Raw genomic sequence first — 245,405 nt, forward strand, 5'->3', positions numbered from 1 at the left:
TCAAAGTCATTACATTTATGTAATATTTGGTCTACCAGTGGTTATTACTACAATAAAACTTAGCAACAATACTCGTAATAGTGAGTATGGCGTGGCATCGCATAGCAGTCTTTCGATATGGCAATAAGAACATACGTAACATTGCCTTTGGCAACGGATTACTGACTGTATTTAGTAAGCATCGTTTAAAAAAGTATCGAACAAACATCTTTTGACCGTGTATTCGGTTTGGCAACGGAAAGAAAAAGATTTATAAAAATAAACATATATTTAAATTTCTCTTTTATAGGAATTAGGTTTAGTTGTAAAATATCTTCAAAATCTCATAATATAATTAAGGGAGCCTAGCCTTAACCGGTTTTTTTATTTAGAAGTGGAGCTATAAATAAATGTATGAAATAAAAAGTATATTTTTATTTTATTTTTTTATGGAATAGGAGGACAAACGAGCGTACGGGTCACCTGGTGTTAAGTGATCACCGCCGCTCCCAATCTTTTGTATTTTTTATATCTTTATATATATAACAATATATTTTTTAATCATAATTATATAGAAATAGTACCACGCCATACAAAATAACTGTCGAGTGTCGCCATTAAAATACTCAATTATTGACGCCTGATAAGTGTACTTAGCAAATTGGTGAAATCTAATGGGTAATAAATACGTGCTCGACGAAAAATAAATTTGTTAGTTTTTTAACATGGGTTTAGTTTAATTTATGAAAATTAACTAAAATAAATTAGTAAACCATTTGCATAACCTTTCGGGAATCCCATTTCTATATAATATTCTAGGTCTTGTCCTGTCTTGTCATATCATATAAAAGCAATCATATTATATCGTTAACTTATAATGTCAAATCTTATATATTATACGAGCAATTCTTGAATATTATACATATATAATATACTAGCTGACCCGACAGACGTTGTTCTGTACATAATAAATAAAACAGTGTTTTTTTATTAATTTGTTAATAATATTTCATAATAACAAGAATTATTTTGTAATATATGCCCCCTGTTGTTGTAATGAAATTGTTTCACAGCAGAACTGTCAAACCGTGCGTCAATAAAATATTTTATAGAAAATATTTCCATATGAAATAAAAATAATTATGGGTCCCAACACAAAATAAAATCTATCCCATCTCTCAAGTTGGATCAAACTGCACTCCATGAAGTAATCCCCATTAAATTTAGGAGTCCATCGCGGACAAACAACGTGTCACATAATTTATATACTATACAAGCTGCCCCGACAGATGGTGTTCTGTAGATAATAAAAAAAAAAATACTGTTTTATAGAAATTTATCATTTATATTTCAAAACATCAAGAATTATTTCGTAAAAAATGCTCCCTGTTGTTATAATAAAATTGTTTCACAGCGGAACTGTCACTAAATTCTCTCATAGAAAATATGCACATACAAAACAAATTTTGAAAATAAAAATAATTATGGGTCCCAAATCGAAATAAAAACTATTCTATCTATTAATAATATTAAAACTAAACTATTAAGTTGGACCAAACTGCACTCCATGAAGTAATCCCCATTAAAATCTGTTCATACTTTAGGAGTCCATCATGGACGTGTCACATTATTTATAATATCCGGACGACCGAGCCTTGCTCGGATTTTTAAGAATGTACAAAACTTGAACAAAAAAAAAACTAATAGGACTTCTGGATTCGAACCGGGGTCTTCTGCTTTCCGGATCACCCAAGGTCCCATCTGAGCTATAATAGTCTTGTATATAGTGGCGAAATTTACCTTTGTATTCTAATGTTATTGTAGCTGTTTCTCATTCCAACATGGATAAAACAATTTTTTTTAAATTGAAACCTAGCTAGATCGATTTAAAACTTTTGTAGTGGGAGAGTCACGCAGCCGTCTTTTGACGTTAGCACAATCGGGCCAGACTCGTCCGGGTTAATTACCACACTCGCACAGAATACCGGCGTGAAGTAGCGGCCTAGTGCCGCTATGTTTCGCATAGGTTAGTGTCGAGGACCGGAGGCCATTTCCCTCCCCCCCCTTCCCCAACAATGATTATGAAAGCGGTCCCTAAAGAGATAGTACCCCAGGAGGGTACCGGCTCTACCAGAGTCGGAGAATCCCACCCCGAGCACTCTAGCCCGGGCTGCCCTTCGTATTCTGGGGAGGGCACAGTACCGCGCATGACCAAGGACAAATGAGGCAGTAACACCACGGCACCCCGCTCCACACTCAACGTGGACTTTTGCAATATCAGGGGAATTCACTCCAACTTAAACGCCGTCCACCACCACCTTGAGACGGCGAAGCCGGCCTTGTGTTTCCTTACGGAGGCGCAGATATCTCGACCTAGCGATACGTCATATTTAACGTACCCCGGGTACAAAATTGAGCACAATTTTTTGCTTCATGCCGGGGTATGTGTGTACGTTAGGGAGGATATCTGCTGTTGCCGTCTCAGCAATTTTGAGGGTGGGGACCTGTCCACTCTCTGGCTCCGCGTAGATTTAGAGGACCGCGTCCGCATCTATGCGTGTGTCTACAGGTCCCATAGTGGTAACGCAGAAACCGATCATCTCATGGGCTGCGTTCAAGCGGCAATTGATGACGTGCTTGCACAGATCCCCTCCGCTGAAATCTTGGGTGATTTCAACGGGCACAATGCCGAATGGCTTAGATCACGTACCACAGACTACGCAGGGCGATCTGTGCATAATTTTGCATTGGCGTACGATCTGTCCCAATTGGTTGAGTCGCCAACGCGACTTCCGGATGTGGATAGCCACATGCCGTCCTTATTAGATCTTCTGCTGACTACACATCCCGATGGTTACCAGGTCATTGTCGACGCCCCTCTCGGAACGTCTGACCATTGCCTGGTCAGGAGTGTAGTGCCTATACGACGCCCACGTCGCAGACCACCAGCGACCCGCCGCGTTTCGCACTACAAGTCAGCAGATTGGGATAGGATGCGTTCCTTTTTTGCATCCTACCCTTGGAGCAGGGTTTCCCTTCGGATGATCCTAGTGCCTGCGCCGTTGCAGTAGCCGATGTGATACTACAGGGCATGGATATTTTTATACCAAGCTCTGTAGTACCGATCGGTGGCAGATCACAGTCCTGGTTCGATGCGTCAGTTAAAGCAGCATTTGACTGCAAAAAACAGGCGTATCGAACTTGGGTTGCGGCGCTGGGCACAAAGGATCCGAACTGCATAGTTCTAAAGAGGAAATACAACCGTGCTTCCAGATTTTTTAAGCGGCAAATCACCCGTGCAAATTCAAAACACGTCGTCAAAATCGGCGAGCAGCTTTCCAGTTACCCGACCGGAACACGCAAGTTCTGGTCGTTGTCGAAAGCTGCTCTTGGTAACTTCAGCCAGCCGTCCATGCCGCCGTTGCACATGAGGAATGACACCCTGGCCCATACGGCAAAAGAGAAAGCCGATCTCCTGTGCGCTCTTTTCGCCTCCAACTCGACTCTTGACGACAACGGAAAAACACCGCTGACCATCCCGCGGTGTCAGAGCTCTATGCCTGAAGTACAGTTCAGACAGAAAACTGTTAGGCGAGCTCTGTTTTCGTTGGACGTCAGGAAGTCGAGCGGGCCGGATGGCATTTCTCCAATCGTGCTTAGAACGTGTGCCCCTGAGTTGACGCCGGTGCTAACGCGTTTATTCCGGCACTCTTATTCCAAAGGCGTAGTCCCTGACTCATGGAAGTCAGCCCTTGTCCATCCGATCCAAAAAAAAGGAGACAGTTCGGATCCGGCAAACTATAGGCCTATTGCTATTACCTCCCTGCTCTCCAAAATCATGGAGAGCATAATTAGCCGTCAGCTCTTGGTATACCTAGAGGGTCACCAGTTGATCAACGACCGACAATACGGGTTTCGCCATGGTCGGTCGGCAGGTGATCTTCTGGTATACCTAACACATAGATGGGCTGCGGCTATTGAAAGCAAGGGGGAAGGCCTGACAGTTAGCCTGGATATAGCGAAGGCCTTTGATCGTGTATGGCATAAGGCCTCCTCCCTGCGTCGTAATCCTCAGTACTGAGGGTCGTGACCACCCCTCTGTATCACTTTCTCACGTATGATCGCTCTCCATCTATTCCTGTCTCTGGCGGTGTGAAAGGCATTGTGAACCGAGGGATCTGTGAGTCGAGGGCGGAGCGGATCTGATCGGACCATCGTGTTGGACTGTGTCCACGAGGCCTCTTCCCATCTATTTTGCCGACCACAATGAGCCTCTCAAGGTTTCCATCGTCCTTCCTTGCGATGTGACCGAAGTATTCTAAAACTCTGCGCAGACATTCGGAAGACAATCGCGAGGAGATCCTGAGTTCACGCAGCATGGAGAGATTAGATCGAAATGCTATCCAGGGGATACGGAGCATCTTTCTCCAGCACCACATCTCAAAGGCGTCAATGCGATTGCGGTCTGCAGCTTTCAGTGTCCAAGTCTCAGCGCCGTACGAAAATATTGAGAAGACTAAGGTCCGTACCATGGCATAAGGTGCTCCTCTCTAAGCTTCCATCATTTGGGCTTCCCGAGAGCTTGTGCAAGTGGACCTCCAGCTTCCTCACTGGGCGCAGCATACAGGTCGTTGTCGACGGACATTGCTCGAACCCGAAGCCCGTGAATGCTGGAGTGCCCCAAGGCTGTGTGCTATCTCCTACGCTGTTTCTTCTGCATATCAATGATATGTTGGACACCTCCAACATTCATTGCTATCAGCTCGATCCATTTGACCGCGTGCAACGCAGAGCAGCGCGAATTGTCGGGGACCCAGTACTCTGTGAACGGCTGGATCACTTGGCGTTGCGTAGAGACGTGGCTTCATTGTGTGTCTTCTACCGCATTTATCACGGGGAGTGTTCCGAAGAGCTTTTTTACCTAATTCCTGCCGCCGAATTCCACCTTCGCACGACACGCCACAAGTTAGGATATCATCCTCACCATCTGGATGTGTGGCGGTCCTCCACAGTGCGGTTTACAAGGAGCTTTCTTCCACGTACTACAAAGCTGTGGAATGAACTTCCTTGTGCGGTGTTTCCGGGACGATACGACATGGGTACCTTCAAAAAAAGCGCGTACACCTTCCTTAAAGGCCGGCAACGCTCCTGTGATTCCTCTGGTGTTGCAAGAGAGTGTGGGCGGCGGTGATCACTTAACAACAGGTGACCCGTACGCTCGTTTGTCCTCCTATTCCATAAAAAAAAAAAGATTTATCACCCCCGAAATCCCCTGCATACTTAATTTTATGAAAATCGTTGGAGCCGTTTCCGAGATTCAGATTATATATCTAATATCTTTAAATGAGCAATTCTTGTATATATATATATATATATATATATATTCTGAATCTCGGAAACGGCTCCAACGATTTTAATAAAATTTAGTATACAGGTAGTTTCGGGGGCGAGAATTCGACCTAGCTAGGTTTCAATATTAAAAAATGTAATTTATCCGTGTTTTATATATATATTATATACACAAGACTATAATAGCTCAGATGGGACATTGGGTGATCTGGAAAGCAGAAGACCCTGGTTCGAATCCAGATGTCCTATAGTATTTTTTTTTCAAGTTTTGTACATCCTTAAAAATCCGAGCAAGGCTCGGTCGTCCAGATATAATATATATATATATATAAAGAATTGCTCGTTTAAAGATATAAGATATATTAAGATTATAATCTGAATCTCGGAAACGGCTCCAACGATTTTCATAAAATTTAGTATGCAGATCCCCTGCATACTTCGGGGGCGATAAATCGACCTAGCTAGGTTTCAATTTAAAAAAATGTAGTTTTATCCGTGTTTTAATAAGGAACAGCTACAATAACATTAGGAAAAAAGGTAAATTCCGCCACTATGTACAAGACTGTAATAGTTCATACCCATCCAGATGTCCTATTAATTTTTTTTTTGTTCAAGTTTTGTACCTGCTTAAAAATCCTAGCAAGGTCGTCTAGTTTGGTACTGTAAGTCGAGTTGCAAATGTTGTAGTTAAATTATAAAAATTATTTATTTACGGGAAGTTCTTTCCATACACACAAATTGAAATTTTATGCTTCCTGTTGTTTTTATAATAAAGCCATTTTATATTTACCCAATAACCGATTTCTATTATTTATCATTCTGAGAGGTGGCGGCTAATCATTCCAAATACGGGAAGATGATTTTAAAACTATTTAATAAATTTTGTGAGGCGAAACGTTTTAACGGCCGTTCCCAATATACTATCTACAGATAGAGATAAATTACTACCTTCTACTGCAAGTAATTAGCTGTCAATAATCTGAAGCTGTCCCAATATACCCGATTAGTCATTCTTATCGCCTTATATCGGGACGCGTGAATTGCAATTTCCATACAAACTTCAATCGCTGGTAAGCTATACGTCTTCCCATTGACAGACAGCGTGTACGGATAAGGTGAGTTACCGTCGATACGTTTATTGGGACAGAAAAGTCAACGATTGTTACGATTTTTATCTCAAGTAGGCCACAACCGGAGATAGACTGAATATTGGGAACGGCCGTAAATTAGAACTTTCGCTCCAGGTCTATTATTTCAAATAAAAATTTAGGGCGCTTGCTATAGTTTTATTTGTGTAACTAATCCCAGAAGTGTGGGTTATCACTTTAAAGTCATAACAAATTATTTATTCCCTCGATACTACAGGCATAATGAAATTCTCATTTAGCTTTTTTTTATGAAATGATAATAAGGGACGAGACGAGTAGGACGTTCAGCTAATGGTAATTGATACGCCCTGCCTATTACAATGCAATGCTGCTCCGGACTATTGATAAACCCAAAAATTCTGAGCGGCACTACATGGACCTGACGTCGATGACGTCACATCGTCGCTTTGTTACGGTCAAAAACAAGCATCACTAGGATATATTATTAATAAATAAACAACGATTTATTATGTCAATATTATTGATTGATCTAAAGGTGTTGTGATTCTGATTATTATAATAATTATGAAAAAGCGATGAAAGAATCTGGGTTAGGTAAAAAAAGTAAGTAAGTATTTATTATTCTGACAGAACTATTATTGCGACAAAGAACAACAGAAAGTAAAGTAATATTAACAATATAAGTACAAACATTACATTGAAATCTTTAAAAAAATAACAGCGATAGCAGTAAAATATCAGTAATAAAACTGCAGACCGTACTGACGCAACCGGACGAGCGCGAGGGGTGTAAGGGGAACGGGAGGGGCGCTTCACGTCCCGGCGTGGTCCAGAGATAATGCGGCCGTGCAGTACATATTCTATGTAACAATTATCATTTTATTAGACTCTGACAGTGCACCAATAAACACCTCAGTCCGCAAATACCAGTGGGAAGATCCTTTGAACAGGATGCCGGCTAGATTATGGGTACCACAACGGCGCCTATTATGGCCGTGAAGCAGTAATGTGTAAGCATTACTGTGTTTCGGTCTGAAGGGCGCCGTAGCTAGTGAAATTACTGGGCAAATGAGACTTAACATCTTATGTCTCAATGTGACGAGCGCAGTTGTAGTGCCGCTCAAAATTTCTTGGGTATTTCAAGAATCCTGAGCGGCACTGCATTGTAATGGGCATCAATTATCAATTACCATCAGCTGAACGTCCCGCTCGTCTTGTCGTTATTTTCATAAAATAAATAAATAAGAAGAATCAATTTTGTCTATGGTACGTACACAGCAAACACACAACAATTCTATAATTTTATGGATTCGCTTATAGAACACACAGAATGTATTAAAAAAAATTCAATGTTAAATTATATTTATTTACGATTTTTAATGTAAATACAATATTAATTTTATACAATATGACAGTAATTATCAATATTATCACAAATATTATCACTTCATTAGCGATAGTGACAATAGATAAAGGAAAATGAAAGACCTAAGTAGTTTTTTGGCATTTTATTCAATTTAAAATAAACATAGTTTTTAATTTCTGTTAAAAAATAAATGCTTAATTACTAAATACTATACAATAAATGGTTAACTACTAAATACTATTTTTTATATTAATTCTATGAAATGGGCAGGGCGTATCAATTACCATTAAATGAACGTCCTACTCGTCTCTTCTCTTATTGCCATAAAATAAAATTTAAGATACTGTTTTTGAAGTCAGTTGAAACGAAATCAAATATTAAATTTTGGACTTACATCTTTATTCATTGAGGCCGCTACTTGATAATCAGATGATAAGAAATTAGGTATCGTCGCAAATAATTTAGTTGAAATCAATTATATCTGTGAACTGAAGTGTTACTTGATAACATGTGTAAGTGTATATTATACGTATTAATTAGATTCTACTAATTGAGGTCATAAATTGCTTTATAAATAAATATTTTTATACCACACCTTTCCCGAAAGTGCACGATATTCTCAAATTCAGCGAGTATATACACGGCATCACACGACTATGCAACATGGCCGGAAATTACCTTTAATATTGTAGTTGTAACAATCACTGAAAAGATAAGACTTTCATTTAATTTATAAAACAATTTAAACTACATTCACAGTTTTTAAAAGAATTGCCTGATTCAACCGAGAATCAAAGCCGCTCCATGTGTTTTTTTTTTGTTTTTGTTTTTTTTTTTTAATGAAAATAAGGGACAAGACGAGCAGGACGTTCAGCTGATGGTAATTGATACACCCTACCCATTACAATGCAGTGCTTCTCAGGATTCTTGAAAAATGCAAAATTTCTGAGCGGCACTACAATTGCGCTCATCACCTTGAGACATTATATCTTAAGTCTCATTTGCCCAGTAATTTCACTGGCTACGGCGCCCTTCAGACCGAAACACAGTAATGTTTACACATTACTGCTTCACGGCAGAAATACGCGCCGTTGTGGTACAAATAATCTAGCCGTTTCCTGAGCAAAGGAGCCTCCCACTGATAAAAAATACCCTGTCGCTTTATCATACCGATCGAAAGCCATCATCATAAGGCTTATTTTTGCAACATAACATAAGCATCAGAAATAAAAGTAAGAATATGAATTCTAATATTTGATGTAAAGTTTGGTCACATTTGGTCACAAGCTGACATTGTCGTAAGGAAATACAAGTGACATTATCGTGCTCGATTCCCGCTTCAATCAAGCAATTATATAAAAATCTATGAATGCATTTTAAATTGTGTTTTAAATTAAAATGAAGTCTTCTTTAAGAAAAATATTACATCTACAATATTTAAGGTAATTTTCCCTTTCATGTGGCATAGCCGTGGGACACCTGTATTTTAACTACGTAGTACATGGCGCACTTTAGGGCCGATTATCATATAATAATAATCATAGACTGCGAACGGGTCCCACCTGATGTTAAGTGATCACCGCTGCCCACATCTAATATCTCAAGGAGACAAGCGTTATTGTAGTGCAGCTCAGAATTTATACTCGTACAGCGATCAGTCGGCAAAGTACGAAGTGGAACTCAATAGTTTTGTCTCTCCAAGATTGCTTAGCGGCCGTGTGTGCGTGGACTTGGTATTCTATTATTGTATTGTGCCTCAGTCTGTTCACAGCACTGGTCACGTGATTTGCCAATGTTATTTGGGGCCGTCAGTGACACGAATGCGTAGTCTTGCCAGGACCTGCGCACTGCACTGATGTGAGCAACAGACCTTTACAATATCTGAATTTTACAACTTTCAGGGTTACTCTTTCTCATACTATCTCCATCTCTTGCGTTGTTTACTCGCGAGCCCCCTCCACCCCTAGTGACGTCGCGTGCCACAGTCCAAGAACGCTGGCTTAACGTTGATCTTAACCACTTCGATGCTTCAAATACAGACACCTTTCCTATGGTAAGTAATAATATATAGTATTTCCAGCTGAAATATGTTTTTTATCTGTCATTTATACAGCTGCGATAATATATATACATACTTTTATGAGTCTTTGAAAAAGTCTAAGCTCTACGGCTTAAAATAATATTGAATATCGTACTTTAATGTCGCTAAAAAGCACAGTTATTTTCTTGCCACAGACAACTAAATCTAGGTTAGGTATCACACACGGTTTTCACAGTAATAAAAGTATAATATAATTCGTGATGGAAAACTTTTATTTGAAGAACGAACCACGTGGAAGACCGCGAGGTGACTTGAAAGAGATAGTGGAAGCCGATCCGAGCCAAACTACTCAGGAATTACCGGCATAGTTTAACGTTACCTTGCAATCAATATTGAATCAATTAAAAAAAATGTTGAAAAATGTGTGCCTCATGATTTGACTGATCTGCAGAAAGAGACGCGTGTTGAAACCTGTATTGCCGTGTTGAATCTATAAAGAAATGTAGAAATGTTGGCTCGAGTTGTGACATGCGATGAAAAGTGGATTCTTTACGGTAACCGTTAGCATAACAGGCAATGGCCAACTAAGTGGCCCACCGCCGCAACAGCAAAAGCACCGAAAGCAAAGCTTACCAATAAAAAGGTAATCGAAACTGATCTCTGCATGGTGTTATTCACTATAGCTTTCTCCAATCTGGTCAAGCAATAACGGCAGATGTCTACAGTGCCAAACTCCAAACAATGATAGCAAAACTAGCAGTGAAACAGCCCCGACTCGCTAACGCGAGACCTCATACAGCACAAGAAACCGTAAACTCCACCACACAATTGCAAATCACCCCCATTTGTTGTGATTGTACGTATTTATAATTATAAAGAACATTTTTAGGGTTGGCATAAAAATGGAACCCTTATTGGATCACTTTGTTGTCCGTCCTTTGTATGTCAACCCTTTATCTCGGGAACGCGTAGAGGTATCTAGTTGAAATTAAAACGATATACTCAGTACTATAGTCTCTTGAAGCTGTAAAAAAGTCAATATTCTCAGTTAACTTAAAAAAAGATGCGGCCGTTTATGCCGCAAAAACATATATGTATTTCGAAACTCCCAAAGGAATCAAAATTTATTAGGTATTTTCCGCTGAACTAGAACTATAAAATTTGACAAGTAATATTTTAAAATACAAACACTGATACTGCATTCAAATTGATTCTGCTCTTTGTGAGATTAGCATGCACACACCAACAGAAAGATACAAATTTAAAATCTATTTTTTATTCGCCATTTTAGATTCGTTTCTTTATTGGCACGGGTTGTATTATGAACAATTTAATTTTCAGCGATACTATTACAACGACGAGTTTGTCCAAGTCAATAACAGCAATATAGTAATATTCGTCGGTGGTGAGTGGGCCATCCATCCTGGCTGGGTGTCTGCTGGTTTGGCTTACGAGCTGGGCAACAGAACCAGCAGTGCTGTGATTTACACAGAACATCGGTACTACGGTCAAACACGTCCCAGCAGGTAAGCTGTATATTACCAGTGGTAGGCTCCTTTGCACAGGAAGCCGGCTAGATTATGGGTACCACAACGGCGCCTATTTCTGCCGTGAAGCAGTAATGTGTAAACATTACTGTTTTCTGTCTGAAAGGCGCTGTATCTAGTGAGATTACTGGGCAAATGAGACTTAACATCTTATGTCTTAAGGTGACGAGCGCAATTGTAGTGTCGCTCAGAATATTTGAGTTTTTCTAGAATCCTGAGCGGCACTGAATTATAATGGGTAGGGCATATCAATTACCAGGCCATCCTGCTCGTCTCGTCCCTTAATTTCATAAAACAAGCAAAAGCGACTTTCCACCCGCATCGTACAAATGTCAGGTTTCCTATAACCGCTTGTTTCGCGAGAAACGCCTTTTTTATGGAAAAGGAGAAAAAATTAGCGTAAGGGTCATCTGATGTTAAGTGATCACCGCTGCCACAGTACAAGTAATAGACCAATAGCATAACTCAGCGGCCTCCTTGAAATTTATACTTACGTCTGGGCGAAGCGCTAGGGTTGGTACATACATAAAGATTGACGAAGCGAAAGGCGCTTTAATTTAACTCGGACAGCAACCAGTCTCGGCGGTATACGGCGTAGCACTCAATAGTTTTGTCTTCCCAAGATTGCCTAGCGGCTGTGTAAATCATATGTATGTGTGCGTGCGTCGATTCGGACGCTCTAGTATGAAGTTAAAGTATTGTTCTATTACTGTCTTGTGGTGGTGTTGCATGTTCGTTAATATAAATATTCCGGTATTATGTTAATAATGTTATAAAAATAATACTATATTTATAAAAACATAGTAAACAATGGTGTTAAAATGTTATAATTATGAACTTATATGTTTTGCTAGCACTACTACTAGCTTGCAAATATTTAACTTAATACAATTAATATAAGAATTTCTTATCCATAAATTCCTTAACACTATTAAAATTGTAAGCATTTAGCCAACTATACAAATATACTCTCTAATCTTTCTAACGGCATATGGTGCAGAGCTGAGTCTACCTGCTAGTTGGGCAAAATGTGGACCCCACAGAAGCTTTTAGAATCTAACGTGATACACAAGAAGACCGTAGTGTCCACAAGTTCCAATCTCTGGTCCAATAAGTAGGTTGCTTTGAACCTTCGCTGTGTTTGGTGTAATTCACCGTAAACACTTTGTTTGTTTACTGTTTAAGTTTAGATTATTCGTCTCATACCAACGCACTATCTTTGAGAGTGCATTGTTTACCTCGTCATCAATATCTTCACGTCGCTTCATTTTAAAAATTATTGAGGTATCATCAGCAAACAATACAATCTCATGGCTATCATCTACCACAAACGGTAGAACGTTAATATATAAGTGAAAAAAGAAAAGGTATACACTTACAATAATAAATTGCTCTAATTCTGTACAAGCTATCTGAATTAGTTATTCTATAGAAGATTAACAATATCTCTTCTATATTTACATTTTAATCCGTTATTAATAATAATTAAACCTCCATTTATTGCCCTACTTCTACGAAACGAACTGACTTCTTTATGTTCTTTAAAACTAAACTGGAGCTGATGACTTTTACGCCAATGTTCTGTAATAACATAATATATATATATTTCAGCAGCTCAAAAACAGTTCAATTTGTAATTCCTTACTTGAGATACCTTGTATGTTCTGGTGAACAATATTTATGAGCTTTATATTATGATTATCTCTAGCAGTAACAGTTACATTTGGTGAATGTTGCCTATTTTGTATGATATTGCAAGAATTGCCTTCACTTGTCGAATAACATAATTTGAATTACATTACAATAACAGTACTAATACATTCCCCAATAGAGGCTTGTTTGTCAGTTATTTTACAATTTAGCCCAATAGAGGTATGTTTATTAAATTTCACTACAGAGGAAGTAGTGCGTTGACTAAAATTGCTTCTAACATTGCCAGCTGTCGCTTAAATCTAAGTGGTAGGTATAGGCTACCATTACTTAATTTCAGCTTATAATTAATGAATTTATTCGTATCGTAAATGATCTAAGATGAGTACGTATGCCTGGGAAATATGTTAACTGTCAATTTAATCGCATGAACAAAATTATTGGTAAATATACGACACAATAAGATCCCTAAATTACTTACATTTAAACCACATATCATTGCCTCTCGCCTTTTCCATGCATGGACGATCTTATAAATCCTAAAGCATACTAGGGCACGGCAACAATGGAAGGTGAATTGTTATAAATTATGTCAAAGGTCACTCAACAATAATTGTGATCTCATACAAATAACAATATAGTGTGTCTGACTCGGAGCAAAAATATAAAGCCTAGAGAATGCGCATTTCATTAAACATATTTTATGCAGTGGCACTCTTTCATCAAATGCACATTGCACATGGGAGTAAGGGAGAACGAGATGACATGTGGCAATCGACTGCGAACATATGCGTTATATAATCTTAATATATATAAATTACGTGACACGTTGTTTGTCCGCGATGGACTCCTAAACTAATGAACGGATTTTAATGGGGATTACTTCATGGAGTGCAGTTTAGTCCAACTTAAGAGATAGGATAGTTTTTATTTCGATTTGGGACCCATAATTATTTTTATTTCCAATATTTGTTTTGATAATATGGTCATATTTTCAATGAGATAATTTATTGACGCATGGTTTGACAGTTCTGCTATGAAACAATTTCATTATAGTTAACAACAAGGAGCCATGACGTTCTATACATAATATAGAACGTCATTGACAGGGAGCATATTCTAGTAAATAATTCTAGATGTAATGAAATATTATTGAAAATTCATAAAAAAAAACAGTATTTTACTCGTATTTATTATTTACAGTACAACATCTGTCGAGTCAGCTAGTGAACTATAAAATATTTCAATGTCAGAATAAAAAATTATGAACAATGCGATATTTTATTTGTTTAGATTTGAAAACGCGACGTCTCAAGTCAATGTACTAATATACAATTACTGGGATTGAGCATGTTATCAAATACTGTAAAGTAGGTTCTGTAGATGGAGCCATAACCTGATAGTTGAATAAGACGTACCAAGATTTACGAACTATGCGTCTCTCGAACCGTTGGCTGAGTTGTTAAAAGCGCTCGGACGGAACCCGAGGGTTTGGGTCCCGCATTCCTCATAAATTTTGGTTACAGATTAATTGATTTGTAAAATAAATTCCAGAAGGTATATCATTTTAAAAATAACAAATTGTTCATGAGCATTGTTGATACGATGTCAATGTTTGCGTAAAATAATTACAATTCAGTCATTTATTTATTTAAGATGTGTGATAACTGACTCATATGTGAATCGTCAAGTTATTAACCTCCTATATTACGTTGCATTCAATTCAAGATATATTTATTTTATCTCACAATCACATGATATACTGTGTCGAATAATAATAATAATTAATAATTAAAAGGTTTATTTGGTTCAGAATGCAACAGAAATACTGAAGCGTCATGACTGACAAGAGTAGGTAAAAGAAAGGAGGAATTTACAAAAAATATGAGAAAATATTATTATATTATCATAACTATAATAATAAAACGTACAATAAATAACTAGACTCACTTATTAAAAGGTCATCAAAAAATATCCGACCGGCGTTGTATTTACGTACTTATGCAGATAACATTAAAACATTCATTCAAATTAACAAATTATTTCGTAGCAGTAATGTTCAAAGTCTATTGTATATGCTCATTAGAAGAAGTAACATTTAAGTTTTAGTACCTAGTAATTACTACTGTGTAATTATTTAGTAAAGTGATTAAAAGCTTCAAGCTAGTTATACAATTTTGTTAAATTAATGGGACACTTGCCTGAAATACAACACTCCATCCATTTTAAGTTAGGATATGCTGTTATTTGGATAGTTCTTTACTTACTTCTTTACTGAACACTTTGTCATTGCGTGGCGTTGTAATCCAAGCGCGGTCAAAACATAACCGAATGAATGTCTGCCTAATAGACGCATAGGCAGAGTTTTGCATCAGACAATTTTTGAGCGTGATTGTGAGTGTAGTTGTACTCTACTGTACATTAATGCGTATAAATATTTTATTTTAAAATTAACAATACGAAGCAGAGCTCCTGAAGACAGTATCATCTAAAATAGTATTATAAGACAGTATTGTTTCAGTACGACCAGTTTAGCTGAGCTCCGGTTTCTAAATGTGGACCAAGCTTTGGGAGATCTTGCTCAGTTTATTGAACATGTGAAGAGCGACGCTTTCGAAGATGGCAAATTCAGGTAAGGTAAAATAATGAATGATTGGACAAGAAGATCTCCCGCAAGACTTTGTCATTAATCAGATTTAATTAATTGGAATAATGAAGAGAGGGATTAACCCAATGTCAAACCACATCATCTGTTCAAATCAATAATAAATATTTATTTATATATATATATATATATATATATATATATATATATATATACGAAGTATGAAAGTACTCAACTCATTACATGTGCACCTCGAAAGGCATAGCAAGAGATAGCAAAAATTCATATTTTTTTTTCTCAAAGAATTAATTAATATTTAGTAAGCATAGTCACTTTTATTATAAAAGTAACTATGTCATTTGAGTCGTGCAGTAGCAGTGCAGTGCTAGTTGACGTATTCCACTAATCTTCACTGCACTGCTACTGCACTGCAATTTCACTGCTACTGCACGATTCCTGCAACAAAATTGCTACAAGTAATGTAATCCTATTATTATTTCCTCGCCGGCGGCATACTATGCAAAGAAGCCTTCGTACTGGTGTTTGAGAAGGTTTTGTTTTTATGGAACAGGAGGACAAAGCTGCATACGGTGATGATATGTGATTACCACAGCCCGTACTCGTAACACCAGAGGAATAACAAGAGCGTTCCCAACCTTAAAAAGCTCCGATGCTTTTTTTAATAAAAATAAAGAACAGATGTCTGATTTCTATACAAAATCTATATCTAGACTCATAATTCCCTTCTGTAGAACAGCATCTTTTAGTGGAAATTGTTACAGAATGTTTCTGAAAATATATAATAAATTGCGCAATGAATTGAAAGATTTACCTTTCAAGATTTTTAAAAGAAGACTGCAACAATGGTGAATAAATGCTTCTATAGTTTTAAAGAATTTTTCAATTAAAAAATGAATTATTAATAATATCATCTTAACTACAATGTTTCTTGCAAATAAAATTTCATTTCATATAAAGAAATTTGATTTAGAAACGCATCGGTGGGTCTCGTAGGCTGTTCCTACGCTGGAAGCATGGCTACCTGGATGAGACTGGCCTACCCGCATCTGGTGGATGTCGCCTTCTCCGACAGCGGACCCTTGTACGCACAAGAAGACTTCCCAGGTATAACGTAACAGTAATAACATCTATAGAGAGAACTCTAGACGTTGCTCGGACCTTGCTCAAACTTAGCTGAGTGTCAGACTCAAAATCTTAGTTTTTTAATCTTAGTTTTATTTGTTGTAGTAGTTGCGTAGTATAACTTTGTAAAAATAATACCACAAGAAATAAGAAACTGACACTGGGGTCACATATCATCAGTAAATATTTTGTATTTTATTAATTTCAATGTAAAATAACACGAAGCGTATGTTACAAAATTTGAAACATGCCATTGAGTGTCAAGATTCCAGGCACACAAGCTCATAGTTGTGGTAATAAAAAAAGCTATTGTTCTAAGGTAGTGCGGTATCTAGTTGGAGCGCAGCGGAGACCAATCCTTAATCTAAGAACATAACATCATGAATTTTAGTAACAGAACTTGTATTTGATAAGATTTTTATTTAAACAATTATTTAATATGATATCTGAAGTGCGGTGATTTTGATAAAGTTGTTTTTTTTATGCTATTGTTCAATAAAAATGTATGTGTTGTATTTTCAGAATACCTCGAAGTCATAACTGAATCGCTTGTCAGGCAAGGTAGTCAAGCGTGTGTCGACACAATATCATTAAGTATTAGCACTATGGTGGAACTACTGAAATCGGATGCCGGGGCGAGAGAAGTATCTAGTTTGTTCAAGTAAGAAATTTTGAAACATAAAAGATAATTTGTCCCATAATGAAGTGGATTCCCATGGGAAGACGGATTAACTCCTTTTGATTTGACGGATTTTGAATATTTTTCAATTGTCTAATTGGTGGCGATAAATTGTTCCAACACTTAGTAGCACTGTATCGAAAACTACCCCTGAACGCTGTTGAGTGATGCCGGGGCACTGATGCACGGATTTTTAATTTTACTTGCACTGCGCCCATTCAAGTTTATTAAATATAATTATTTACAATACCCAAAATTAACGTTGCTAAGTGCGGTCGCCTCCGACTTTCCATATTAAGTAAATTGGCCTCTTTAAAATATGAGGACAAACGATATCACCGTTGCCACTTATCTATACCAAAACTAAAAATATAATAGAATTGTTTTTAAATTTATACTGCCCAATGCTTTCCCAGGGCATAAAAAGAATAGGAAAGTCTCAAGCCCAAGAGTGAAGATAAGAGGTGACTAAGGGGCTCCTTTCTACAGGATGCCAGCTAGGTTATGGGTACCAACAATTGCGCCTATTTCTGCCGTGAAGAAATAATGTGTAAGCATTATTGTGTTTCAATCTGAAGCATGCCATAGCTAGTGAAATTACTGTGCTGATGAGAATTACCATCGTATGTCTAAAAGTGACGAGCCCAATTATTGTAGTGCCGCTCAGAATTTTTGGGTTTTTCAAGAATCCTGAGTGGCACTGCATTGAAATGGGCCGGGCGTATCAATTACCATCAGCAGAACGTCCTGCTCGTCTCGTTCCTTCTTGTCATAAAATAAATATAAGTATGATAATGCTGAAAACATAAGGTTGGTACGAAGAAGTTTCGTCGGCCGCATAAGAGCCGTTATACCTAGATTCTACTGTAATATTGTGTCTTGAATGATATGATTGAAATATAGCACCTGTACCGAGATCCGACCAAACGTCAGTCTGGATATCAGCACGTTCTTCTGGTACGGCATCACAGAGACCTTCGCAGAGCTGGTGCAATATGCTGACCCTGGAGATATTACTGCCGCTTGTCAGACCATCACAAACTCTGCTATTTGTAAGTACTAGCGGTGTAAAAAATAAACTAGGTATAAAGATATAACTGGTAATAAACCAAGTATATGCAAAATGTTTCAGATATACATTTTGATTATGATTGGTTTATTCGGACGTATATCGTTTCCCGCGTTTATTTACAAGGCTGCTTGACATTCGAAAACTTTCATAATTGTATTGTCAGCAACGAATATGCAAAATTTGATTACATTTTGCATACTTTGGGTTTACTCTTACCTATAACTTTATACCAAGTTTATTTGTAAGGTCATAGTACCTTAAGTTAGTAGAGTTAAAACCTTTTGAATAGTTTTATTACTACGCAAAGGATTATCTAAATGATTATGAAGATTGGGAATTAATGAGCCATAAGGTTTTGACCTTTCAATTAACTAGTATAGACATGATTTCGGTGAGATAGCAGTAGGCAGTATAGACTGAAATTATTGATAAGACATATATTTTTCTTATTGAAGTCTCAGAAATTAATATAAAAGAATTCGGCACTCGTATTGTTTTCATGGGATTTGTAGTCACTGCTTAATATCAATATATTTTTCTTAACCGATTTGATGTCGGTGTGTCCCTTAGAGTAAGTCGTGTCTTTTTAAACTGACCACATTTTATAGTACAAAAAGTTTAGATCTGGTTAGTAAAGACAGAAATTTTAATTTTTTATAACACAGTATGTGTGTTTCTACTGAAAAGCGAAAACACTTCCACTACTTGGAGCTATATATTGCCAAACAGAATTACATAAGAATACATTACATCTATCTTTTTTTTAATAAGCTGATGTTTTTAATAAAATATATGGCGATCGTTATTATCTATTAGATTCTTACCTTTGTCATTACAGAATAACATGGTAGGAACAAGTAATCTTAAACTAGGAGTAACTTTTCACTGCGTTTATTTATAAGACAGCGAGTGTTTAAGTGTTATTTCACGTCCGCTCTTACGATTAACACTAAATCACTCAATAGTGGTCATTAAGTCACTTGTAAAGTGACATTTTTATCGCACCTAAGGCACTTTTAGTACCTTTTGTGAAATATGCCATTTTAATTACTCCACAGTAAGGAGACGAGTGTCATACTAGCACACTAATACCCAACCAAACAAAACCAAATAATATGTTACTTTGTTATTACTTCGCTCTGTTTTAGATATAAACGTGAATTCATGTTTATTTATTTATTTACTTTATTGGAGACAAAAACAGAAACAAAAGATTAAATACACAATCAATTTATAACTAACTAAAATAATAACAATTGTTCCCTTGGAACGTCTGTCTCACTGAGAACATAGATGTTAAAGATAAAAGCGACATCTGCTTAGGTGAAACCGTGCACGTACAATTTACAATAAAAGTTAATCGCAGTAAAGGTAAGTAAAACTTGGTAAACGTAGGCTATATAATTGTAAAACTAGAATATAGAAAACAAAAATAATAAGATTTAAGTTTGATTTGAACTGAATATTTTTTTAGGATTAGTTGTAGGTAACAAATGTAGACAATGTTGTCATTAGACCCCTGCGACGCGGTGTCATTCATGTATAGCAATGTTTTGAAAGAAAATAATTTTTTATTATTATTTCAGCCACAGTCCCGATGGAGCGTCTGGCTGCCTGGGTTACTAACAGAACGTGGACCCAACCGTGCATTGAGCCTCGTTACGAGGAAGTCGTTCGGAAACACACCAATTTAAGCTACGACGCACCTGATGCAACAAGTAATAGACTAACTTCACAAATAAAATTTTAAGAACAAAATTTTATGAACGATGTGGGATTCGAACCCACGACTTCCGGCGTTCCGTGCCGGTGCTCTAAGCCACTGAGCTAACGGTTAGCTCTAGTATTAATCCTAGAAGTGAGGGTTATCACTTTAAAGACATAACAAATTGTATAGATTAACTTACCATTCCGATAACAAAGCTTACCATAAACTAGCCTGTCTTTCTTGTGGTTCGTTGTTACTAGCCTATGATTTTCTAAATATGTATATAGATATAGTATGGAAAAATCTATAAATATATGATGAGGCAAATCCGGTCAAACGGTCAGGATCTTCGTGGTTGTCCACAATGGGCATTTAACACAACAGTTTCACTTCACAAATCTTTAACTTTACTTCACAGCTACGAGTACCATAGATTACGTAATAAGAACGTGGAACGGGCATGTGCGTGCGTCACAACCGACTTCCTCGATATTTCTTTCCTGATTGCCTACATGGTGCTCGCTTGGCACCCGCTCTCGTCAGCACTTGCACCGCACACCGTATACACCCGAGCTAAGACGAATACATCATCATCTTCATACTCGATTCTTGGCTCGACATTCTTCACTACGACACTAGTTAGCTCATAATAGCAAAATCTCTCTGAAAAACTACTATTACTATTTTCAGTGCGCCTGTGGACATATCAAACCTGCGTGGAGTACGGCTGGTATCAGACTACCAGTAGTACCCGACAGCCATTCCTCTCAACAGTGCCCCTGGAGTACTTCCATCAGATGTGCAAAGACTTTTTCTCGAACGAGTAAGTAGTGGGGCCATAAATAGTTTTACAACTTACAACTCTTACGGTCTTACAAATGACCTTGGTATAAAGTTATACCTATGAATATAACAAGAATATTCAATATATTTACAAATAGATATTTTGCTTATGACTGGTTTATTCGGACGTATAACTATATATTTCTTGCGTTTATTTGCAAGGCTGCTTGACATGCGGAAAACTTCAGAATTGTCATTGTATTGACAGCGGTGCCAGCGATAAAGTCAACATTTTGCATATTCTTGGTTTATTCTCAGGTATAAAATTATACTACATTTATTTGTGAGCCCCTCAGTATTTTTAATTTATCAGTTTTTCAATTTGGAGCTACATTATATCCGAATAAACATTAACATAATAGTAAAAATAGAGAGTAACCTATAATTCTCGAAAATTTTGCCTCGTTGCCAAATCTATTATAAATAAAAATAATAATTAAGTAAATAGTTTTCCATTAATCCTGCCATTTTATATTTTCTTTTGAAAATTAATATTTAAAATTCAAAATGAATGAGAACTGGTGTAAATAAAATTGTAAGAGCATGAGGACTTATTAAGGGTATAGTTAGTTTGAAATCACCAAAAAAAAATGGTCGAGTATGTGAAGAAAGTATACAGTCGTTTTTTTGTATTGTACACACATAGGTATAATAGAATCCTGCCTAAAATTATGGACACACTAGTCACTAACACGGTGGCGGAAGGTGAGCAGCGCGGGGCTAGGCAAAAAAATTGTAAATTGAGTGAAATCAAATCAAATCAAATCAAAATCACTTTATTCATGTAGGGCAAGGATGCCACACTTATTACATAGAATTGAAATATTTTTCATTACAGCACCAACGTCGAATTGCTTCGTTCAGGAATCAAACGCACGAACCTATTGTTCGGCGGCATGCGTCTACCAGACCACGTGCTATCAGTTGCTGGCGGGATTGACCCCTGGTCGCCCATGGGGCCAAATATCACTCATTCTACCCCTCTTGCCCCTGTTTACTTCATACCTGATGCATCACACTGTATGGCTGTTGGGTAAGATAAACTTTCAATATAATCAGGTCTGTAATTTTTATTGATGCTTGCATCAATCACGAAACGTGAACCCTCAAAATAGCTGACCGTGCACGCATTGATGCATTTGAAATGTGGTGTTGGAGAAAAATGCTTCACATACCCTGGACTGCGCACTGCACAAATCTTTGTGTTTTGCATGAAGTGGGGATCACCGCGCGTCTATCGACCATCTGCCTCCTTAGGATCTATGACATTATCGGTTATAGCGCCAGAAAGAAAAGCGACAACCTGGAAAAACTTCTAGTAACAGAGAAAATATTTACAAGGCAAGACTACTAACAAAATGGCGTTTGCAACACGAGAATAAAAGCGTTAAAAATACGCTATTGTTCCGTTGTGTACTGTTAAAATCGAATAATCAAACCAAAGATCAGTGTCACCAATGAGTACAATTAATTAGTTTACTTAAAAAATATAAATTGTTAAACGTATATTATTGTGTACAATGCTAAGAAATCGTGAGTTACTGCTTCTGGGCATTGACAGAATATAATTACCATAGAACTTAGTCATATAGTATACAGTTCTATATTATAACCGCTTTTGGCGGGAATTGATGTGATTGTTTAATTTTGATCGCATCATGGACGCCACGCTCATATGCTCCGCTTTCGTAGTGGTTATTTTGCGACAAATTTTACTTTGATTTTCATAATTGAAAAATAATAATTCCTTAAGAAGACATAATTAAATTTTGTATGTATCGGTAAGATTTTGTTGTTCTTTAACTACTGCGGAGATTATTTCTTTTATTATCCTAATTAGAATGCTTTGTATTTTATCTAGGTAGGTCTTTAATGTTCTGCCATAGCTAGTAATACCATAACTTATAATGGAAGCAGCTAGTGAGTTATATAACAATAATAAAAGCTAAACATACTCTGAGCTTGTAACATACACTATTTATATGACAGAGCCAGTTAAATCAACAATCGATAACTAAACCTAAGTACGTATGATTTTCAACAGTTTCAATAGAGGGGACAGCTACATATTTGTAGCTTTTGATGAGGACACATATGGCAATGCGTCTTAAGCTTCTTGTTTATGCCATAATTCGTTTTAAGATATTATGGTGATCGAATATGTATCTCGGAGATTTATTTGGATTTAAAATCGGGCGTCACGGTGTTGGTATTCTCCATGTTGTTTTAAGTCGATCAGTGCGCACAACCGGCGCGGGCGCTAGTTTGAAGACGAATGCGACTTCTAAATGAGCGCTCTACTGATAGACAATAATAACTAACTTCAATCACGTCACCGACAGTGACGTACACAGTGACAACTTCAAACACACTTTGAAAGATGACGTTCATCATCAGTTCAGCCCAATACACAGAGTAGAATATAATCATACAGGCCATATTACTTTTATATTCTAATTCTCCGACATGTATCACTAACGTTTTATCGGCATTGAGGACAAGCTTATTGTCGTGCCACCATTTGCTAAGGCGGTAAAAATAAAACTGAAGGTTCTCAAGTGCTCATTGAATGTTTCTATCAGCGAATACTATTATAATATGTTTAGCGCAATAAAGAATTTTCATTTCAGATCAACAGCACCTCGTGATGTCGAATTACTTCGTGAAGCTCAGCAAAGTATCCTAGATAACATGACGCTCAAGATGACGGGTCAACCAGAAGTTTCATCAGCATTTACATTCATGATAACACCAATTTTATTGTTAGCGAATAGTCTTATTATTTTTGTTTAAATTAAATATTATTTAAAACATTGTGGTTTGATAAATCAATCTAACTAGTTTCGTAAAGGAAATTGATTTTTGACATTAACATAACGTCGCTTTAATAGTCAATAACGTTCTATATAACGTTCTACATATAAGCACACATCATTAGCAGTCTGTTAGCGGAACGGCAAAAGTGTACTTAATGCGCTATAGTCCTAAAAACTACCATTTCTGAAAATCTATCGTCCGGAAACTGAAGGGCCATTCGGCGTCTTACATCCATCAATTTGTGGGTATTATCTGAGATTTTTCCGGTTCTTTTTGAACGGCTGGCCTTGAAGAACTTAGACCCAGCCCTTTGAACAGCTGCCACGAACCTGATATTATACTCGTCCACGTCTACGCAGTCCCCGAGGCATTCGAAGCGGATTTGCAATTCGAGTTGAAAGTTTTCAGGGTTATGAACCTGGATGGGTGTGGGTCAGAGCGTAGACTTCACCAGTCGAGACCGCTCCAGTTTTGAATTGATATTCTATGTGCCTCTTACTATGCGGTGATCACTCCCAGTTTTCACTGGGTTGATCACGGAGACATCATTGAATATATGTCTTTTGGTCGACGGAATGAAGTCGATCTCATTTTTGGTGGCACCATCGGGGCTGATCCAAGTCCATTTGCGTTGTTCTGGCTTCATGAAGAAGGAGTTCATCATAATATAGGGATCCTCCTTCTATATGAAGTCAGCCAGCAGCTGGCCTCGGGCGTTCCGATTTCCATAACCAAATTGCCCTACTCTCAACTCATCGCCGCTACATTTGCCCAGTTTTGCATTGAAGTCTCCCATGATAACGTTGAAGTGGGTCTGCGGAGTGTGAATGGCTGTTGAGATGTCCTCATACATCCTCCCTCCATCTCGTCGTCTGAGTGTGTCGAAGTTGGAGCGTAAACCTGAATGACCTTCAACGAAAACCGTTCAGTAATGCTGAGTATTAGATACGCTACCCTAGTCGACACGCTCTCCACCTCAGTTACGTTGTTGACGAGAGACTTGTGAACAAGGAACCCGACACCACCCTGGGACAGTTGGTCGCCCTCCCGGAAGTAGAGCATGTGTCCGGAATTTAGGATTATCGAGTCCTCACCCTGTTTTCAGACCTCAGATAACCCCACGACATCCCATCGTAATCTGCTCACAGCTTCCTCCAGTACCGCCAACTTCTCGTCGGTCCGCAGTGTCTTGACATTGTATGTTGCCAGGGCCAATGGACTTCGTTTGTGGTAGCGCTGCCACACCCGGGGATACTTAGCACCCCCTGCCCCTTCGCTTGTGGCTGCTACCGTGGCCACCACGAGCGGGGCCGCCGGGGATTGGGGGCCGGGGCCTTATTGTGTCGGTTTTAGCCATAATCGCCACGCTTGGCAGGCGGATTGCCGATCGCAGTAAATGGTGTGCTCTTAACAGAAGATGCTGCTGCCCATCCTCTTCTCTGTTCTTATGACACCCACGGGAGGAGATGGGGTGGTGCTATGCTTGGGCGACACCACACGTACTTGATCATACAATGGTGAGGAATTTAGGTATCTACTAGTGTGAGAGAATCTCGACCTTACCTATACTCTAGAATTAAGTAAATTTATATTAGTAGTTCTCTACATGGATATATTATCTCTGGAACTCGCTGCAACGTGATGCCCCCTCCCGTTCCTCTTTCCGGTTTGTAGTTTCAATACCGTTAGGCACATGCCGTGATATTTTCGTGCTTTCACTGCTTTAATTTTGAAGTTTTCATTGTTATGTTATGACCCCTGTTCTTTAATTATGTAAAACAACAGAAATATGTTCTGTGTCGCTATAATAGTACCTACTGCCAGATACGAGTAAAAACATACTTTTAAACTTAACCCAGATTCATTTATTGATATTTCATAATTATAATCAGCACTACGATTAAGCACCTTTACATCAATCTATAATATTGAAAAAATAAATCGTTTTTATTTATTAATAATTATTATTAATAATAATTAATATGATTATACAGGCACAGCCAATGAGAGGAATTTAAATGAAATATAACATTGTTTATATCAATTTATTGGAAAGAAATTGTATTTAGAATTATCAAAGTGTTAATTTTCTAAATACCTGTAACAGATTTTATCCAATCTCTCATCTCTGCATCGGCTATATTTGAATATATAACAGGGGCAGAAGCACATCTGTTTTGTACGCCGTACGATACAGCACCAATTTGTTTCCTGGTTTCAGTTAATACGAGAGGACCTCCAGAATCACCCTGAACAACACAGATTGATGTTATTTAATAAAATAAAGCAAACACAACGACGTATTTGACGTTCGTAATATAATATAATAAAAATATTATTTCTATTTTTCATTAGAAATCACGAAGAAATGATATTTCCATTCCATAAAATGTAAGAGAGTAAATGAGCAATAATGACACCCGTAAATTCATATTTAAATATTTTTATTCAATATAGGATAAAGGTAATATCACTCATTGAGAGTCAAAAACTACCCGTACCTAACTACCCTCCCATTCGAAAAAGTATGCCTGACCTGCGAAGAACGAGCGCAAGAAACTCAGCGGCTCGTAACTCTTAACTCTTATTTGCCCAAACAAATGTTTTTTAACAATTCTTATGAATTTCGTAACACTTTTTTTAATCTTTCTGGGAGTTTGTTGTAAAAGCATATATATATATATATATATATATATATATATATATATATATATATATATATATATATATATATATATATATATATATATCGCCCCACAAAAGACTTTCTAACTCGAATTAGCCCAGTAGTTGGCATTATAAGATTCCTGGTGTTGGTGACAGACTAGACCAGTGATAAAAAGTGAAAAAAAAATAGTAGGATGAAACCTATTGGAAACGGAAGAGAATATAACAAAAATGAAAGGAATATATACGGGCTATCTGAGGTCGGGTAGTAGAAAAGGGGGGTGTTTTAAGGTAAAAATCGGTTTATCTCGGTTTCCGCAAGTCCAACTGCAAGTCCTATTGAAAACAGTCAAAGGGCAAAGTTGTAGGTAATAAAAAGATCGACAACTATTTATATATTATCAGCTATTTTCAAAAAATGGTTTGTTTTCTATTTGTCAAAATCTCTAAATTCCGATAGTGTAAAAAAAATATAAATTACAATTCTAAATGTTCGGAAAGTTTAAGCCCATCAAAAGGCGTTTCATAGAGAATTAATATATGTTATTTTGTAGAAGCAATATAAGGATTTAAATTAATCAATGTTAATGAAAAGCAAAATGGATATCATAATACAAAAGTATTAATTACCCTTTTTACATATTTTATAAATTAGATTATTATAATAGATTTATAATAGATTTGATTAACTTATTTTTATTGTTTATAGTAATGAAAATCACTATTAAGCGCAAAAAAGTGACCTTTTTTGTGAACTTTTATTAAATTTTCATTAATGTACTGAGCAGTCATAATATTTATTACTTTAATCTTTTTCCTCGAGTGACTGTTTATAACCAAGCTTGATATATAGCAGGAACGGCTCTCTTATGCAGAACAAACACTATATCAATGTCAGTAGCATAACCCCACAGCTGCAATATATCGTACGTCATGATGCTGTGAAAATTACTGAAGTACACTAATATAGCGGTAACAATATTCGTGTACTCTCATCTTTCTTACAGCGTTTGCCGCAGAGCTGAGTCTATACATCATACGTTATATCGATTTTGCAGCGGCTCAAAAAAACAGTTCCATTTCTAAATCCTTACTTGAGATTCTTAGTATGTTCTGGTGAACAATATTTAGTACATTTATATTATGATAATCCCTATCAGTATTAGTTATAACATTATCAAGAATATAATATTATTATTTTGTATGAGACTTTACTGAATACTGTGACTAAATCTGAAAAATGAAATTGGAAAATAATAAATCGTATGTAATCATGTTGTATTATCGTTAGTATCTTATCTGACAGTGGTCATCAAATCAAAGCCACAAGAGATTTATTTTCCCCTAATTTATTGAAAAATTCTCAACGGTTTTTGCATGATCATCGCTTTTATGCTCGCGTTAGACAAAGCTCTTAAAATAAATTATATGGTATTTACATTCAATTTGATTAACTTTTTTTTTTCAAAACATACGGACTAGCTGATCAGACGTGATTCTGGTATTTTAAACCATTAAATATCATAGATCAGAAAAGCTACATTACACTGTTTCTATACTGTTCGATTACATTTTTTTAACCAAAAAAAGCATGAAAAGGTCAAGCAATAATTGCTGGGTCTCTTTTTGGTCCTGGGTATTTACTAAATTATTACGAAAAAAAAGAAAAATGGTAGGAGATGCGATATCAAGTTTTCCTAGCGACTGATAAATTACACTGTATGTAAATTATGTTTAAATTCTCTTTGGGCACATTATATTATTAAAATATATTGACAATGCATTGGTTTTTGGTCAGATTTAAATTTTAAATTTAATTTTTAAATTTAATTTTTCATAAATGTGTAGTATTGGTACTAGCTGTTAAACCTGTTGTTTTGTTAATTTTATATTTGTTGAATTACAATCGTAAGAACGTATGACAGTTTTCACATTTGCTGATAAATGTCAAGAAAGGTCGACCATAAACAACTCACCCGAGGAAGTTGGTAAGGCACCAATGGCGGTATATAGTTTCATCTAGCCAGCACGCGTTTCTTGTAGTCTCTGGTTGCATATTTCTATCGTTTTTTTTACGGAATTGCAGGACAAACGAGCGTACGGGTCACCTGGTGTTAAGTGATCACCGCCGCCCACATTCTCTTGCAAAACCAGAGGAATAACAAGAGCGTTACCGGCCTTTAAGGAAGGTGTACGCGCTTTTTTTGAAGGAACCCATGTCGTATCGTCCCGGAAACACCACACAAGCTCATTCCACAGCTTTGTAGTACGAGGAAGAAAACTCCTTGAAAACCACACTGTGGAGGACCGCCACACATCCAGATGGTAGGGATGATATCCTAACTTGTGGTGTCTCTTGCGAAGGTGGAATTCGGCGGGAGGAATCAGGTTAAACAGCTCTTCGGAACACTCCCCGTGATAAATGCGGTAGAAGACACACAATGAAGCGACGTCGCTACGCAACGCCAAGAGATCCAGCAGTTCACAGAGCACTGAGTCCCCGATAATTCGAGCTGCTCTGCGTTGCACGTGATCAAATGGATAGAGATGATACTGGTGTGCGCCAGACCAGAGATGACAGCAATACTCCATGTGTGGCTGGACCTGCGCTTTGTAGAGCGCTAGATTGTGGGCTGGCTTGAAGTATTGCCGTGCTCTATTAATGACCCCCAGCTTCTTCGAAGCCAATTTGGCTTTGCCCTCCAGATGGCCACGGAATTGCCGATCGCTCGAGATTTCGAGACCCAGTATTCCGATACTAGGCGAGGCTTTAAGGGAAGTGTTGTCGAAGAGCGGTGATACGGCAAATGGGGTTTTTTTAGTGGTAAACGCGCAAACTTGAGTCTTCTGGGGGTTAAAATGGACAAGGTTCAATTTTCTCCATTCCGCGACCTTCTCATGAGAGGACTCGATAGAAGACAAAAGTTTGTCCCGGCACTGGTCGACGATTTCCCGAGAGAGACCTGTATGGCCCGTGTATACTGCATCACCAGTGCTGTCGTCTGCATAGCAATGTATGTTTGAGGTGTCCAACATATCATTGATACGCAGAAGAAACAGCGTGGGAGATAGCACACAGCCTTGGGGCACTCCTGCGTTCACGGGCTTGGGATTCGAGCAATAACCGTCGACAACGACCTGTATGCTGCGCCCAGTGAGGAAGCTGGAGGTCCACTTCAATAAGCTCAGTTTTAAGTTTTCGATTTATCATTCTTGTTTTATTTATAATATAAAAGTTTAAACCTAATTATTATCACATTAGCAAGATCGATGCTACAGTATTTTATAAAGACATAATTTAATACAGAAATGATTTGTTTCACATTTTCAAGTAATTCAATGAAAGCGCACCGAACAACAGAATAACTAATAGTACTACTGTAAAGAACTGTACAACTCACGAACAAAAGTCAAGTTAAGGCATGAAACATCGTTGGTTGTCATAACCATTACTCGGTAGCAGGGTAAATATGAACTTGAGTTTCAACTTCTGTTACATGAGGGTTACATCAGTGTACGTAAATATGAAACAGGTATATAATAAAAATCAACAAGTTCATTTTTAAGTATCAATAAGCATGTGTGTAGCGCGATTTAAAATAATATTCATCATTCATCATCATTTCTGCCGGAAGACGTCCACTGCTCCAGTAAGCCTCCCCCAAAATCGACATGGCGATTGGTTCTGCGCTGCCCTCATCCAACCTACTCCGGCGATCATGACCATATCGTCGGTCCATCTTGTGGGGGGCCTACCAACATACGTCTTTCGGTAGGTGGTTGCTATTAGAGAAATTTATTATCCCATCAGCCACCTGTCCGTCAAGCTATGTACCTTGCCCACTGCCAGATCAGTTTCGTAAGATAATAGTATCCTAATTTAAACATTTTTGAACACACATTTTTGTAAGTCTGAAAAATGAAAGCATAGTAATTACATTGCAAGCATTGTAGCCTCCACCAGATCTTTCCGCACATATCTTCCTAGGCGTGTAATGTGTACGTCGTTTACATATCTCTTTCGATATCACTGTCGTAGACACAGCCCGTAAGTGTGTACTGCCTCTTCTTGCATTCTCCTAAAATTTACCAAAATAATTGAAATAAAATTTGTTTTAAGCCACCACTCTGCACTTGACGTTCTTTTTAATGAAATTATGTGAGATGATTACAAGGCCACATTATTCTGGACCTTGCTGGAACGCGAGGGGGCCTCTTGTTTCCTTTTCAAACCCTCGAACTCGTCCTGTTGTATCAGTACAGTGGGCAGTTTCATTACGTCGTGATATTTTCGTGCTATCACGCTTTGTTGCATCATCATCATCCCACTGCTTTGTTGTTAAAGTTTTTATTATTACGAAACTAACGAAATATTAACAAGGAAAGTTATTGTTAATATTTCTGTAGTTTTTGATGTTCTGTGCCGCTATAAATAATAATCAACATCACAACCCAACCTTTACATCAATCAATGATACTAATTACGTTGGTTGCAGCCAGGAGATGCAAAAAATGCAACCTTACTTAAACTTATTTACTAAAAAGAAGTTATAATATAAATAAATTAATTATCTTAAGGTCTACTGATCGATGCTAGCTTGAAGCAAAATTCCAGCCAATAGGATGCGGCTTGAACTACACCTATACGAGTACAGCTTGAAATACACGTGTTGGTGAACTTAGAGTAAACTAGAAGAATTCTATTATTTGCTGCAAAAGCATTTTTAAATATTTAAGTAAACAATTTTGTTATTTTAAAGTGATAACGATATTAATTGCCCTGTGCTTCTGTAATTGTATAATTACCACACTCGCACAGAATACTGGCGTGAAAAAGCGGCACAAGGACTAGAGCGTCCTTATCCGGCCTCTTGTCTCCTTGCGGAGACGAATATCTCGAACTAGCGATACGTCATATTTAACGTACTGCGGGCACAAATTAATAATTCTCCGCCTTGTTTCGGGATATGTGTATACGTTAGGGAGGATATCTGATGTCCGTCTCGGCAATTTTTAGGGTAGGGATCTGTCTACTCTCTGGCTTCGTGTAAATATTGAGGACCACCACATCCACGTCCAAATCTCTGCGTTTGTCCTACAGGTCCCATGGTGGTAAAGCAGAATCGGATCACCTTATGGGCTGCGTTCAAGCAACAATTGAGGACGTCCTTGCTTAGATCCCCTCCACTGTAATCGTAGACTTGAGTGATTTCAACGGGCACAATGCCAAATGGCTTTGATCACGTACCACAGAATACGCAGGGCGATCTGTGCATAATATTGCATTGGCGTATGGTCTGTTCCAATTGTTTGAGTCGCCAACAAGGCTCCCAGATGGAACCTCATGCCGTCCAATTAGTGAAATTATTAAAAAAAACTTGTAACTATATTATGGTTTAGTAATATTGAAAATCGAGTATTATCTATACGAAGTAACAAAATAAAGAATGCTGAAGCAGGGGAGAAAATACAAGCAATATCATTAAAACAAATAGCTGCTTTATAGCAAAAATATTCTGAAAGTGTTAAAACAGAAGTGTAACTAGAAATAGGTAAAATAATTATTATTTGCATTTCAGTGTATTAATATTCAACGTGTTGACGATGTCATGCACATTGCGTTACTATGTTGTGTTGATAAGTAAAAAAAATCCAGTTTCGTTTCATCTTGTCTTAAGTCAAACATCTTCATCGCGCTCTGATGTAAGAAATTTTAAATAGGAAAAGGTGAAGAATCAGAAGATGATCCACTTTAAGCAAAGCATCATTATCGACCCATAAAAAACACTATGATTATATTTGAAAGAAAAACTCCATCTGTTGCACGAATCGACGCAACAGATGGAGATGATCAAATTATATCAATTGATAACCACGGATGGTTCATAATACCTAGGTAACACTGAAAATGTTTAGAAACTGAAAAACGGCTTAATATAGAAAGGTGCCGATACTATTATTGTTTTTCGAAGTAATCTCCGTTCCTCTCTACACACCGTCGCATTTGATGGAACCACTGATGAAAGCGGGCCAAGGAAGACTTAGGGGTCTCTTCTATGGCATTTTCGTAAACTTTCACCGTATCTTCAGGGCTCGTAAAGCGAATACCTTGAATTTTATCTTTAGTTCTTGGGAATAGTATAATAAGAGAATAGTATAATAAATAAAAGTCGCAGGGCGCCAGGTCAGGACTGTATGGCGGATGACTCATTATCTCGACACCTGCCATAGTCAAATATTCAACAGTCCGATTTGCGGAGAACGCTGCATTGTCGTGGTGTCGTAGGATCCTGCTTCCAGAGCGCTGCTGTCGCTTTTTTTCCAAGACAACAGGCAAACAGCGATTAACATAACAGTCTGCAGTAATTGTCCTTCCATCTTCTAGCACAACTGTCGCGAACTGACTTTTCCGACCAAATAAGGCAATCATCTTTTTTCCTTGACTTCTTCCTTTCTTTACCTTAGTTGGCCGATCCTCGAAAGGAAACACCCACTGCGCTGATTGTCTTTTGGTTTCGGGTTCGTAGCAATATATCCAGCTTTCATCACCTGTGACGATGTCAAATGCAGCATTTGAGTCACCACCGTTGAAATTTTCTAACACACACACCAGTCCATGCAAAGGTGTTTCTGGTTGTCGGTTAAAGTATGGAAAATCCGTCTGGTACAAAGCTTCCTGACGCCTAAATTTTCGTCTAATATTTTTTGAACTTGACTCATACGAATGCCTAGGCTTGCCCGAATCTGCTGATAGGTCACTCTACTACTCTCATCTTCCTCTATCAAGCGTTGCACAGCCTGATGTTATCTTCAGTAGTCGCTGTTAAAGGACGTCCCTCACGTGGATCATCACTGAGATTGCTACGTCCACGCTTAAACTCGTTACACCAATTTTAAATAGTGGCACGAGATGGGGCTTCATTGAGAAATGCTAATCGCAGCCTATCATAGCTTTGTTGCTGAGTAAGCCCACAACGAAAGTCTTAATAAATCATTGACTGAAAAGTTTCTCGCGTTAGCTTCATTTCAACGTGTAACAAGAGTTTGCCACTCACGGCAATATTTTACAGCCCGAAGAGATACAACCTACTCATGGCCCAAGTAATCTAAAACTATCTGAAAGCAATTGTCTAATGAAATTTGCAGGGCTGCTGATCACAGTTTCTGGTTGATACTTTTATTTGGGCCTTTCATAATATGCAGTGATACAAAACAAACCATTAAGTAACCCTTTATCCATCTCATTTGACATCACATTCAGTCTTAAAATAAACAGCATTGTTTTAAGAAAAAATTTAAACAACTCATTTATATGAATAGTATAAAAATAATGAAGAATGTTCCGACTGTGCTAAGAAAAAGTGAGATTTGAACGATTATAACAACTTTACAATAAAATTTTTATTATTTTATTGAATGATTATCTTAGTTTATTATTAACTTTTTTTTTACTTGTAATCTTCCTCTTTTTATTTTAAGATAAAAAACAAATGACAAATGATTTCCCGCTAATTGTTTCCTTTATAACTGAGAAGGTTGCAACGTTTCAAATAACAAATAACATTCGAAATTCAAATAGCCCCATGTACAACAACATAATCTAATATACAACACGACACTTTCATATTTTTTTTAAATAATATCAGTTAAAACACAGTATAATTACGATAAAAACACTTAAATTAAACCGAGTTCCAATTTGACAGGAGACTAATGGACACTAAATTGTTTCAAAACGGTTTCACGGTCCATCTATTCCGTCTCTTTCTTACATCTAGGATTTTGTGTAAGCAAAGTTATCTCACTCTCACACAAAGTTCGTCTATTACGTTGGTATACTAAGTTTATGTTTGCATTGCAATTTCCTGGAAAAGTTCTCCGAAGTACGAGTCTCGTCTCGTACAATAAAGATCCGGATCAAACGTCCTTATTTTGCAGCTCGATTGTGTGTAATATAGGAAAATACTTACAGCAGTACGACCCCATCCACTAACAGTTACATTAGTACCAGCTGGAATATCTGCACCAGATTCTATAAGTTCAACGGCCTTCCTAATTTTACCGTCCAGTTTCAATTTGGTTTTCAGCTTTATTATGGCAATTTCATAATCATCACCACCATTCTTATATTTCGGATGAAGCTTATATGTTCCTGGTATAAATGGTGCGTTCTAAAAATAGCAAAAGATCTGATCACTTAATACTAAATACCCACTTTAGAGAAAACATTAAGGACAACGTTCTCAACTCTTTCTCCATGGTTTTTAAACGACTTAATCACATGTGCCGTAAACATAGGCCTAAATCTAAATGAGACTGACATTGAGTAGATACTTCCCATTCAGTTTCAAAACAAATAATACATTTCTAAAGCTGTTGAGTCGTAAGAAGCGAAATAAAATAAAGTGAAATAAAGTACCAAAGTCTTGTTGATACAATAACATAAGGTGAAATAAAGAAAATAGTGAAAGTGTAGGCATATTTGCAAAGTTTTTTAATAGTTGGGAAGTATGAAGTTAGCATTGAAAAAACAGAGTAAGTGAAAAAGCAAGTAAAAAATTCGCTTGCTTTATGTGCAAATGTAAAATGACGCTAAGTGGTCTCGTCTTACAGTTTATTTTTCCATTTTATTTTACAGGCATACTTATAAGCTAATATTAATTATTATATTTTGTAAGTTAATACTTATTAACTATAAATACAGTATTGACTTATGTCAATATTGTATTTAAAATTTATTATTAATTGTAGATGATAATAGTATTTTACTAACATGCCGGACAAACCTCTGTGGTTTTTGGCCTGTTATATATTAATAAATTGTATTTCTTACTTATATATTAATAAATTGTTATATATTATGTTATATATGTGCCTGTTATATATTAATAAATTGTATTTCTATATTTCATATTAAATAAATAACAAAATACAATAGGAAAGGAGCGTATGAGTATTATGTCATATGGAATTTTGCTATGGGGGAAAATATTAAGAAATTAATAGTAATCGTGATTGTTTTTTTTTTTTTAGAATATTTATTTAAAATACAATATAGTTATAGCTTACAATATAATAACACACACTTAAACTTTAGGAAGCTTATCTGTGTGTGAAGCCGCTTAGAATTAAATTACATAATATTTAAAAAGAAAACAACAATTACTTTCAATTAATACAGTTATTACAAGATGTTAACTTACAATTTTAAACAAAGTAGTATATAAATCATTAAAATGCAAAACAAAAAATAATTATCAACTAAATGTTAGTAATTACAAATTAGTTGTCTACTTAGCTTACCGCAGATACAATTATATTAATGAAGGATTTTGTAAAAAGTACTTTTTTAACGATGACTTATATTTATTTTTATTTATATATAATTTTTGAATCTCTAAGGGAGTCTCGTTTAAGTATAGAGGAATGACGTAGTTGTTTGCTCTGGTGCCATATATATTTGTAGATTTAGGTAATTTAAATGACATGTTTGTTCCTGTAAATTGTCTTAGATGAGGCAGTCTTTGAATTTCTCGAAGGAATTTAGATTCATTTATATCTGACAATATACGGAATTTCACTTTATCAAAGACATTTATAACCTTGCAATGTTTAAATAGTGCAAGATCCGTATTTTCTTTGTATTTATAAAAATAATTTGGAACGATAGTTTTAAGAATTCTTTTTTGTAATTTGTATATATCCTCTAAATATGACTTGTACGTCCTTCCGTAACTGCTTAGTCCGTAGTTTATAACGGAATCCACCAGAGCCATATATAATAATCTTAGGGCACTATAAGGTAACTTATATTTTAAATATGCAAGTTTACAAAGCACCGATCTCAATTTAGCACAAACATGGTTTTTATGAGGTCCCCAATTGAGTCTATTATCAATCACAAGCCCAAGGTATGAGTATTCTTGTACATTTTCTATTTTAATATAACCACACGTCTGTATTGGATTGTGGAAACAACGGTGGTGGTGGGCGATAATAGCGGGTTCATTTTGTGTTTTATGATGAGACGAATGTACATACATAAGTTTAGTTTTGTCAATATTAATAACCAATCCGACATCATGAGCCCACATACACATATTATTGAAATCTGATTGCATATCATGTTCTGCTAATTTAAGGTTTTTGTTTGCAACAACCAAACAAGTGTCATCTGCAAATTGGTACACTGAGGCTTTTGTGATAACAACACACATATCATTTACATATAGTAAGTATTCTAAAGGACCTAAGATTGAGCCTTGAGCACAGCCGCTTAGTGTAGGTATCATAGTGCTTTTAGTGTTTAATACTTTCACTGATGTACAACGATTATTATGATAGCTTTTGATTAAGTTAAGAAATGGTCCCTATATCCCATTTTGCGAGAGCTTTTCAAAAAGTATGTCGTAATTAAGAACATCAAAAGCCTTGCTGAAATCAATAAACATCACTAATATATTTAGTTTATTATTTAGGTGACCATTTATTTCATTAGAGAATTTTTCTAAAAGTTGCGAAGTATTCTTGTTTTTTTGAAAACCAAATTGATTTTCGTTTATTATATTGTTTTTGGCTAGAAAAGCATTTATTTTATCACAAATATATCGCTCTATTATTTTATTTATGCTCGATAAAATTGTTATTGGACGATAATTATTGTAATCATTCCTTTCGCCTTTTTTATATATTGGTCGTACTATTCCTATCTTTAACAGGTCTGGCCATTTATAAATGCCAGTTTTAATGGAGCAGTTTATGAGGTGTGTTAATATTGGGACCATCTTTTCTGAAATATATTTTAGGTCATAGGCTCGTATGCCATCATAACCTGGACTTTTATCAATATTAAGTTTTTTTTAAATTTGACTTACTTCTTCCTTTGTTGCTTTTCCAATCCAGATAGCGCGGTCAGCAATGTTATTATATACATTAGGGTTTAGCAGTTTTCCGAAGTGACATTTTTTGGTGATTTTCTTAACATTTCTATCAAATTCTTGTATAAAATTATTTGCTAATTGTAATGGTTCTAGACTAAAGGATCTTATTAAAATTTCATCTATACTTTTTGTGATTTTACCTGTCAAATTGTTTATTATTTTCCACACCATACGGGGGTTATTAAAATTATTCGAAACTGTTTTCATGGTGTACGTATATTTGAGCCTTTGCGCATATTTATTTGTTTTATTTCTGTACTTATTATATATAAGCCTATTTTTTGCATTATTCATGTCTTGACGCCATATGTAAAAAAGTTTGTCACGTTTTTTACACATTTCTGTCAGACGGCTATTACTTAGTGATATTAGTTGGACTTTCAATTCTACATTTGCTATAAGCATAATTAAATTTGTTATATATATGCCTCATAATATCATTGGGGTCGTTGTAGGATAAAGAATATTCCAAATCCAGCATCAAAAGTTCAGCTCGTAACTTAGTTTTATCATAAGTGAACTTATTTCGAACTGTGTATGTACTTGAGTTATTCATGTTATTAAGTGCAAATGCACCGAGTAACGCGCAACCGATTATAGAATGATCCGCAGGTGCAACGTTTACTACTGCTGTGTATATCTCACACTTAGAATTATCACGAATTAGGACGTGGTCGATACATGACTTTGTTATATTATTGCCTAATTTTTCTATACGCGTACAATTATTGCTGATGCCACATGAAAAACCTAGATCAGACAAAGTGTTTAAATATTGTTTAATTATGGGGTGCAATTTTTGGATATCTATGTTCATATCACCCATTATAATGAATGATTGATTACACCCATATTTACATAATAATGATGACAATTCGTAAATAAACCTTCTTTTGTCTGTGTTTGTTGGTCGATAAACAGCGCATATATTATATTTGTTTTTATTTGGTAAATAAATTTCTCCTATTATATGTTCGAATTCATTTAAAATGAAATTGTTTGTTCGTGTAAAATTCAGACTGTTATGAATATACATTAATATTCCTCCTCCTTTTTTGTTTGACCTAAGCTGTACTTGAAGTGTATAATTTGTTAGTTGAAATAACATGCTCATATCCTGTTTTATATTCGCTTCAGTTATCATTATTATGTCTATTGTGTGCAAGGAATTTGATACTATATTTTCTAGCAATGCAAAGTTTTTGATAATCGAACGAATGTTTACATGAAATAATAGCAAAGATTTATTATCAAACGGTAGTTGGTTACAGAAATCGTTCCAGTGAGTGCAACTTATTTCTAAAATGTTGTCACTATCCATATTAAAGTGTTAGATAGTTATTAGAATGATAAAAAACAAAAGTACTTAGATTTATAGACTTACAGTTTTTTAGGTATTAACTTCATAATGTCATCCACTGATCGAATCGATATAATTTTTGCACTTTCATTTTTTCGCACTAATATAGCACCATTTTTACACCATATATATCTAAAAAGATCCTTTAATTCCTCTTTCGTTTTCCACAATAAGAAGCGAGTTGCGGGGCCAGTGATTCACGCAGGTACAGTTTGTTTCCCTGCCTTCCAATGTTTGCTGCTGTGAGTGATCCAGATTTGGAAGCTAAAATCCACTGATCCCGGATTCCATCGCGAAGGGTCACAGAGATTATGGGGTCTGGTTTTAATTTTTGATTTATAAGTTTAGGGTTTTTCTTCCAATGTGCCCTTAAGATGTCATTGGGATTAAGTTTTAAAGCTGTTGCAATTTCAGACGTGACACCCATCACATCACTATCTTCATTCTTTAACCCACATATTTCTAATTGATTTTTTAATAGGCTTTGTTCTATTTGATTACATTTACTCTCCAACACCTCATATTTCAAGTTTATGTTTTTTAAATTATTTTTTAAGTCTATATTCTGGTTTTCTAAGGTTTTCATATGTTTTTCGTAGTTGTTTAATTTAACTTCAAAATCATCAATTTTTTCGGCGTAAAATTTTAATGATCGCTGCAGCTCCTCCCTTATGATATTTTTTACTTCGTGCCGTATTTCGCTTAGAATTTGCTTGATTGATTTGTGTTGGTTATTATCCTTGATCTTCGTGGATTCCGTGTCTGTATTTTCATCGCCGTCGTCATTATCAGGTACGATGACCGACAATCGTTTTGGCTTCATACCCACACAGTTTCTACATTTCCAGTCGATGGCATCCGTGGACGACAAGGTTGTTAGTTGTTCCACAGAAATTGCAGCACAGTTTGCGTGTAACCACTTATTGCATTTACAACATTGTAGACCTGGCGTTTTCTTTGATATAATTTTACTGCATTTTGTACACTTAACCATAATTAATATTCAACTGAGGGTAGATCTCGATTACAGAGCGCACAGTAATGTGTGTTAAAGTTGGTATCTAGCGAGCGACTGTTCAAAAGGCCTTCTATAAATATTAAATAAAATAAATATTTTTAAAGAATATATAGAGGATAAGGAAGCGTGGTAATACATGCTCCTGGTCCACTTAATAATAATTCTTTATAATTTTAAGACTGCATAATCTTATGAATGTAACATGAATATTATATATTCTTTTAGTTTATATAGAATCATTTATGACTTAACTTTTTGAGCATTAATGTTGTAATTTTTATTCATCATGCGTACGTATGCTATAAGATGATTTGTTGGTTATCACTGCATGGAATTTTTTTGCAGCGGCGGCGTCGTGTGCCGCATCGTCTCCTTCCCTCAAATATGTGCGAAGGGAGCGATGGTCCATGCATCAACTGGTGAACGGGTGCTGCTTTTATGCCAGGTCGACCTGTTATAGTTAATGAATTTCTAGATCGATGCAGTTGCTAATTGTGACAGTAATCGCGACCATCATGTTCAGGAAGCATCTTAACACAAACAATGAGTTCAATCTCTTAAGTTGATGCATCCAATTTGCTATGTTTATTACAGCCATGGTAAAATACTCTATTTGATTGAAAAGAGTGACCGTTGAGATTCTCATATTATGTTCTTCTCACGAGCTCATCTTTTAACGAACATGTGGTAAATTCAGAAATTTAAAAGAAATATTTATAGTGACGATTCAGAAGCGCTTAGGTTAAGCCTATATGAATTTGACATTGAGAAGTTATTTTAAAATACAATTTGTGAAACAGTGTGAGTGTTGATAGACTAGCGGACTATTGTAGCAGCAAGAGGCTGCCCCTACTCCTGTCGTGTGAGGCAAATGCCCAACTCATAGAATGGAGTAGCAGCAACACAAATATATGAGTCGTTTCTTGAATTTATAATTAAAAATAATTTGGAAATAATAAATACAGGTAACACTCCAACACTTGTAACCACACCTAGGAAGGAGGTATTCGATGTAACCATCGCATCTCCTGCCCTCTGCAGGCACATCACAATGTGGTCAGTTTCCCCTGAACCCTCTTTATCAGACCATAGAATCATTAGATTCAACATTGAAGGAGTACATGGTCAGAAAGGAGAACACAGGAATCCCAAGAGAACGGGCTGGCTGAAATACAAAGGAAAGCTAGCCGAAAATTTAAACAACATCTCCACTGCAACAGGCACCCCTTAAACTCCAGGATTTAGCGGTAGAGAACCAGAATCACGCCGTAATAACACCTTATCAAGACCGAGCAAAGCGTACGGGCCAATGGGAAGTCTATAAGCAGGCCTTATACTCGTACAACAAAGAAATCCGTCGGGCCAAGTAAGCAGATTACAACGAAATTCTGCTCAAAAATCCGCTTGGCCCCGGGGGCACAAAATTGAACAGAACCATGGCCAAGGTGATACAGGGAGCCTCATCGCTGAGAATGCCTATCAGGACCTACACCTGCAGCGAATCCCAGCGTCTTAATCAACTGCTAGAAACGCACTTTTCAGGTTCATTCCCGACGGACAGTGCAGAGGCAGCAGTGAACTACAGGAGGCCTCTGCGTGAGGACTGGAAGGTCGCCGCGATGGTCTGCTCCTCGCATCGACTCGACTGGGCAATTAACTCTTTTGAGCCCTTCAAATCTCCAGGTCTGGATGGAATATACCCAGCCCTCTTATTAAAAGGCAAAGAGAGTCTTCTAACTCACATAATAAGGCTATGTAAAGCAAGCTTGGCATACGGATACATCCCTGAGCCACGGAGAAGAGCTAAAGTCATATTCATCCCTAAAGCTGGTAAGAAGGACACTTTGTCCCCTAAATCATATAGACCCATCTGTCTTACCTCCTTTGTACTAAAAACATTAGAGAAGACAGTGGACAACTATATAAGGAATACTGCTCTGAGAACGAGCCCTCTGCATCCCAGCCAGCATCCATACCGTGCGGGCAGATCGATGGATACGGCTCTTTATGAATTAACCAACCTCCTTAGAGATGCTATAGATAACGAGACACAGCACTCTGTCTTTTTACGGATATTGAAGGATGCTTTGACAATACAAGCCCTCAATGACAAGAAGGTTGAACCCACCATTGTCAGATGGGCAGACAGTCTGCTCAATAACAGGTTGGTGGTCAGCCATGAAACAACCAGGAAAACCACCAGATGCACGCCTCAGGGTGGAGTCACATCACCACTGTTCTGGATAGTTGTGGTTGATGGGCTGCTGCATTCCCTCACTGCACAAGGCATAGCATGCATAAGCTATGCTGAAGACGTCGTCATTATGGTCAGAGGGAAAGTTGACAGTACTACAGTTCATAGTTATCAAATGGTGTATATCGGTAGGCCTGAGGTTGAATGTTTCTAACACGTGTATAGTCCCCTTTACGCACAGGAGGAAAACTAACTTCAACCCTATTGCGGTAGATGGCAAATCGCTTGAATGGAAAACAGAAGTGTAATATCTAGGCATAACCCTTGATAGCAAACTCAATTTTCACACACACGTGCAGGAGGTGTCAGCTAAAGCCACCTGGGCACTCATAATCTGCAGGCGTTTAGCTGGAAGGAATTGGGGGTTTTTTCGTGAATTGTATCTTATAGTGGCAAGGCCCATTATCACATACGGTTGTGTGGTGTTGGCAAATAAGACATCTAACGTAGCGATGACACTATGCCTTACAAAACTGCAAAGGCTACTGTGACACCACGATAAACCTAGATAGTTATACCATAAAGTGGTATACTGATGCCTCCAGGACTCAAACCGGTACTGGTGTTGGAATTTTCGGCCTAGCAATCACATATCATGAAGCCTTAGGTAAAGCAGCAACTATATACCAGGTGGAAGTATATGCACTAAGCACCTGCTTACAAATGAACCTCGAACCTCGACAGGAATTACCAGTCAAGGAACATTGATATAATGTCAGATAGCCAAGCAGCTCTCAAGGCACTGGCATCCTACACAATAACTTCACGGTTAGTGTGGGAATGCAGAAGAAAACTGTATATCCTCTGCAAGAGAAATAAAGTAACACTAGCAAGAAAGCTGACCAGCTAGCTCAGGATGGTGCCTCATCCCCCTTCATAGGCGCTGAACCCTTTTGTGGAGCCGGTGAATATCTTATCCGCAATGTCCTAAGGAAGCAAGAAATGCTAGAAGCAGCCAGCAACTAGTCCTCGTTATCAGGCCATCGGCAAGCTAAGCTGCTCCTAGGCAACTATCAACGAAAGAGTGCCAAAAATGCATAGGCTTGGACAGGACACAACTGACAGCCCACACGGGGTGCCTATCCGGCCAATGCAAGATAAATGGGCACCTAGCCAGAATGGGACTCAGTGAATCAAACCTGTGCAGATTCTGCTGCGAAGCCACTGAAGACCCCACATTCTTCTGGAATGTGAAGCCATTGCCAGAATCAGGATGGGGTGTCTTAAAACACCTTCGCTCAAACCAGAGGACGTGCCCTGCCTGGACCCTCTGAGGGGCTACGACTTTTAAAAGTCTCGAGGATATAATTTAAATCTCGGCACAGTGACGAGCATCCTAGTTAGTAGCCTCGATCCTCCTCCTTAACTCTTAAGTTTGGGAGCAGGCGCGCTAGCGCAAGAAGGGGGCACAATAGCTCCTAGGATTTAAGTGCATTGAAATCCCCAAATTATAATAATAAAAGTGTAGATAATAAAGAAATTAAAGAAGAAAATATAAAACGAATATAATTGTCATGTTGGAGTAATTTCGACATATACGTAAGATACAATATATAGATTTACTTAATTTCTAAAAATTTTAAGAGCTAATTGAAGTGATAATGTGGGTAACGTAGAAGAACAGATAATAATAAATCGAAGCGATAATGTGGGTATAATGTGATGTGAGTGGAAAAAACCAGAAAAGTATGTCAGTTCAACTTACAAGATTAAGACCCTCCGTGACAGACAGTCGTGACTGTCCGTATTAATATACTTGTACAATTAATTCCATACAGTAGATGGATAAGGATGTAAAGTATTTATGTTTAACTTACCTTCTCAGATTCCTTCAAACTTGTAATGCCTGTCCTCACCGTAACGTTTTTCCTAGATATAGACAAATCAAATTTATATTTGAACTAACATTGGCCCGCGGCTTCGCTCGCATTAAGAAATATTATTATTATTAATTAGGTATAGTTTTTGCGGGTCTACTTTTGTTTAGCCTGTGTAAAAAATTAGGGCCTATAAAATTTCTTTGTACACAATATTCTTAACTAATCTGTCATTAGGCGCTAAAACTATCAAGCTATTGGGTGAACTTATTTGTGAGCAGGCATCATAAAACTAGGGGAAACTGTGATCGTTTAAATTCGAACGGTAAGGTATCATAAGGTATTAATGGGATTCGTGGTATAAATACAGTTTCCCCTTTCACATACCCAGTTAATAAGTTAATATAGTGGCTTCCACTTGCGATGAAACGCTTTCACTTGCAGTCTCGTACCGTTACAAAGTTTTGGTGGTTTTAAATTTCGCAATTGGAACGCCCACACGCAGAATAAGCTTATGATAAGGCAAACCTGGCGGTTTCCCGCCGGACTCTGCCCAAATGTGCTCTCATATTTTTAGAGAGCTTAAGAATATTAACCTGGGGCCAAATATTAGATTTCTTAATGCACGACTTTACTTCGTTAGCTTTGTTTCCTTTTGGCACCACTAGTAGAGTCTGCCGAAAGTCTCCGGTCAGCAAAACTGTTACGCCACCCATTAATTTTGTTTTACCCCTTATATCCCTTAGTGATCTGTTTAAGGCTTCAATACCACCTTTATGAGCCCATACCGTCCCATACGATTATATTTGTACTCTTTAAAACTTCATCAAAATTACTTTGTTTGGAGATGTTGCAATTGGGTGTCTCGGCAGTGATTAAATTGAGTGGTAACTTAAAAGTAGCATGAGCAGTTCGACCACGTGAGTACTTCTTACTTTCGCCAAAAGTAAATTAATAAGGAAGATTTTACCAGTTCCACCTGGAGCGTCTTAGAAGAATATTCGACCGTCATTTGCATCTACACTTGTGATAATTTAGTGTATACTTCCTGTTGCTCATCATTCAAGGATGCTTTATTCTTTCTAGCTGCGTTTTCTAAGGCCACTGTATCATAACTGGTCTCTCTATTTTCAAATGTATTGATGTTATTGGCTGAGGTAATCCATACTCTTTAAGAGGACGGCTGCCATGATAATACGGCATTCTCTTATACTGACAGGCATTTGTTAAATATCAGGTCCGATCAGTGCTCTACATCCACATCACCTTGCCTTTCCAGTTGTTTTTTAAAGTCTTCAGAAAGGTATTCTTTGTATTTTTCCCAAAGACATAAGGCGTCGGAAACCAAGCAGAACAAAAAGTTGATAGCAAAAAGCTCTCGAATCATATGCGGTGTTTAAAAAAGTGCTGCCTCTTCAAGAGCTGAATCCAAATGCCGATCATCTTCGAGTAGACCTAGAGCTTTGCATGCGGATTGGAAAGGGGGATGTAAGTGACCATCTACAGTTTTCAACACTTCAAATGAATTTGGGCCTCTGATCTCATGTAGAAGCATTCGAAGGTGGTAGCATTCTGTATTGTTTGGTTGAGCAGTATAAACACTCCCTAGAATGTGTTCCTTTTCGACCCCTGATCATCCTTCAACATTCACTCCTCTCCTTATTCTCTGAAATGATCGCATGTTCCAAACGTAATTCGCAGGGACTTTCGAGTATAGCAAAGTTTTTGCAAAGTCTTCCACGTTACATAGATAGAAAAAAGAGAGGAGTGTAGCTGTAGGAGAACTACTGAATTTTTTTGTACGACAAATTCAGTAGTTCTGCTCATTAAAATAAATTATCTGTACATTTTCTAAATGGAGAGCAAGGTGCACTACAGGAGGAAAACGCTCATGTATTGGGAATTCAAGGATTTGCCAAACTGCTTCAGCCGAACTTATATATCAACTTGCGTAGGTTGTAACTTCATCCTTCCCATCCTTCCCATTCTCTAAAGTAAACGTAGCCTAATCTGATCCTTTATTAACATAATATTTGCAAACGTATTTGATTGAGTTGACTGAATGGCAATATAGAGTATTGCTTTCACGTTCACTGAATTAAAAGGAACCACCCAACGATTATCTATTGTAACACCCTTTATATTGACAGAGATTCCATCGTCATCCAGAGAACGTCTCCTGTACTGCGGATAACCATCATCACCGGTTTGAGTTTCCTTAATAAGAGCCTTAAGATAACGTTTGCTGCACGAATTATCTTTCACGGATGGAGAATTTCGGTTTAAACTTCCACAGGGGCCTTGTATCATATTACATTTAACAATTTCGCAAAGCTCAGGATCACGATTGGGGTTAGGTTTTTCAGCACAAATAATATTGTCAATTTGATCCGGAGTGATGCGGTGTTTAAGACATAAAAGTATATGAATGCGGAAGACCTCGCTTTTGACATTCCGTCGAATACATAACTTCACCGAATATTTTCCCTTTTATTTAATCGAAAGACATGCGAAATAATATCGTATCGATCATTATATTTTTGTCCTGAAAGTAAGTGCTCGTTTATGTCACTCCAGCGTGGGTTACATGTAAAAGTAATAAAAAGGTCGGGCGACCGTAATGTCTAACATAGGTCATGGCGTCGTGCATGTATCTTGGTCCACCAGTAAAAGATGATGGAAGTACTACCATTTGTACCAGCTGATTTACTTCAGTATCTTGCCTTCCAATTGCATCTTTTAAATGAATATAATAATCTGCGCGCAATTTGGCTTGATTTTTTTATATAGTTTAGTCTTTCAGAAAAATAAGCAAGAATATAATTTTTGCGTATTCATCTACCAAATATTGACTAACAAACGCGCGATATTTATGTTAAAGTTTATGCATTTAGCGTCATAGTTGGAGGGATGTTTATTACTTTTAAAAAGTGATAGGGGGTATAATTTATTAATTAACTAGAAACTACAGAAGAACTATTCTGCCTTAACAAGAGATTTAACCCAAGTTTAAGTTATTAGTTTGGGCAAAGCCTGGCGAGCACCTTTGAGTTATTAAAGTTTTCTTTTTGCACATACTCGTACTCCGTGAATTTGTAAAGAATTTTTTTATCAACCTCTGTGAGTCTTAAGGTCGCTAAATAATGAAAATAATTTCTTACTCTAGAAACTCTAGATAACTCTAGATTCCAAATTACAATGGGGCCCCCATATTGAAGGATTGGCGAACAGACTTAGTGCTGCAGCATACGCGGTTAAAAAGATTTGACAATTAACTGACATAGATACGGCGCGACTAGTATACTTTAGTTATTTCCATAGTATTATGTCCTATGGTATATTTCTATGGGGCAACGCTGCCGATATTAATACAATATTTGTGCTGCAGAAGAGGGCTATTCGCGCTATTTATAACCTAGGTCCTAAAGAATCATTGAGAGCAAAATTTAAAGAAATTAACATCTCGACTGTTGCTTCTCAATATATTCTTGATAATGTAATGTATCTATAGGCACATAAGTGAATTTACCAGAAACTGTCATAACCATAATGTTAACACTAGGAACAGACATAAACTTATGATGCCTACTACTCAGCTTAGTCGAGTTAGTAAGTCTTTTGTGGGGCGATGTATATGCTTTTACAACAAGATCCCAGAAAATGTTCAAAATAAAAGTATAACGTTATTCAAAATAATTGTTAAAAACGTTTGTGTGGTAAAGGTTACTATAACATAAATGACTTTCTTAATGATACCACAGATTGGGAATGCAGTGACCGCCCTCAGGCTACTAAATAATAAGTTTAATTGTACAATATTACTTTGTAAACATATTTATTCGATGAAAAAAAAAAGCCCGCTGAGTTTGTTGCGCCCATTCTTCTCAGGTCTGAGACATTCATTTTGGAATGGGTGGTAGTTTTTGACTTTCAATAAGTGATGTCACATCCTATTTTGAATAAAAATATTTGAATTTGAATTTGAATTTAACTAGTATTGCTTAAATAAGAGTTATATAAATTATATTTTTGTTCAATCGATGACAAAACCATGATCTATCATTCTTAGTTGGGGTTGTTTTGTTGTTGTGGTGTATAATTATAATTGTTTAATATTTATTTTTATATAATTATTTTTAACCATTTGGTAGTATGTCCATTTTTCGTAGTAGCTGTTTTGTTTTGTGGGAAGACGTCAACTTCTGGACAAAGGCCTCCCCTAAACATCTCCACGACGATCGGTACAGCGCTTCCCTCAACACTGCGTTTTCTGGTACGTGGTCACCATTCGAGGACTTTACTGCCCCAACGGCTGTCTATCCCTCGAACTATATGCCCTACCTACGGCTACTTTTGCAATTATATTGGGATTTGTCAGTGACTATATCACTTTTTCTTGATGACCCCTCAGAGTATCGCAATAGTAGAAAAACAATGAAACGGCGTCCTTACGCAACAAATAATAAATTAAATCTAAAGATGTAGTGAAGTTCCAAAAATTCGAACAGCTTTACGTTGAATGGGGTCACATGGGTGGAGCATAATATCTATACTAATATTATAAAGAGGAAAGATGTGATTGTTTGTTTGTTTGCTCCGAAACTACAGAACAGATTAAAAAATATTTCACTGTTGGGAAGTTACACTATCCACTAGTGACATAAATATGGCTATATTGCGTTTTCAAAAATTAGGGATTCTTACTAAAACTCCAATAATATAACCCTAGGTGTAAAAAAACATACCTATATAGTTTTGACATCGCGTGCGCTGCGAAAACTATTGATGATAGAATAAAATAATGTACTATAACTTTGAAGAACACATCATTATTAACTAAAAGTGTCGTGTCAGAATCTGTCATAACTGTTAATTTATTTTAATGTCGCTACTACTAGCTCAGTCTTGTGTGTACGAGGACGAAGTCGCGGGATATCTGGTAGTACCTAAAAATATTTACGTACCCGACGACACAATGTGCTGCGGTAAGAATATATTCATCATTCAATATTGAACCTCCACATAGTCCGTAGCGATCCTTAGTTGTACCCATCATAAGTGCTTGATAGGGAAATGCCTCGATACTGGTTTCGTGACCTCCGACAATTTTATCATCAATTTCGAAAGATTCATTGGGCGCACCTTTGGCATATCCTGTAATAACCAGATAGATGATGGGAGAAAATTTTTTTTTCATTTGCTACTGCGGTTGACGTAGACACAAACATTTAGCCATTTAATCTAAATAAGAAGGTATGAGAAGTGCCATGGTCGCGTTAAACATGTCACCTTACAGGTTTTATTACCCGGTTACATTATCACTAGAATATTTATACTTCTGGAGTGGTGGTGCCATGTTAGGTCCTCACGGAATTGGGCCGATACGCCCGGAGAAATTCCACTCTCCCACTCGAAACCGGCGTGAAATAGCGGCTATGCCGCTGTATTTCGTCCGGTGGTTGGGGTAGCCAGAGGCCTACACCCCCCATACAAATAGCAGCACGGACTAAAAATACTACTACTAAGACTACTCCTGAACAGTCCTGGAGAAACCGTCCCTGTGCGTCCACAATTAGGGCCTATACCTAATAGTGGATGCCCAGCTGATCTCCTGGGCTCCCTCTTCGCGTCCAACTCGACTCTGGATAACCAATGTGCACCACCACCGCGGTGCGATTCAAACATGCCGGAGGTAAAAATCCGGCATGGCGCCGTGCTTAAGGCGCTTCTCACCTTGGACATTCACAAATCGAACGGGCTCTATGGCATTCCCCCAATAGTGCGGCGGACATGTGCTCCGGAACTGGCGCCGGTCTTTACTCGTCTTTTCCGGCTCACCTAAAGAATTTATTTTTCGGACAGTTCTATTTGAGCATCACAGAACAATGGAAACTGCAGAACTATTTACAGCCAAAGTCTAAACGTAACAATGAAAAATTTAAAAAACAAAGCAGTGATAGTATGCAAATATCACGACATGTAACCTAACTACTGCAAACCGTACTGAAGCAACAGGACGAGTGCAAGGGGGTGAATCGGAACGGTGGATGTGAAACAACGACTAAATGATGTATTACATCATGTATGTATTATGATATTTAAAAATTAAATTAAGTTGATTTACACCGCTAAATTTTATAAAACGAAGTCCTCCGCCGTATCTGTCTGTCTGTCTGTTCGCGATAAACTATATATAACGCGGGATAGCGTAGTTACTGAGGAAGGTGTCAGTATATAATTTGATACGTTTTTGCATACATTAACGATATTTGTTAGCGGTGTCGGAAAAAACTAAACCTTAAGGAGCTTGAACGAAAACGCTGTCTAAACTTTTTAAGATATTACAAAATAATGTATGGTGTATTTGTGTATCAACATATTTTGAGGATGATATTTTATATCGATTTCATTTGGCAATTAAATAGCGGTAATGTTAAATGTGTTTAATCAAATACGATATTATTCTTTATCATTTACTACATATTATAAAATCATTCAGAAATACGTTTTGTTCCATTTTTAACTCATTAACTTTGATTAGAAACACACCAAACTACATTATTCCCGAATACTTAAATATTTGTTTTTCTATTGATAGAACTGCGTCCGTCAGGTGAGCATAGTATTAGTGCAATTACATTCTGATGGTGACATTTATAGTACATACTTAATAAATTAATTGTTTACCTTGGAGATAAATCACCGCGAGTATTGTGACAAACACTACACTCTAAATTTTGTTCAAAAGTGATGTTTTCGATAATGTTCAGCTCTTTTATACTTTTCTACTATGTTTCAATTATTTTTTTTTCTCTTAATTAAAGTTGAATACCGAAAACAATACAATTCAAGCGATGGAGCGCTAATTACGCTAAAAGTAAAAAATATTTTATTGATAATGAACAACAACAACAGAATGCTCGTCAACGTCAATCACCAAAAATACTAATTACACAAAAGTTTAAACATACATATTTTTACTAACACAAAGCCAAACCATATAATCCAGTTACACAATTTTTATTGGTGTTTAATTTCCTTTGGGGAGGCAAGAGAATGTGGGCGGCAGTGATTACACTGGCCTTCAAAAGTAAGTTTCACACTTTTAAAATTGGGATAACGTTCTAAGTTCACAAGATATACTTTCGAAATAAAAAGGACTCCAAAGAGAATTTAATTTTGTACATAAAAACTTTATAGTCGGTAACCTTCTTTTAAGAATTGGCTGAAAAAAAACTTCAAAAACAAAACCATTCCTTTTTCAAAGTGGACGTTTCCGAATTACAATTTTACCCTTCACATTTTTCTTTCTGTTTTAAATTTTTTTCAAGATCAATGGGTCTTGTTTTAATATTTTATGCTAAAAAGCACATAACATTTATTTATCATGCCTCTTTCAGTTGAAGAATGTGCTAGGATCATGGCTTTTCTGGAATTAGACATCAGTATGCGTCGCACTGCAAGAATGATGGGTGTGACGGTACGAACGGTCCAGAAGGTAAAGCGAAGGTACGAAGAGACTGGACACCATCTGAGGAGACCTTGTAATGGCAGAACCATGTATACCAGTGCCCGAGAAGATCGATATATTATTTCCACTGTGTTAAGAAATCGCCATCAAAATGCAGTTGAAGTCCAGCAACAGCTACTTCAGACCCGGAGGGACTACATCAGTGACAGTACAGTGAGAAGAAGACTTGCTGAAGCAAATTTGAAACTCCGAAGACCAGCGAGTGGCCCAAAACTTGAGAGACAGCATCGAGTAGCAAGACTGCGATACGCCCGTGAACACATGCAGTGGGATGAAGAAGACTGGTCAAGAATTTTGTTTGCAGATGTCTCGATTCTCCCTTTACACTTCTGATGGAAGGCGAAGTGTTTACAGGCGACCTGGTGAGCGATACCTTCAAGCCTGCATCTCAGAAAGAGTCCAATACGGTGGAGGCAGAGTACATGTATGGGCTGGCATATCTTCAGAAGGTCGCACAGAGCTAGTAGGCATAGAAAATGACACCCTCACTGGGCAAAGATATGCTCAAGAGATTCTCAATGAGTATGCAGGGCCGTATTTAGCAAATATGGGTGATGGATCGATGCTGATGCATGATTATGCCCGGCCACACACGGCTCATATCGTACAAGAGTATATTCAGGAGGTCGGTATCAGCATGATGGCTTGGCCATCAAGAAGTCCTGATCTCAACCCGATTGAACACGCCTGGGATGAGCCCAAGCTCATCCCAGGCTAGTCAGAAATCGCAGACCACCACCTACTACCCTCAGGGCACTAAAGCAGGCCCTGGTAGAAGAATGGGAGAGTATTCCCCAACATCAGCTCCGAAACCTAGTGTTCAGTATGTCAAACCGGCTCGAAGCTGTAATCAGAGCTCGAGGAGGCATTATCAGTTATTAAAAATTAAATAATATGTAATACATTTTAGTTGAATTTTTTTGCACTAAACTAAAAATGTCTATTTTCATTGTTTTATCTTTTTTAAGTTTAAAATGTTACTAATGTATAATTTTAGTTTCTAAGAATTAAAGCCTATAAAATTTGCAACAAAACGTTTTTAATCTTTAATCTCTACCTTCTATAGTTAAGAAAAAAAAATTATTTGAAAAGTGTGATACTTACTTTTGCAGGCCAGTGTATTTAACATCAGATGACACAAACGGTAGTTGGTCCTCATTTTCCATAAAAAAGACTACGCGACTGGATGGAATAGAAGAAAAATTTGAACTAATTAATCTATGATCTGTGTGAGGGATGGCCTTTTACGGCGACTAAAGATAACATCCGTGTTGTGCGACGCATAACATAGACTGATCAAAAAGTGACCTTTGAGCAGATTCAGACAATCTTAGATATCTTCAAGTATTGAGGGTTTATGTATTTTATTACACAAGAAGTTGAGCGTAGGCATTGTAAATTTTCAAATTATAGTTTAAAGTTGTTCTTTAAATATATTTTAATTTGTATTTGTATAGAAGTAGTTGTGTAATATGTCTTAGATTTATATACTTCGTTATTACTATATAGCCGACAAACTTATTTTCAAAGTCACAAAATTATCTTTCATGCCTGTCTGATTGACTGTTAGAAGAAACACAATTATATTTTTTTTAAGTATGTTAATTACAATGTGTACTGTAGATTCTGCAGGTAATCTATATATATAAATGAATTGCTGTTCGTTAGTCTCGCTAAAACTCGAGAACGGCTGAACCGATTTGGCTAATTTTGGTCTTGAATTATTTGTGGAAGTCCAGGGAAGGTTTAAAAGGTGAATAAATATGAAAGTGCTCGGAATGAAATAAAAACAATAATTTTGTTTTACTTTGATGTGTCACCCATCGTCCGATATTTGTTTTGTACACATTTTCTATGAGAGAATTTATTGACGCACGGATTGACAGTTCTGCTGTAAAACAATTTCATACAACAACAGGGAGCATATTTTACGCAATAATTCTTGATGTTATGATAATTATATTATTGACAAATACATAAAAAACATTATTTTATTTATTACTAGCTGATACCCCTCGACGTCGTTCGCGTACGTATTTTTACACCTTGGGTTACAATACTGGACTTTTAGTAGGGATCCCAATTTTTTTTGAAAATGTTAAATAGCCTATAACACTCGGGGATAGTGTAGCTTCCCAACAGTGAAATAATTATTCAAATCGATTCAGTAGCTATTCAATGCAAACAAACAAACAATCAAATCTTTTCTATTTATAATATTAGTATAGATATACAGAACAACGTCTGTCGGGTCAACTAGTCTTAAATAATAAGCATTTAGCTTTCAAGAAGCTCTGTACCCTGTCGATACCTCAAAATTTGACCATTTGACCGAAGCACCAAAACACTATTATGTTGATTGATGCTGTAAAATGGGTGAATGATAGACTGGGGTTAAATGAAAACAATAGACATTCTGTTCATTGGAAGTTTCCTTCTGAGGAGTTGCCAACTAAAGTGAGAAATCTGATCGTAGGAAAAAAAGATGTTGGCCTCATTCTTAGGAAGGACAGGTTACGTGACAGTTGTTTTAAAGTATCAAAAACAGTTTTTTTTTCTGTTAATGGACAGGACAGGACGAGCAAGACGTTGAGCTGATGGTAATTGATACGCCCTGCCCATTACAAAGCAGAGCCGCTCAGGATTCATGAAAAACCCAATTATTCTGAGCGGCACCACAATTGCGCTCGTCACCTTGAGACATAAGAATTTAAGTCTGGAGCCGGCAATCATTTCACTTATTTACTTCATTTCCTTTTTAAATGACGTATATTTGATTAAAAAAATATCTAATTGCTTTTAAGTCAGCAAATTAATTATGTTGAAACTACCTACAGGTAATTGTAGCAATTTTTTCTAGGCAAACTATCGCAAATACACTAGACACTTCCTCGACATGTATTTGAAATTAGTTTTATCAATAAAACAGATACTCGTAGCTGCAGAATCGAGCCGTGGCAGAGCAATCTTAGACTACCAGAAGTCTCAGGCTCAGATCTATGGAGTGTTAGTCTGAGCTAAGACTTTGAATTAATGAATTCAATTATTGCAAGCAAAGTAAAAAAGCGGCCAAGTGCGAGTCAGACTCGCCCATGAAGGGTTCCGTAGCCGCAAGTAACATAGTATAAAAGCTCTTGTAGTTGGTTGATTGACGATTTATGACATATTTAAAAAAACTACTAACTAGATCTTGTTTAAACCTATTTTCGGTGGAAATTTGAATGGTAATCTACATCATAAATTGTTTTTTTAGTTTTAAAAATTATTATAGGGTAATTATTAAAGCGCAAACTATTCAGTTTAGAAAAATAATATTATTAGAAACCTCTATAGGTCTTCAAAAATGATATTTTTTTTGAAGACCTATCTATCGATACACGTATGGGTTTGATGAAAAAAAAATTGAGTTTCAGTTTCAAATTTTTTTATAGTTTTGTGAGAAAATCTTAATGCGGTTCACAGAATACATCTACTTACCAAGTTTCAACAGTATAGTTCTTATAGTTTCGGAAAAAAGTGGCTGTGACATACGGACGGACAGACAGACAAACATGACGAATCTATAAGATCATTACTCGCTCCTCCAGAACTTTCCACATTTTCCTGTCGTAAGTTGTTCTTCTCCATGTTGGTCCAGCAATCTTTTTGAAATCATCTTCCCATCGTATCGTTTGTCTCCCTCTATTTCTTTTTCCATATCTTGGATTTCTCTTTTCAACGTTTTTTGGCCTCAAATTTTGGTAACAAATAATAAGCTGAGTTAAAGCTTCTTCCAAATCTTTGATTTGGTATTTTTTGTCATTTGACTGCTGATATTATCTGTGCGGTCATGCTGCTGACATTGATATAGTGTTTGCTCTGCGAAAGAGAGATGTTCGTGCTATATATCTGCTTGGTTATAGACATTCACTGAAAGAAAATTTAAAATATATATATAATAACAGTTCATTGACATTTCATTGACAGTACATTTATGAAAATTTAATATACGTTCACGAAAATCGTCACCTTCTTGCTCTTAATAGTGATTTTAATTTTTATTACACTTTAAATAAGGGTTTACTTGTAATTAATTTTAGAAGGCTTCATAAGATACATAAGCCTAACAATAACGTTAACGAAAACTATAAGATATTCCTAAATATAATTGTTACTGCTCTGAATAAATGCATACCGAAATTACTAACAAAATTTACTCTAAACCAAAATAAACCTTATTTAACACTAGGAATTAAAAAATCATGTCAAAATAAAAGATTATTAAAACTCCTTGTATCACAAACCAAAAATAAAGTACTAACAAATTTTTATAAGAGATATTGCAAAGTTTTAAAAAGTTGTATAAATAAATCTAAGAAAATTATAAATATCCGTAAATTCAGCTCAGCTGATAATAAAACACGATCCATGTGGAAAATAATAAAAAATGAAACAAATAAAAGTACTATAAGAATAAAGCAAAACATAAGTCTTAAATCTTCAGAGAATAATATTATAGTAGATCCGAAAATTATTGCTAATACATTTAATAGTTTGTATTTATCCATCTCATCAAGCCCTAAAGTAAAAAACGACAATATAGCTATAAATTCTAATAAATTAATTAATTCGTTATTTCTAAATTCGTTTGAACCCAAAGACATCTTTAACATAATAAAAAATCTTAAGAATAAAAACTCTTTCGGAATAGATGAAATCCCCCCTTTTTTAATAAAAAAATGTGCTGATATTTTAACCTACCCGTACACTAAACTTATTAATCAATCATTCTGTGAAGGATTATTTCCGGACGATCTAAAGATATCCATAATAAAACCGGTATATAAGAAAGGAAACACATCTGATGTAAATAATTACCGACCTATTGCCCTTCTACCTACATCAGCGAAGATATTTGAAACTGCAATGGCTATACGCCTAAGTAGTTTTCTGGAAAAATATTATATCCTAAATGAAAGCCAACATGGTTTCAGGAAAAACCATTCCACAACTTTAGCGATATACAAATACATACAAAAAATATTTGATTCACTTAATAATAAAAAATATTCAGTTGGCCTACTGCTTGACATGAGCAAAGCATACGATAGAGTCTCTTATGATATCTTACTAGAAAAATTATTTTTCTCAGGAATTCGAGGAATTGCCCATAAATGGTTCAAATCTTACCTTAATAATCGTTTTCAATATGTGGAAATAGAAAATACTAACTTCGAGACTGGAAAGATAGACCACATAAGATCTAATAAAGCTCACTTATCAGGATCGATTCCACAGGGCAGTGTGTTGGGTTGTATATCGTTTCTCATATACATAAATGATCTTACTAACTTAATAGATGATGATTGTACTCTTTTTGCTGATGACATTTCTATTTTGATCCCATGCTCTAATTTAAAACAACTAGAAGAAAAATTAAATATTACAATGGACAAAATCTTTTATTGGCTAAATAATAATAATCTTGAACTTAATATTAATAAAACTAAAATTATACCTTTTAAACCTTATCAAAAATCCCCCTTAAATATATCTTATTCTTACAAAAATTCACAACACACAGCTACACTACTGGGAATTGATTTAGACTCACACTTGACATGGAAGCCATATCTACAGAAATTAAAAAGCAAAATGTCATCTTTTACTTATGCTCTGTACCAACTAAAACGCGTAACATTCTAGATTATCATATGGAATATTAATATGGGGAAACTGTAGTGAAATAAAAGATATATTTATTCAGCAGAAAAAATGTATCAGAATTTTAGAAAATATTCAGCAGATGGATTCATGTAGACCATATTTTACTAAACACAAAATTTTAACCCTTACTTCAATTTACATCCTAGAAGCATGTAAATTTGTTAAAAAACATTCGGACTTATACTCAACACTACCAAATAACAAGCGAAATAATAGAAATTTAAACAAATTAAAAATTCCCCAAACAAGTATGTCATTAATGTCATCGAGCCCTCACCACATGGCAATAAAAATTTATAATCACATCCCAAACGAAATTAAAAATAAAGAGAAGCCTTCTCTATTTAAAAGACATCTTTAAAATTTTTTAGTTTCAAAATGCTTCTACGATTTACCCGAATTTTTTAATTACTAGTGTGAGAATTAGTTACAATATACTATAAGAATGTAAAAAATGTATAAGACTTATTTATTTCATGTATAACGTTGCTGTGCCCTTGCAGGGCGTCACATATTGTCTACCCATTAATGTACCAACCATCCTACTGTAAAATGTGACTTGCAATAAAATATTTTGATTTGATTTGAAAGCTTTATGGGAAATGTATACACTTTTATAATAAAGTCGCAGCCACTGTTGAGGTATTAACTATAACTAAATTTAAATGTTTTATTAATAATGGCTCTGTCATAAATCCTACTACTGCACAGCTGAAAATCTAAGTGATCCGACAGCCTGGAACTAGATTATGATTATTTTATAGCAATATCAATGACAGTACATAATTGTATATTTAATTTAAAAGAGCGCAAAAAAACTAATGCTGGGAGAGTTTCTTGCGCTGCTTGTTCTCTCTCAGAGACCCATTTGCTTCCGAAGTGCTAGTAGTGTCTAGTATAATAGAAATGACATCAAAAAGAATTCTAAAGGAATCAATTTTGAGAGAATAAATACCTTTTATATACTTACGTAATAACAGGCGAGCCTGCTTATGTAAGAATTTTAATTTGGTTTAGTATGAATCGTGCAGTAATTTGACATAGGTTTGAAATAATAATAATAACATTATGGCAATTGGCGAATAAGTACAGGGTGGACCAAAAGTCCGTTTACATTTGAATCGGTTGCCGCGTCTAGCAGCGGCGGGGGGGGGGGGGGGGGGGGAGGGTTACGCATTGCAAGAGCGGCCAATGGGAATTTAGTACCATGGCGTCGTTTAGCGGTAGTCAACGTGCATTTTGTGTACGCGAGTACTATCGAAACAACGATTCTGCGACCTTAGCTCAACGAAAGTTTTGCAATCATTACAAGATAGACACAAAAATCAAGCTCCACCAGGTGTGTTAATTAAAAAATGGGTGCTCAAGTTTGAGAAGACGGGTTCAACAATGGATTTACGTCGATCTGGCCGGCCTAGAACGTCGAGGGACCCCGAAAACGTGGAGCGAGTAAAATCATCTGTTCGTGACCAACCTGGACTATCAACTCGAAAGCGGTCTGCTGTCCTTAACGTGCCAAGATAATGATGTATTAAACCGCATTCTCAAGAAAGATTTAAGTCTACATTCCTATAAAATCCAAATGGTGCAGGAATTAAGGCCTCAGGACCATGCCACTAGGTTGCAGTTTGCGAACGAAATGGTAGAGCAATTCACCAGTTTTACAAACATTTTTTTCTCAACAAGGCACACTTCCACCTAAATTGGCATGTTAATAGACAAAATTGTCGTTATTGGAGTGACACTATGTCATGATGATCAAAAACCCCTGCATTCCAGCCAACCAACCCAGTAACTCTTGACGAATTAAAGGATCGTATTCACACAGAAATTCAAAACATCTCAATAGAAACATGTAAAGCTGTCATCGAAAATTTCCGCTCTAGATTGCAGCAATGCCAGAATAATGAAGGATTGCATATGGATGATTTAATTTTTAAGTAATAAATTCCCCTTTTGTTTACTATCGAAAACAATAAACAATTATGATCTACTGTAATTAGTTTTTTTTTAATCATCATTCCAATTATAAACGGACTATTGGTTCTCCCTGTATAATCCGTCTAAGTTTGAAAGCTAACAGTTGCTTAAAACGTAGTGGTTTTCAGCATTTATGAAGTCATCCGCAGGGCATTTGCCGCTCTCAATATACCAGCTGTTTTAGAGCCAAATGGTATTACCCGCCGCGATGGCAAGCGTCCTGATAGAATGAAGCTGGTGGCTTGGGCATTGGGAAGGGCACTGGTGTGGGACGCAACTTGCGTCGACACTCTGGCTCCTTCTCATGTCCAAATTACATCAGTTGGTGCTGGGGCTGCTGCTTGAAACTTCTAGGGGTTAAATTGGACAAGGTTCAATTTACCCTATTCCGCGTCCTTCTCAAGAGAGGAATCGATAGAAGACACAAGTTTCTCCCGGCACTGGTCGACGATTTCCCGAGAAAGACCTGCATGGCCCAATACAGTCACCAGTGCTGTCGTCCGCATAGCAATGCATGTTGGAGGTGTCCAACATATCATTGATATACAGAAGAAATAGCGTGTGTTATAGTTTAAGGTTAGATTATTAACTTGAATTTTCCGAAGCCAATCTCTATGGCGCATCTTGTAAATTGTTTAATAGACCTCGTTTGGAGCACAAAAATTCTATATAAATCCGCAGTATTTCCCCAAAATAGCAAACTTTATGACAAAATGTTATGTTAGTACGCAAAATAGACCACACAATCTATATTAATATAACATTTTACTGTCTGATCTTTTTAACGACAAAGCTGAACTTAACCATTCGCTTTATTACTGATATGTTGGCCCCACCACTGTCTTTGGCAGAGCCAAGAGAAATAGTTGAATCTACAAAGTCCATAATTTTTTAATCCAGCGTTACCTAAATCTCTGCTTGTTGTACTTTTGGTAGTTTAAATCTATTACAATTGGTTTTTTACTATTTAAAAATAGGTTATTATTTGGGAACCAATTTAATACTTTTAACGTTAGCAACGTAGTAAAGTATCATCAGTAAATAATTTAATTATTATTATACTATATATATATATACTATACTATCAGCGGGTTTGTGTTGCATAAATGGAAGATCATTATAAAAACCAAAAAAAGAAACGGGCCAAGAATTGAACCCCGTGGCACGCCCATCTCTACATAACCGTATGATGTCTACAAACTGTTAACGACTCTCTAAACAATTAATTAGTTTCAAAGAATTCAAATATTTTTATTCAAAACAGGATTTTAAATCACTTATTGAGCGTCAAAAACTATCGTTCGAATTAGTATGCCTCAGAAATGAGAAGAACTGGTGCAAGAAACTTGGCGAGCTTTACTTAAGATTTTGTCGTAATGTAATATGGCAATGATATATCGTACAGTAAAATTTATTTTTAAATAAATAGCCTAAGGGCGTTAATATAATAATAAATAAAAATATATATTTCACATCCTTTTAAAAACATAAACATATTATATTGTATCCTCAAGACACTTGTAAGTTGTTAAGGATGCCATGATTCTGTGATAAGGATTAAGTTTAAGTCATAGTTTTCAATATATTTGCGAACTGCGTTAATTTTGATACATTAGCAACTATGCTATAAAATAATGATTATCCTATCACAACGATGAGAGGGATTTAAATAAAATATGACATTGCTTATAACAATATATTGAAAAGATATTGTATTTACTAGTAATGACGACAGGAGATCCAGAGTCACCCTGAAAAAACCAGATTGATGTAAAATACTATTCAGGCTAATTAAGTATTATCAAAGAGGGCCTTTGTATAAATTAAGATCTCGTGAACAAAGCCTCCTGATAGTCCCTTGAATCGATATGGCAACAAACTTGACTTTCATAAGCGTACAAATTGTACCTAAATGAATAAAGAAATTTTATTTCATATGTTGCCAGGGCCAACAGTCTTCGTTTGTAGCGTTGCCGAACCCGGGGATCACGAGTGGGACCGCTGGGAAATTGGGCCAAAAAACGAAAGGGCAATTTATACTGTTCCTCATGTTTTTGGGGTTGTTTTACCGTAATCGGCAAGTTCGGTTGGCGATCGCAGTTGATGTTGATGCTCGCTCGGAAAAATATGCTACCGATCTTCTTTTCTTTGTATCCCTTACCGCCCCTATTAGTTGCCTCTTACGACACCCACTATAGGAGATGGGGTGGTGTTATGCACACACACAGTTTGTGTTTATCCATGAATAATTTATCTGTATGCCACGACTATCTAATCATGATTTAACTGCGTAAAGAAACTAGAACACACATCTTTATGAAATATATTTCTAGCTGACCCGGCAAACGTTGTTTTGCCATATAAAGTATAATTCACGCGATAGTTTTATAAGTAATAATAAGTAAGTAATTATAGCCTGTACATCATTTTGTTCTATTGTCAATAGTTTTTGCAGCGCACGCAAAAATAGGTTTTCGATTTTACACCTTGTGTTACAAAATAGCAATTTTATTACGGATCCCTAATTTTGAAAAAAAAAACACTGAAAGAATCATTCAAATCGGACCAGTAGTACCAGAGATTAGCGCGTTCAAACAAACAAACAAACACTGCAGCTTTATAATATTAGTATAGATTAAAAAATGAAATAATAGTTACATTGCATGCATTATAACCTCCTCCAGATCTTTTACCACATATCATCCTAGGTGAATAATTTGAAGCAGCCCGTTTACATACTTTATCCGATTGCAATGTCGTAGACACAGCTCGTAAGTTTTAACTAGATTCTCTTTCGTTCTCCTAAAATTTACGAAAATCATTAGAATAAAATATTTTAAGCCATCACATGGTTCTGTTGGATTTTTTATGTGATTATTTGACGAGAGAAGCGTTCTTTTGAGGGTAAGCGATACACATTGCGCAATATAAAGTAGTGCCACTCAGGGTTCTTGCAAAACCCAAAAAATCGCAATTTCGCTTGTCACCTTTAGAGCCGTCACCAAGATGTGAAGTCTCATAAGTACAATAATCTCTTCAAACCAAACCACAATAATAAAAAAATAACCTGAAATATTGGTTTTTAAAATATAACATGTTTCAAATAAGCATGAGCTCGGTGATGCTCATATCAGCTCTGAGATACTGCAGAGCGGTTGCAAAATACCAGCCATCATGCCAGGATGCGGCTGCGGCAAATTGAATTAACCAAAGGAATTCATAATATGAAAACTGCCTAATTATTTATAGTTAAATTTATTAAAATATAGTCTTAAAATCTATATTTTCAAATAATCGAGCACCTAATGCAGCTTTAAATGCAAGCAATTTTTCAGTTTCCGAAGTACAACAGTTGTACTTCAGAAACAGTTTAAGTTAAAGTTAAAATCATCATAAAGTGAAAAATATCAGGTCCAACGCCCTCAGTTTGAGCAGATTGATGGTGTGTAATATAAGAAAATTCTTACAACAGTACTACCCCATCTACTAGCAGTTATATTAGTACCAGCTGGAATATCAGCACCAGGTTCTATAAGTTCAACGGCCTTCCTAGATTTCCCGTCAAGCGTCAATTTGGTTTTCAACTTTATTATGGCAATTTCATAGTCATCATTACGTTTATTATATATTGGATGAATCTGATATGTTCCTGGTATTAATGGTGCGCTCTGAAAATGGCAAAATAAAAGGATTCAAATACGTAGATTAAAGTTAGGTACTACTATTAGAGATACTACGTACCGACTTAAAGAGACATATCAAGCCATTTTCAATTCAAACGATCTAAGCCGGCGATACGGAAACATTAGCAATAAGGAGAAATCTTATTTATTATTATTTAAATTATCCAAAATAAATTTGCACTTATGTTTCTTAACAAATAATAAGCATTTCCAATGCTGTGAGGTGGTAAGAATGTACAGAACAAAATTATATGAAATTAAGACGAAACACATGTTAATGCAATAACCGAATGCAATATTTTGATGTATGGCACAGACCTGAAAGATGTGTAAAGTGTAGGCGTATTTGTAAAGTTTTTGAATAGTTGGGAAGTATGGAGGTAGCATTGAAAGAACAGAGGATGTGAGAAACCAAGTGAACAAATTTCGCTTGCTTAATGTGCAAATGCAAAGTGTTGCGGTTTATTTCCCGTTTTGTTTTACAGGCATGCATTAAAAGCATGAAAAGAAAGAAGCTGAATAAAAAAGGATAGAAGCCCACGAGACAATATTAAATAATATAATTTTGGAAAAAGTTATAAAGAGAATGAATGTAGATTTATTGCAAAAATTTTAAGTACGAATTTGGTATTCATTCTGTAGCTGGATACGGATGTTAAGCATTTTTTTACTTACGTCATTAGATTATATATATATCATCGATGCCAGTTCTCACGAAAACTTTATTCCTAGATAAAAATAAAATAAATTAGTTTTGCAACAAGCTGTTGAGCTTTTAGCTAATTACATGTCTACCTGAAAATTCAATGCATTAAAGTTGATTCTACATTTTATTTATTGAAGAAAATGGCGTTAAAACCACACTTTGTAGTGATTGCTGTAATTTTAGTATTCGGAGTCAATTATCAGGTTGAAAATATTTTGGAACATTCCTTGTGAATGCCGCGATAGAAGAAAAACATTGAAGCAAAGATTTTACGTAATGTTGGTATGATAGCCACTATCATACCAGCAGCATTTGGCAAATTGTGTGTTGAAAATTCTTAAATTTAAATTCAAGTCACCCTGACTTATATTTTTTAGTTTTGGTTTATACTTTTCCTATTTTAGTAACTTGTGAAATAGGTCTTTAATTTGTAGTACCCGACCTAATATCTCCGGTTCTATTCTTTGGCACAGGAGACTTCACCTTCAATTTTGTAAAGTTGAGATAATTCGTTGTGTATTTGTGTGCGTATAATTTACTAATTGTAATTTTTCTGCGTGATCTAGACATACATCCAAGTTTGTGTTATGAGATTTTGTGATCAAAGCCTGTGAGTTAATCTAGTTTTAGTTTAAGTTTAGTTAAAATTAATTTAAATCTCCTATTTTATCTTGATTGGTTTTTTAAATGAATTTAGGACTTTGATTTAGCCTTGACACAAACCATGATCGAGTTGTATTTTTCCGAATATAAATAGATAACTGATAGATCCGGGCTCGAGTATATTTTTATATTGTACCTGTTTTTGTCCTGATTCGCAGTATCTAGCTGTGAAGGAGTAGGTTGCTAGACAAGGCAAATTTTAATACTTCTCGTTTTGTTTGAGTTATATTTGTCAAGCTGAGATATTCAGAGAGTGTCATGTCATTAAAATTTTCTTATTATCCGTAACACTAAGTAGGTATTTGAAATAATAATTAAAAACGTAAACATATCTCCCATTCGAAATAGACCGCAGACCTCAAAAAACAGCAGAAACTCGGGTTTTTTAATAAAATTTCGTGACATAAAATGTATATAATATTGTCTTTTATAATTGAAATTACAAAATTGTAATAATTTAATTTCGTAACACAATTATCATGTACATTTTTGAAGTACAACTTTTTCACGCACGCTTAGCTTGTGGTGTAAGCTAATGAACGGGTGACGAGAGCTGTACTAACGAACGCTAGTGACGCAAAAGGTGATTTCTTGGTTATTTCGTATTTTCATTTCGTTCTTTAACAATTTTATAAATGAGTATATTGTTTTACTTCAGTCATGTGGTCTATAGGACACATTGGTTTTTTTTAGGTACTGAAAGTATAATACATTTTTTACTATTACAAGGCACTGAAGCCGTGACGATTGGAACAGTTCTACGTTATACGGGGTTATACTTAAATATATACGTACCCTATGACACAATGTGCAGCGGTAAGAATATATTCGTTCAAGATTGAGCCTCCACATAGTGTATTTCTTCCATTCTTGTTACCCAAAACAAGTGCTTGGTAGTGCGTCCGTCATGCTTTGATGGTTGTTTTATAACCCCCGACAATTTTATCATCAATTTCGAAAGGCTTACGGGGCGCACCTTTAGCATATCCTGTGACATGTATAAGATGGGGTTTAATTTTTTTTAATTTCCTGTGGATATCGTAGATACAAACATTTTATCAATAGAATCTAAAAGAAAGTCTAGTACTTCAAGATGTCACCTCACAGGTGACTTATATATAACAAGGGAGTGATTAAGTTAAAATCGGAACGGTGGATTTGAAACGAGTAATTTTGGTGTGTTTCGGCTATATACTCCATCCACAACACGCAAGCTTAGACATAGATTTAAATTTGGAATAACTTTCATCATCATCAGCCGGAAGACGTCCACTGCTGGACAAAGGCCTCCCCCAAATATTTTCACGACGATCGGTCTTGCGCTGCTCTCATCCAACGTACTCCGGTGATCTTGACCAAATCGTCGGTCCATCTTGTAGGCGGTCTAAAAATACTGCGTCTTTAGGTAAGTGGTCGCCATTCGAGACCTTTACTGTCCCAACGGCCATCTGACCGTCGAACTATGTGCCCTGCCCACTGCCACTTCAGTTTCGGAATAATTTTACCTCGCGTTTATTAGAAACAACAGTCAATTTCTAGAAAAATTAAAGTAGGTAACTTTATTAAAGATCGAAGTGATCTTACGTTATTCAATTATCTGTTTAAATCAAATCTTTTGTTATATATCTATTATATTTTTTCTATTGTATCTTTTATTTATTCGCCGGCAACGCTCCTATGATTCCTCTGGTGTTGCAAGAGAATGTGGGCGGCGAAGATCACCACGTGACCCGTACGCTCGTTTGCCCTCCTATTCCATAAACAATTTTTCAATAATATTGAAAGTCAAAAACTACAACCCATTCGAAAAAGTATGTATGCCTCAGACATGAGAAGAATGGGCGCAACAATCTCAGCCGTCTTCTTTTTTTTCATAAAAAAATATGGTTACAAAGTAATATCGTTCAATTTGACTTATTCTTTCATAGCCTGAGGGCATCCATTCCACATCTGTAATATCATTAAGAAAGTCATTTATTGAAGTTATTCATATATAACATTTTCTGGTGTCTTCTTGTAAAAGCATATAAATCGCACCACAAAAGATTTACTAACTTAGCCGACTTAAAGTAGGCGTTTTAAGGTTTATGTCTGTCCCTGGTAATATAATTTTGGTTTTGACAGTCTCTAGCAAATTCACTTATGTCCTTATGTACAAATTTAAACCAAAATGGCAATTTAAGCCTTAACACTTTAAAACTTCGTAGGATAAGTTAAGTAACAAAGCTATTAGGATATAGAAAGTGAAAAGCTAGGGTCCAAGCGTTCCAAGTTCATTACTTTGGATCCCCTTAATCAATTATTATGAGATTATTGATAATTGACAAATAACAAGTTTTACACTTCTGGCCGCCTTCACAATATCTGTGTTATGGCGGCGTATGTAGCGTGTCAATCACTTGGAGATCTGTCTATTTAGCTGCCTATACTGGGAAGCATCATCCGGGAGCTGAAGGGCCATTTGGCGTCTTACATTTATAAATTTGAGGGTAGAGTCTGAGATATTTCCGGTTCTCTTTGAAAAGCTTGCTTTAACTCTGCCGTTTGAGCAGCTTCCACGAACCTGTTATTATACTCATCCACGTCAACGCAGTCACCGAGGCAATCGAAGCTGTTTTACAATTCGAGTTTAAAGTTTTCCGGGTTTTGGATCTGGAAGGTGGCAAGTGGGAGCGTAGGTTTCACCAGTCGAGACGGCTCCAGTTTTGGATTGATATTCAATGTCCCTCTTATGACGCGGTGATCACACCCAGTTTTTCACTGAGGTGATCACAGAGTCATCATTTAATGTATGTATTATATATATTATATTAATATATGCTATTGGTCGACATAATGAAGTCAATCTTATTTTTTGTGGCACCATCTGGGCTGATCCAAATCTATTTGCATTGTTCTAGCTTCATGATGAAGGAGTTTATAAAATAGAGATCCTCCTTCTTCATGAAGTCAGCTAGCATCTGGCCTCGGGCGTTCTGGTTTCCATAACTAAATTACCCCTCTCAACTCATCGCCGTTACGTTTGCCCAGTGTTGCGTTGAAGCCTACCATGACAACGTTGAAGTGGGTCTTAGGAGTTGAATGGTTGAGATTTTCTAATACATTGCCTGCACTTCCTCATCTGAATGTGTCAAAGTCGGAGCGTAAGCCTGTATGACCTTCAGCGAATACCGTTCATTAAGGCAAGTTTAGACAGGGTCAGTAACTGTCGTCAGTGCTAGCGCCGAAAACTGACTCGTGCTATTTAGACGCAGTCAGTATTTCGTCAGTAGTCGAGGATATTTCTTTCGGTGTACACACTTTTGTGAAGTCAGTGCGGAAAAATGATTTCTCGAAAACAGCAACAAATAAAACTTAGTAATTTGTTGAGAAAATTTACGTTTGTCATGAAGTAACTGGTATGTTAGAAGAAGAATTATCCAAACAGAAAAGAGTTTGGGTGAGAAAATGGATAGATGACAGAGATAAAAATGGAGGTTCTGCTATATTGCTAAACCAGTTGAGAATTGAAGATCCTCGGGAATATAAACTGGCTTTGAGAATGACGTCAAACAACTTCCACGAATTGCTTATGTTGTTATCAAGCTCCATTCAGCGTCAAGACACATTTATGAGAGACGCCTTGCCAGCCATAGTGAAACTCGAAATCACGCTGACATTTTTGGCTTCTGGCATGTCATTTCGAAATCTCAGTCACTTTTATCGTGTCTCGATACCATCTATTTCTAATTTAATACCGGAAGTGTGCTGGGCAATATATGAGTCATTGAAAACACAGATTAAGGTAAGTTATTTATTGAAATAGTACTAGTTGTACTTGCACTGTCGCTTTCCCACTCAACGTTATTAGGAGAACGGGCGGCACTGATGATCACCTGATTGGGATCTACATATCTTGGACCTTCAGTTGGCGATGAAAAGTAAATTCCCATAGAGCTGCTACTGGGGACAGCTGTCTGTGTAGACTGGGTGGGATAAAATCCTAAGGAGCTACTGTTGCCGCTGTTTGTCGTAGAAGCTGGACTAGGAGTATAACGGTTCTGCTGAGGCTGTGTACTAGTAGTAGCCCTCATAGAAAAGTGTGTATTTGGGTAGATATTGACGTTTCTTCTACTCTTTTCTAGATCTGCTAGTCTACACTTGGATATTATTCTCTGAATTTCTTCCTGTGCTATTATACATTGTTCCTCAGAGTTTTTTTAACTGAGAAGTCACATGCTTTCCGTAAATATCACAATCATTTTCTTCGTCTGATGGCATATTAATACTATGTGATACATTTTTTATGTCTTTTATCATTTCGGACATCTGAGACAGTTTGCTACGTTTTGACCTCGGTCTTTTCGGTTGATTGGAGTTTGGTGTGGTCAGCCCGGATTCTGAAGCTGGTGAATTCCCAGTGTTATTATTTTCAGCATTACTAAGCTGTCTTCTCTCTGATCTTATCTCATCTTCAACATCATCATCATCATCACCAGAAACAGGAATATTTCTGGGAATATCAGAATTATCCTGAAAATAAGTAATCAGTTAGTTAACGAGTACCTAAATCGATTATTATTATGTATTATTATTAGTATAGATGTACACACATTACTACAAGAGGAAAGATTTTATTGTTTTTTGTCTGTTTAATACAATTATTATTTTTCATTTGCAGATTCCAGATGGAAAGGATGAATGGAAAATTATCGAGTGCGGATTTAACACCAGATGGAATTTTCGCTCGTGTTACGGATCAATTGATGGAAAGCATATTCCTATCAAAGCTCCACCAAATAGTGGAAATAAATTTTTCAACTATAAAAAAACAAATAGTATCGTTTTGATGGCTATTGTAGACCATAACTACTGTTTTTCATACATCGATGTTGGTGCGAATGGCAGCGCTTCTGATGGAGGAGTCTTTAAAAATTCTTCCATTTATCGCCGTTTAGAAGATGGATTACTGCCAATGGATGGAATAATTGTTGGCGATGCAGCTTTTCCGTTAAAGACTAATTTACTAAAACCGTATCCAGGTACGCAACTGACTACCGGTGAAATAATCTTCAATTACAGATTATCTCGTGCGAGGCGTATTGTGGAAAATACTTTTGTAATTCTAATTTCCAGATTCCGTATGTTTGAAAAAGTAATTCCCACCAGTTTGAAAACAGTTGATGCAATCGTCTGTGCATCCTGTGCCCTTCATAATTGGTTGCGAAAAAATCTAACGCCTACATAACACCTACTTGTGTAGACAGAGAGGACTCTGAAGGACAAATAATACCAGGTACTTGGAGATCGGAAATAACTCCATTAACAAGTATAACTGATCAACTTAGAGGTAACCACTCCGTAAATGCGAAAGAGAGAAGAGATTTATTAAAAGAATACTATATGACGAATGGAAGTGTACCGTGGCAGATAAACAGAATTTATTAAGTTATATTTTGTGCGATTTTTATACTAAAAATAAATAAATATTGTGGGTACTTACTGTTGTTTTCCTTTGTATAGATACATTTCTTATAAAAGCGTCCATTTCTTCGAACCATTTCACTTTTGGGATATACACATTTCCATCAGCAGCGCCTGATTTTGTGGACTTTTTAATTTTATCCAGTTCCAAGTAGTAAGTTGCCCTCAAGTTTTAATTTTATTTTTGACCTCGGTAGGGCCAAACCCTTCTAAATTCAATACTCGTGAAATATTCTGTAATGATGTTGCACGCATTTCTTTATTTCTATAATTTTGTATCGCGGTATAATTGAATAAGCTTCAAGTTTTCCATGTCGTTCAGTTTTCGCGTCATTTTGTGATGCGGTGCGAGCTGTGCGACGCAGCGTGGTCCCCGTACAATACAGTGGCAGCGACTGACCAGCGACTGACTTCGACATTTACACGGCGTCAATTGCGCTGGCGCGGGTGGCGGGGGGAGCGGACTGACGCCGAAAATATGAAGCGGGAATATTGAAATCAGTGCTGACGCGACAGTACTGTATTGACTTGAAATCAATTTATACGATGGCAGTGCAGCACTGACTCGGCAGTCGACTGACGTCAGTTACTGACCCTGTCTAAACTTTCTTTTATTATTATTCTGAGAATTAGGTACGCTAACCTATTCGACACGCTCCCCACCTCAGTTACGTTGCTGACGAGAAACTTGTGCACGAGCCCGACTCCACCCTGGGACAGTTGGTCGCCCTCCCGGAAGTAGAGCAGGTGTCCGGAATTTAGGAATATCGAGTCCTCACCCTGTCTTCGGACCTAAGATAGGCCCACAAACTCAAAACTTCCTCCAGTTCCTGCAACTTCTCGTCGGACCGCAGTGTCTTGACATTAAATGTTGCCAGAGCCAATACGTTGCCGCCCCATACGACACGGAAGGAAATGGGGTGGTTCTATTCTGGTGCGACACCACACGCACTTGTATTAGAATTAGAATAATTAGACATTAGAATAATTATAATAGTATGATGTATAATTTTTATTAGTATAAATTCGGCTTGGAAGAGCGTCCAGTTCGAATTTAATGAGGACTTCGAAGCGTCGTTTTATTTCGAATATGTTGAAATATTAAAATATTTCACTAATAATAATAATTATTCTTTACTTGAATAACTATCGCAAAATATATTTCAATAGTTGTCTAGTCCAAATATAGCATAGTACAAGATTTTTAAACATACACAAGCAATCTCACACTTCAAGGTCGATAAAGGTCAAGGGGTTCTTCTTAGTCTTTCGGAATGAAACTACAAATTATTTCTATGAAAGCTTGTTAATTTTTTAGTAAGAACATTTAAATATAATTATAAAACCATAAACACTAATCAATGTATTTATAAATTTATAATTGTTTATGGTTTTATAATATAATTTTATTTATTAGTGTTTATGGTTTATATATTTAATTTATAGTTATAATTTTATTTCATTAATAATACTCATTTATTTTAAAATATAACGGTTTTTCAACTTTGTGTCGTGCATGTAAAATAAAATACAACACAATATGAATTATTTATAGCTGGTCTAGATAGCTTGTTTTAATAGCTTTCAGATTCATTCTTTATTATTATCCTAACTATAAGCATTATTTTGCTATACGTAAAATATTACGCATAGATACAGATTTAGCGTGCGTAAAATTCTCCCGTGAAAATCAAGTGTTCTGTTCCAACAAAAAATGTTTCTATAACTTATATTATAAGTTATTTTAACAGACAATTGAAAAGGTTGCTGCACACATGATTATATTTTTTTCTTCTATTTACCTCTTTAATTCTTTAAGCATTCGCAATTACTTTAAACCATAATTCTGTAATTTCCGGCAAGCTTCTGCGCAATTACTAAAAAAAATACTCAAGGACAATCTAGTTCTATAGAATGGGTAGAGTTGAGTATAAGTAATTTTTGTGTAATAATATTTTGCTCTATTCTGTATTAGTATTCAAAATAATTTCTGGAATATAGAATCTCCTGATGTATGTGTATTATTTTTATGGAAAAACATTTGTCAGGATTTATGAATAGTTGGTTATTATCGGCAAATCGTTCTTACCTTCTCGAGGTTTGATTATTTTATATATATTATCTATGTATGGTCGGCACACATAAAGATATGAGCAAATGATGAGAGTCTTTAAAACTCGTGTCTATATCAATAATGTACAGTATTAATATGTGAGCCCTGTGGTATACTCGAAGATACTTCAAGGTAGCTGGATGTATAGCTCTTTAATGCAATAGCTTGACTACGGAGCTATACTAGCTAGGAGCTAAGAAATCAACCATCAAATTAAGTTCCAATGTAAACAGTATTTTGAAAATTTATTAACCTCGTGGTGGTTTATGGTTGGTATATGGTTTTATTTATGAAAGGTTTTGGAAAAATCGATCTTCAACGCGTAAACTTGATAATCTGAATCTACGATTACCACGAATCGTCTGCAATATTGGTTATAATCAATAATTTGTAGAGTAAGGTGATACTCTTTTGTTTATAATAGCCCACCCCCCTTGAACTATAAATGCAGACCCGTAAAATGGCCGTCGCTACTGCCCAGGATGTCTATAATTTTCTTATATATCTAAGAGGGGGCAAACGGGCAAGAGGCTCACCGAATGGGGAGAGGTGAGGTAACCGCCCATGGACATCCGCAACATCAGGTGTCAAGAGTTTCGTTGCCGGCCTTTAAGGGGGGAGTATGCTCTTTTCTTGAAGGTTCCTAAGTCGTATCGGTTCGGGAAAACTTCAGCTGGTAATTGATTCCACAATTTGGCTGTGCGAGGCAAGAAATTTCTTGCAAAACGAACGGTTGTGGTTTACCAGAAGTCAACGTTATGCGGGTGGCACATTGCATGTAATGTCTGGTGGTGGAATTCAGCTGCTGAAATCAACCCGAACACCTCCTCTGAGTACTCCCCGTGATAAATGCAGAGAGAACCCACATCCCTACGCAACGCCAACGAATCAAGCCGATTGGAGGTGACATGACCGTCGATGATTTGAGCCGCTCTACGTTCTATGCGGTCAAATGGAAGAAGCTGATACTGGGCCACCCACCCAGAGGTGAAAACAGTACTCCATGTGAGGCCGAATTTGTGCCTTATATATATGTAGGCGGTGGCTTATAGTGAAGTACTATCTCGCCTTACTGAGTACACCAAGCTTTTTAGAGGCCAGTGTGGCCTTCTCTTCTTGGAACGCTCCATAAATCGACGCCAAATATTCCAATACAGGCTGTGGCAGTTTAAGGAGTGATCTCAAATCGAGGGGATATGACTTGTGTCTTCTTGGGGTTGAATTGGATTAAACTTTGTGGGCCCCATTCCGAGACTTTGCAAAGTATAGTCTCGATTTCAGACACAAGTTAGCATGAAGCATACCCTGTGCTGTCGTCTGCATAGAAATGAATACTGCTGATTTGCAGCATATCACTGATATGTAGAAAAAACAGTGTAAGGGATAGCACGCAACCTTGCGGGACATCAGGGTTTACAGGTTATAAGCCGGAGCATGCACCGTTGATCACAACCTTGAGGCTGCGATCGGCCAAAGGGCTAGTGTCCCATTTGCACAACCTATCGGGAAGCCCATAGCATGGCAGTTTCGCTATCAGCTCACCGCCAACGCCTCTCCCTACGACTCGTCTGCTTGATTTATGAATGTCCAAGGTGAGAAGCGCTTAAGCACGGCGCCATGCCGGATTTTTACCTCCAGCATTCCGCCGTGCGAGTTTTGACTCGCATGTATGCATATACATGCGAGTTGCCGTGCGAGTCATAACTCGCACGGCGGAATATTCGGTGATGATGACCTTGGTCATCCAGAGTCGAGTTGGACGCGAAAAGGGAGCCCAGGAGATCAGCTCTCTCTTTCGCGTCATGGGCCAGCGAGTCCTCGTCCTTGTGCAATGGTGGAATGGCTGGCTGGCAGAAGTTTCCTTGGACAGCCTTGGCGAGCTATTCTCTCGTCAATTTTACCAATGTGCTTCAACTTCGCGGCAGCAATAACTCTTTTGACGTACCTGGAAGCATAATTGTAGTGTTTTTTAAGTTCGCTGGGAATCACATCTTTAGATACCACCGCGTGGACCCAAACCTGAAAGCACTCCTGCTTTCAGCGAGAGGCCCTTTAGCAGGAGTGGTCAAACCATGATTGGGATCTGCCACGGATAGGCACAGAGCATGAATGAGCAGAGATGGAATGAAGAGTTCCATACCTTGCTGTACCACATCAGCAGTGGCATCTGGTTCACCCAGCGAAAAACAGATCTGCCTCCAAAGGTAGGATGCAAAAAAGTACTGTTTTACATCCCACTCTGCTGACCTATAGTGCCACTCGCGGTGACAGCCTAAGAAGCGGGGCCCTGCTAGGCGCATTATCTGCACGGTGCTCCGGATCAGGCAGTGGTCCGACGACCTCAGAAAAGGGTAGCCGTCCGGACATGAGGTCAACAGAAGGTCCAACAGTGAAGGTGTATGATCTTCCACATCTGGGATTCCCGTTAGCGCAATAACCAGTTGCGTCAGATCATATGCTAAGGCGAAGTCGTGAACAGATCTCACTGCATGATCGGTGGTACGTGAGCCTAGCCATTCAACGTGGTGGGCGTTAAAATCAACAAGAATTGCGATCTCTGTAGTGGGGATCTACTCCAACACGGAATCTAGATCCATGGATGTGCTCGAGGAGCCGGTCAGTCTCTGCGTTACCGTTATGACCTAAACAGGCATACGTAGATACGCGGATGGTCGTCGCAATCTACACGCAGCCAGATGGTGGACAGGTCCTGTCCTTCAAGAAAACTCAGGCATCGAGAACAGGCATCTTCCCTAACATAAGCACCACGCCAGCTCGTGGTATATAGGAGTGTTCCAAATTATACCCCGGGTATGAAAGGTCAGATGTCAAGATCAGCTAGAGAGGATATCTGTGTCTCGGATAAAAAGAGTAGGACCAGCTTCGCCGTCTCCAGGTGGAAATGGATGGCATTTAGATTTGAGCGAAGGTCCCTGATCTTGCAAAAGTCCCCAGCGAATGTGGAGGAGGTGGGTAGAGCCTCCTGCTCTCTATTCCCCGAGTCAGCACAGGTTTGCTCCATCCAGAATACGTGGGGTAGCTTGGGCATCCACTGTCAGGTACAGGTCCTAATTGTGGACGCCCAGGGACGGATTCTCCAGGACTTCATAGCCTGGTACCGTCCTGGAGTAGGGGGGTGTAGGCATCCGAATGCTTATTGATTTTTATTGAATTATTATCCTTTTCAAGGGTAGGTTGATGAGAGTTTGATAAGGTTCTGACTAGGAGGACTAGAGATTCAGTACGAAGTAAAGTTACTTTTTCAAACTCGGTAGTAACCTACTAAGTCAAGAAATTCTCGTAATCGAATATGATGATCAATGTAACTCCTTAACGGCTTACAGGCTGCGATTTGTAGCAGGATTTGTGCCTGTTTATAAAATTGCAATGTGCTTATGTTCGTTGCTGGTTTACAACATATATTTTTGCGCTCTTCGCCAGTCTCTTTTGAAATAATGTCCTCGAGGTACATTTCCTTTGTTGAAACAGGCGTTAACAGCACGTTAAGCAGGTTTACATATCTTCAAACAAAAAACTTAGTGTACTTCAGATTCACAAAATATCATAAAATAAACATTTAAAATTTTCTTACCGATTTCTAAATAGTAATAATTGTTACTTTATTATGTTATCGTAATGATTTCATTGATTTTTAGGTAGTCTTATATTTTTCATTTCATTTTGCTTAGAACTCTAAAAATTTGTTGACTATTAAATTGTAGAATAATTCACAATATTTTTTTCACTCTTTAGTGAATATTGTATTGTTTTGGAATATATAATTTTCTTGAAGTCGGTTGTGTTTTTGTTAAAGTTCTTTCCATCTTCAATGGTCCTATAATTTTTCTCTACAGCCTTTCATTATAGTTCGAGAGTACCAGGGTGAAAACTTATTATTATCTTCTTAAACTTTTTGATATTAATCCATCATAAATATTCTTAAATTATGTACGTCAGCTATACTATAATATAATAATTTGTTGCCACATCGATAAGAGGGGTTTAAATAAAATATGACATGTTTATAACAATTTATTGAAATGAAATTGTATTTAAGAATATCAAGTGTTGATGTTCTAAACACCTGCAACAGATTTTATCCAGTTTCTCATCTCTCCATTTGCTATTTTTGCATAAATAACAGTTGTACAGCCATCAGTGGGACTGAACAATGCAGTACCTATTTGTTTCTTAGATTTGGTAATGACGACAGGAGATCCAAAGTCACCCTGAACAAACACAGATTGATATTAAATAATAAAATACATTAAATAATAAATAGTCAGCGCAATAAAAACGTCGCACCTAAAATAGAATAAAGTTATTAATTAAATTTGAATTCATTAGAAATTACTTGGAGATATAACTATATTTACAATAACTATGACTATACAAAATTAAAACTATTATTACGTGGAAGCGTACCAATAACTCTGGCAGAAATTCCGCGTTGGATAGCTAGGCTGATCCGTTGACTTGGGATTAAAGTAGCCTTATTGGAGCGCGAATATTATTTTGATGGGCGCAGTTTTTAGCAAGGACTTCACCAGTCGAGACCGTTCCAGTTTTGGATTGATATTTTATGTGCCTTTTTTATGCGGTAATCGCTTCCAGTGGTCATCGGGTTTAACACAGAGACATCATTGTCTTTTGGTCGACATACGGAAGTCAATTTCTTATTGGTGGTAACATCGAGACTAACTCAAGTCCATTTGGATTGTTGCGACATCATGAAGAACGAATTCATCATATAGATATCCTCCTTTTCCGTGAAATTAGTTAGCATTTCGCTTCGGGTATTCCGCTTTCAATAATGAACTGCCTCAGTTTCAACTCAATCCCACTTTGTTTGCCTAGTTTTCGTTGGAGTCTCAAATGACGAATATATTATAATAATGTGGGTCATCTTTGAAATGTGGATGGATGTTGAATTGTTCTCATGTGTGGTCTCCACCTCCTCATCGCTGTATGTTGTAGTCGGAGCGGAAACTTTACCGACCTTCACCGAATACCGTTCAGTAATTCTAAGTATTTAAAAGCCTACCCTAGTCGATACACCTAGGTTACGTTGCAAACGAGAGGCTTATTAGATTATCGAGTCTGCACCCGGTCTTCGGACTTCAGATAACCCTATTCGCAAATCTAGAATATTATCGAATAATAATTATCTGTAGACCACGATTTACGATTCCGTCATCCTGATGGTAAGGAGTAAAGAAAACACGTCTTTATTAATATCAAAAAATTAAATAATAGTAATTACTTTGCAAGCATTATAGGCTCCTCCAGATCTTTCTCCACATATCATTCTTGGCGAGTATTGGGAAAAAATTCGTTTACATCTCTCATCCGGTTGTAATGTCGTTGTCACAGCCCGTAATTTCCTACTAAATTGTCCATCTTGCTAAAATTTACCAAAATCATTAAAATAAAATGTTTTAAGCAACGTTGTTCTGGCGTTTTTTATGAGACAATGTGACGAGATCAGCACGACGTCCACCTGAAAGTAAGTTATACACTCTGCACAATACAATGTAGCGCCACTCAGTGGTCTTAAAAACACAAATTTTTATTTCGCTCGTCATATTGAGGCAAAAGCTGATGTTATCTAATTAGCCTAGTAATGTTTCAAGCCAAAACACAATAATGTTTGTAGGTTGCTGCTTGACGGCAGAAAAAGGTCACCCATCTTTCCTGCATCATGTTCAAGAAGTTCACACAGGTTTATGCAAAAATTGCAGAAGTCCTGTGACTGATATCTAACCAATGAGCATTAGCTCAGTAATGCATTGCCTAGCGTAAAGGATCTCAAGTAATATCAGCTCTGAGATACTGCAGCACAAAATACCAGCCATCAGGAAGCGGCTGAAATTCAAACTCGAAATATCCAGTAGAATTCATATAAATAAGTAAATTAAAAAAATATTATTTGCCTCCCAAATCCATCTTAAAATGTTATGATAATGTATGAAAAACAACTTTTCAGGTTATTCTGTGGTTAGTAAATTTCGGTATATCTTGAAATCTCATCAATCAATGTCCTAATATGAAATTATTAGTTTCTTGCTATTTCTTCACATTAAGCCCAACTCTTTCCGTAATAAATAGAAATGGTATCATGTAAAACTTTTGATGTTTGATAGGTATCATTTTTAAACAAATTGATTTGATTTAAGTGATCATTTGAATGATTCTTTTTCATTATTTTAATTTGTAATGCAGTTTTCTAGCAACTGTTTCCGCAGTACATCCCACCTGCCGCTCAAACCTCATTTTGTGCAGCTCGAATGCTTGTACTATTGGAAAATACTCACAGCAGTACGACCCCAACCACTAACAGTTATATTAGTACCAGCTGGAATATCTGCACCTGATTCTATAAGTTTAACGGCCTTCCTGATTTTCGCGTCAAGCTTCATTTTGCTTTTCAACTTTATTATGGCAATTCCATAATCATTATTACTATTGTTATATTTCGGATGAATCTGATATGTTCCTGGTATTGACGGTGCGATCTGAAAACGGCAAAATGAAAGAATTCAAAAACAATTAAAATCACACCAGATTTTACTAAGTATGGATGGAACTGTTAGGAAAAATGAAGATAAATAAAATAAAATTAAAATAACTTTATTTATATAGGTCACGCACTGACTGTATGAATGCTGGACAGGCTGTTCCATATGTTTGACAGCAAATTGTTTGTGCCTCTCGCGAGCGTCAAGAGAACTAATTTTGTCAAATAATACAAAATTCATTTTGAATTAATTTCGTTCGTTTTCCGTGTTATTTATACTTCAAGAATCAACGTAATAAAGTACACAATTTCCAAATAGTTTCCCACCATTATTATATCGATATTTACTGAGGTTGTCATCACTAGTTTTAGTGCCACAGACTCTCGCTACATGTAGCTACTGTATATTATTTTCGGTTTACATAATACTGTAGCTGGATACGGATGTTAAACATTTTTGTACATACCTTAATAGATGCCCGTATATCTGCGATACCAGTTTTCACGACAACTTGTTTCCTAGATATAAATAAAATAGATTAATATTTGTACAATCCGTAGGGCTTTAATTATGTATATGCATACCTGAAAATGCAATACACTAAAGTCGATTATTATATTTTATTTTTGAAGCAAAGCCATGAAAATCACACTTTGTATCGTTTGGTCGCTCACTTATGTCAAGGGCTACAGGTACGAAACCAAATTGAGTGATGTCAATTATTAAATTTAAATATAAGTTAAGATGTATTATGCTTTCTCTGTTATAGTACCGATTTAAATAGGTCTATAACTTTAAGTTTTCGACTCTGTGGAACAGGACATACAATAATGGTCTGCAAAGTCTCGGAATGGTTCCGACAAAAAGACTTGTCCATAAGTGGTCCTTTGATATGATTTTTTTGAAAACTTTATAATTGAAGGCTTTAAAGGCCTTCCAATCTAGCCTTATTTGATGATTAAAATAATTTTAAATGCAGGTGCGTTTTCACAAAAAAAGTATTTGAATATCACTATCACTAATTTCTAAAGTCTAATTTTTAATGGTTTTAGTTTAAACTAGATGGATTTATTGTTTTATTGTAAAAATAACATTCACTGATAATTATTTTCATTTAAATTAAGGGTTTTTTTAATTTAAAATAAATAAATATATTTTTGTATGTATTGCATTTGTACAGGCTAGCAATAAACTCAGATTATTATTTTTTACTTCCAAAGCGTTATCTTTCAGTAGTCAGGTTGAAAGTAGGTCTCGGGTCTCTCTCACATAATATTGAAGTGATATTATAATAATATCAACATAAATATCATATAATTAATCGATACATAAAATGTAATCCAAGTCGGTCAGGCTTTCCAATTCTTGGACTTTTTGCTAAAAATAAATACCATGTTGAGATAAGGCGAGTAATAAATACTTTAATATATTTTTGGAACGAAGTTCCTTATGTTCCAATGCGGAGGGGTACCCTAACCGGACCTAGCGGAACGTAAGATTATAATTATTTATATTATGAAAATAAATGAGAAGTAACAAATTATTATCATTTTACACATTTTTTCATTGCTAACAAGGCCAAACCAAAACAAAATACAATAAACGAATACTTAAATCATATTTGAATTTTCATACATTGACAAAACATGTACATTATATTGTATAGTCTATGCGAAACAAGAACCGACATAAGATTCGAGGGCGCGCGCAGTTTCATTTAATAACCACATTTTTAATGTTGACAACACAATATTACGATTATTACATCTTGATACCCACTTGTTAATTATTTTAGAATATAATGTTTTCATATTCCGTCTTAATAAATATTTTATAGGATGAGCCATATAAAAGTCATAATATTAGTTCCATTTTATGCCACGAGCGACGGTTCTCTTTCCGTACAGACTTTATACATTTTTGATGTCATTGAAGATAAATTTCTTTGACTATTACATTTATTAAAATAAAAGTTTTCAGAAATTTTCTGACGTCTGCGACGTTAAATAAAATCAGTAAAATTAATATTTTTATAATAAGGAACTTCATTGTTATCCGGTGTCCCACGACACAACTTGTTTTTTTTATGTAATGTTGCTATTATTATATACAATGGTGGCAACTTTGATATTTAATTTAGCAAAAAGGCAGGCATACAAATGATTAAAGTTTTCTTTAGTGTTAATTCCGCCAATATTTGATTTTAAACAATTCGACTCGTGTTGCGCCTTTACACGAGGCACCTCGTGCCAGATTTTGGCGTCACAACACGTCCTGAGGATGCCTCGTGTAGAGGCGAAACAAATATTGGCGGAATTAACACTAAAGAAAACTTTAATAAACGCCTACTTCAATAAATTTTCTTAAAAAGGCAGGTGTTTAAAACTATTGATGTAGCTATTTTAGATAACTTATTTTAATGTTTCATAGGCCATCGTAGTTTGGTTTTCTTTAGTAACCGCAAAATTAAAAAAACCACACTCCATAGTAAAAGTAAACTAAAGAAATCTACAAGCCACGCTTAGCCTACCACACCTATGCGTGGTAGGCTAAGCGTGGCTAAACTACGGCGTCGTCTGCTTGCAAATATTTAACAAAGAGAGAGCTGCAAACCTCATTTTCAAAAACTAAATATTCTTACATTACCGTGCACATATATACTCGAAATATGTAAGTTTGTAAGAAAACACCCAAATCAATACACTAAAATCATAGACGTGCGACGACTAAATTAAATTAATATTACACAGTTCCGGTCCCTACCCAATGTCAGTTAAAATTTATAATAACTTACCAGAACACTAAAAAACCGAAACCCTATTAAAAAATTATAAGCTCTTTGAACAAGTTACTATTCTCTTAATGAATACTTAGTGGAAAAAAAATATTTGAATGTCTGCTCCTCTGTCGTTCATTTCTATGCGTTATTACGAGGTGCATGTGATAATTATTTAGTACTACAATTTTGTTTAGTAACTAAGTCGCATGTATATGTAATAATAAATCGCATTAAAATGGAACATGTACTTTAGTCCAATTCAACCCTAATAAGACACCATTTTCTTCGTTTACCGCTAAAAAGGGAACTCTGGGCAAGCGCTCCCCAATAACAAATAACCATTACCATTATTACCATTTCACCGCATACAATTACAATACTAAAGGTATCAATTCAGAGAAGATAAATGCCTTTTATGCCTTTGTTCGAGGTCACCTAGTAGGAGCTTATACTAAAGAATATAATATACGTACCCTATGACACAATCTGCAGTGGTAAGAACATATTGATTGTTCAGTATTGAGCCTCCACAAAGTGAAAATCGTCCATTCTTTTTAGCCAACACAAGTGCTTGATAGGGAAATGCCTCGATAGTGGTTTCGTGACCCCCGAAAATTTTATCATCAATTTCAAAAGATTCATTGGGCTGAGTACCTTTGGCATATCCTGTAACCACCAGATAGATGATGGGAGTTAAAAGTTATTCATTTTCTACTGCGGTTGACGTAGACATAAACGTTGTACACTGATAAGCCATAATAACTGAGTATCACATTATATGTGGTTTCATAAAAATCAATAAAGATGTAGAAGAGTTTTATAAAATAAGTGCAATCATTATAAATTTAATATTGATAAATATTATGCACAAAATAAATTTATTTATTACCTTGGAGAAGACTCAACGCAAGTAATGCGACGAATAGTTCACTCTTCATTTTTGTTTGGCGAAGTTTCTGGATAAATTCAGCTCTTTTATACTTTTCCAGTATCTTTTTTTAATTATAGTTGAATACTGAGAAAAAGTAATTAAAAGCGATAGAGCGCTACTTAATTAATATGTAAATATTTGGGGTGCCGTATATGTAAGTGGAAACCTCTGTTTCTCTTGAAAAATAAAGTTATGTGGTTAGAACGAAGTGACCTTCTAAAGGATGTCGACAAGGAAGTGCCATCTTACCTCTACTATGAGCCCTTGTCATTGTCCAGCTTCTCTATAAGATGGATGAACTTAGTATCAACACTCGATTCGAGGCGACAGACAAAGTACTATCTCATCCCTTATACAGAATGCTCTCCAAAATGTGCCAAGACAATGAACTTTCAGGGAACCCTTAGCGTACTGATCCTCTAAGCTTTTAGCGATCTTAACAAGCCAATTATACGCGCGCAAAAGTACATATATACGCATATTATTTTATGTGTAGCAAAATAATGCTTATAGTTAGAATAATTTCAGTGAAATGAATCGATATCTACTGAATCAAGTTATAAGACCATCCATAAATAATTCATATTTTGCTTTATTTTATTTGACATACACGATACAAAGTTGCAAAACCGTTATACTTTAGAATATATGAGCTTTTCGCCGAACAGTTTTATGTTTGAACTTCAGGCATAAAGTTCTGACACTGCGGGAAAGTCGGTGGTTTTTTATCATTGTCGTCAATAGGCGAGTTGGAGGCAAAAGGAGCACACAAGAGATCGGCTTTCTCTTTTGCCGTATAGGCCAGGGTGTCATTCCTCATGTGCAACGACAGGATGGATGGATTTCTTTAAGAGCAGCTTTCGACAACGACCAGAACTTGCGCGTCCAGTCGGGTAACTTGAAAGCTGCTCGCCGATTATGACGATGTGCTTTGATTAGGCACGGGTGGTTTCCCGTTTAAAAAGTCACGGTTATAGTTTCTCTTTAGAACTTTGCACTTTGGATCTTGTGAGCTCAGCGCCGTAACCCAAGTTCGATACTCAAGGTGTGTAAAAAACAAAATAAGTAAAAAATACTCAAGGTGTGTTAAAAACAAATATATAATAACAAAAATATAATATAAAAATTACTCAAAGTATGTAAAAACAAATATTTGGATATTTACTTGAAAATAATTACAATCAGAATCATCTAGAGGCTAACGACACAATTTCACAACTGGCTTCTACAAGGACTTATCCTTATATTGTCAGGTTGTTACACCATCTGTGACACACTGTGACATGCTTCTTAATAATGGGGTATAATAACCATTTTCCTGGAGGAAATCTTTTTTTTTAACACCACACGTTTTTATATTTTTAAGTTGTTTCATTTTTGTTATTTATTAAGGGTTAAAGGTTTTAGCAATAGTGGAAAGGACATTTCGTTTTGTAAAAATGTTATGAGAACAATTCGAATTCATATTGAGTTCAAAATTGTCAGTTTGAGAGTTCCAAGTGATACCTAGCGTTTTTAACTTGATGACATAAGAGGCAATTATATGATTTTTTAATCAATTATATTTCGTTTAAAAAGGAAATGATGTAGATAATGGAAAAAAATGATTGGCAGCTCCAGACCTAACATCTGATGTCTCAAGGTGACGAGCGCACTTGTAGTGCCACTCAAAATATTTAGATTTTTCAATAATCCTGAGTAGCTCTGCATTGTAATGGCCAGGGCGTATCAATTACCATCAGCTGAACTGAACTACTGTACAACTGAACGTCATGCTCTCCTCGTCCCTAATTAACATAAAAAATCTGTTTTGTGATCCTTTTTATCAACTGTCACGTAATGACCTGTCCTTCCTAAGAATGAGGCCACCATCTTTTTCCTAAGCTGCGATCTCTCACTTTAGTTGGCAACTCCTCGGAATGAAACACCCACTGAACAGACTGTCTATTGTTTTCATTTAACCCCGGTCTATCTTTCACTCATTTCACAGCATCAATTAACACAAAGGTGTTTTGAGGCTTCGGTCAAATCAACCGCTAAATGTTTATTTATTTAAGATTACATTACAGAAACTACAATACAAATTCCACTATAACTAGAAAATTCTTAAAAATATGATAATGGCGTTTCGTCTTACAGTCAACCAGTCATGCATGAAAAATAATTTTGTGACTATGAAAATAAGTCTGTCGGCTATATAGTAATAACGGATTATATAAATCTAAAACATATTTCACAACTACTACACAAATACAAATCAAAATATATTTAAAGAACAACTTTAAATTATAATTTAAAAAGTTACAAAACCTACGCTCAAATTCATATTAAAAAATTATGGTAAATGTCTAAACCCTTAATCCTTGAAGATAGATGATTGATGATATTTTCATAGAAGATTTGTGCATTTGACTAATACGAGTACCAATAACTGGTGTAAGATTGTTTGAATCTGCTCAAAGGTAACTTTTTTATCATTCTCTATTATGCGTCGCACAACACGGTTCTTATTTTTAGTCGTCGCCATAAAAAGCCGTCCCTGACACAGATCATAGGTTGAGATTACTGAAAACCCGCATTGCAGTCATTAATCTAGTTGTAATAAGTTCAACCTTTCCTTCTCTTCCACCCAGCCGCGTTATCTTTTTTATGGAAAAGAAGGACCAAAGAGCGTAAGGGTCACCCGATGTTAAAAATGTTAAAGCCGGCCGGCTAAGTGAGTGAACCGTAGTAGGAAAAGATATATTTTTAGTGCTGTGTGAACACGTGGCGGCGCAATTTCTTCGAGACCTCGAGACAAGTGAGTTGCATGCATTTCCTTTACCACCTTATCCTTAGTTCTGTCAGTCATTAAAAAACCTATTTTGATTTGGAGGAAACACTGAACCAACGTTTAATAACGCATAAATACAGTCCACTTAAAAATAGTTACAGAATATGGTAATAAAAAAACCTCCAATTATTAATAAATAAATAAACCTGGTGTTAAGTGATCACCGCCGCATTCTCTTGCAACACCAGAGGAATCGAAATAATAATAAATAATAATAATGGGAAGTACAAATGTAAAAATCATAATTAAAGTTTCCCACATGCTCAGTATACGACTGGGACATATTACACATCACTTTCGGCACATTTCAGAAAACTCACAAGTAATGACATGTCTTAAGGCAACAATAATATCCCAGACGTAATAACTTATTACGCATCAGTAAATTTACTACAATGATTTTTTTGCCTACAAATATGTATATATAACTTTTTGTCCTAAATTAAAAATGAAAGAAGCTATAAGCAAAGTGAGAAATCCAATATATAAAATTCTCGTGACATGGTGTTAAAATTTGAACTCCTCCGAAACGGCTTGACCGATTCTCATGAAATTTTGAGTGCATATTGGGTAGGTCTGAGAATCGGACAACATCTATTTTTCATCCCACTAAATGTTAAGGGTGGTCCACACGATTTTTTTTTTAATTTTTTGACATTTTTTTTAAATTTATTTGATTATGAGTCAGCATTAAAAAATACATACAACTTCAAATTTTCACCCATCTACGATCAACAGTTAATTTTGTATCGCTATTTTAATATCGGCAATACAACGTTTGCTGGGACAGCTAGTTTTCTATAAATTATTTTCTTTTTTGCTTTATAACTTTTTTTATACATTTTACAAAAAAAAATACCTCTGAGCAATCTTGAAGATGATGTTTGAAATTTTTCCTGTAATTTTTTTAATTTCATAATTTTAAACGCTGTTACAGCGCTCCAAAGTTGACCGGGTTCGTCAATGCTCATGAGGTTCCGGTCCAAACGTTTCGTTTTTTACGTTTTATCCCCAGTAGGCCTACTCCACGTACATATTGCTTGTAAGGTAATACTCGACATCATAATATTTTCACTTATAAGCTAGCCACTCTAATCTATTCTTCGATGGTCCCGGTTGTGGCTCAGAATATAAATCAACGTCAAATGTAAAAGTTTGAGAAATGACAGGAGTTAAAATTGGAGTCATAGTTGGAAGTTCATCTTCTAATTCATTTTCTTCCATTAACTTTGATATTTCCATAATGTTGCTGCATGTTTCGCCAGAACAATGGAGGCACTAGTACTAATACTGTAGAACATTTCAGGACTGCTTTTCTGCAGCGAAACATGCTTCCCTTGTATCTGCAGTTTTGGATAATTCACTCTATATCTTTACAAATTCTAGTCTTTGTTTTATTCTGATGTGTAAGCTATATAATTGTAAAGTTTCATTAAAATCTATTCTGTAGTTTTTCGTGAAGAGGTAACAAAGATACACACACACTCACAAATCTGCACATTTATAATATTAATGATATAGTAGTAGGATAAATAACAGGCACCCTAAATAACTCATAAAATCAAATCAATATCATTTTATTCTTGTAGGTCACGGAAATGATACTTATGAATGCCAAAAAAATATTTTTTCTTATTGAAGCTACCGCTACTTCGTAAAGGGTTGAGCTAACGAGAAGAAGAAGCAAGAAACTCATTGCCACACTTTTATATCAGGATTTACATTTTCATCGATTTACAAATCATTTCAATTACAATATTATATGGAAAGTGATGCAACCAACATACTCAAACGTCAAATAGTCGAGCCTTATATATATTACAGCCTTACACGAGTAAGTCAAAACAGTAAATATAAATTAATACAAAAGTTATTGAGTACAGTAGCTGCATCATCCACACACACCGTAAATAAATAAAGGTATTCGGTGAGCATTTTATAAGCGATTATAAATAAAATATATTTAATAAATAACTTATAACCTCCAGCAACATGATCATCCTGCCAACACAAGCAGCGCCCATTCACGAGCATGACGCCTGAGCAACCCATCGCCTCCCATAACCATATTTTAGGGAATTGGACGACCCGTCGCATGTCGCCGCCATAAGCAGTGACATAAGCGAGCATGACGAAGCCTATTACGAGAATTCATGCAAACAACAGTAAAACAATCATCTTATAGTAGGCGATTTTAATATGTGCTCTATGTGTTGGATTAAAGATAGTGACAATGAGTTCCTACTACTACAGGGACTACAGGGACAATGCAACAAGCATCTCTTTAATTGACTTTTTAGCTCTTTGTAACACTAGACGCGTGTACGCTCAGATCCGTCCAACTACCGCCCCATTGCCATTACCTCCATTTTCTCCAAAGTAATGGAGTTGATCATCAACCGCCAGCTCTTGGGATACCTAGAGGGGCACCAGCTGATCAGCGACTGCCAGTACGGTTTCCGTCAGGGTCGCTCAGCTGGTGATCTTCTTGCGTACCTCACCCATAAATGGGCGCAAGCGGTTTAGTCGAAGGGAGAGGCGTTGGCGGTGAGTTTGGACATAGCGAAGGCCTTTGATGGGGTGTGGCATAAAGCGCTTATAGCGAAACTGCTATCCTATGGGCTTCCCGAGAAGTTGTGCAAATGGTTCACTAGCTTTTTGGCTGATCGGAGCATCAAGGTTGTTATCAACGGTGCATGCTCCGACTTAAAACCCATAAACTCTGGTGTCCCGCAAGGCTGTGTGCTATCCCCTACGCTGTTTCTTCTGCATATTAATGATATGCTGCAAATCAGCAATATTCATTGCTATGCAGACGACAGCACGGGGTATGCTTCCTACACCGGCCGTGCCAACATGTCCCGGGATAGCGTCGACGAGAACCGGATCAAACTGTTAGGAAAAATGATAGGAATAAAAACACTGCGATGAGATTACACTTGATTTTAATACTATGAGCGATAACAAACAAGACAAGTACGTACATTACCAATGACCATTAGCAGAGAACAGGAAGTTAAAGGGCTGACGTCTATTTGACATTACATATGTCACACTGAGCACAGACAAAATAAACTTTTAGGTTGCGTTTACATTTAAGCAATAGCTTCAACACTGGCCCTTAAACGCAAGCTAAACATAAACTACAACTTAACAAAGTTACATTCTAACTTAGTTCAGTTAAAACACAAACATTATAAGTTAACCTATGAACTTGTTAGCAACTGACTTGTGAAATAATTATGCTTTTCTTTACAAAGTGCTTTAGTTAATATGTCTGCTAACATATTTGCAGTTGACAAGTATTTTATTTCAACAACACCTTTATTAACAATTTCTTTAATAAAATGATGACGTATATCAATGTGCTTTGTTCTGGAATGAAATACAAAACTTTTACATAACTTAATAGCAGATTGATTGTCATTATAAATCGTGATTTTAGCCATGGTACCAAAAACTTCAAATAAAAATTTTCTAATAAATAAAGCTTCCTTACATGTGTCTGACAACGCCATGTACTCTGCTTCAGTGCTTGACAGAGCAACAGTGCGCTGCTTGCGGCTCTCCCAAGCAACAACGGACTTGCCCACGGTAAAAATGAAGCCAGTAAACGATTTACGGTCGATGTTGTCTGACGCCCAGTCAGCATCTGCGTAGGCTGAAATGTTCAAACCTGATTTGGAAAATACAAGGTTAAAATTAATTGTACCTTTCAAATAACGTAGTATTCTTTTGGCAGCTTTCCAGTGAGTTTCGCCGAAACAATCATTGAATTGACTGAGGTAGCTAACTGCATGACTGATGTCAGGTCTGGTGCAAACTGCCACATACATCAAAGAACCAATCAAACCTCTGTAGTCGTAGGTCTCGTACTGCTTGGGTTCTTTGGTAAGTTTAAGACCTGTCTCCATGGGTGTTGCAGCTGGTTTGCAGTCCTCCATGCGAAACTTTTTCAGTACCTTCTGGATGTAGTTCGACTGATTTAGGTAAATTTTGTTATCTTCCCTCATCAGCTTCATGCCAAGTACATGCTGAGCTGGCCCTAGATCAGTGATTTCGAATTCCTCCTGTAGTTCCTTCTTTATTTTATCCTTTCCTTGAAAATCTGGTGATGAAAATACAATCAAGTCGTCCACATACAACGCTATGATCATCATTGATCCATTTTCACACTTAAAGAATACGCATGGCTCAGAAGTCAAGCGGCAGAACTTTAATTTGTCACAGAGCACCTTAGTAATTTTATCGTACCAAGACTTGGAAGCTTGTTTAAGGCCGTACACAGCCTTGTCGAGCTTATATACCATATCTTCGCTCCCTTTAACCTTGAAACACTCTGGTTGCTCCATGTATACTGTTTCCTCAAGATCTCCATTGAGAAAAGCAGTTTTCACATCAAGATGTTCCAAATCCAAGTTGTATTCTGCTGCTAGAGCAAGAAGCATTCTTATTGTGGAGTACCTTACTACAGGTGAAAAAGTATCCTGGTAATCTATACCATATTTCTGGGTATAACCTTTGGCAACCAAACGAGCTTTAAATTTTATGAGCTCACCATTAGCACCATATTTCCTTTTAAAAATCCATTTACATTGAACGGGCTTATGGCCAGGTTTACGTTTTGTCAAAGTCCAACATTTGTTCTTAATGAATGAATTATACTCATCTGTCATTGCCCTCCGCCAACTGTCTGAATCCGGTCCCTTCAGTGCTTCGGTTGCAGTCTGCGGATCATCAGGGTAACCATCAGCCAGTGCCACAAAATTAGCAATTAGGCAGGACCCATCAGCTTCTTCGTAGGAGGTGTCTTCCTGCTCTGCTTGAGCCAGCGTGTCATCTCCTGGAACGTAAGTATAATCCAAACAGTTCTCCGTTTCAGAACTTGTGTTATCGCTCTCAGAATCATACAGTGTGATCATGCTGATCCTCTGTTCCTCTCTCTGTGATAATCTCATGTCATCAGATTGATCAGAACTCACAGTGGATGATTCTGATTGCTGAATTTCATTAGAAATCAGACTGTTGATGTCAACAATAGGATGTTGCTTGAAACTATCATCATGTGACATGTCTTTGTTCCAAAATTTATTTTCTATGAACACAACATTGCGAGAATTGACACAGTTTCTGTGGTTCTCAGTATCTATTAGTCGGTAGCCTTTCGACTCTTCATTGTATCCCACAAAAATATATGGTTTGCTTTTAGGATCAAGTTTCCTCCTATTCTTTACCATAGAATAAGCTACACAACCAAAAATTCTTAAATGGTTTAGATTTACCTTCTTGTTTGTCCACTTCTCCTCGGGGGTTTCACCAGGAACGGCCTTGGTAGGACTGCGGTTCTTTAAGTAGACTGCTGTGTTCACTGCCTCTGCCCAGAATTTCTTTTCCAGTCCAGCGTCACGCAGCATGCATCTAACCTTCTCCATCACCGTCCTATTGGCCCGTTCCGCGACGCCATTTTGTTGTGGGCAGTCGGGGATGGTCTTCTGGTGTTTGATCCCGCAGGTCTTTAGGTATTCCTTAAATTTAGAACTCATATATTCTCCGCCTCTATCACTTCTAAGAACTTTTAACTTCTTCCCAGTTTCATTCTCCACAAGGGCTTTGAATTTTTTGAAATTAGCAAAAGTTTCATTTTTTGATTTCAAAAAATAGACAAACTGCTTTCTTGTGTAGTCATCGATGAAACTAAGTATGTACCTAGCACCACTTATAGAGGGAACCTGTATGGGACCACATAAGTCTGTATGTATTAAACCCAGCACTTCTGTCGCTCTACTACTTGATTTCTTAGGAAAAGGGAGTCTACTTTGCTTTCCTTCAACACAAGACACACATTGCTGAAAATCAGAAGTATTAAAATGAACGCCAATTGCCATACCTTTTTGCAAAAGTTGCATACTTCTTAGATTAAGGTGACCGAGCCGCTTGTGCCACACTTCCTGGGATTTCAAGTCTGCCGCAGCTGATGCCATCATACTGCACTCCTGTTCCTCTGCAGTACAAACGCTATCAGACACAGTATCTAGCTGATAGACACCATTGACATGGGTACCTGTAGCTAAAATCTCGTTATTATCATAGATAGTACATGATGTACTATCAAAAGTAACAATATAACCTTTTTTGGTCATGGCACTGACTGACAACAAATTAGTACTTAAATTAGGAACATAATAAGTATCACTTATTGTCCTTACACAGTCTTTCAGCTGCACTTTTACTTGACCTAACCCCGCAGTGGATAGCTTTGCACCGTTTGCAATGCACACATCCACTGTTTTTTTCGGATCACATCCTACCATCACTTTTGCACTGTTACACATATGATTAGTGGCTCCGGAATCAATGTACCACTTGTTACTATTCACATTCACAGAGAGAGCCGTCACAAGCGCCTTGTTTTTAACAGGAACCTTCTTCTGCGAGCTCCTCGGTGGATGCCTCGTTCCCAGGCTGCTACTGTAGTTGCTTGCAGTTGCAATCTTTCTCTCCGGACAGTTCCGAGAAAGGTGTCCTTTGCCGTTGCACTTAAAACATTTGAATTGTTTCTGTGTGTGTGTGGTGACTAAGGCTGTACCACCTTCGTTCTTGTCTTCACGCCTTTGTACCTCTTGTAATAGTTTAGAGGAGATGGTATCGGTCGTCAACTTGGAACTAGAATTCTCAATTGCTATGATGAGCGGGTCGTAGTCTTCTGTGAGTCCACTCAACATTATCACTGCAACAAATTCATCATCCAGAGGTGATTCTATTTCCTCCAGTTGGTGAGAAATCTCCTTAATTTTGTGTAGGTATGACTCCATCGAGGGATTTTCACTCAACTTGGTGCTGAAAAGACTCCGCAGCAGGCCCAATCTTCTGCTCAGACCACGTCCTTCATAAGCCTTTTTCAGTATGTTCCACGCCTCAAACGCGGTTTTGGCAGAACGGATGTACGGTATTACCGTCGGTGCCACAGAGAGCGCGATCCTCGCCAACGCTTTCTCACCTTTATTTTTGTCGCTTTCGTTATTGGTTTCAACGAAGTCCCACAATTCCTCGTGAATTAATAGCATGCGCATAGTAAACTTCCAAGTGGAGTAGTTTTCTGCCCCTTTTAGTTTCTCCATACCTTGTGCAAGCGGGGACGCCATGTTGTTCACCGAAGCAACGAAGTAACGCGTGCGTGATGAAAAATTGGTACGCGTAATCTCGCCGAAATAAATATTTTTTCCTATTCTCCCAACCACGCTCTGCTACCATGTTAGGAAAAATGATAGGAATAAAAACACTGCGATGAGATTACACTTGATTTTAATACTATGAGCGATAACAAACAAGACAAGTACGTACATTACCAATGACCATTAGCAGAGAACAGGAAGTTAAAGGGCTGACGTCTATTTGACATTACATATGTCACACTGAGCACAGACAAAATAAACTTTTAGGTTGCGTTTACATTTAAGCAATAGCTTCAACACAAACTTGTGTCTGAAATCGAGACTATGCTTTACAAAGTCTCGGAATGGGGCCGACAAAATTTAGTCCAATTCAACCCCAAGAAGACACAAGTTTGTGCGTTCACCACTAAAAAGTCTCCCTTTGTCGTATACCCTCGATTCGAGATCACTCCTCTAACTGCCACAGCCTGTATTGGCATACTTGGCGTCGATATATCGAGCGACGTTCAGTTCCGTGGTCACTTGGAGGAGAAGGCCAAACTGGCCTCTAAAAAGCTTGGTGTACTCAGTAAGGCGAGACAGTACTTCACTAAAAGCCACCGCCTGCAACTTTATAAGGCGCAAATTCGGCCTCACATGGAATACTGTTCTCACCTCTGGGCGGGTGCTCCCCAGTACCAGCTTTTTCCATTTGACCGCATACAACGAAGAACGGCTCGAATCATCGACGATCAAGTCATCTCCGATCGGCTTGATTCTCTAGCATTGCGTAGAGATGTGGGTTCTCTCTGCATCTTCTACCGCATTTATCACGGGGAGTGCTCAGAGGAGCTGTTCGGGTTGATTCCAGCGGCCGAATTCCACCATTGGACATTACGTGCAAAGTACCATCCGCATCACGTAGACGTCTGGCATTCCACAACCGCGCGTTTTCTTCGAAATTTCTTGCCTCGCACAGCCACTTTGTGGAATCAACTACCGGCAGCGGTCTTCGCGAACAGATACGACTTAGAGACCTTCAAGAAAAAAGCATATTCACACCTTAAAGGCCGGCAACGCATTTCTTGACACACCTGTTGTTGCGGATGTCCATGGGCGGTTGCCTCACCTCTCCCCATCCCGTGAGCCTCTTGCCCGTTTAAGCCCCTCTCATATATAAAAAAAAAATACACTACAATAATGTAACAAATGCCAACAATAGGATATTAGATTTGGTACTCTCTGATATTGAGACTGTGGCTGTCAATAGAACTTTAGATCCAATCTCTATAGTAGATAGTCACCATCAACCATTAATCATATCATAAAATCTGCTGCCTACTAGATATTTAAATGTAAATAAATCTGATTATAAGCAACCATTTAGTTTTCATAAAGGGAATTATGAAAGTATAAAACAAGAACTGTCATCTACAAACTGGTCATCTATATTTGTCGACGGTATGGACGTTGATAAAATGGTTTTAGAATATTAGTCTGTGCTAAACAAACTTAGTATATAATAATATAATAATAATAAACAAAAAACATGTTCCCCTAAAGCGTAAACGAAATTCGAAATACCCTCCATGGCTTACGAATTCTCTTATTAGGTTATTAAATGAAAAAGAAAAATTTCGTTGACGATACAATAATTATAAAAATGAAATGGATATAAAACGACATTAAGACAAAGCATTTTGGTCTTACATAAAATCTAAGCTAGACAATAATTGCAACTTTCCTGCAGTTATCAAATATAAGGATATATCAGCAAACGACGGCAATGACATTGCAAAATGTTTTACAGAATATTTTTCTTCGGTTTATATAAAACCACTATCTTCTTCATTTACGTCAAATACCTTATTAAGAACTAACTTCAAAAACGATTATAACAAATTAAAACTGAAGAGGTAAAACGTAAATTAATTTTACTTGATAAAAATAAAGGAGCTGGTATTGATGGTGTACCCTCTATATTTTACAAAATTTGTACAGCTGAACTCTCATTGCCACTAACAGCCATTTACAATGCATCTCTAGACAATTCATTCTTTCCGACGGAATGGAAGCGAGGTCTAGTAGTACCAATTTTTAAACAGGGCAACAATTGTGATATTAAAAATTTTAGGCCTATCACTGTCTTGTCCACCCCTGCAAAAATATTTGAATCGCTTATTTATCCACACATTTCGTGGTAAACTAAACATCTAATTACGGAAAAACAACACGGTTTCGTAAAAAATCGATCCACACTTACAAATTTGTTAAATTTTACTGGATCAATTATAGATAAAATAAGCGATGGAAATGAGATTGACGTAATTTATACTGATTTTAGTAAGGCATTTGACAAAGTTGATCACTGCATATTAAACAATACTAAAAAAACTTAAAAATATATACACAATTCCGAAACAAATTCTAGCGTGGTTAAAATCTTACTTATCACATCGACGACTGGTTATATAACTCAGTGGATATCATTCCAATGAATTTCAGCTTTCTGGGGTTCAAGGTTCTCATTTAGGCCCGTTACTTTTCACACTTTTTATTAACGATATCTAAAAAAATATTATTGATTGAAAAAAAAAATATTTTATTATTATTTTATATGAATTATATGCTGATGATCTAAAATTATAACCAACAGTGAATTGCCGTCTTGATCAAACTAAGCTGCAAAATGATATCAATCGTGTGTCACTTTGGTGCGCTACAAACCTTATGCAGCTAAACAAAAATATGCATTTATTTTTGTCATTTAAAAATATCAAGAAAACATATAAAGTTTAAAACCACGTATAATAGAGATGGCATTTTGATTAAAAATATTAATGAAATTAAAGATCTAGGCGTAATAATAGACAATGAACATAGTTTAAACAGCCACATTGATAAAATTGCACAAAAAAGTCATAAAATGCTTGGTTTTATTTTTCGAAATACTCGAGACTTTAAATCCACTAAGTCGCTAAAAATACTGCTTAATTCTTTAGTGAGACCCATCCTTGAATATAACTCAGTAATTTGATGTCCATACTACAAAAAATACATAGCTCGAATTGAATCAGTGCAGAAAAAAATCGTGTCTAGACTCAGTTATATCGATTAAACTTATCATATTTATGATTACCAAAAAGGCTAATTAATCTTGAAATTGAATCCGTGGAAATGCGTAGTAAGGCGGCCCAGTTGATTTTTCTTTACAAACTCATAAACAACCTAATAGACTGTCCAGATATTCTTCAAAATATTGGCATTTGTGTACCGTCATTGTCGAATAGGTACTTATTCCCCAATATTTATTAAATTTCAAAGAAATAACTACGGATTAAACTCTCCCATTCAACTCATATGTGTAAGCTATAATAAAATATTTAAAATTAGATCATAAAATCGATATATTTTCAAACATTAACTTTTATAAAAAAAAAGGTGTCCTTGTCATTAAAAGTCTTAAATATAGATTAGTAACTATGTAATTAGTATTAGTATTAGTAGCACTATAATCGTGGACCAAAGCTCTATCAACTACAATTCATTAAAATTGGCTAGGTTAGGTTATGTTAAAACAGTTAAAACAACGCACGAGCCGAGCGTAGCGTGCCGCGGCAGCGCCCGGCGTGTGCCAGAACCAAATAGTAGGCGTTTCCCCCCATTAATAAATTAGGGAGGGGGGAGGGTAGACTTTTATTTTGGTTTTTCTTGTAAACTGTGTATTACGTTGTAATAAGAATGGTAGAACTATAATCGTGGACCAAAGCTCTATCAACTACAATTGATTAAAATTGGTTAGGTTAAGTTATGTAAGAACAGTTAAAACAACGCACGAGCGGAGCGTAGCGTGCCGCGGCAGCGGCGATAGATGTTTGGGGATTGATGAACATGAACAATAAACCCTTTTATAAATGTTTTCCTTTTATCTAAAAATAATTATTGATGAAGCTGTCTAATCTGTCATAGACTATTTTTTTACTTTAATTTATCTCAAAAAGAAACAAAATTCGCTTACTGAGATGACTAGTAACAGACAAATAAAACAAATATTATGCTACTTATACTACATACGAGTTTTCACATATCTAATAATTTTTTATTCTAACATTATTTAGTTATGGTTTATGGTTTAAGAATCAACAATTCACTTACTGAGAAAACATAAATTATCTTAAAAGTAAAAAGTAAGTAATTTACGTACAAAGCAAACGAGTATGAAAAGCAACAAAAGAAAGATTCACTAATATCTAATAGTAAAACAAAATATAATAACACACTAATAATATGAGAATCGGTGAGTAGTCACAATTACAATTAGTCACAAACCACTAGAACAATAAATACAAAAAAAATAACATTTTATTCTAAATAACACAATTAAGTTATCAGTGTTTACGAAAAATCCTTATATGTGTATTTTTTGTATTTTTAACAATTTTTTAATAAAAATTAACGACTTGGCTTCTTTTATATCATCAAGCAATCTATTATATATCTGCGCACCTTCAAACGTAATATTTCTTCTTCCAGCATTATTAATTAATGTTCAGAAGAAAACGCAATATTTTTTTCACTTTTAGTGTATATTGTAGTAAAAATCAAAAGTTTTATAGCAAAAAGTAGCAACTCCTAAATAAACAATTCCTAGTCCAAAAATTATGTAAAATTAGGTCAAACAAACAATTTTAAAGGTTTACAAAAATATAATAAGGAATTAACAGAGTCTCATAAAATATATAAAATTGATACAGATTTATTATTCAAACAAAACAAATCTTATAACTATATTTACAATACTACGACTACATAAAATTATAACTTACATTATGTGGAAGCGTACCAAGAATAATGGCAGCATTACCGCGTTGGATAGCAAGGCTGATCCGTTGACCGAAATAGCTGCCAGCAATTGGGTTTCCAGTAGCCTTATTGATGCGCGAAGATAGTATTTTGAACATTCTCCGCGCCTCTGGGCCCCACGGGCCAAGTGTCTAGACACCAAATGGCACAAAGATGTATGACTCACTGAGACCAACATATTAGCGACGCTTGCTGTCTTCGGCAGTCGAAGCAGCAGCCCCAGCACCAACTGACGTAACTGGGACATGAGATGGAGCCAGAGTGTCGACGCAAGTAGCGTCCCACACCAGCGCCCTTCCCCGTGGCCAAGCCACCAGCGTCATTCCATCAGGACGCTTGCCATCGCGGCGGGTTATTTGGCTCTAAAACAGGTGGTATATTGAGAGCGGCAAATGCCCTGCGGATGACTTCATTAATGCTGGCGTGATGACTGATACGGCCTGCCGATTTTAGGCAGAATAACCCGTGACGTCCAAGAGAATCTACCTGAACGCCACATCTACATTGATGTGGTTCATTCAGTTTTATACCTAGCCGGAGTTATACGCATATTGACAATGTCATATTGTCAAGTAGCGTTCCAATCAGCGCAGAAGGCAAGGCTTGTAACCAAAAGCCCGACTCATTTTGTGTAACGGCCAAAAGACGAGCACGTTCTGTTCTGTCAGTAGATGAGATCAAAAGATCATCAAAGGCTGACTAACAAAGAAGTATGTCCCATGTTTTTTGACACTTTAAACGTCTGGAATTTTTCGTTCAAATATGCAATCTCTGAGTTACCTGGTACATTATTTACAATTCTAGTAACCAAAGGCTGCGCACTATGAAGTGATAGAAGTGCTGGTAAGGCAACGCCCGATACTTTGCGAGTACCCAAACCACCAAACCGTATCGTATCGGTAAAGAGACTTGAGAACATGCACGATCTGTAAACGCGCAATTCAAAACGGTTTCTAAAATATTTTTAAGTGAAATATCTATCACATCAAGCAAATTTGGAAATTTCGATAACGGGCTACACCTATGAGGGGTACGTAAATTTTGGAACAAATAAACATGACCGAATAATAGTTAAGGCCATATGAGAATTAATTTTCAATAATCTGTCCGAAACGTAATTAAATTTTTAATGTGATCGTTTAAGATCGTTGAAATTGAGACAGGAAATAATGGAGCTCCAAGAAGGTGAAGTGATTTCTTATCCAAAACTTTAATATTGGAGGTCAGAACATTAAATTTATTGGTAATATCAACCCGGTCTGAAATTTGGAAATTTTCGCCGATAAAAAGTTCGCATTTCGAAAATTTTTACTCAAGGCCGATTGAGCTAAAACTTTCTATTACAACTTTCAAATAGTCTAAAACAGAGTCCACTTCATCACCCAAAGTAGCAAACATTAAATTTTGATTTTAGTTTTGTTATGGCGGAATAAATAGCTAAGCTAAATATTGCTGAACCAAGAGGGTCGCCTTGCCAACGGAAGACCAAATATTATGATTTTTGAATAATAATTTGGATGGCTTAACATTGCCAAATATAATGACAGATTGAAGGAATTGAATTTTTAACTTCTCTCAGTAGAGCTCCCCTATCAACAGAGTTCACATCTAATTTTAGAAAGACATCACCAGAGTTCCTCTCTAAAAAAGTTTGCGCACCGTGGACTGCAGCTTCGCAACCACTTTTGCAGCCGAAACCCAACTGAGTTGGAATTAATTTAGTTGATAGGAAAGGAGAAATATGTTTACAACAAATTTTAGAGATAAGGCGTCGAAATGTGCAACCCATGGCTATAGGACGAATACCACCATGATTTTTCTTAAGAGCACATTTATTCGCAACATATAAAATTTCGGTAATTTCGGTAGTAACTTTTCCAGAAAGCATGAGATTTAATAAGACAACAATGTCCTCAAGCAGAGCTCTACCCGCATCCCCCGTGGTAGGACATACCAGATCTTTAAGATGCTGGGGTGTCAGTCCATCGGGGCCGCCGGCAGAACCAGTCTTAAAGGACATTATTGCTTTTATTACATCACCATTATTATCCCGTAGATGATTATCGGAAAAAGATGGTTCCGGAATAACACAATTAGCATCTAGTGATGAGTGTTTACTTTGTAAAGCCAAAAGTGTTTCATTTGAGTCGGGTGCCAGGATATCATTTGAAAAAAGTATAGATATATAAAAAGTATAGAAAACAGTACCTTTCACGTCACCGTCATTAACTTTCTGTTCTACTTTTCGAAAAAGGTTGAATTTTGAATTTTGGTTACTATTTAAAATATTGCCAAAGATATTTGGGTCAGATTAATTTGATTTTATTTTCTGTGTGAGTGAACTATGGTCATATTTTTTTGCATGTAAAGTTGAATATGCGAACATGAACAAATGCTCCCAACTATCTTTTGAATTTTGGTTTACTGTAGATCGAATGACTTTAGAGAGTGCATTTGCATCAGTAATGCAAGCCACTTTTGGAATTCGAATACATATTATACAGTCATTTCTATCGCTATAAAATAATCATAATCTAGTCCCAGGCTGTCCGATCACTTAGCAGTAGAGTAATAGGATTTACGACAGAGCTATTTTTTATAAAACATTTAAATTTATTTATAGATAATGCCTGAACAGTGGCTGGCACTTTATTATAAAAGTGTATACATTTACACTCAAAGCTATTAATAGGTATCTTATGAAGCCTATTAGAATTAGTTAGAAGCAATTTCTTATTTCTAGTGTTATATTAATGAAAATCACTATTAAGAGCAAAAAGATAACGATTTTTGTGAACGTATATTATATTTCATAAATATAGTACTGAAAATGAACAGTCATAATATTTATTTCATTAGATTTTTCTTTAAGAGACTGTTTATAACCAAGCTGATATATAGCACGAACAGCTCTCTTTTTCAGTGCAAACACTGTATCAATATCAGCAGCATAACCTCACAGTAAAATACCGTACGTCATGATGCTGTAAAAATAACTGAAGTACACTAATCTAGCGGTCGCAACATTCGTGTACTCTCTAATCTTTCTAACAGCATATGCCGCAGAGCTGAGTCTATCTGCTAGTTAGGCAATATGTGGACCCCACTGAAGATTTTATCTAACGTGATATCCAAGAAGACCGTAGTGTCCACAAGTTCCAATCTCTGGTCATTTATAAGTACATTGGTTTGTACCTCCGCTGTGTTTGGTGTAATGAATCGTAAACACTTTGTTTTTTTACTGTTTAAGTACAGATTCGTCTCAAACCATCGCACTGTCTTTGAGAGTGCGTTGTTTACCTCGTCATCAATATCTGCACGTCGCTTCACTTTAAAAATATATGAAGTATCATCAACAAACAATACAAAATCATGGCTACCATCTATCACAAACGGTAGATCGTTAATATATATAAGAAACAAGAAAGGAACGAGAATAGAATAAGCGGAACACCTATTCCGACAGGTTTACCCGAAGACCGATTGCCATTTACATCGACTATCTGAACTCTTTCGCCTAAATATGATTTTAACAGATTTAGCTCTGGCTTTATTTTTTTCTCCATAATAGGATTATAAGCTACTAAAGTAGCCAGCTGTCGCTTGAATCTAAATGGTAGGTATAGGTTACCATTGGTTTTTTTCATCTCATAATTAATGAATTTATTTGTGTCAATTTAAATAAAATTTTCACTATTGTTGAATGTCGCATTGTATGGGAATGTACACATCATATCTTTACATTTGGTGTTATTGCAAATATTAATTAATTTTTCTATATTTTTAATTAGGTCTTTATTTCTATATATATGATTCTCTATATTATGAGTGTTATTACCAAACATTATACCTATGATAGTTTTATCTTTTAGGTTTATTTTTAGTATGGAACTTATAATACTTCTTCGAATGTAAATGCTTCTCCGAAATCCCGATTATCACGACCAAAGACCTTAAGTCTTCACCAAAAGCAGCACATGATATGCTTAAATTACACGTAACAGTATCTTCTGTCGATTTGAAATTTAAGCATGTTAAAGGTTAAAAAGCGATATACTAAAAATCTTCAAATTAATTAATATAAAAAATACAAAGGACCTATGGGGCCATTCGACTAAAATTGTAAAATACATACTGGAAATTATAGCACCTGAATTAGCAATAATGTTTAACGAATGCATAGATGTCGGTGAGCTCCTTGACCTCATGAAATACAGCAAAGTTATAAAAAAAAAATTATTGAATTAGGCGTTACTTTGCGGAAATCCATAATTATACAAATGATTTAGGTTTTCTTTAGTGTTAATTCCGCCAGTATTTGTCTTTAAAACAATTCGACACGTGTTTCGCCTCTACACGAGGCATCCTCAGGACGTGTTGTCCAAAATCTGGCACGAGACATAGAGCAAAGTTATACCTTTGTTTAAATCGGGCAGTTCTTTTGACCCTGCTAATTTCAGGCCTGTTTCAGTGCTGCCTGTTGTTAGTAAAATCTTTGAAAAACTTTTGCTTCAACTGCTACAAATGCATTTTGGTTTCAGCAACAAAATTCAATTTGGTTTCACTAGGGACTTATCAACAATTATTGCGGGTACTAGGGTCATTGAGCACATCTCTGACGCCTGGGAAGAGTCACAGGATGCATTGGGGCATTTTTTGTGATTTGTGGAAAGCATTTGACTGCGTCCACCATGAAACGTTACTCCTAAAACTGAAGCATTATGGAGTAACAAAGAGAGCCCTAAATCTGTTTAAATCATATTTAAGCGAAAAAGTTCAGATAATCAATGTAAATGACAAACGGTCTTCGGGTTAACCTGTAGAAATAAGTATTCCGCATGGTTCTATTCTCAGTCCTTTCTTGTTACTTATATATATTAACCCGTTTGTGATAGATGACTATACCCAAGCTGATATATAGCACGAACAGCTTGACAGACTACTGTCAAATAAAAATTTAAAGAAATAAATATTACGACTGTTGATCGTCAGTACATTTATAAATTTTTTCTCATAACAGTGATTTTCAATATTATAATACTAGAAATAAGGGATTGCTTGCAACTAATTCTAGTAGTTTTCATAAGACACATAATAGCTTTAAGGGTAAATGTATACACTTTTATAAAAAAGTCCTAGCCATTGTTCAGGCATTATCTATAAATAAATTTAAATGTTTTTGAAAAAATGGCTCTGTCGTAAATCCTATTACTCCAGATCTGAATATCTCTCTAAGTGTCTATAAGTGATCGGACAGCCTGGGAATAGATATACAATAGTTTGGAGAGTTTCTTGCACCGTTTTTTCTCACTCAGAGCGCCATTTGTTTCCGAAGCGTTAGTAGTATCTAGTGTATTAAAAATAAGATCAAAAAGAATTCTAAAGGAATCAATTTTGAGAAAATTAATGCCTTTTTATGCCTCTTTTTATCATAAGATATATTCTTTGATTTTGTACTTCAGCTATACTATAATATAATGATTTTGTTGCCACATCGATAAGAAGGGTTCAAATAAAATATGACATTGCTTACAACTATTTATTGAAATTAAATTTTATTTCAGAATATCAAGTATTGATGTTCTAAACACCTGTAATAGATTTAATCCAGTTTCTGATCTCTCCATTTGCTATTTTTGCATAAAAAACAGATGCACAGCCGTCAATGGGACTGAACAATGCAGTACCTATTTGTTTCTTAGATTTAGTAATGATGACAGGAGATCCAAAGTCACCCTGAATAAAAACAGATTGATGTTAAATAATAAAATACAGCCAGCGCAACGACGTTGAACCTAATATAGAATAAAATTATTATTTAAATTATAATTCTTCGAGACATATTTCAACACAGCCGTGAACAGACTTCGGCAATACAACATCGCCTTATCTAAGTCCCGGCTGCAGTCGTGATTTGATTCTTGAGATTTGACTGTCATGGTGGTGTTTCCATACAAACAAACGTGGCACCTTTGGAGAGACTGAAGCGTCGCCAAGGTTTCGATGAAATTAATATTTAATTAATACGGCTTTCTCATAGTCCACGAATGCAAAACAGTAAATTTATTGAATTAATCGTCATTTTGCGGAAATCCCTAATTATCCAATTTGTTTAGTTATCTTGAGTGTGAATTCTGGCACAAGTCCCGTGCCACAATTTGGCAAGTCAACATTTTCTGAGGACGCCTCTTGTAGAGGCGAAACACGTGTCAAATTAATTGAAGAAAAAATATGTTAGCGGAATTTACACTCAAGGTCACCCATAAAATTCTAGCAAAACATAATAGCTGATTATACTTCATGGTCTTCTGTATAACCTGCCCCAGCATAATATGTATATTATCATGGTGGTAAAGCCTTTTCGGAATCCGGCTTGTTTGGGAGGCTGGAAATCGTCGAACCTGCGCACGAGATGGTTCGTGTTTATCCTAGAAAACATATATATCAGAAGTGATAGTGGTCCAAATTCTTCAAAAGGGTTTTATAGTCCTTTTAGAATAACGGCACCACTATACTTATGTGCCATTCTTGTGGCGTTTTTCCCTCGAGTATGAGGGAATTAAATAGCTTCTGGAGGACCTTAAACATAGCACACCTTTTTGCAGTAGCTCGGCTTTCCATAATCGTTTTAAGCTGTTTTTAGGCCTATACAAAAACTTCGGGTTTAATCGAAACGACCCTGGTGTCACCGGTCGACAGTTTCCCCAGTTAGATCTGCCCAATACAAGTCTGGTACAAATACTTTAGAGCCCACTATATGGCCACCTTTACGCAATCTGTATTAAGGCGGCGTGTAATTGACATGGAGATGTCCATTTAGCTATGACATCTCCATGTCAAATATATGCTATGTCTTTACTGAAAACCATCATCTGGAGACTGAAGGGTCATTAGACGTCTTACATCCAATAATTTTTTCGTCCACATCAGCGCATTCACTGAGGAACTGGAAGCGGCTTTGTAATTCTAGTTCAAAGTTTACCGGGTTTTGGATTTGCATGGGTGCAGTTTGGAGCGAGGACTTCACAAGTTTACACCACTCCAGTTTTGGATTGAAATTTTATGTGCCTTTTATATGCGGTAAGGAAGTCAATGTCATTATTGGTGGTAACATCGAGACTAACGCAGAAGTATTTGAAACCCTACCCTAGTCGATACACCTAGGTAACGTTGCAAACGAGAGGCTTATTAGATTATCGAGTCTGCACCCGGTCTTCGGACTTCAGATAACCCTATTCGCAACCCAAGAATATTATCCAATAATAATTATCTGTATACCATAATTTAAGATTCTGTCATCCTGCTGGTAAGGAGTTTTGAACGCACGTATTTATTAATATAAAAAAATGAAATAATAGTAATTACATCGCAAGCATTATAGGCTCCTTTAGATCTTTGTCCACATATCATTCTTGGCGAGTATCGGGGAAAAATTTTTTTACATTTCTCATCCGGTTGCAATGTCGTTGTCACAGCCCGTAAATATGTACTTATTCCTCTATTTGGCTAAAATATACAAAAATCATTAAAATAAAAAAAAATTTTTAGCCATGTTGTTCTGGATTCTTTTATGAGGTGATGTGATGAGACAAGCACGACGTCCACCTGATGGTAACTGATAATAGAATGTAGTGCCACTGAGTGTTCTTAAAAACACAAATTTTAAGGCGGCATCGTTATTTCGCTCGTCATAATGAGACATAAGCTGATGTTATCTAATTAGCCCAGTAATGTTTCAAACCAGTTCGAGTACACATGTATCGTAAATTTCGGTATATCTTTCAATCCCATCAATCAATTTCCTAATATAAAAATATCAGTTTCTTGCTACTACTTCACATTAAGCCCAAGTGTTTCTGTAATAAATAGAAATGGTATCATGTAAAACTTATGATGTTCATTTTTAAACAAATTGATTTGATTTGATTGATAATTTGGATGATTTTTTTTGTCGTTATTTTCATTTGCAATGCAGTTTTCTAGCAACTGTTTCCTCAGCATACATCCCAGATGCCGGTCAGACGTGATTTTCTGCAGCTCAAATGCTTGTTCTATGGGAAAATACTTACAGAATAACGACCCCATCCACTAACAGTTATATTAGTACCAGCTGGAATATCTGCACCAGATTCTATAAGTTCAACGGCCTTCCTGATTTTCCCGTCAAGCGTCAATTTGCTTTCCACCTTTATAATGGCAATTCCATAATCATTACTACTATCGTTATATTTCGGATGTAACTGATATGTTCCTGATATTAACCGTGAGCTCTGAAAAGGGCAAAATGATAAAAAACTTAGATTAAAATTACTTCAGTTTATACTAAGAATGGATGTAATGAAGGTAAATAAAATCAAATCAAAATCATTTAATTTATGTAGGTCACGGAAATGACACATGAATGTCAAAAATTACTTTTCTTACTAAAGGAGAATGCCGGAAAATGGATAGTCTAGTCCATTTTCCGGCTCACTATCATGCGTCTGAACCAGATATGCATACAAAATCTTTTTTTAAATTATAATTTCACATATATCAATTTTAGTCGGATGCGAACAGGGGTTTAATAGTTATATGAATAGAAAGTAATTTATCTTTTCGAAACAAGCGGAACTGCCATATTAGGCCGGAAACGTCATTGTCAGTAAAACATTCACCGAATGATACCAGTATATTATGAACTCCCTTTTTAAAGGGAAAGGCAAGGATAACTACATATTCTAGGAAATAAATCGAATGAAAACCGAAACAAACCTTACTATTAGCATAGAGCTGTTTGAATATTATTTGATAAAATCATATGAACATGTACCGTTTACCGAATATTAAGAAAACTGCATAGTAATAAAAAATAATATCAGTATTCATAGAAACGTATAATATGGATAGATATCGATATCTTTATAAATGGTAGCTTTGGTATGCCAATTAGATCTGCACTTCGTGTTTCTTCAACTTATTTTCGTAGCTTTTTATTGAAAAGCAATGTTGCAATGCAAATGCAAAGCTTCGCGGAACATTATAACTGCGGCAAACAGCAGCGAGCAACACCACAGAGTACTTTACTACCACTACACACGCAACAGACTATTTATACATGTATTGTGTTGTTTGATATTTTAATGCGTAGCTAATTCTGAAGAAAATATAAAACATACCATCTAGATTGTTAATAAATCCTACGTGGCTTCAAAGCTATTCATTTAACCTTATTATAATAATATAATTTCCATTAAACCGTTGACTCATATCACTAATAATTATTTACACGATTATAAAGTTACCCATCGCCACCGTTGAAACTAGGGTAAAACCAAAATCGTAAGTAGAAACACTGGCTGAATAGTCACGATGACAGCTTTGTTCAGATGTACTGTATCTTTTGACATAATTACATTGTTATCAATCAACTTATCGCTGATCGCAAGACCTTTGGAAAAGAAAAGTATTCAATTATTAGAGTAGTTTCATATCTGTAAAAATCGGAAATGTCAGTGATTTTCTGGATTTTTATTTTTGTGGTCAGTGATTAGTATGAAGTGTTTTCTTACTAAGTTTAAGGTTGAGTCCAACAATCCTACGTTAAAATGACAACAAGTTTGTTGTTAATTGAAATTGAAAAAATTTGATTACTACAAATACCCTGTTTATATCTGATATTGTTTTTACATAATCTTGAGAATATTTTTAATGTTTTACCGATGATTTGGTTAAGACGCAAGAATAGCCCAATTTTCATACAAGGATCGGCATTGTCCTTTACCGCCTCTTCGTAAAGGGTTGAGCAAATGAGTAGAAGTGTCCAAAAACTCATTGCCACTCCTTTAAATCAACTTTTAAAAACTTTTAAATAACATTTCAAGGTAAGAGTGAGAAACTGAGTGAAGAGAACTTTACTCGCTTTATGCGCAAATTGTCACTAAGGTGTCAAGTCTTACTGTTTATTTTCCTTTTTTAAAAAGACGCTGAATAAAACGTGTATCCAATGAGAAGCTTTTAAAAATACAATTTGTGAAACAATACGTACGTGATCGCCATTCCAAGACTTTACTGCCCCAATGGCCATCTGTCCGTGGAACTATATGCCCTGCCCACTGCCACTTCAGTTTCGCAATCGTTTGGACTATATCGCTTACTTTGGTTCTCCTACGGATCTCTTCATTTCTGATTCGATCTCTCAGGAAAAATCCGAGCATAGCCCCCTCAACTGTCCTCTGAGCGACCATGAGCTTTTTCGTAAGGCCGACTACGACTGCGTACCGTAAGTTATCACTGGCAACACACAATGGTTGAAATCTTTCGTCTTCAGACACTGCGGTATTTGGGACGAGCAGATTTTACGGAGCTTTTTACAAAAAGAAGAGGTTTTTAAATTTTACCTACCTAACTGGATTGTTTGTCCGATGTAGACGTACTCGTCAACAATTTCGAGAGTACAGTTCCCAATTGGGAGTAGGTGCAACATGGACATTTGACATGCTCTTCGTCTTATCCATGTTCATTTTGAGACCTACTCCTTGGGAAGCTATATTGAGGACATCGAGCATATATATGGCTTAAGTCTTCCATGGTCTCTGCCATGATTACGATATCGTCGGCAAATCAAAGGTGAGTGATGTATTCGCCGTTGATGTTGATGCCCAGTTCGTTCCAGTCCAGAAGCCTAAAGACATCTTCCAACGCAGCGGTGAACAGCTTGGGCGATATGACATCGCCTTGTCTGACTCCCCGCTGCAGTCGGATAGGCTTCGAGATCTGATCCTGGAGACGGACTGATGTGGTGGCGTTTCTATACAAACACTTCAACGCTTCGATATATCGTTAATTAATGTGGCACCTCTGGAGAGACTCACACATCGCCCAGATCTCGATCGAATCAAAGGCTTTCTCATAGTCCATGAACGCATAGCCTTGTTCGGGAGGCTGGTAGTCGCCTAACCTGCGCACGAGACGATTCGTGATAACCCTAGAAAACAGCTTATATACATGGCTCAAAAATGCTATGGGCCTATAGTTCTTCAAAAGCATTTAACCACTTAGCACCACTTTAATTCTGTGCCATGCTTGAGGAGTTTTGCCCTCGAGCATGACAGAATTGAAAAGTTTCTGGAGGATTTTCAGTACAGGGGTACCACCAGCTCTCAGAAGTTCAACTGACGTCTGGGATATCTTCGGTATAGTGTGGGGTTAATTTGGCTCAAGTTTTTCTAGTCACCTTCAAGAAAAGAGTAAACTTCCACCTTAAAGGCCGGCAATAAATCTCGACACACCTGCAGTTGTTGCGGATGTACATGGGTGGTTGCAACTCCCATCCAGTGAGCCTAATTTGGTCATTTGCTCCCTCTTATATATTGTATAAAGAACTAGACATTTTCGTTACTTTGCAACGCAATGCGTACATCTGTTCCAAAGTAAACTGCGCGAGAGACAGCGTGGGCGACCTCAGAGGTCGCCCACGCTGAGCTTTGTAAAAGGGGTAAGTGCCGCTTTGAGTGAATTTCGCTGATAGTTTAGAATATACAAATAATATTTTTAATGTTTTCATTTAATTATGTTATTTTAACGATCAACAAAAACGTACCAGTACTTGATTTTTTTAAATAAGATTTTCATTAAAGGTACACCATTAATGGTTATGTTACATACGTACCAATAATGATCAACAGGGTTTAGTGTTTCATAATGTATAGCCATTTATATTCCAATTTAATTTTGTTAATGAGGTACCGAATATAGAATATAATATTAACAATAACGAGATACTTAAGCCTTGTCAATTTGAACAGCTCTACCTTGAAGTATACTATACTAGCGGACCCGACAGAAGTTGATCTGTTATAAAAAAAAAACTCTTGCGGACGGAATTTCTTTAAATCCGTTCTTAGCTGATCTCTACTCGGTGAAAGGAATATTTATTTATAGAGTACAAGTAGTGTTACTAAATAAAAATCAAGGAAAAACTTAAATATTTTCGATTGCGGATGCGTCTTCTAGATATACCGTTTTCTAGATGCATCAGACTTATCATTGTACAGAAAGTGTTGTCAGCGATATAGTCGTTTTAATATTTTTAGTAATTATAAACCTATTTCTCAGTCAATAATTAGTTAACTGAGATCAGACCACTGGTCAATTAGCCACTTTTAATATTGAAGTAAATAAATGTGTATACCTGTATTAATTGCTTATTTAATCAAAACAAATCTTATAACTATATTTACAATACTACGACTACATAAAATTAAAACTATTATTACGTGGAAGCGTACCAAGAATACTGGCAGCATTACCGCGTTGGATAGCAAGGCTGATCCGTTGACCGAAATAGCTGCCAGCGCTTGGGTTTCCAGTAGCCTTATTGAGGCGCGAAGATAGTATTTTGAACATTCTCCGTGCCTCTGGGCCCCACGGGCCAAGTGTCTCGACACCAAACGGTACAAAGATGTATGACTCACTGAGACCAACATATTTGCGACGCTTGCTGTCTTCGGCAGTCAAAGCAGCAGCCCCAGCACCAACTGACGTAACTTGGACATGAGAAGGAGCCAGAGTGTCGACGCAAGTAGCGTCCCACACCAGCGCCCTTCCCCGTGCCCAAGTAATTAAATGTACTTGAATTAAGAAGTTTAAGTTTGTTCCGGTAAATAATAGGCGAATGGAGAAATATAGAGGTGATGTTTCGGAAAAACACTCAAATTTGTATTTCAATTATAACAGTAAGTAATCCAAATGAGATGTATGGTATGTTATTAAAAATAATTAAAACATAGTTTGCTTCTATATTTACGTCAAAGATAGTCAACTCAGGTGGTCTCTTGTCATTTAATCACTGGGCAACAGCTAGTATTCATAGGAGCAGACAACGTCTCTATGAACTATATAGTGAGATATCGAGATGATTACATCATGACGTATCTTTAATTGTATATTTGAAGAAATAATCAAAATTATTTAAAAAAGTATGTACTATTGCTAAGTCAATGCATATTAGATAAATAATTAAAAATGTTATTAACTCGGAATTTGGAAGAGAGAAAGACTGCAATTTTGTATATAATCTAATAATAAATAATACTAAAATCCACTCTGAGCAGGAAGTAGCTTCTGCTTTTGAGATTTTATTTTTCTGATATCCCAGTTTCTATCACAAGCACTCTTGTCTCCTCCACCAGCGTTGCTGAGTCACTTCTTTTGGAAAATGTTAAAGAATGTAAAAAAAATCAGTTATTGACAACATAGCACCATATTTAGCACTAGTTTTAATAGTTGTATTGAACATGGTGTGTTTCCTGACCTTATGAAATATAGTAATATTACACCAATATTTAAATCGGGACTCAATTCTGATCTGAATAACTGTCGCCCTGTTTCGGTGTTAGTAAATTCTAGAAATATATTTTAGGCCTAATTCTTACTAACGTATAAGTTACATATAAAACTAGGGAAGGCTCGATTACGGATGCAAAAAGAAAGAAAGATGTTGAACTCATCAGGAATATTTTTGAGGCATGGGAGGAATCACAGAATGCACTTGGTATCTTTTGTGATTTATCTAAGGCATTTGATTGTGTTCAACATTCAACGCTGGTTAGGAAGCTATGTCACTATGGTATAAGAGGATCTGCGCTCGATCTTCTGATCTCATAATTAAATAAAAGGATTCATCGGGTCAATGTGAAGATCTCCTGGGTCTCCTCTAGGTTTGGAGGTACCACAAGGGACACTTCCTCTTCCTAATTTATATAAATGATCTAACCAACCTTGTAGAACAAAAACATAAGGTGGTACTGTGTGCGGAAGACACTTCACTTATATTCAAAGTGAAAAGAAGCCAAGTTTTATATGACGAAGTAAGCAATGCTCTATCTTACATCGTGTACTGGTTTAGCACGAATAACTTATTGTTAAATAGTCATAAAATCAAGTAAATTCAATTTACCAATTGTTAAAAATGTAGATGCGAATATTTTATCAAACGGAGAGGTGGTAAAACCTGTGGAATCTGCTATATTTCTTGGCATTTCTCTTGATTCCAAATTGCAATGTAGCCACCATATTGAAGGATTGGTGAATAGGCTTAGTTCTGCAGCATATTTGCTTAAGAAAATTAGACAGTTAACTGACATAGATACGGAGCGTAAATTTATTTATTTTCAAAGTATTGTGTCCTATGACATACTGTTATGGGGCAGTGCGGCCGAAATTAATACCATCTTTGTGCTGCAGAAACTATTCGTGCTATTTATAACCTAGGTCCTAAGGAATATTCTTGATAATGTTCTACATGTCCATAAGCACATTGAGGAATTTGCTAGAAACTGTGACATTTATAATGTTAACACGAGGATCAAACATAAACTTGTTATGCCACCCGGTTAAGTCGAGTTAGTAAATCTTTTATTGGACGATGTATATGCTTCTACAATATGATCCCAGTAAACGAACAAAACAAATGTGTTACGAAATTTAAAAGAATGGTTAATAAACGTTTATGTGGGAAAGTTTACCGTAACTTATACTTACTTTTCTTAATGACACCACAGACTGGGAAAGAAGCAAATACCCTCAGGCTCTTAAATAATGAATGTTTATTGTATGATATCACACTGTAATCCATATTTTTATATATATTAAAAAAGAGTTTCTTGCGCCCATTATTCTCAGGTCTGAGGCACGCTTTTTTGAATGGGTGGTAGTTTTTGACGATCAATATGTGATTTTGAATCCTATTTTGAATAAAACTGTTTGAATTTGAATAAACTGTATTCATAATTGAATGGAGTTTGGCTGATGACTTAAACTAAGCGCATTTGAATAGTCACGATAAATCATTCGTTAAAATTACTGAATTTACCATATTCTGTTATATATTAACCATACCATGTGTTAAACGCACAGGAAACTCAACGGCTACTCTTTTCAATCAACAAGTGTGTTTTACAATGGATATAATATACGTCATAACAAAATAATTTGTTACGTGCTGTATCGAATATATATTGAATCCTGCTTCAATAATATAAATTATTTCATACTAAGTAATAAATAATTAACTGTATAAATATAAATTATCGTGTGGACCTGCATCAACCTTTAGAGCTTGTTTATGCATAAGCTACAATAACTGAGGATCACTTTATGTGTGGTTATTATAAAAAATCAATAAAGGTTTAAGATAAAGTTAGAATAGGTGCAATAAATATAATAATTTAATAGTGACATTTATTGTGCACAAAATAAATTTATTTATTACCTTGGAGATGAATTAATGCAAGTATTGCGACGAACATTTCACTCTTCATTTTTGTCTAGCAAAGTTTCCGAAAAAATTCAGCTCTTTTATACTTTTCCAGTATGTTTCAATTAATCTTTTTTAATTAATGATGAATACTGAGAAAAGTAATTAAAGCAATGGAGCGCTAATTATTCTACTTAATTAATATGTCAATATTTAGGGTGCCGCATAAGTAAATGAAAAACTCTGTTTTTATAGAAAAATAAAGTTATTGTGGTTAGAACGAAGAAGCCTTCTAAAGGATGTCCACAAGGAGGCACCATCTCGCCTCTACTATGAGCCCTTGACATTGATGAGCTTCTCTATAAGATGGATGAACTTAGTTCAACACTCAAGGTTATGCTCGTGTAGTGAAAAAGATTCGAGGCAACAGACAAAGTACTATCTCAACCTATATATAGAATGCTTTTTATATATCCAAAGTGTGCTAAGACAATGAACTGGCCGGTAACCCTTAGCGATCCGATCCTCTAAGCTTTTAGCGATTTCAACGAGCGAAATATACGCGCGCGAAAGTATATCCATATGTATTAATTAACGAGTAGCAAAAGAATGCTTATAGTTACGATAATATCTGTGAATGTATCTGAGTGTTGGAAAAGAATATATTAAGACTAGTTCAGTTACAAAAATATATTTGTATATTATCTATATATTTTTAGATATAAATACTTTGTAAATCGATGCTAAGTTGGTCTGAATAAAGGGCTTTATTATTATTATTATATTTGGATAAAATACTTACTTAATATATTTTAAGAGAGTTTTTACGACGACGCTTCAAGGTACTTTTAAAAGGAGGATGGCGAGAATGGACCCACATAATTTAAAAATTAAGGAAGCATTGTACACTTACAAGTTTATATTAATTATAATATAATAATAATAATAAAAAAGGCGCATAGATATGGGAGTCAAAAGAAATAAATTATTATAAGTATTAAAAAATCATTCAAATCAGTCATCTTGCATTACCGGAACGCTTTGCGCAATTGACAGTTTTTTGACATGACAGCCCTTGTCATAATTTATTTGGACATTCCGACTTCCGACATCTTCTTTTTATCGATACCACCTACTTAAATCAGTAGTATCCTACTAATATTATAAATGTGAAAGTTTGTATGTCTGAATGTATGTTTGAACTTCTTTAACGCAAACACTACTGAATGGATTTTGATGAAACTTTGCAATAATATAGCTTACACACCAGAATAACATATAGGCTATAATTAATAATAAATATTGTGTGAATTATCTATACATTTAATGTAATTTAAAATTCAAATTATCATTTTACATAGGTAGGGAAGTCCTACCTCACAATAATACAGTATAATGTAATGATATATTCTTATGTATATAAAGAAAATAAATATTTTTTATGTGTTGTAAAATAAGTTTTACCTAGTCAAATAACTGGCATCTTGTAGAACTCCTCAACTGAGTAAAACGTATGTTCGAGAAGCCGTTTTCGGAGTTGTGTCTTAAACACCGTTGTGGAAGTTGCATCTTTCTTGATCGAGTTCGGCAGCTTGTTATACACGGATGGACCCATTATGTATACTGATCTCTCCGATTTACGCAGCTTATGGTCTGGAGTGACCAGTAAATGTGCGAGATTGTTGCTGCGTAAAGATCTAGATGTATTAAAACCTTTCTGTCGGAAGAGGTTTATATTATTATACGTGTACAGTGCTATTTGATAAATCAGCTCGCAAGGTAGAGGCATGATTTGAAGTTCTCTAAACAGCTATCTACAAGAAACATCGTCCGAGACGCCCACAAAGGCGCGCACGGCTCGTTTCTGCATGACAAAGGCTCGCCCAACGTCCGCGGCCCGCGCCCAGAGCTCCGCACCGTAGGTGAGATTGCTGTGGACGGTAGCGTGATAGCACGAAACTATCACGTTGCGACATGCAGTGCTGGCGAGCTGGCGTAATGCAAAGCAGGCACGACCAAGTCTAGAGCAGAGCTCGTCAATGTGGACATCCCAGGTGAGGCTACTATCTAAATAGAATCCGAGCAATTTTGTTGATTGTACCATCTCTAGTGGGGCATCGCCCGCGGTGACTGTGAGAGGCTGCGGTGGTGTACCATTCAGGTAGAAGGACATAAAGCAAGTTTTATCTCTATTCAGAGCCAGACCGTTTGATCGGAACCACTGCTCAAGTTTTTGAACAACTGAGTTTAACCTCTGCAACTCGTATGTTGTCGGTGCGGTGACAATGGCGGCGACGTCGTCTGCGTACATAAATACCTCTGCGTCGCCGACCGCGTCGGGCAAGTCGTTTAACAGAAGGCTGAACAGAGTGTTGGACAGACAAGAGCCCTGGGGGACTCCGAGGGTCGTGACCATCTCAGATGACCTTAAACATCCGTTTTGCCCTACAACAGTCTGAGATCTCTTGGACAAGACTGAGGTTAGTAAGGATAGTGCCGGGCCGCGTATACTGTAGAAGTTAAGTTTATTAGAGATAAGGACAACCTTATCTCTAATAAACTCATCACAAGATCAGCTGTGTCAAACGCGCGTGAGAGGTCACAGCACAGGAGAGCGACGTGCTGGCCCGCCTCACGAGCGACCAGCACGCGCCATACCACCTCGCGCACCAGGTCCGTAGTGGCGCGTCCGGCTCTGTAAGCGTATTGCCTATCAGTCATCAAGTCGCGATCTCCTATGAAGGAGAGGACCCTGTCGTTCAAGCCCACTTCGAATATTTTTTTTAAGATTTAAGATTGATTGACATGACAAAAAGTTATAAAAGTTGTTATCGCCATAATATTCCACACGTTTCCACGCCACCTATGAGGTAGTGTACTTAGCGCGTTTTTATAACTTTTTGAATCATTATATCTCAGAAACGGTGGCTCGTAAGAAAAAAAGTATTGATACATTTTTTATAGATAATTTTATGACCTACAATTTTTATGAGGTACTTTATGATAAAACTTACCGTTTGCTGAAAATCACGAAAAACAATTTTTTTTCACCTTTGACCTTGAATAAAATTTTTTCCATACCCGGGAATGATGGGGAACTTTTAAACATTGCTTATAATTGTTTTGAACAATTTCACTGATTTTCAGCTTGTTGTGACTTTATGTAACTTCACTATCGTTTTTTGGTCTAAATTGACCGGACTATACTTTAATGACTATAGTATTCCTTGGGTTAAGTTTAAATAGTGTTGTATTCTCAAGGCAAAATCTATCCCTAGAAATCCTATACCTAGAAATATACCAAAAATAGAACATTTCTATTTTTGTACATTCCGAACATGCACTTCTATTGGGTTCTATGTGTTGCAGTGTGAGTGAATTAAAGTGAAAGTTAAATTAGTGCACGCCTTTTAACTATCAAAAGACATTTTAGATATAATAATATATACTTTTTGTTGATATAAATTCGACTTGAAATAGCGTCCATTCAAAGGAGGAGACCATTGAAATAAGTGGCGTACATCATGGAAACTTATTAATAATCGGAGAACGTAACAAAACTAAGAAAAAAGGAAATCGTAAGTAAGTATAAAAAAGTGGGAGAAAAAAGATTTTCTTAGGTACCTAAAAGTAAAATATAACCTAAAATTATTGAACTTTTAATTCGTATCTTATGTCTATGCCTACTACTTACTGTCTGCCAAAAGATCTGTTCTGTGTAAAAGATAATATATACAATATGTGGAAGGCTAGCCAGCAGTGGCATATTTAAGGTAATTAGTAAAAAGTGCTAATAATTGAGGATTCACAATACATTCTTTTTTCACGCAAGTAACGATACTTTTAAAGAAGTTACCTACTCATTTTAATATCAAAAAACGAAAATAATCTTATTGAATCTTATTGTGAAACTAGCTGACCCGGCAAACGTTGTTTTGCATTATAAATTATTTTTAGAGTTTCTAGGACATTGCTTTATTTTTATAAAATAAACGTAGCCTAAGTTACTCCTTATTACATCAGCTACCTGCCAATAAAAGTCGTCGGATTAGCCGGAACAAACAGACAGACAGACAGACACACAAAAATTGTAAAAAATGTTATTTTGGTGTATGTACCGTATATGTATTCATAATATACATTTAGTAAAAAATGGTTACTTCAATATTATTATTATTGCGTGCATAATACCTTTTTAACGCCTGCATTCGCAAGGGTATATATCCCACTGCTCTCAAGCGAGTAAAAATAGCCCCGCTATATAAAGGCAAAGGCAAAAAAGTTGACATCAAGTCTTACCGGCCGCTATCGGTAGTTCCCGCCATCAGCAAAATATTCGAAGTGGGCTTGAACCACAGGGTCCTGTCCTTCATAGGAGATCGCGACTTGATGACTGATAGGCAATACGCTTACAGAGCCGGACTACGGACCTGGTGCGCGAGGTGGTATGACGCGTGCTGGTCGCACGTGAGGCGGGCCAGCACGTCGCTCTCCTGTGCTGTGACCTCTCACGTGCGTTTGACACAGCTGATCACAACCTTATCTCTAATAAACTTAACTTCTTAAAAAGATTTTGAGTAAAATGATTCCAGGTCTTAGCCAGCCTAAAGGGTCAAAGGTTTTAGCAAAAGTGGAAAAGACATTTCGTATTATGACAATGTTATTAGAACAATTCAAATTCATAACATTAAGTTCAAAATTGTTAGTTTGAGAGTGCCAAGTGATACCTACCGTTTTTAACGTGTCTTCAACTTTTATATTCACTGCACTTTATGAGTCCTTAGGGATTTTTAACAAGACTAATTGATTATTCCGAAGCCCACTTGTATAGACGGAAACCACCGCAGGCTAACAGGCCTGTCAGCCGTTTCTGCAGTATCACAGCGGACTTCAAAGAAGTAAAAATATGAAGTTTTTTTTTAAATAAAAGTAAATTTGTGGGCGTTTGATATCAACGAAGCCTAAGATGGGAATTCCCCTGTTTTCGTGACCGTCACGAAAAAACGGATTACATTTGTTTATATTTTATCTATTTTGTAGAGCTAATACCGTTTTGTAGCCTTGACAGTTTCCACTCTTCTTATCCGAGAGGCATTGTAAGGAGACAAGACTTTTTTCTAAGGCTTTCCAGTGTCTTGTTCCACCATCAATTTTCTATAACTTAAGTTATTTTAACAGCCAATTAAAAAGGTTGCTGCACACTTAATGTTTTTACTTTATTTAATTCAATTTTTTTAAATTCACATTTTCATTCGCAATTAATTTAAAACTCAATTCAATTGTAATTTCCGGCATGCTTCCACGCAATGACTATAAAAATGCACAAGAACAAATTATTTCTATAGAATGGGTAGAGTTGGCGATTAGTTTAAATTTTAATGTATTAATATTTTGCTATATTCAGTATTAGTAATCAAAATAATTTCTGGAAAATTACTTCTTCTGTTATATATGTATTATTGTTATTGAATAACATTTGTCAGGATTTATGAAAAGTTCGTAATTTTCGGCAAATAGTTCAAATCGTCTCGAGGTTTGATAAATATATATTCATAAAAGGCATAAAAAGGCATAAAAGGCATTATTTTCTCAAAATTGATTCCTTTAGAATTCTTTTTGATGTAATTTCTAATAACTACTAGATACTACTACCGCTTCGAAAACAAATGGCGTTCTGAGAGAGAAGAAGCGGCGCAAGAAACTCTCCCAGCATTCTTTTTTGCGCTCTTTTCAATATAAATATACAATATTGTACAGTCATTTCTATCGCTATAAAATAATCACAATCAGTCTCAGGCTGTACGATCATTTAGATATTCAGCAGTGGAGTAATAGCATTTACGACAGAGACATTTTTTTATAAAACATTTAAATTTATTTATAGATAATGCCTGAACTGTGGCTGGGTTTTTATTATAGAAGTGTACACATTTACCCTTAACACTATTATGTATCTTATGAAGCCTACTAGAATTAGTTACAAGCAATCCCTTCTTTCTAGTGTGATAATAATGAAAATCACTATTAAGAACAAAAAGGTGACGATTTTTGTGAACGTATATTAAATTATCATAAATGTACTGATAATGAACAGTCACAATATTTATTTCTTTAAATTTTTCTTTGAGAGACTGTATATAACCAAGCTGATATATAGCACGAACAGCTCTCTTTTGCAGAGCAAACACTATATCAATGTCAGCAGCATGACCCCATAGTAAAATACCGTACGTCATGATGCTGTGAAAATAACTGAAGTACAATAATATAGCGGTTGCAACATTCGTGTACTCTCTAATCTTTCTAACTGCATATGCCGCAGAGCTGAGTCTATCTGCTAGATGGGCAATATGTGGACCCCACTGCAGCTTTTTATCTAATGTGATACCGAAGAAGACCGTAGTGTCCGCAAGGTCCAATCTCTGGTCATTTATAAGTACGTTGGTTTGTACCTCCGCTGTGTTTGGTGTAATGAACCGTAAACACTTTGTTTTTGTACTGTTTAAGTGCAGATTATTCGTCTCAAACCAACGCACTATCTTTGAGAGTGCATTGTTTACCTCGTCATCAATATCTGCACGTCGCTTCACTTTAAAAATAAGTGAAGTATCATCAGCAAACAATACAATCTCATGGCTATCATCCACCACAAACGGTAGATCGTTTATATATATAAGAAACAAGAAAGGACCGAGAATAGAACCCTGTGGAACACCTATTCCCACAGGTTTACCCGAAGACTGTTTGCCATTTACATCGACTATCTGAACTTTTTCGCTTGAATATGATTTTAACAGATTTAGGGCTCTATTTTTCGCTCCATAATGCTTTAGTTTTAGGAGTAAAGTTTCATGGTGGACGCAGTCAAATGCTTTGGACAAATCACAAAAAATGCCCAAAGCATCCTGTGACTCTTCCCAAGCGTCAAAGATGTGCTTAATGAGTCTAGTACCAGCATTAATTGTTGATAAGCCCCTAGTGAAACCAAATTGATTTTTGTTCATTAATTTACAAAAATGCATTTGTAGCTGTTGAAGCAAAAGTTTTTCAAAAATTTTACAAAAAAATAGGCAGCACTGAAATAGGTCTGAAATTAGCAGGGTCAAAAGAACTGCCCGACTTAAACAAAGGTATAACTTTGCTGTGTTTCATGAGGTCAGGGAACACACCTGTTTGTGCCGTTATTGTTCGCATTCAATAGCATATAACGCCACCTGGGGGGCTGATGTACAATCCGAGCATTGGCATCAACCTGGTCTTCGCATCGGGCGCTGAACGACTCTCTCGCCGCTTACAACGACACTTACCGATTGACCTTGTTCGAGTGGACACCGCTGACCACGCACGCGCCGCGTTACGCATTCGAGCATCATTGTCGCACGTGGTTTTTTATACTACTTCTTTCGCATCATCGTAGTGCCAAGTGAAGTGCTTGTCTGAGGAAAGGGCTGACCAGTATCAGGTGAGTACTTCAGCCACTTGGCGTTTTATGTTTATTGATTGTGAACAGGCCAAACCAGATTACCCGCAACCTCACTTAACCTGGACATCTTGCATTACACCGCACCCTATTTTGACTCCCTCGCATCATCCTAATTTTGATCCATTCGACCCGGATAGAACCAGCAGCTTTCGCTATTTATTTTGTTTCTGTTTTGCTTACCTAACTTATAATCGATTCGCAATTCATACCTATTTCCAACCTTCACATTGTGTTAATATATTTACGTACTTACTTTAGTTTATTATATAAATATATGTTCAATAATAAACACGTTACTCATTAATTTCGCATAATCTAACAGTATACATTTACATTTCATAAAAAAGCATTACAAGTTTACGACACATATGGCGCTTGAAACATAAATCAAACTTGTAGTTGGTAAGAAACAGGCAATATTTTCGCATATAAATGAACTATATAGTACTGCAAAAAAGATTTCTATTGATACAAGTACGCAAAGTTCACAAAAATTTGTGACGTCGGCGAATATTGAGAAATTATATAGCGAATTTAGCGATCTATGTGACCAACATAACGCTTTATTATTGGAACAAAACCCAAAATTTCAATTGAATTTTAACAATTGGATCGCATTTCAAACATTATTTTCTGTTGTACAGCAAACTCGGAATGAGTTATTAAAATCTCGTCGTGATCAAGTTGAACCGGATAAATCTAATTCGGTTAATAATGTTTGTCGCCTACCACCACTTGACTTAGTTAGTTTTTCAGGACAACCCGAAAGCTTGCCTCTCGTTTATCAGAGTTTTAGCGCAAACGTTCATAATAATAAGCAACTCAATGATTCGCAACGAGTGCAATATTTGGTAGGCAAGCTAAGTGGAACCGCGCTTAATATTTTTGCAGGTATCATGCCTAATGAAAATAACTATTCGACAATATGGCAGTCGTTAGTTGATAAATACTAAGACAAGCGAGCACTTGGTACTATGTATTTAAAAACATACTCGACATTAGGTATACATCTGAGACCCCCTCCCACCTCAATAGTTTTGTTGAAAAGTTTCATGCGTCTATGTCCGCTTTAAAACAATTAGAAATTTCTGATTTAACAGATTTTATTTTTCTTCATCTCGCGCTTAAGAAATTAGGTACAAAGAACAATGGCGAAATTTTACCTGACTATAGGAATAACCGTCTAATGTTAGGATAGTTACAAAAAAAAACTTCGTAGATAAATTGACTTGTTGGATAAAATTTTTTTGCAAAAGGAACCGGAGAAATAAATAAAATATTTATTTCATTTTCACATTATATACTGTCACAACTATGAAATCACATGCATTTTAGGTTAGATCAAGGAAAGCTATCTGTCAATATGACTGACAGCGATGAGCGAGTGATCAATGAGTTTCTAATTTCTATACCTGTCACCAATGATCAATTAGTATTAGGTAATACTAATAATACCTATCAATTATAGTTACCGCTGTTGTGTTGTTTTGTGCTTCCTTTTTTTTTATAAGTAGTTTCTATTTTACCTGGCTTGGTTTTGGACTTGAATAATATCTTTCTCTCGTTTTAAATTCTGAACCTTATTTTGAACTACTTCTGCTCTCCATTACCGGACTATGATATGCCCCACGATTTGGTCTAACGTACGCTGTTTATATAACAATAAACAGAATAAAATATTTTGTTTGTTTAATTTACTGCTACCTACTTCTACAAAATAAGATCTTCGATTTAGAAAAAGACATTAGAAAACTAGGTACTTATTTTACTAGTTTTTTAAGATTATAAAAATGGAAGTACTTAGTTTAAAAGTCGACCCGAGCCTTAAATTCGGGCGTAGGTTAGGCAGACTATGGATTGCGCATTTGACTTCCCTCTTATAAAATTACTTATAAAGCTATGGACAACCAACTCTGGTTTGTTGCAAATAAACTATATTACCATTGCAACAAGTACCTAACAGGTTTCCATTTTATCATAATATAATACTCAGAGTTGTAGACAGTACTGTAGACGTTAGGAATTAGGTATTTATTAACTATTTGCGTATGGTTACTAGTTCCTATCCTTAAAGAGTTTTGGAATTGGTGTTAATCAGTGTTATTGTTGTTGGAACATGTTAGTTGGAATATAATAGATAAGTATAGTTAGAACGGTAAAGTAATAAAAATAAAAACCTAACCTAAAAACTCAAACAAAATAATCATTTATTTCTCCATTATCCCGGTTCCAAATTAAAAATGAATAATGTCAGTAGATGCAGAAAATTATAGAGAATTAATTAGTACACGTCAGTTCTTGAGACGCTTCCATTCAATTTCAAATATTTTGTAGTATGAAACTTCGCCATTGTTCTTTAGTACAACGCTTGGAATCATCCATTAAAAAATATATTCCATCGAGTACCGACTTTAAAGTTATTAAAGTATATATTATAAAGTAGTTTTCAAGTTATTGTAGATTATATTCTAAATGGATACTTATCAGAAATTCCATACTCTTTAAACGCTTCATGTGACGGCTACTTTATTCGGCATCACGCTATTGTTCGGCCAGATAAATCGACAACAAAAACTCGCATAGTTTTAGACGCAAGTGCTAAAACCGATTCTGGCGTATCGCTTAATGACTTATTGCATATTGGGCCTAACTTGCAGGCAGATTTATTTACTTCTTTTAAGGTTTCGTTATTTTAAAATCGCTTTAAACGCAGATATAAAACAAATGTATTTAAGAATTTTTTTGTCAGTAAATGATCGTAAGTATCAAAAAAATTTATACCGCTTCGCTGATAACGAACCAATTCGCATTTTTCAATTTAATTCAGTGGCTTTTGGCCTTCGCTCTAGTCCGTTCTTTGCTATGCGGACTGTACGACAACTCGCAGAGGATGAACGTGAACGCTTTCCTCTCGCTGCTGAAGTTGCTACACAGGAACTATTCATGGACGATCTGACCACCTCAGTACACTCTGTTGACGACGGTATACGCTTGGCGGACGAGTTACGCGCGTTATTCAAATCCGGAGGATTTAATTTGGTAAAGTGGGCAAGTAACTCGCACGTACTTCTCTCACACTTACCGGAGTCACACCGCGCGTCGAATGAGTTCAGCGATGACAGTAGTAATTTAAAGGTGTTAGGCTTGAAGTGGATACCTACTACCGATACCTTCACGTTTACTATATCCTCAACATCTACCTACCATACTATATTTCAACTATTGCTCGCTTGTTTGACGTTCTAGGATTTGTTGCACCTGTTGTTATATACGCAAAACTTTTGATACAAGAACTTTGGCTTGCAAAAGTAGAATGGGATCAGGAACCACCGGAAACTATAACCGAACGTTTTATGAAATTTAAAAATGAATTATCATTATTGGCTAACTTGCAAATTCCACGCCACTTAGGTGTCGCAGCTGGCTGTACTGTGCGCATGCTCGCCTTTGGGGACGCTAGTATCAAAGCATACGGCTGCGTATTATTTTCGCATGTAACACATCCAAATCATGAAGTTTCCATACATTTTGTTTGCGCCAAATCAAAGGTGGCTTCTCTTAAAACAATTACTTTAGCAAGGCTTGAATTATGTGCCGCATTGCTTGCATCTGAGCTTGTGAAACAAGTGCATTCTGCATTTCATGACCGCTATTCTATAGACGAAATCTATGTTTTCTCAGACTCCACAATCGCATTGTCTTGGATTCATTCATCTCCACATCGGTGGCAAGTATTTCTTGCCAACCGAGTCAGTAAAATACAAGATATTCTTTCGCCTGAACGTTTTTTTCACATAGATGGGTCACAGAATCCAAGTGATTGCCTATCAAGAGGTTTATTACCCTCTCAATTAATAATTGTTAATTACACTTAAAGTCGTTTTTACTTTATTATTACTGTTTTTAATTTTATCTGCAATGAAACGTGTTTTCGCTTCATGACAAACTACTTTAATGAGCTTGGAGATTTTTTTTACATATATTTTAAATTCTTCACTATTATTGTAATGTTTCTCATAATAAAGGTCATATAAGCGTTTACGACTTTTGTGGATACCCATTGTTGCCCTCATCATTAAAACAATGTTTGCTGTTTACTGTCACCGTTATTGGAGTAAAAATCTTGTCAAATTCCTCGCAGAAGGAATTGAAGACTAAGTTATAGCGAAAATTAGCAGTTTCACCAAAGTGTAAAAATGGTATCGTATTTACCAAATTATTTCTAAACCTCTCAAGACGGCTACCCGTAACTGCTATAATCGTCACCTTTTTTGGTCTGACATTGTCCAATCTTGTATTTACTTTTACAAGTTGCCCACTATGGTCGGACTGAAGATTATTAATTATGAGTTTACTAGTAATAGTAACATTTGTAAAAATATTATCCAAACAGGTTGCTGTTGTAGAAGTGATTCTAGTAGGTTCCTAAAATACATTGAAAAAATTAGAACTTTGAAATAAATTTTTAAGGCTACTTCAATTGTACAAGCAAGTTTATATTAAAATCTCCACACACTATAATTGACATGCTGGTTTTGCTAAATTTTGATACTATCTCCACCATTCTATGTTGGAACTGTTCATATGATGCAGTGGGGGGGCGGTATACACTCACAATAATAAATTGCTCTAGTTCTATACAAGCTATCTCAATAAGTTGTTCTATATCTTCTATTTATACATTTCCCCTACTACTTGCCATATGATTGGCATACATAATGATATGAGCAAATGAGGAGAGTCTTTAAAACACGTTTCTATATCAATAATGTACAGTATTAACATAACAGGACCTAAATGTGAGCCCTGTGGTAAGCCCGAAGAGACTTCAAGGTAGCTGAATGTTGCCCAACTAGCAGATAGATTCAGCTCATATGCAGTTAGTAAGATAAGAGAGAACACGAATGTTGCGACCGCTAGATTAGTTCACATCAGTTATTTTCACAGCATTATGACGTACGGTATTTTAATGTGGGGTCATGCTGCTGACATTGCTATAGCGTTTGCTCTGCAAAAGAGAGCTTAATTTGACTGAGATAAATAACGATAAAGCTGAATTTAATATACGTTCACAAAAATCGTCACCTTTTTGCTCTTAATTAACACTACAAATAAAGGATTGCTTATGACTAACAGCTATACTATATCTCTAACTATTTTTATTATAAAATTCTATTAGTTATCTTGAATGTAATTTTCGGCACGAGACGCGCGCTAGAATTTGGCAAGTCGACATTTTCTGAGACGCCCGTGTAGAGGCGAAACACGTGTCAAATTGATTGAAGACAAATATTAACGGAATTTACACTCAAGGTTAAAAATTCTGGCAATACATAATGGCTGATTATACTTCACGGTCTACTGTATAAGCTGCCCCAGCGTATGTATGTTGAATCCGGCTTGTTTGAAAGGCTGGAAATCGTCGAACCTGCGCACGAGACAGTTCGTGTTTATCCTAGAATACAGCATTTTTACATGTATCAGAAGTTATATTCGTCTAAATTTTTTAAAAGGGTTTTATCATCCTTTTAGCACGAAAAGCACCACTATACTTCTGTGCCGTTCTTGTGGCGATCTTCCCTCGAGAAACACGGAACTAAATAGCTTCTGGAGGACCTTAAGCATAGCAGTACTTTAAGTTCTCAGGTTTTAAGCTGTTTTAGGGCTATACTTATCTTACACTTTACAGGTTGACGTCTGGGATAGCTTTGGCATAGTGTTGGGCTAATTTGGCTCTAAGGTCTTTATAATAATAGGTGCCGTGCGGTCGTTTATTCCTGTCCGAAGATCTTATCAACTTCAGTTGTAAGTTCGGGTTTAGACGAAACGACCGAAACGACGATGTCACCGGTCTTCAGTTTCTCCAGTTAGATCTGTCCAATACAAGTCTGGTAAGAATATCTTAGTCCACTATATGGCCACCTTTACGCATACTGTATTATGACGGCGTATGTCGCGAGTAATTGACATGGAGATTGCTATTTAACTGCCTATACTGGAAAGCATCGTCCGGTGACTGAAGGGTCATTAGACGTCTTACATCCAATAATTTGTCGTCCACATCAGCGCAATCACTGAGGCGCTGGAAGCGGCTTTGTAATTCTAGTTCAAAGTTTACCGGGTTTTAGTTTTGGATGGGTGCAGTTCGGAGCGAGGACTTCACCAGTCGAGATCGTTAGAGATTTGGATTGAAATTTTATGTGCCTTTTTTATGCGGTGATCGCTTCCAGTTTTTATCGGGTTGGTCACAGAGACATCATTGTTTTTAGATCGACACAGGGATTTTTGGTGGTAGCATCGAGACTAACCCAAGTCCATTTTTATTGTTTCGGCTCCATGAAGAAGGAGTTCATCATATAGATATCAACCTTCTCCGTGAAATCAATCATCATTTCGTTTCGGGTATTCCGATTTCAATAATGAACTGAATGAATCCCTCTATTTTGCCCAGTTTTGGGTTGAAATCTCGTATGATAACGTTAATATGGGACGTCTTTAAATTGTGGATGGAAGTTGAGTTGTTCTCATATATGGTCTCTACCTCCTCGTCGCTTTATGTCAAAGTCGGAGCGTAAACCTTTCCTATCTTCAACGAATACCGTTCAGTTAATCTAAGTATTTGAAACCCTACCCTAGTTGATACACCTAGGTGACGTTACAAACGAGAGGCTTGTTAGATTATCGAGTCTGCACCCGGTCGTCGGACTTCAGATAACCCTATTCGCAACCCAAGAAGATTTTCCAATAATAATAATCTGTATACCACGATTTAAGTTTCTGTCATCCTGATGGTAAGGAGTTTTGAACACACATCTTTATTATCATTATCTTTCTCCACATATCATTCTTGGCGATTATTGGGAAAAAACTTGTTAACATCTCTCATCTGGTTGTATTGTCGTTGTCACAGCCCGTAGGAACCTACAAAGTTTTTCATTTTGCTAAAATTTATCAAAATTGTTAAAATAAAATTAAAATAAGCTTTTAAGCCCTCACGTTATTCTGATTGTTTTTTTTATGAGATATGTAGAGATATATGGTAAGTTATACACTCTACACAATACAATGTAGTGCCACTCAGTGTTAATAAAAACACTTATTTTTAAGCAACATCGTAATTTCGCTTGTCATATTGAGGCCATTAGCTGATGTTGTCTCATTAGGCCAGTAATCTTTTACATCAAAACATAATATAGCTTGTAGTTTTCTGCTTGACTGCAGAAAGGGGCACCCATCTATCCTGAATCCTGTTCAAGAAGCTGTTCCCTCAGGTCTATCCAAAAATTGCAAAAGTCCTATTGCTGATATCATACCAATGAGCATTAGCTTAGTAATGCATTGCTTAACGAAAAGGATCTCAGGTCATATCAGCTCTGAGATACTGCAGCGCGAAATATAAGCAATTAGGATGCGGCTGAAATTCAAAATCGAATTGAAATATCCAGAAGAATTCCTATGATTTTTATGAAAACTGCCCATAAACAAGTAAATAAATAAAAAAATATTGTTTTCTGCCCAATTATTCCATCTTAAAATGTTATATTTACACAAAAACTTTAGGGCGCGTAGTTCTGTGGTTAATTGAAATGCCCAAACTGGTACATTGAAAATTTTTCTATAAACGCTTCATAGTACATAGCATTTACGGCCTCTATCGCAGGGCTCTCTGTGAATTACAAACCACTAAATAGAAATGTAATCACATGATCATTCCCTCCTATTACATGGACTGTAATGAATATAATTTCTAATCTGGAAATGATTTCAAGGAGTGAAAATAAGTTTCTTAAACAATTTGTAATTTTAAAAATATATCCTTCACTTCTAGGAATAATTATGCCAATTAAATTTATCACCAAAATTCCCGCGACCTCTCGGGTTCCGTCCGAGCGCTTTTTCCAACTGATACAATGGTGCAACCAGTGAACAAATACTTTCCAACTGCAAGGACGAACTAATACTTGGAAAGCCCTCAGAAGACGACATATTAGTTCTAGGTATCGGTGCTCATGATCACAACCCTGTTAAACTTCAGGCTAATTTAAATATTTTCCTGAACTATTTTTGACATGTAAAGAGAATATTCCTGACTTCAGTGCATACTAATCCACATTTCAATGAAAAGCTATTAAACTCACAATTTAAAATATGTGCTGGTCTTTACAAGAATTGTAAATTTATAGAGCCCATACTGTTTAAAAACAAACAACATTATGTTATGCAAAGCAATAAAAAAATTAATATAGCAAAAGATAATGCAAAGTACGCTGCTCTTTATCTATATCCAAATAAGCAGCATCATTTGTGCATCGCTTAAGATATTCTAAACACTATAAGAAATCAAAAATAACTCGGAAATTGACACTATTAGATTACTTCCCCATAGTACAAAAAACTGATAGTAAAGACTTATTAAAAAATCAAGAAAACTTTAGTAAAGTAACTAACAATAGTAGTGACAACTTTTTTCGTATCTAATTATAAAGGTTACCAGTTCCAATTAATGCATCAAAACATTGCTAGTATTCTGGTAAAGAGAGAGTTGTTGGAAATAACTTTAACGGAGCTAAACAAAAAATGCCTTCGACCAGACGATTTGAAAAAATATTAAACTATGTGCTAGTTGCAAGCTGCTCTAGGAAAACTAAACGAGGTGAATCATGTATACTAAAAAAGGTATCACATCTAAAGAGCTTGCCTTCAAAAAACTATTATGCGAAAAAAAGTAATCGAAATCTTAACCTAATCCTAAATCTAAGTGAAAGTAACAAAAATTATTTAGGTAGCGGACAAAGACGTACTACAGGACGCAAATATGAACCTATAGCAGTGCGCACGCGAACAATTCGAGTAACATTGTTTGATCCAGGAAATACTTCCTCGACTAGACCTAATAGCCAGTGAAGCGGTGGTGCGTTATTAACTTTTATAATTACGACATCACCTACCTCGATAGGGTTGGTTGGCTTGTTCCATTTGCTTCGCATTTGAAGGGTACTTAAGTAGTCGGATTTCCATCGCTTCCAAAAAGACTGAACAAGCTTATCATTTTAATCTTGTCTTGAAAGCAAATGTAACGGCCCTTCCTCTATTTCTCTAGCCGATTTACATTGAAATTGTTAAATTATTTATAGGTTATTTTATTAAGTTAGTAGCGAAGATTTTTTTTCTAAAATAAATATGTTTAAGTTGGATTTACTTATGCCTAAAAGAAAATAAACTCTCTCTAAAAGCACGAGAAAGGCCAAATGATTGCGACGTGAAAATGAATTTGAATAAGATAGGGATCGTCTTACAAATTGTAGATTACGGATGTCTATGTCGAATGAGAGTTGTTTTGAGAGGAATAAACGATTACAGTTAGATAGATACAATGCGTCATTTATTGTTAAGGAAAAGAATCTTTGGAATCTCGAGATCGCCATCTAGAAAACGATCGTATTCAACACACCATCTCACGAAGCCTAGAATCATCTCATAATAGAGAGCAAAGATGAGAGAATGATCGTATTCGACCCGTTGTCTCGCAACGTCTTGATTCATCTGATTCTAGAGAGCAAGTATAAGAGAATGATCGTTGTCATTACTAAAATCAACGTGAATTGGAAAGTCAAGAACAGAATGACATCCGCGTTCCAGAACAATGCGATGGAGTCACAAAGACACAGAATCGAGTGCTTATCTCAGCTACGTGAAAGTGTGAGAATCATTCGTCAATCAGAAACGAATTTTGATCGAGAACGGCGTCTGGATAGTGCTACACAAACGACACGTGCTCTGTGGTATATTGAAACTGTAGCAAACCGACGACAATTACTATATAAAGACCAAACTAATAGATGTAATATTGCATGGCGAGAAAAACATAACCTGTTGGTTCAATTAGGATGCCCAAATAAATTATTCTGCTGCGTCTGAGATAGGACCGATGAATGTATGTTGCAACAGGTGAAAAGATGAGTCAAAAGTCTCATGTTCATCTGGAAAGGTACGCTTGAACTCTATTCAACTTCCACCTGAGCCTCTTAAGTCTTTGATTTGTGGCGAACATAATCAATCTCAACATTTACAAAATAATATTAGACATTATAGCTCAGCTTTTCAAATTTTTTTTTTAGGCGAAATAAATTCACGAAGGGAGTTATATGACCACATTTAAAATACAGGGACAGGTATATAATTTAATTGGTTCCCTTTTACCAGTAGATAATGAAAGAGAATCACTTTTAACCGACTTCAAAAAAGGAGGAGGTTCTCAAAGCGTCGGTATGTTTGTTACCTCAAAACTTTTAACTGGGTGAACCGATTTTGATAAGAAAGCTGGTGCTTCCTATGAGGTTCCATTGTATTTTAGTCTAGATTTGACAGTGGCATCCATGAGAAAACCATAACAGTCTTAAATTTGCTATACATACGTATAGCAAAGTGGATGATAAATTTACGAATATTTCAATATCGCGCCAACCGATGTCGATGATTCTTTTTTTATTGGAAAGGATATACATCAAAGATAGTTTGATGAGAGCTTGGTTAGGTTCTGATTACGGAATCCATGACAAAGTAACGGAACTCTTCAATTCTTAGGAGCAAATAAACGATACTCCGCCGAATCTTATTTATATATATTTAGACAAATTGTTAGTTAGTGTTGTTCAAATTCACTAAAAATAAAGAAATAAAAAAAATTGTAACACTATTTCAATACAATAGATATAATATGCACTAAAAGTATAAAAATAATTGCATATTTTAATACAATCTAATTAATTAATCTAATTCTAGTTACAAATATTGTGATTTTTGGAGTCGGTGTCATCCAAGATAGGTTTGTAACTACATACATAGTTACAGGTGAGATGTGCTTGAGTTGTGAGGAGACGAGAGCGGGTCGCAGCGGAAGGACACCGATTCCAAAAATAACAATAATCGTAACTAGAATTAGATTAATTTATTAGATTGTATACCAATACGCAATAATTTTTATACATTTTAGAGCATAATATTATATCTATTGTATTGGAATAGAGTTTTTGAAGTCGGTTGTTTTTTTTACAAATATATTTACCACAAAGGGACGCAGATTACAATGTTTTCTAAATCTAAATTCTATGTTAGTTGAAAGTTTGCAAAGTATGCTTATTGAAAATAACAATTACATTCATTATTTCAAATATGCACTTCATTTTTCCCACCAAATTCAAACGAAAATTACTATAAAATAGTAAGAAATGCTGATCGACGACCTTCAGCAGAGCATCCATGGCGGCATAATGAACCAACAACAAACGAAGTATCTGTGCTACTGACAAATCAAGATTGTGATAAACGAGATATAAGACTTCACTGACATGATAATCAATTGCAGAGAATCTAAGAAACTCATAGATCGTATAATGCTTTGCAGTATCCTCTAATGTTTGTTTATGGGGAAGATGGATATAATTTTGCGGTCTATCAAATAGTGCCCAACATAGGCGAACCAAACTTCTAAAAGAAGGTATCTGCTTTATAATATAATTGTTATCGATTAATGATAAGAGAAAATGAGTACAATCATCTGTATAATTATTACAAACAATTATTTAATTTAATGGATTTTTATACCAACTAATCAAAAGACGCCTCGAGTTGAAAATTATATTCCTCACCTTCAAGACGCCATTCATCAGAATGAGAATGTAGAGGACTTGGTCCAGTTAGTTATTCTACCTGCATCGTTTACGGGCGGACCTAGACCTATAACGTTCACGACCAGCCCTAAATGGGATGAAATTACCAATGAACTTTTTACGCGGCAGATAGCTTCTGATCGGCATGATGTCGTAGCAAGAATTTTTAAACATAAATAAATAAAAATTCAAGGATCTCCTGGTGAAAGGAAAAATTTTCGCTTGCGTTCGCTGTTTTATGTACAGGGTAGAGTGCCAAAAACGTGGTTTGCCCCATGCCCACATTATGATATGGTTAGAAACGAAAGTAAGAGCTGAGCAAATCGATGATGTGATTCGAGCAGAATTGCCAGATCAAGAAGTTGATCCAGAGCTGTTTGAGCTGTAAGTTATCTGTACACTTAGATATATCTTGTTATTTTTTTTATGTAATTTATGTATTATTGTACGGTTGTTGAGTTTCCGCATAAATAAATAAGTTTATTAAAAATTTGTTCATTTGCTACTGCGCATGACGTAAACACTAACCCCCTTATTCATAATGGTCCGCAAACTTTAAACAGCCGGTTTGGAGTGTTTTTTTCTCATTCTGATTTAGGTCAATAGAAGAAGACAGAGTGAGAATTAGCAATGCTTTAATAACGCGTCAAAATTAATTAATTTTGTCACTCACTCACTGACTGACTAACCCATCATCATAACTCTAGCACTTCTAGCAGTCATAGAAGCTTCAAATTTAGAGTACAAGTAGTGTTAAGTGTATAATTAGGAAAAACTTAAATATTGGATTGCGGTCCCGTTTTCAAGATACACCTTTTTCTACATGCATCAGAATTATCATTGTATAGACAGTGTTGTGTATGATATAGTCAAAATTTTACATATTCTGGGTTTATTCTCAGGTATAACTTTATATCAAGTTTATTTGTAAGACCGCTATCATACATAGTCAAAGTCAATGTCAAATACACATTATTTATAATTGAATACAGCCTGGCTAATGGCTTAATCTAAGTGTTTTTGAACTGAACCGCTAGAAACTATGGCCAAAACCTTAGAGCTTGTATAAGCATAAGCCACAAGCCTAAGGTTTTGGCCACAGTTTCTGGCGGTGTGGAGCGCGGCGCGGCGAGAGGCGCGGTTTGCGGCGGTATGCCACAGCTCGACCAGTTGCGACCGCGGCGGCATCAGCAGTGGACGTATTAGGACGTATTAGAAGTGATTTAGATTAGCAATAATTAATTATTAATTACTAATCTAAATCACTTTTAAAAAGAATAAAATATAATAAGGTAATAAAATAAATTATTGCCAATACTTCCAGGAAATTTTTGTTTTATTTCGTCACACAATTTTTTTATAACATGCCTATATTTATGATTGTGGATGTTTTGACATCCATATTGCTGATCGACTCAGTATTACACTAATAAATTGTTCTGTATCCATTATTTTATATGAGCTAAATGCGCGAAAAAAACAAAATTATTTGTTTTGGTCGCGCGATGCTAAATGCGTCCACCACTGCCGCTGCGCGCGCCGCTCGTAGTTGTGGCCGCCTCGATACTCCCGCCGCCGCCGCCGCGCGGCTACTCACCGAGCCCCAGGTCGCACCGCAATGCGCCGAGCCGATAGCTGTGGCATACTTCATACAATATCAATTTGTTTTTGCCGCTCGCCACTTTGCGCGCCGCAGACCGCGCCGCAGGTGACTGTGGCCAAGGGGTAAGGATCACATTATCTATGGTTGACATTATGTATGGTTTTTAAAAAAATCAATAAAGATGTGAGCGAAAGTCAAAGCATAAGTGGAATACTAATATTTTGATAATGAAATAATATTTTCTTGTGCACAAAATAATTTTATTTATTACCTTGGAGAAGACACAATGCAAGTACTGTGACGAACATTTCACTCTTCATTTTGTTCAAAAGTTTTCAAATTCTCAGGTCTTTTATACTTTTTTATTAATTAATATTCAATACTGTAATTGTTAATATGTAAATGTTTTGGGTGCCGTAAATGTAAATGAAAAACTCTGTTTCTCTAGAAAAATAAAGTATATTTAGCTAGAACCACGAATTTTACAGGAGCGAAAGTATATCTATGTATATTATTTTACGTGTAGCAAAAAATGCATAAAGTAAGAATAGTTTCAGTGAATGTATCTGAAATCTATTAAAATAAGTTATAACACAATACATAAATTATTCAACTTGTGCTTTATATTTTTTTATACACACGATACAATATTGAAAAACCGTTATATTTTAGAATATATGAGTATTTCGCGGAAGAGTTTTCTGTATGTACTGTACTTCAGGCATACAGCTCTGACACCGCAGCAAAGTCGACGGTCTTTTTCCATTTAAATTCAAATATTATTATTCAAAACAGGATGTGACATCACTTATTGAAAGTCAAAAAAACACTGCCTCTCATTCCAAAATGAATGCCTCAGGCCTGAGAAGAATAAGAGCAACAAACTCAGCGGGCTTTTTTTTCTTCAAAAATTATGTTTACAAAGTAATATTGTACAATTAAACTTAATATTTAATAGCCTGAGGGCGGTAGCTAGATTCCCCATCTGTGGTGTCATTAAGAAAGTCATTTATGTTATAGTAACCTTTACCACACAAACTTTTTTAACAATTCTTTTGAATAACGTAATACTTTTGTTTAGAACATTTTCTGGGATCTTGTTGTAAAATCAGATCATCGCGTCGTACGTACATATACGTAAGTATATCGCCCCACAAAAGACTTACTAACTCAAATTAGCCGAGTAGTAAGCATTATAAGCTTATGTCTGTTCCTGGTGTTAACATTATGGTTATGACAGTTTCTAGCAAATTCACTTATGTGCCTATAAACATACATAACATTATCAAGAATATATTATTGAGAAGCAACAGTCAAGATGTTAATTTCTATGAATTTTGCTCTCAATGATTCTTTATTACCTAGGTTATAAATAGCGCGAATAGCCCTTTTCCGCAGCACAAATATACCATAGGACATAATACTATGGAAATCACTAAAGTATACTAGTCGCGCCGTATCTATGTCAGTTAATTTTCTAATTATTAACCACGTATGCTACAGAACTAAGTCTGTTCGCTAATCCTTCAAGTGGGGGGCCCCATTGTAATTTGGAATTCAGAGTAATGCCAAGAAATATAACAGATTCCACCGGTTTTATCTATCACCTCTCCGTTTAACAAAACACTTGCATCAACATTTTTGACATTTGGTATGGTAAATTTTATTCTTGCTATTTAACAATAGGTTAACCAGTACACGATATCAGATAGAATATCGTTCACTTCGTCACACATAGTTTGGTTTCTTTTCACTTTGAAAATCAGTGAAGTGTCGTCCGCAAACAATACTACCTTATGTTTTTTCTCTATAAGATTAGGAAGATCATTTATATAGATATATTTGTAGTACCCCCATACTGAATGGAGTCCCAAAAAATCTCTTGTCATTCACATCGACCTTCTGAATTATATTGTTTTTATATGAAATCAGAAGATTCAGTTCAGTTCCTTTTATCCCATAGTGACACAGCTTCCTGACCAGCGTTGTATGTTAAACACAATTGCATTAGATAAATCACAGAAGATGCCAAGTACATTCTGCGGTTCCTCCCAGGCATCAAAAATATTCTTGATAACCTGCATCTGTTTTTTGAACCAGTTGTGCTTGCTGTTGCTTTTAAACCAGTGTGTGTTCGCTTACTATGGGCCTGGTGAGAATGCTCATGGCCGCTTAGAGGGTGGTAGAGAGGGTTATGCTTGGAGTTTCCCAGTGAAATCGAATAAGAAGAACCGAAGGAGAACCAAAGTCATCGACGCAGCCTGAATTATCATGGATCTGAAGAGGCAGTGGGCAAGGCTCATTGCTCGACGGATAGATGGCCATTGGCCCACTGTCATGCCTCCTTTGGACAGACTGGGACTGCAGCCGGCACTCGATGACGATGAGAAGGCTGAATGCCTCGCCGATAGTCTCGAAAGTCAGTGCTCTCCAAATGCAGTAGCCGACCCGACACACGTTGACGAAGTTGATCGTGAAGTTGAACGTCGCTCCGCTCTGAGCCCTTCCGGCGATGTAATAAAACCCACCTCTTACGAAGAGGTGAAGCTAATCATTAAGGAGCTTCACTCCAAGAAGGCCCCGGGGCCCGACACCATAAACAATAGGGTTCTTAAAAGCCTACCCTCGACTCTTATTACTTTATTAGTTACCATTTTTAATATTCTATTGTCTAATAGCGCGTTCCCCGAACAATGGAAAGATTCCATTGTTATCAGTATCCCAAAACCCAATAAACCTAAAGCTAATCCGAGTAGCTATAGGCCTATTAGCTTAATTAACTCGATCGGGAAACTTTACGAAAGATTAATTCTCGCGCGTCTTAATCATTACATCGCGGAGCTCAACCTGATACCCGACATACAGTTCGGATTCAGAACCGCTCACTCGTGTCCCCAGCAGGCTCACCGACTCACCGAGTACATTCTCGTACGGCGTCAACTTCACGCTACCACGGCAGCCGTGTTTTTCGATGTCGCGAAGGCATTCGACAAGGTATGGCACAACGGCTTAGTATTCAAGCTGTACCAACTGGGAGTGCCAGACAGGCTCGTGCGCATCATACGAGCCTACCTTACTGATCGCTCCTTCCGATATCGAGTAGAGGGCACCCTATCCTCACCGAGACCCATCAGGTCTGGCGTGCCACAGGGTTCAGTCCTCTCTCCCACTCTTTTCTCGCTCTTCACGAGCGACATTCCCAAGTTTCTGAATGTCCAGCTCGCTCAGTACGCTGACGATACGGCACTCTACTTTGGCTCCGCTCTATTGAACCGCTCAACCTTGAGCAGGAACATTAAAGTGCTTCAAGCCGCCGTCGATGAACTAGGCAACTGGTTCAGAAAATGGCGGATTGAAGTGAACCCCACCAAGAGTGCAGCGGTACTCTTCGGTAACGCGAATAGCATCCGCGCTAAAAAACGACCGACCGACGTCATTAAATTGTATGAAACACCCATACCGTGGGTGAAGGATTACAAATACTTAGGAGTCACGTTCAACAGCAATATGAACTTCAAGAAACATATTGATACGGTATGCTATAGAGCCCGATTTGTCCTCAGTCGCCTTTATCCACTTGTGTGTGGGCGAAGCAAACTTCCGCTCAAACACAAAGTGACGCTGTACAAAACCATCGTACGGCCCATACTGTCATACGCAAGCGTCGTTTTCGCGCACACCCGACCGAGCTACTTACGTCGTTTGCAAGTAGTTCAAAATAAATTCACGCGCATGGCAACCGGAGCCCCGTGGTTCATCCGAAACGTTGACCTTCACCGAGACCTAGAGCTTCCGACGATAGCTCAACACTTTAAAGAGATCTCGCGACGCTTCTTTCACAAGGCGCCTAACCATCCCAACATCTTGGTTAGGAAGGCATGCGGGTACACCCCCCTTCACCATAGTCTCAACCCAATAAGACGTCCCAGACACGTAACGGTAGACCCGGATGACGACATCACCATCGCGAACGCGACACCCACACAAACACCGACACAGACACGCACACACCGCCTTCGCAGGCGTAGGCGTACACTAAACATCACCACACTCGCCGGCGAGTGTGTTCTTCTCATCTTTTCATCTTCATTTTCATTTTCATTCTCTCTCCTTCGCACAAGCACACAGCCGGCCTGAGGTTCGAGTCTCCTTAGGAGACGCCCCGCGACTGTTGTTGCGTAGTCTTTGCGGCCTCCACGGCCCACGTCCTACTTCGCTGTGAAAGCCGGGGCTGCTAACAGCACAGAGGAGGTTTTAGTCGGTATGGGGCGTCCGCTTACGCGGACACTCGAGTCCGACATATTACGCCCCGTTCCGGGGCGTAAATAAGTAAGTATTTCCTCCTCTCAAAAAAAAAAAAAAGATGGCCATTGGGGGAGCTTTGAATATGTGAACTCTAGGAAAACCAATTAAATTTTAAGTTTCAGATTTGGTTTTGTCAGAGATAGACAGTGTGACGGTAATGGAGACATTAGATGCCATCTCAAGTTCGGATTATCATCATCCACCATTAAATGCATGGGTAGACATGTCTGTGAAAATTCTCTTAATTACTTCAAGGGTGCTTATGAATTAATCTTTATGATAACAAGTTTATCGATGAATTAATAAAAAAATTAAATTTCATCGATAAACTGGCAATCAGAATTAAGTAGCTATGGATATAGATGCTATTTTAACGAAATTTTATTCCATTTTACATAAATTAATAAAACTACATGTTCCTAAACTATCGAAACGTAATCATAAATACCCACCCTGGTTCACGTTATCCAACTGTAGAATGAGAAAGAAGAGATCCGAAAACGCTACAAAAAATATATGAATGGAATGGATAAACTATAATATTACTCATTAACAGAAAGATAATATCGTGTACTTATAAATAGTTCTTATAAAAAATATATTAAATATTAAAGATAATGCATAGTTCTAGTCTTACATGAAATCTAAAAGAGGTAATACAAGTGTAATTCAATCTTTAATGAAAAATAAACGATAATTCATCAAATGATGGCACTGAGATTGCTAAACTTTTTGCTGAGTTCTTTTTATCTATATAAAATATAACAACAAAAATTTTAGCACTACAAAATGATAGATACATTACATTAAAAATGAATAATAGAAGTTAAAAATAAGTTAATGTCTCTTGTCATTAATAAAAGTGTGGGAATAGATTGTATACCTCCCGTTTATATATTAACTGTGCTGCGGAATTATCGATACCATTTAAAATAATTTATAATAAATCTCTAAGCCATGGTACATTTCCAAGTGAATAGAGAAAAGGGAAGGTAGTACCTATATTAAAGAAGGATAATAATTCGGAAATATATACCAATAACTGTAGTAAGTACTCCTGCCAAAATATTTGAATCTTTTGACTGTTTCCATACCTCATGGGAAACAAAACATATTTTAATAACTGGAAAACAACATGGTTTCTTTCAAAAACGATCAACTCTTGTTGTGTTGTTCTTGCAACAAATAAGTTGTGTTTAACTGTTCTGTAATAACTGAAATGAGCAATGATAAGGAGGTTGACGTTATGTGTACAGATTTCAGTAAGGCGTGTGACAAAGTAGACCACACCCTGCTATTAAAGAACCTTAGAGATGCATACGGCTTCTCAGAAAGTGTATTTGTGTGGTAAGAATCGTATTTAGCTCATCGACCACATGTAGTTAAAATAAGTGGATCATCTAGAGAATTTCAACAAGCATCTGGCGTTACTCAAGGCTCTAATTTGGAACCATTTTTGCTTACGCTGTTTATAAACGATATTTCTAAAAGTATTCAAGAATAAAATTACGAGTTATATGCATATTACTTAAAAATATATCGTACAGTTACTTGTTCAGAGGATTAAACGAAACTACATAATGACATCAATCGTGTATTGTTATGGTGAAAAATAATTAGATGGAATTAAATGTGAACAAATGTCTTTTTATAAAATTTTCTAGGAACCGAAATGAATTTGTGAGAAATTATCTTATGATAGCATACCAATAAATCAAATAAACCATATCAATGATTTGGGTGTCATTTTATACGAGGAGTTGAGATTTGTATAATATGTTGACTATATTAAATAGCTCACAAAATTTTTGAAATGCTTGGGTTTTTCTTTCGTAACACTTAAGGCTTTAACATCAATTCCTTCGCTTGAAATACTATACTATTCCATTGTATGATCTCAGATTGAATACAAATCGGGAGTCTGGTGATCTATTATAAAAAGTACATCACTAGGTTTGAGTCAGTTCAGAAAAATATTACATGCAATTTGAGTTATGTTACTAATACATGGTGCACTAAAAGATTTGCACTTCTAGCTAATCGGAACTATTTGAATTTCGAATGTTATATTTTGTGAAACATCGCATCCTTCGTAGTAATAACAAAAAATAATTGGGGGGAAATCATTTGTCAATTTTTTTTTTCACACATCAAAGATTTACGTACGCAACAAAAATGGTATTATGTCGAAAAGATTTTAGAGCGATGATTTTTTATGATTTTCAAAATCCTCCCTCTCCGCAAGACTATGCCACCTGTCTTCAGAATGCTTTTGGAAGAGAAGCACCTGGCTTCAGCACCGTGAGGCGATGGTTTGCTAAATTTACGAGAGGTCGGGTTTCTTCACACGACCAATTTCGTGAAGGGCGGCCGTCAACTGCCGTCAACGAAAAAAATGTGGCTACTATTAAGCGGCTTATTGAAAAAAAAAACCGCTGATTACATATGAGACAATTCGAGGACTATTGAGGATTTATTATGAGCCAAGTTCAGAAAGTTTTACACTAAGAATTGAAAGTTCGGAAACTTTGTTGTTGCTGGATCCCTCATGAATTGACAGCGGGGCAGAAGCGGGTTCACGTGGAATGGTGCTCACAGATGCTAATGAAGTACGACCACGGACATTCTAATTGTGTTTATGACATTGTCACAGTGAGTAGGCCCAAGCGAAATGAAGCAGTTTCAATGTGGTCGTTTATGACCACATACGTTTCCCGCCGCGTCAGTGTCATTCTGTCAACTTCCAGGACAATCAGTGCGCGAAATTTAATTGAAAAATGAATTACTGTACCGTGAAAGGATGTCACAAAGCGTCTTATAATAAAAAATATGATAAGAAAATCACATTTCACCCCTAAATACTATTTCACAACTTTTAATTTAAGCTAACACATTAGTCAAAACAGCAAAATATTTTGTAAAAAAGACAGACGCCATTAAAAAAATATGTTGCCAGCTATGAATGTACTATATATCCCGAGTTCCTCCGCTGGGATAGTTTTTTATGTTTATTGGTAGATTAGTAGGAGGCTATAATCTACGACGCCACATTATTTTATAAGTATTCAAAGTCAAATAATCTTAATTCAATTAGGCTTAAACTATGCGCTTTGAATAGTCACTATAAATATTTCTTTTAAATTACTGTATTTACCATATGTTCGGAAAAAGTTGAGCTCGTGAGAACATTAACAGCCACTCTTTTTAACCGACTTCAAAAAAGGAGGAGGTTCTCAATAAGTCGCTATGTTATTGAAGTGAACCTTCTTTATCGACATATGACAGAAATTTTATAACAAATCGTCACGATTTTCGGTAATGCGCTATTTTTTTTAATCCAAGATGGCCGCGTGCGAAATTAAGATTTCAACAATATGGATATCGTATCCGAGGTTCTCGAGGGTGCAGAGAACGAATTTGGGATCATTTTTGAAATCCAAGATGGCCGCCATGCAAAATTTTGATTTCAACAATATGGATATCGTATCCGAGGTTCTCGAGGGTGCAGAGAACGAATTTGGGATAATGATGTTTTGAAATATTATTGGCAAATTCCTTTAAAACAGTATTTTTTTTATTATCATTTTAGTCAGCTAGTACTATTATAAGTTGCAAAGACAAATAATTAAATTCTTCAATATCAAAACCTTAGAATTGCGAAGAAATGCATCACAAAATCTTCTCTTCTATAGATTATTAGATAATCAATTAGACTGTCCATTACTTCTATCGATTATTGGATTATGTGTACCCCCTCATCATTGTTATAGTATTAGTACATATCTGCCAGAACATGTACGATTTTTAAGAAACAATTACGGCTCAAATTCACCTATCCGAATTATTTCAAAATTATATAACAGGAAATTCGCTTTTGAATCCTTGTAATTTGGATGTTTAAACTTACAGTTTTAGTAGTAGAAAACGTAAAATAGTATTAGTAGTAGTATTAACTTACAATAATAAATGAAGGCAACGCTGTGTATACCGATATGTTAGATATATAACTATTAAATATAAGAAATTTTAAATTATAACTCATAATATTAATTGTATGTCTAGTTGGTAAGCCTTTTTAATAAAACAATAAATAAATATTTTGGATGTATGAAAACAGAGAAATCATTATAAAACAAAAAGCTATTCAGATAATCCTGTTATTTAAAACCTGTATCATGACAATATACTTACCATATCATATTGCAACTACCATTCAATGAGAAATAAATACAAGTTCATAATATAATAATAACTTTTACAGCCTATTTGAAGGTTTTTATGAAAATTCTCTCTATGCGCAGGTCTCTGGAGATGACAAGATTCCGTGCCAAGCGTGGTGCTCCGGAGATGGCGCGCAGTGTCAGCAATTGTCCCTTGTGGTCCCTGTTGCTTGTCAGCGCGAACCAGGCGGGGGCCGCATAGGTGTGTCGCGTTTGAATTTACGCCTTGTAGACGCACAACTTCGTGCGGAGAGCGGGACGCAAGCACGGGGCGAAGGAGGTTCCGTGCGGCACGCGACTGGGCAACCACGTTCTACACATGGAGCCGCATCGAGAAGGTCCTGTAGTTGTTCACGCTGAGGTATTTGGCCTTCGGGGACCATTCGACGGTCTCGCCCATGAGTGACACCGGGGGCAACAATAGACGCGCCCGCCCGATGGAAATCGACTGAGTCCTCGCCACGCTGACTTTAAGTTGGCAATGAACGCCGAAATACAGCTCTAACATGGCACCGTCGGTAACTTGGATGTCGTCCGTGTATCTGCTATAGCAGACGGGTGACAGGCAGCTTCCCTGAGACACACCGGCTCAAATAGGGCGCTCCGTGGACAGGGTGTCTTAAACAGGTGGCCACAGTCTTAACTACTGAGTGGGGAGTAGTAGACGTGGACAATTTGTACACGAGGCCGGCGTGCCAGACGCGATCGAACGCCTTCTCCATATCGCGGAATACTGCGACAGACTGCTCTCGCTTGTTGTAGGTGGTAACGAGGTGGTATAGTACCCTAGTAACTTGTAAAGTGTTCGAGTTTTTGGCACGGAAACCGAACTGTTCGTCGCGTGGTTGAAGATGAGGCGTGATGTGCAGCAACAGTAGCTTCACGATGACTCGAATTTCGAGGTGGTGGACAGAAGAGCGATGGGTCGGTAACTCCCAGGCAGCATGATTATTATGTTCATCCCAATGGAAGTGCATGTTCGGAATATAAGAAAATAGAAATGGTGTTTTGTAAGTGCGTACTTAGAAATGCACAGCGCCATCTAATGGAATTATAGGGACTATCTTTACCTTGGGAAAACAATACAACAGTTATTACCAAATATTGGGAAAACGGCATGTCCATTTTAACGAAAGAGGCCACTCGTCGAATCAAACTCAGATGGGCAGCGTTTAAGAAGTTTTGTGAAATTAATAATATATTAAAGGCCGTTTTCAATAACGTTGGAGATATGTTACGGATATATTGCTATTACCGTTAAATGACAAGATCTTATCTATCCTTAGTTATGTTCAATATATTATTAGTTAAAGTCCAATGCTTTCTGTCGATAGGTAATTAAAATGTAAGTTAGCGTAAAAGGTCGTAAAGGTAGATTTGTCTACCTCTAGTAAGTTAAACTAAGGATAGATAGCTTATTGAAAACGGACGTAAACCAAGTAAATCGCTTCATAATTAGTAATTAGCAGCACTGATTCGTAACATATAAATAATATTTTGTCCTATTCCGGAGCACATGTCCGCAGCACTATCGGCGGAATGCCATCGGGCCCGCTCGATTTGTGAATGTCCAAGGTGAGAAGTGCCTTAAGCACGGCACTATGCCGGATTTTTACCTCCGGTATATATGAATCGCACCGCGGAATATGCGGTGCTGGTGCACCTTGGTCATCCAGAGTCGAGTTGGACGCGAAGAGGGAGCCCAGGAGATCAGCTTTCTCTTTCGCGTCATGGGCCAGCGAGTCATCATCCCTGTGCAGTGGCGGAATGGCTGGCTGGCAGAAGTTTCCTTGGACAGCCTTGGCGAGCGACCAGAACGCATGAGTTCCCGAGGGAAGGCGTGCAAGTCTCTCGCTTATTCTGCCAATGTGCTTCGACTTCGCGTCAGCAATAACTCTTTTGAAGGACCTGAAGGCATGATTGAAGTGTATTTTATGTTCGCTGGAATTCAAATCCTTAGATACCACCGCATTGACCCAAGCCTGATAGCACTTCTGCTATCGGCGAGAGGCCATTTAGCAGGAGCGGTCAAAACATGGTTGGGACCTGCCACCGATAGGCACAGAGGAGGATGGAATGAAGAGTTCCATACCTTGCAGTACCACATCAGCAACAGCGTCAGCAGCGGCATCTGGATCTCCCAGCGAAAAACAGATCTGCCTCCTCGGGTAGGATGCAAAAAGCACCGCATCTCGTCCCACTCTGCTGACCTATAGTGCCACACGCGGCGACAACCTAAGAAGCGGGGCCGTGTTAGGCGCGTGATCGGCACGGTGCTCCGGAACAGGCAGTGGTCCGACGATCCCAGAGGAGGTTCAACGGAAACTAGGTAGCCGTCCGGATGTGAGGTCAACAGAAGGTCCAACAGTGAAGGTGTATGATCTTGCACATGTGGGATTCGCGTTGGCGCAATAACCAGTTGCGTCAGACCATATGCTAAGGCGAAGTCGTGAACAGATCTCCCTGCATGATCGGTGGTACGTGAGCCTAGCCATTCGGCGTGGTGGGCGTTAAAATCGCCAAGAAACACGATCTCTGCAGTGGGGATCTGCTCCAACACGGAATCTGTAGCCATTTGGATGTGTTCGAGGAGCCGGTCAGTCTCTGCGTTACCGCTATGGGACCTATACAGGCATGCGTAGATTCGCAGATGGTCATCGCAGTCTACACGCAGCCAGATGATGGATAGGTCCTGTCCTTCAAGAAAACTCAGGCGTCGAAAACAGACATCCTCCCTGACGTAAACGCACACGCCAGCCCGTGGTATAAAGGAGAGTTCCAAATTATACCCCGGGTAGGGTATGTAAGATGAATCAGCCAGGGAGGATATCTGTGTTTCGGTTAAAAAGAGCAGGGCCGGCTTCGCCATCTCCAGGTGAAAGTGAACGGCATTTAAATTTGATCGAAGCCCCCTGATGTTGCAAAAGTCCACAGCGAGTGTGGAGGAGGGTGGTTTGAGCCTCCTGCTCTGATGCCCCGAGTCAGCGCAGATTTGCCCCCTCCAGAATACGCGGGGCAGCCTGGGCAACCACTGTTAGGTACAGGCCCTAATTGTGGACGCCCAGTGACGGATTCTCCAGGGCTGCATAGCCTGGTACCGTCCTGGAGTAGTCTCTTTTTAGTCTGTGCTGCCATTTGTATTTGGGAGGGGGGGTGTAATCCTCCGGATACCCCACTCAACGGACGAAACACAGCGGTATAGCCGCTATTTCACGCCGGTTTCGTGCTGTCGTCTGCATAGCAATGAATGTTGGAGGGGTGACCATGGCGAAACCCGTATTGTCGGTCGTTGATCAACTGGTGACCCTCTGGGTATACCAAGAGCAGACGGCTAATTATGCTCTCCATAATTTTGGAGAGCAGGCAGGAAATAGCAATAGGCCTGTAGTTTGCCGGATCCATACTGTCTCATTTTTTTGGATCGGATGGACAAGGGCTGACTTCCATGAGTCAGGGACTACGCCTTTTGAATAAGAGTGCCGGAATAAACGTGTTAGCACCGGCGTCAACTCAGGGGCACACATTCTAAGCACGATTGGAGAAATGCCATCCGGCCCGCTCGACTTCCTGACGTCCAACAAAAACAGAGCTCGCCTAACAGTTTTCTGTCTGAAATGTACTTCAGGCATAGAGCTCTGACACCGCGGGATGGTCGGCGGTGTTTATCCGTTGTCGTCAAGAGTCGAGTTGGAGGCGAAAAGAGCGCACAAGAGATCGGCTTTCTCTTCTGCCGTATGGGCCAGGTCGTCATTCCTCATGTGCAACGGCGGTATGGACGGCTTGCTGAAGTTACCAAGAGAAGCTGTCGACAACGACCAGAACTTGCGTGTTCCGGTCGGGTAACTGGAAAGCTGCTCGCCGATTTTGACGACGTGTTTTGACTTTGCACGGGCGATTTGCCGCTTAAAAAATCTGGAGCCACGGTTGTATTTCCTCTTAAGAACTATGCAGTTCCGATCCTTTGTACCCAACGCCGCAACCCAAGTTCGATACGCCTGTTTTTTGCCCTGCAGTATCACATCGGCTACTGCAACGGCACAGGCACTAGGATCATCCGAAGGGAAACAAACCCTGCCCCAAGGGTAAGACGCAAAAAAGGAACGCATCCTAACCCAATCTGCTGACTTGTAGTGCTAAACGCGGCGGGTCGCTGGTGGTCTGCGACGTTGGCGTCAGATAGGCACTACACTCCTGACCATGCAATGGTCAGACGTTCCGAGAGGGGCGTCAACAAAGACCTGGTAACCATCGGGAAGTGTAGTCAGCAGAAGATCCAATAAGGACGGCATGTGGCTATCCACATCCGGGAGCCGCGTTGGCGTCTCAACCAATTGGTACAGACCATACGCCAATGCAAAATTATACACAGATCGCCCTGCGTAGTCTGTGGTGCGTGATCCAAGCCATTCGACATTGTGCCCGGTGAAATCACCCAAGACTACGATTTCAGCGGAGGGGATCTTTGCAAGCACGTCGTCAATTGCCGCTTGAACGCAGCCCATGAGATGATCGGTTTCTGCGTTACCACTATGGGACCTGTAGACACACGCATAGATGCGGACACGGTCCTCTAAATCTATGCGGAGACAGAGAGTGGACAGGTTCCTACACTTAAAATTGCCGAGACGGCGACAGTAAATATCCTCCCTAACGTACACACATACCCCGGCATGAGGCAAAAAATTGTGCTCAATTTTGTACCCGGGGTACGTTAAATATGACGTATCGCTAGGTCGAGATATCTGCGTCTCCGTAAGGAAACACAAGGCCGGCTGCGCCGTCTCAAGGTGTTGGTGGACGGCGTCCAAATTGGAGTGAATTCCTCTGATATTGCAAAAGTCCACGTTGAGCGTGGAGTGGGGTGCCGTGCTGTGACTGCCTCGTTTGTCCTTGGTCATGCGCGGTTCTGTGCCCTCCCCAGAATACAAAGGGCAGCCCGAGCTAGAGTGCTCGGGGAGGGATTCTCCGACTCCGCTGTCATAATCGGGTGGAGAGGGGGGGGGGGAATGGCCACCGGTCCTCGACACTAACCTATGCGAAACATAGCGGCACCAGGCCGCTACTTCACGCCGGTATTCTGTGCGAGTGTGGTAATTAACCCAGACGAGTCTGGCCCGATTGTGCTGACGTCAAAAGACGGCAGCGTGACTCTCCCACTACAAAAAGCCCTTAGTCGCCTCTTACAACACCCATGGGCCTGGGAGTCCCCTATTCTTTATACGCCCCGGGGAAAGTACAGGGCATCTTTAGTACATTAGCTTGACTACGGAGCTAAACTAGGTTGGAGATATGAGAAATCAACCAACGAATTAAGTCACCGTGTAAACAGAATTTTGACAATTTATTAAATATTGTGTATGGTTTTATTTATGAAAGGTTTTGGGGAAATCAGTCTTCAACACGTAAACTTGATAATCTGAATCTACAATTACCACGACTCATCTGCAGTATTGGTCATAGTCAATAATTGGTGAGGTATACTCATTTGCTCATAATAGCCACCCCATTGAACTATAAAGGAATGCAGACCCGTAATTCTACGGCTATTCAGCTGCAGTAGCAACAGCTATTCAGCTGTTGCTACTGCACAGCATGTCTATCATAAACTGAGATCGGCCCTTAAGGTATTTCAGATATATAATACTAGATGTGAACAACTTTAATATGAACGCGAGGACTATGAGGTTCGAGCTAAATCGGTTGGCGACAGTAACACACCCATAAAACGAGAGTTGGTTCAATTCAACCAACAACTCAAGTCTACACTGGAAGAATGTGACATATAGAGATGGACTCTTTTGATCATTGAAGATCTTTAAAATAACAAAGTAGCCCAATATGAGTAGCAGTTTGGATGTCCTTCAACATCAGTAAATCAATACCTACAAGATGAGTTACCAAGCTTTTGATTCTTCTTCTTTTGTAGTATCTTTCTATTATTTTTATTTTATTTATTTTACTTTATTCGACAAACCAACAATATTTATGCACAAATGTAAAAATATCAACAAGGAGACTTAAAACGAAAAGACACATAGCAAAAATATCAATAACTGACATGTACAAAAGATATAGAGACATACAGATTATTTAAAGTAGTATAACAAAAATAATAGTAATTTCTACAAATTAGCTCCCTTACGCAGGGAGTCAATGACATTATGACGAAAGCAATTAGATGTGGAATTAAATAAATTAAGTTGCTGATTATTTTGAGAAATTGTATTAAATTGGCGACAAATATGATTGATGCAGGAGTGATATGCTAGGTTAGTACGGCTACGATTATCTTTAAATATGTTGTTGGTACAAACTGTACGTTTAGGGATTTTACAATTGAAATTTATTTTTGGTAATAATGAAGTATTCGTTTGATTATTAACTATTTTATGAAGTAACATCGTGTCAAGCAGCACACGATGCAAGCATAGAGGATCAAGTTTAAAATATTTAAGTTTATCTTCACAAGAGAAATTGACAAGTTTTCTGTTAAATTTAAATAAAAGTCTTCGCAGGAATTGTCTTTGGACAGACTCGATGGTGTCAGCGTAATTTTTTTGGTAAGGGGACCCAACAGGAGAACCATATTCTAAGACACTGCGAATAAGACATGTGTAAAGATAAGCATAAGGCTTAAAGGATTCTCGAACCCTTTTGTAATTCTGAAAATAAAACCCATCATCTGATTAGCTTTCGCAATAATGTTATTTATATGTAAATTAAAGGAAAAGGATGTATCAAAAGTTATTATTCCAAGGTCTTTAGCATTCGTTTTAGTTGAAAGTTTGTTATTATTGATAGTGTAGTCAAATTTAACTTGATTGCGCCTTTTAGTGAAAGTAAGCACAAAACATTTACTCACATTTAAAAACATTGCATTTTCTTCACACCACAGTTGAACTGGGTTTAAATCTGTCTGAACAGACACGCAATCTTCAACACTATTCACTTCGCAAAAGATTTTTAAATCGTCTGCATAAAGGAGGCACTTATTTTTTATGACTGATATGATGTCATTAATAAAAATGACAAAGAGCAATGGACCAAGGTGTGATCCCTGAGGTACTCCCGATGGAACAGTTATAGGCTTAGAATAAAAACCATTTACAGCAACTATTTGAGATCTATTGGTAACATATGATATTACCCATCTTAATAAATCCCCATGAACTCCATATTTCTCCAGTTTCTGGAAAAGTAATCGATGATTCACTTTTTCGAACGCCTTCTGGAAATCGGTATAAACCGCATCAACTTGCTTCTTATTATCAAGACAGGTCACTATAAAATCTGAGTATTCTATTAAATTTGTGACAGTTGATTTGTTTTTAACAAAACCATGTTGTTGTGAAGAGATTACTGGTTTAAATAAGAAGTAAATATGATCATAAACAATACTCTCAAATATCTTGGCAAAACAATTCAGTATACATCAATATGTATATATATGGCGATAATCAGTTTTTGTACCTGCTTTGAATATGGGAATTACATTAGCTATTTTCCACAACTCCGGAAAGCATCTAGTGACTAGAGATTTATTGAATATTAACATCAAAGGCAGTGTAAGTTCTTTACCACAAAATTTAATAAAAAATGAGGGTATCCCATCTGGTCCTTGGCCTTTGTTCGAATCTAGATTCTTGATCTTTTTCAAAACGTCGTTTTCAAACAGTGTTAACTTGCTTAAAGTGTTTGAGGAACCATCTGGAAAGCAAGACTTTGATGATGTATTTTGGTTATCCTGAACGTACACCGATGCAAAATAATCAGAAAATAGCTGGCAAATTTCAAACCCAGATGTTGCAACTCGATTATTATAACTTAAGGTCAGTGGTAGTTCATTACATTTTCGTTTTGATTTGGTGAAATTCCAAAACAATTTATTGCTACAAGCCATGAGAGACATTTCGACATTGTTAGTATAACCATCGTAACATTCATCCATCAATCTCCTGGCTCTAGATCTAAGGAGAGAAAAAGTGTTGTAATCTCTAGGATTATGATACATTTTATATTTAGTGTGCATTTTCTGCTTTTCTTTTAAACATTTAACTAATGACTGACTGAACCAAGTAGGTTTTTTTTCGTTATTAATTTTTTTGTATGGCGTATTTTTTATAATTAAAAAGAGTTTATCATAGAAGATAATAAGAATTTCATTTACATGAACTGATGAAAGTAATGTATACCAATTAGTATTATTTAATTCTCTCTTGGTTGATATAAACTCGCATTATTTAAAATTAAAAACCGGATTAGAATTGTGTTTTTTCAAGTAATTAGTGACGCTAAGTTTAATATCCACTTCGAAGGGGGGTGATGTTTATCCTCCTTACATAATGCAAGGCTGGTACAAGTTTCACATCCGAGATTTTTAAATAATTGTACTTACTCACTCCACCTAGATTTATGAGCTGCAGTAATAAACGTGATTTCAGATCATAAGAAACACAATTATGAGTCACTGCTTTCGTCATATCACCATTCCAGTTAATTGAGGGTGTATTAAAATCGCCAAGTATAATAACAGATCCATCATGTTCAGAAATAAAATCATTAGACTTATCATAGAATCTATGTAACCGATCAATAGCAATGTCTGGAGGTAAGTATACTAAGCACAGCGTTATGCGTTCTCCTGGGTTCAAAGACAACCATATACATTCGGAGTCGCTTTCCTAATGAAAAAGTCTAAGTGCTGAAATATTTTTCCTAACCGCCACTAGGATGCCACCCCCATATTGTTTATGACTATTTACAAAATCCCTATCACGTCTAAAAATGGTATAACGACTATCTAAGAATTCAGTATCGCTAACTGAGCCATCTAAGTTAGTCTCAGTTAGACAAATAATATCATAATCGCTGTTCAATACATTAAGGTAAAATTCACTTAATTTGGTACGAAATCTATTAACATTTTGATAAAAAAGCAACATTTAAAATCCACTCAAATTATTTACAAATATGATATACATATATATGTTTAATATACAATAATTTTACTAACAACAAAGCTACAATTTATTTAAGTTATAAACATTTTTTATATATATAGCAAGACTATTATCATTTTTACGAATGAATATCTTCCCATTTCATACCCATACATATTTGTATTTTTGCTCTCTTTTAAATTTTCGCACCGCAGCATAGATAGTTTTGAATTCTGGGGTGAGATGCTCCGTTACATATACAAAGCATTTTTCTCCATTAACTCCTAGGTCCAGAGAGTTAAGCATATCTTCTGATTGCAATTTATTGTATCTATGTGTTGCTGATATGACATTATCTCGAAGTCTAGGTGACTGTACAGTGACAATTATGTTTCGGGGACGGTTTGAGTTAGTATTCATTTTCGTCGGCACGCGACTACAAAATGAAATTGAATCCTCTGAAAATTGCAATGAAAGTTTTTCAAAAAGATTTCTCACTATACCTAGAATATTCTCGTTTTTACGCTCCGGAACCGCTTTTATTTCCACGTTGCAACTTCTAGAGATGCTTTCTAGCATGTTTACTTTAGACTGCAAATGAGTCAGCAGCTTGTCGTCACATGTACTGCGCATTTCAGTCATTTTATTCATGTACTTTTTAAAATCTCTAGTCATATCATCATATTGAGCGGAAATAAAGTTTTGTGATGATTTTAATTCATCAAGTGATGACTCAAATTCTCAAGTAGTCTCGTTTCTTTGAGTGTCGGCTTGGAGTACGCCCACCGTCGATATGAGACCGTCGAACTCCGAGCGGATTGTTGACATCTTTAGATCAAGCTCACTCACTTCGCTTTTAAGGTCGCTCAATACAAGAGTGAAAGAGTCAAGTTTTCCATCCTGTAGTTTAAACTGATTAAACATGTCGATACGAAGATTTTTTATCTCAGTCAGAATAGCACTGCCACAGCTATTATCACTGCTTGTTTTACTCGTATTTAGCTCTGGGATATTGACATCGACTGCAATAATACTCGATTGATTCACTGGCGTATTCGAGTTATCACCGCCTTTGCGCGCTGCAGCTATACAAATAGGACAAGTCCAGTTTGCTCGCGGTAGGGTTGGTTCATTGGTGATACACTCGAGATGGTACACACGAAGACACTTAGTGCATTTTATACGCTTTTGAGTTACGTAGACTATCGAATTACAAGCAGAGCATTCACCAGACATTTTATTAAAATATAAGTAGCCAAACACTAACACCAACCTCCTTTGTCTCCCCCGAAGCAGTGGAAATCCTAAAAACTCACTTTTCCATGCACTATTGGTGTAAAGTTCGTAATAGGAACACTGTGATTTCATAGGCAGTCCGAAAACTTTAATATTAAATTAATTACGAGTTAGTTTTATCTTGAGCACCAAACACGAGACAGTAGGTACTTATGATGATCAATTTCACTCCGTATGATCGTACTGAATATAGTTGGTACGAATTAATAACTTAATCACAATTATTGAAAAGTAAATTGTATGTTTACATAATTTTAAATAAAGAAATCACCTTAAAACTAATTAAAATAAGTTAAAAACTGAAGACAAAACAATAATACGTGCTATTTGTTCTACTACCCGTAACTATTGATCTAACTGGGAATGACTGTGCTTACTCTAAGTAGTTAAATTAGAATATCTACTACTATTAAATAATAAATTTACCATTAGGAATAACTTGGGTGATAGGGCACCTTGTTGCAATCCTCTGCAGACCGGTATATCTGGGCCTCGTGTCTCTAATTTGACTTGGCCTACGCTTTCCTTATAGATGCTCTTTAGCACTCGTATATACTTTTCGTCTATGTGACATTTATACAGAGCTTCCCATATAGAGTCATGGCAAATCGTGTCAAATGCTTTGGCGTAATTGACAAAAGCGATATATAGATTATTGAACACTATTGAACACCTTGTATTTCTCTAACACTTGTTGCATTACTTGTATGTACTCAGTTGTTGAAAATCCGGACCGAAATCCCGCTTTTTCTATCGGCTGGAGCTTATCGATTGCCGGACTTAATCGGCTTTGTAAGATTGACGTGAACAGTTTATACACACATGATAGAAGGCTTATAGGGCGATAGTTAGCGATATCTCGGAGATCTCCCTTCTGATTTACATATGTCCAGACAAATTACTTAGTGTACCTCAGATTCACAAAAAATCATAAATAAAAAAAATTTCAAATTTTCCAACCGATTTTAAAAATAACAATAATTGTTACTACAATATTATGTTGTCGTGATAATTTGATTGACTATTAGGAAGTCTAAAATTTTTCATTTCATTTTGCTTAAGAGAACTTAGAGAAGTTTCAAAAGAATACGCAATACCGTATTAAACTATAAAGACCTTCGCCCGGTTAGTATTCTTCCATGTTTATCCAAGGTGTTGGAAAAAATTGTATCTAACCAATTTATTGAATACTTAAAAGTTTATAATATTCTGCCAGAATATCAATCGGGATTTCGCAAATATAGAAGCATAAATACGGCCTTGATTGATATTCTTGACAATGTTTTCGGATCTCAGGATTCAGGAAAAGCTATGTTTTTAGTTTTAATTGCCTATTCACGGGCTTTTAATACTTTGAATGTCAAACTTCTGTTAGCAAAACTCGCCTACTATGGTTTCTGTGACACGGTCGTGCAGAGGTTCCCCATCTACCTAGGAAAACGGATTCAAGCTGTTGCAGTTGTACAGGAGGACGGAACCACGAATTTATCTCAGTTTTGTTCTCTTTTCAGAGGTACACCGCAAGGTTCAATTTTATATCCACTGCTTTATATTCTGTACGTCGTGTATGGGGATCGATTACTGGCTGGCCTTAGGAAGGCAATACAACGTGTACAAAACGCGTGTGCACGCTACTGCTGGGACATACCTGCCCGATCCCATGTAACTCCGTATTTGAACGACGCCGGTGTTCTTAAAATGAGTTTCCGGAGAAAAGTTCATTTTGCAGTTATGCTTTTCGGTGTAATAAAATCCAAAACACCTTACTACCTCTACAGTAAATTGTCTTGGCTAGGGACCCCTCCCTCAAACTCAAATCTCAACGCCACTTACTTAACAAGAGCCTCGCAATATGGACTGGGTGTCTTAAAACACCATAGTGCTGCATTTTGCGGAAGTTTTGGCTACAATGCAACCAAATGCTGGAATAATCTTCACCGAGGAGGAAGTTCGTGAACTACGATCTGTCGAAAATTTTCGTCAGAAATGTAAGTCACAATTCTTGGAACAACAAAAACAAGAGCAGCTTTGGGAGCATTGGTGGTGAAAATATAGGTGTTCTCCAGTATTATAGATATATGTTTATTGCTGCAGGTTTCTTTTAATATAATACTAATTTTAAAACATCAAAATTTTTTACTATCCACTTTTTTGTATTGAGATTTATGTATATTTTATTATTAGGAATTATTTACTATGCGAGCGCACTGTATCTCCAAAGTAAAACGGGCACCGTTGAAAATCAGTGCTGTGTCATAGCCATGTCACAGATAATCATGAGTCGGTGAGCCAGTTCCTGCACTGCACAGGAACTCTCTATTCCTATTTAAATACGATCTTTTTTGGTTTGTTTTGTACTTTTATTTTTTTATATTAGGTGTATCCTGTGAGTGTTTTGTGAAATAAATGTTTTTCTTTTTTACTTTTAGTGCATATAACATTGTTTTGTAATATATTTTCTTGAAGTCGGTTGTTTTTTTTTGTTAAAGTTTTTTCCATCTTGATTAGGCACTTAATTTTTCTCTAAAGCTTTTCATTATAGTTCGAGAAAACCAGTGTGAAAACTAATAATTGTCTTCATAAACTATTTTTGAGGTATTAGTCTTAATTTATACGTTGCAATTCATATCATAAGGTTAACATAATAAATATCATAAATATTATTTAATCTTGTACGTCAGCTATACTAAAATATTGTAACGATTTTGTTACTATATTGATTAAGAGGGGTTTAAATAAAATATGACATGGTTTATAACAATTTATTGAAATGAAATTTTATTTAAGAATATCTAGTATTGATGTACTAAACACCTGTAACAGATTTTATCCAGTTTCTGATCTCTGCATTTGCTATTTTTGCATAAAGAACAGTTGCACAGCCATCAGTGGGACTGAACAATACAGTACCTATTTGTTTCTTAGATTTGGTAATGACGACAGGAGATCCATTGTCACCCTGAACAAAAACAGTTTTATATTAAATAATAAAATACAGCCAACGCAACGACGTCGCACCTAATATAGAATAAAATTATTATTAAAATTAGAATTCATTAGAAATTACTTGGAGATAATATTATGTGTATCAACAAACAAAACAAAGTCTCGTCTTATAACTATATTTATAAAAACTATGACTATCTAATTAAAACTAACATCACGTAAAAGCGTATCAATAATACTGGCAAAATTTCCGCGTTGGATAGCTAGGATGATCCATTGACTGAAATAGCGCTTTGGTTTCCAGTAGCCTTATTATCGCGAAGATTGTACTTTGTACATTCTCCGCGCCTCTGAGCCCCACGGGCCAAGTGTCTCGTCACCAAGTGTCTCGTCTCGAATCAGGACGCTTGCCATAGCGGCGATATTAACATTTGGCTCTCTTTAAATTGGAGATTGTATTGTAAATACCACAGTGTCTCAAGCCCGATATCTTCTATCTCAAACACAAACTCCGAAAATAGATTATTAGGAGTTTCCCGAACGCTACTTATCCAAGTAGAATTCGATGAGTGAATTCTTTCGCAACATCGGACCAACCTCACTGGTTTCTTTGTCCAGGGTTGACGAATTGAATGAATTGTTGACGTACTTGTCAACAATTTTAAGAGTACAGTATATGACTATTACGAGAGTAGGTGTAACATAGAACATAAGATATAATCTTCGACTTGTCCATGTCCATTTTAATATCTAGACCTCCTTGGGAAGCTGTATTGAGGCCATAGAGTATATGACTTGAGTTTTCATGGTCTCAGATATGATAACGATATCGTCTGTGAACCTAATGCAAGTGCATCACTTTCGCCGTTGATATTGATGATGTTCGTTCCAGTCCAGAAGCTTAGAGAAATCTTACAATACAGCGGTGAACAGGTTTCTGCGATACAAATACTACTTGTCTAAGTCCCGGCTGCAATCAGATAGGACTCGTGATCTGATCCTGGAGATTGACTGGACATGGTGGCGTTTCCATACACATTATACTCAAATGTTTTTTTATGAAAATAAGGGACGAGACGAGCAAGACGTTCAGCTGATGGTAATTAACACGCCTTGCCCATTACAATGCAGTGCCGCTCAGGATTCTTGAAAAACCCCAAAATTTCTGAGCGGCACTACAACTGCGCTCATCACCTTGAGACATAAAATGTTAGGTCTCATTTGCCCAGTAATTTCACTAGCTACGGCGCCCTTCAGACCAAAACATAGTAATGCTTACACATTACTGCTTCACGGCAGAGATAGGCACCTTTGTGGTACCCATAATCTAGCCGGCATCCTGTGCAAAGGAGCCTCCCGCTGGTAATGTGGCGACTTTGGAGAGACTGAAGCAACGACAAGGTTTCGATCGAATCAAAGGCTTACTCGTAGTCCACGAGTGCAAAACAGTATATATTATATTGAATTTAGCGTTATTTTGTGGAAATCCATAATCACCGTGATGCTCCGATCAGCCAAAAAGCTAGTGACCCATTTGCACAACTTCTCGGGTAGCCCATAGGATGGCAGTTTCGCTATATGCGCTTTATGCCACACCCGATCGAAGGCCTTCGCTATGTCCAAACTCACCGCCAACGCCTCTCCCTTCGACTCCCGTTTGCGCCCATTTATGGGTGAGGTATGCAAGAAGACCAGCTGAGCGACCCTGACGGAAACCGTACTGGTAGTCGCTGATCAGCTGGTGCCCCTCTAGGTATCCCAAGAGCTGGCGGTTGATGCTCGACTCCATTACTTTGGAGAAAATAGAGGTAATGGCAATGGGGCGGTAGTTGGACGGATCTGAGCGTACACCTTTCTTAGAGCATTAGCCCAGGAGATCAGCTTCCTCTTTCGCGTCATGGGCCAGCGAGTCATCATCCCTGTGTATTGGCGGAATCGCTGGCTGTCAGCAGTTTCCTTGGACAGCCTTTGCGAGCGCCCAGAACGCACGATTTCCCTAGGGAAGGCGTGCAAGTCTCTCGCCAATTCTGCCAATGTGCAATCTCCTGAGGACGCCTTATGTAGAGGCGAAACATGTGTCAAATTGATTGATGACAAATATTATGGAAATTTGAAACCCTACCGATACATCTCGGTAACGTTGCCAACGAGAGACTTGTTCGATTATCGAGTCTGCAACCGTTCGTCGAACTTCAGATAACCCTATTCGCAACCCAGGAATATTATCCAATAATAATTATCTGTATACCACAATTTACGATTCTGTCATCCTGATGGTAAGGAGTTAAGAAAACACTTCTTTATTAATATTAAAAAATAAAATAATAGTAATTACATGGCAAGCATTATAGGCTCCTCCAGATCTTTCTCCACATATCATTCTTGGGGAGTATTGAGGAAAAATTCGTTTACATCTGTCATCCGGTTGCAATGTCGTTGTCACAGTGCGTAAGTTCTTACTAAATTGTCCATTTTGCTAAAATATACCAAAATTATTAAAATAAAATGTTTTGAGCAACGTAGTTCTAGTTTTTTTATGAGATGATGTGATGAGAGAAGGACGACTTCCACCTGAATGTAAGTAATACACACTGCACAATACAATACCACTCAGTGTTCTTAAAAACACAAATTTTAAAGCGGCATGGTAATTTCGCTCGTCATATTGAAACATAAGCTGATGTTATCTAATTAGCCGAGTAATGTGTCTAAAACACAATAATGGTTGTAGGTTGCTGCTTGACTGCAGCAAAAGGGGCACCCATCTATCCTGCATCCTGTTCAAGAAGCTCTCAGAGGCTTAAGAAAAAATTGCAGAAGTCCTGTAACTGATATCTAACCAATGAGCATTAGCTCAGTAATGCATTGCCTAGCTTTAAGGATCTCAAGTAATATCAGCTCTGAGATACCGCAGCGCGTAATACCAGCCATCATGAAGCGGCTGAAATTCACACTCGAATTTAAATATCCAGTAGAATTCATATAAATAAGTAAATTAAAAAATATTATTTGCCTCCAAACTCCATCTTAAAATATTATGATGATGTATAAAAAAAATCTTTTCAGGTTATTTTGTAGTTAATTGATATGCTCACACCGGTCCATTGAAATTGCATGGATCGTAAATTTCGGTATATCTTTCAATCTCATCAATCAGTTTCTTGCTATTTCTTCACATTAAGCCCAACTCTTTCCGTAATAAATAGAAATGGTATCATTTAAAACTTTTGATGTTAATAGGTATCATTATTAAACAAATTGAATTGATTTCATTGACCATTTGGATGATTTATTTTTCATTATTTTAATTTAAAATGCAGTTTTTTAGCATCTCTTTCTCAACACAGCCCAGCTGCCGGTCAAACGTCATTTTGTGCAGTTCTAATGCTTGTACTATTGGAAAATACTTACAACAGTACGACCCCATCCACTAACAGTTATATTAGTACCAGCTGGAATATCTGCACCTGATTCTATAAGTTCAACGGCCTTCCTGATTTTCCCGTCAAGCTTCAATTTGCTTTTAAGCTTTATTACGGCCACTCCATAGTCATTATTACTATTGTTATATTTGGGATGTTTCTGATATGTTCCTGCTATAATCGGCATATTCTGAAAACGGCAAAATGAAAGAATTCAAAAACAATTAAAATCACACCAGTTTTTACTAAGTATGGATGGGACTGTTAGGAAAAATGAAGATAAATAAAATAAAATTAAAATAACTTTATTTATATAGGTCTCGCACTGACTGTATGAATGCTGGACAGGCTGTTCCATATGTTTGACAGCAATTTTTTGTGTCCTGAGAACTAATTTTGACGTATAATACAAATGGCTGCGAAGGAACGTACAATACTCTGAAGTATTACGTTTTGAATTAATTTCGTTCGTTTCCCGTGTTATTTATACTTCAAGAATCAACGTAATAAAGTACACAATTTCCAAATAGTTTCCCACCATTATTATATCGATATTTACTGAGGTTGTCATCACTAGTTTTAGTGCCACAGACTCTCGCTACATGTAGCTACTGTATATTATTTTATACTGTTATTAAATTAATACTCTTGTTGGATACGTATGTTAAACATTTTTTTACTAACCTCCCGTATGTCTGTGCTACCAGTTTTCACGACAACTTCTTTCCTAGATATAAATAAAATAGATTAATATTTGTACAATCCGTAGGGCTTTTAGTATGTATATGTATACCTGAAAATGCAATACACTAAAGTCGATTATTATAGTTTATTTTTGAAGCAAATGCGATGAAAATCACACTTTGTATCGTTTGGTCGCTCACTTATGTCAAGGGCTGCAGGTACGAAAATATTTAAATATAAGTTAAGATGTATTATGCTTTCTCTGTTCTTTTTTATTCTTTCAATGGTTCCGACAAAAAGACTTGTCCATTAATGGTCCTTTAATATATTTTTCGAAAACTTTATAATTGAAGGCTTTTAAGGTAAAGGCCTTCCAATCTAGCCTTATTTGATGATAAAAATAATTTTAAATGCAGGTGCGTTTTCACAAAAATAAATTGAATATCACTATCACTAATATCTAGTCTCATTTCTAATGATTTTTAGTTTAAACTTGATGAATTTATTATTTAATTGTAAAAATAACATTCACTGATAATTATTTTCATTTAAATTAAGGTTTTTTTTTAATTTAAAATAAATAAATATATTTTTGTATGTATTGCATTTGTACAGGCTAGCAATAAACTCAGACTATTATTTTTTATTTCCAAAGCGTTATCTTTCAGTTGTCAGGATGAAAGTAGGTCTCGGGTCTCTCTCACATTATATTGAAGTGATATTATAATAATATCAACATAAATATCATATAATTAAACGATACATAAAATGTAATCCAAGTCAGTCAGGCTTTCCAATTCTTGGACTTTTTGCTAAACATAAATACCATGTTGAGATAAGGCTAATAATAAAGACTATTATATATTTTTGGAACGAAGTTCCTTATGGGACAATGCGGAGGGGTACCCTAACCGGGAATAAATGTCCGGAACGTAAGATTATAATTATTTATATTATAAAAATAATTGAGAAGTAACAAATTATTATCATTTTACACATTTTTTCATTGCTAACAAGGCCAAACCAAAACAAAATACAATAAACGAATACTTAAATCAAATAAAAATTACATTGGCAAAACATGTACATTATATTGTATAGTCTATGCGAAACAAGAACCGACATAAGATTTGAGGGCGCAGCTTCATTTAAGGCGAAGAGTAAGCAGAAAATACGTAAACAAGGTGTTTTTAGACAGTTTTTGTGGTGAAAGTATAGCATTTCGAGCTATGAACTCTACTTAATCCTGTTACACATATCCTTAAGTCTTATTTCTAGGTTGCTAATGCTTGCTGTTGGTTATAGTTAACACTGCCGAGCCTTTTTGAACTAACACTTTTCTTTGAACTTTAAACAAGTTTTTTGGCATGGCGTGACGCATTTTTTTGGCACTTCTCTCAGAAAAGTTATTCTTATAGCTTGTACTTTTTTGTGTAGGTTCATATGCATATAAACTGTTTTCCACGCAAGAATTTTGAAAATATTGGCTTTGTTACATAGATGGCGGGCTGGCAGCCGTGAACTCATATCGCTCAAGGTCGCTGGCATTTAGTGTCGCCTTAATAACCACATTTGTAATTTTGACAAAACAATATTACGACCATGACATCTTGATACTTGTCAATTATTTTAGAATATAATGTTTTCATATTCCGTCTTAATAAATATTTTATTGAATGAGACATATAAAAGTCATAATATTAGTTCCATTTTATGCCACGACGGTTCCCTTTCCGTACAGACTTTATACCTTTTTGATGTTATTGAAGATAAATTTCTTTGACTATTATGTTGCATGCGCACAACGACATTTAAAAATAAAAGTCTTCAGAAATTTTCGACGCTTGCGATATTAAAAAAAAATCAGTAAAATTAATATTTTTATAATAAGGAACTTCATTTTTATCCGGTGTCCCACGACACCACTTGGTTTTTTTTTTGTAATGTTGATATACCATGGTAGCAACTTTGATATTTAATTTTGCAAAAAGGCAGGCATGCAAATGATTTAAGTTTTCTTAATAGGAATCCTCAGGACGTGTTTTCTCGCCAAAATCTGGCACAAGATGCCTCGTGTAGAGGCGAAACACGAGTCAAGCCACCCAGAACCTTCGAGTTCATTTTAAGAAGCAACATAAAGATAACAATGTAACAAGACCTTATAGACATAAAGGTCAGACAGAGGAAGCAGTTATATCAACACCCTGGACTTCGAAGAACGAATTTATTAAACAATGAACTCATAAAAAAGTATTTTTTTTAAATATCTTAAAATCAGATATTTTGACTCACGTGTCGATTTGTTTAAAAACAAATATTGGCGGAATTATCACTAAAGAAATCTTAAATCATTTGTATAATTATGGATTCGCAAAGTAACGCCACTTCTTCAATAAATTTTCTTAAAAAGGCAGGTGTTTAAAACTATTGAAGTAGCTATTTTAGACAACTTATTTTAATGTTTCATAGGCCATCGTAGTTTGGTTTTCTTTAGTAACCGCAAAATTAAAAAAACCACACTCCATAGTAAAACTAAACTAAAGAAATCTACAAGCCACACGCCTATGCGTGGTAGGCTAAGCGAGGCTAAACTACGGCGTCGTCTGCTTGCAAATATTAAACAAAGAGAGGGCTGCAAACCTCATTTTCAAAAACTAAATATTCTTACATTACCGTGCACATATATACTCGAAATATGTTAGTTTGTAAGAAATCACCCAAATCTATACACTAAAATCATAGACGTTCCCCGGCATAACACACCTCGCTATAAAAATAATCTTTTGCAAACTAAATTAAATTAACATTACACAATCCCTACCCAATGTCAGTTAAAATTTATAATTACTTACCAGAACACTTAAAAGCCATATTAAAAAATTCATAACCTCTTTGAAAAAGTTACTATTCTATTAATGAATACTTAGAGGAAAAAAAAATTTGAATGTCTGCTCCTCTGTCGTCCATTGCTATGCCTTATTACGAGGTGCATGTGATAATTATTAAGTACTACAATTTTGTTTAGTAACTAAGTCGCATGTATATGTAATAATAATAATAAATCGCAATAAAATGGAACATGTACTTTAGTACAATTCAACCCTAACATGACACAAGTTTGTTCGTTTCCCGCTAAAAAGTCACCTCTGGGTTAGCGCTACCCAATACCAATAACCATTGCCATTACTATTACAATTTGACCGCATACAATTACAATACTAAAGGTGTCAATTCAGAGAAGATAAATGCCTTTTATGCCTTTGTTCGTGGTCACCTAGTAGGAGCTTATACTAAAGAATATAATATACGTACCCTGTGACACAATTTGCAGCGGTAAGAATATATTCTTCGTTCAATATTGAGCCTCCACAAAGTGAAAATCGTCCATTCTTTTTAGCCAACACAAGTGCTTGATAGGGAAATGCCTTGATACTGGTTACGTGACCCCCGAAAATTTTATCATCAATTTCAAAAGACTCATTGGGCTGAGTACCTTTGGCATATCCTGTAACCACCAGATAGGTGATGGGAGTTAAAAGTTATTCATTTTCTGCTGCGGTTGACGTAGACATAAACGTTAAGCGCTAAGAATGATTTATTTTATTTAAGGTAGAATATCCGGACGACCGAGACTTGCTCGGATTTTTAAGAATGTACAAAACTTGAACCAAAAAAAAACTAATAGGACATCTGGATTCGAACCGGGGTCTTCTGCTTTCCGGATCACCCAATGTCCCATCTGAGCTATAATAGTCTTGTATATAGTGGCGAAATTTACCTTTGTATTCTAATGTTAGCCGTTTCCGAGATTCAGATTATATATATATATACAAGAATTGCTCGTTTAAAGATATAAGATTTGTTTTTAAGAACGAATAGAAATTATTAATGATGTATTAATTATTGAGTTACGGTAAGCTATGAATATTTTACATCTTTTGCTCCGTATAAGTTGTCCCTGTTCTGTTCTTTGCTTATATCGCCAAGTCGAACAAAAACAAGCGGCACGTCTAAACCATCCTTTTCTCGGAGCATTCTTCTGGACATTTTCAACCCTGGATAACTTCGTTGTGGATAAAACTAGAAACCTGATTTTTATTTTCAATTTGAACATGTTTCATTCAATTTAAATTAAGAATTTAAGAATTTTTACTAGTCAAAATTTCTTAATTTTGTCACCCACTGACTGATTGACCCATCATCAAAACTAGCACTTCTAGCAGACATAGAAACTTCAAATTTAGAGTGCAAGTAGTGTTAAGTTTAGATAGACAGTGTTGCCAGCGATATAGTCAAAATTCTGCATATTTTGCTTTATTCTCAGGTATAATTTTAAACCAAGTTTATTTGTAAGACCACTACTATACATAGGCAAGTCAATGACAAATGAACGTTATTCATACTTGAATCAAGTTTGGCTAATGGCTCAAACTAAGCGCTTTTGAATAGTCACTGTACATCTTTATTTAACATTACTGAATTTATCATATTATTATGTTGTATATTTACCATGTTTAACACACAAGAAACTCAACGGCCAGTCATTTCAATCAAAAAGAGAATTTTACAATGGCTGTAATATACGTTCGTACAAATTAGTTCGTTAGGTGCTGTATCCAATAGAATATGAATACTGCTTAAATAATATAAATTATTTCTTACAAAGTAATAGATAATAAACTGTATAAAATATATATCGTATATTGGATGCATCAACCTTTAGACCTTGTGTATGCATAAGCTACATCAATTGAGTATCACATTATATGTGGTTTTATAAAAATCAATAAAGATGAAGAGTTTTTATAAAATAAGTGCAATCGTTATAATAATTTGATATTGACATTTATTGTGCACAAAATAAATTTATTTATTACCTTGGAGATGAATCAACGCAAGTATTGCGACGAATAGTTCACTTTTCATTTTTGTCTGGCGAAGTTTCCGGATAATTTCAGCTCTTTTATACTTTTCTAGTATGTTAAATTTAATCTTTTTTATTTAAAGTTGAATACTGAGAAAAAGTAATTAAAGCGATAGAGCGCTACTTAATTAATATGTAAATATTTAGCGTGTCGTAAATGTGAATGGAAACCTCTGTTTCTCAAATAAAGTAAATGTAGTTAGAACAAAGTGATATAAAGGATGTCCACAAGGAAGCGCCATCTCGCATCTACTATGAGCCCTTGTCATTGAGCTGCTCTATAAGATGGACGAACTTAGTATCAACACTCAAGGTTATGATCATGTAGTGATAATGGTTCGAGGCGACAGACAAAGTACTATCTCAGCCCTTATACAGAATGCTCTTAATATAATATCCAAAATGTGCCAATACAATGAACTGGCAGGTAATCCTTAGCGATCCGATCCTCTAAGCTTTTAGCGATTTTAGCACGCAAATTTTACGCGCGAAAGTATGTCTACGCATATTATTTTATGTGAAAAAATGCAAGAAAGGACCAATGAGCGTATGAGTCACCTGATGTTAAGTGATCAATGCCGTCATTTTCTTGCAACGCTACAGATTTGTTGCACGTGGAAGAAAGTTCATTGAAAACCGCACTGTTGGGGAACGCCATACTTCCAGATGGTGAGGATGATATTCTAATTTGTGGCGTGTCGTGCGAAGGTGGAATTCAGCGGCAAGAATCAGATCGATGAGATTTTTATTACAATTGAGCAACATTTTAACGAACAAAATGACCGTATTTATGCTCAAAGCTATAAGGAAGCTTCTCAATCAGTCGACAGAGTGTAACGTGGGCACCATCCGACTAGTAATGGTTTGGTGGGGTATTAGCTATAAAGGAGTAAACCGAGCCATACTTTTGTTAAATAGGTATCAAAAAATCGGCACAAGTTTATCACGATATCATTCTTGAGGAAGTAGTAAAGCCCCTTAAGTACACCATGTTGAATAACCAAGAATGGTCCTTCCAGCAATTATTAGCAACTCGACGCCAGGTCATAAAGCTCGGTCTACGCAGTATTGGTTGGAAAGTTGAAGACTGGCCGTTGTCTAGTCCCGATCGTAATCCTATATCAGTCCTACTATTAGCAAAATTTATGAAAAAACCTACTAATAGCAAAATTTTATTGTAATTGTTTGTAAGCAACTTAACGCATAGAAATCAATTTGGGCTTACTCGAGGTTTATCAACAACTGATTTATTTATTTATTTATTCAAGGTCCACCAACACAGAATACACAAGACAATTCATAAGATTGTAACATCAATTTAAAAAATCGTGTTCCTGCAATTACAGGTGAACACATCATGCACATTAACATACTAAACAATTTAGTTGTTAATTATGTAAAAGTAAATTGAATTCCTATAACGCTAACATGTTAAAACAATATAAAAGGATAAATTAATTCCACAAATCATTACAAGCCACAATACAGTCACTTCATTATAATCACTAAAATACTATATAGGTACAATATACTTTGTCAATTCGTTTTTTATTATAAATTAGGCCATTACATTTTATTAATCAGAGTGTCAGGTTTCTCTTAAATTGTGCTACTGTATCTCCAAAAACATCTATAGATCGCTTGTTTGAAATTATAGTGTTGTATAGACGCAACAGCCTATTCAGTGGGGAGTTAAATCCGAGATTAGAGTTTGCTCGATCAGGTATAAACGGTTTATATTTTGCCAGTTGAGGCGCTCTAGTTGGCATGTGAATATTTATCTTGCTCAATAGCTGCGGGCAATACAACATCCCATTAATGATTTTATATAAAAATATCTGTTCATGGATTTGCCTACGATTCTCCAAGGATATCATTTTATAATTTGCTAGCCTGCTACTATAGCTGTCGAGATGTCTCGTTTTTAGGCGAAAGCTAATAATTTTTAGAATTTTTTTTGGATACTCTCAACGCCTTGTATATATTTTTTATAATAAGGGTTCCAAACAACAGAACAATACTCAAGGCAACTTCTCACCAGCGCATTATATAGTACAATCATTGTTTCAGAATTTTTAAATTCCTTGGTATTCCGCAGAACAAACCCGAGCATCTTAAAATCCTTGGAAGTAATGTTATTAATGTGTTGGTCAAATCTTTGATTGCTATCCAAAATCACTCCAAGATCCCGAATCTGCTCAACTTGCTTAAGAGGTGTATCACTTATTTTGTACACTATATATTTACAGCTATTTAGCCTTTTTCTTGAAAATCTCAGATGAAAACATTTCTCAGCATTTAATACCATAAGGTTACATTTACACCAGTAAGCTAATCTATTTAAATCCTCCTGAAGCTTTTCAGAGTCGCTTATAGAATTCACACATCTGGCAATTTTTAAATCGTCTGCAAATAAATAACATTCTGAATGATGAATATTTGTACATAGGTCATTAATAAACAAATTAAATAAAATAGGACCGAGATGGGAGCCTTGTGGTACACCAGTTGTCATTGAATATGTGGATGAATTGAATCCATTTACTGCCACTATACCAGATCTATTTGCAAGGTATGAACTGAACCATCTAAGAAGGCTATTTCCGATTCCCGACGCATCAAGTTTTTCGGTTAAGATTGAATGGTTATCTCGATCTAACGCCTTGCTGAAATCGGTGTATATGACGTCCACAGAAGATCTAGAGTCTACGGTTTTAGAAATGCTTTCAACAAAAGAATTAGTAGCGGCAGACTTATTCGCTAAGAAACCGTGCTGATGAGTAGTTATAATATGTCTTAAATGCCATGTGAGTACTTTGCAAACTAATTTTTCAAATACCTTGCCTAATACCGGTAATATTGAGATAGGCCTATAGTTACTTACCATTGAACCAGCAGGAAATGGTAAGTAACTATATGGTATTGTAGCTTGTAATGATTTGTTGAATTAATTTATCTTTTTATATTGTTTTAACATGTTAGCGTTATAGGACTTCAATTTACTTTTATATAATTAACAACTAAATTGTTTATATGTTAATGTGCATGATGTGTTCACCTGTAATTGCAGGAACACGATTTTTGAAATTTATGTTACAATCATGATTTTTCATATCAATTATGAATTGCCTTGTGTATTCTGTGTTGGTGGACCTTGAATAACATGATCTTGACATTGGGACATATTGACGTATCAGATTGTCTAGTATACCATAGAAAATATCTAGCATTTCATCCACTGATAAATTACCACTAAATTTGTTATTCCAATCTATCATATTAAGTCCATTAATAATTCTTATAGAATCTGCTTTAATAAAATTCGGTCTAGTATGTACTGGTGCAGACACTCTTTCTCTTGAAATTTTAATGGAAAACTCTTATGGCGGATGGAACGGATCAATATAGGTTAAAACATTAGGGTTATCAGACATGTCGCTAGTAGATACGTTGCTCAATACGAGGTCTAAGATTCTTGACTTACTGTTGACAATATTATTACATTGCTTAAGGTCATGCAAGTGCGCAAAGTCGAGTAACATGTTGCACAGAATTGAGCTTGAATAAGGGGTCGATGAATTGTCATTCCATTTTATTCCACTTAAGTTAAAGTCCCCCAATATTAACTTATGCTTAGCATCGTCAAGCGACTTATTCGCATTTGTAATAAAATGGTCCAGAATTTGACTTTGAACTAGCGATGGCAAGTAAACTGCACAAATAAAAAGTTGTTCTTTTTTTCTATTACCAACAATTTCTAGGCCTACCCATAAGTCTTCACAATCACTTTCGTAATTTTTAAATTGCGTTGATTTGATTCTTTTGTTAATTGCTATGAGAACACCACCTCCGCCCTTGTGCTTATGAAAACCAGATGTAAAGCGATCCCACCTGTAGACAACGTACCTATCGTCAAAGAGTTCTGTGCTAAAAACTCCATCATGGAGCCATGTCTCAGTGAGTACAATAACATCATAATCGTTCATGCTTACATTATTATAAAATTCAGTTACTTTTGTATTAAGACCCCTGACATTCTGATAATATATGCAAACGGAAGATACAATTATTATTGAGAATTATCATAACTACAATTAAGAAAATAATAAGAAAAAAAAATAAAACTAGATTCAAAAGATATTAGATTAACTGAATAAAAATAAACACCAACAAATACAGTAACGATCAAATTATTATTTTAAGATTTTTCGATACTTTTTATCTGTATGCGTTCTGAGATGTCAGTTTTTCTCATGAAAATTTGGCCGCTGCGAACCCACACGTATTTATAATTAAGTTCCCTAGCTTTCCTTCTGGAGGCTGCCTGGATACTTTTGTTTGTTGGTGAAAGATGTTCTACAACAAATACTGGGGTATGCTTATCGTTAGAGATCCCAAGATGACCCGAGTGTAATTTTTGTTTTGAGTTTACTTTGTTGAACTTTATACATGCAACTAAAAGCGTATCTCTTATTCGTTGGGAACTAAACTTAACAACAATTGACCTTGGACGTGTCGATTTTGGGTCTCGTTTTGCAAGACGGGTGCAGTTAATAATTTCTTTTTCATGTACGTCAAGTTTAACTGTTGAGCACAGCTGCATTACAATTGTGGTTAAGTTTTCCGTTTTTTTTTCAGGAACGCACTGAATTTCCAAGTTACTTAAACGGGTCTGGTGTTGTATTTGATTTATTTCTTGGCTTAAATCAGCTATGTTTCTGCGCAAACCTAAACTTTCTTCCTCTAATCGTTTAATTGTTACGTCCTTGTTTTTGATTTCCTCTTGAAGTTGATCTAGTTGTATGTTGAGTGTTGCAACACAGCTCTTGAATTCATTAATTTCAGAGCTAATTTGTTTCAAGTTTGTACTTATTGGGAAAAATAAGATTTTCGATTGATTCTTTAAGAGCTGAGTTAATTTCTTTCCTTATAATAGTCCTGATGTCGTTTGGATCAACACGATTCTCGCCTTCACATACGTTCTTCTTTTCACGCCGTTCTCTTGTTCGTTTGGTAACGTTATCACTGGGTGATATTGCTTTCGAGTCAATAATAAACGTTTGGCGCACAGGAGTATTCGTGTTATCGGTACGAGGCACCTTATTGCGGCAAGAGAGGCAGGCCCATGAGCTTTTTTGTTGTTTTGAGAGTAGGTTGAATGTAGCCTCCGTGACGCCAGCACACGCAATGTCATACTGCAGTTTACATGTGCAGCATTTTATGTGGTGTGTTTGATTCACAAGGGCTTTACATCCCGGGCATAAATCATCTTTTCCCATATTGTAGTAAAGTTCCCAAAGTAGTGTATTCGTCTCAGTAATGTATATAAGTTAGGTATCTTATCAGTGTAAACGCCACAGTCTTGCCGACGATCCAAATAGAATAATGAAATAAATTTTACAGTACCGTCAATATTTCTCCACGTTAGTATGATTCTAATAAAGATTCACTTTATTTACGTTGTGTATTTAAATTTTACAATTGTTATTACAGTAATTGAAGTTGATTGTTATGAAGTATGATCGTTTTAAATCTACTTATTTATTTAACTAATTAACTAATTACTCATTTAACCCCTTAACTATATTTACACTTTAACTTCACACAGCGATGTTGGTATTGAGTTTTAAAACATTGATTTCTTTGTAGAAATATTATTTGCTTTTAAACTTTATATACACTATATTATGTTTAGATAACACGATTATTAGGAATTAGCACTTTACTCTAGCGAATTATAATATTTTACTGTTCAAACACCACTGATTTAAATTTTTACTATTATTAATATGCGCAGCACTTGTTTACGTAACGACGCTAGCGCCAACCTGATGCTGGTTTCGAGTTAATAAAGAATATTTTTTCTTGCTTGGGTAGATTTTTAGATGCTTTGGGTGTTTTTTGTTACTTGACAAAAGCGTTTGATTTATTGAATGAGACTCTTATTAATAAAATATACCATTCCGGTGTACGAGGAGTCTCGCTGAAACTGCTAAAATCATATTTACAAGGAATAATCCCATTCGTAAATGTAAATGGAAAGCAATCTTTGGTTTCAATGGGCGTACCTCAAGGCTCAATACTGGGACCTTTCCTTTTTCTGGTATATATTAACGATCTGCCATTTTTATAAAAAAAAAGGTATCTTAATATAGTTTTGTTTGCCGATGACACATCTTCGTTATTTATAATGAAACGACAGCAAGATCAGGGTGTTGAAATAAATAATACATTGTTAGGAGTAGCAAAATGGTTCAATATGAATAATTTATAAATGAATAGAATTAAACCATAATGTTTGAAATTTACGTTGCCAAATATAAGGCAAGTACACATAAAAGTAAATGAGTTAATGACACAGAATTGAAAATTGATGATAATGCAGTATTTTTAGGTGTAACTTTAGATTCCAAACTGTAATGGGGCTTCATAAACACAATTTACATACTTCCAAAAAGAGCTGTACTTACCATATACCAAATAATAATAATTATAAACAGTCAAAAACAACCTACCTCATAGATGTAGCCGTACCCAATACCCACAATCTTAAGCAGAAACACACCGTAAATATCCAAAAATCTATATCACTAGCAGATGAAATCAAACAAATGTGGTAGCAAGAAACTGTCAGAATTTACCCATCATAATTTCGGTGTAATACCAAAATCTTTGAAATCTGCTTTCAGACTTTTGGATCTTCACGAAAATACATATATTCAATTCAATACATAAATTCAATAAAATCAATAATTATAGAGACTTGCTCTATAGTCCGCCGTTTTATGAACCCAACTTCTTTGACAATACAAGACGAAAATCATACCAATCATCATCCATTAACACACAACTCATCAACACTACATCTTCATACGCAAAACACTTGAACCAAGTTATTTGGCATAATGCCCGTACTTAACCTGCATAGGGCCGTTCATTCACCTAGAGTCGAGAACAAAAATCTGTTGAAATAGCAATAATACTTTATTTCATCTTTTTCTTTCACTCACTGCACGTAACTTAATTTACTAAATGTACAATATTTTATTGTATAATACTAATTATTCACATCTTTTTATCATTAATTGTAATAATAATAATATTGGAAAACGGTTTTCCATTGATATTAAAATGGGTTGACCTCTGACCCCGAAACTAGTTAAAACTGTATCAAATAAAATTTGAAAAACAAAATTTTATGAACGATGCGGGACTCGAACCCACGACCTCCGGGGTTCTGTGCCGGTGCTCTAACCAACTGAGCTAACCGTTCGAGTTCAAATTTTATTTGTGTATTAATCCTAGAAGTGAGGGTTATCAATTTAAAAATATAACATATTGCTTAGATTTACATGAGCGATATCTCAAGTCAATTTCCTAATATGCAAATATTGGGGTTGAGCAGGTTATCAACTGTAAAGTAGATCTTGTAGATGAAGCCACAACCTGAGAGTTGAACAAAGCAAACAAGATTTTATAACGAGGCGTTACTCGTCGGTTAGCTCAGTTGGTTAGAGCACCGGCACGGAACGCCGGAGGTCTTGGGTTCGAGTCCCGCATCGTTTATAAAATTTTGTTTATCAAATTTTATTTGTGTATTAATTCTAGAAGTGAAGGTTATCACTTTAAAAACATAACATATTGTTTAAAACTGTATCTTTGGGTATAATAAATTGAAATAAAATGTGTGTGTGTGTGTAGTAGACATTCCGTTTCTGAATATAAAAATTGTTTAAGATAGGCTGTGGTTTTCTTTATTACCTTGAAATTGCTTAATGTGTAGATAAAAGTCTTCTCAAGAATCTTATTGTATAGTTTAGAGGAGAGAGCATCATATTGACGTTACGCGAAGGCCGTTTTACATTTTATTATGGGACATATTTGGGTGCGGCGTCGTCCAAGAACAGTCACGTTGAGGGGTAGGGTCGCATGTTTTCTTAATATACTCCGAAGATTATATAGTTGCCGGACCGTTACAATTTGGCATTCAGGTTGGTAGAGTATTGGATACGTTTATGAAGCATTATATTCAGGATAGCTCTTTGAGCTCTTTCCAGGCTTAACATAATTGTTACGCGGGCTCCACCCCAAACAGGAATACAATAGGTCAATAGTGATTGGCATAGGGCAAGGTATTATAGTTTTCACCGTATTAGGATCGTCAGTCAGGATCGTAGTCACATGTCGTAACGTCTTAAATATGTATATTAATTTCCACAGCCTCACTTTTAACGCTTCTATTTGTGTATGCAATTTTAGCTTAGAGTCTATGTGGATGCCGAGGTACTTTACGCTAGAGACAATATTGAGAGAGGGGCAGTTACAGGTGGGTGTTATTGAATGACAAGTATGTGTGTTGATATTCGACTTTTCAAGTGGAACCGAAGAAGCAAAAAGGAAGAATTTGTGGTTTTCGGATATTTAATGTGTATAAATAAGTTGCAACCCAGTCAGCCACGATGTTAACCGCTTGTTGGGCGTGGTGTTGGGCACTACCATGCACAATTTCCGATTCGAAAGATAACTCCGGAAAATTCCCAAAGAGTTCGAATTCCATAATGCTCTAACTTAGTGATTAAGGTCGGAATTCATACCGTGTCAAAGGCTAATGAGAGATATTTTTGTGCGTTTCTGATATTCGTGTAAGGAGTGTGTTTTGCATAGTTTGTTGGTAATAAAATAATAGATTTTTCTTAACATAGTAGTACCTGATAACAGCAACGATCGTACGGGATTAATACTTAGTCATACTTTTTGATCAAGTTCCCGTAGGCACTGCTCAGATTTTATCAGGATTTGTCTGAGCCCTTGGTCCTTACGAAAAATTACCTTGGAGTTCGAAGTCCAGCAAAGTTTATACCCGTTATCTCTGGCGTGCGTCCGAGCTTGGTAGAATAGCTTTTTTTATCAGACTGTATGAAACATGTCTAAGATCTATATGTGAACGCGAATGTGTTTTATACTTGTATAAAATCCTGTTGGCAACACAGTGTGAACGCAAGAATGTTTCAGACAATTGCAATACATGTTAAAAACAAATAATTGTGTTTTGACAGGTATTCTACAAGTTTTGAATAAAACAAGTTTATGACTTGTTTCTTGGTGTAAACGAGGTGTTACATAACCACACAAACTAAATAAAACTAATACGTCTTATCCTATTCGTAAAGTATGCAAATAAGTCCATTCGTAAGTAAATAAGTTAAACTGTTAGTAGTACACCACAGAACAAGGTAATATTTACAATTATGAAGTTTGATAAAAATCTAATCGACACAATAAACAATAGCAAATGTAATGTCTCTGGCGGCCGGGCGGTATGTCAGCCATGTCATATTGCGAAGAGGAACAGATGGCCGGTCTGAAATCGATCGAAGAATGACCATAGCTAAATGTTTTTTTTATCCTACTAAAAATAAAACTCTCTAAAAGTCTTAAGTGCGCCGTAGCTAGAGTATAATTATTGGCCAAATGAGACTTAAAATCTACGTCTCAAGGTGACGAGTGCAATTATTGTAGTATACCACTCAGAATTTTTGAGTTTTTTTAAGAATCCTGGGCGATACTGCATTGAAATGGGAAGGGCGTATGAATTACCATCAGATGAACATTCTGCTCGTATCATCCCTTACTGACATAAATAAAAATTCGATATTATAACTTTTAATTTGAGACTCACAATTGAGTTGCCGACTCCACATAATGTGGGATAAGGGCTAATTTATGATGATAAAATTTAAGATTTTTAGTTAGTTTCGATTACCTCAGAAAGACTTACGAGACTGTTTTCAGAGTATGTGATCGATTCTAATAGAAGAACATCGATTCGAATGTCAATAGTACCTAAATAAGTATTTACTAAACTACAACACTCAAAGAAATTGATGACAATATTTCCGTCACCGCCATTTACAGGAAAATCTACATAATGTTTTATTTTGAATCCCCTGTTCAAATAATTGATTACGGCAAAAATTTAGAAAATAATTACTATATTAATTTCATTTTGACGCATGAGAAAAACCTAGATGACATATGGGCATTCTCATTTTACAATAAATTACCAAAAATTGTATCTGAATTATCACTACATAAATTTAAATATTTTATCAAATGCAGACTGATGTCGAAGGCTTATTACAGTATTGATGATTGCGTAAACGATATTATAATGTGGAATTGAATAGTATTATAGTTATATCTTTATGGATTTTATGGTTCAGCATTGTGCTGTTTTACTAGATTGCAATCTGTTGATTTTATGTCAATTAAATATTTTTGAATTTAAGAGTTATTAGCGCTCCACCGCTTTATTGTATTTTTTTGTACTTTAATAAACTGATAAAAAGATTAATTAAAACACAATGGGAAAGTATAAAACAGCTGAATATTATCGAAAACATCACATTTGAACAAAATTAAGAGTGAAAAATGTTTGTCAGAATACTTGTATTGATTCATCTCCAAGGTAATTAATTATTTTATTATGTGTGTACAATAAATGTCATCATCAGAATGTAATTGCACTTATACTATACAAGCTTACCCGACAGACGCTGTTCTGTCAATAGAAAAAACAACAATGTAAGTATTCGGGAATAATGTAATCTAAAGTCATCGGAAATATGTACCTAATCAAAGTCATGAGGTATAATTGGAACAAAATCGTATTTCTGAATGATTTTAAAATATGTAGAGAATAATAAGGAATAATTTCGTTTTTGTGTAAACATCTTTTACATTACCGCTATATAATTGCCAATTCTTTGAAGTATTAAAATGGATATAATATATTATCCTTAAAATAATATGATGATTCACAAATCAACCATAAATTATTTTGTTATATCTCAGAGTTTAGACAGCGTTTTTGTTCAAGCTCCCAGGCGGCTTGTTTTTTCCGACACCGCTAACAAATATCTATAATGTATACAAATATGTATACAAAAACTTAACAAATTACATACTAAAACCTTCCTTAGGAACCACGCCATCCATTGGTGCAATCAATTTACTGTGAATAGGCAGACAGACACACGCGGCGGAGAACTTTTTTTAAATTGTCTTTTTGGTAATGTTATCCTTTGGATTTGCCTACATAATGCAACAATACCAATGAAAGTGATGTGCGGCTGATTCGTACAACATTAATTTACAAAACTATCTCTGAAAATAGCGATTTTGGTTATGAAGAAAAATCAGAGATATAACAACAAAACCTTATCTTTGATGCCCACGGGAATATTCAAATGTTAAAATAAACCCACGATTCAACATTTAAGGTTGTTGTGGCGTACATTACTGTAACACACCACGTTCACTCTTTGTTTCACATTCACCATTCCGATACTACACGACTTCTTCACCTCTGAACCTTGCTGGAACGTAACGCCCCCTTTCACCCCCTCGCGCTCATCCTGTTGCGTCAGTTCGGCTTGCAGGTTCATTACCGTTAGGTACATGACGTGATATTTTCATGCTCTCACTGTTTCGTTTTTTAAATTTTTCATTGTTACGTTTTGACTTTGGTTGTTAATAGTTCTGCAGTTTCCGTTGTTCTGTGTCGCTAAAATAGCACTGTCAGAAAAATAAATACTCTTTTTTATTTAGCCTAGATTCTTACGTTGATTTTCCATCAATATAATAATATTCAGCATCACAACACAACACCTTTAGATCAATATATTATATTACTGAAAAAATCGTTTATGTATTAAAAATAATATCCACAAATGTCACATCGTTGCTTTGTTACGGTGTGCAAAACGTCATCGACGTCAGGTCCAGTATAACCTGTAAGGTGGCATGTTTAAAGCGACCATGGCACTTCTAATACCTTCTTATTGAGATTAAATGGATAACCGTTTGTGTCTACGTCATCCACAGTAGCAAATGAAAAACTTTTAACTCCCGTCATCTATCTGGTGGTTACAGGATATGCCAAAGGTGATCCGATAATGAGTTTTTTGAAATTGATGATAAAATTTTCGGGGGTTATGAAACTACCATCGAGGCATTTCCCTACCAAGCATGTGGTGTCTAAAACTAAGGATCGCTAAGGACTATGTGGGGGCTCAATCTTGAATGTTGAATATATTCTTACCGCAGCACATTGTGTCATAGGGTAAGTATATAATATTATATTTAAGTACTAGCTGATATACCGCGACTACGTCCGCGTACACACAGTATTGAGCTACTACGTTAGCGGAATTTCAATTATATTTTTAAAATAAATGAACTGTTATGACATATTCTGTCGCGATACTTTTTGTTAATAATGATGTGTTCTTCAAAGCCGTTGTAAGTTATTTTATTCTATCATCAATATCAAATCAGTTCTGTAGTTTCGGAGTCTATTCAGTGCAAACAAACAAACAATCATATCTTTCCTCTTTATATTATTAGTATAGATATGCTCCACCCATATGACCCCGTTCAACGTAGAGCTTCCAAGCGTTGGAACTTCACTACATCTTTAGAGTAAATTTATTCTTTGTTCAGTAATCTTTGACCAGCTCGATCGCTTGGCTTACTAGGTTGCAAAGGTTCATCAAGAATAAGTAAAATTGTCACCGAGACAGCCCAAATGATTGCAAAACTGAAGTGGCCGTAGGCAGGGCATATACTTCGAGGAAAAGATGACCGTTGGGGCAGTAAAGTCCTCGAATGGTGACCACGTACCAGAAGACGCAGTGTTGAGGGCAGCGCAGGACCAATCGTCGAAGAGATCTTTAGGGAAGGCATTTGTCCAGCAGTGGATGTCTTCCGACAAACCAAAACAAGTAGCTTCTAAGCAGCTGCTACGAAAAAAGGACAAACTAGCAAATGGACAAAAGTATACAAGGATCAAACACCACAACAACAAAACTACCCCAACTAAAAATACTAGACCATGGTTTTTGTCAAGGCTAACTCAACTGTCAACTAAAACTAACAATTAGGTAAAAATTATGCAGGCCGATGAACTTATAGAATCTGGTGCTGATATTCCAGCTGGTACTAATGTAACTGTTAGTGGATTGGGTCGTACAGTTGTAAGTATTTTCCTATATTACACACAATCGAGTTGCAAAATATGAGGACGTTTGACCCGGAGATTGATTGTACTTCGGAGAAAGTTGACAGAAAATTGCATTGCAAACATAAACTTAGTATACTTACTAGAGAAATAGTCGAACCCTATGTGAGAGCGAGATAACAATCCTTACACAAAAATCTAGGTTTGAGAAAGAGACGGAATAGATAGACCATGAAACCGTTTTAAAACAATTTATCCATTTTTCTCCTTTCAAATTGGACCGTATTTTAATTTTAGTGCTTTTATCGTAATTGTTCTGTGTTTTAACGGATGTTAATTAAAAAGATAATAATATAATGGTGTCGTGTTCTGTATTAGATTGTGTTGTTATCGACAGCAACAATCGAAATAAAGAAACATTTAAGACGTATTCTTCTATACTGATTTCGTGATGCTTATCTTCGTAGAACATTTTCACTAAAATATTTTGTATTACATTTTATATACGGATAAACGCTCTATTTTCTCAAGATTATATTAATTAAAAATATATGTGTTAGAAAATAAAATGTTGGACACTTAAAAATACACTTCACTAGCTTACTAACATATCTATAAAAGGACACATGATCATTTTTAATTTAGTCTCGCCGTAATGAGGAGAGTGTTTGTCTAATAGACAGACGCTAGTATACTAAGCTTATGATTGCAAATGAAAACAATTGTGAATCCAAACTGTGAATTAAATCAAATATTTTATTTTGGTTAAAAGAATGACACTTCTGTGATTTCCAGCATATAAATTATTTTACAAACAATGTTTACATAGTGAGACATGAATAAAGTGATGATGTTTGTATTTAGAGGTTACAGTACACAGAGACCCTTGCAATAGAGGTTATAAAAAATTCTATTAAATTTTTTAAAAGGAAATTTGTGAAGTGTGAGTACCGTAAAACGGGATGAATACAGATGAAATTGAACTTTGTACAAAAAGTTTGCAATGTACCTGACTGAAATGTGTGTCCGTCACAATATATGAGTATTGCAATATTGTCTTTAAAAGAATTAATGAAAAATATAATGATAAAAACTGTGCTGTTTATTTTTAGACTGAATGTTATCATCATCATCATCGAATGAGATGGATAAAGGGTTGCTAGAGAAAACTGGTCAGAGTTATCAAAAGAATCACTTAATCGTTTTGTTTTATATTACTGAATATTATGAAAGGCTCAAATCAAAGTATCGATCAGAAATTATGATCTATGGCAGCCCTTCAAACTTCATTAGACATTTGCTGTAGTATACTTAGGCCATGAGTAAGTTGTATCTCTTCGGGCTGCAAAATGTTGCCTTAAGTGGATTTATTAGCGAATATTATGAACGATCCACGGTTATCAATTGATAAAAGGCGATCATCTCCATCTGTTGCTTCGATTTGTGCAATTTACGTTTTCCTTTCAAATCAACATTTAAGGTGAAGAAGACATGCTGTCTCTTATAAGTATAAAATGTCGCTTTACTTAAAGTGGATCACCATCTGATGTTTCAGTTTAATAAACAGCGGTCTACACGATTCGTACGGACCTACCCCACAAATCGCATGGATACATTTTTTTGTGCAATAAATGCTTTTTGGATGTTTACGCCATTACCCCAAATTATAAGACCGTATCTCAAGATAGATGCAATATGAGCATGGTAAGCTGACAGTGTGGTACCTAAATCTGTAATTTTTCGTAGGCGCCTCAGGGCATAAACAAATTTATTTACTCTACCACAGACCTCATTTATGTGTGATGTCCATTTATGTTCATTGTCTAAAATAATACCTAAAAATGAAGTTTCCTTTTTTTCATCCATAATGACGTCATTACATTCTATTTTTAAATTATTACGTAGAACATTTGAAAATGTCATGTAGTTCGATTTAGTTAGATTTATTTTAAGATTATTCATACCAAGCCATTTAATCATTTTGTCCATATTATTTATAATGTCATTGTTAAATTTCATAATATCAAATTTTTTAATGTCAGATTCAAAAATTATCGAAACATCATCCGCGTATAGAAATATTTTATTATTTGTAACGTCTATAATGTCATTTATGTTTTTTTTTTTTTTTTATGGAATAGGAGGACAAACGAGCGTACGGGTCACCTGGCGTTAAGTGATCACCGCCGCCCACACTCTCCTGCAACACCAGAGGAATCACAAGAGCGTTGCCGGCCTTTAAGGAAGGTGTACGCGCTTTTTTTGAAGATACCCATGTCGTATCGTCCCGGAAACACCGCACAAGGAAGCTCATTCCACAGCTTCGTGGTACGAGGATGAAAGCTCCTTGAAAACCGCACTGTGGAGGACCGCCACACATCCAGATGGTGGGGATGATATCGTAACTTGTGGCGTGTCGTGCGAAGGTGAAATTCGGCGGCAGGAATCAGGTTGAACAGCTCTTCGGAACACTCCCCTTGATAAATGCGGTAGAAGACACACAATGAAGCGACGTCTCTACGCAACGCCAAGTGATCCAGCCGTTCACAGAGTACTGGGTCCCCGACAATTCGAGCTGCTCTGCGTTGCACGCGGTCAAATGGATCGAGCTGATACTGGGGTGCGCCAGACCAGAGATGACAGCAATACTCCATGTGAGGCCGGACCTGCGCTTTGTAGAGCGCTATAATGTGGGCCGGCTTGAAGTATTGCCGTGCTCTATTTATGACGCCCAGTTTCTTTGAAGCCAGTTTGGCTTTGCCCTCCAGATGGCCACGGAATTGGCAATTGCTCGAGAATTCGAGACCCAGTATTCCGATACTAGGCGAGGCTTTAAGGGAAGTGTTCTCGAAGAGCGGTGATACGGCAAATGGGGTTTTTTTAGTGGTAAACGCGCAAACTTGAGTCTTCTGGGGGTTAAATTGGACAAGGTTCAACTTACCCCATTCCGCGACCTTCTCGAGAGAGGACTCGATAGAAGACACAAGTTTCACCCGGCACTGGTCGACGTTTTCCCGAGAGAGACCTGCATGGCCCGTGTATACGGCATCACAGTGCTGTCGTCTGCATAGCAATGCATGTTGGCGGTGTCCAACATATCATTGATATGCAGAAGAAACAGCGTGGGAGATAGCACACAGCCTTGGGGCACTCCAGCGTTCACGGGCTTGGGATTCGAGCAATAACCGTCGATAACGACCTGTATGCTGCGCCCAGTGAGGAAGCTGGAGGTCCATTTGCATAAGCTCTCGGGAAGCCCAAATGATGGAAGTTTTGCGAGGAGCGCCTTGTGCCATACACGATCAAAGGCCTTCGCTATATCCAGACCAAGTGCCAGGCCTTCCCCCTTGCTTTCAATAGCCGCCGCCCATCTCTGTATTAGGTATACCAGAAGATCGCCAGTCGACCGACCATGGCGAAAGCCGTACTGCCGGTCGTTGATCAACTGGTGACCCTCAAGGTATACCAAGAGCTGGCGGTTAATTATGCTCTCCATAATTTTGGAGAGTAGGGAGGTAATAGCAATAGGCCTGTAGTTTGCCGGATCCGAACTGTCTCCTTTTTTTGGGATCGGATGGACAAGGGCTGACTTCCATGAATCAGGGACTACGCCTTTTGAATAAGAGTGCCGGAATAAACGCGTTAGCACCGGCGTCAACTCAGGGGCACACGTTCTAAGCACGATTGGAGAAATGCCATCCGGCCCGCTCGACTTCCTGACGTCCAACGAAAACAGAGCTCGCCTAACAGTTTTCTGTCGGAACTGTACTTCAGGCATGGAGCTCTGACACCGCGGGATGGTCGGCGGTGTTTTACCGTTGTCGTCAAGAGTCGAGTTGGAGGAAAAAAGAGTGCACAGGAGATCGGCTTTCTCTTTTGCCGTATGGGCCAGGGTGTCATTCCTCATGTGCAACGGCGGCATGGACGGCTGGTTGAAGTTACCAAGAGCAGCTTTCGACAACGACCAGAACTTGCGTGTTCCGGTCGGGTAACTGGAAAGCTGCTCGCCAATTTTGACGACGTGCTTCGATTTCGCACGGGCGATTTACCGCTTAAAAAATCTGGAGGCACGGTTATATTTCCTCTTCAGAACTTTGCAGTTCGGATCCTTTGAGCCCAGCGCCGCAACCCAAGTTCGATACGCCTGTTTTTTGCAGACAGATGCTGCTTTAACTGACGCATCGAACCAGGGCTGTGATCTGCCACCGATCGGTACTACAGAGCTTGGTCTAAAAATATCCATGCCCTGCAGTATCACATCGGCTACTGCAACGGCGCAGGCACTAGGATCATCTGAAAGGAAACAAACCCTGCCCCAAGGGTAGGATGCAAAAAAGGAACGCATCCTATCCCAATCTGCTGACTTGTAGTGCCAAACGCGGCGGGTCGCTGGTGGTCTGCGACGTTGGCGTCGGATAGGCTGACCAGGCAATGGTCGGACGTTCCGAGAGGGGCGTCGACAGAGACCTGGTAACCATCGGGATGTGTAGTCAGCAGAAGATCTAATAAGTACGGCATGTAAAACATGTAAAACTATATTATATATATAGTATTATGTAAAACAAAAATAGAATTGGCCCCAGGACACTTCCTTGAGTTACACCACACTGGTTAAATGTATATTCAGATTTGTATGTTTCTTTCTCACTAATTTTATTAGTTTGAGTAATAATTACACTTTGTTTCCTATTTTTTAAATATGATCGGAACCAATCTAACACAAGCCCCCGTATTCCATATGCCTCTAATTTTTTTTAATAATAAGTCATGGGACACTTTATCAAAAGCTTTTGACATGTTAAAGTAGTCAATGTTTTTGTGTCAATATTTTGAGCAATTGAGTGTGATAAAGAATAGATTGCATCATTAGTAGATCTATTTTTCTGAAAGGCAAATTGTTCATCTTTAATTAAATGAAATTTATTACTGAACTCCTTTAACCGTAAACACATACATTTCTCAAAGATTTTTGATATGATAGGTATGAGATGATTATGTAATGGGTCTGTAATTTTCAATGTTATTTTTATCTCCGTTCTTGAATAGGGGGCTAATTATGCATATTTTAAGTTCTTCAGGAAGAGAACCACAAGAAAAGGATATTAATTAAATGTGTCAGCACGGGTACCAATTCTGCTTGACATTGTTTTATTACTTTTGTACATATCTCGTCATATCCTTCTGCAGTGGTATTATTTAGAGACATAGTTTGTGTATATACTTCCGGTTCAGATATGGGTCTCAGGTTCATAGAAGAGGGATTCTGACTAATGTTGAATGGATTTTGACAGCATTGATTTTGATTTGCATTGAGTATACTAATATTATTGAAGTAGTCATTGAAAGATGTAGCTATTTGGGTAGGGTCTATTATTGTTTGATTACCTAGTGTAAGTGAATCAATTTCGGTACGTCTACTCTGAGAATTTAACTAAATTGTAAAAACAATTTTCCAAGTTGATGTACATTTATTTTTACTTTTATTCAAATAATGAATATTGCAATTTTTCTGTGCCTTGTGTATACAATTACGCAAAATTTTGGAGTATTTTAAATAATTAGATTTATTTATATCCGATTTCATTTGGTAATAACGGTATCGTAAATTTCGCTTAGGCCTGCAACTTACTCTTAATCCCTTTGTTATCCACTTATTGCTGTTATTTCTCAATTTAATTTTAAATACCTGAATGCAAATAAATATAATTTTTGTAAACAAAATTAAACATTAACTACCTTAAGTCTCAATGCCGTATTGTAATGATGACTATATTATATCACAACACAGTATCGCAACATTCATGACATCGTCAACACATTGAATAATAATACACTGAAATGCAAAGAATAATTATTTACCTATTACCTATTTGTAGTAATAACACTTCTGTTTTAACACTTTAAGAATATTTTTGCTATAAAGCACCATTCGATGCGAAAATTATCCAAGATGGTTTTTGGCTACTTATTTTTCGAAATCCAACGTTTCTTCATTAATTTATTTCGTTTTAAAATTCGCCCAGCGAAGTTGGTTGGAACAGCTAGTTATTAATAAATATACTACTATTTAATAAACTATTTAATACTATTTAATTCCTTTACATCAATGTATACTACTTCAGTAGTATACATTGATGTAAAGGAATTAAATTGTTGGGTTGTTATGTTGATAATAATGATGAAAATGAATGAAAGAACCTAGGTAAGGTAAAAAAAGATTTTATTTTTCTGGTAGAAGTATTATAGCGACACGGTACAACAAAAGTGAGTTTAGCAGAGAAAAAGCTACACGTGGCGGCTCTCTTATTCTTGTAAGTAAATTATTTAAATTCAAAGAACGAGAAGATATTGTAGGCCTCTCTGTTGAACGTACAATTGAAATAGCCTGTGCATAGCTCAAGTGCGCCATTGTTGTTAGTATATACAGACCCCCAGATGCAGTATATGAATTATTTGAAAGTGTATTGGAGGAGGTTTTATTAAAATTATCTGAGTCTAAGAAGTATATAATGATATGTGGTGATTTTAATATTAATTTATTAGAAAGATCCTCAACCTGTATTAGATTCAGATCTTTATTCAAATCATATGATTTAACCAATATTTTCTTAGAGCCTACTAGAGTAACTGGCACCTCCAAAAGCTGTATTGATAACATATTTACCAATTATAAACCCATCACTCAGGCAATAATTAACAAACTGAGTTCAGACCACTTTGGTCAGTTAGCCTCTTTTAATATTGAGATCAATAAATGTACTAAAATTAAAAAGTTTACGTTTGTTCCTGTGAATAATAGGCGAATGGAGAAATATAGAGGCAATGTGTCAGTTAAACTCTCAAATTTGGATTTATTCAAATATAATATTAATCCAAATGAAATGTATGATATGTTTTTTAAAATAATTAAAACAGAGTTTGCTTCTATATTTACTTCTAAGACAGTCAAATCAGGTGGTCTCCTGTCATTTAATGATTGGGCAACAGCTGGAATTCATAGGAGCAGACAAAGGCTATATGAACTGTATAGTGAGAGATCATTGTATAATCATGATACATCTTTTCTCGAGTATGTTAAAAAATACTCTAAATTATATAAAAGTGTTTGTTCTATTGCAAAGTCTATGCATATCAGACAAATAATTAAAAATGCACCAAATAAAATAAAGATGACTTGGAATGTTATTAACTGGACATCTGGAAGATTGAAAGACCGCAACATTGAATATAATCTATCAATAAACAATACAATAATTCAATCTTAGCAGGAAGTTGCTACTGCTTTTGAGAAATTTTTTTCTGAGATTCCAGTTTCTATCACAAACACTCTTGTCTCCTCCATCAGTGTTGCTGAGTCACTTCTTCTGGAAAATGTTATAGGATGTCAACAAAGTTTCAATTTTTTTTGTTAGCCCTGGAGAAATAATTAAAACTTTTAAATCTCTAGACATGAAAAAAACTGCTGATATATGGGGCATTTCTGTTAAAATAATAAGTTCAATAATTGATGTCATAGCACCATATCTTGCAATAGTATTTAATAATTGTATTAATCGTGGCGTATTTCCTGACCTTCTGAAACATAGTAAAATTACACCAATATTTAAGTCGGGATGCTCTTCTTCTGTGTCGGTTTTGCCGACCCTTAGTAAAATTTTTGAAAAATAATTTTAAGCCAAATGCTTACTTACTTTAACTCTCATAAGTTACTTCATTTGAAACAATTTGGCTTAACTAGGGGACGTTCAACAACGGATGCAGGTGTTGAGCTGATCAAGAATATTTTTGATGCCTGGGAGGAATCGCAGAATGCACTTGGCATCTTCTGTGATTTATCTAAGGCTTTATTTTTCAGGATTGTGTTCAACATTCAACGCTGGTCAGGAAGCTATACCACTATGGCATAAAAGGAACTTCGCTCGATCTTCTGACTTCATATCTAAACAATAGAATTCAGAAGGTCAACGTGAATGGCAGGAGATCTCCTGGGACTCCTCTCAGTATGGGGGTACCACAAGGGTCTATTCTTGCACCGTTCCTCTTCCTTATCTATATAATTGATCTTCCTAATCTTATAGAGAAAAAACATAAGGTAGTATTGTTTGCGGACGACACTTCACAGATTTTCAAAGTGAAAAGAAACCAAGCTATGTATGACGAAGTGAACGATATTTTATCTGGCATCGTGTACTGGTTTAGCGCTAATAACCTATTGTTAAATAGCAAGAAAACTAAATTCATTAAATTTACCGTACCAAATGTCAAAAATGTAAATGCAAATGTTTTGTTAAACGGAGAGGTGATCTAACCGGTGGAATCTGCTATATTTCTTGGCATAACTCTAGATTCCAAATTACAATGGGGCCCCCGTATTGAAGGATTCGCGAACAGACTTAGTTCTGCAGCATACGCGGTTAAAAAAATTAGACAATTAACTGACATAGATACGGCGCGACTAGTATAATTTAGTTATTTCCATAGTATTATGTCCTATGGTATATTGCTATGGGGCAAGGCTGCTGATATTAATACAATATTTGTGCTGCAGAAGAGGGCTATTCGCGCTATTTATAACCTAGGTCCTAGAGAATCATTGAGAGCAAAATTCAAAGAAATTAACATCCTGACTGTTGCTTCTCAATATATTCTTGATAATGTAATGTATGTTCATAGCACATAAGTGAATTTGCCAGAAACTGTCATAACCATAATGTTAACACCAGGAACAGACATAAACTGATGATGCCTACTACTCGGCTTAGTCTAGTTAGTAAGTCTTTTGTGGGGCGATGTATATGCTTTTACAACAAGATCCCAGAAAATGTTCAAAACAAAGGTGTTACGTTATTCAAAAGAATTGTTAAAAAACGTTTGTGTGGTAAAGGTTACTATAACATAAATGACTTTCTTAATGATACCACAGATTGGGAATGTAGCGACCACCCTCAGGCTATTAAATAATAAGTTTAATTGTACAATGTTACTTTGTAAATGTTACTTTAATTGTAAAACATATTTTTGATGAAAAAAAAAGCCCGATGAGTTTGTTGCGCCCATTCTTCTCAGGCCTGAGGCATTCACTTTTCAATGGGTGGTAGTTTTTTTTTGACTTTCAATAAGTGATTTCACATCCTATTTTGAATAAAAATATTTGAATTTGAATTTGAACTCAGCTCTGTGGCATACGCCGTAAGTAAGATCAGAGAGTACACGATTGTTGCTACAGCTAGCTTAGTGTACTTCAGTTATTTTCATAGCATCATGACCTGCGGTGTTTTTCTGTGAGGTCATGCTGCTGACATTGATCCAGTGTTTACTTTGCAACAGAGATATGTTGGTGCTATATTATATCAGCTTGGTGATAGACAGTTCGAGAAAGAAAAATTAAAACAAATAAATGTTATGACTGTTCATTGTTAGTACATTTATACAAAAAATATATACGTTCACAAAAATAATCACCTTTTTGCTCTTAATAGTAATTTTCATTATTATAACATTAGAAATAAGTGATTGCTTGGAACTAATTCTAGAAGGCTTCATAAGATACATACTCGTACTAAGGGTGAATGTATACACGTTTATGATAAAGTCCTAGCCACTTTTCAGGCATTGTCTATAAATAAATTAAAATATGTCATTGAAAAATGGTTCTGTCGTAAATCTTACTACCCTACAGCTGAATATCTAAGTGATTGGACAGCCTGCGACTAGATTATGATTATTTTATAGCAATAGTAATGACAGTACATTATTGTATGTTTTATTAAAAAGAGCGTTTCTGAAGCGGTAGTAGTATTTAGTATATTAGGAATGGCATCTAAAACAATTCTAAAGGTATTAATTTTGGGCAACGGCAACGTAATGCCTTTGTATGTACATAGGCACATAAGTGATTGTGATGAAGAAAATGTCTTACCTACCCATATTGTCAACACTAGGATCAGACATAAACTTATAACAACTACTGTGCTAAGTTGAGTTAGTAAGTCTTTTGGGTGCGATGTACATATGCTTTTACGACAAACTTCCAGAAAATTAAAAAAAAAAACTATTACGAAACATTTGTGCGGCCAAATAAGCCCGCTGAGTTTCTTGCGCCCATTCTCGCAATTCAGGCATACTTTTTCGAATGGGTAGTTTTTGACTTTCAATAAGTGGTATTGTATCCTATTTTGAATAAAAATATTTTAATTAGAATTTACGGCTGTAATTATTGAATGGAAATATCATTACCACGTGATTTCTAATGAAATATGGAAATAATTGTTATATTTTATATATAACGAGCGACGAATACGACGTTGTTTTTGCTTAATTTATTAAATTACATCATCAAAAAAACAGGTAACAAATTGGTGCTGTATCGTACGGCTGACAAGACAGATTTGCATCTTACTCTGTTATATATTCAAATATAGCCGATGCAGAGATGAGAGATTGGGTTAAATCTGTTGCAGGTTTTTAGAACAACAACACTTTTTTCCATTAAATTGATATTAACTATGTTATATTTCATTTAAATTCCTCTCATCGTTGTGCCTGTATTATCATATATTATATGATATTATTAAAGTGAAACAATCTACTCAAATTTTATCGTCCATCTATCGCATGTCACATTACAGCCCGCCGCTGAGTATTAAAGATTTATGTGAAGGTGATGATGTGGTGCTGCTTATTATTATTATGAATTTGAAAAATCAATAAAAGAATTTGGGTTAATTATAAAAGTATTTATTTGTCTGGCAGTAGATACTATTATAGCGACACAGAACAAGTACATACCGTACTGATACAACTGGACGAGCGAGTTAAGGGTGCTAACCCTATAGATTTATGCTTTGTCAGCCAAAGTAGAGCATAGCAACAAGTCGTAGGTAGATTTACTTTACACGTGTAGAACCTCCTGGAAACAATATTGCTGATGTACCAAATTACTTTCCCACAGAAATTATTGCTGATGTACCAAATTACTTTCCCACAGAAATATGACTCTCTTTGTTAGAATAAGCTATATAATGTAAGTTTCCGTAAAATTAAGTATTCTGTGTTTAGTCTTAGCTCCGTAAACATTGTAAATCGGGTTTATTGAATAAAGTTTTTTTTTTATAAAGCAAAAATATTCAGTTATTCCTTGACTGGCGCAGCCGGTAAGAAAATTTTCGGGCAACAAAGCAGACTCCTAACGTTCGTTTTAACGATTAATCGGGTCAACGAACCAAAAATAAATTTGTCAAGAGAAGACACGGCGCGGAGCAAGCTGACCAGAATCACTGATCACAGAAGGAGAGCGGAGAAGCGGGTTATGTGAGTAAATCTTTTCACTATCCTGTCAAATTTCCTTTTATATTTTCCTGGTGATCTTTATATGTGTTTCGTGTAATAATAGGGATTAGAAAAAGCCCGTCCAGCACGTTGCATATATAATTTAGTTAGTAAAGTGATTAAAATCTCACGTTAGTTACTTATTTTGTATTTGAATTTATTTAATAAATAAAAATGGAAGGAATCGTAGTTGTACCTTCGAAAGTTTTGAAAATAATTCCAGTATTCAGTGGAGAGACAAGACTCTTATCGTTGTTCATCCGCAAAACAGAATACATTATTAGTTTATATAGATGAACTGAAGTACAAAATGAATATCTTTTTAATGCAATTACTAGTAGATTAGGCGGGGAAGCAGCTAACTTAATTGGTGAAAGAGAATCAATACAGACTTGGGTTGAATTAAAACAAATATTACAGGATCATTTTGGGGATCCAAGGACGGAGGATTGCCTTGTCCTTGAGTTTGGAAGTTTGAAAATAAATAGAGGCGAAAGTTATTTAGACTTTTGTAACCGAATACAACAAATAAGGAGTATTTTAATAGCCAAAATTAATGAAACTATCGATGATGCAGCTGTTAGGTTATCTAAACAAAATATATACACGGATCTTTCTATGAAAATTTTCTTGTTTAATTTGCTGAAATATTTAGTAAGGCTAGTGCGATTGAAAAATGTCTCAACATTAGAAGACGCATTAAAAGCTGTTCTAGAGGAACAATATTTTCAAGAAGTTTATGATCAAAAACAAACAAGGTCCACTCAAAGTAATCAAAACTTTCAACGGCGATATATTCACCAATATAATTTTAATCAACAAGCATCGATAAGTACATACAATAACTCGCCGAAATTGCAACGGTCTATTAATAATTCCACCTCTCATCGTAATTATTCACCACATTATGCATTTCAAACAGAAAATGGGAATAGGCCCCGTAATAACTTTTCTCCACATAATTCATTTCAATTAAGAAATAATAATAGGTACCAGAATAATCCTTGGAATCAAAATAATTCATCCTATAATAATTATAATACATTGGAACAAGCGAGGCTGCAAAATGCTGACAACGCTCGTCGCGGCTCGCAACACGTACAGCCAAAGCCGGCGACGGGATCAGGTTGCAATACCGATGTAACCATGAGAACAGCTAGTTCGAGACGTGTAAACTATACCGATTATAACGATAATGAAAATAATGTGTTACCAAGTACTTTTAATGATAATGAACAAGTAGGAAATTTTTACATAAGGGCCCCTACACACGAGAACGGATAAAATTAAATTGTAATATATTAAATCTCCCGCATATACGTATACCAGAAATTAATGCTATCTTTATGATTGATACCGGTAGTCAACGCTCGTTTATAAGCCCAAAGTTAGCGAATCAATATTTTTGCGACTTCAAGCGAAACGAAAATTTTGAAGTAGTTAGTACTCATGCTAGTAGTAAGCATAATGAAGTAGTGTTTATACCTTTACCTAGATTATTTAAAAGTGATGAATGGCACAAATTTTATATTTACTGTGTTGATGATAGGTATGACGGCTTAATTGGTAGTGATTTATTGACTCAACTTCACGCAAATATCGATATGAAAAATAAAAAAATATTTACAAAGGGCACTTGCATACCGATTATTTATAGTCCGCCAATACGTGAAATTTATGTATTACCTCCACGTAGCGAATTAAGGGTCAAACTTCCAGTAAATTTGTTACATCGTAAGGGCATATTAAACTTCACAGAATTTACTGAAGGTGTTAGAATGCCAACAGCTTTAGCAAACTGTATACATGGTTACGCGACAACTATTATTTAAAATTGCAGATCCAAGCAAATGGAATTAACAGTGACTTCTCCTTTTAAAGTCGAACAGTACTCAGCAACTAATTCAGAGTTTGATAGGGTAAATTTAAATTTTACTGATAAGTTTAATTATAACATAGATCAACTATTAACAGATAATCTCTCAAAGTTAAGAGTAGATCATATGAATAAGAAGGATTTCGAAATTAATTATAAAAAAGGGTCACCGAACTCAAATGCAGACGCCTTATCTCGCGTAAAAATAAATACATTAGGAGCGGATAGTAATAATATCGTAAGTTCGAATGGTGGACAAATTAGGGAAATAAAGGTTAAAATGTTAGATAATGATAGCGAATCAATGCAAGTTAATATGGATAGTAAAGAAACTAGTAGAAATTTAGAAGATAAAAATGAAAATGAAGTAAAAATTTGCTTATCAGATTCGGATTCAAATAGGTTGAGCATAGAACGAAAAATGGTTCCTATCATATACATATCGGAATCAGATGACGGAGCTACTGCTCGCTTAATAACGAATAGGGAACACGAAGGCATACCAATTTTAAATGAAGCAATAGATACCAAACCGCGACAAATACTTGTCTACATTTGGTATAAAAATGACATCAGCGTAAACCTGCAAGATATGAATCAGAATCCGGGAATAGCGCCGTTACGGATAAGTACAGCAGTGATTCAGAATAGCCAGTGGACTATTTTTAAGACGTTAGATTTAGAAACTTTAGCTAAATACTTAGAAACTAATATAAACCGGTATTTTAGATTAAAAGATATGATTTACTCGCAAAATGAGTTTCATAATGAACTTGTAGGATTAGCTTCACAGGTTGAATCTTTTATGCAACTTACAAAAGATAGATTTAAACAAATTATGCCCAGTAAAAGGCTAAAAAGAGGCTTAATAAACCCGTTAGGTTCTATTATTAAATTAATTTCAGGCAATTTAGACAATGATTATGCTATTAGACATAATTCCGAGATTACTCATCTCAAGGACAGAGAACATTCGGTAGAAAGAAAACTGTCACTTATGCAAAAGGCTTTCGATAAGCTTGTTAATGTTTCAGATGATTTAAAACATAACTTACTTCGACTGAATATTAAAACTTCGCAGCTACGAACATTGCAGTATAATCAGTCAACAATACATAATATAGTCAGTCAAATGAATACTCTTTATCAAATCTCAAATAACTTTCGAACTATCAATAATGTAATACAAGAGATAGAAACAGCAATAGCCTTTAGTAAAATACATATATTTCACCAATCTATAATCAATTCTACAGAATTATTTAATATATTATTAGAAATAGAAAAATATCATAGATTAGTGTATACTGTAGGTAAAGACAACCTAATGAAATTAGAAAGTACTATAATTCTTAAATCGTATTCTGATAATAATAAGTTAGTTTTTGTGTTGGAAGTTCCCCTGTTAGACACGATCACATATAATTATTACAAAATTATCCCGATACCTATATATAATCCTATTTCTTTAAAAACATCTGTTATAATTCCCGAGTATCCTTACCTCTTAGTGAATGGATTGAAATACAGACCCGTGTCAACTCCATGCCAGCAAATAGAGAATGATCGAGTACTTTGTAAGGAAGATAACATCGTGCAATACGCTGACACTACGTGCATAGAACCAGTGGGAGGCTCCTTTGCACCGGATGCCGGCTAGTACCACAACGGCGCCTATTTCTGCCGTGAAGCAGTAATGTGTAAGCATTACTGTGTTTCGGTCTGAAGGGCGCCGGAGCTAGTGAAATTACTGGGCAAATGAGACTTAACATCTTAGTCTCAAGGTGACGAGCGCAATTGTGGTGCCGCTCAGAATTTTTGAGTTTTTCAAGAATCCTGAGTGGCACTGCATTGTAATGGGCAGGGCGTATCAATTACCATCAACTGAACGTCCTGCTCGTCTCGTCCCTTATTATCATAAAAAGAGAACAAATAATGCTTCTTAAAAACTATTCTTCATGTCATAAGAATGTTGTACAAATAGAGGACCTTAGAAGTCACCTAGTAGCAAATAGAATATAGTTACTTTTCACAAAGAAAAACGTAATTCTTACCTGCAAAGAGGAAGCCAGGAAATACAACCTAAAAGGAACATTTTTGGTAATTCCCAATGAAAGCTGTGAAACACAAATCGGCGACAAGATTATCAGTAAAGTAGCCGAAACAAGGACACCCGAGGTGAAATTGCTGCTAAATCCTGTAACGATGCAACAGAGCATACAGACCTGCAACAAGAAATCAGAATAGAAGACAGCCAGGTCGACCTTCGCGGTGTAGATCTTAACGATATCAAAGATATTCTCAATAGTGCAAAATACAATAGTGAAAGTGGTGATAAAAATAAAATTTCAGTGACCCAGGATATAAGTGTATGGACAATAAGCATCATAGTAATAATGTTTAACATAGTAATAATGTTTGTGTTTTTAATAGCCTTTGTAATTGTTAAATTAAAGTTGTTTAAGAAAATCCTTCAGATACGTCGAAATCATCTGGAACCAAAAGATTCGTCTCCAGCTGATTTCTCTCTTAAGGGGGGAGGAGTTAAGGGTGCTAACCCTATAGATTTATGCTTTGTCAGCCAAAGTAGAGCATAGCAACAAGTCGTAGGTACATTTACTTTACACGTGTAGAACCTCCTGGAAACAATATTGCTGATGTACCAAATTACTTTCCCACAGAAATTATTGCTGATGTACCAAATTACTTTCCCACAGAAATATGACTCTCTTTGTTAGAATAAGCTATATAATGTAAGTTTCCGTAAAATTAAGTATTCTGTGTTTAGTCTTAGCTCCGTAAACATTGTAAATCGGGTTTATTGAATAAAGTTATTTTTTTATAAAGTAACCATTCAGTTATTCCTTGACTAGCGCGAAGGGGTGAAAGAGAAACGAAGGCTCGTATGATGCGCACGAGCCTGTCTGGCACTCCCAGTTGATACAGCTTGAATACTAAGCCGTTGTGCCATACCTTGTCGAATGCCTTCGCGACATCGAAAAACACGGCTGCCGTGGTAGCGTGAAGTTGACGCCGTACGAGAATGTACTCGGTGAGTCGGTGAGCCTGCTGGGGACACGAGTGAGCGGTTCTGAATCCGAACTGTATGTCGGGTATCAGGTTGAGCTCCGCGATGTAATGATTAAGACGCGCGAGAATTAATCTTTCGTAAAGTTTCCCGATCGAGTTAATTAAGCTAATAGGCCTATAGCTACACGGATTAGCTTTAGGTTTATTGGGTTTTGGGATACCGATAACAATGGAATCCTTCCATTGTACGGGGAACGTGCTATTAGACAATAGAATATTAAAAATGGTAACCAATAAAGTAATAAGAGTCGAGGGTAGGATTTTAAGAACCCTATTGTTTATAGTGTCAGGCCCCGGGGCCTTCTTGGACTGAAGCTCCTTAATGATTAGCTTCACCTCTTCGTAAGAGGTGGGTTTTATTACATCGCCTGAAGGGCTCAGAGCGGAGCGACGTTCAACTTCACGATCAACTTCGTCAACGTGTGTCGGGTCGGCTGCTGCATTTGGAGAGCACTGACTCTCGAGACTATCGGCGAGGCATTCAGCCTTCTCATCGTCATCGAGCGCCGGCTGCAGTCCCGGTCTGTCCAAAGGAGGCATGACAGTGGGCGGCTCCTGTTTGAACGTGCGAGGCAGCTTCCAGAAAGCCACATGTGATGGCTTAAGGTTGCCGAGCAAGCGGTCCCAACGTTCGCCGCGGATTTCCGCGATACGTTCCCGTACCACCCGCTGTAGGTAGCGGAGGTGGCGCCTATTCTCGACCGACGGATACCTGTCGTAATGTCTAGTCGCTCTGTGCTTCTGTGTGAGTAAGTTCCTGACCTCTGGAGGCAGGTTTAGGCGATGCGGTTGCATCGTCGGAACCTGCCTGGAGCAGGCCTTGATCCTATTCTGTATATGTGACGTCACATGAGAGATAGCACTGTGAGCCGTGTCGACCGAGTCGATGACGTCCGGTATAAGGTCAAGGTCGTCGGACTTGATAGACTCGAGATCCTTTTCCAGCCGTTGCCAGTCGATCACAACGGGCTACACCTTAAGAGGTATGTAAATTTTGGAACAAATAAACAAGACCGAATAATAGTTAAGGCCATATGAGAATTAATTTTCAATTATCTGTCGGAAACGTTATTAAATTTTTTAATGTAATCGTTTAAGATCGTTGGAATTGAAACAGGAAATAATGGAGCTCCAAGAAGGTGAAGTGACTTCTTATCCAAAACTTTAATATTGGGGGCCAGAACATTAAATTTTTTGGTAATATCAACCCGGTCTGAAATTTGGAAATTTTCGTCGCTAAAAAGTTCGCTTTTCGAAAAATTTAACTCAAGGCCGATTGAGCTAAAACTTTCTATTACAACTTTCAAATTATCTAAAACAGAGTCCACTTCACCACCCAAAGTTCGTACTTTCTTTTTTACCATCATCCAAGTACCAAACATTAAATTTTGATTTTAGTTTTGTTATGGCGGAAATTTGAATGGCTAAGCTAAATATTTGTGAACCAAGAGGGTCGCCTTGCTGACAGCGAACGGAAGACCAAATATTATGATTTTTGAATAAAATAAATAAATTGCCAAAAATAATGATAGATTGAAGGAATTGAATTTTTAACTTCTCCCAGCAGAGCTCCTACCTATATCAACAGAGTTAAAAGCATTTTTTACATCTAATTTTAGAAAGACATTACCAGAGTTCCTCTCCAAAATAGTTCGCGCAGCGTGGACTGCAGCTTCGCAACCTCATTTGCAGCCGAAACCCAACTGAGTTAGAATGAATTTAGTTGATAGGAGAAGAAAAATATGTTTACAACAAATTTTAGAAACAAGGCGTCGAAATGTGCAGACCACGGCTACAGGACGAATACCACCATCTTTTTCTTAAGAGCACGTATGTTCGCACCATATTAAATTTCGGTATTAATTTTTCCAGAAAGCATGAGAACAATGTTCTCAAGCAAAGCCCTACCCGCATCCCCCGTGGAAGGACATACCATTTCTTTAAGATGCTGGGGTGTCAGTCCATCGGGGCCACCGGCAGAACCAGTCTTAAAGGACATTATTGCTTTTATTACATCACCATCATTAGCCCGTAGATGATTCAAATTCAAATTCAAATATTTTTATTCAAAATAGGATGTGAAATCATTTATTGAAAGTCAAAAAACTACCACCCATTCCAAAATGAATGCCTCAGGCCTAAGAAGAATGGGCGCAACAAACTCAGCGGGCTTTTTTTTTCATCAAAAATATGTTTTACAATTAAAGTAACATTTACAAATTATAATAAATAGTAAATAAATAATAAAATATAAAATAATTATTTAATAGCCTGAGGGCGGTCGCTCCATTCCCAATCTGTGGTATCATTAAGAAAGTCATTAATGTTATAGTAATCTTTACCACACAAACGTTTTTTAACAAGTCTTTTGAATAACGTAGTACTTTTGCTTTGAACAATTTCTGGGATACTGTTGTAAAAGCATATACATCGCCCCACAAAAGACTTGCTTACTCGTCTATGTCGAGTAGTAGGCATTATAAGCTTATTTCTGTTCCTAGTGTTAACATTATTCTTTTATGGCAAATTCACTTATGTGCCTGAGAAAATACATTACATTATCAAGAATATATTAAGAAGCAACTGTCAAGATGTTACCCCACATCAATATACCATAGGACATAATACTAAGGAAGTAACTAAAGTATACAAGTCGCGCCGTATCTATGTCAGTTTAATTATACCTTTTAAACCTTATCAAAAATCCCCCTTAAATATATCATATTCTTACAAAAATTCACAACTTGAAACAGTTGCCACAGCTATTTTATTGGGAATTTAGACTCACACTTGACATGGAAGCCACAGCTACAGAAATTAAAAAGCAAAATGTCATCTTTTACTTATGCTATTTACCAACTAAAACGCGTAACAGATTTCAAATCTGCCCTTGCTGCTTATTATGCATATGCACATTCTAGATTATCATATGGAATATTAATATGGGGAAACTGTAGTGAAATAAAAGATATTTTTATTCAACAGAAAAAATGTATCAGAATTTTAGAAAATATTCAGCAGATGGATTAATGTAGACCATATTTTATTAAACACAAAATTTTAACTCTTACTTCAATTAACATCCTAGAAGCATGTAAATTTGTTAAAAAACATTCGGACTTATACTCAACACTACCAAATAACAAGCGAAATAATAGAAATTTAAACAAATTAAAAATTCCCCAAACAAGTATGTCATTAGTGTCATCGAGCCCTCACCACATGGCAATAAAAATTTATAATCACATCCCAAACGAAATTAAAAATAAAGAGAAGCCTTCTCTATTTAAAAGACATCTTAAAATTTTTTTAGTTTCAAAATTCTTCTACGATTTACCCGAATTTTTTAATTACAAGTGTGAGAATTAGTTACAATATAGTATAAGAATGTATAAGACTTATTTATTTTATGTATAACGTTGCTGAGCCCTTGCAGGGCGTCACATATTGTCTACCCATTGATGTACCAACCATCCTACTGTTAAATGTGACTTGCAATAAAATATTTTGATTTGATTTGATTTGATTTGGTTAATTGTCTAATCTTTTTAACCGCGTATGCTGCAGAACTATGTCTGTTCGCCAATACTTCAATATGGGGGCCCCATTGTAATTTGGAATCCAGAGTAATGCCAAGAAATATAGCAGATTCCACCGATTTTATCACCTCTCCGTTTAACAAAACACTTGCATCAACATTTTTTACATTTGGTACGGTAAATTTTATATATTTTGTTTTAGCGCTAAACCAGTACACGATGTCAGATAGAATATCGTTCACTTAGTCATACAAAACTTTGCTTCTTTTCACTTTGAAAATCAGTGAAGTGTCGTCCGCAAACAATACTACCTCATGTTTTTTCTCTATAAAATAAGGAAGATCATTTATATAGATAAGGAAGAGGAACGGTTAGAGAATAGACACTTGTACATACTGAGAGGAGTCCCCGGAGATCTCCTGCCATTCGCGTCGACTTTCTGAATTCTATTGTTTAGATATGAAATCAGAAGATCGAGCGCAGTTCCCTTTATGCTACTGCTATATGTTACTGCTATATGTTACTATAACATAGCTTCCTGACCAGCGTTGAATGTTGAACACAATCAAAAGCCTTAGATAAATCACAGAAGATGCCAAGTGCATTCTGCGATTCCTCCCAGGTATCAAAAATATTCTTGATAAGCTTAACACCTTCCGTTATTGAACGGCCCTTAGTAAAGCCAAATTGTTTCAAATGAAGTAACTTATGAGAGTTAAAGTAAGCAAGCATTTGGTTTAAATTTATTTTTTCAAAAATTTTACTAAGGGTCGGCAAAACCAACACAGGACGATAGTTATTCGGGTCAGAAGAGCATCCCGATTTAAAAATTGGTGTGATTTTACTATGTTTCAGAAGGTCAGGAAACACGCCACGATTAATACAATTATTAAAGACTATTGCAAGATATGATTATCGAAAGAACATGGTTCCGGAATAACACAATCAGCATCTGGTGATGGGTGTTTACTTTGTAAAGCCAGAAATGTTTCATTTGAGTCGGGTGCCAAGAAAAAGTATAGATGCAGCACTATTCACGTCACCGTCATTAACTTTCTGTTCTACTTTTCGAAAAAGGTTGAATTTTGGTTACTATTTAAAATATTGCCAAAGTTATTTGGGTCAGATTAATTTGATTTTAATTTCTGTGTGAGTGAACTGTGGTCATCTTTTTTTGCATGTAAAGTTGAAAATGCGATCATGAACAAATGCTGGGAAACTATCTTATCAATTTTGGTTTTCTGTAGATCGAATGACTTTGGAGAGTGCAGTTGCAACAGTAATGCGAGCTCCATTTGGAATTCGAATACATATTATACAGTCATTTCTATCGCTACAAAATAATCATAATCTAGTCCCAGGCTGTCCGATCACTTAGCAGTCGGATCTATAATCTATAAATAAATTTAAATGTTTTATGAAAAAATGGCTCTGTCGTAAATCCTATTACTCCAGAGCTGAATATCTCTCTAAGTGTATTTAAGTGATCGGACAGCCTGGGAATAGATATACAATATTGTATATCTATTCCCAGGCTTTTCCATCTTTTTAATAAAAAAAGAGCGCAAAAAAGGGATGCTGGGAGAGTTTCTTGCACCGCTTCTTCTCACTCAGAGCACCATTTGTTTCCGAAGCGTTAGTAGTATCTAGTTTATTAAAAATGAGATCAAAAAGAATTATAAAGGAATCAATTTTGAGAAAATAAATGCCTTTTTTTATCATAAGATATATTATTTAATTTTGTACTTCAGCTATACTATATGTATGTGTATGTAATGTATATATAATGATTTTGTTGCCACATCGATAACAAGGCTTTAAATAAAAAATATGACATTGCATACAACAATTTATTGAAATGAAATTTTATTTAAGAATATCAAGTTTTGATGTTCTAAACACCTGTAACAGATTATATCCAGTTTCTGATCTCTGCATTTGCAATTTTTGCATAAAAAACAGATGCACAGCCGTCAATGGAACTGAACAATGCAGTACCTATTTGTTTCTTAGATTTGGTAATGACGACAGCAGATCCAAAGTCACCCTGAATAAAAACAGATTGATATTAAATAATAAAATACAGCCAGCACAACGATGTCGCACTTAATATAGAATAAAATTATTTATTAAATTAGAATTCATTAGAAATTACTTGCAGATATGTATATGAACAATCAAAACAAATCTTATAACTATAATAACAATAACTATGACTACATAAAATTAAAACTATTATTACGTGAAAGTGAACCAATAATACTGGTAGCATTTCTGCGTTGACCAGTTTATCCATTGACCGAAATAACGCTTTGGTTTCCAGTACCCTTATTGAGGCGCGAAGATAGTACATTCTTTGTACATTCTCAGCGCCTCTGGTAAAACACGGATAAAATCTCATAACCAAATGGCACAAAAATGTATGACTCACTGAGTCCGACATATTATGCTATGCGACGCTTTCTGTCATCGGTAGTCGAAGCAGCAGCCCCACCACCAACTGACGTAACTTGAACATGAGAAGGAGCCTTAGTGTCGACGCAAGTCGCGTCCCACACCAGCGCCTTTTCCCGTGCCCATGCCACGAGCGTCATTGCATAAGGACGCTTGCCATAGCGGCGGTATTACAATTTGGCTCTAACTTGGAGATTGATACCACAGTGTCTCAAGCCCGATATCAAAAATCTTCTCGAACACAAACTCCGAAAATAAATTATTCGAAGTTTCTCTAATGGTGCTTACTCAAGTTTAATTCGATGAGTGAACTCTTTCGCAAAATTGGACCTACCTCACTGGAATCTTTGTCCAGGGTTGACGTACGCGTCAACAATTTTAAGAGTACAGTCTATGACTGTTACGGGAGTAGGTGTGAGCGTGTATTTACTGAGGACGCCTCCTGTAGAGGCGGAACACGTGTCAACAAAATATATTAGCGGAATTTAGACCCAGGGTAACTCATAAAATTCTAGCAAAACATAATGGCTGATTATACTTCAAGGTCTTCTATATAACCTGCCCCAGCGTATGTATGTTGTCATGGTGATAAAGCTTTTTCGGAATCCGGCTTGTTTGGGAGGCTGGAAATCGTCGAACCTGCGCACGAGACGGTTCGTGTTTATCCTAGAAAACAGTGTATATACATGTATAAGAAGTGATAGTTGTCTAAATTCTTCAAAAAGAATTTATCGTCCTCTTAGAAGAACAGCTGGTGGCGTTTTTCCCTCGAGAATGATGGAATTAATTTGCTTCTGGAGAACCTTAAGCACAGCAGTGCTTTAAGATCTCAGTAGCTCGCCTGTCTTTCCATCATCAGCCGGCACCTTGGCTTAAAGCTGTTGTAGGCCTATACTACTCACGGGAATGCTGACGTATGGGTTATATATTGCTATAGTGTTGGGCTAATTTCGCTCAAAGTTCTTTAGTTTTGATGATTATAGGTGCCGTGCGGTCATTTATTGCTGTCTGAAGATCTTATCAACTTCAGTTAAAAATTTCGGGCTTAGACGAAACGACCCTGGCGTCATCGGTGTTCAGTTTCTCCAGTTGGATCTGCCCAATACAAGTGTGGTACCTTCGAGCCCACTATATTGCCACCTTTACGCAATCTGTATTATGGCGGCGTATGTCACGAGTAATTGACATGGAGATGTCTATTTAGGTGCCTATACTGGAAAGTATCTTCCAGCGACTGAAGGGTCATTAGACTTCTTACATCCAATAATTTGTCGTCCACGTCAGCCCAATCACAAAGTCACTGGAAGTGGTTTTGAAATTCTATTTCAAAATTTACCAGGTTTTGGATTTGGATGGGTGCAGCTCCTAAGCAAGGGCTTCACCAGTCGAGACCGTTAAATTTTTGGATTGAAATTTTATGTGCATTTTTTATGCGGTGACCGCTTCCAGTTTTCATTGCGTCAATCACAGATACAACATTGAATATTTGTCTTTTGGTCGACATAAGGAAGTCAATGTCATTATTGGTGGTCACATCGAGACTAACCCAAGTCCATTTGGGTTGTTAAGGCTTTATGAAGAAGGAGTTCATCATATGGATATCCTCCTTTTCCGTGAAATTTGTCAACAACAATACAACATTAATTTATATAAATGACACAATCGACAACAACAAGTCTTGAAGTGTGGATGGATGTTGAGTTGTTTTCATATATTATGGTCGCTAGTTCCTCGTCGCTGTATGTCAAAGTCAGAGCGTAAACCTTACCGAACTTCAACGAATACTGTTCAGTTATTCTAAGTATTTGAAACCCTACCCTAGTCTATACACCTAGGTCACGTTGCAAACAAGAGGCTTATTAGATTATCGAGACTGCACCCGGTCTTCGGAATTCATATAACCCTATTCGCAACCCAAGAAGATTATCCAACAATAACTATCTGTAAACCACGTTTTACTATTCTGTCATCCTGATAGAAAGGAGTTTTGAACACACATCTTTAATAATATTAAAAAATAAAATAATAGTAATTACATCACAAGCATTATAGGCTCCTTCAGATCTTTGTCCACATATCATTCTTGGCGAGTATTGGGAAAAAATTTGTTTACATTTCTCATCCGATTGCAATGTCGTTGTCACAGCCCGTAAGTATGTACTAATTCCTCTAGTTTGCTAAAATTTACCAAAATTATTAAAATAATAAATTGTTTTAAGCCAGGATGTTCTGTTTTTTTTTATGAGGTGATGTGATGAGACTAGCACGACGTCCATCTGATGGTAAGAGATACACACGGCACAATACAATTTAGTGCCACTCAGTGTTTTTAGAGACACAAATTTGAAGGCGATATCGTAATTTCGCTCGTTATATTAAAACATAAGCTAAAGTTGTCTAATTCGCCCAGTAATATTTCAAACCAAAACTCAATAATGTTTGTAGTTTGCTGCTAAGCGATAGCGATAGAAAAGCACACCCATCTATCCTGTATCCTGTTCATGGTCCCACAGGTTTATGCATATATTTCAGAACTGTAGCTTACAGCACTGTAAATGTAAATTACAAGACTGTAGCTGATATCTAATCTATGAGCATTAGCTCAGAAATGCATTGCTTAGCGTAAAGGATCTCAAGTTATATTAATTCTGAAATACTGCAGCGCAAAATATTAGCTGTCAGAATGTGGGTGAAAGTCAAAAGAATTCAAATTGGAATATCCAGTAGAATTCCTATGATTATTATGAAAATGCCCATATTAATAAATATTATTTTGTGCCAAATTTAATCTTATTTTTAAAAACACTTTTCAGGTACTGCTGTGGTTAATTGACATGCCCACACGACCGGTGTGAATTGAAAATTTTTGTATAACAGTTAGTACATAGCTTTTGCGGTCTCTATCGCAGGGCTCTCTGTGAACTGCAAACTACTAAATAAAAAATCTAATCATATGATCGTTCCCTCCTATTACATAGACTCTAATGAAAATAATTTCTAATCTGGAAATATTTTCAAGGAGTTTCTTAAAATATTTGTAATTTTAATATCATTTCGTGGATTAACTATACAAATTAAATTTATAACCAAAATTCGGGAGAGCGGTCTTTCCAATTGATTGTTCTTCTGACCCGAACAACTGTCGTCCTGTGTCGGTTTTGCCGACCCTTAGTAAAATTTTTGAAAAAATAATTTTAAGCCAAATGCTTACTTACTTTAACTCTCATAAGTTACTTCATTTGAAACAATTTGCCTTAACTAGGGGACGTTCAACAACGGATGCAGGTGTTGAGCTGATCAAGAATATTTTTGATGCCTGGGAGGAATCGCAGAATGCACTTAGCATCTTCTGTGATTTATCTAAGGCTTTATTTTTCAGGATTGTGTTCAACATTCAACGCTGGTCAGGAAGCTATACCACTATGGCATAAAAGGAACTTCGCTCGATTTTCTGACTTCATATCTAAACAATAGAATTCAGAGGGTCGACGTGAATGGCAAGAGATCTCCTGGGACTCCTCTCAGTATGGGGGTACCACAAGGGTCTATTCTTGAACCGTTCCTCTTCCTTATCTATATAAATGATCTTCCTAATCTTATAGAGAAAAAACATAAGGTAGTATTGTTTGCGGACGACACTTCACAGATTTTCAAAGTGAAAAGAAACCAAGCTATGTATGACGAAGTGAACGATATTTTATCTGGCATCGTGTACTGGTTTAGCGCTAATAACCTATTGTTAAATAGCAAGAAAACTAAATTCATTAAATTTACCGTACCAAATGTCAAAAATGTAAATGCAAATTTTTTTTTAAACGGAGAGGTGATCTAACCGGTGGAATCTGCTATATTTCTTGGCATAACTCTAGATTCCAAATTACAATGGGGCCCCCGTATTGAAGGATTGGCGAACAAACTTAGTTCTGCAGCATACGCGGTTAAAAAAATTAGACAATTAACTGACATAGATACGGCGCGACTAGTATAATTTAGTTATTTCCATAGTATTATGTCCTATGGTATATTGCTATGGGGCAAGGCTGCTGATATTAATACAATATTTGTGCTGCAGAAGAACAAAATTCAAAGAAATTAACATCTTGACTGTTGCTTCTCAATATATTCTTGATAATGTAATGTATGTTCATAGCACATAAGTGAATTTGCCAGAAACTGTCATAACCATAATGTTAACACCAGGAACAGACATAAGCTGATGATGCCTACTACTCGGCTTAGTCTAGTTAGTAAGTCTTTTGTGGGGCGATGTATATGCTTTTACAACAAGATCCCAGAAAGTGTTCAAAACAAAGGTGTTACGTTATTCAAAAGAATTGTTAAAAAACGTTTGTGTGGTAAAGGTACTATAACATAAATGACTTTCTTAATGATACCACAGATTGGGAATGGAGCGACCGCCCTCAGGCTATTAAATAATAAGTTTAATTGTACAATGTTACTTTGTAAATGTTACTTTAATTGTAAAACATATTTTTGATGAAAAAAAAGCCCGATGAGTTTGTTGCGCCCATTCTTCTCAGGCCTGAGGCATTCACTTTTCAATGGGTGGTAGTTTTTTTTTGACTTTCAATAAGTGATTTCACATCCTATTTTGAATAAAAATATTTGAATTTGAATTTGAATTTGATCCAACAGTTTGAGTACGCATGGATCGTAAATTTCGGTATATCTTTCAATCTCATCGATCGATTTCTTAAAATGCAGCTACCAGTTTCTTGCTATTTCTTCACATTAATCTCTATTCTTTCCGTATTAAATTGAAATGTAGAACTTTTGATGTTCAGAGATAAAAGTTGTCTATACAAACTGATTTGATTTAATTGATCATTTTGATGATTTTTTTCATTATTTTCATTTGAAATGCAGTTTTCTAGCAACTGTTTCCGCAGTACATACAAGCTCCCGGTCAAATGATATTTTGTGCAGTTCAAATGCTTGTACTATAGGAAAATACTTACAGAAAAACGACCCCATCCACTAACAGTTATATTTGTACCAGCAGGAATATCTGCACCAGACTCTATAAGTTCAACGGCCTTCCTGACTTTCCCGTCAAGCGTCAAATTGTGTTCCAACTTTATTAGGGCAATTCCATAATCATTATTACTTTCGTTATATTTCGGATGAATCTGATGTGTCCCTGATATTAATCGTGAGCTCTGAAAAGGGCAAAATCATACAATCAAAAAACTTGGATTAAAAGCACATCAGTTTATACTAAGTATGGATGTAAAGAAGGTAAAAAAAATCAAATCAAAATCACTTTATTTATGTAGATCATCAATGATACATATGAATGTCAAAAAATACTTTTCTTATTAAATTTATCGCCACTTCGTAAAGGGTTGAGTTAATTTTTGAATCAAAATTAAAAAACTTTTAAATTACATTTCACGGTAAGATTAATTAAAGAAGAGAGGAAGTGAGATATTAAGTGAACAGAACCTCACTCTCTTTATTCGCAAATAGTCACTTTTTTATGGAAAAGGAGAAGAAACGAGCGTACGGGTTACCTGGTGTTAAGTGATCACCGCCGCCCACATTGATAAAGATCGCCGCCACAAGATCGTTGCCGGCCTATAAGGAAGGTGTACGCGCTTTTTATGAAGGTACCCATGTCGTATCGTCCCGGAAACACCGCACAAGGAAGCTCATTCCACAGCTTTGTAGTACGGGGAAGAAAGCTCCTTGAAAATCGCATTGTGGAGGTACGCCACACATCCAGATGGTGGGTATGATATCCTAACTTGTGACGTGTCGTGCGAAGGTGGAATTTGGCAGCAGGAATCAGGTTAAACAGCTCTTCAGAACACTCCCCGTTATAAATGCTATAGAAGACACACATTGAAGCGACGTCTCTTTGCAACGCCAAGTGATCCAGCCGTTCACAGAGCGCTAGATCCCTGACAATGCGTTGCACGCGGTCAAATGGATCGAGCTGATACTGGGGTGCGCCAGACCAGAAATGACAGCAATACTTCATGTGTGGCCGGACCTGCACTAGAATGTAGGCCAGCTTGAAGTATTGCCGTGCTTTATTTATGACGCCCAGTTTCTTCGAAGCCAATTTGGCTTTGCCCTCCAGATGGCAACGGAATTGGTAATCGCTCGAAATTTCGAGATTGTAGTATTCCGATACTAGGCGAGGATTTAAGGGAAGTGTTGTCGAAGAGCGGTGATACGGAAAATGGGTTTTTTTTTAGTGGTTAACGCGCAAACTATGGGTTAAATTGGACAAGGTTCAACTCACCCCATTCCGCGACCTTCTCGAGAGAGGACTCGATAGAAGACACAAGTTTCTCCCACCACTGGTCGACGTTTTCCCGAGAGAGACCTGCATGGCCCGTGTATACGGCATCACCAGTGCTGTAGTCTGCATAGCAATATATACTGCGAGCAATAACCGTCGACAACGACCTGTATGCCTCGCCCAGTGAGGAAGCTGAAGATCAACTTGCATAAGGTATCGGGAAGCCCAAATGATGGAAGTTTTGCGAGAAGCGCCTTGTGCCGATACACGATCAAAGGCCTTCGCTATATCCAGGCTAACTGCCAGGCCATCCCCCTTGGTTTCAGTATCCGCCGTCCATCTATGTGTTAGGTATACCAGAACATCACCAGTCGACCGACCATGGCGAAAGCCGTACTGCCGGTCGTTGATCAGCTGGCAGTTAATTTAGCACTAGGCCTGTAGTTTGCCAGATCCGAACTGTCTCCTTTTTTTTGGATTGGATGGACAAGGGCTGACTTCTATGAGTCAGGGACTACGCTTTTAGAATAAGATTGCCGGAATGAACGCGTTAGCATCGACGTCAACTCAGGGGCACACGTTCTAAGCACGATTGGAGAAATGCCATCCGGCCCGCTCGACTTCCTGACGTCCAACGAAAACAGCTCGCCGAACAGTTTTCTGTCTGAACTGTACTTCAGGCATTGAGCTCTGACACCGCGGGATGGTCGGCGGTGTTTTTCCGCTGTCGTAAAGAGTCAATTTGGAGGCAAAAAGAGAGCATCGGCTTTCTCTTTTGTCGTATGGGTGTCATTCCTTATGTGCAACGGCGGCGTGGATGGCAGGTTGAAGTTATCAAGAGCAGCTTTCGATAACGATCAGAACTTGCGTGTTCCGGTTGGGTAACGAGAAAGCTGCTCACCAATTTTGACGACGTGCTTCGATCTCGCACGGGCGATTTGCATCTTAAGAAATCTGGAGGCACGGCTATATTTCCTCTTCAGAACTTTGCAGTTCGGATCCCTTGAGCCCAGCGCCGCAACCCAAGTTCGATACGTCTGTTTTTTGTAGTCAGATGCTGCTTTAACTGACGCATCAAACCAGGGCTGTGATCTGCCACCGATCGGTACTACAGAGCTTGGTATAAAAATATCCATGCCCTGCAGTATCACATCGGATACTGCAACGGCGCAGGCACTAGGATCATCCGAAGGGAAACAAACCCTGCCCCAAGGGTAGGATGCAAAAAAGGAACGCATCCTATCCCAATCTGCTGACTTGTAGTGACAGTCTCTCTTTATCTCCTACCACATTTATTACTGAGAGTACTCAGAGGGGCTGTACGGGTTGATTCCAGCGGCCGAATTCCACCGCCAAATATTACGTCAAAAGTTAAATACCACTAGCATCACGTTGACGTCTGGCATTCTACAACCGCGCGATTTGCACGAGATTTATAACCTCACACAACCACTTTGTGGAATCAATTATCGGCTGCTGTTTTCAAGTTTTTCAAGTAAAGGTTACTTGAAAAACTTGAAAACAACAGAAAAGAGCAATCTCCCACCTTAAAAGACGGATGTAAGTCTCCACACACCTGCAGTTGTTGCAGAAGTACATTGATGGTTGCAACTCCCATCCAGTGGGCCTCTTGGTCGTTTGCCCCCTCTTATATATTATATAAAGAACTAGACATTTTCGTAACATTGCAACGCAATGCGTGCGTCTGTTCCAAAGTAAACTGCGCGAGTGACCAGGTCGCCTACGCTGTACTTTGTAAAAGGGGTAAGGGCCGCTTTGAGTGAATTTCGCTGATAGTTTAGAATATACAAATAATATTTTTAATGTTTTCATTTAGTTAATTATCGTAACGATAAACAATTCCTGACCAGTACTTGATTTTTTTTAATAAGGTTTTCATTAATGGTACGCCTAAATGGTTATGTTACATACGTACCAATAATATTATGTTACATTATGAATATAATATACGTACCCTGCGACACAATTTGCAGAGGTAAGAATATATACTGCGTTCAATATTGAGCCTCCACAAAGTGTGTTTAACTTTAATGCTTTATTTATTCAAAATGTAACTAGATGGCGCCACAGGCCATTTAAAATCGCGCTAACGTTGTTTTTTGTAATATTCCTATAGGTTAAGCTTCCTGATGTCACCTTGAGTGTTCTTACTAGTGTCAAATAAAAGTGTATAAGTTAGTGTGAGTGTTTAATTAAACAAATGGTCTTCGAGCTCGGATAACTGTGAGTAAAGTGCTAAAAGTATTGTGATTGTAAAAGAACATAGAAAATTTCAGTGTTAAAAAGACTTAGCCGATTTCGTGAGTAAAAAGAACTTAGAATATTTCGTGTCAAAAATAACTTGGAAAATTTCGTTTTAGAAAAGACTTAGAAAATTTGCGAGTAAAAAAGACTTTTTTACTCGCAAATTTTCTCAACTTTTAAAATTTCATCAACTTTTAACTTAGTTTCTGGAAGTGATTTTGGACTTGTATTATTTTTCAAAACTGAACTTTTACTTTTATGGTGATAAAAACTTTAACAATTCATTAGTAGTTCTGAATATCATTAATTTTGCTTTCTATCTGCAATCATTTTGTGAACTTTATATACCATGGCGGATAAAAGGATCAAACTAAATATCACACAGATGATTCAGAACTCAACTAAAATTGAAAAATTACTCACAAATTCAAAAAAATGCGCTACTGATAAACGAACAAGAGGTTTTTTGGATTCACGGATGGAGATTTTACAAGATTATTGGTCTAGTTATTCCAAGTCTTTTGAGACTCTTTCTGTATCGATAGATGCTGAAACGTTACAAACAGACTACAATCTTGTCTTAGAGGAAAACTTTGAACGCACTGTAGAATATTACCTGGAGCTAATGACATGGCTTAAAGATAAATTGTATGAGCTAAAAGAGGAGAAATATGAAGGTTTAAACTCTGAGACTTCGTTGGAAGTTTCAAAGATGAGACCAAAACTTCCACCAATCTCCATACCACAATTTTCTGGCGATTACAGTCAGTGGATGAGTTTTAGAGATTTGTTTCGCTCTCTAATACATAATGATGATCGTTTGACTAAAATTGAGAAACATCATTATCTGAAGTCAAGTTTATCTGGAGAAGCTGAACAACTACTAAAAAATTACTCACTAACGGAAGCTAACTATGATGACGCCTGGAAAAAATTAAATGAGAGATATGAAAATAAGAGAATGATAGTCAACAATATCCTCAGTCGTTTCTTAAGTCAAAAGGCATTGACAACTGAATCTGCAAAGGGTATAAAAGATCTTCTAGACACCTCTAGCCAATGTCTCACTTCCTTAACAAATTTGAAGGTCGATTCCTGGAATTCTATAGTCGTGCACATCCTTGTCTCAAAGTTGGACATTGAATCTCACAAACTTTGGGAACAATCATTAGAAAATTCCACAAGCATTCCTACCTATGAGGACCTTATAAGTTTTCTAGAGAAACGTTTCCGAACTATGGAAATGGTCAACATTTCACAACCTCCACAACGACATACTCCAAAAACTGTTCAACAATCACCGAGAGCAACAACTGCCAAAAGTTTTGCTACTGAAGTTGAAAACACTTGTACTTTTTGCTCACAGAACCACTATATTTGCCACTGCAAAGGTTTTGCCTCACTCCCCGTTCCTGAACGTCAAGATTTTGTTAAGAAAAACAACATATGCTTTAACTGCCTCGTGAAAGGTCACTCAGTATTCAACTGTAGACAAAGCACAGTCTGCAAAAAGTGTGGTCGTCGTCATCATACGTTACTTCACTTCACCTCTCCTAAGGATGACAACGCTGGTGATACTGCTAAAGAGAGAGATAGCCCAAAAGGAAATAGCACTGCTGGATCCAAGACTTCTTGCAACGTCAGTGTGAACCTGAAAGCTGAAACAAATGATGATCTGGTTATTTTAGCTACTGCTGTAGTTTATGTAGATTCAAAGAACAGTGGTACTTACGCATTGAGAGCTCTTGTTGATCAGGGTTCACAGGGTTCTTTCATTTCCGAAGGAGCTGCGCAGTTGTTAAAGCTTAATCGTATTCCAGTTAATGGCAAAATCTCTGGAATATCTAATTCATCGGTGGTAACTACAAAGTCCATGGTCTCACTTACAGTCCACTCCACAAAAGATAATGCATCCACTTTCAAAGTCAATGCATATGTTTTAAGAAAACTCACATCATTGTTGCCTTCACGAGAATTTCCACAAGATACCTGGCCTTTATCTATGCAGTTGGATCTGGCTGATCCAAACTTTCACAAGCCAGGGTCTATTGATATCTTGCTCGGTGCTGACGTGCATGCTTACATACTTCTGGAAGGCTTACACAAGTCAAATTCTCTTATTGCACTCAACTCTCGCCTTGGTTGGTTAATATCAGGCAGAGTTTCACAAACTGATTCAGTAGCGTATGAACACAATATGGTCGTTATGCAAACGAAGGTTGAGACAGATCAGTTACTCAGACGATTCTGGGAGATAGAAGAGAATTTACCACACAAGAAACCAATGACCGATTTAGAAATACAATGTGAAGAACACTTCAAAAACACTCACACTCGCAATGACGTCGGTCGTTACATAGTACGCTTACCATTCAAAGAAGATCCACCCACAAACCTTGGTGATGCTAAACCTCTTGCTATCAGCCGCTTACAACAGATGGAGAAACGTTTTACACGCAAGCCTGAATTCAAGGAAGAATATCACACATTTTTGAAGCAGTATGAATCACAAGGTCATATGATGATGGTACCTGAAAAGGAAACAGAAACACAGAAAGTATATTACTTACCTCATCACGCTGTTCTTAGGTCGACGAGTCTAAGCACGAAGCTACGTGTAGTTTTCGACGGAAGTGCTGCACCTGAAAAAGGAAAATCATTAAACGATGAACTTCTAATTGGTTGTTCTCTTCAACAAGATATTAGAGATTTAATAACTAGATGGAGACAACACAAAATTTGCTTAGTTGCAGATATTCGTCAGATGTATCGTCGGATTCTCGTAAATAATGATGACGTTGACTACCAGAGAATCGTATGGCGAGAATCTCCAACACAACCTATAAAAGAATATAGACTACTTACCGTTACGTATGGTACATCTTGTGCTCCATTTTTAGCCATTCGTACACTTCATCAACTGGCTGAAGATGAAAAGAATGATTTCCCCACTGAAGCTGAAATCCTGAAAAACGACGTATACATGGATGATTTGATGACGGGCGCATCCACAGTAGGAGACGTTGTGAAGTTACAAAAGGGCCTGACGGAGCTGTTGGCTCGTGGCGGATTCCCTTTACATAAGTGGTCATCAAACAGTAAAGTGGTGCTATCACAAATCCCAAATGTTGACAAAGACTCTGAAAGTGCCATAAATATTAAAGTTGAAGATACGATCAAAACATTAGGTATTACTTGGAACTCTGACGCAGATAATTTTGAACTTAATGTAAATTTAAATTATTGTTCTACTAATTCAATTACCAAAAGATATGTATTGTCCACAATTGCAAAATCTTTCGATCCACTAGGTTGGCTAACACCTGCAATTATCATACTTAAAATATTCATGCAAAAGCTGTGGTTAGCTGGCTTAGACTGGGATGAAGAATTACCTACTGATCTTAAAGTAGAATGGAATACTTACCTCGATCGTTTCACGCATACTGAAAACATTCAGTTCCCACGATGGTTTGGAGTTTCAGATGACACCACTAAGCGGGAGCTGCATGGATTTAGCGATGCTTCGTGTACTGCTTATGCTGCAGTAGTGTACCTTAGAGTTTTAGGGAATGAGGGTGAAGTAAAAGTTTACCTTGTTATTGCAAAATCTAAAATTGCCCCAGTAAAACAAATTTCTGTTCCACGTCTTGAACTCTGTGGTGCAGTGCTATTGGCAAAATTGATCCAACATGTTAAAACTATTTTAAATATACCCGACGATGATGTATTCACCTGGACGGACTCTACCATCGTTTTGGCATGGCTGCGTAAGACACCAAACACATGGACTACATTTGTTGCGAATCGTACATCAGAAATTTTGACTCTTACTAATAGTAATCAATGGCACCATGTTTGTTCTGCGAACAATCCCGCTGATTTAGCATCGCGTGGAACCTTCCCAAATGATCTGCAGCAGTCAAATCTATGGTGGAGTGGTCCTCAATTTTTACATGACACGGATGGATTTGAACTTTCCCCCGTTGATATTCCCTCGACAGATTTAGAAATGAAAGCTACTACCAAAATATTGTGTAATGTTAATTTTATCGAAAAGGATGATGCAATTTCTTATCTAAAACGATTCTCAACACTGTCAAAATTAATTCGGGTTACTGCCTATTGTTGTCGTTATTTTAATCTACTCAAAGTTAAGATTACTAAGAATCCATTGACAAAAATTTGGATTCTACAAGTAAAGAATTTGGTTAAATCGACAATCCAAAAATGTATACCTTGTTACAAGCAAAAGGCTACTCCCAATGTTCCATTTATGGCAAACTTACCTAAATTTCGTGTTAAACCTAGTCGCCCTTTTCTAACAAGTGGAGTAGACTTTTGTGGACCTTTTACAATGAAACTGTATCCTGGTAGATGCAAAAGAACCTGTAAATCTTATGTTTGTTTATTTGTGTGTACCGTAACAAAAGCCATTCATCTAGAGTTGGTAACGGACCTTACTTCTGCTGCTTTTATTGCTGCATTTCGGCGTTTTACTGCTCGACGTGGTCACTGTAAAGAGATTTGGAGTGATCATGGAACGAACTTTGTAGGCGCGTCCCGTGAACTTGATCTGGCGTTCAAGGATTCACAATCTCTGACGGTTACTGAAGTTTCTGAACTTCTTGCTAATGATCGCACACAATGGAAGTTTATACCACCTCGTGCCCCACATTTTGGAGGTATTTGGGAGTCCGGAGTGAAAAGTATTAAAGGGCATTTAAAACGGGTTATAGGCCAAACTTTTCTCACATACGAGGAGCTAACTACTCTCTTATCTCAAGTTGAGGCTTGTGTCAATTCTCGTCCACTCACACTTATGAATTCCACTCTTGACGAACCTCCTTTGACACCTGGTCACTTTCTCATCGGAGAACCCTTAATCGGTGTTCCTGAGCCGTCTCTTCTCGATGTTAAACTCAGTCCGTTAAATCAATGGCATATAATTCAACGAATGGTGCAAAGCTTATGGAGTCGTTGGCGAAATGAATATCTCACGACCCTGCAACATCGTTACAAATGGAACACTAACCAAACTGATCTCCCTATTGGAACTGTTGTTTTAGTCAAAGATGACATGCTCCCACCAGGAAAATGGCTTTTGGGACGTATTATTCAGAAACACCCAGGAACAGATGGCATAACAAGAGTTGTTACATTAAAATATAAGGATAGTGTTTTTAAGAGACCAATCGCAAAATTGTGCCCTCTGCCTCTGGATGAGCCTGACTCCCTGTAATTTGAGACTGATGTTTTTTCTTAGTTTGTTTTATTTTCTTAAATTTTGTTTTAAGGACTTTAGTCGTCCTTGGCCGGCGGAATGTTTAACTTTAATGCTTTATTTATTCAAAATGTAACTAGATGGCGCCACAGGCCATTTAAAATCGCGCTAACGTTGTTTTTTGTAATATTCCTATAGGTTAAGCTTCCTGATGTCACCTTGAGTGTTCTTACTAGTGTCAAATAAAAGTGTATAAGTTAGTGTGAGTGTTTAATTAAACAAAGTGAATATCGTCCATTCGTATTAACCAACACAAGCGCTTGATGGGGAAATTCCTGGATAGCGGCTTCGTAACCGCCTACAATTTTATTATCAACTTCGAAAGACTCTTTGGGCGACGCATTGTCTTTGATGAGCTTCTCTATAAGATGGATGACCTTAGTATCGACACTAAAGATTATGCTCGTGTAGTGCTAATGATTCGAGGCGACAGACAAAGTACTATCTTATCCCTAATACAGAATTCTCTTAATATAATATCCAAAATGTGCCAAGACAATGAACTGGCCGGTAACCCTTAGCGATCCGATCCTCTAAGCTTTTAGCGATTTTAACGCGCGAATAACACGCGCGCGAATGTACCTCCATGCGTATTATTTAACGTGTAGCAAAGAATGCTTATAGTAAGGATAATTTCAGTGTATTTATCTGAAATCTACCGAAGCAAGTTATAACGCCATCCATATTTTTTTTATCATATTGTGATTTATATTATTTTACACACATGAGAACACAAAGTTGAAAAACCGTAGTTTAGAATATATGAGTATTTCTCAAAACATAAAATAGAGCTCTGACACCACGGCAATGTCGACGGTCTTTTTCCTTTGTCGTCAAGAGAAGATCGGATTTCTCCTTAGCCGTATGGGCCAGGGTGTCATTACTCATGTGCTACGACGGCAGGGACGGCTTACCTTAAGAGCAACTTTCGACAAAAACCAGAACTTGCGTATACCAGTCGGGTAACTTGACGATGACTCGCAGATTTTGACGATGTGGGCGGTACCTTAAAAAATCTGGAGGTTATATCTTCTCTTTTGAACTTTGCAGTTCGGATCTTTTGAGCCCCAACACAAGTTCGATACGCCTGTTTTTGCAGTTGCAGTCAGATGCTGCTTTAACTGACGCACCAAACCAACTTGGTAGGATGCAAAAAAGAAACGCATCCTTACCCAATTTATAATCGCGCTTAGTCATCCGCTGTCCATTTTAAAACGCACACTTATTTTAAAACCACGTTTTCTTTTCTTTAAAACCAAAGGTTTTAAGGCTGTCCTTGATTCCCTTCTTAGCACAAAACCGTTCCACATCACGTGGTTATAGTACCGAGAATAGTAGTATATTGCGAGAATCTAACTAGAAAAGAAAGGTGAACTATTTAGAGTGGAAAAAGGTATCGGACATGGAGACCCTCTATCTCCAAAGCTATTATCAGCGATTCTCGAGACAATCCTAAGGGGCCTTAACTGGGAAAACCTCGGAATTAATGTTGATGCAGCTTCCCTAAGACACATGAGGTTCGCAGTCGATAAAGCTGATACATCGGAAAACATACAACAAATGATACATGTACTAGCGGATGAAAGTAGAAAGAAGATAAGCTTAAAGTTGAACCCAGAGAAAAGTCGAAGATATATAAGGTCATAGATATAACATTCAAAATCAAAAGACTTAAATGAAAATGGGCAGGACACATGATAAGAGGTCAAGAGAAATGGAGTAAAATTGAGACACGTACCATCGTGTCGTACCCTAGAGAAGGAAAAAAGAAAAGATTCTGACCAAAGGAAGGATGATGACAATAGACATGTAGCAGAAGTAACATGGAACAAAGTAACCCAAGGTAGGCAGGAATGGTTGATTTTAGTTTTATTTTAATACGATTTTGTGTCTTCCGAGACTGTTGGTGACGAACGCATCTTTAATCTTAGAATGTGTTCGGTTAGATACTCGTATATTAATTTCAATAATAGACGATTACGTGACAATTTAATCGCATTCAAGCTCAGAAATGTAAAAAAAAATTAAGTCGTTATCATGCAAAATTGCATAAAAAATCTACCCGCAATAAGTACGTACTGCCTTTCATATATTTATATCATATTTTAGATTATAGAGTCTTTCAAAAACATAACATAATCAACATTGGTTATCATCTTTTGAAAAGCCATATTAAGAATAGTGGCAAAATTTATTCCTCTTATTTGTATATAATAGAGAATTATTTTTTAACATTACACACATACTTATTTTTTCTAATATAAGGTATTAAAGCAAAACGAAATAAAACGGCACTGTTTAACTAATCACTGAACTATCACAGAATACACACAGAATACACTTTAATTAAAAAAAAAAACAACACGCGATCACTATCAATAATAAATGGGGACCAAATTTACAACTTATTTTTTAAAAAATGGCATAAAGTTTAACTGTGGTGTGTGGCACCACATGTGTGGTGTTAGAAGAGTGTTGATACAAATATGATATATATTGGATCATTCTTGGTCGCGTGGTCTAATAATTTTGAATTTGTGGTACTTTGTAATAATACACTATTCTTCCAAAGCAGTGATATTTTGGTTATAATATGTTTTTTTTTAAGTTACCCAAAACTTCTAGTGTGACCTAAGTAATTACACTATTATATGTTACAAAAGCAAATTAATATTATTCCATTACTTCTATCGAAGATTGGAATATATGTACCACCTCATCATTGGCGTATTAGTACATATCTGCCAGAACATGTACGATTATTCAGAATTATATAATTATCGCTCAAATTCACCTATCCAACTTATTTTAAAATTATATAACAGGAAATTCCCTTTTGAACCCTTGTAATTTGGATGTTTAAACTTTAATGTTTTAGTTGTAGTTAACGTACAATAATAGTAGTATTGCTTAACTTACAATAATAAATGAAGTCAACCCTGTGCATGCGTATATACGCATCTAGCCAGACTCATCCGGGTTAATTACCACACTCGCACAGAATACCGGCGTGAAGTAGCAGCCTCGTGCCGCTATGTTTCGCATGGGTTAGTGTCGAGGACCGGTGGTGATCTTCTGGTATATCTAACACATAGATGGGCTGCGGCTATTGAAAGCAAGGGGGAAGGCCTGGCAGTTAGCCTGGATATAGCGAAGGCCTTTGATCGTGTATGGCACAAGGCGCTCCTCTCAAAACTTCCATCATTTGGGCTTCCCAAGAGTTTGTGCAAGTGGACCTCCAACTTCCTCACTGGGCGCAGCATACAGGTCGTTGTCGACGGACATTGCTCGAACCCGAAGCCCGTGAATGCTGAAGTGCCCCAAGGCTGCGTGCTATTTCCTACGCTGTTTCTTCTGCATATCAATGATATGTTAGACACCTCCAACATTCATTGCTATGCGGACGACAGCACTGGTGATGCCGTATACACGGGCCATGCAGGTCTCTCTCGGGAAATCGTCGACCAGTGCCGGGAGAAACTTGTGTCTTCTATCGAGTCCTCTCTTGAGAAGGTCGCGAGAAGACCCCCAGAAGACTCAAGTTTCCGCGTTTACCACTAAAAAACCCCATTTGTAGTATCACCGCTTTTCGACAACACTTTCCTTAAAGCCTCGCCTAGTATCGGAATAGTGGGTCTCGAAATCTCGAGCGAATGCCAATTTCAAGGCCATCTGGAGGGCAAAGCCAAATTGGCTTCAAAGAAACTGGGCGTCATTAATAGAGCGCGGCAATACTTCAAGCTGGCCCACATTCTAGCGCTGTACAAAGCGCAGGTCCAGCCACACATGGAGCATTGCTGTCATCTCTGGTCTGGCGCACCCCAGTATCAGTTCGATCCATTTGTCGATCCAGAGTGGACTGCGTATACTTATTACAACGTTTGTTGCGTTTCTTTGTACCGACCTCGTACGTACGCGCGCGGCGACACGCACTATTAGCGCAGCCACCTGCACGCACTCAAGCGCATAAGCACACGCCTGTAATACGAGCCATCTGTCTTCTAAACTCTGTACTTGAGGTAGCACCACAGTGTGATCTATTTGCCAGCTCGATGGAATGTTTGGTCAAAGAATGTAAGAAAAGATTTGAGAGTTTGATGCCTGTAAGCTCTATAAAATAAGATAACTAGTTTATAATTTTCATTGTTTGTTTTTTCTTTAGTATAATATCTTTGTAACGCTTTAGATTTAATCTGTAATGTTACATTGTATCTTTGATAAATAAATAAATTTGACCACGCGCAACGCAGAGCAGCTCGAATTGTCGGGTACCCAGTGCTCTGTGTACGGCTGGATCACTTGGCCGCTACTTCTTCGCTTCGCCGCCGCTTCTACCGCATTTATCACGGGGAGCGTTCCGAAGAGCTGTGTAACCTGATTCCTGCCGCCGAATTCCACCTTCGCACGACACGCCACAAGTTAGGATATCATCCCCACCATCTGAATGTGTGGCGGTCCTCCACAGTGCGGTTTACAAGTAGCTTTCTTCCACGTACTACAAAGCTGTGGAATGAACTTCCTTGGGCGGTGTTTCCGGGACGATACGACATGGGTTCCTTCAAAAAAAGCGCATACACCTTCCTTCAAGGCCAGCAACGCTCCTGTGATTCCTCTGGTGTTGCAAGAGATTGTAGGTGGCGGTGATCTCTTAACAACATGTGACCCGTACGCTTATTTGTCCTCCTATTCCAAGATAAAAAAATATGTTAGATATATAAGTATTAATAAAAGAAATTATAAGTAGTCATTATATTAATTGCATGTCAAGTTGGTAAACCTTTTTAATAAATAAAACAACAAATAAATATTATGGATGTATTTAAACACGCCAAATCATAAAATTTAAAACCTGATGATGACAACAGGTTCAGGAACAGGTTCAAAATCAATTTAACCAAGTAAATTGCTGCGGTTTTGCGCACGAGACTGAGTCTCGTGCTAGATTTTGGCGAGACAACACGTCCTGAGGATGCCTCGTGTAGAGGCGAAATACGTGTCGAATTGTTTAAAGACAAATACTGGCAGAATTAAAACTAAAGAAAACTCAAATAATTTGTATAATTATGGATTTCCGCAAAGTAACGCCTACTTCAATAAATTTTGGCTGCGTTTTTAGTAATTGGCAGCACTGATTCATAACATATAAATATTAAGTCGTATTATTGTAGTTTCTATTGTGGAATATCGTTGCGTTACTCATTTTATGTGTAAAAGTGTAGCAATATTTTCTTGATATATTAATCTATACTATAATATTATAAAGCTGCAGTGTTTGTTTGCTTGTTTGTTTGTTTGTTTGAAAGCGCTAATATCTGGTACTACTTGTCCGATTTAAATGATTCTTTCAGTGTTGGGTAGTCCATTTATCGAGGAAGGCTATAGGCTATGTTTTTTTTTCAAAATTAGGGATCCGTAATAAAATTGCTATTTTGTAACACAAGGTGTAAAATCGAAAACCTATTTATGCGTGCGCTGCAAAAACTATTGACAACAGAACAAAATGATGTACAGGCTATAATATAGGCAATATTTTATTACTTATAAAACTATCGCGAGAATTATACTTTATATGGCAACACAACGTTTGCCGAGTCAGCTAGTATTTGTATAAAAGAAGAAAAATATGTAGTTTTTTTTTAAATAAAAGTCAATTTGTGGGCGTTTGATAGCCTTGTATCGGCATTCTCTTCGACTTTTCTTAGGCTTTCCAGTGTCCTGTTCCACTATAAAAGATTTCTACAACTTATGTTATTAACCGTCTATTGAAAAGGTTCCTGCACACATGATAATATTTATTTATCCTTGAATTTATCTAATTCATTAATGTCTTGTGTTTTAAGCATTCGCAATTACTTGAAAATACAATTCTGTAATTTCCGGCAAGCTTCTGCGCAATTACTATAAAAAATACATAACGACAATCTAGTTCTATAGAATGGGTAGAGTTTAGTATAAGCTATTTTTGTGTTATAATATTTTGCTCTATTCCGTATTAGTATTCAAAATAATTTCTGGAAAATAACATCTCCTTATTTATATGTATATTTTTATGGAAAAACATTCGTCAGGATTTATGAATAGTTGGTTATTATCGGCAAATCGCTCAAACCTTCTCGAGGTTTGATTATTTTATATATATTATCTATGTATGGTCGGCATACATAAAGATATGAGCAAATGATGAGAGTCTTTAAAACACGTGTCTATATCAATAATATACAGTATTAACATGAATGAATGAAACCTTTATTGCAAGCAAAACTAAACTAAAATGGTACATTTTTAACTTATGCTACAACTAATGCTAATAATTATATTTAACTAAATAAAATTTTACAAATGATAATAATTATATTTAACCTAATATATACTAAATCTTATGATAATCATTGCTCGTTTGTCCGCCGACATAGGCCTCCTCCAGAACTTTCCACATTTTCCTGTCGTAAGTTGTTCTTCTCCATGTTCGTCCAACAATCTTTTTGAAATCATCTTCTTATCGTATCGTTCGTCTCCCTCTATTTCTTTTTCCATATCTTGGATACCACTCTGTAGTGTCTTTTGTACATTTATCTTGTTTGCTTCTTATCACATGTCCTGTCCAATCATTTTAACTGCTTAATTGTTTATTCCACACTTTTTGTTTTCTTTCTTATGTCTGTTATTCTTATTTTATCTTGCTTTCTTATTTTCAACATGCTGCGCTCAATCCCATGTTGGTACAGTATTAACCAGGACCTAAATGTATAGGAGCCCTGAGGTATTCCCGAAGATACTTCAAGGTAACTGGATGTATAGCTCTTTAGTACAATAGCTTGACTACGGAGCTATACTAGCTAGGAGATATGAGAAATCAACCAACGAATTATGTCCCCGTGTATACAGAATTTGGACAATTTATTAAATATTGTGTATGGTTTTATTTATGAAAGGTTTTGGAGAAATCAGTCTTCACCAAAAATAAATAAATCAAATAAATTTACCATTATGAATAACTTGGGTGATAACCTTGTTGCACTCCTCTGCAGGTTGGTATATCTAGGCCTTGTGTCTCTAGTTTGACTTGGCCTACGCTTCCCTTATAGATGCTCTTTAGCACTCGTATATACTTTTCGTCTATGTGACATTTACACAGAGCTTCCCATATAGAGTCATGGCAAATCGGATGGCGTAATCGACAAAAGCGATATATAGTGGACTATTGAACTCCTTGTATTTTTTTTTTATTTATTTATTTGGATCATCAACATTACATATATTACACATTTATATAAACTTATGCTAGGTACAATTATTCTGATATATGTAACAATTAAAGATGAACACATCATTCAATGTTAACAGTGAACAGTGTGATTTATACAGTCAAAAATGTCTAAGTACAAAAATGTATATAAAGTAAGGATATAATTTATATGGTTTTATAATGAAGAGGATATAGGTACATACTACTTGGAAAAAAAAAATTTACAGGTTAGCTTGATGTGCGAGAATTTTTACAAACTTTTTTGAATTTTCGTTGAAAATATCGATTTCTGAATTTTTAGAAATTTACTTCGTTGTATAATCTACAAAGCCTGACGATGGGGGCGTTTAGTCCAATGTTTGTTCTGCAGTAAGGAATGTGAAAGATCTTGGATATCGTCTGTCTTGGGTATTTAAAGGGTACTGAGAGGGATATGCATTCTTGAAGATCAGAATTATTTATTTTATTATTAACTATTTTGTGCAGAAATAATAAATCTAGGTAGCTGCGACGAGATTTTAGTGAATGAAGTTTAAAGAAGTCGAGGCGTTGGGTATAAGGGCATCTATAAGATATTCCAGGTGTTGAAAAAGCTAGATGTCTCGAAAAAGACCGCTGTATTGATTCAATGCGTTGCGACTGCAAACTGTAGAAAGGATTCCAAACAACACTTGCGTATTCAATATGGGTTCGTACTAGAGCATTAAACAGTAGTATTTTGGTTTTTACACGACGGAATTTATTGGTGTTGCGTCTCATAAAGCCAAGCATGTGCGTAGATTTTTTAACGACTGAGTCTATGTGCGAATTGAATGTGAGTCGATTATCGATAAGAATACCTAAATCACGGATTTCACTTACTTCTTGTATCTCTGTATTATTTAACAGGTAAACAAAATTCGATGGTTTCTTTTTGCGGGTAAATTTTATAAGGAAGCACTTGCTGATATTTAAATACATATTGTTAGTGTAACACCATGTCCATATTCTATCTAAATCGGCTTGTAGTTGTGCACAGGAGACAGGGGATGCGGTAACATAAAGCTTCAAATCGTCCGCAAATATAGAGAATTTGGAGTGGAGTATTACTGAACTAATATCGTTGATAAATAACAAGAATAAGATTGGTGCAAGGTGGGATCCTTGCGGCACACCAGAGGTTGCATAGTAAGTATGTGACTTATAACCGTTGGTCATCACTATTTGGGATCTCATTCCTAAATAAGATATAAGCCAGTTAAGAAATGAACCACATACACCGGCGGTTTTTAATTTCAGTGTAAGCAAATTGTGGTCAACTTTGTCAAATGCGCTTTTAAAATCTGTATAGATACTGTGTACTTCATGGCCCTTATCTATGTCACTGCAAATATTGGAAACGTAGGAAACTAAGTTTGTTTGGACAGATCTTCCGTTGAAAAACCCGTGTTGGTTATTTGAAATAGTGGCACTGATATGCCTAGTTATGGTAGGAGTAACAAGAGATTCAAAGAGCTTGGCAAGGCAAGATAGTATTGCAATAAGTAATGCAACAAGTATTTCTCTAACACTTGTTGCATTACTTGTATGTACTCAGTTGTTGAAAATCCGGACCGAAATCCCGCTTGTTCTATTGGCTGGCTTATCGATTGTAGGACTTAATCGGCTTTGTAAGATTGATGTGAACAGTTTAAACACACATAATAGAAGGCTTATTTTGTTGTATTGAAGGAAGGATAGTTAGTGATATCTCTGAGATCTCCCTTTTGGTTTACATACGTTCTGACAAAACAATGTATATTGTCGTGATAATTTGATTGACTTTTAGGTAGTCTAATATTTGGACTATTATTTCTAATATTTTTCTTAGGAGAACAGAGAGAAGTTTCAAAAGAATACGTATTACCGTATTAAACTATAAAGACCTTCGCCCGGTTTGTATTCTTCCATGTTTTTGAGAAGGTGTTGGAGAAAATAGTAAATAACCAACTTATTGAATACTTGGAAATAAATACTATTCTGCCAGAATATCAATCGGGATTTCACAAAAATAGAAGCATAAATACGGCCTTGATTGATGACAATGTTTTGGGATCTCAGGATTTAGGAAAAGCTACGTTTTTAGTTTTAATTGCCTATTCACGGGCTTTTGATACTTTGAATGTCCAACTTCTGTTAGCAAAACTCTCCTACTATGGTTTCTGTGACACGGTCGTGCAGTGGTTCACCAGCTACCTAGGAAAACGGATTCAAGCTGTTGCAGTTGTACAGGAGGACGGAACCATGACTTTTTCTCAGAGGTATACCGCAAGGTTAAATTTTTGGTCCACTGCTATATATTCTGAACGTGGTGTGTGGAGATCGATTACTGGCTGGCTCTAGGAAGGTGATACAACGTGTGCACGCTACTGCTGGGACATACCTGCCCGATCCCATATAACTCCGTATTTGAACGACGCAGGAGTTCTTAAAATGAGTTGCTGCAGAAAAATTCATTTTGCAGTTATGCTTTTCGGTATAATAAAATCCATAACACCATACTACCTATACAGTAAATTGTCTTGGCTAGGGAGGGGATCTCAACGCTACTTACTTAACAAGAGCCTCGCAATATGGACTGGGTGTCTTAAAACACCATAGTGCTGCATTTTGCGGAAGTTTTTGCTACAATGCAAGCAAATGCTGGAATAATCTTCCACCGAGGAGGAGGTTCGTGAATTATGAACTGTCGAAAAATTTCGTCGGAAATGTAAGTCACAATTCTTGGAACGACAAAAACAAGATCAACTTTGGGAGTATTGGGGGTGAAAATATAGGTGTACTCCAGTATTATAGATATATGTTTGTTGCTATAATAGGTTTCTTTTAATACTACTTTTAATTTTAAAACATGTAAATTTTTTATCATCCACTTTTTTGTTTTGAGATTTATGTATATATTATTATTAGGAATTATTAACTAAATATCGAGCGCACTGTATCTCCAAAATTAAACGGGCACCGCTGAAAATCAGTGCTGTGTCATAGCCATTGCCATGTCACATTCCACAGATAATCATGAGTCGGTGAGCCATTTCCTGCACTGCACAGGAACTCTCTATTTCTATTTTGGTTCTTTTCTTCTACTTTTTGGTTTATTTTGTACATTTGTCTTTTTATATTAAGTAAGTGTGAGTGTTTTGTGCAATAAAGATTTTCTTTCTTTCTTTCAATATTTTTTTCACTTTTAGTGCATATTATATTGTTTTGTAATATATTTTCTTCAAGTTAGTTGGTTTTTTTGTTAAAGTTTTTACCATCTTGATTGGGCACTTAACTTTTCTCTAAAGCCTTTCATTATAGTTCGATAATACCAGTGTGAAAACTTATTATTTTCTTCATAAACTATTTTTGAGGTATTAGTCTTAATTTATACGTTGCAATTCATATCATAAGGTTAACATAATATATATCATAAATATTATTTAATTTTGTACGTCAGCTATTATAGTATAGATTATTTCAACGATTTTATTACTACATTGATTAAGAGGGGTTTAAATAAAATATGACATTGTTTGTAACAATTTATTAAATGAAATTGTATTTAAGAATATCTAGTATTGATGTTCTAAACACCTGTAACAGATTTTATCCAGTTTCTGATCTCTGCATTTGCTATTTTAGCATAAAGAACAGTTGCACAGCCATCAGTGGGACTGAACAATGCAGTACCTATTTGTTTCTTAGATTTGGTAATGACGACTGGAGATCCATAGTCACCCTGAACAAACACAGATTGATGTTAAATAATAAAACACAGCCAGCGCAATGACGTCGCACCTAATATAGAATAAAATTATTATTAGAATTAGAATTCATTAGAAATTACTTGGAGATAATATTATGTGTATCAACAAACAAAACAAATCTTATAACTATGATTATAAAAACTTTGACTATCTAATTAAAACTATCATTGCGTAAAAGCGTACCAATAATACTGGCAGCTTTTTAGCGTTGGATAGCTAGGATGATCCATTGACCGAAATAGCGCTTTGGTTTCCAGTAGCCTTATTATCGCGAAGATTGTACTTTGTACATTCTCCGCGCGTCTGAGCACCACGGGCCAAGTGTCTCGTCACCAAACGGCACAAAAATGTATGACTCACTGAGTCCGACATATTATACTATGCGACGCTTGGTATCTTCGGCATTCGAAGCAGCAGCCCCAGCACCAACTGACGCAACTCGGACATGAGAAGGAGCCATAGTGTCGATGTACAAGCCGTGTTCTTTTCCCGTGCCCAAGCCACCAGCGTTATTCCATCAGTACGCTTTCCATTTGGCTCTCTCTAATTTGGTGATTGTATTGTAAATACCACAGTGTCTCAAGCCCGATATCAAAACTCTTCTTGAACACAAACACGAAGTTACCCGAATGGTGCTTATTCAAGTTGACTGGATTCTTTGTCCAGGGTTGATATACTCGTCAACAATTTTAAGAGTACAGTATCTGACTGTAACGGGAAAAGGTGTGACTTGGAACATAAGATATAATCTTCAACTTTTCCATGTTAATTTTGAGACCTAGACGTCTAGTCCGTTCAGTCCAGATGCTTAGAGATATCTTTCAGCACAACGGTTAACAGGCTTCAGCGATTCAACATCGCCTTGTCTAAGTCTGCAGTGAGATAGGCTTCGTGATCTGATACTGGAGATTTGACTGACATGGTGACGTTTACATACAAACAAATATCGATAATCAATGTGGCTCCTTTGGAAAGTCTGAAGCATCGCGAAGGTTTTGATCCATCAAAGGCTCTCATAGTACACGAGTGCAAAACAGTAAATTTATTGAATTATGCGTCATTTTGCGGAAATCCATAATTATCCAATTTTTCAGTTAAAAGTGTAAATTCCGGCTCGAATTCCGCGCCAGAATATGGCAAATTAACATTTCCTGAGGACGCCGTGTGTCTTATTACTTTAGTATAACAGCCAGGAATTTCACTAACCAGAAAATGCACACTATTTGTTCTGAAGAGATTCGTAACAATCTCACATTGAAAGATATTCTAAATAATTTAAATTAGTTTATAAGACAACAGAGGATGTCTCTAGCATTAATAAGCTTCAAAATAAATTATTTAAGACAACGTAATTATCCTCTAGCAACATCAAAACAAATAACAATTTATATAATATTAGCAATAGGAAAGAAAGAGGAATAATAACTTTAGTACATCAAAACATCCAGTGTTTAAGAGGCAAAGATTTAGAAGTAGAATTATTTTTGAACAGCAATGATATTGATATTTTATGTATTACTGAACATTGCCTAAGAGATTTTGAGCAAATGTTTAATTTTAGCAATCACAAAGTTGGAAGCTCTTTAAGTAGAACCAACTTTATTCATTGTGGTTCCTCGATTATAGTCAACAAACAATTTCAGTGCAAAAATCGTAAAGATATCGAAGCATTATCTGTTGAGCGTGTAGTGGAAATATCTGCAATAGAGATAAAAAAATAATAATTGTATGTGTATATAGACCGCCGGCCGCTGGCAAATTTTGAAATATTTGAAAGAACTATGGAAGATGTGTTATCGAAACTATCTCAATCGAAAAAGAAATAAGTTATATGTGGCGACTTTAATGTTAATATTATAAATAACTGCTGCTTAAGTGTGCGATTGCTGAATCTGTTCAAATCATTTAATCGCTCTCATTTGTTTGCGGAGCCTACTAGAATAACTGCGACTAGCGCAACGTGTATTGACAATATATTCACTGACATTATTCCAATAAACAAATGTATTATTAGTAAATTAGACTCGGACCATTTTGGTCAACTAATAAAGATTAAAGACATCAGATCTATTCTGAAAAAACAAGTTAAATGTACTCCTGTAACAAATTATCGTTTAAATCAATTGAAAAATTGCCTCAGTTACAATTCTCTATTCCTACCTCAACTTAACTTAGATGCCAATGCAATGTACAACATATTTTTTGAATCATTGGTAAACTGTTTAACTCTATTTTCATTTCAAAATCCAAATCCATTCCAAAAAGTATCTTTTAATGACTGGGCTTCCGTCGATTTACACCAACGTAGACAAACATTAATAGATTTTGACGATCAATAAGTGATTATAAATCCTATTTTGAATAAAAATATTTGAATTTGAATTTGAATTGTATAACTTATATGAATAGAGGCAATTTAATACAAGTGCAAAATTTAAAAATTATGTAAGGTTATATTCTAAAGAATTCATGAACGATTGTAACTAGCTAAATCTCACAACATATGTTTAAAGATAAAAAATAGCAATGACAAAAAAAAAACAACTTGCAAAATTATAAATGAGGAGATCGGTAAAACTAATAAGAGAAATAATGAATTCAAATTAAAGATTGGTAACAGAAACATAAAAACAGATTCTGAAATTGCAGATACATTGGAAAAGTTTTTTACTAATATACCGGTTTCTACGACAAAGTATCTAAATTCCTCACCTATATCTGCAATGAAACTGCTACAGAAAAACGTATCTTTATGTAATACAAATTTTAAATTTAAACATGTTGATCGCATAGAGATTATTAATACGATTAGACTAATTAGCGTTAAGAATCTCTGTTAACGTAGTGAAATCTGTAATAGAAATTGTAGCCACAGACTTAGCTTTTATTTTCAATAAGTGTGTAGATTGCGGTATATTTCCAAACCCAATGAAACAGAGCAAGATCACTCCTCTATTTAAGTCGGGAGATAAAGCTGACCCCACCAATTTTAGACCCATATCAGTACTACCAACCTTTAGCAAGATTTTCGAAAAAATTATGTTAACGCAATTAATTAACCATTTTTGCAATAATGACCTCATGCATAATAAACAATATGGTTTTACTCAAGCTCTGTCAACCACAGATGCTAGTATCGAGTTAATAAGAAATATTTTGGATGCTTGGGAGGATTCATGTGATGCGATAAGGAGTGTTTTGTGATTTATCCAAGGCATTCGACTGCGTCCATCATGAAACCTTACTTCAAAAATTTCACCACTATGGGGTTAGAGATGTTTCACTAGGTTTAATAAAATCGTACTTGTGTAATACGATTCAAAGAGTAGACATTAATGGAAAAAGATCAACTGGCTCTATCATATGGATGGGTGTACCGCAGGGCTCAATCTTGTGTCCTTTTTTCTTCCTGGTTTACGTCAATGATTTACCATACCTTATTCAAAATAAACATGATATTATATTGTTTGCTGACGATACATCTTTGTTATCTATACTAAAATTATAAAGCTGCAGTGTTTGTTTGTTTGTTTTTTGTTTGTTTGTTTTTTGTTTGTTTGCTTGAACGCGCTAATCTCTGGTACTACTGGTCCGATTTGAATGATTCTTTCAGTGTTGGGTAGTCCATTTATCGAGGAAGGCTATAGGCTATGTATTTTTTTTTTTCAAAATTAGGGATCCGTAATAAAATTGCTATTTTGTAACACAAGGTGTAAAATCGAAAACCTATTTTTGCGTGCGCTGCAAAAACTATTGACAATTGAACAAAATGATGTACAGGCTATAATATAGGCAATATTTTATTACTTATAAAACTATCGCGTGAATTATACTTTAGATGGCAAAACAACGTTTGCCAGGTCAGCTAGTTTAAAATAAAACGGCAGCAAAAAATTTTCTGTCAGGTTGACGACGACATTGCTGAAGTAGTAAATTGGTTTAATGTTAATAACTTACTTTTAAACGATAGGAAAACAAAATGTGTAAGGTTTACACTTGCAAATATAAAGCACCAACCAACACCTATAAAAATTAATAATGACAAACTTGATGTAGTAGAAACGACAACATTCCTAGGCATTACATTAGACTTTATGCTACAATGGGGTGCTCACATAAAAAACTTATGTAATCGACTTAGCTCTGCAGTATTTGCGATAAAAAATTAGGCAGCTGACAGATGTTGAAACGGCTAGACTTGTATATTTCAGCTACTTTCATAGTGTCGTGTCTTACGGAATTATATTGTGGGTTAGGGCTGCAGATATTAAAAATATATAAATATATATATTTGTGCTGCAGAAAAGAGCAATTCGAGCAGTCTATAAAATGCGTTCAAGGGATTCATTGAGACAAAAGTTTAGTGAAATAAATATTATGACAGTACACTGCCAGTACATATACGAGAACCTCCTATACTCTCATAAAAATATTAGCCAATTTAAAAAGAATAGTGATGTACATAGTGTCAATACTCGAAACAAACATAAACTCGCAATTCCATCTACTAGGCTCCGTAAAATTGCTAAATCTTTTAAACTGGATTGTGTTATATTTTATAATAAACTCCCAAATGAAATTAAAATATTTCCTATTAAAAAATTAAATGTATCGTAAAAAATAAATTAACATTTAAGGCCTATTATAATGTGAAAGATCTGAAAATGAATGATAAAGATAGTTGGAATTAATGTTCTAAATTTTGTTAATGAATATTGTTATACTCATTTGAATGCTATTGTATCTTTTGTACTTCATCCTGACTTGCACTAAATAACTTATTATGTTTTACAGTGAATAAAGATTTTTTTGACTTTGACTTTGAATGCAAGTCTGGTACTAATACCTTAGAACCCACTATATGATCACCTTTTCTGTATTATGGCAGCGCATATCGCAAGTAAATGAAATGGAGATGTCTATTTAGCTGCCTATCCTGGAAAGCATCACCTATCTCATTATTATAAAAGACAGATAGCAAAATTGCTATCATATTATTTATTTTATAACACAGCCAACTATTTGGCAATCCCGTCTCCTGCTTCTTTTGAGCAGGTTAGTTGTAAGTTGATAAGCACTGCTTCTATTGAGCAGTGTGATAACTTTTTGGACTCCGCTTCTATTGAGCGGAGTAATAATTTAATAACCACTGCTTTTATTGAGCAGAGTATTAATTTAATAACTACTGCTTCTATTGAGCAGTGTACTAATTTAAGTAAAGACTTGGAATATTTTCCAAAAAATTAAACAATAAGACAATAGGGGACTCCTCTAGCAGTGTAAAAACAAGTAATTTATCATGTACTAGAATAAGTAATAATTGTAAAATTGCAAACCTGATGCACCAAAACATGCAAGGATTATTTGGTAAATAACTTGAACTGGAGCTATTTATGGATCATAAAGACATACATATTTTATGTTTAACAGAGCACTGGCTCAGAAAATATGAGCTCATCTTTAACTTCAGTGGTCATCAGGTGGCAAGTGCGTTTTGCAGAGAAAAGGCTACACGTGGCGGTTCTCTTATACTTGTAAGTAAATTATTTAAATTCAAAGAACGTGAAGATATTGTAGGCCTCTCTGTTGAACGTACCATTGAAATAGCCTGTGCAGAGCTTGATCACGCCATTGTTGTCAGTATATAGAGACCCCCAGATAGAGTATATGAATTATTTGAAAGTGTATTGGAGGAGGTTTTAATAAAATTATGTAAGTCGAAGAAGTATATCATGATATGTGGTGATTTTAATATTAATTTATTAGAAAAATCCACCACCAGTATTAGATTCAGATCTTTGTTCAAATCATATGATTTAACCAATATTTTCTTAGAGCCCACTAGAGTAACCGGCACCTCCAAAAGCTGTATTGATAACATATTCTCAAATTATAAACCCATTTCTCAGGCAATAATAAACAAACTGAGTTCAGATCACTTTGGCCAGTTAGCCTCTTTTAATATTGAGGTCAATAAATGTAATAAAATTAAAAAGTTTACGTTTGTTCCTGTGAATAATAGGCGAATGGAGAAATATAGAGGTAATGTGTCAGTTAAACTCTCAAATTTGGATTCATTGAAATATAATATAAATCCTAATGAAATGTATGATATGCTATTTAAAATAATTAAAACCGAGTTTACTTCTATATTTACTTCAAAGACAGTCAAATCAGGTGGTCTCTTGTCATTTAATGATTGGGCAACAGCTGGCATTCATAGGAGCAGACAAAGGCTATATGAACTATATAGTGAGAGATCATTATATAATCATGATACATCTTTTATCGAGTATGTTAAAAAATACTCTAAATTATTTAAAAGTGTTTGTTCTATTGCAAAATCTATGCATATCAGACAGATAATTAAAAATGCACCGAATAAAATAAAGATGACTTGGAATGTGATTAACTGGGAATCTGGAAGAGTGAAAGACCGCAACATTGAATACAATTTATCAATAAACAATACTATAATTCATCAAAAAATTTTGAGAAATTTTTTTCTGACATTCCAGTTTCTATCACAAGCATTCTTGTCTCCTCCACCAGTGTTGCTGAGTCACTTCTTCTGGAAAATGTTAAAGTCAAAACACGTCAAAATCGGCGAGCAGCTTTCCAGTTACCCGACCGGAACACGCAAGTTCTGGTCGTTGTCGAAAGCTGCTCTTGGTAACTTCAGCCAGCCGTCCATGCCGCCGTTGCACATGAGGAATGACACCCTGGCCCATACGGCAAAAGAGAAAGCCGATCTCTTGTGCACTCTTTTCGCCTCCAACTCGACTCTTGACGACAAAACACCGCCGAACATCCCCCGTTGTCAGAGCTCTATGCCTGAAGTACAGTTCAGACAGAAAACTGTTAGGCGAGCTCTGTTTTCGTTGGACGTCAGGAAGTCAAGCGGGCCGGATGGCATTTCTGCAATCGTGCTTAGAACGTGTGCCCCTGAGTTGACGCCAGTGCTAACGCGTTTATTCCGGCACTCTTATTCCAAAGGCGTAGTCCCTGACTATATGGAAGTCAGCCCTTGTCCATCCGAACCAAAAAAAAGGAGACAATTCGGATCCGGCAAACTACAGGCCTATTGCTATTACCTCCCTGCTCTCCAAAATCATGGAGAGCATAATTAGCCGTCAGCTCTTGGTATGCCTAGAGGGTCACCAGTTGATCAACGACCGACAATACGGGTTTCGCACTGGTCGGTCGGCAGGTGATCTTCTGGTATACCTAACACATAGATGGGCTGCGGCTATTGAAAGCAAGGGGGAAGGCCTGGCAGTTAGCCTGGATATAGCGAAGGCCTTTGATCGTGTATGGCACAAGGCGCTCCTCTCTAAACTTCCATCATTTGGGCTTCTGAAAGGTCGTTGTCGACGGACATTGCTCGAACCCAAAGTCCGTGAATGCTGGAGTGCCCCAAGGCTGTGTGCTATCTCCTACGCTGTTTCTTCTGCATATCAATGATATGTTGGACACCTCCAACATTCATTGCTATGCAGATGACAGCACTGGTGATGCCGTGTACACGGGCCATGCACGTCTCTCTCGGGAAATCGTCGACCAGTGCCGGGAGAAACTTGTGTCTTTTATCGAGTCCTCTCTTGAGAAGGTCGCGGAATGGGGTTAATTGAAATTTGTCCAATTTAACCCCCAGAAGACTCAAGTTTGCGCGTTTACCACTAAAAAAACCCCATTTGTCGCATCACCGCTCTTCGACAACACTTCCCTAAAAGCCTCACCTAGTATCGGAATACTGGGTCTCGAAATCTCAAGCGATTGCCAATTCCATGGCCATCTGGAGGGCAAAGCCAAATTGGCTTCAAAGAAACTGGGCGTCATTAATAGAGCACGGCAATACTTCAAGCCGGCCCACATTCTAGCGCTGTACAAAGCGCAGGTCCGACAGCTCAAATTGTCGGGGACCCAGTGCTCTGTGAACGGCTGGATCACTTGGCGTTGCGTAGAGACGTCGCTTCATTGTGTGTCTTCTACCGCATTTATCACGGGGAGTGTTCCGAAGAGCTGTTTTACCTAATTCCTGCCGCCGAATTCCACCTTCGCACGACACGCCACAAGTTAGGATATCATCCTCACCATCTGGATGTGTGTCGGTCCTCCACAGTGCGGTTTACAAGGAGCTTTCTTCCACGTACTACAAAGCTGTGGAATGAACTTCCTTGTGCGGTGTTTCCGGGACGATACGACATGGGTACCTTCAAAAAAAGAGCGTACACCTTCCTTAAAGGCCGGCAACGCTCCTTTGATTCCTCTGGTGTTACAAGAGAGTATGGGCGGCGGTGATCACTTAACAACAGGTGACCCGTACGCTCGTTTGTCCTCCTATTCCATAAAAAAAAAACTTTCAATTTTAGTTTTGTTAGCCCTGGAGAAATAATTAAAACTTTTAAGTCTCTCGACATGAAAAAAACTGCTGATATATGGGGCATTTCTGTTAAAATAATAAGTTCAATAATTGATGTCATAGCATCATATCTTGCAATAGTCTTTAATAATTGTATTAGTCGTGGAGTGTTTCCTGACTTTCTGAAACATTACACCAATATTTAAGTCGGGTTGCTCTTCTGACCCGAACAACTATCGTCCTGTGTCGGTTTTGCCGACCCTTAGTAAAATTTTTGAAAAAATAATTTTAAGCCAAATGCTTACTTACTTTAACTCTCATAAGTTACTTCATTTGAAACAATTTGGCTTTACTAGGGACCGTTCAACAATGGATGCAGGTGTTGAGCTAATCAAGAATATTTTTGATGCCTGGGAGGAATCGCAGAATGCACTTGACATTTTCTGTGATTTATCTAAGGCTTTTGATTGTGTTCAGCATTCAACGCTGGTCAGGAAGCTATACCACTATGGCATTAAAGGAACTGCGCTCGATCTTCTGACTTCATATCTAAACAATAGAATTTAGAGGGTTGACGTGAATGGCAAGAGATCTCCTGGGACTCTTCTCAGTATGGGGGTACCACAAGGGTCTATTCTTGGACCGTTTCTCTTCCTTATCTATATAAATGATCTTCCTAATCTTATAGAGAAAAAACATAAGGTAGTATTGTTTGACGACACTTCACTGATTTTCAAAGTGAAAAGAAACCAAGCTATGTATGACGAAGTGAACGATATTTTATCTGACATCGTGTAAACTGCATCGTACGCTAAACCAGTAGCGCTAATAACCTATTGTTAAATAGGAAGAAAACTAAATACATTAAATTTACCGTACCAAATGTTAAAAATGTAAATGCAAATGTTTTGTTAAACGGAGAAGTGATAGAACCGGTGGAATCTGCTATATTTCTTGACATAACTCTAGATTCCAATTTACAATGGGGCCCCCATATTGAAGGATTGGCGAACAGACTTAGTTCTGCAGCATACGCGGTTAAAAAAATTAGACAATTAACTGACATAGATACGGCGCGACTAGTATACTTTAGTTATTTCCATAGTATTATGTCCTATGGTATATTGCTATGGGGCAACGCTGCCGATATTAATACAATATTTGTGCTGCAGAAGAGGGCCATTCGCGCTATTTATAACCTAGGTCCTAAAGAATCATTGAGAGCAAAATTTAAAGAAATTAACATCTTGACTGTTGCTTCTCAAGATATTCTTGATAATGTAATGTATGTTCATAAGCACATAAGTGAATTTGCCAGAAACTGTCATAACCATAATGTTAACACCAGCAACAGACATAAACTTATGATGCCTACTACTCGGCTAAGTCGAGTTAGTAAGTATTTTGTGGGGCGATGTATATGCTTTTACAACAAGATCCCAGAAAATGTTCAAAACAGAAGTATAACGTTATTCAAAAGAATTGTTAAAAAACGTTTGTGTGGTAAAGGTTACTATAACATAAATGACTTTCTTAATGATACCACAGATCGGGAATGGAGTGACCGCCCTCAGGCTATTAAATAATAAGTTTAATTGTACAATATTACTTTGTAAACATATTTATTCGATGAAAAAAAAAGCCTGCTGAGTTTGTTGCGCCCATTCTTCTCAGGTCTGAGGCATTCATTTTGGAATGGGTGGTTTGTTTTTGACTTTCAATAAGTGATGTCACATCCTATTTTGAATAATAATATTTGAATTTGAATTTGAATCGTCCGGGGACTGAAGGCTCATTAAACGTCTTACATCCAATAATTTGTCGTCCATGTCAGCGCAGTCACTGAGGCACTGGAAGCGCCTTTGTAATTTTAGTGAAAGTTTACCAGGTTTTGGATTTGGATGGGTGCAATTCTTAGCGAGGAATTCAACAGTCGCGACCGTTTCCAATTTTGTATTGAAACTATTATGTGCCTTTTTATGCGGTGATCGCTTCCAGTTTTCATAGGGTTGGTCACAGCGACATCATTGAATATCTGACTTTTGGTAGACGTAAGGAAGTCAATTTCACTATTGGTGGTAACATCGAGACTAACTCGGGTCTATTAGGGTTATTCCGGCTTCATGAAGAAGGAGTTCAGTATATAGATATCCTCCTTCTCCATAAAATCAGTTAGTTTCGGGCATTCCGATTTAAATAATAAACTGTCTCAGTTTCAACTCAATTCCACTATGTTAGCCCAGTTGTGCGTTGAAGTCTCATATGACAACGTTAATCTGGGTCGTCTTTGAAGTGTGGATGGATGTTGAGCTGTTTTCATATATTATGGCCTCCACCTCCTTGTCGCTGTATGACGAAATCGTAGCGTAAACCTTACCGACCTTCAGTTATTCTAAGTATATGAAACCCTACCCTAGTCGATACACCTCGGTAACGTTTCTAACGAGAGACTTGTTAGATTACCGATTCTGCACCCGGTCGTCGGACTTCAGATAACGCTATTCACAAACCAAGAACATTATCAAATAATAATAATCTGTTTACCACAATTTTCGATTCTGTCATCCTGAAGGTCAAGAAAATACATCATTATTAATATTTAAAAAAAAATAATAGTATTTACTTTGCAAGCATTATAGGCTCCTCCAGATCTTTCTCCACTTATCATTCTTGGCGAGTATTGGGAAAAAAATTGTTTACATCTCTCATCCGATTGCAATGTCGTTGTCACAGTCCGTAAGAACGTACTAATTTTGGTACTTTTCTAAAAAAATGCCAAAACCATTAATATAAAATATTTTAAGCCTTCACATTCTTCTGTTTGTTTTTTTGTAAGATAATGTGACGAGATCAGCACGACGTCCACCTCATAGTAAGTGTTCTTAAAAACACAAATTTTTAAGTGATATCGTAATTTCGCTCGTCATATGAGACATAAGCTGATGTTCTCTCATTAGCCCCGAATTCTTTCAAAACAAAACACAACATAGCTTGTAGCTTGCTGCTTAGAGGCAGAAAAGGGAACCCATCTAGCCTGCATCCTGTTCAAAGAAGCTCTTACAAGTTTATAAAAAAATTGCAGAAGTCCTGTTGCTGATATCTCACCTATGAGCTCAGTTATGCATTGCTTAGCGTGAAGGATCTTAAGTCATATCAGCTCTGACCTACCGCAGCGCGAAACACTGCATGTTAATATAAGAAAGAAGGCTGAAATTTAAACTTGAAATATCCAGAAGAATTCACATAAATTCATATAAATAAGTAAAATAAAAAATATTATTCTCTGCCCAAATCCATCTTAAAATATTATATTTAAAAAAAAACTTTTCAGGTTATTCTGTGGTTAATTGAAACAGTCCATTAAAAAATTATCTATAAACGTTAGTAAATATTTTTTATGGCCTCTATCATAGGGCTCTCTGTGAACTGCAACCCACTAAATAGAAACCTAATCACATGATCGTTCCCGCCTTTTACACAGACTGTATTTTAATTAATAAAATAAAAACAAAATAAATAAATAAAATTCTAAAACAATTCAACAAAACAATCCCTCACTTCTAGGATAAATTATACAAATTAAAATTATTATGGAAATTCCCGCTACTCTTTCCAACTGATGCAACAGTTCGTACGCATGGATTGTAAATATTGGTATATGATTCAATCTCATCAATCAATCTCCTAATATGCAACTATCAGTTTCTTGCTACTACATGACATTAAGCCCAACTCTTTCCGTAATAAATAGAAATGGTATCATGTAAATTTTTGATGTTCATAGGTATCATTTTTAAACAAATTCACTTGAGTTAATTGATCATTTCGATGATTTATTTCATTATTTTCGTTTCCGTAGTGTAGTGTAATGTTCATTTTGTGCAGTTCGAAAGCTTTTACTATTGAATAATACTTAGAGAAGAACGACCCCTTCCATTAACAGTCATATTAGTACCAGCAGGAATATCTGCACCAGACTCTATAAGTTCAACGGCCTTCCTGATTTTCCCGTCAAGGGTCAATTTGCTTTTCAACTTTATTACGGCAATTCCGTAGTCATTATTTTTATCGTTATATTTGGGATGAAGCTGATATGTTCCTGGTATTAAAGGTGCGGTCTGAAAACGGCAAAATAAAGGAATTCAAAAAATCACAGCTGTTTATATTAAGTATGGTTTGAACTGTTTGGAAAAATGAATGCAAATAAAATCAAATCAAAATCACTATTTATGTAGATTATGATGTATGGAAATTTACAGCCATTTCATAAAGGGGTAAGCTAAAAATATGAGAAGGCATGACCAAAAAGTCATTGCCACTCTCTTAGATCGACATTAAATAACCTTTTAAATTACATTTTAGGGTAAGATTGCAAGAAGAGAGGAAGTGAGAAACCAAGAGAACAGAACTTTACTCGCTTTATGCGCCAAATGTCACTAAGGAGTCCCAGTGTTTATTTTTTAAGAGTCTCGCTGTTTATTTATCTTTTTTGAAAAGAAGCTGAATAAAAAAGGGTATAACGAATGAGAGGAATACAATTTGTGAAACAGTATGTGTAGATAATAATTATGAGCATAAAGAAAACTTGATGAAATTAATTAAAATGCTCGTGTTGAAATGATTCTCGTGATGACTTAAAGAGGATTAAAATACATAGATTTACTCCACAAAATTTAATTGCAAATTTGAACGAAATCCGCGTTGAAGAAACCAGAGAAGTATGTCAATTTGACTTCAAAGACCCTCCATGGCAGACAGTCGTGACTATTTGTATTACATAGTATATACCTGTATATTATTTACGATTTACTTAATGCTGTAGCTGGATACGGATATCAAATATTTTTTTACTTACCCTATTAGGTCTTATGTTTCCGGTACCAGTTCTCACGTAAATGTTCTCATTTCTAGATATAAATAAAATGGATTAATATTTACAAACCATCAGGATTTTAATATGTATAACTAAAAATGCAATACACTAAAGTCGATTCTATAGTTTCTTTTTGAAGAAAATTCCACCACTGGATATTACGTCAAATTGTTTAATACCACCCGCATCACGTTGACGTCTGGCATTCCACAACCGCGCGTTTTGCATGAAATTTCTTTCAAGAAACAGTCACTTTGTAGAATCAATTATCGGCTGCTGACTACCACTTTAAAGGCCGGCAATGCATCTCAAGACCCCTGCAGTTGTTGCCTGCATGTCCATGGGTGGTTGCCACTCCCCATCCCGTGAGCCTCTTGCTCATTTGCTCCTTCTTATATATAAAATACTACTTTTAAGAAACCGACTTCAAAAATTCAAAATAACTTATAGAGATTTAATTAAACACACCTCTTATACAAATGTTATACCTTTTATATTACTAAAATAGTATTATTTGTATGTGCTGCCTATTGATAGGATCGGTGCCAAGCCAAACTTAATAGGTACCTACACTCGCCACGCATGACTTGTTTAACCAACAAAACAATCCAAGCGGTCAATCAATAATAATGAAAAAGATATGTATACATAGCATGACACTAAACAATTACTTATACTTTCCACATTTATAAATAGATTTGATTAATTGTTATCCATATTATTGCTGCTACAAAATAATGTGTATGCTATCTCTATGAAACGCCTTTAGTAGAGATTTTGAAAAACAGAAAACAGACCAATTTTTTGAAAAAAGTTTGAGGGATGAATTCTTTTTCGATATTTGAGTCAAAATAAGGTGAAAATTTAAATTCTAATTAATTGCAGTTTGTTTGGGACATAAAAAGGTTAATTATCTCTAATTCTGTGAAAAAAAAATTAGTTTTGGAAAAGATAAAAATAAAAAACCAAAAACTTGGCTTTTTGAATTTTTCACATAAATTTAGAGGTTATGTGAAAAAATTGTAAAATTAAAAGTTGTACATATTTTTATTAGGTACAACTTTGCTATTTGACTTTTTTCCAAAGGACTTGCAGTTTTGCCGGAAATCGAGATAAACTGTTTTTTACCTTAAACACCATCCCTTTTCCACTTCTCGACCTCAGATCACCCGTAATTTATTTTTCTTTTGATTTTTGTTATATTCTCTTCTGTTTCCAATCGGTTTCATCCTACTATTATTTTTTTCACTTTTTATCATTTTCAAAGGCTTCAGCACTGGTCTACTAGGTCGAAGGCAGCCTACGGCTGAGCATTGTGAAAAGTAAGGGCCGCTTTCGCTAATAATTTATATTAAGGCGAGGTTTTCCCAACACTTTAGGTAAAAATTGCACGAACGTTAGATTCGATAGGTACGCATGGACACGGGCGTCGGGCATGGCTGAGAACGAACCGAGCGATGCGGGTCAACGACCGCCGCCCCAGAAGGACCGCGTAATATTTTTTAAAACTTGCGGTTGTGCTAGAGTACGGAATTACTGTTATAATATTTTTTATGTATTTTTGAAGTAAATCTTTTTTATCGACTTATGAGAGAAATGTTATATTACGCGCAAAATTATGATTTCAACATTATGGATATCGTATCCGAGATTCTCGAAGGTGCAGAGAACTAATTTGGGATCATTTTTTAGATCAGCGTTGCATCACATTTGAGTTGCAACACATGCTGAGTGGCTCATTTTTTAAACACCACACGTTTTTATATATATTTTTTTTTTATTGTTTTTTGTTATTTGTGTGTGTGTGTTTATAAATAAATATCTTTCTTTCTTTCTTTCTAAATCCAAGATGGCAGCTGCGCAAAATTATGATTTCAACAATATGGGTATCGTATCCGAGGTTCTCGAGGGTGCAGAGAACGAATTTGGGATCATTTTTGAAATCCAAGTTGGCCGCTGCGCAAAAATATGATTTCAACACTATGGGTATCGTACCCAAGGTTCTCGAGGGTGCAGAGAACGAATTTGAAATCATTTTTGAAATCCAAGATGGCCGCCGCACAAAATAATGATTTCAGCAATAAGTATATCGTGTCCGAGGTTCTCGAGGGTGCAGAGAACGAAGGTGTGATCATTTTTGAAATCCAAGATAAGGAATATACATATTGCTGAAATCATAATTTTGTGCGGTGGCCATCTTGGATTTCAAAAATATGATTTCAACAATATGGGTATCGTATCCGAGGTTCGTAAATCGTTCTCTGCACCCTCGAGAACTTCGGACACGATATCCATATTGCTGAAATCATAATTATGAGCGGCGGCCATCATTGAATTCAAAAATGATCACAGAATCGTTCTCTGCACCCTCGAGAACCTCGGACACGATATCCATATTGCTGAAATCATAATTTTGTGCGGCGGCCATCTTGGATTTCAAATATGATCACACAATCGTTCTCTGCACCCTCGAGAACCTCGGACACGATATCTATATTGCTGAAATCATAATTTTGTGCGGCGGCCATCTTGGATTTCAAAAATGATCCCAAAATCGTTCTCTGCACCCGCGAGAACCTCGGACACGATATCCATATTGCTGAAATCATCATTTTGTGCGGCGGTCATCTTGGATTTATCTAACTTCCCTAAAGTACATTTATACAAAAATCCCGCGTGGCATAATATTCAAAATAATATTACGTAAATTTTATTTTAGTACTTTCCGACTTACATTTACCTATATATTTCAACAAATACGTTGTCGCATCATCATTATTTTTTTACTATGATTCCCACTTTGTACTTGTTTGCTAAAATCTTACTAATGTGAGCCCGAGAGACACGGACACAGTACCTTCGTTGACAGTGGTCACGGGCGTACTGCTGGCTTGAGCGAGCAACCAAGGCGTCGCGTTTGGTTTATTACGAAAACAGTTAATATAAAATAATTCACCAAGCGTATTGATAAATCCTAATAAATAAAATCCTTATAAATACTAATAAACTATCGAATAAAATAAGTTTTGTGTTTATAGCTTTCATAGGGAAGGGAAATGCCTCGATAGTGGTTTCGTGACCCCCGACAATTTTATCATCAATTTCGAAAGATTCATTGGGCGGCGCACCTTTGGCATATCCTGTAATAACCAGATAGATGATGGGAGTAATTTTTTTTTCATTTGCTACTGCGGTTTACGTAGACACAAACGTTTTCCTCTCATGTAATACGTAACCGCGCTTAGATTTATTTATTTTGTTTAATGTAGATTTGTTAATAAGAACAAATAATAATTAATAATGATGTATTTTATTATTGAGTTACGGTAAGCTATGAATGAATTGTAGCAACTACCGCTTTATTGCACTAATGTCTCACGCAAGCAAAATCATGTTACACATTCTAAATAAACGACTGAAGACCTATTTGTCGAAGGAGATAGCACAAGAACAGGTCGGATTTGTTAAAGGGAAGGGTACACGTGAGCAGATCCTAACTGTTCGCCAGATTATTGAGAAATAACGAATGTTCAACAAGCCAACTTACTTATTATGCTTCGTTGACTTCTCGAAGTCGTTTGTCTCAATAAAATGGCATAAGGTATGGAATGTTTTGCTAGACATGGGTAAACCAAAATACCTAGTTCATCCTCTCAGACGCCTTTATGAAGATGGAACTGCATCGATGCGAACGGATGATCTGTCAAAAACTTCCATCCCAGCGGAGGCGTTCGCCAAGGATGCATAATATCACCGCTTCTGTTCAATGCTTACACAGAACTCATAATGCGCATTACTCTCGAAGACTGGACGGCTACTATTGGCAGATACAGAATATAAAATTTGCGCTACGCCGATGATACGACTTTGTTTGCGACCAGTGTCAGTCGTATGGAAGAGCTACTTTTCAAAATGCAGCGCGTGTGTCTAAAGTTTGTTTTAAAGATTAACCGGAGTAAAACCAATGTGATGATTGTAGATTGATCCAACAATAACTCGCCCTCCTCCACCTCACGCAGATTGGGAACTGTGACGTCGTGCAATCTTATGTATATGTATGTCAGCAGGGCAAAGTGGAGGCCACGAGAGGGCGGAGAAGGATGCCCATTCGATGGACCGACCAAATTAAGTCTGCTGTGGGCGGTCCGTTGAACGAGTGCAGCAGACTGTCGGCCAGCAGGGAAATGTGACGAATGTTCGAGGGGCGAATCACATCTGCCCCAAAAGATTTTACCTCGCGATGACCACGACCGCTCTGTCAAGAGTGTAACGACGAAGAAGAAAGCTATGAATATTTTACATCTTTTGCTCCGTATAAGTTGTCCCTTTTCTGTTCTTTGCTAATATCGCCAAGTCAAACATAAGGAAGCTGCACCGCCATAACATCTTTTTCTCGAAGCATTCTTCTGGCCATTTTCGACTATTTATAACTTCGTTATGGATAAAACTAGAAGTCTGAACTTTTTTTCAATTTGAACATGTTTCATTCAATTTGAATCATTAATTTAAGAATTTTAAGTAGTCAAAATTTCTTATTTTGTCACTCACTGACTGAATTTCAAATTTAGAGTACAAGTCGTGTTAAATGTATAAATCAAGGAAAAACTTAAATATCTTGGATTGCGGTCCCGTTTTGTAGATACAGCGTTTTGTAGATACATCAGACTTATCATTGTATAGAACAATGTTTATTCTCAGGTATGACTTTATACCAAGTTTATTTGTAAGACCGCTATTATACATAGTCAAAGTCAATGTCAAATACACATTATTTATAATTGAATACAGCTTGGCTAATGGCTTAAGGCGAAAACATGCAAACAAGGTGTTTTTAGACAAGTTTAGTGGTGAAAATATAGGATTTGGAGCTATGAACACTACTTTATCCTGTTACACATACCCTTAAGTCTTACTTGTAGGTTGTTAATGCTTATTGATGGTTAAAGTTAGCACTCCAGAGCTATTATGAACAACCAGTTTTCTTTGCAGTTAAGCAAGTTTTTTCTTGGCATCATGCATTTGTTTAGTATACTACTATCATAAAAATTGTTCTTATAAATTTTACATTTTTATGTAGGTACATTTATTCAGATTAGTAATCAATAATGAGGATTTTTAGCAATTAAGCAGTTTACGCCTGTTAAAATGTTACATTTTCGACCCAAGAATATTGAAAATATTGGCTTTGTTACATAGGAGCCGTGAAGTCACATCGCTCAAGGTCGCTGGCATTTAGCATCGCCTTAAGCTAAGTGCTTTTGAATAGTCACTATAAATATTTCTTTTAAATTACTGAATTTACCATTTCCGGAAAAAGTTGAGCTCGTGAGAAGAACATACATGAATCTCAAGGGCCACTCTTTTCAATGAAATAGAGTTTTTTACAATGGCTGTAATATACGTCATTACAAATTAGTCGTTACGTGCTACATCTAATATACTTGGGTAACACTGAAAATGTTTAGAACTGTCCAGTTAGAAATTGACTGGACAGAAACAGACTGGTATGTCAATCGCTGTTTGCTTGTTGTCATGGAAACAATTCGACAATAGCGCCCTCGAAGTTGGATCCTCCTTCGCCTCGACAATGCATCAGCGCACTTCGCAAAACGGACTGTTGAATATTTGACTATGGCAGGTGTCGATATAATGAGTCATCCACCATACAGTCCTGACCTGGCGCTATCGACTTTTATGTATCCCAAGAACTAAAGATAAAATTCGAGGTATTCGCTTCACGAGCCCTGTAGATGCGGTGAAAGCGTACGAAAATGAATAAAAGAAAGAGAATCATAGAAACTCATAGAAGAGACCCCTAAGGAAGAATGGACCCACTGCTTTTCTCAGTGGTTCCATCGAATGCGAATAATAAAAGCATTGGCAACTTTCTACATTAAGCCGTTTTTCATTTTCCTGTTTAAATAATATAAGTTATTTCAGAGTAATAGATAATAAACTACCTATAAATTATCGCATATTGGATGGATAACATTATGTATGGTTTTTATAAAAATCAATAAAAATGTGAGAGAAAGTCATAGCATAAAGTGCAATTATAATATTTTGATAATGAAATAATATTTTCTTCTATACAAAATAATTTTATTTATTACCTTGGAGAAGAAACAATGCTAGTACAGTCACGAACATTTCACTGTTCATTTTGTACAAAAGTTTTAAAATTCTCTGGTCTTTTATACTTGTCCACTGTGTTTTAATTAATCTTTTTATCTGTTAATTAAAGTTAAATACTGAGAAACAGTAATTAAAGCGATCGATCGCTCTTTATACTACATAGTTGATAATATGCAAATGTTTTGGGAGACGTAAATGTAAATGAAAAACTCTGTATCTCTAGAAAATAAAGTAACTTAGAACGAAGTGACTGTCCAAACAATGTCCTCCAGGAGGCGTCATCTCGCCTCTACTATGAGCCCTTATCATTGTTCAGCTTCTCTATAAGATGGATGAACTTAGTATCAACACTCAAGGTTATGATCATTTAGTGATAATAATTCGAGGCGACAGACAAAGTACTATCACATCCCTCATACAGAATGCTCTTAATATAATATCCAAAATATGCCAAGACAATTAACTGGCAGTTGGCGATCCAACCTCTCAGCTTCAAGTCCTTTGATTACGGAGATGTTGAAAAAGTTTCTCCGGATAATAAAATTGATGTTATTTATCCGATAACCGGACGACTAATTAATTTTATTCGTCCGGTTGCCAAACGAATAGCAACAGCCTCTCCCAAAATAAATAGATAATTAAAAACAGACACAGGAAACAACGCTTCAATGGACGCTATTTAAACTTTGAAGTCGAATTTATTTGAACAAAAATATATACTAGGATGCAGCAGTCGCTCGTCGTGCCGCTTCGCTGCGGCGTATATTTAAGCGAAGCGAGGTAAACTAAGTCTGTGTACAGAAACTGATGCTCATGAACATCATGAACATTCGAAAATGATCAAAGGATAGCAGTATTACAATAAAAACTTATAGTGATTTGTTCAATCGGCTCAATTTTAAAATAAACATAAATAGCGCGTGCTAATTTATAGTAATTTGAATTTATATCAACAAAATAATATCATACTATTATATACTTATTCTAATGTCTTAGAAATATAGTCTCGTTGAATAATAATAAAGACGAAAAATTACAAAAATTCTGCGCACTTTACTATCACGTCAGCGGCCGATAAAGACTGAAGTCCCGGCACCCTTTTTCCGTTAACTTTTGTACGAAACATCCCAATGTCTTTTTTCTTATTCGTACAAAATTTAATAAACTTTTATTCTATTATATTTTCAAAGAGAAAATAGCCCTTGCTAATTACAAAATAAGGCTAGAAATCGATTGAGGTCGTGTGGATTTAGTCGTTGGGCCATATGTACCGGTGGTGTCATGTTACGTTCCTCAAACTAGTACCCGTGGAACGCTAAAAGTTAATGCTGAAAAAACTGTCCTGGTGCCTTTTACTAAGGAAGCGGAAGTTGGATGGCCTCATGTCCCCGCGACTGGGTCATAACCGTTTAAGCAAAAGCAATCATATATCGTGAACATATAGTGTCAAATAACCATAACGAAGTGACCTTTTTGAGACGATTATGACTCGTTATTCAATTAACAGTGATTGCTATGTCTGCCCAATAGTGTGTTACACTTCCAAGCCTATAATTAAAACCAAAATGGCGATTATCAATACTATAAGGGATACACAGGAATCGAAAAAGTTGGGTGGTTTTTGAAGTGAAAACCTCTGAGGTGAAAAGCTGAATACTGGCGATCGGGTGAACTCGGCAATGCCAAATTATCCTAATAATAATTTGGTTTACATAGTGAGGTTAGATTTAGTGGTTATTCGAGTTAAGATTATATATTATTAAAAAAAAATAGAAACACTAAAAATAATGAACTAATACCAATAGTATTGGTTTTAAACTTACTAAAAGAACGGTGTCTATTTCTTAAAACAATACAGTGATACACCACTCTTACCAACAATACGATTTCGTCAATTATGATCTGCAAAACGTAAAATTTTGACAGGCTGAAAAAGACTTGATAAGTTTTAAACCGAAAGTTTTTAACCGAAATAGCTGCCAGCGCTTGAGTTTCCAGTAGCCTTCTTGAGGCGCGAAGATAGTATTTTGAACATTCTCCGCGCCTCTGGGCCCTGGCCTCTGGGCCAAGTGTCTCGACACCAAACGGCACAAAGATGTATGACTCACTGAGGCCAACATATTTGCGACGCTTGTTGTCTTCGGCAGTCGAAGCAGCAGCCCCAGCACCAACTGACGTAACTTGAACATGAGAAGAAGCCAGAGTGTCGACGCTAGTAGCGTCCGACACCAGCGCCCTTCCCCGTGCCCAAGCCACCAGCGTTATTCCATCAGGACGC

At 36.5% G+C, this 245,405-nt stretch overlaps 2 protein-coding genes and 1 non-coding gene across 3 annotated transcripts; 1 reads left to right on the plus strand and 2 right to left on the minus strand.

Moving 5' to 3' along the window:
* Positions 1–8,273: 8,273 nt before the first annotated feature.
* LOC126972753 (putative serine protease K12H4.7) lies at positions 8,274–23,902 on the plus strand. Its single transcript, XM_050819777.1, has 11 exons — positions 8,274–8,315; positions 9,705–9,856; positions 11,186–11,370; positions 15,563–15,673; positions 16,638–16,771; positions 17,312–17,450; positions 18,372–18,520; positions 20,127–20,258; positions 20,939–21,071; positions 21,930–22,124; positions 23,722–23,902. Exons 1-11 carry the CDS (start codon positions 8,312–8,314, stop codon positions 23,882–23,884), a joined length of 1,497 nt encoding a protein of 498 aa, XP_050675734.1. The 5' UTR covers positions 8,274–8,311; the 3' UTR covers positions 23,885–23,902.
* A 2,053-nt stretch (positions 23,903–25,955) lies between these two features.
* On the minus strand, positions 25,956–240,128 carry LOC126972924 (mite allergen Der p 3-like). The gene is made up of 6 exons (XM_050820039.1): positions 240,073–240,128; positions 48,929–49,061; positions 43,965–44,016; positions 34,546–34,746; positions 30,514–30,654; positions 25,956–26,157 (listed from the first exon to the last, which is right to left on the minus strand). The coding sequence occupies exons 2-6, from the start codon at positions 49,018–49,020 to the stop codon at positions 25,999–26,001; spliced, it is 645 nt and encodes a 214-aa protein (XP_050675996.1). The 5' UTR covers positions 49,021–49,061; positions 240,073–240,128; the 3' UTR covers positions 25,956–25,998.
* Positions 170,813–170,886, minus strand: Trnas-aga (transfer RNA serine (anticodon AGA)). The gene has a single exon. It is a non-coding gene; the product is annotated as a tRNA-Ser (tRNA).
* Positions 240,129–245,405: the final 5,277 nt, after the last annotated feature.

The sequence above is a fragment of the Leptidea sinapis genome, chromosome 2 (assembly GCF_905404315.1).
Source record: "Leptidea sinapis chromosome 2, ilLepSina1.1, whole genome shotgun sequence".
Taxonomy (NCBI): Eukaryota; Metazoa; Arthropoda; class Insecta; order Lepidoptera; family Pieridae; genus Leptidea; species Leptidea sinapis.

Coding starts and splice junctions, on each gene's coding strand:
- LOC126972753 (XM_050819777.1), top strand. Junction 16,772..17,311: donor CGCACAAGAAGACTTCCCAG/GTATAACGTAAC, acceptor TTGTATTTTCAG/AATACCTCGAAGTCATAACT. Junction 17,451..18,371: donor GAAGTATCTAGTTTGTTCAA/GTAAGAAATTTT, acceptor ATTGAAATATAG/CACCTGTACCGAGATCCGAC.
- LOC126972924 (XM_050820039.1), bottom strand. CDS start 49,020: ATGATGGGTACAACTAAGGATCGCTACGGACTATGTGGAGGTTCAATA. Junction 44,017..48,928: donor GCAGCACATTGTGTCGTCGG/GTACGTAAATAT, acceptor GTCTATATCTAG/GAAAAACGTTACGGTGAGGA. Junction 30,655..34,545: donor GTGGATGGGGTCGTACTGCT/GTAAGTATTTTC, acceptor GGTAAATTTTAG/GAGAATGCAAGAAGAGGCAG.